The 281,190-nt window shown below is 50.3% G+C and overlaps 2 protein-coding genes and 1 long non-coding RNA gene across 8 annotated transcripts; 2 read left to right on the forward strand and 1 right to left on the reverse strand.

Annotated features, from left to right (window-relative positions):
- The first annotated feature begins 7,678 nt into the window (after window positions 1-7,678).
- Window positions 7,679-236,185, forward strand: PEBP4 (phosphatidylethanolamine binding protein 4). 3 transcript variants are annotated; one of them, XM_020895248.2, is made up of 7 exons: window positions 7,679-7,902; window positions 13,172-13,308; window positions 19,927-20,053; window positions 123,904-124,002; window positions 220,224-220,269; window positions 222,498-222,611; window positions 235,890-236,185. In XM_020895248.2, exons 2-7 carry the CDS (start codon window positions 13,178-13,180, stop codon window positions 236,042-236,044), a joined length of 672 nt encoding a protein of 223 aa, XP_020750907.2. In that variant the 5' UTR covers window positions 7,679-7,902; window positions 13,172-13,177; the 3' UTR covers window positions 236,045-236,185. The 3 variants fall into 3 exon arrangements, with proteins under 3 accessions (XP_020750907.2, XP_020750905.2, XP_020750906.2); XM_020895246.2 differs by lacking the exon at window positions 7,679-7,902 and adding an exon at window positions 8,029-8,269; XM_020895247.2 differs by lacking the exon at window positions 7,679-7,902 and adding an exon at window positions 12,854-13,085.
- Window positions 236,186-236,914: 729 nt separating this feature from the next.
- LOC139032470 (uncharacterized) lies at window positions 236,915-242,870 on the reverse strand. The gene is made up of 3 exons (XR_011485026.1): window positions 242,560-242,870; window positions 239,123-239,815; window positions 236,915-237,677 (listed from the first exon to the last, which is right to left on the reverse strand). It is a non-coding gene; the product is annotated as an uncharacterized lncRNA (long non-coding RNA).
- An 11,332-nt stretch (window positions 242,871-254,202) lies between these two features.
- On the forward strand, window positions 254,203-260,191 carry EGR3 (early growth response 3). Of its 4 annotated transcripts, XM_020895241.2 has the most exons (3): window positions 255,097-255,178; window positions 255,581-255,633; window positions 256,493-260,191. In XM_020895241.2, the coding sequence occupies exons 2-3, from the start codon at window positions 255,594-255,596 to the stop codon at window positions 257,500-257,502; spliced, it is 1,050 nt and encodes a 349-aa protein (XP_020750900.1). In that variant the 5' UTR covers window positions 255,097-255,178; window positions 255,581-255,593; the 3' UTR covers window positions 257,503-260,191. The 4 variants fall into 4 exon arrangements, with proteins under 4 accessions (XP_020750898.1, XP_020750900.1, XP_020750901.2 ...); XM_020895239.2 differs by lacking the exon at window positions 255,581-255,633 and having other exon boundaries at window positions 254,203-255,178; XM_020895242.2 differs by lacking the exons at window positions 255,097-255,178; window positions 255,581-255,633 and adding an exon at window positions 255,263-255,440.
- The last annotated feature ends 20,999 nt before the right edge of the window (window positions 260,192-281,190 follow it).

Raw genomic sequence — 281,190 nt, forward strand, 5'->3', positions numbered from 1 at the left:
TTTTCTCCAGCACCATGGTTCAAAAGCACCAATTCTTTGGCCCTTAGCTTTCTTTATAGTCCAACTCTCGAATCCATACATGACTACTGGAAAAACCATAGCTTTGACTAGATGGAATTTTGAAGGCAAAGGTACTTTTTAATATGTTGTCTAGGTTGATCATAGTTTTTCATCTAAGGAGCAGGCATCTTTTAATTTCATGGCTGAAGTCACTCACTATCTGCAGTGATTTCAGAGCCCCCCCAAAATAAAGTCTGTCACTGTTTCCATTGTTTCCCCATCTATTTGCCATGAAGTGATGGGACCAGATGCCACAATCTTCATTTTCTGAATGTTGAGTTTTAAGCCAAAATGTGTTCCACTGGAGCTGACAAAACGTGGTCCACTGGAGAAGGGAATGGCAAACCACTTCAGTATTCTTGCCTTGAGAACCCCATGAACAGTATGAAAAGGAAAAAAGGACACTGAAAGATGAACTCCCCAGGTCAATAGGTGCCCAATATGCTACTGGAGATCAGTGGAGAAATAACTCCAGAAAGAACGAAGAGACGGAGCCAAAGCAAAATCCCTAAGTGTTTCCTCATAAATATGTAATAATTACAAAGGGAAAAACAGGGAGTCTACAGTAGAGAATCCTGACAGAGACCACCCTAACCCAGTGATCAGGGTCAATATCAGCAGTTACAGGTCGACATCCATCATGTGCCCCCTGATCTGATGCATTGAGAAGGGGATGCTCAGCCTCCTCAATAATATGTGGCCTCAATCTAACCACGAGAAGACACTCTCCAAAATATCTGACCTGTAGGCTTCAAAAAATATCAAAATCATGAAAGACAAGGGAAGACCAAGTGTCTTGTCTTACAAACTGGGTGACTCACAAACAACAGACATTTATTCCTCACAATTCTGGAATCTGGGAAGTCAAAGGTCAAGTTGCTAGCAAATTGGGTGTCTGGTGAGAATCACTTCCTGGTTCATAAGTGCCTTCTCATTGTGTCTTCACAGGACAGAAGGGGTGAGGGAGCTCTCTGGGGCCTCCTTTATAAGGGTACTAATTGCATTTATGAGGGCTTTACCTTTCCCAAAGGCTCCACCTGCAAATACTTCAGAGATTAATTTTAAATATATGAATTTTGGAGTGAGACAATTATTCAACTGCAACTTAGGTGCTAACTAAGGAGATGTGACAACAAAATACATCATGGGACCCTGGAACAGAAAAAGGGGGTCCATGTGAAAACTCATAAAATCCAGATACATTGTGTTGTCTAACAGTATAGTACTAAGGCTAATTCCTAGAGGTTTTTTAAAAAAATAATTAATTTCATTCTGGCTGCATTGCAGCGTGCGGGCTTTCTCTAGTTGCACTGAGCAGGGGCTTAGCTCTAGCTTCAGTGCATGGGTTTCTCATCGCTGTGACTTCTCTGCTACAGGGCACAGGCTCTAGGGAGTACGGGCTTCAGTAGCTGTGACTCACAGGCTCCTGAGCGAAAGCACAGTAGTTGTGGCGCACGGGCTTAATTGCTCCAAGGCATGTGGAATGTTCCCAGACCAGGGATTGAACCTCATCTCCCCTGCATTGGCAGGTAGATTATTCTTAACCACTGGACCACCAAGGAAGTCCTAATTCTTAGTTTTAATAAGTGTATGGCCATGCAAGGTGAAGCTGGATGTGGGGTAGACAGTATATTCTCTGTATTATTTTTGTAACTTTTCTGTAAGTATAAATTCAACTTAGAAACAACCCGCAAAACCACGGGGTGGGTTGAGGGGCTGCTCAAAGGAGAGCACAGGGGGATCCCAGAGGCCTTCCTTGTGTTTGTCTCCGTCTGGCAGGGCACCTGCCTTGATGGTTGATGTTTGACTCCTTCACCAGCCCTAGAGGAGGAAGCTCTGGAGGATGGTCGCCCTCCATATTCTCGGTACCTGGCACAGAGGGCACGCAAAGATGTGTTGAATGAATGAGTTGAATGGGATCCTGGTATCTAAAATGGAAGCAGAATTGGCCTCCACTTCAGAGAAACTGACCAGGTGGGTCAGCCTGGTGTCCTGAGGAATCTGGGCATGGAGCCAGAGTGACATGCAATTGGTTCTGAGTGAATCTCCAGGTTGTGCTGGTCCTCTGGGCTCCTTTGGGTGGTTGGGGGAGCTAGTGCTCATCTGAAAGACCTCAGAGGGGCCACTGGAGCACAACTCCCTAGAGGTCTGTGCTCCAAGTTTCTTCCTGTAGTTTCCCCCTCCTCTCTGCTAGCTTATTGTTTGTTTTTTTTTTCTGATTTGATTTGCGTGTGTGTGCGTGTGTGTGTGTGTGTGTGTGTGTGTGTGTGTGTAGTCGCTCAGTCATGTCTGACCCTTTTTCCCCAATTGGACTATAGACCAATAGGCTCCTCTGTCCATGGGGTTCTCCAGGCAAGAATACTGGAGCATGTTGCCATTCCCTTCTCCAGGGGATCTTCCCAGCCCAGGAATGGAACCGGCATCTCATGTTTCCTGCACTGCAGGTGGATTATTTACCCATTGAACCACTGGGGAAACCTATTTGATTTATAGAAGCTCTTTATGAATTCTGAATATGGAGCCTTTTTGGTCTTTATGCAATATTTTATATCAGGTTCTTTTGATGGAAAAAGGATTTTTTTTTGTTTTAAATATAATCCGGTCTATCAATCTTTTTCATACAGTTTGTGTCTTTTCTGTACTATTTCCTTCCCCATCTTAAGTCATAAAAATGCTCTCCTGTATTTTCTTCTGAAGGTTTAAGACTTTTCCATTTTAAATTTCATTTTTAATCCACCTGAATTTTGTTCTGGGTAAAGTATAGTGTCATAATTTAATTTTATTTTTACATATGGAAATTCAGTTGTCCTGGCAGCATTTATTGGATAGTCTGTTCTTTCTCCATTGACTCCAAATGTCACTTCTGTCACGTAAGGATGTTTGAATAAGCAAATAAGATTACTGGGTGTCTGCCATGGAAGATTGCTTAAAGCACACTCTTGGTTTTCTGAGATTCTGCCCCTTTCATGACTTGGGCTATTTTTAGAACTCCATAAACTGTAGATGATGATGTAGATAACTAAAAACAATACTAAATAATTCTCATCTATAAACATAAAAATAAATTCTGGATGGTGGAAGTTCATTTGATTTCCCTTGCTCATTGCATGTTCATTTCAACATTCCTGACCAATGGATGCATGCATTCTTTGCCTTGCCTTTGAACTGGTTGGAAGGTCTTATCAATTCCTTTATTAATAATGAGTTAGAATAGAAATTTGAACATGTCTTTGTATCTGTGTGAGAGTGATGGGTTTCTTTTTAAACAAAATTATTCTTTATATATCCAAGACATATAGCTTTAAGAAAGCCCAAAGATGGGAATTCCCTGGTGGTCCAGTGGTTAGGACTCCATGCTTTCACAGGCAAGGGCCTGGGTTCAGTTCGTGGTTGGGGAAATAAGATCCCAGAAGCCACTCGGAGACCAAAAGAAATAGTAATAATAAAACCCAAAGAGGAACCATTGGTAGGTAGCAGCTACTCACTTATGCAAGCTCTTCCCCTGTGAGCGGTTACAACAGGACACAATAAGTGCTGAGACCCATTTCTTTAGGATCACAGCCCTAAGTACAGAGGCATGTTTTTTATTTATGACAGTGCTCCGGGTAGGGCTTCCCAGGTGGTGCTAGTGGTAAAGAATTCTCCTGCCAATGCAGGAGACAGAAGAGATGCGGGTTTGATCTCTGGGTCAGGAAGATCCCCTGGAGAAGGAAATGACAACACACTCCAGTATACTTGCCTGGGAAATCCCATGGACAGAGGAGCCCAGACTGGGTTACAGTCCATGGGGTTGCAAAGAATCAGATAGAACTGAAACAACTTAGCACACACACAGTGCCCTGCGTGACTGGGGGAAAAAAACAAACAGAACACATATTCGGATATGTCTCATAAGCATTACAAGGAAACTTCCCAACACTGAAATAATGGTAGGAGCAACACCGAACATCTGGAATGATTCACACATGATTCAACAAGGCAGAAGATAATGAAGTTTCCAGAAGCTTCCATCACCCATGCATTCCTCAATAAATATTTACTGAGCACCTGCAAGTGAAACTGTTGGGTGGCATTTTGGGGGCACTCCGAGGAGCTCTAATCCTTTATGTCTCAGCACAAAGAATTCAGTAAGAGAAAAAATGATAACTAAGAAATGATTTATTAGACTAGGACATTTGTGAGGCTTATAAGTGGTTGGGCTAGAGGATGCCATCCCCTGAGAAGTTACTGGGCTAAAGTTTTATAATCAAAGGAAAAGTGGGGCAGGGGGAAAGACCACTTTCTCCATCATTTTTGAGTAGACATTATGCTTCCATCATTGGCTCCTCCTTCATTAGGCAGAAGAGTTTTCTTGTCCCTACGTGGTCAAGACAAGACTGTCACGGCACTATGGAAATATTATTTCAGGCCTCAGTACAATGAGGGCCTTTGAAATTCACCTTTGCATAAATGATTTCTTTTTATGTGTGCAGAGAGCACGTCCTAGGGATCATTAACTTACTGAGTTGACTGGGCAGAATGTGATCTCAGGCCACCATTGTTTTATTGTTTGGGGGCACGTCTCTTGCTTCTGTTGGATGGTTTTCTTGCTAAGCAGGCCTGCTTGGTTTTTTGGTTAAGCCAACCTGCTTTCTTAAACGATCATTAACTTACAAGGGTCTCCCATATTTTTTCTATTTACAATCCCCCAGTGGGATTATTTAATCACCTACCTTGTTCCTTTACTCTGTTCCTATCACAAGTGCTATGCTCAGTCTTAATGCAATAAATCAAGAAGTAAAAGTTTCTTCAGTGGGTTGAAACTAGTTTCCTAATCCAAAGTGGAACTTACCCCCTCTGCCGCCCACCCATGAGCTCTCCAAAGAGAGATATGATGACATGAGAGGACATGAGAGGTGTGACTTGGATCTGAGCGGGGCAAAGAGCAAGTCGTGCTGCCTCCTGTCCCGGCCACAGGGACAGTGAGGGCTTGTATCTCTCCCGCTGTGGACAAGGACATGTGGTCCCTGCTGGCAGAGCAGAGTTGGTGTCCTTTCTGCCCCCCCCCACACCCCCACCCCGTGCAACCGTCATCTGTGAGGGCTCCCGGGGATGTGACCGACTGACTGTGCTACCAAGAACTTCCTTCCTTGGCCCTTGGGGAAAGCCTGGTGTCATTTGTTTACAATCTAGCACCTGCTTATTGTTGTTCAGTCACTCAGTCATGTCCAGCTCTTTGCGACCCCATGGACTGCAACAGATCAGGCTCCTCTGCCCCCCACTATCTCCTGGAGTTTGCTCGGATTCATGTCCATTGAGTCAGTGATGCCATCCAACCATCTTATCCTCTGTCACCCCCTTCTCCCCTGCCCTCAGTTTTTCCTACCATCATGGTCTTTTCCAATGAGTCAGCTCTTTGCAGATGGCCAGAGGATTGAAGCTTCAGCATCAGTCCTTCCAATGAATATTCAGGGTTGAGTTCCTTTAAGATCGACTGGTTTGAGCTCCTTGAAGTCCCAGGGATTCTCAAGAGTCTTCGCCAACATCACAATTTAAAAGCATCAATTCTTTGGCACCTCTGCTTAGGAGATAATTTGGTCACCAAAGACAGTGTCATCACCAAGTGGTATTTCCCCAGGGAGCCCAAGCCCCTCAAAATGTAGTTTTCCCAGGCTTCTCTGTGGTCCAGTAGTTAAGAATCCACCTTGCAATGCAGGGGTCACGGGTTCAATCCATGTTCTGGAAAGATCCACATGCCATGGAGCAGCTAAGCCTGTGTGCCTTACTTATCGAACCCACAAGCCGCAACTACTGGGACCTGCACAACTGAGATCGTGTGTTCTGCAGCGAGAGAAGCCAGTGCAATGAGAAACCTGCACACTGCAGCTAGGGAGTGCCCCCTACACCCCCACCCTGCTCTGCAACTAGAGAGTGCCTTCTACACACACCCCACCCTGGCCACTCTCTGCAACTAGAGTACCCCCTACACACCCCACCCCGGCCCCGCTCTGCAGCTAGAGAAATGAAGGTTTCTCCCCATGCAACAACGAAGGTCCTTGAAGCTCTCGACTGTTTGTTTCTTCCTGGTCTTGCGTACCCCCTCTCTTCCCTAATTAGGAACTGCTTGAATCTGCCCGTTGGGACTCAGGGAAGGTCACGGAGGCTAAAGGAAGTCTATTTCCTATAATCAAAGAAATGGGGGTGGTGCGGCACAGAAAGGCTTTGTGCCTAAGAGCCCCCAGGGCTCTGCTCAGCATAATTCGCCTGCCCAGTTGAGTTTATGATTAACATCTTTATTCAAAACAGTTGTTTCCTTTTCTCATCCAACATCTGTTCTTCTCAGGCTTGGGGAGTACCAAAGAAAACTGGGGGCAAGCAGTTGCTAATTCGGGAAGGGAGGGGATGCAAGACCAGGGAGAAACAGTCAAGAGCAGCCTTGGGGCAAGGTCCTTGGGGCAATTTCCATCAACAGATACACACAACAGTATCTTTGAGCTGTTTTGCAAATACTGAGGGGCTTCCCAGGTGGCGCTAGTGGTAAAGAACCCACCTGCCAATTCAGGAGACACAAGAGACTTGGGTTGATCACTGGGTTGAGGAGATCGTCTGGAGTAGGAAATGGTAACCCACTCCAGTCTTTTTGCCTGGAAAATCCCCTGGACAGGTTGGTTACAGCATCATACCAAGGAAAATCGTTAAAAAAAAGCAATGAAAATCAAACAAATATGTCAGCTTGAGTGTTGTAGGTCTGCAAGAGTACTTGAGAAAAGCTTAAAGAGGAAAAGGGCCAATGGGCATCGAAGGGAGGTCAGATCTGAGAGTAGGGTGAGGGGAAGACGTTCCCAGAGAAGAGGAGAGTGGAGTCCCTGGAGGGGACTTTGAAAGTGGGACACAGAGCTTGGCCGAGGGAGGTGAAGCAATGAACTGCAGCCCAGTTGTTCTCACATGCTGTCTAGGGGAACCTGACAAACAGAAACACCAAATCCCAGGCCCTAGGTTTGAAAAGAATGGGTTAGGAGCATGCGAAGGGAAAGAACAGAGGCCTAGAGTCAGTAAGGCTGACTTCAAATCCATCTCTCCTGAGCCAGCAAGACCCCTAAGATGTCAAACCATCTTCAAATGCCTAAAACAAAGTACATAATTAATACCTGCCTCTTTACCCTAGCAATGCTTCTATGGCTGAATTCATCACACTGTTGACAATTTTGTGATTGTTGTTTGTTTGGATGTTTATTGTCCTTGTTCAACTGTGAGTTTATCAAGTTCAGGCTCTGCATCTCATACATCTTTGTGCCTTAGGCGTCTGTAGGGTACCTGCCCCCAGTCAGGTGCCTGACTGCTCTTCAAAATCCCATAAGAAGCACTTAAAAATGTACCCTCAAAGATTCTGACTTAATTCATCTGGAGTGTTTAAATGTCTACTGATTCCTTGAATTTCCTGGAAGAAATTTTCCAGAAGGAAACCGAGGCTGTCCACCCAGATGTGGTCATTTAAAGCACAGAGAGAAATCCAGGTCCTGCAAGCCAGGGACTTGCCTGTTACAGGAGCATCCACTGCCCATTTTGGTAGAATGCTGGACACTGACTTGGCAGGCCTGGCAGAACTTGGCCTTGAACCAGTGTGGTTCTTCTGTGGCCCCAGGCCATGCTTTCTGGGGAAGGGGGCACTTACTCCACCCCAAGCAAGGGTCCCAACCCCACCTCTCTCCTACCTGTGTCTATGAGCCTTTTGCTCTAAAGCAGTCAGGTGCTGTTTGTCTCTCTCAGGAACTCTGGTCTCTATGGTTTCCCTCCATCCGTCTGCAGCTCTCTTGTACATCCACAGTTGGTCTTCTGCTGGCTTTACAGAGTAAAGCTTGAAAGGTAAGAGAATCGTTTATGTGATTCCAGCAGCTTTCTGTAGCGTCCTTGGAAGGAGGAATGCCAGAAAACCCACCCAGTCTTCTTTCCTATTCTCACCCACTCCACATATTAGCTCCTCCCTGGAACTCCCTAGAACTTTCTCCAACTGCCTCCCCAACGACCAACCGTTGCCTCCTCTGCTGGCCACTCCAGGAACCTTCCCTACGCTCTCCGTCGCTCAATACTGCCAGACTCTGGTTGGGCCTTAAGGGCCCAGACTCTGGGGCATCCTGGAGGGAACTTTCTCCCCACCTTCTCCAGCCCTGAAACCTGCCAAGATTTCTCATCTCCCCACAGCCTCCTCACCACAGCTCCCACACTGCTCTGGGTAAGTGGCCAGACTCTTCTCCTTGGCATGGAGTTATGAGATGTGAGGCTGGGACTTTCCATAAGGACCAGCCAAAGAGACAGAAGGAGGACTGTGGCCTGGAGGCCTTAAGGAAATTCGTGTTTAGGGTGGTATTGTCAATTTCTTCACTCTAGTATGATTTGAGGCTTGTTATTCATGGCTTTTCTATGCTTGTTTCTGAGCATCAGACATTTCTTTAACTTTCCCAGAAATGGCTCTTGGGTACATATATCACTTCTGGAGTTCTGTGCTGGGAATTGGCAATACTAATGGGATTAGCATTACTGATTTTGTTCAGACAGGCCTTACCGTGGAAGTAAGTAACAGACTCAGGAAGTTTCCTTTCTATGTGGGGTCCTGATTTCCCCATCCAGAGAAAGAAGGATCTCAGGCTGATCCTGAGAACTAGAGCCCAAGGTGAAAGGTTATAGTCTTCTTGGGTTTTTTCTGAGCATGCGTCTTGTCTGGACCTGCATATGGCTTTTTCAGTTCTTCCACTTATACAGCTACTTTTGAATATCTTAATTTCCCCAAGAGTCTCACCCTAGTTTCTGCTTAGGACTTTAGATTGTCTTTTATGGGTGTGAAGTGAAGTGAAAGTTGCTCATTCTTGTCCTACTCTTTGCGACCCCATGGACTATACAGTCCATGGAATTCTCTTGGCCAGAATACTGGAGTGGGTCGCCGTTCCCTTCTCCAGGGGATCTTCCCAACCCAGGGATTGAACCCAGGTTGCAGGTGGATTCTTTTCCAGCTGAGCCACCTGGGAAGTCCTTTATGGTATTTACTCATATTTAATTTGGCCCGCCAGGCTCATCTGTCCTTGGAACTCTCCAGGCAAGAATACTGGAGTGGGTTGCCATTTTCTCCTCCAGGGGATCTTCCTGACCCAGGGATCGAACATATCCCCTATGTCTCCTTCGTTGGCTGGAGGATTCTTTACCACTGATGCACCTGGGAAGTCCCACAAAAGAACACATACAGTATAATTCCACCTATATGAAATGTCCAGAATAAGCACATCTATGAAGAGAGAAAGATTAATAGTTCCCAGGTTCTGAGAGAGGAAGGAATAAGGAGTCACTGCTAATGGATTCTCTATGCTTCTTTGGGGGTGATGAACATATTCTAGAATTATATAATGAGGATAGCTGCACATCCTTCAGTGATTTTTATACTAAAATCCCCACTGAACTGCACATGTTAAAAAAGTGAATTTTATGGTATGTGAACATATTTCAATGTTTTTAAAAAGGAGGAAGGAAAGAAATGACTGAGGGGGAATTTGGTCACTGCAGTACAGAGACTCCAGAAGGCAGAGATGGAAAAGTTGAGGAGGGAGGGGAAACATGAGAGTCTGTGTCTGGTGGAGAAAAGGCAGGGGACCCTTGGGCAGTGATGGGGTGCCAGGCACAGAGGCCTGGAGGAGGGAGAGGAGGGCAAAGCATTCTAGGAGCACTGGTTCAGTAGATCTGGGTACCTAGAGAAACCAGGATACCTCAGGAAGCCAACGGTGTGGCCTGGTTGATGGTGCTGGGAGGTGGTCGTCAGCCCAGGTGCCTGAAGGAAGAGAAGGCAGCTTCAGGGGTGGGCACTGAGGGGGCTGGAGTTCAAAAAGACAAGTCTTGTGAATTCCCCAAGGAAAGGATCAGATTCAAAAACACCAGGAACCTCTGCATTCTGTCAGATCTCTGTACAAAAACAAGCCAGAGAAAGTTAGATAAATAAGCAATGGGGATCCAGGGCCTAAGGCCAGCCCGAGAGGTTACTTTCCCACTGATATTTATAGGGAGTTAAGAGCTATTGAGTGAACATGAGGACCATCAGAAACAAAAGTGGCAAGTTTGTCAGGCATTCAAACAAGAATGTATGTAGCGTCTAGACCCACCAAGGGCTGCCTTGGAAAACTAGACACAGACTAGGCATTGCCTCTGAGACACTGGTAGGCTGGGGGTGGGCAGACTATAAGCTAATTACTAAGTATAAATAGCTACAAAATAATTTTACTAACATATAAAAACAGTAGGGAGAGGAATAAATTGCTCTGATTCTGTATAGCAGCAATCTAATGGAGTCTGGGAATCAGAGGAAGTTTCTTTCAGGAAATGACACTTCCGGATCCCCCAAGGGGGAATGGGAAGGGGCAGCGTAGTACTGGAAGGCCCTGGGGCAGGAAGGAGTTTGAAGGACTGGTAGAGAGTAGAAAGAGGTGGCTAGAGAGGCAGGAAGATCCAGATTTTCAGGGCATTGTGGGATACCTGGAAGATTCCAGGCTTTATTCTAAGAACAAAGGGACTAGAGAGGAACAGGTCAGGGCACAGCGGAGCCAAAAGAGGTGTCAGGAGAGGGAATGGTTAAGGAGCATGGAGTCTAGAATCAGAAATCGAGGATTCAAATCTCAGGTTGGCCACCTACTACCCATGTAACCCGGGTGCAGGTTCTCTAGCTAAATCTCTCTGTGCCTCACTCTCCCCCTCTGTACAATGGGATCATAATAGTACCTACTTCATGAGGATTATGGGGCTTCCCAGATAGCTAGTGGTAAAGAACCCCCCTGCCAATATAGGAGATAAAAGAGATCCAGGTTTGATCCTTGGGTCCAGAAGATCCCCTGAAGGAGAGCATGGCAACCTATTCCATTAGTTCTTGCCTGGAGAATCCCATGGACAGAGGAGCCTGGTGGGCTACAGTCCACGGGGTCTCAAAGAGCCAGACATGACTGAAGCGACTTAGCACAGCACATATGAGGATCACAGTATGGAATAAAATACATATCATCATGAGAACTCAGTGCTAACAGCCTGGTGCTCACTGAATAAGGAGGAGTTGCTGACTCAAGTAGTCTCCCCAGGAGCAATCCTGCCCCGTGGACTCACTCCCACCTCCAGACAGCCATTCATCCTTACTGGGGTTAAAGGCTGCTGACACCCAGGAGAGTTCTGGCTTCTCTAGTCACTGTCACTCTGAAGGTTGGAGCCTCTTGATCTTGGATGATCATTCTGGCACTACCATCCTCTGATTTGGGCTGTCCTGTGAGCTCCATGAGAGCAGGGACCTTGCTCAGACTATGCCCCACAGCCACAGGGCTAGGCACATAGGAGGTGCTCACACCTGCTGGTGACACAGACTGGGAATGAATGGATGAAGAGGTGGATGGGTCTATGGAAGAATATTTACACTATCCGTTAATTATTGAGCGTTCCCTATGTGCCGGACTCCTTACTGAGTGCCTTATATAATTCATTTCATTTTATTCTCACAACCATCTTATGGGGAAGCTACTCAGAGACACTCTCCAGTAGGGGAGGCCTTGGGAAGGATCTGTGGGGAAGCCCGAGCCATGCTTCAGAGAGCCTGATCACTGAGAAATGTGTTTAGTTTATAGCCCCAAAGAAGGGCTTTTTGCTGGAAGTTGGATCCTGGAAGTAGGAGTTCAACCAGAAAGCAAGCTCAGCTAAAAATGATTTCTTCAAAGATCGAGCTGTGTAGACTGCTGAGCCACGGTCTCACCTTCCTTAGACAGGCACAGGGAATAGGAGATCATACTTGTTTTTGAAAAGAAGTACTGCATCCTAGGTGGCGCTAGTGGTAAAGAATCTGCCTCAAATGCAGGAGACATAAGAGGCACAGGTTTGATCCCTAGGTTGGGAAGATCCTCTGAAGGAGGACATGGCAACCCACACCAGTATTCTTGCCGGTAGAATCCCATAGACAGAGGAGCCTGGTGGGCTACAGCCCATGGGGTCACAAAGAGTCAGACACGACTGAAGCGACAGCACACAGACACACACATCCTAGAGAGGCATGGGCCCCCCAGCCATGTGGTTTAGCTTAGAGCGGAGCCCAGGAGTCCTTGGTCCCCCACGGCCCTCCCAAGGTGTGAGAACTGCCTTGGATCTTTCCCCTGCCCCGCTCTGGTTCCAGTCAGAGCCCCGCACACTCCAGCCTGCCAGCCTGTTCCCCAAGGGAATGCAGACTGCCCTGGGGTCCCCGCTGAGCTGTTCAGTGCAGCTCAACCCCAAGCGCCCCCCCCCTCCCTGGACAGCGCTGTGCATGCCACCCCCATCTTGGGCAGCTCTGCAGGCCGTCTTCTCCAGGGACTATTATTTTGGGAGAGTGCTGAGTTCAGCACCACCACAAGGTATAGCTGGACGCGCCCTGGTGTCCTCAGCTGGCCCTTCGGAGCTGTCCTGCGGGCCAGGCAGCCCCACCCACTGGAGCAGCGGCCCTTCCTACACAAGGTCACCACGTTCAGCCATGACCCCCACCCCACAGCCCTGAGGCCATCTAGACAGGCGGCAGAGGAGCTGCTGGCAGGAGAAGCAGAGCTGTGCCGGGGGCACCGCCCAGCCTCACTCCTGCTCCCAGAAAACCCAGCAAAGGCAGGCTCTCAGGAGCACCCCCAGGACCGAAACCCTGGGGCCACCAGCCTCCCAGGCATTTGCCTTAAAGCCAGAGGGGCAGGCTGGCCCTCAGCCAGCTGACTGCACTCGGGGAAACTCAGGGTAGGAGGTGTGTCCAGGACGAGGTGGGCCGTGCGAGAGGCTTAGATGAGCCCTCCCGCTCGCCTTCCCGCTCTGCCGTCTGCTCCGAGCCCCGGGCAGCAGCAGGAACGAGCCACAGCACAGCTCTGCATAGACGGAGGAGGGGCCTAGGACACGACTGTAAACTGAATCCAGCTGGGAGGAGGCCCAGGGCCGCCCAAGGGACTTGTGTCCGGGTGGCGGATTAGCTGCTGGAGCCCAGGCTGTGCCCGTCCTTCTCCCTGCCGAGCAGAGGGCTCTCTCCCCTCCAGGTGGGCCCCCTGGGGCAGAGGCTGTGGGTGGGAAGGGCACCCCCCTGCAGAGGGCCCAGCAGCTCTGAAGACTCCTTCCTTTCCAGGTGCCCATGGGCTGGACCATGAGGCTGGCCACAGCAGCCCTGCTCCTGGGCCTCGCGGCGGTGGTCACTGGAGAGGAGGAGGAGAATGACTTGTGCATATACGAGGCCCTGCCTGACAACGACGCTGTCCTTTGCAAGTAAGGCTGGGTGCAAAGGGAGGGGGTCTCCGGGAGTCAGGGACCACTGGCTCCCACGGCAGAGTCTGTGGACAGGAGACTTGGACTGAGATCGAGGAGAGAACTGTGAGATAGGCCTCTGCCATCAGTCAGAGGGTGGTCCTCTCAACACCAGGGGGGTACCCAGATCTGGCTGCCTCCCCTGGGGCCTCCAAACCTGAGGGGCTGGCCTCACCCTCCCTGCTGGGACCCCAAGAGAGACCATCCCTCCCCTGCAGCCTGGAACGCTCCCTTCCCCCCAACAAAGTGGCACTTTCAAGAAAAGTGGTATTTGACAGAGGCTGTGTAACCAGACCCTCCCTGTGTGAGAGGTGGTTGGTTGTTTTTCTCAAACAAAGCCCCAGAAGTGTCAGGACAGGCCGGAGTGGGGCCACTGGACATTGTCCAGAGAAAAGGCTGGGCGTCAGAGGCTGGCTCTGTCTCTTCCAAGGGCACAAGCTTCTCCCCCTCTGTGTCGGAGTCCAGCTCGCTCCTCACCCACCGTGGGTCAGAACCGGTCTTCATCACCCTGGACTCACGGGCCATCCCGGGGGCTGCCCAGGCCACGTTGCCCCCATCACCCTCTGCCAACCTGGTGGCCGAGGACGCTGGCGTCACACTGAGGCCGTCGGAAGTAAGAGCGGGAGCAAGGGCTCGCCCTTCTTACTCCGTCTCCTTGAGCACATTCGAATTCTTACAAACATTAACGTTACTTTTAGAGAGACAAATATGTTTTTTCCTTAAAATGTTAGGCAGCTGAATTCCGCCACCTCCCCCTCCCCGAAAATGGCGCAGATTTTGTTCCTATCAGTACAGGTGTAACTCTGGTGGAACAGTGCATGGTGAGATTTTGTGTGACGGAGGGCGGGCAGGGCTGCTGCTCCTATGTGCGCAAAGTGCCCTATGGAGCAGGACCTTCCCGGGGGCGGGCAGGCCTTTCCCTTTGGTGGACCGGCCAAGCCCCCCCAAGCTGGGGAGGACAGCGGGGCCAAGGCCATGATCACAGCCCCGTGCAGAGAACCTCTGTGCTTCCCGTGTTCACTGTGGGACACATGGATGCCACGTGTATGGTCACCATGTGCGAGGGGAACCCGCCGGCACCCCGGCTGCCCTGGGCTCGGTCCTGCAGACATCCACAGGCTGGTCTCCCAGTGGCCTGGGGACCACAGCAAATGCAGGAGTCACCCGGTAAGTGCTGGGAGTTCTGCCAGTGATTTAGAATCCTTGACCTACTTCACTGTTACCATGAACCCACCAAGTATGTGTTATCATCCCATTTTGCAGATAGGAATCCCCAGAGATTAAATAACCTGCCCACGGTGCTGATACACCTGACCAGTGGCAGAGCTATGATGCAAACCCCTCCCCCACCGTCCCATGTCTGACTACACTCCTACTCTTTCCCCACTCACCTTAAACTGCTGACCCTCGTCCAGGGCCCAGAGCATCTCAAGGGAAGGGGATCTGTCTTACAGCAGTCCAAGGGGCTGCTATAACACAGGGCCACAGACTGGGTGGCTTATGAAAAGCAAAAAATTATTTCTTACCATCCTAGAGGTGCTTCCCTGGTAGCTCAGATGGTAAAGAATCTGCCTGCAAAGCAGAAGACCCAGGTTTGATCCCTTGGTCAGGAAGATCCCCTGGAGAAGGGAGTGGCAACCCACTCCAGTATTCTTGCCTGGGAAATCCCATGGACAGAGGAGCCTGGCAGGCTACAGTCCATGGCGTCTCAAAGAGTCAAACACAACTGAGCGACTAACACACAGATTCTGGAGGTTGAGAAGTCCAAGGTCAATGTGCCAGCAGATTGTTTGTCTGATGAGATCCCACTTCCTGACTCATAGATGGCTGGATTCTTGATGGGTCCTTGCAGACTGGAAGGGGTGAGAAGGCTCTCTGGTAAGTCTTTTCTGTCCTATCCATGAGAACCTCACCCTCATGACCTAAGCACCTCCCAGTGGCCCCACTTCCAAGTTTCGTTACCTTCAGGGCTAGGATTTCAACATATCAATTTCCAGTTCATTGCAAGTAGTCATTCTCAGGACTTCCTTAGAAGACACTAGCAGATCCCCAGTTTGAGAACTGAATGGACTTCCAGCATTAAGCTTGCATGCTAGGACACGAGTTTTTGACTGCAGATCGTCATTGCAAGAAGGAAGCTTTGACTTTATGACTGTTGAAGGTTCTTTTTTTGTAAAAGATCCAGGGGATCTTCCTGACCCAGGGATTGAACCTCAGTCTCCAGCACTGCAAGCAGATTCCTTACCATCTGAGCCACCAGGGAAGTTCATTAAAAGATCATCACGGAATGAGAACATCAAAGAACATATCAGACTCTGAAGCTGAGATCACGACCTCCTGTTCTGTGCCCCCATCCCCAAGGATCCTGCTCAGTTCAGGCTCCTGACCTTGCTGAGAGACTCCCCTAGAGAAACGCCACCTTTCCCGGGTATTGTTAGAATCTAACAGGGAATTCTTGAAGTTAGCACTCAGTACCTAAAAGTATTAATCTATAAGGGAGGAATTTCTTGTACTGTGACAAGCAATGGAGAAATATTGTTAAGAGAAAAGTTCTTCTAGAATAATACCTTACCCACGCTTGAGGGGCTTCCCTGGTGGCTCAGATGGTAAAGAATCGGTCTTCAAGGTGGGAGACCCAGGTTGAGAAGATCCCCTAGAGAAGGGAAAGGCAACCCACTCCAGTATTCTTGCCTGGAGAATCCCATGGACAGAGGAGCCTGGCTATGTCCACGGGGTCACAAAGAATCAGACACGACTGAGCGACTTTCACTTCACTCTTGAGGAAGACAGACTAGGCCAATAAAACCACTGAGGGTCAGAACTCTAGGTTCAGCCATAGACATGAAAGAATCAAAGTCATCCAACCCCCACCCAGGGGGTGAGTCCGCTCAGGCCCTCTCTCCTTGCTGGCTTGGCCCCAATGGCCCCAGCAGACTCTCAGGGACACGACCTGCTTCTCAAAGCCCTCTCTTCTGTACTGAAAACCTCCCACATCATGGAGGGCAACCTTGTGTCAAGGCTTGTGACTGGTCACAGTCACCCTTGTGACTGCCCTTCCTTAACTTCACCCCCATTCTTCCCAGTTTTGCCCCAGGCGCTTCATCGAACATGTCTAGTCTCTCTGTCCCTGGAGGGTCCTTCCGATGTTTGGAGACAGACGTCATGACCATCCCCCAGGCCCCCGCCTTCACCTGCAGTTTTTTCCTCTGAGCCTCCACCTCTCATCCTTCAATTCTTCCTTGGGGGTCTTGTTCTGGGCCCTTGCCTTCAGGGAGAATTGGTGGGAGATAGACCCACATGTCCACACTGAGAACCACACAGCAGGGAGTGGGGTATCCCCCGAGTCCCCAAGCGCCTCTATGAAGGCACCTTCCCTCCATGGACCTTTTTGTCTCCCTTGCTTTTGAGGCAGCTGGGATTCTGAGCCTTTTTTCATCCCCAGAGAGCTGTTTTTCTCTGATCTGATTCTCGTGATGCTAAGTTACTTCCGTGAACGTCCAGTCAAGGGAAGTGCAGACAAGCCTATGCATTCCTTCTCTGTTGCTTAGAGCAGAGTTCCCCAAACCTCACAGCGGCACACATTTATCGCCTCGGTTTCTCTGGGCATGGCCCAGCTGGGCACCTCTGCCCAGGTTCTCAGGAGGCTGTGGTCCAGCTCTCGGCCCGTGGTGATAGCCTCACCTGAAGAATGAGACTTGGAGGCAACATGCGGGTGTCAGACCCTGGGCTGACAGTGCCCTGTGGGTATGATGGGGACCTGGCTGGATGGACCTAAGTCCTGGTCCCCCGGCATTCTCTGGGGCTTTGCTTGCATGCTCAGTCGTGTCTGACTCTTTGTGATCCCATGGACTGCAGCACGCCAGCCAACCCTGTCCATGGGACTTTCCAGGCATGAATACTGAAGTGGATGCTGTTTACTGCTCCTGGGGATTGTCCTGACCCAAGGATGGAACCTCTGTCTCCTGTGTCTCATGCATGCAGGCCTATTCTTTATCGCTTGAGCCATCTGGGAAGCCCCCTCGGGGGCTTTAGGCCTGATCCCAGAGAGGCAACAGAGAGCAGTGGCTTGAGTGAGATCTTAGTTCCCTGCCCAGGAATTGAACATGGGTAGCCTGGATGAAAACCAAGAATCCTAGCTGCTAGTCCACCAGGGGCTAGAGGCAGGAAGCAAAATTCCCCTGGCCCTTGCCCCCCTCCACTGAAAAATGCATTTCTCAAGGAGGCAAAAACTGTAAAACCAAGTATGAAGTTTATTATTAGAGACACAGCAGAACAACTGGGAGAGCGCACAGATAAACAGTGTGTTTAGTTAAGACAGGAGCAAGGCAGAGACGCACCAGAGAGAAAGGGTGTGGGCGTCTCCCCTAGTGAGGAATGCAGTAAAGAGGCGGTTAAGTCATTTATATAGGGCAGTTCTTCTGGGTCTTTGTTTATCTTTGGCCAATTATTTGATTTCTTTTTCTACATTTGACCTGCCCTAAGACCCTCCCCATGGAGAAGGCAATGGCACCCCACTCCAGTACTCTTGCCTGGAAAATCCCGTGGATGGAGGAGCCTGGTGGGCTGCCGTCTATGGGGTCGCACAGAGTCAGACACGACTGAAGCGACTTAGCAGCAGCAGCAGCAGCAGGACCCTCCCCAATATCCATGCACAACTGTTCTCCGGGATGGATTCCAGCCCAGAGGCCTATGGGGGAGCCTAGCATCACCTGCTATGGGGTGTTTCCGCCTTCTTTTTGACCCTCAGGGAGGCTTCCTGTCCATGTGCAGCATCTCCCTTGTCCCATGGAGGGGACACCTGTGACCTCTCGATCTTTTACTCAAACGGTTTAACACTACTCTGTCCCACCGTAGCTATCATCTTAAAGTATCCACAAGAGACAAAGCCTGGCTATTTGTCCTGTTTCTGTTATTATTTCTATTTCAAAGTACAAACAGGAGGATGATTGTAAATACTTAACCTGGAGCCTACTTACTTCCTGTCTCACGAAATGCAAACAGGAGGCTAGTTGTTGAGTGTCCCACCAGAAGCCCATCAATCTCCTGCCTCAGGCCCACTCACAAATGTCAGTTTGATGATTTTGCTTAACTATAAGATCAAATCAATCAATCCTAAAGGGAATCAACCCTGAATATTCATTGGAAGGACTGATCCTGAAGCTGAAGCTCTAATACTTTGGCCACCTGATGGGAAGAGCTGACTCACTGGAAAAGACCCTGATGCTGGGAAAGACTGAAAGCAAAAGGAGAAGTGGGCGGCAGAGAATGAGATGGTTAGATAGCATCACTGACTCAGTGGATATGAAATTGAGCAAATTCCAGGAGATAGTGAAGGACCGGGAAGCCTGGCTCACTGCAGTCCATGGAGTCACAAAGAGTTGGACACGATTTAGCTGCCGGACAACAAGAACATTTAAACATTTGCAGCAATTCTACTGGGATAGAAAAAGGAGACACTTTTGTTCCCTCTGGTCCTCAGTTTCCTTCCTCCCCACCTTTGCCCCCCACCCCCTCCCAGTTCTGGGCTGTGGGCTGAATCTCCATCTTTCTGCCAGAAGAAGGTCCCCTCTCTCAGCCTTAGATCTTGATAGCTGCTGTGGCAGGGGGTCATGGCAGAAACAAACCAAAAAGTCCTTAAAATGATGCCATGAGGAGAGATGAAAACCCATACACTAAAACTTCTTCAAAAGTTATTAAAACTATACCACCTGAGGGCTTCCCAGATGGTCCAGTGGTTAAGAATCCACTTGCCAATGCCGGGAACACGGGTTCTATCCTTGGGAACATCCCACATACTGCGGAGCAACTAAGCCCATGAGCTGCAAATACTGAGCCTGTGCTCGAGAGCCCAGGAGCTGCAACCACTGAAGCTCACGCGCCTCAGAGCCCATGCTCCACGGCAAGAGCAGTCGCTGCAGTAAGAAACCCAGCACTGCAACCAGGAGGAGCCCCTGTCACTGCAACTAGAGAAAACCCACACGAAGCAATGGAACACAGAGCCCAGCCAAAATAAAGTGAATAAATAATAACACTGATAAAGAAAGCGCAAGGAATGGCATATCGAGAGCCTAGGGCAGGGACAACGGGTCACCCAAAGAAGTGAGTATTCCAACTACTGCTGGGATTTGCAGGCATGGACAGGGTCTTGATTGTTTAAAGGACAGAGAAGTTTGTCCCCATGAAGAAACCTGCGATAACTTGCTAAACCTTTCTTTGTGTAATAAGAACATTCCAGAAAAGCAACATAAAAATATCATTCTTATATACCCAGCCCTACTTTAAAGACACTGACTAGGTTTGCCTACAGATTTTTTTTTTTTTTGAAAAGTAAACAAGTGACAGTAATGAATACTTTCTGACCACTGATAACCTGCCAGGCCCTGTTGTAAAAATCGATCACTACTTTACCCCTCTCACCAACCTGACAAATAGGTATTATTAGTATTCCCATTGTACAGGTAGAGAAACTGAGTCATAAGAAGTCAAGTAACTCAAGCTCCACAGGTCAGACTGAAGCCTTATGCACCCCCAGCTCCCTGAAAACCCCAACACAAGACAACCACCTCCCTCTCTCCACAGGGGCCTTAAGATTTTCTACCCAGAGTTGGGTAACATTGGCTGCATGATCGTTCCTGAATGCAACAATTACAGACAGAAGATCACGACCTGGCCCGAACCAATCGTGAAGTTCCCTCAGGCCCTGGAGGTGAGTGAACTGGCCTGGCTGGAGTGGGAGGGTCCCTCTGAGATCCAGGTGCCCTGAGTCTGCTTCTCTGAGTGACAGGAAACCACGTGCAGAGCCAGCTGAATCAGGTTTGGCGGTACCAGATGACTTGTTGCCATGAGCATGTGCCTCCTTTAGAGTAGCCCACCGCCTTGGAGGAGGTTGGGGTGGGTAGCAGGGGCTACAGGCTGCGAGCTTTGGCATGGTTCAGGGGGTGCTCCACCCGGGGACTGGCCAGGGGATGCAGAGGGCGGCTTAGGAATCATCGGCAGGGACAATGAGAAGGGAGGGATCTATGGGGAGCTCTTTCTCAAGGTGGTTTTCGGAGTAATCTAGATGGGGAGGCCCTGATTTATAAGGAGCAGCGCTTCTCACCTGGGCTAAACAAGTGGAGGTCAGTGCCCTTGACTCTTGGGCATCGCAGTATGAGGCCCATTCAGAAGTTGGCCCCGACTTGCCCAAAATAAAAAAGAGAAACATTCTAGGAACTGGATAGAGCTATTCCTTTTTCTGGAAAATGATCGGTACCATCTTGTTCTGGAAGCTTCTCTTGGTCTGGGGATGTGGTGAGCCTGGGGAAGGGCGATGGGATGGGAAACAGACCTGCAGTCGTCAGGGAGGCTGCTCCAGGGCCTTAGTCACCTTTTCTTTCTTCTTTGACTCCAAGCTGAGCTCCCAGGGTGTCAGGAGGCAGAGGGTAATCCTTGCTTTGTCTGTGGGTTGTAGTAGAAGGTGCCAATGTCAACCTAGGCACGAGGACTGTGATGTGTTCAGGACTCGAATGGGTGGAGACAGAAGGGTCACGGTCAGGATGTGACCACGGGCACACCTCTGCCAGCCTTCTGACCCCCCTGTGCATCGTGGCCGGGAGGGAGCATAGAGGGGTCCCGCCTCCGACGGCCCCGCCTGGGGGCTGCCAGCACAGAGCTGACAAGATGACAGGTTCTCGAGCGGGGGCTGCGAAGACTACTCGGAGACAGAGAGGGGGATTTTTCTTTTCTTTCTTTTCTTTAGCCATGGCTTGTGGCTTGCAGGATCTTAGTTCTCTGATTTGGAGATTGAGCCCAGGGCCCTGGCAATGAGACCGCAGAGTCCTGACCGCAGGACCGCCAGAGAATTCCTGAGAGTTTTTTCTTTCTTTAACTTTCACTATCAGGGAACAAACACATGGTGATCTGCTTCATAATTTATGAGGCTGAGAACATGAAGCTTTGACAGGCTATTGTGTCTGCAGTGTTGACAAACATCCTTTCCTCTGGGAAGCTAAGGAAGCTAGTCCTGAGAGACTTCCTGGGTGTCCCCTTCCTCAGCCCTCCCAAGCCTGCCACACAGGCACACGCGTATGCATGCACACACACATGCTCACGTCAGCCCTCCCCGCCAGAAACCCTCCGCCTGGGTCATAACATAGATCGGTTGTGGGAGAAGGGGAGGAAACATAAGCCTCTGTGACTGTAACTCAGGGCGGGAGCCGGTTCCTCCAAGGAAAGGTACAATGCCTCCTCCATGAGACAGGACTCTCGGCTTCACCCTTAATTCACTTGTCCTTAAGGAGTGAAGAGTTTGGACCAAATACTTTCAGAGCCCGATGACTGTCCCAAGAGGCAGTCTAAGCCAAGAGCGCCAATCCCAGTGATACTGCTCCATTCCATGTGATGTTGCTGTATATGTCCACTAGATGGCAATGTAGACTTTCCTGAGTCCCTGGTGCCCTTGCAGCAGCAAGATTGAAACCAGTTTGGGAAGCCTTTGCATTCGATTTGGTCTAGCTGGTACTGATGGTCCTTGGTCATGAACACAAAATGCAAAGAAAATATCACTGCCGCCAGATCCTGAAATCTCCCATCCTGCCTCAGCCCAGAGTGGGGCAGGGGTGAAAACCTGGAGATTTACGAAGGATGCAGAGCTGTGGATAAGAAATCCAAAGAAAGCAGAGATTTCACAAAGGACAGTCTGGCCAAAGTGGTGGAAAGAAAGAAAGGAAAAGTAGAATTCTACTGCTAGAGAACTAAAGTTTACAGAAATCTGTCCTTTGAGAGGCAGGTTCAGCTAGAGTGTCCAAAACTACCACTCGTTGGGTGGGACCCACTTTATGCTGAGCACTGTTCATGCATTATTCCATTTAATGTGCACATGAAATTAAGTATTTATTTAGTCGAGAGTTGGTGGCAACAGACGAAAGTCCACTCAAACTGGCTTGTAACAAGAAAAAAGAAGGAAGGCATTACTGGTTCACAAACTGAAAACTCCAGGGATAACTTCAGGCGTGGCTGGACCCAGGTGCTCCATCAACATCACCAGGAAGCTATCTGTCCCTTTTCTGTACTTGTTTTTTCTCTGCTGGTTTTGTGTGTAAACAGACTCTTTCCTGTAATGACGAAGATGACTCTATCAGCTTCAGAGTTATGTTTTACTAGTTTATTAACCCACTGGATATAGACTGCCCCCATCCAACCATTCAAAGTCCCCATGTTTGTCCTGCTTGGAGCTCGTGTTCATCCCCCACCCAAACAGTGATGCTGAGCACCCCATTTCCTCTACAAGGGCTGAGAGCAGAAGGCGATGGTACCCCCAAAGGAGCATCAGGGGGCAGGTTTCCAGAAGGGAGATAGGATATTGAGCAGGAGACACGAGAGAAGGTGCAGAGTCCCTTAGAAGTGGGGGCAGGGAAGCCCGAGTCCTTAGCGACAAAGAAGAGGACGAAGGCAATTCCTCTGGGCCCAGGTTCTGATGGAAAAGAGCAAGAGGTTGGTTGCCTTTCAAAGGTGATTAAAGCAGTTCCACCAAAGCAGCTTACAGGGGACACGCCCAGGAAGCCCACCCATGAAGCAAGCCGTGAAGGCCTGGAAGGAGCAGCGCAGTGGACGGGGGACTAGGCTCTGTGCCCAGTAGACGTCTTCCTGCCGGCTCAGGCCCCTTCCCCAGACTTGGACCCCGTACTCCTGCACTCCCCGCCCCTACCAAAATGCTTCCTCCTCTGAGAAGCTTTCCCTGACTGCCTTCCTCTGAGTAATGCTTCCCCGCCACCCCCCCCCCCCACCCTCCCAATCTTTGTTGGGTCTCTTCTTTCTCTGAGCATTTTTCACATCCCCTACCCTCCAAACCCAGCGTTTACTTCCCTCTGTCTTGTACTGTGGTTGCTTATGCATATTTCCTGTAGCATCAACTGATTTATGAGCTCTCGGAGAGCAAGACCATGTGTTGTATTTTTTTGAACTACCCACAGCCCCTACCAGCATCACAGACCCCATGTTGGCTGACTGGGTGGCCGGCTGGCCAGATGAATGAATGAAGGAAGGAATGCATGAATGGCAGGTGGACGGACCCACCTCTTGGAGCATCAGCTCTGAGGTGTGGGAGCCCAGTGGTTTGTGCTTCAAGCTGCCGTGTATCCTGGGGCCTCGGCAGAACCCCAGGCCAGCATTAGTCTCTCCTCTACCAGGATAGGTGGGTGGCTGGGGTTGGGTAGGAGGAAGCAGAGAGAGAAGAGGAAATAGGGTGGGCCCCCTAGAAGGCAGAGTAGTGCAGGAAAATAGGCTGGTGTTAGTGCCAACAGCCACAGAGAGCGGAGAGAGGTGAAGAAACAAGAAACTCCCCTCCCCTGGTGCTCTGACAAACATTCAGAGGCAAACATCTTAAAACGCCTCCCCTTCTCGAGCCAGTGAAGACCGAAAAGCCCCTGAGAAGCTTCTTGACTGTGGCTTATTCTTCACCTTGAATTTAAACAGCTGGAATCCTTTTGAAGGGAAGAAATTGCCTTTAAGTGGGGAGTGTGCATTGCATTAGAGGGAAGGAACACAGACTGCAGCCGTCCTTCCTGCGGGCCCTCGGCTTTCCAGTCTGTTCTCCTCCCCAGCAAGCCAGTGACCTTGAGTGTCCTCCCCCCGGGCTGAGCAGGCGTGTCCCCATGTCACCCGGCGCCTACAGCATCTGTGTGGTTGTCTTTTGGGGACCACCTCCTTGCCTTCATCGGCCAAAGGCAGAGACACAAGTCTCAGCACAAATCTTACAGAGCCCTGGACATCTGGAGACATGCACGTGTGGGAGAGTCAGAGGCCATTCTCGATGAAGGAGGCCTTGGCGCTCCCCAGCCCACTGCCTACCCCTCTTCTTCTTCTAACTTTTTACTATGTACAGTAATACAGCTGATGAACAAGGCTGTGATAGTCTCAGGTGGACAGCAAAGGGACTCAGCGTACACACACATGTATCCACTCTCCCCACAAACTCCCCTCCCATCCGGGCTGCCACATAACATTGAGCAGAGTTCCATGTGCTTTTACAGAAGGTCCTTGTTAGTTATCCATTTTAAATATAGCCATGTGTACATGCAACCATAAGTTCATTCTCTAAGTGTGTGAGTCTTTTTCTGTTTTGTAAGTAAGTTCATTTGTATCATTTCTTTTTCGATTCAGCATATAAGGGACGTCACACCATGTTTCCCCTTCTCGGTCTGACTCACTTCACTCAGTGTGGCCCTCTCTAGGTCCATGCAGGTTGTTGCACATGGCATCATTTCATTCTTTCTAATGGCAAATATTCCATTGCATACATCTCACACCTTCTTTATCCACTTATCTGTCGATGGACATTTAGATTGCTCCCATGTCTGGCTACTGTAAACAGTGCTATGATGAACACCGGGGTGCGTGTATCTTTTCAGATCCTGTTTTTCTCTGGATATATCCCCAGGAGCTCCCCAGAGCAGAAAAATGGGAGCCGCTGCCGTCCTGTAATGACCAGGACACAGGGCTGCCGACTCCCAGGCGCAGACCCTGATGGACTGGCAGATCCTCCCGGCTCGTTTTCGAAAAGATGCTGAGAGGGAATGCGCCCACGTGCAGGGGGCAGCCAAGCCCAGGTGCTCCTGGGCCAGTGGCCGGTGCACAAGTTGTTGAACCACAGGCACCCTGTTAGTGCTGCAAACTCAAAGATAAACGTCACCGGCCCTGAGCTCCCAGCCTAAGGTGGCGAGACAGACAGACACATGGAGGACATGCATGCATGTCCCTGCTCTCAGGGACACGGTGTCAGTGCTTCAGGAGAGGGACCTCAGGCACCTCGAGGGCCAGGGAGGGCAGCCAAGCTGAGCCGGGGCCTGGAGATGCTTCCAGGAGGCGGTACCCCGAGCTGAGATGTGCGGGTGACAGACAGGGAGCCGGGACAGCCGAGTGAGGCTGAGGCTCCGGAGGGGGCAGGACCACACTCTGAGGGGGTCACAGAGCTGCTTCATGGGCGCTGGTGTGGAGTCCAGTCTTTATCTGGAAGCCAGGCTGGGGAAGTGGGAAGGTCACCATTTGATTTTCAGGCTGGTGCAGGTGATCGGATTAGCAATTCAGGAAGGTCCCTTGGGCAGGCCACCCAGGTGCCTGTGGGAGGGTGGGAGAAACACAAGGCTGGAGGCAGGGTGAGCCTGCTGAAGCAGAGGGTGATGGCGTGGACCGGGGCCGGGGTCTGAAGGTATAAAGGCAGTCAAGTCCACTGGGCTTGGTGAAGGCGGAGGAATGGGGATCTCCAGGAAGGAGACAGCCGGGACAGCCGTCGGGTTTCTGCGACAGGCAGGCGGGTCGCTGAGGGTTAAGCTGGGCATGTAATTTATCTCCCAAAACAAGACGTTTTGGAGAGTGAAGGGAAGGTGCTGTTGATAACGACTGGGGGGAAGGGCAATATTGGGCACCATCACCAAACGAGGGACATGGGAGAAGGTTTGGATCCACAGGGACCACTGGCCGTGAGTGGCAGCAGCTTTGCATCACCAAGACCCCTGTGTGCACCCAGTGAGCGGATCAGTCTAACACTGGGAAGAGAAGGCAGGGCTGGAGGCCTAGCTTTGAGTCCTTGGCATCTGGGGGCGCAGGGTGGAGTGTCCCAGGAGGCTGGCATCCTCAGGGGGCTGGGGAAGATATGGAATGGCCAGCAGCAGCCAGCCGGCAGAGGTCAGGTCAGATTGGCGAGGGAGAGGTTGCTGAAGGGCCAGGCTGGAAAAGAACTGTCGGATTTGTCAAATTCCCTGGCGCTGCTCTCCAGCAAGCAGGAGAGGAGTTTCAGGGCAGTGGGCCTGGGGAGAAGGTCAAGTCAGGACACGGTACAGAGTCTACTGGAGGGGGTTCACCCACGTGATGCTTCACACCTGTGATGCTTTAGGGAAGAATTAATTAATGAGGTGCAACTGCAACCCAGTGCCAGGCACATGACAGAAGTGTAATAAATAGTATAGCTTGTCATACAATAAAAGGCTGCTTTGTAGTCTGAAGGGTAAAGGGCACAGAAGAAGGGTTGGGCCCCTGGAGGCTCTGAGAGGAGCCGGTGAGTGGTAACAGAGAAGGGTGCTGATAGGTGGAGACAGGCCTGGGAAGGCAGGTGGGCAGACCACCCAGCACCCAGGTAAGGATGCTTGCGTGGAAGAGAGCCTACTCACGTGTCATTTTATCCTTTGTCCTTGGCTGAAGGCTGCTAAAATCACCCCACTCTGTCCCACCCCAGCCTGCAGCCACCCAACCATCTTTTGGGGGGGTGCCTCTGGCCACAACAGGGCCAGGTGAAAAGAACAACGTTCATGGCCATCTATAACCTTTGCAGTCAGAGTCTGAGGTCACAGAGAAACTTCCTCTGCAGGATTTCACATGATCCTCCTAGCAACGCTGGGAGCTAGGCCAAGTAGGGATTATCCCCACAACTGCAGGATGAGAGACACTTCCCAAGGTCAAGGTCAAGCTCACCCAAGCTGGGGAGTGGAGGAATCGGCCCTGGATAGCAAGTGTCCCGCCTCTCAGTTCACTGCTCTATCACCTTCAGGACGTTGCTTCTCAAATGTACCACGAGTCTCAGAGAAGGGTCCTGCATGTCCACGCAGGACTCGGGGTGTCATGCACGCATCCGTTTCCTAGCTGATCCTGCCCCCCTGCGGGACACTGTCCCAGGAGCCAGTTGTTGTTCAGTCGCTCAGTCATGTCTGACTCTTTGAGACCCCATGGACTGCAGCACGCCAGGCTTCCTTGCCCTTTGCCGTCTCCTGGAATTTGCTCAAACTCATATGCATTGAGCCGGTGATGCCATCCAACCATTTCATCCTCTGTCGTTCCCTTCTCCTCCTGCCTTCAATCTTTCCCAGCTTTGGGGTCTTATACATTCCTGCCCACGAGGTGCATCTTGTAGCTGTCAGTCATTGTTAAGAGGATGACCTCAGGAGCCCTTCCATGGCTGATGTTTTGCTCCTGGGTGCCTTCATTAGGGAGCTTCTTGGCCTTGACCTTCATTTCCAGTCCTCTTTATCCCCCACCACCTTTTCCATCATCCTACTCTCTGCTCCAGGGTTTACAGAAGCCCTGGTCAGATCTTTCTATAAATCCGCCCATCCCCAGTCCACAGGGATGTTCCTGGGAGCACCGGCAGAGAGGGTGTTTGTTCAGTGACTGAGCCTCTGATGTCGGCTGAGAGCTCCCGGTCAAGTGCTAGGGAAACAGGCTCCAGATGTTTTTCAGATCAAATAATGTTCCTTTGAAAACACTGTGTGGGCTGCTTCACTGAGGGGGCAGATGGGGCCTGAAAGCCCAGTTCAGTGGGTTTGCATCCGGGTTTAAAGAATAAAGGTCACTCAGCCAGTGTGTGTTGGGGTCCAGGGTGGGGTGGGGGTGGGGGGTCACCGCACCCTTAGGATCTGTCCTTGGTGGTCTGCTGGGAGTGTGGGCAGAAGTCTCTTGGATTTTAAAATCGCTGCACAGCCTCGATTGGAGCCATTTAGAGGCACAAACACGTGAACTTTGAACGCCCCGCCGTGACTTTGCAGGCTCTTGGTGGAGAGGGGGAGGTGGCTTTACAGAGTTCTGAGAAAGACTGTGAGGAATTTTAAATGAGGCATAATGTCCTTTATTGTTCATTAACACTTGCGGACTGAGGGGTGAGTGGGGAGAGGAGGAGGTGTGGAGGGCATCTGCTAGGAAGGGGCCCCCACTGCAGTCTGAGCCCTGCCCAGGCCACGGGCCTCAGAAGAATGGGAGCTGGCGTGGCTGCTGGGGGTTGGGGCCTGGCAATGTCAAGTGACTTATAGCAAAGAGACAGGTTGAGGGGACAGGGAGCGTGAAGAAATGTGAAGAAATCAGGGATGGTTTGCTCCCCACCTGCAGGTCTGCCCCGACAATCCAAGGCAGAGTCGGGAGAATCCATGGGACATGCTAATTCCCAGGTCTGAGTTCTGCCCCTGACGTTGGGCATGCAGAGACCCTAGATGCCCCCGTAGGGGCAGACAAGGCCCAGAGGCCCAGGAGGGAGCAGGGCCTGCCCGGCTGGTAGGCGTGGCTCTCCAGGCCCCGCAGGTTGGAAGGCGGAGCTGGCCTCTTCGCTCTCCCGAGGCTGCAATTCCAAGAGTCGACACCAGAGGGAGATAGACGACCGTCATCCCGCCCCATCAAGGTGAGCGGGCTGGGTGACCAGGGTCTCAGGCACAAGGAGGCAACGGCCAGCGCCTTGGGATGGTGAAGACTTAACCTGGTAATGGAGAACCAGAGGGTCCCTGATTTGGGTCGAGTGTGCAAGCCTCCACACTCCTTGCTCACCTCTCCTGGGCCAGCTGGCTACAGGTATGCCCTTCTATTCAAATACAAATATGCCTGGAGTGGAATTCCTGACACTTGGCACCACTAACTTGAAATGCCCTAGGGGCCAGGCCGGTAGACTGGTGGGTGAAATAACCGGTTGGAAGGCGAGGAGAAGGGCAAAGGCAGGCCCTTACATCCCAACTGGTAGAAAAAAGTTATTTTAAATTGTGCTGGTTCATCGCCTGCAGACTTGACCTGCAGAGTCAGGGTGGTCTGGCGGGACTGAGAGCTGCCAGCTGTGAGAGCTGATTTTTCCATTCACAGAGCGCTCAGAGCCCCAGGGTCAGTCTGAGAAGCTTGCAGGTCCCTGGCCTTGCACAGACCTCATCTCACACCCTAATCTGTTGCTCGTAACACCATGACCTTGGGCAAGTTGCTTCTCGCTGAGATTCCTTTCCCTCACCTTAAAATGGGTACAAGATCCACTTCTGGTAAGATGAGGGACCAGTTGGTCCATCCCAGTCTTTTCCTGATCCATCAGTAGCGTTTGGTCCACTTGGTCACCTCTTCCTCGTGGATGCATGTTTTTCACCTGGCTTCAGGCACCCACACAGTCCTACCCGTTTCTAAGTTCTTCACTTCTTGATCCTCTGCTGGGTGCTCCTCCTCCCAGCAGCCTCTCCTCGTGGGAGACCCCAGGCCTCAGTGTCCAGTCTTCTTGTCATCTTTATCTGCAGTTTATCACTCGGTGGTCTCACCCAGTGTCATCTCTGTAAATGCCATCTGCATGCCCTCCTCCTCACATGGCCAGAGGGCGTCTGACGGACACTCACAGGCAACATATCCAATGCCGGCGCTCTGTCCCCACCCTCCCCAAACACGCACCGTCTGCCATCATCCCTTCTCGGCACAGAGCTGCTCCAGCCCCAAGTTGTGCCAGCTGGACAGCCTGGCATCCTCAGTAACTGCCCCTTCTCTCCCACCACACATCCATCCCACCAGGAAACGCTTTTGGCTCTGCTTGCAGAATCTGTCCAGTCGCTGACCACTCCTCTCTCCTGCACGGTTACCACCCTGGCCAGGGCCACACCCTTTCTGCCCGAATCGTTCCAACAGCCTCCCCCCTGGTCTCCAGGCTACCACAGCTACCCTGAACAGCCAGCCTGTCCTCAACAGAGCGGCCAGAGCGAGCTTGTACATCTCCTGGTCAGATCAGCTCACTCCTCTGCTCAGAATCTCCCATCTCTCCTCAGGTCACCAGAAAGTAAGAGCCAAAGCGCTCACAATGGCTTATAGGACCCCGTATGACCTGGCCCACTGTCACCCCTCTGAGCTCAATCCTGCTATTTTCACCTTGCTCGCTGGCTCCAGGCCTCCAGCATCTCGTCTGCTTCTGGACCACAGCAGTCAGGCTCCAGGGCCTCCGCACAGTGGTTTCCTCGGCCCGTGTCTCTTCTCCCCCTCACATCCTCACATCCTCACCTGCTTCTGACGCTGCTTAAACGCCATCACCCCCAGGATGCCTTCCCAGCCCCCAGCCTGGCACTCTGAGCCCCTTCTCTACTTCTTCCTGTCATGTTATCACCTTCTAACCTGCACATCATCCTTCAATTACTGTGTTTATGTTTTGTTTGCCTGTCCCCGCCCCGACCCCACAGGTAGAATATAAGCTCCCTAAGGGCCAGAATCTTGGGTTTATTTGCTGATGCGTCCCAAGCGCTAGCAGCGTCTGCCACATTGCTGCTGTTGTTCACTTGCCAAGTCGTGTCCAACTCTTTGCAACCCCATGGACTCCAGCGGGCCAGACCTCCCTGTCTTTCACTATCTCCCGGAGTTTACTCAAGTTTATGTCCGCTGAATCAATGATGCTATCCAGCCATCTTATCATCTGCTTCCTTCTTCTCCTCCTCTGCTACATAGTAGACACAATAAATATTTACTAAATGAAGATTATTGAATGATGGTTGTGAGAGATCACATATATAAAGCCTATCAGTGCCGATACAGGAAGCATTCCAAAAATGTTGTTGTTGGTGGTGGTGGTGACAGTGGTTATAATCATCATGATGATGGTGATGGTGGTTATGATAATCTTCTCCAACACCGAGGTGCCTAGTGAATCCTGCAACACGACCATGGAGGCAATATCTAGAAGATATGGATACAAGGCAGAGGGTTGTAGGGGAGGTTTAGGGGTTAAGAAGAGATAGCAGAAGAGAGCTAGAGATGGAAGGGAAATGTTTTATACCTCATTGGAAAGGAATGGAGCTCCATGACTGGACACAGTGCTATGCAGAGAATAGACACTAGGAAACCTTTGGAAGGGTTTCCTAGGTGGCTCTAGTGGTAAAGAATCCACCTGCAATGTAGAAGGCACAGGAGACGCGGGTTCAATCCCTGGGTCGGGAAGATCCTCTGGAGGAGGGCATGGTAACCCACTGCAGTATTCCTGCCTGGAGAATCCCATGGGCAGAGGAGCCTGGTGGCAGACTACAGTCCATTGGGTCACAAAGACTCAGACATCACTGAAGGGCCTGAGCACACACACAAGCCTATGGAATGGATGAGTAAATCCTTTGCCTTGTCAGCAAGTGCAGAGATCACTTTACAAACTGGGCAAGCAGCCTTGGCAAAAACTTTGGCGGGGGGGAGACTAAGCTGAAATAGGGACAATGGAAGGAAGGCAGTAGTCTCCTGAGACTGGACAGAGATGGGCAGTCTGCCATAGCATCTTCTTGGATGGCATCCCTCTGCTCAGGATCACAGCATCCCACCAGGTATTCACTGACTCCTGGAGCCCTATGGGTGACTGGCTGGAAGAGAAGAGCCATATCTCTGGGAAGCTAAAGTTTCAGGTGCCCTCTCCCCCTTAAAACCCCACACCCCCGCCCCGTACCTCTTCTTCACACAAACCTGGTATTTGGTGAAATGCAAGACCCTGATGCTGGGAGAGATTGAAGGCAGGAGGAGAAGTGGGTGACAGAAGATGAGACGGTTGGATGGCATCACTGACTCAACAGACATGAGTTTGAGCAAACTCCAGGAGATGGTGAAGGACAGGGAAGCCTGGCATGCTGCAGTCCATGGGTTTGCAATGTGTCAGATACGACTGAGCGACTGAACAACAATAATGCCAGTGAGACTGTCTTTGGTTCTTTCTGCAAGTAGAGTGACGGTTAATTTCAGGTTTGGAGTCGAATCCCTGGATTCCTAACGTGCTCAGACTGAAGCTGCTCGCCAGCTCTCAGGCATCTGGCCCTCCCCATCTCAGATGGGAAACAAAGCCACGTGAGGTGTGTACCTTTTCCAGCGTGTAATTGTGGAACAGCTATTTCCTCCTCCCCGCTCATTTCTCCCATTCACTAGCAAAAAACCAGGGCTCCGTGGAAAGGTGCCTGCAAGGCTGAGATCTCCTGAAAGGCAGGAGCGGCAGGTCAATTCCTGCATCTCCCTGGCAACAATCTCTGACCTGGCCCTGCCAACTCCAGCCTCAGACAAGCAAATGCAGAACCCCACCTGTACAAGAAATCCAGGTGGTTTAGAGCAGTCAGTGTGAAATCAAAACCACACAGCCATAAAATGGCTGGGAAAGCAACATACAGATAAATGTTTGTCGGGTGGCAGGTTAGGGAGGGTCTGCCTAGGCAAAAAAATCAAGACAAAGTCAGAAGGGAAAAAAAAGAGGGATGTGAGTTATAATAATATTTGAAACTTCTGCACTTTAAAAAATGCCATAAACAAAATAAAAATCCAATGACAAACTGAGAGAACATATGTGCCACAAATATGGCAAAGGATTATTATCTTTATTGCATAAAAAGCTCTTATAAATCAATAAGGAGAAGATGAATATCGCTTAGAAAAGGGGGGCAAAGGATGTCCATAGATGATTATAGACAGAAGAAAGTTTATTTAAAATGTGAGGGGAAAACTCAATTCTACTTATAATTCAAAGACCCATAATTTTTTAAAACAGTATAGATTTTGTTTAAAACCTACCAAATTTGTACTTTGGATTTTTTTTAAGAAGAGTGTACATTACAGGTAGAAATACAAATTGCTTCAACCTTTCTGGAGGGTGATTTGAAAATGCATATTAAAATTATTCACATGTTCATTGCACTTGAACAATAATTTTAGCTCTATGAATTTATTCTAATCTGATTAATGAGACATGCACACAAATTGATGGAAAAGGATGTTCATTGTTGTGTTATTCAAAATAGCAAAAGAAAAAAGGAAAGCCATCTAAAAGTTCAACAATAGATTGGTTAAATAGAATATGTTCTATCCGTATGAAAGAGTACCATGTAGCTATTAAAAAATCATGTTCTCGGGGAATATTTAAGGCTATGGGAAAGTCTTACAATATGTTTTTAAGTGAAAGAAACCAAATGATAAAACAGTAATTTCACTATAGTCCCAATTTTCAAAAATTATATCTTTTTATGCATGCATGCAAAAAAAAAAAAAGAACTAGACGTATGAAGAATACATCAAAATGTTAACATTGGATCGCTCTGAGTGGTGGGATTAAGGGTGATTTTTATTTTCTCCTTTACACTTGTCTGTAATTTCCATATGTTCTCCAGTAAATGTGTATTACTTTAATAATAAGGGGGAGAAAAGCTATTTGGGGAGAAAAAAGAGTGAATGCTAAGAGGAAAAGGCTTCAGCTACCCAAATGGTCTGAGTGCTGGTTGCTGTGGAAACTGTAACTTTGAATTGCCCAACTTTTTGTGAATTACTTCCCTGCTCTGCAGGGTTAGAGCTAGGGCTGGATTCAGCATTATCAGGGTAGGCGTGGGCATGTGTCCAGGGAAGGGGGAGGTAAAACTGAGGGGCCCTCCCTCAGGAAAAAGCCCACAGGGGAACTCTGTGTTTCCTCCTGGCCCTCTCTCTCCTTCCACATATGGAGGGACCTGGTGTCCCAAGGGGATTGCCGGGTACAACCTGCCCCATGCCCAGACCTACCCAGGAGCCAAGAAGAAGCCCACTGCCTCTCAAAGTGTCCCCAGGTGCCTTGTGGAGTGTTAATATTTCTCATTAATCAGCCTTTCTCCACTCACAGCCCGGCACCTAAGGGATGGGGTCCCAGCAGTGGCATGGGGAGGTAGGGCAAAAACAGCTGATGCATCAGAGCCCCAGGGACCATTTGCTGAAGCAGGGCATCTAAGCCAAGCCCCAGCCCCAGTCAAAGCCTTGACCGTGTGCCCTCTTGCCTGCCTTCTCTTTACTGCCTGGAGGGCAATCCCTGTTCTGAGCGGGAGTCCAGGATGAAGCACTAGCCCCAGGGCCTTTCAGGAAGCTGGGGGGCTGGGTACCCCGAGTGCAAAGACACTTTCAGATGCCTATTCTCGGAACACGAATGTCTCGCTGCCATTTGTGAATCCTGCTCCGAGCTCTAGGGTGTGGAGAGCTGGTTGGTTTATAGATCGAGGCAGCCACAAGTTGGAATTTTAAAAAGCAATGTGTCCTTTGAGCAGGAGCCCGGGCTGGGGGCTCTGCAGGCTGTCGCTTCGTCCCAGGGACCAGATGGAACTTGTTTTTCTGTTCACTTGGGGGGTTAACCCTTCGTGCACTCCCTCCGCTGCAGCCCCACTCAGGAGTCGCTGCCTCCAGGGCAAGGAGTCAGCTATGAGACAGAATCCACGCATGTGAGCCTCAAAGACATTTATTGGGTATGCCTCATCTTTTCAGTCCCTGGCCTTTGCCGGATTACTTTGTTTTATTTAGCATGATGACATGTGACAGGCACTGTTCTAAGTGCTTTAGAAATACTAACCCACCTACTCTTCTCAGTAGTTATTATCCCAGTCTTCACAAGTGAGTAAACTGAGGCACAGATGGATTAAGCAATTCACCCAAGGTCACACAGCTGATGAGTGATGAAGACAGGATCTGAAACCCAGCTGCCTGGTCCCCAAATCTGTGTATTTAACCACAAAATCATGGCTGCCTCTCAGATAGTGGATTTGGCTCTTAACAGTTTGAAGCTCCTGGGGGTGATTCTTCCTGCTTAAGCTGTGAGAGCGTAAGGCACCATCAGTGAGAGATGGGATTCAGGCCCCAGGCATCGGTGCCATCCTGGGTCTGTCTCACATGATGCTCCTTCAGGTTTGTCCTTGATTCTTCTTATTTGCGAGCTCCGTGAAATGTAACGAGAGGTCCAGGCTTCAGTGCCCTGCTCCATGCCACTCACAGCCTGTGTGAACCCAGTGTGGCCTGGGGGCCTGGAGTTTCTGCTGGAAAAACTTCACGTCACATACAGTTTTTCATACAGAAAATGAGATGGTTGGATGGCATCACCTACTCCATGGACATGAGTTTGAGCAAACTCCAGGAGACGGTTGAAGGACAGGGAAGCCTGGCATGCTGCCGTCCATGGGATCGCAAAGAGTCAGACATGACTGAACGACAATAACAGCATACAGTTTTCCTCCAGCGAGGGTCCTGCGGTCTGCCTTTGGGCGGGCTCTCTTGCCTGTCTATGGAGCAGGACCCACGGGGCTCTGTGAAGCTTTATGACAGACTGGAAACCCAGCAGACGGAGCTGATGCTAGGGAAATCCGCACGGCTCTTCTCCCCCCTCTACAGAGGCAGGAGCTGGAACAGAGATGGGCTGTGACAGAGTGGCAGTCAGAGATGGGTGTCCACAGCATCCAGACTGTCTAGGGAGAGGCTACCGCCTGGCGAGGGGCTAAGAATGCCTCAGGTGGGGCTCGTCACCTCCTCATCGGGGTTCCGAGTGCTCTCAGGAACACTGCCCATGCTTCGAGGGTACGGGGGACCTGGGGAACTGGGACTGCTCAACTCAGGAAGTGACGAGCGGCTTGGAATCAATGATAAAAATGGCACCGCAGTTGCGGGGGTCATGGCATGGTTCCCTGGTGGCTCAGTGGTAAAGAGTCCGCCTGCCAATGCAGAAGACAGGGGATCGATCCCTGATCTGGGAAGATCCCACATGCCGAGGAGCAGCTAAGCCCATGTGCCACAACTATTGAGCCTGTGCTCTAGACCCTGGTAGTCTCGACTACCGAGCCCAAGCGCCCTCGAGCCTGTGCTCCACAAAAGAAGTCACTGCAATGAGAACCTCGCACCTGGCTGCAAAGAGTAGCCCCCGCTCGCCACAACTAGAGAAAAGCCTCGCATAGCAACTAAGACCCAGCACAGCCAAAAACAAAGTGTTTTTTTTTTTTTTTAATGGCACTACAGGGACTTCCCTGGTGATCCAGCGATTAAGATTCTGTGCTTCCAATGCAGTGGGTGCTGTTTCGATCCCTGGTCAGGGAGCTAAGATCCCACATGACTTGCCATCAAAAAAAAATTGGCCCTGCAATGGTACCACACTTGAGAGTGAGCTGTTCTTTCTAAGCTCGTCTTCTGGATAATTGAACCTTGCCCGTTTACGAATTTCAACTTCTTGTTTTAGTCCTCATGCATGGCAGTCTTTCTAAAATAGATTCCAAATGACCCTGCCTTCTTAAACAATGTAACAAACATAGTTTAACCTCTGTTAAATGATTCCAGGTCATCATTGTAAACATCTGTCACAGACATGCCCCTGCTACCTACGAGTGTTTCTTCTGTGTGGCAGTGGACGTTACTGAGCCCCTGGCAGGGCTGTCCAGGATCCTAGCAGCCAAGGTCGCGCCCCTGTGGGCAGGTCCAGCCTGGCCCTCCTGAGAGGCAGCTCTGATTATCAGTCCTCCAGGACGTGGAATCAGAACCCTGGAAGCTGCCCCCATGGCCAGGCAGTGTTTTCCTGTGCTTCTGACACCAAATAGGGGGTTTAGGGGCTTCCTAGGTGGAACTAGTGCTAAAGAATCTGCCTGCCAAAGCAGGAGACATAAGAGACTCAGGCTCAACCCCTGGGTCAGGAAGATCCCCTGGAGGAGGACATGGCAATCCACTCCAGTATGCTCACCTGGAGAAACCCAGGGAAAAAGGAGCCCGGTAGGTTACAGTTCATGGGGTCACAAAGAGTCCAACATGACTGAAGCAACTTAGCCTGTGGGGATTTTATCCACTGACAACCAGCCCTCCATCTATCCAACATAGAGTCCTACAATTCAATTCAACACTCACCTAACCACCCAGACTTAATATCAGACTCCACAGGTTAAGGGCTTGGTCCACAAGATTATCTCCCACTTCAGAAGTTCATCACAAGTAGTTACCAAGGGTGCCCACACTTCTCTTTACCTTAGCTAAAGAGTTAGGGTCCCCACTACACAGCCCCACTTCAGGTTCAATAATCTGCTAGGAGAGCTCTCAGAACTCAGGAAAGCAGTTTTCCTCCTGTTGCTAGTTGTTACAAAGGATACAACTCAAGGAACAGCCCAGTGGGCGAGATGCCCAGGGCAAGGAAGTCGGGGGGCAAGGGTTTCCCAGGGGCTTCCATGCCCTCCTCAGGAGCACCACCCTCCTCCCAGCCCCTTGATGTGCTCACCTGCTCAGAAGCTCTCCAAGTCCTGTCGTGTAGGGTTTTCACCAAGGTCTCATCACAGAGGCGTGATTGATGCAATTATTGGCCATTGCTGATTGACTCAATCTCCTCCTTCTCTCCCCTCCTTGGTGATCTGGGGGTGGGGCTGAAAGTTCTCACCCTCTAATCACGCCTTGGTCGTTGTGGGACCAGTCCCGGTCTTGAAGTTATCTAGGGGCCCCGGCCACCAGTCATCTCATAAGCACACAAAAGACACTCATCACTCTGGAGATTCCAAGTGTCTTTTTTTCTTCTTCTTTTTATTTAGCCTAGCTGCTGGCACACCAGATCTTAGTTTCCTGACCAGGGATGGAACCCTAACCCCCTGCAGTGGAATCGCAGAGTCCCAACCTCTGGATGACCAACTGTGCTGTGCTTAGTCACTCAGTCGTGTCTGACTCTTTGCAACCCTGTGAATTATAGACTCACCGCCAGCCCCCTCCAGGCTCCTCTGTGCATGGGGATTCTCCAGACAGGAGTGGGTTGCCATGCCCTCCTCCAGGGGATCTTCCCGACCCAAGGGCTAAACCCAGGTCTCCCACATCACAAGCAGATTCTTCACCATCTAAGCCACCAGGGAAGAAGCCCCTGGATGGCCAGGGAAGTCCCAACTTCAAGGGTCTTAGAAGCTCAGTGCCAGGAACCAAAGACCAAGACCAAATATATGTTTCTTATATGGTACAGTGTGTTTGACAATGTAGAGTGGATAAGTGGTATTGCAGGTGACTTTATATGCAATCAGGCAGGACCACACACGGACACATCCCTCTCCAGGGGTCAAAAGCTGCCAATCAACATGACACACTCCCTCCAACAGAACAGGCAACTCCAGGAGGGCAAAGAACAGAGTGAGCCAGTCACTTCACAATAGAGAGTCCTGAACCCAGGACTATGCTGGCACCTGGTAGGTATCTGATCAATAGTTACTAATTATGTAATTGACAAGCAAATGGCTATTTTGCAGCAGTCACCTGGTTTCATGTTAATATCTCCATCAGCTTCCCTTTTGCTGTCCCAAGTCTTCAGTGAATCTGCATCACTCATTTCACAGTGGTCCTGACGACAAAGGGCTTCCCAGCTGATGTAGGGGCAAAGGATCTGCCTGCCAAGGCAGGAGATGTAAGAGACATCTGTTCAGTCCCTGGGTTGGGAAGATCCCCTGGAGAAGGAAATAGCAAGCTGCTCCAATATTCTTGCCTAAGAAATCCGGTGGACAGAGGAGCCTGGCTGGCTACAGTCCATGGGGTTGCAAAGAGTTGGATGCTGCTGATGGACTGGGCACGGCACAGCACAGAGCTGAGAACAAAGCCCTGGTTCTGTGTCTGTAAAGGTGGAACATGGTGAGAACAGGGCTTCAGAGTCTGTAAAGGTGGAACATGACGAGAACAGGGCTTCAGTGTCCGTAAAGGTGGAACATGACGAGAACAGGGCTTCAGTGTCCGTAAAGGTGGAACATGACCAGAACAGGGCTTCAGTGTCCGTAAAGGTGGAGCATGACCAGAACAGGGCTTCAGTGTCCGTAAAGGTGGAACATGACCAGAACAGGGCTTCAGTGTCCGTAAAGGTGGAACATGACCAGAACAGGGCTTCACTGTCTGTAAAGGTGGAACATGACCAGAACAGGGCTTCAGTGTCCGTAAAGGTGGAACATGACCAGAACAGGGCTTCAGTGTCCGTAAAGGTGGAACATGACCAGAACAGGGCTTCAGTGTCCGTAAAGGTGGAACATGACCAGAACAGGGCTTCAGTGTCCGTAAAGGTGGAACATGACCAGAACAGGGCTTCAGTGTCCGTAAAGGTGGAACATGACCAGAACAGGGCTTCAGTGTCCGTAAAGGTGGAGCATGACCAGAACAGGGCTTCAGTGTCCGTAAAGGTGGAGCATGACCAGAACAGGGCTTCAGTGTCCGTAAAGGTGGAACATGACGAGAACAGGGCTTCAGTGTCCGTAAAGGTGGAACATGACGAGACCAGGGCTTCAGTGTCCGTAAAGGTGGAACATGACCAGAACAGGGCTTCAGTGTCCGTAAAGGTGGAACATGACCAGAACAGGGCTTCAGTGTCTGTAAAGGTGGAACATGACGAGAACAGGGCTGCAGTGTCTGTAAAGGTGGAACATGACCAGAACAGGGCTTCAGTGTCCGTAAAGGTGGAACATGACCAGAACAGGGCTTCAGTGTCCGTAAAGGTGGAACATGACGAGAACAGGGCTGCAGTGTCTGTAAGGGTGGAACATGACCAGAACAAGGCTTCACTGTCTGTAAAGGTGGAACATGACCAGAACAGGGCTGCAGAGAGGAGAGCAGGGATCTTAAGGAACAAGAGTCTGAACGGCTTGTGGCCCCACTGCTCCACCCAACACACAGCTTCTTTCTCTGGAGCCAGTTCTGCCTTAGGAACACAGGCTTTATTTTATTTTATTTTCATAAGGAAGGCTGATTTTTTGTTTTTTTTAGATCACTCACAAGTGATAGCTATAGGGAGCAAAGAAATTTGTAGGGTTATTCGTTTCTACACAAAACCACCCAACACTGCTAAAATTACTTTTAAATTTTATTTTCCTCCCATCATCTGTTATTTCTTGCTCCTGTCAAAGATGATTGGTATCCTTATGCCCTTTCTGATAGGCGGCAGGATGGGAAGGCTGATAACCAAGTAGGTCAGAAGGAGTTCTAAACCAAGAGTAAACAGTCTAAAGTGAAGATGTGAGTCAAGTGTCTTGGGTCTCTGAGCCACCATGACCTGTGGAAGATGCCTCTGTCTGTATTTTTTGGAGGAGAGAGCAGGGAGGGTGGGGGCAGTGGGAATCAGGAAAGCATCCTGGCCTGGCGGGGTAGGGGGGTGGGGTGGGGGAGGGGCAGAGCACAAGCTTAAGATCTACAAAGACAGATGTTCGTTTAGATTCCCCCTTCTGGATCCAACTAGCTCCACTAGTTTTTCCACCTCTGAGCCTCACTTCCCTGCTCTGTGAAAGCAAATGATAATGTCTACTTTGAGATGGTAAAAGGGGAAAACGGTCAAATGGAGTGCAGAGAACTTTCCCACAGTAGGCACTCATCCTTCCTTTTCTTAAAATTTATTTTTAATTGTAGGATAATAGCTTTATAATATTGTATTGGTTTCTGCCATAGATCAACATGAATCAGCCATAGATATACATACCTCCTTTCCCTCTTGACCCTCCCTCCCACCTCCCACCGCATCCCACCCCTCTAGCGTGTGAACATCCTTCTCCTTCTGATGCTGCACCATTTCCTGGACACTTGGGCCCCTGGGAGAGGTGTCTCTCACATTTAAGGAGCCTATTATACTCTTTGTGCTCCTCATCCTTGTCTCATTGTGAGGTCCCTTGGGGCTCTCTCAGCTGGTACCATGATCCTCTGTTTGCAGATGAGAAACCTGAAGCCAAGAGACTAGTTAAGGATCTTGCCCAAGGTCACTTGGCAGGTGGGGGTGGAGCCCCAGGTGAAGCCTGCTCTCCTGACCTTCTCCTGCTTTCTCTGTGCCTCGCCCCTCCTGTTGCCACAGGTTCTCCTCCCCGAGTTTTTGACTTCCTCACATGCAGCCTGGGCTCATAAAACCTCCCTGGCCGTCCCTGCAGTCTCTTGGGATCCAGGATGAGTTAGATGCTATCCCAGACCTCTGGTGCTTCAAGAGACATTATGCCCAGGAGAGCTCTATTGAAAAAAGTAAAAGCAGTAAACACGAGGATTCTGCCGTTTTCATGCAATATTTTAATCGCTTTCTAATAACACTGGGCCGGTGAGATGCCTGACACCCCTCCCCCTTCCCTCATCCCCACCCCTCCTTTTGTCCCTCCCCCACAGTCCCAGAGGAAAAGCAACAAGGAGTCAGAGCAGCTATTCCAAGAGGAGTTTCGCTTCACAGCATCCAGAATCTCAGGGGCTCAGCACCAGGCCCTACACGGCAGGGTACACCCAAAGAGCCTTCCAGAGGAGAAAGCTAACAAGCACCAGTTTGTTTGTTTTCAATCCCTGTAAAAGCGAGACCTCCTCATGCCTTTCTGGGCTCTTCAGAATTATTGATTCTGAGGGCCTAGCTACTTCCTGTGAACCCTTGAGGCCCCTCAGACAGGGACCTGGGTGAGTGAGCCCTGTTCTCTGTCATCCTAGAGTGAGGCTCAACAGGAGGGGGCTGGCACTTGCCCAAAGGGCCTTGAGTAGGGGAAGGGCGAGGGAGGGGGCTGATGGCTGAGGGCCCAGCAGCCCTTGGATTTGCAGGTCTGCTTGCTGAGGGCAGCTTCCAGCTCCGGAGAGCAGGGTGAGATAAGAGTTGACTGGTCAGGCAAGGTCCTAAGTTCTTCATGTGCCGCCGTCATCCTTAAATCTTCCTGGCAGTATTGTGAGGTGGGTGCCATCATCATCACCATCTTCCGGATGAGCAGACGTGTGCAGCAGGTTTGGGCTGCTGTGCTTCAGAGCTGGCCTGAAAACTTGGTGATCTGGCTCCTGAGGCGTGTATTCACCACCACGCTTCACGGATGGTCTGGGACAGCGGGCTGTGATTCCAAGCCACGTTTCCGTGGAAGCATCCCCAGGAGGGACTAGCAAAGGGAGACTTAGGGTTTGGTTTCCGAGCCTCGTCTAGTCTCCATGGTGAGGCCCACCCCTGCCTGCCTTGCTCAGCTCCCCCCCTCTCCCCTGTGGGGAGGAAGGGAGCCTCTACAGGGCTCAGTCTCTCAAATTTGCCCCTTTATTACCCTCAGGACCTCCAGCCTGCCCTGCCCTTCATTCAGGCTCCTGTATTTCAACCACAAAGTTCCTCCTACCAGTAGTGTCTCAGGTACCCTAGACCCTCGAGGACTTTGTAACTTCAGAGGAGAAAGAAAAAAGGCAAAGAAGAACTAACAGACATCCCAGGGCTTACCTCCTGTGGAAGCAGAGCAGGAGAGAAACACCTACTTCCCCCAGACAAGAACATCAATAGTTGTCTTTCAAAACTTACCCTAAACCAGAGGTTAGAGCACTTGGACTGAGGCTCAGCATGTTAGACTGTGCTATTTGATGATGGGCAGATGCTTCCCATTTTCTGAGACAGTGTCAGTCAGCTCAGGCTGCCATGACTAGATACCACAGACTGAGTGACCTGAACAACAGAAATTTATTCCCACAGTTCTAGAGGGTGGAAAGTCCAAGATCAAGGCGCTAGCCAGTTCAGTTTCTGGTGACACCTCTCTTCTTTTTTCTAAAGTATTTATTTATTTAGCTGCATCAGGTCTTAGGTGCAGCATGCAGGATCTTTCATTGTGGCGCTCAGACCCTCTAGTTGTGACCCATGGGCTCTAGAGCGTGTGGGCTCAGTAGTTGCATTGCTCAGGCTAGATTGCTTCACAGCATGTGGGATCTTAGTTCCCTGACCAGGGATGGAACCCACATCCCCTTCATTGCAAGGTGGATTCTTAACCAGTGGACCACCAGGGAAGTCCCGAGGCCTCTCGTCTCTCCTGTAGACAGCTGTTTTTCCTCTGTGTCCTCACATGGAAAAGGAAAGAAGAGAGAAAGTTCTCTGGAGCCTCTTCTTATAAGGGCACAAATCCCATCATGAAGGCCCCACCCTCGCAACCTCATCTAAACCTAATCACCCCAAAGGCCCCACCTCCAAATACCATCACATTGGAAATCAGGGCTTCAACATATGGTTTTGGGGTGGCCACAAACATTCAGTCCAAAGCAAATTGGAAAGACTAAGGGAAGAGCATGTTTAGAGGATGAGTGTGAGAACTCGGGTGATCTGATTGGAACAGATCAGTTTGACATGCTATCAGACATCCAGGGAGACACATTCTTTTAACTTTTTTTACATGCTTTATTTATTTATTTTTGGTTGCACTGCTGTGTGCAGGCTTTCTCCAGGTGCGGTGAGCAGGGGCTTCTCGCTGTGGTGTCTTCTCTTGCTGAGGACCATCGGCTCTAGGCGCACAGGCTTTAATAGTTGCAGTACTTAGGCTCAGTGGTTGTGGACCATGGGCTTAGTTGCTCTGAGACAGGTGAAACCTTTCTGGACCAGGGATCAAATCCATGTCCCCTGTACTGGCTGGCAGATTCTTAACCACTAGACCACCAGGAAAGTCCCAGGGAGAGATGTTAAGTGAGTTTTTATACAGAAGAGTTTGATGCTCAAAGGAGAGGTTCAGGCTGGAGATAGAAATGAATTTGAAACTTACTTCCCCAAACTACAGCTTTCTCAACTATAAAATGGGGTGAATAATTCCCATCTGGTGGGGTTGTTGTAAGGTTTGAATAAGAAAAACAAAATGCTTTGTGATGTTTCTATGCATGCTAAAGCCAGAGAGCTAATTCTCAGAAGTTAAATGCAGAGATAAGCCTGGCTAAAATCATGACATAATTTGTCTTTGGTAACTCAACCCTCCGTATATCCTTTCCCACATCTTTTTTCCCCTTGGACATGGCAACATCCTCCTCTTCTCCACCCCACCCCCCACCTATGTCTGTTCTTCTCAAACACATCACATCACAGTGTGGTGACTGATAGCAGCTTAAAATGTTATCTGCCTCAAGGGATTTTGCATGCTAAGAGGCTGAACTGATCTTAAATTTAAAGAAGAGAGAGAAAGAAAAGGAGGAGGAGGAAGAGAAGAAGGATAGGGAAAGGGTTATATTTTCTCAATTAGCAGAATAATATAGGATTTACTAAATACTAAGGTTTTACCCCATACTTTTGTGTGTCTCTTAAGTCTTTTTCTTTCCTTATCAATGCCTACATTAAGCTTTGGTCTATTTATTTAGCCTATAAAATAATATATGTATTTTAGTATGTTTCATATGTTTGATATTTGATTTAGATATGTATTTGTTCATATCTATCCATGTATAAAGATCCTTATATTGATCTAGTGTGTGTATATAAATATATATATATATATATATATATATATATATACAGAGAGAGAGAGAGAGAGAGAGAGAGAGAGAGAACCATTATATACTACACATCAATATTAGTTGAGAAGTACTGAGTTTTTTCCCCCTGTCTTTTTTATTCTATTTTTCATTTTGGATAATTTCTATTGCTATGTCTTTAAGCTCACTACTGTGTTATTCAGTGTGGCTAAGCTTCTGCTAATTCCACTGAGTATATTTTTCATCTCAGACATTGTTTTTTGTTTTTAGCCCTTCCAAATCAATTTGGAATTTTAAAAAAGTACGCTCCATCTCTCTTGGGATATTTAAGCATCCCTACCTTCTTGAACATATGGAATATAGTTATGATAACTTTTAATGTCTACTATTTTTATTTGTGTCATTTCTGGGTCTGTTTTTATTGATTGATTTTTGTCCTCATTTTCCCTCTTTGCATACCTGATAATTTTCTTTTTTAAGTGCTAGACATTGTGAAGTCTACTTTTTCTTTGCTGAGTGTGAAATATTCTTTTATATTCTTGTAAACACTCCTGAGTGTTGTCCTGGGATGTAGCTGTGTTCACTGAAAATAGACTGATCCTTCTGGAGCTTGCTCTTAAGCTCTGTTTGGTGGACCAGAGCAGCCTCTTTCTAGGGTTACTTTTGCTCTGCTATTGAGTGTTCTACTACTCCATGAATCGTGAGGCTTTTTTAGAAAAAACCTGGTTGGTATTCTTAAACTGTTCTTAGTCCTGTGTGAACCCCAAAGATGTCTCCTTCTGTTCTTTTGGGGGTTCTTTCCCTAGACTCACATAGTTTCCTCACATGCAAGTCCTGATCAGTACGCAACTGAAGACTCAAGGAGGACTCTGTAACTTCTAGAAGTCTCTCTGTACAGCTCTCTCTCTTTCTGCCCAGTGAATTCTGGGCACCTTGACCTCCATGGACTCCCAGCTCTAGCTCCTCAACTCAGAATAACTGTAAGATTCCACCTGGGTTCCCCTTCCCTGCACTGTAGTCTGGAAACTCTGTTCAGGCAGTAAGCTGGGAGTAATCATAAGATTCTCTTCATCTGCTTCCCCCTTCTCTGTGATCACTGTCCTGCACTGCCCAATATTCAAGGTCCAAAAACCACTGTTTTACATATTTTGTTCCATTTTTTAGTTGTCTGGAGCGATAGGGTAAATCTGATCCCTGTTACACCATCTTGTCTGGAAGCAGAAGACTTTTACCTGTCTTCAGACTGAACCATACAGATGACCAACCCAATATGAGGGTCTACTGCTTGCAACCAAGGGCTTCCCCTGTGGCTCAGACATAAAGAATCTGCCTGTAATGCAGGAGACCAAGGTTCGATCCCTGGGTTGAGAAGATCCCCTGGAGAAATGAATGGCTACCCACTCAAATATTCTTGCCTGGAGAATCCCATGGACAGAGGACCCTGGTGGGCTACAGTCCATGGGGTTGTATAGAGTCAGATAGGACTGAGCAACTAATACACATTGCCTGCAACCTCTTCTAGTTCCAAAACACTAACATCCATCAGTCAGAGTTGAGTTGTAGAAAACTGAAACCACACTCCAGCTATTTTAAGCAGAGAGGCCCTTACTACAAGAAATTGGGTGCTTACAACTTTTTTTTCTCCTCTTTCTTCAATTTCAGTCTGAATTTGGCAATAAGGAGTTCATGATCTGAGTCACAGTCAGCTCCCGGTCATATTTTTGCTGACTGTATAGAGCTTCTCCACCTTTGGCTGCAAATAATATAATCAATCTAATTTCGGTGTTGACCATCTGGTGATGTCCGTGTGTAGAGTCTTCTCTTGTGTTGTTGGAAGAGGGTGTTTCCTGTGACCAGTGTGTTCTCTTGGCAAAACTCTATTAGCCTTTGCCCTATTTCATTCCGTACTCCAAGGCCAAATTTGCCTGTTACTCCAGGTGTTTCTTGACGTCCTACTTTTGCATTCCAGTCCCCTATAATGAAAAGGACATCTTTTTTGGGTGTTAGTTCTAGAAGGTCTTGTAGGTCTTCATAGAACTGTTCAACTTCAGCTTCTTCAGTGTTACTGGTCAGGGCATAGACTTGGATTACCGTGATGTTGAATGGTTTGTCTTGGAAATGAACAGAGATCATTCTGTCATTTTTGAGATTGCATCCAAGTACTGCATTTCGGACTCTTTTGTTGACCATGATGGCTACTCCATTTCTTCTAAGGGATTCCTGCCCACAGTAGTAGATATAATGGTCATCTGAGTTAAATTCACCCATTCCAGTCCATCTTAGTTCGCTGATTCCTAGAATGTCAATGTTCACTCTTGTCATCTCCTGTTTGACCACTTCCAATTTGCCTTGATTCATAGACCTAACATTCCAGGTTCCTATGCAAGATTGCTCTTTACAGCATTGAACCTTGCTTCTATCACCAGTCCCATCCACAACTGGGTGGGACTAGATCTGATAGACAGAGTGCCTGATGAACTATGGACAGAGGTTCGTGACATTGTACAGGAGACAGGAATCAAGACCATCCCCAAGAAAAATAAATGCAAAAAAGCAAAATGGCTGTCTGAGGAGGCCTTACAAATAGCTGTGAAAAGAAGGGAAACAAAAAGCAAAGGGAAAAGGAAAGATATTCCCATTTGAATGCAGAGTTCCAAAGAATAGCAAGGAGAGATAAGAAATCCTTCCTCAGTGATCAATGCAAAGAAATAGAGGAAAACAGTAGAATGGGAAAGACTAGACATCTCTTCAAGAAAATTAGAGATACCAAGGGAACATTTTATGCAAAGATGGGCTCAATAAAGGACAGAAATGGTATGGACCTAACAGAAGCAGAAGATATTAAGAAGAGGTGGCAAGAATACACAGAAGAACTGTACAAGAAAGATCTTCACGACCCAGATAATCACGATGGTGTGATCACTCACCTAGAGCCAGACATCCTGGAATGTGAAATCAAGTGGGCCTTAGGAAGCATCACTATGAACAAAGCTAGTGAAGCTGCTGGAATTCCAGTTGAGCTATTTCAAATCCTGAAACATGATGCTGTAAAAGTGCTGCACTCAATATCCTGGCAAATTTGGAAAACTCAGCAGTGGCCACAGGACTGGAAAAGGTCCATTTTCACTCCAATCCCAAAGAAAGGCAATCCCAAAGAATGCTCAAACTACCTCACAATTGCACTCATCTCACACGCTAGTAAAGTAATGCTTAAAATTCTCCAAGCCAGGCTTCAACAATACATGAACCATGAACTTCCAGATATTCAAGCTGGTTTTAGAAAAGGCAGAGGAACCAGAAATCAAATTGCCAACATCTGCTGGATCATTGAAAAAGCAAGAGAGTTTCAGAAAAACATCTATTTCTGCTTTATTGACTATGCCAAAGCCTTTGACTGTGTGGATCACAATAAACTGTGGAAAATTCTGAAAGAGATGGGAATACCAGACCACCTGACCTGCCTCTTGGAAAATCTGTATGCAGGTCAGGAAGCAACAGTTAGAACTGGACATGGAACAACAGACTGGTTCCAAATAGGAAACGGAGTACGTCAAGGCTGTATATTGTCACCTTACTTATTTAACTTATATGCAGAATACGTCATGAGAAACGCTGGACTGGAGGAAGCACAAGCTGGAATCAAGATTGCCAGGACAAATATTAATAACCTCAGATATGCAGATGACACCACCCTTATGGCAGAAAGTGAAGAAGAACTAAAGAGCCTCTTGATGAAAGTGAAAGAGGAGAGTGAAAAAGTTGGCTTAAAGCTCAACATTCAGAAAACTAAGATCATGGCCTCTGGTCCCATCACTTCATGGCAAATAGATGGGGAAACAGTGGCTGACTTTATTTTTCTGGGCTCCAAAATCACTGCAGATGGTGATTGCAACCATGAAATTAAAAGACGCTTACTCTTTGGAAGGATAGTTATGACCAACCTAGAGAGCATATTAAAAAGCAGAGACATTACTTTTCCAAAAAAGGTTCATCTAGTCAAGGCTATGGTTTTTCCAGTGGTCATGTATGGATGTGAGAGTTGGATTATAAAGAAAGCTGAGTGCCAAAGAATTGATGCTTTTGAACTGTGGTGTTGGAGAAGACTCTTGAGAGTCCCTTGGACTGCAAGGAGAGCCAACCAGTCCATCCTAAAGGAGATCAGTCTTGGGTATTCATTGGAAGGACTGATGTGGAAGCTGAAATTCCAGTACTTTGACCACGTGATGCAGAGAGCTGACTCATTTGAAAAGATCCTGATGCTGGGAAAGATTGAGGGCAGGAGGAAAAGGGGATGACAGAGGATGAGATGGCATCATTTCATGAGGTTGGATGGCATCACCGCCTCAATGGACATGGGTTCGGGTGGACTCCGGGAGTTGGTGATGGACAGGAAGGCCTGGAGTGCTGCGGCTCATGGGGTCACAAAGAGTCGGACACAACTGAGAGACTGAACTGAACTGAATTGAACTGAACAACTTCGTTAGATGGTCTGAGGAGTGGGCTCTAGTTTCAGCCTCCAAGAATGATTCCTCCAGGAATAAAACCACTGAGCTGGCCTGCCAGAGGAGTTGCTTTTTCTGCCCCAGTGAGGAAGCTGAGGAATCAGGAAGTTGTCTCTGGAACTGCTGACTTCAGCACACACCACAGCCACTGCGTCCAGGGGTCAGGGAGCTCCCTCCATCTCCAAAGGGCCGGTTAGCTCCTGTGAAGTTAGTGCCTGGGCTTGAGAACAGTGAGTCTGAAGGTCTCTGTCACTGCATCTCTCTCCACCAGTGCATCAACCCAGGAAGTATGAGATGACCTCTGTCTCCCCTCGTTGTGTGAGCATGTCTCATTGGTGGAATAAAATTTGCATCTGGAACCCTAACTGCAAGGGAGTCTGGGAGATGTAGTTTTTAGATTCCAGCCTCTGCAGTTCAAGATGGTCTACTTGCAGGAGTTTGCAGAGAATGTCAAGTGACAATCGCCATGTGGTACAGAAGAGCCTAATTCAGGAATGGGATGAATGTGGGAAGTTGAAATGAAATGCACAGAGTTATGATTTATCAAGACAAAACTGGATTCCTTTTTCACCTTTTGTCCTTTAATAGTCTCTTTGCATGGAGTTTATAATCTGGTACCTCCTCACTGTGGTGATGAGGAAGTCTCTGGGCTCTAGAGTGTGGGACTCTTGCTGACTGTGAGATGTTCCAGAGATGGAGGAGGTCTGTGGGCCCCATGCCTCCACCATGGGGTGGTCCCCAAGTCCTCAAATGGTGATAGCACAAGTGGGGACTGCATCTATAGCCACAACCATCAGCAAAAAGAGTTCAAGTGACACTTTTGTTGAGTTCCTATCTTATCCCCAAGCAGTGACGTTGGGAGTCAGATGAAGGCCTAGAGCAAGGCTCAGGGGCTGAAGAGACAGGAGGAAACTAACATTTCATGAGTACCTACTCTATACCTTAATGTCATCTAATCACAATCCTAGAAGGAGGCTGAAATATTATCTTCTGTTCATTTATCAAGAAACTGAGGCTCAGTGAGGTAAGTATCTTGTCCAGATCAATACATTTGTGAATCATGATAACAATCCATTAAAACATCAGCCTGAAATGGAGGTGGGAGAAAACCATACAAAACCTCAGAAATTTAATCCAGAAAATGTAGACCTGTTTACATGTTAATAAGTATTTTATTCTTGTTAACCTTCCTTGTCACTCTTCCTTAAAATGTAACCTCCAAAATTTTGGAACTTGAGATCGATATTTTGTTGCTGTGGTCACAGCAATAGTAAAGATAATATGAAAACATCTACATTAAAACATAACTTATTAAACTTATTTTCTCGCTGAGAAATAAATGTTCTAGTGGGCAGGGGGAAAAAAAACATAACCTAGGACCGTTGCCCTATACCATATACAAAAGTTAATTCAATATGGATCAAAACCTAAACATAAGAGCCAAAACTACAAAACTCTTAGAAGAAAACAGGGGAAAGCTGGATTTAGGCTATGATTTCTTGGATATGACACCAAGAGCAAAGGCATCAACAACAAAATAGATAAATTTGACTATATAAAAAATTTTAAATTGTCAAAGGATATAATCGACAAAGTAAAAAGGCAACCAAAGAATGAGAAAATATTTGTAAATCATATACTCAATGAGGGATTAATATCCAGAACATATAAAACACTCCTGCAACTCAATAACAAAATGACAAAAATAGTTCAATTTAAAAAATGAAAAAAATGACTTGATGTTTTTTCAAAGATATACAAGTGACCAAACAAGCAAATGAACAGATGCTCAATATCACTTATCATTAGGTAAATACAAATGAAAACCATAATGAGATGCCACCACACACCTATTAGGATGGCTACTATTAAAAAAAAAAAAGAGAGAGGGAGAGAGAAAAGAAAAGAAGATAACAATTATTGGCAAGCATGTAAAGAAATTGAAACCTTCGTGGATTTTTGATGCAAATGTAAAATGGTGCAGCTACTATAGAAAAGAGTATGGAGGTTCCTCAAAAAATTAAAAATAGAATTACCATCAGTTCAGTTCAGTTCAGTTGCTCAGTCGTGTCCGACTCTTTGCGACCCCATGAATGGCAGCATGCCGGGGCTCCCTGTCCATATGATCCAGCAATTCTGCTTTTGGTTAAATAGCCAAGAGACAACATGGATGAACATGGAGGACGTTATGCCAAGGGACATACAGTCTCAGTCGCTCAGTCATATCTGTCTCTTTGCGACCCCATGGACTGTAGCCCACCAGCCTCCTCTGTCCATGGGCATAAGTCAGTCTCAAAAAGACTTATACCATAGGATTCCACATATACCATGGGATACCTCATAGGTATGAGGTACCTAGAGTGGTCAAATTCACAGAGATGGAAAGCAGGATGGTGGTTGACTAGGGGCTGGGTGATGGGAGAACAAAAACTTGTTTCATGGGTGTGGACTTTCGGTTTTGCAAAATGAAAAGAGTTCTGAAGATTGGCTGCACAACAAATCTCACAACACCGTGATAGACTGAAAAAATAGTTAAGATGGCAATTTTTACGTTAGGTGTATTTTACCACAGTTTTTAAAATATATCACCAATACATGGCACTTAGAAATAATTCAGAAAATATGTTACTTGGAAAATGACTTTTAACTATTTTAGCACTAAGTAGGCTGACTACTTAATTTCCATTGATCACAGTACAGTGCTTAGTTGATCAATCATGTCTGACTCTTTGCGACCATTGGACTGTAGCCCACCAGGCTCCTCTGTCCGTGGGGTTTCCCAGGCAGGAATACTGGAGTGGTTGCCATTTCTTTCTCCAGGGGATCTTCCTGACTCAGGGATTGAACCTGTGTCTCCTATGTCTCCTGTATTGCAGGCAGATTCTTCACCTACTGAGCCATGGGGAATCCTAATTACACTCTGATTTACTTGTGACTCTTAGTCCCTCTACTTTCTACTTGCTTGGTTTCTTCAGATATGAGAGGCTGTGATGTATGGTGGATAAAGATGATGGAAAGACCCAATTGTAATCCCCAGCCTTGCCCCTGCTTGGCTGTGTGAGACAGTCCCACCTTTCTGGACTTTATTAAAGCCTGGGTCTGCTTTCTAAATCAGGGACTCCCCACTCCCGTGGGGGCAGCGTACGGGTATCCGTCCACAGCCTATAACAACAGGAGGTGGGCTGCCGGGTGAGTGGAGCTTCACCTGCCACCCCCCATCACTTCCCATCACTTGCATTACTGCCTGAACCATTCCCCCCACCTTGTCCATGTGAAAATGGAAAAAATTGTCTTCCATGAAACCGGTCCCTGGTGCCAAAAAGGTTGGGGTCTGCTGCTCTAAACAACTCTAACATTTGCCTGCATAACCCTGAAGTCTACATAAGGAACATCCCATGGCAGACTAGAAGCAATACCATTCCTCACCATATTGCCATCTCCACACACAGACTCCTTGTTCCCCCAAATAGCTTTGCTCTCTGGGCAGTAAATTATTCTTGCCACAGTTATTTATTATCTCTTGCCACACCAAGAGACCATGTGAGTGTTTCATGCATCTGCCACTTGGGTTTCATTGGAAAGGGGAAGCAGTTGGGGCATCGGGGAGAGCAGGAGAAGCCTGCTGCATCCCTGTGGCCCAGCCTTCTGCCCTGACTTCTTCCTGCTGGATCTGAGATGAGCCACTGAGACTTTTGTTTGCCTCCTAAGTACTCATCCATCCGTTTATTAGGCGAGTGTGTGCTGAATAAATACAAAAGGGAACTGGCCCTTTTAGAACAGCTGATTGTGTCAGGCTCTTTATATATGTTATCCAATTCAATAAGATGGGTAGATTTTGAGGAAGAACTTTATTCCCAGGGCACCAGTGAGGAAGCTGAGGCTCAAGGAGGTCAAGTAATTTCCCTGAGATGAAGTATGCTGTCAGTAAGTGGTGGAATCGCAATTCAAACCCATGCTCTGCTGCATGCATGCTAAGTCGCATCAGTCGTGTCCTACTCTCTGAGACCCTTTGGACTGTAGCCCACCAGGCTCCTCTGTCCATGGGATTCTCCAGGCCAGAATACTGGAATGGGTTGCTATGCTCTTCTCCAAGGGATCTTCCTGACCGAGCGATCAAGCCTCTGTCTCTTATGTCTCCTGCACTGGCAAGCGGGTTCTTTGCCACTAGCACCACCTGGAAAGCCAGAATCAGCATCTGCATCTTAGCAAAATTCCCAGAGCTCTTTGCTGTATCTGGATGTTCTCTGACCCTTCACCCTTCTTCCCCTGGATGTTCCAGAGCACAGTCATTGCTGGGTTCCCTGGCCAGGAGACTACCTCTTCTCCGTGGCCATCTCCTGCCAGGGCGTTCTGTCTCCTTGCCTGTTGAGGGTGGTGCGTAAGGGCTGGCATCTCCCCACACCTCCCCAGAAGCATGAGGTCTTCCAGGTAACATCTGGTAGTGCTCAGCTGCTTGCTCAGAGACCTCAATATTGCTTGGCTCAACCAAAAATAAATTGGAAAAGAAAATTGAACATTGCATCAATTTGGAGCAAGTTTATAAATTCTGCAGCTAAGCAATACCAATAGAAAATGATAGATGGCTGCAGAACAGGGCGTCTCTGCGGTGATGTATCGTCACATTAGCTGAAATACCGTATTACATGATTCTGCTTTATTACCAGTGTTGGTGGCAGACAGAAAAACAGATTACACTTGAGTTCAAATCGATAGGAACTTTATTTACTGGCCTTTTAAAAACATATTTCTGCACTTTATAAAAACATACGGTAGATGCTATTGATAGAGCTTGTCTGCTTGTTAAAAAGCAATTTGCCCAAAACGAGGCTTTTAAGCTGTAATTTACGGCATTACCTTTTACCTTTTTTTTTTTCCCAGGGTTCTGTTCGCCTGGCTGTGCTTTGACGACTTCCTTAGACTTCTCTTGCCTTTAATTTTCTCTCCCACTTATCATCTCCCTAAACTCTGAGCTCCCCAGGGCCTCGGAGCAGGAAGGAGAAAGGAGCAGAGTCCTCTCTCAGTGAAGGTTGGGGTGTGTCCCCGAAGCCCACCTTCCTATCCTCAGCCCTTCTCTGTTGTTCTGGTTTTTGAGGGGGCTCCTGGTGGTTCAGGTGGTCAGGCCTCCTCCTACTGCTGTTTCTCAATGCCATGGACCCTCTTTCTCTCCCTTCTCCCTCTGAGAAATGCACATCTCTTTCCCCAAGCCCTGATTTCAGTCATTCTGTGTGACAGGAATACTACTTCCATGTTATCACTGTGCCAACTCAGACTCAAAGAGCTCAAACCCAGATCTAACTCCTAGTCAAATTATTTTTTAATTAATTTATTTATTTTTAGCTGCCCTGGGTCTTCATGGCTACACGCGGGCTTTCTCGGTTGCAGTGAGCAGGAGCTAGTCTCTTGTTGAGGCGTCTCGTTGCAGTGGTTTCTCTTATCTTGGAACCATGGCCTCTAGGGCACTCAGGATTCTGCCGTTGCGGTTTGTGAGGGCTCAGTAGTTGTGGTTCATGGGCTTAGTTGCCCTAAGGCATGTGGAATCTTCCTGAAGCAGGGATTGAACTCCTGTCCCCGGTACTGGCAGGCGGATTCTTAACCCCTGGACCACCAGGGAAGTTCAAATCAAGTCTTTCTTGAGGTTGGAAGATGTGCGTGGCAGTCAGTGGGTGCTGTGGGATACAGAAGAAGGCTAATGCATGAGTTGGCTTACCCAGGAAACTGCGATCCAGTTGGGGAGACAAAACAAAGCTGCTGGCAGACTTTGGAGTTATTGGGTTTGGTTCCGGCTGTGCTCGGTCATGTCTGGACTGTAGCCGACCAGGCTTCTCTGTCCATGAGATTTCCTAGACAGGAATACTGGAGTAGGTTGCAGGTTGCATTTCCTTCTCCAGAGGATCTTCCTGACTCAAGGATCAAACCTGTGTCTCCTGTGTCTCTTGCATCGGTAGGTGGATTCTTTACCACTGTGCCACCTTGGAAGCCAGACCACTGCCATAAAGTGAATACTGCAGTTAGATGAGCCACTCAAACTTCGTGGCTTCCCAGTGCATATGTTACATTTATGCTATACTGTAGTCTATTGAGCAATAGTATAGCATTATGAGCAATAGCATTATGTCTAAAAAAGCAATGTACAGCCCATAATTTTAAAATGCTTTCATGCTAAAAACGCTAACCATCACTGAGTGAAGTTGTAATCTTTTTGCTAGAGAAGGGTTTGAAATATTTCAAGAATTATCAGTGTGACACAGAGACACAAAGTGAGCAAATGCTTTTGGAATTTGGCACCAAGAGACTTGCTCAGCGCAGGGCGGCCACAAGCTTTCAGTTAGTAAAAAGCCCCATATCTACGAAGCGCAATAAAGCAAAGCACAGTAAAGCCAGGTGTCCTTGTCCTTTCCAATAAGCAACTGGAGGCACTTACCTGTGATTGGATTGAATAACTGCTGGTCGTGGGAGTTTGAGGAAGAACAGGACAGGCAGGCAGAAGTCAGGGAACCTTCCTGGAGGAGTGAGGCAGCCTGGAGGGATGGCAGGGTTGACCCAGTTCAGCCAGGAGAGGGCAGAGACAGAAAGTGCACCCGGCAGGTGGGAGGTGGGAGGATCAAGGTGCAGGAATGAACTTCAGCAAAGTGATGCCTGAGAGAAGTGAGACATCAGCCAAGGGCGTGCGTGAAGGGCGTGGCGGCCCCTGACTCCCAGCAGAGCGCTAAATGAGACAGTGAAACAGAGGCATTGTAGGTTCCTGGGCGCAGGAATAGCTCAGAAATAATGGTGCGGGGAGATTTATGCCACAATGATATGTGAGATCCTGGTTAGAAACACAGGGACTCAGAGAAGGGCCTGCAGCTGTGTCAGTGGTCCTGCTCAAGCCAGTATAGCCCTGCCGAGAAGGGTCCTAGGCAGGCTGGGAGGAGGTGGGCAGACCTGGGTGTGTAGCCATCTCAGGGACAGGTCTCAGCCTCGAAGCCAAGTCCCAAGATGAATGGTTCTTCCATAGCTCATTTTTAAACAATTAATTAATTTTGTTTTTGGCTGTGCTGGATTTTTGTTGCCAGGCAGACTTTCTCTAGTTGCAGTGAGTGGGGGCTACTCTCTGGTTACAGCGCACGGCGGTGGCTTCCTTGTTACGAATCACAGGCTCTGGGGCTCAGTGTTGTGGCTCCTGGGCTCCGGAGGCGTAGTTTCTCCTCGGCATGTGGGATCTTCCCCAAGCAGGGATTGAACCCGTTTCCCCTGAATTGGAAGGCAGACTCTTAACCCCTGGTTCCCCCAGAGCCCATTTTTTAGGAGATGTCAGTGGAAGGTGTATTTCATGGGAAAGAAGATTAAATGTAAAAAAGTGGAAAGCAAACTTCGGCATTAACTCCCTTTTTATTGTTGTCGTTGTCATGGTTATTAAATGTTTTGAGTTAGCAGGTGTTTACGGGTCATCGTAAAAAGTGATTCTCCCACTCTGCCCTCCATCTCTAAAGCAACCACTGTTACCACCCTTAACCATCCAGTGGTTAAGGATCCAGCTTCCAATGCAGGGGATGCAAGTTCCATCCCTGGTCAGAGACCTAAGATCCCACATGCTTCAGAGCAACTAAGCCTGCTTGCCTCAACCAGAGAAATACTGAGAGCCGCAACAAAGACCCAGCACAGCCAATAGATACATATGGAGTTTCCTTTGGGCCCAGAAACTTGGAAGGAATAAAACATAAAGAAATACATGTCACATGGAGTAAAATAGGAAAGAGAAGTCACAGTTAGACTAACAGTTACCCCAACTTCACTCTTCCTGATTTGATCACTTTGAGGGGATCTCTGGCCTCCTCTAGCCCCTCTCATAAGACGCCTGCCACAGTGGACAGCGCTGCTAACCGCACCCTCCACCACCCACCCCTGCCCCTGTCTGAGCAGCCCAGCCCCCGACTCCAGTACACTGCCCAGGGCGGGGGCTGCGGCCCTGGGCCTACCCCTCCTCCAGGATCTCAGCCCAGTGCTCCCCGCACCTGCATGTCAGATCTCTGTTGTTATTCATGTTGCCCCTCGGGTAAGGAGTAGGGGATTTGAACATCTAAGACCAGAGTGGTCAGTGCCACCACCCAGCCATAATACTTTTTTCTGGTAACAAATCATGCACATCATTCCACATGAATGAGTACATTCTTACAACTTCAATCTTTTTAATAACTGCATAGGATGTACTGTAATGTTCTTCCATTGACAAATGTCTATACTGCTTCCAGTTTTCCTTATTAAAAAAAACATTAGGGACTTCTACTTCCCTGTGGCCAAGACTCCACACTCCCAATGCAGGGGGCCTGAGTTCAATTCCTGGTCAGGGAACTAGATCCCACATGCCTCAACTAAGACCCAGCACAGCCAAATAAAAAAATTGTTTTTAAAAGATGAGAAAATCTGGGCTCTGGGAATTTAAGAAAGCCTCAGGGCCCCCCAGCTACCAACCAGGGAGATCAAGGCCATGAAATTGAGTGTTAGTTGCTCACTCGTGTCTGACTGTTTGTGACCCCATGGACTATAGCCTTCTCTGTCCCTGCAGTTTTCCAGGCAAGAATACTGGAGAGGGTTGCCATTTCCTTCTCCAGGCAATCCTGGGATCACACCTGTGCCTCTTGCATTGGCAGGCGAGTTCTTTACTGCTGAGCCTCCAGGAAATAATAAAGCGGATTCTGGGACACAAAAGGCCACTCCCAAACGCAGGCGTTCCCACCCTCTTGCACCCTGGCAGTGCGCGTGGGACACAGGACCGACATCCCCAGAGGACCAGGGGACACTACTGAGGAGTGTTCACGTGGATTCATGCATCCTGACTCATTCAGAAAATCACTGGCAACCTTTGCCAGAGCAGCTTCAACAGTGGCAATGCTACAGAAGCCAGAAAGTAGCGGCAACTGATGCCTATCAGCTGGCCTTCTACGTCCTCCTCAGCTGGGTGTCTTCATGGTTTTTTTTTTTTTAACCCTTAGACTAGAGAGTTCAGCTTCTTTTCTTGAACAAAAAGGAAGGTGTCAACTTCCTGGGGGAAGAGTAGAGACGGGATCACAGTTGTGTCTTGGCTTGGGGCTGGGGAGGTGGATGAATAGGGTCTTGCAGCTGGTGCTCCTGAGCTCAACACTCATCTGGTGGAAGAGACCAGTGCGAGTCTGGTTTCCATGTTTGGTCTCAGAGGAGAAGGGAGGTGGCTGGAGTCAGTTGGACTTCAGTTCGGATTCTGGTTTAGCCCCTTACTATCTATGTAACCCTGAACAGGTCACCCAAACGCACTGAGCCTCAGTTTCCTCATCTCTAAAAGGGGGAACTAAGAGAAATCGCCTCACAGGGTTGCCAGAAAGATTCAGTGAGATGATTTGTAAGAAGCACTCAGCTTTTATAAGCTCTCAATACATAAGGGCTCTCTTGTTGAGAAGCCTCACATAAGGATAGCACACCTTTTCTGGGACGGGGTGGTATCTGCTTAGACTACTCACTGCATGTCTACTGTCAATGCCCACGGCACCACCACGTTCAGAGATGCCATAGTCCATTCTCACTTCCAGGAAGTGAGACCACTCATCTGGGAGCACGCCATGAACTCTGTGTAGATGTGACTTGGTGATTATCTAACAGTAAATGCCACTGTGACTCCAGACAAAGATAGCACTGCAGGGTGGGGCTTTCTGGAAGAAGTGAGACGGGGTAAGACTTCCACAAGCAGAGAGACAAGGACGAGCCAAGACATGGAGGCGAAAATTCCCACTGGAGGGCCGGGCAAAATTAAGGAGAGGATCTTGGGAGATTTGGCCTTCTCAGTTGGCTCAGTGGTAGAGAATCTGTCCACCAATGCAGGAGACTCGTGTTCGATCCCTGGGGTGGGAAGACCCCCTAGAGGAGGAAATGACAACCCACTCCAGTATCCTTGCCTGGGGAATCCCAAGGACAGAGGAGCCTGGTGGGTTACAGTCCATGGAGTCACAAAGAGTCAGACACAACTGAGCATGCCCATGCACGCAGGTGGCTCAGTGGTAAAGAACCCACCTGCCAATGCAAGAGACTTGGGTTCGATCCCTGGGCCAGGAAGGTCCCCTGAAGGAGGAAATGGCAACCGACTCCAGTATTCTTGCCTGGGAAATCCCATAGACAGAGGAGCCGGGGTGGGGGGCTACAGTCCACGGGGTTGCAAAGAGTTGGACCCAACTGAGTGGCTAAACAACAACATTGGGAGATATGGTGACGGTATGGACTGAACTGGTCATGTGAAACCAGGGGATAAGTGAGAAGCAGGCTTGGAGGAGAAAAGAGAAAGGGAAGTGTCCAAGGCAAGGGAACAGATGCTGATCCTTGGAATGAACAACCCACCTTCTCCCTCCACCCCCTGCCGGTATCCTCAACAGTTGTCAACTGAGTGGATCTCGTCAGTTGGCCTTTCCTTGATTAATCCCCCTCCTGGATCCTGAGTCCTATTTTGCATCTGGTTCCACCTAATCGCCAGTGCACCCCCCAATCCCACTGGTATCTGAGAACGCGTGTCCTAACATTATAATAGGCTCCACAGAGAAGGAAATGCTATCATCTGTGTTGGTGACAGCGGGCTCCCAGGCCTGCCAGGTAGCTTTAGCAACGTCCTAGTCTTCCTTGTCTTGTTAATTAGGAGAGCCTGGCTCACAGATTCGGGAGACGCATCACAGCCAGCAGCTCTTCAACCTTCATAACTGCTTCTAACGAGGTGGTAGGACCAGGTGCATTTTGTCCTCCTTCTAAAGAGACCTTGGGGTTTGAGATCTGTGTGTCAGCCCTCTCTGTGGTGTGGGAGCGAGAGAATCATCTGTGATGGGGAAACAGAGGGACATTCGCTGCATACCTGTCCAGTTGCCTCCAACATACTTGCTCACTCTTCAGCCCCTGAGCCGAAATAGGTCTACTACTCCATCCCTTTCCCTTCAAGGATATGTGTCCGGGTGTCGGGGAGCATTTGAAATTCAACATATATACTTGTGAACACCTGAGCGGAAAACTGGTGAAATCAGCTGATGGTGGCGTTTTCCCTGTCTTTTTGTATTCCCCGTAAATAGTATACAGTAATCAAAGTTTAAGCCGCCCAAGATGAAATAATTGCTTAACAATCATATAAGACAAAATGATTCAACAAATGACAATGAGGCCCCGTGATATACAGAACAGATGCATTCAGTGTACCATATTATAATGTGCTAATACAAGATTGACAGCACAATAATAGGAGTGAGCAGCAATTCAGCCTATAATTCCAAACCAAATGTGAGGCTGTCCACAGAACTCAAATCCTACCAGGCTGCAAAATTAGAGGTAACACCGCACAAGGTTCAAGACAACTCATTAGCAGGTTGGCAGAGTGTTTCAGGAGCAAATTTGTCTGTCGAAGGAACTAATTTTGTGCCATCTTCAGCTCAACTTTTTTTTTTTTTAAGTGTGCAGATACAGCCTTCCCTGGAGAGAAATGCAGGGGTGGGAGCTAGAGATCTGGTCGTAGCCCTTGGGGCACAGTGAGGTTGCTGCTGTCAGCTTTTGAGCGGGCAGTATTGGGTGTAATCAGCGAGTATTGAAGGGTGTACTGTGGAACTGATGGCAGTGACGGTAACAAACACTATTGAGATCAGTCTCAATGCAGAAGAGTTACGAGGTGTCCTGTTGCCTCTTGGGGGGCTGTTCCCACATCAGAAAGAGTTTTGGATGAAGGATGTAATTCAGGGGGTGCTGAGGATCCTTCCAGGTCCTGAACTTCTATAGATGTGTCATAATGACTGCTTTGTGCAAATACCTTACCTCTTTTAAGGATGTTTGAAGCAGATGTGGTCAGACACTCAGACACAGAAGTGACTGTCATAAAGTAAGAGGTTTTTATATTCATTGGTTCCCAGAACCAGAGGCAGACCAGACAAGGGGAGCCACATGGGGAAGCACCAGAGTCTGTCATGGAGTGAGGGAGTGAAGAGAACTGTAGGCAAGAGCCTTTATTGTAGTTTCCATGGGTAGGAAATAGGTGAAGCAGGGTAATCAGGATTCACCTGTTGGCTAGTTTGAATAATTTCTCGGGTTCTGGGTCATAAGGACCCTCCCTAGTTGACTGGTGATTAGGCAGGGGATAGTGGCCCAGAGTGTGAGAGCAGATAAAGGACTGGGGAGTAGATAAAGGAGGTGAGGACTCTGGGCTGTCTGGTTAGCATATGAAATGCATGCTTTCCTAATAGGAATTAGCTATCCCTGGGAGGGCTAGCACTCACCACCCCACCCCTGGGGTTGGTGAGATGTCAAGATATCAAAACATCAGAATACAGAATAAGAAGACGTGGTTGATGCACACACTTTTGTAACCATACACCATCAGCTTCCTTCTCTTTCCTGCCAGGCTGAGGCCTCCCCCTTCCCTTGCCCCAGACCCCTGATGAAAACATAGCTGTTGACACCACCATCTGCACATAATGAAAAGCCATGGTAGGTTAGTCAACACCACCCCAATCCAGGATCTGTGGCCTCATGAAGGGAAGACTTCCACCACCCTTTGACCAATGGAGCCCTTGCCAGGCCTCTCACCATCTCTCCTCACTCTGGGGCCATCCGGGTGTAGATGGCACCAGCCACATATGGAAGCAGCCACATCAGCAGGCTGACTTAGAGTGTGACTCAGAAATCCTTTGCTGCTGTTGTTCTGTTGTGTTCGGCTCTTTGTGACCCCATGGGCTGCAGCACACCAGGCTTCCCTGTCCTTCACCATCTCCCGGAGCTGGCTCAAACTCATGTCCATTGAGTCAGTGATGCCATCCAACCGTCTCATCCTCTGTCACCCCTTTTTCTCCTGCCTTCGACCTTTCCCAGCATCAGGGTCTTTTCTAATGAGTCGATTCTCTGCATCAGGTGGCCAAAGTATTGGAGCTTCAGCATCAATTCTTCCAATGAATATTCAGGATTGATTTCCTTTAAGATTGACTGGTTTGATCTCCTTGGAGTCCAAGCGACTCTCAAGAGTCTTCTCAAACTCCACAGTTCAAGACCATCAGTTCTTCAGCACTCAGCCTTCTTTATGGTCCAAGTCTCATATCCATACATGACTACTGGAAAAACCATAGCTTTGACTAGACGGACCTTTGTTGGTAAAGTGATGTCTCTCCTTTTTAATATGCTGTCTAGGTTTGTCATAGCTTTTCTTCCCAGGAGCAAGCAACTTTTAATTTCAGAAATCCTACACCTCCTAATTCCACCAGCAACCACCCATGTGGCCATGGCAAGGCTGCTTCACATTTCTGGGTATCAGTTTCCTTCTCTAAAAAGAAATAGGATTAATCCCAGTTCTAAATGCTTCATTTCTCTAGAAAATTAGAGGAAAGGAAGAGGAAATGCAGCAGAAAAGCTAAGGAGATGGGTGGGGTTCCCTAATTCTCATGTAAAATCAGTGATGGCCACAAAACCAAACTGCCCAGGGACCCTCAGCCCTTCTCCTTCATCCCTTCTGTGGATTTGAGATTCTCCCAGTGACAGTGATGGGCTTCCCTCATAGCTCAGTTGGTAAAGAATCCACCTGCAATGCAGGAGACCCCAGTTCAATGCCTGGGTCAGGAAGGTCTGCTGGAGAAGGGAAAGGCTACCCACTCTAGTATTCTTGGGCTTCCCTTGTGGCTCAGCTGGTAAAGAATCCGCCTGTAATGCAGGAGACCTGGGTTCGATCCCTGGGTGGGGAAGGTCCCCTGGAGAAGGGAAAGGCTACCCACTCTAGCATTGTGGCCTGGAGAATTCCATGGACTATACAGTCCATGGGGTCACAAAGAGTCAGACTTAACTGAGTGACTTTCACTTCACTTCACAGTGACAGTGATGATGGTGATTATGATAATCAGGATAAGAGGAATTCAGCCCCTGCAGGTTAGCCAGACTTTTACATAAACTGCCTTATTTAATTCTTACAACAGCCCTCAGGTGGAGCAGACCCTCTCAGCCTATTTCACAGCTGGGGAAAACTGAGGAGTAGAGAGTCACTGGCTGGGTATCTCACTAGCAGTAAGTGAAGAGCAGGTCTCGGGTCCAAAGCTTCATTCCTCATCACTGCACTCTGCTGCCCCTCTGCCATGGGCAGCGTGATCCAAAAAGAACTCCATGGCTACATCCCAAGCAGCAGTAGGCATGAGTTCCAGGAGGGGGAACCTCTAAGAGGGAGGCTGAACCCCCAAGGAAAGGCATTGCCCCACGAGGAGAACTCTTTGGAACTTAGAGGTTTCAGTTCTTTCTATTCTGTGCCCTTCAGAGGCCTGGCATGGCTCTGGGCATTGAGGGTGCCTAGCTGTGAATGAGACAGGAGCACTCAGCCTGATGGAGGGAAGGAGGAAGACAGGAGAAGTGAACTGATACAAACGTTGTCTGTACAGGGGCCCAGCCTAACAGTCTCCCACCCTTCCTATGTTAAGCTCTGCAAGCTGGAAAACTCCAGACACCAGAGAAGGCACAAGGCCTTCATCAGAGGCCAGATCTCAGTGACCAGGTCAGCTTCCCTCAGAACTCAGGGAGCCAGCAGTTGGGTCCAAACAGGAAAAACATAGCCCAGCTTCTGGCTAGTGGCACCTTTCCCCTCAACCCTCTTCTCAAGCCCAGTTCTGGGTGCAACTAATTCCAATCTGCCGCCAAACTTGAGCAGATGCAGAAATCAGAACAATATTTTTAACAATATTTTCAGCTGCAGGAACAAAAAAAAATGATGTTTAGCACCCTCCTTTTGTGCAAATGCAGCATGCCTGTCTGAGTGAAGTAGAATTTCACCATATTTTACAATGAAGTAAGCATCCCAGAAAATTTATTTTTTTTTCCTTCTGTGGGGGAGGATGAAGAGATTTTGGTAATTAAAACTCCCATCGATCACTGCTTAGATCTCAGAGATAATTGCATGGCTGCTGCAGATGTGTGTTGAATCATGCAGTTTTGTTTTCAAGGGTGTGTGTGCCCCAAGGCCTGGAATCACACCTCCCCCGGCGTGAAGCACCCCTTCACCATGCTCACTGCCCTCCCCAACCAGGGCGGAGTGACACTTGGGGGCAGTCCTGGGCCTGCCCTGAATGAGCCATGTAGGATTGTGTATGTGGCTTAACATCTGTGTACCTCAGGTTTCTCTTTTGTCAACTGAAGAGCTGGAACTCAGTCATCTCAGGGTCCTTTACGCCTCTTTTGATGCTTCCTAGAGTCGACATTCCCCTTGACAGCTGCTGGCTGCATGGTAAGCCAATCAATCAAGAGATATGAGCTGTCAGAGCAAGGAATAGGGACTTTATTTGGAAAGCCAGCAGACTGAGAAGATGGTGGAGCACTGTCCGAAAGAACCATCTTACCCAAGTTAGAACTTAGTACTTCTTCTGTACTGAAAGGAGAGAGGTTGCGGTTCATGCTGCAAGTCTCTGGTGCTGGACTCCTTTATCCTTGTGGCCGTCTGTGTGCATCTGGCCATAATGTCCCTATAAACCTCCAACAAGACAAATCTTATTCTCTGTTCTGCAACTTTTTATCTCTATATGAATGGAAAAGTGTTATACCTTTAAAGGTCAGAGCCTTGAGAATGGGCAATGCTGCGTATTCCAGGCTGTAGGCAGCATTCTTGTAGCAAAAGCAATAGCATACAAAGTTTAAGGTAAAAAAAAAAAAACAAATCCAGTATGGCGTCAGATTTGTTCTTCCTTATTACGATCATCTTTCCACACTGATTTATTTTTCCCCTCCCTCTGGAGCCTCCCTCCCTCCCCTGTCCCATCCCACCCTTCTAGGTCATCACAGAGCACTGAAGTGAATTAGGGTCACTGAATTAGGTTCCTACTAGCTAGCTATTTCACACATGGTAGTGTATATATGTCAATATTACTCCTTCATCTCACCCTCTACTTCCCCGGCTTGTGTCCACAAGTCTGTTTCCTACTTCTGTGTCTCTATTCCTGCCCTGAAAATTGGTCCATCATTACAAATTTTCTTGATTCCATATATATGCCTTAATATACGATATTTGTTTTCCTTTCTGACTTGTTTCACTCGGTATGACAGACTGTAGTTTTATTCACATCACTACAACTGAATCAGTCTTGTTCCTTTTTATGGCCGAGTAATATTCCATTGTATATATGTACCACATCTTCTTTATCCATTCATCTGTTAATGGACCTTTATGTGACTTCCATGTCCTGGCTGTTGTAAATGGTGCTGCCATGAACACTGGGGTACATGTGTCTTTCTGAATTATGGTATATGTCCAGTTCTCAGGGTATATGTCCAGCAGTGGGATTGCTGGATCATATAGTAGTTTTATTTTTAGTTTTTAAAGGAACTTCCATACTGTTCTCCATAGTGGTGATATCAATTTGCATTCCTACCAACAGTGTAAGAGGGCTCCCTTTTCAACACTCCCTTTTCCAGCATTTATTGTTTGTAAAATTTTTTCAGTGATGGCCATTTTGACCAGTGTCCACTCTGAGTTTTAATCTCATCTCTGCTACTGATTCACATGTCCTTGACACATGAATGCCTTGTGTGTGCCAGGCCCAGTGCTAGGTTTGAAAGCACAAAGATGCCTGGGGTCCCCCTGACTCTGTGGGCTCACAGTTTGGTGGGCTGGATGGCCCAGAAGCAAACACATCACAAGAAAATATGCTGTGTGCCTTTCACACGCTCACTGTGTGACCGGCCTGCCCTAGGGCACCCTCAGCTGTAGTAAGACCTGGAGAGATGTTAATGTGTAGTAAAGCGTTTCCCCTGGCACAGGACCCATCCTTTCCTCCTTCCCTAAGAGATCAAGTACACAGAGGAGATACCACGGATGGGCCCAGAGCCACACTCAGGAGCATGAACCATAACCTGTAGCTCTTGCTCTCACCCATGGTTCTCTGTTAGGAAATCAGATCAGCTCCATTCTCAATGTTCCTGGTAGCCTTTGGGATCTGCCCGTGGCAACTTGACTGTGACCACTATAGTGAAAGAGTGAGAAACCCTAGGATGGGAGGGATATTCTTCCCTTGGCATCCAACATGACCTGGGTCTTAAGTTTACTGTTCCATTCCACTCGAGAGGAGCTCTGAGCTCTCTAATGAAACCATGGATGCACCCCTGTTGGGCGTGTCACCCCTGTACACATCCCGGAAGAGGAAGGCAGGAGACCCTTTTCCCGGCTGGCTCTGACTCCAGGAGCACCACTGGGCTCTCCTATCTACTTCGTGATCAGAACTGAGCAACCAGATGACTCAGAGCTTCCCCTGGCAGCAGCGACAGCACTAATTTGGCGTGTCAGGTACACTGACAAGCAGAAAAGTGCAAAAGTTCCACCCAGGGACTGGAGCCTTCTGTGGTACCTCCCAGTTCTGCCACCTCTCAGAGGCCTCTCCCGGAACATCCACACTTTGCATATCGATTTGACCTATATAGGATGCAGGGTCCCTGATGGCTCAGTGGTAAAGTATCTGCCTGCCAATGCAGGAGACACAGGAGATGCAGGCTTGATCCCTGAGTCAGGAAGATCCCCTGGAGAAGGAAATAGAAACCCACTCCAGTATTCTAGCCTGGGAAATTCCATGAACAGAGGAGCCTGCTGAGCTACAGTCCACGGGGTCGAAAAGAATCAGACAACGACTGAGAATAGCACATACAGGATTTAGGTAGAGGCCCCCAAGTCTCCTCTTAGTACTATATTCTCCAGCCTTCCATGCCAGGGACTGACTTAGCCCCTTCCTTCCTCGCCATCCTCATCCCCCCTCTACTTCACCCTCCCTAGGCGTTGCCGTGCAGTCCGCTTCCTGTGCCTATAATGGATTCACTGGTTAACACCCAATAACACTAGAGACCCCAAAGGGTCCCTTCCAGCCACGTCTGACTTGGAGGAGAGTGTGGGAGGAGAAGGGGGCACCGAGGCCCCTTGATTTACTGTCTTCTTTCCTGCCTCCCAGTTGCTACTGAGCTGGTGACAAAGCCTGTGCTCGTGTGCTTTGGACAGATGGATGCATGGACGGATGGATGGATGTCCCCTCCATCCAGTGGGGTGGGCTTTTCTGGGGGCTCAGATGGTAAAGAATCTGCCTGCAAGGTAGGAGACCTGGATTTATTCCCTGAGTCGGGAAGATCCCCTGGAGAAGGAAATGGCAACCCACTCCAGTATTCTTGCCTGGGAAATCTCATGGACAGAGGAGCCTGGTGGGCTACACTCCGTGGTGTCTCGAAGAGTTAGACACGACTGAGTGACTAGCATGCACACACACTATAGTGGGGTGGAGAAGCTGTCCTCTCTGTATTTTCTGCCTCTTTCCAACTCCACGCATCCCCCACTGCTGGTGATTCTGAGACAATGTTTATGCAAGCAGCGTGTGTTCTGCAGGGTTACAGGATGCTGTTGTCAATTTGAGGAAGCCCATGAGTGTGGTTGTCCCTGATGGTTTTGTAACAGGACAGGAAGCAGGATGGGTGGGCTCCCTGGACTTGAACCGCTGGACTAGGAGCCTCCCTACTGCAGCCTACCATGTGTCTGCAGCCTGCTGGGGCCTCAGGCTTCCTGGCTTGGTGTCTGGAGCTTCCACCCCTCTCCTGTATTGTCTTCCAGCTCTAACTAGCTACACACTGGAGCCCAGTACCTGGGTTGTGTTGGGCTACCTACGTAAAGGCAAAAAACCTGACTATCGAAGGCATGACAGTGCTTAGGACAACTAACCCACCCAGCAGGCTGAGATGAGCTCTGCATTGTCCCTTAGGGGGTGATTCTGTGTCAGGAAAAGTAACTCTTTAATGATAAGTTCATTATACACCTATAGTCCCTTTCCTCTCAAGTGCCTGAGCTCACCCATGTGTCCGAGGACAGGAAGGGAGCAAAAAAAAGTTTATGAGCCACCAAAACAATTGAAATGGCTCAGAAACCTTATCCCTGAGGCTGAAGGGCTCAGTTTAAAGATTCCAAACCAGCACAGAGGTATCAAGCCTTGTCAGTTCTCGGCTGTTTTCTGACTAAATAGGAGAACCTGGTTTGGGAAGAAAATTCTGGAACAATGATGTCCATTTGATACAGGTGTAAGAACAGGAAAAAATCCTTGAACCCAAACCACAATTAAAATAGCTCAGGTTGGGCTTCCCTGGTGGCTCAGTGGTAAAGAATCCCGCAGCAAAGGCAAGAGACACGGGTTCAGTCCCTGCTCCAGGAAGATCCCACATGCCCCGGAGCAACTGAGCTTGTGGGCCAGAACTATTGAGCCCGTGCTTTAGAGCCTTGGAGCCAAAACTACTGAAGCCTGCACGCTCTAGAGCATGTGCTGTGCAACAGAAGAAGCCACCGCAGTGAGAGGCTGCAGCACTTCAACCTGGAAATGGCCCTTGCTCGCTCCAACTAGAGAAAAACCTGTGTAGCAGTGAAGACCCAGCACAGTCTAAAATTAATGCATAAATTATTTGAAAAAAATAGCTCATGTATATGAAGAGCTTCTTTGTTCCAAACACTTGCTATGAAATTTACATTTAGATTCTCACAAGGACTACATGAAGGAAATACCCTAACTATTCCCATTTTATAGATGAGAGCTTAAGTAACTGGCCCAGGGTCATACAGTGGATGAAGAGAGGATCATCGAAACTCAGCGTCTTGTTTTTCTACCCTTCACATTACAGAAATGTGCTTACCTGGTTGGGTCAGCAAGGAAACGTATTGCCTTTGCTCTGGGGAAACTGATGTCCCACCTGATAAGTAGCTTTGTTCAAACAGAAGAGGAAACAATTCCTAGTTCATTCGTTAACTTCTAATTTATATACTTCAAGCACTGCTCATTTACATGAGCCAGGCACTATAAACACACACTCATCAGTGAAACAGGTTTGTGGCATGTCCCTGGGTTGTGAGCTGAGGTTGGGATGGGATGGGTCACCACTGCCACCAGAAAATTTCCTCACTGCATGGTGACTCCTTCCCTGAGTTTCTGGCTTTTCAAGCGCGTCTAGGTAATCTCATGCAAATCCTTTCCTGGAACGATATCTAGAGGGACAAATCCTAAGAAGCTGAAGAAGGAGCCAAATGCCACCTCTTCTGAGTAATGCATTCATTTCATCCTTCCACAAACCCTAGCAGAACTTCACCATGGACATGATGTACCCATGATGCAGAGTGTCCTAAGACACCATCTCTACTCTGGAGGAACTTGGCAGAAAGAGTCAGCAGACACATCACCATAGTACACATGACAAACCTAGACAGCATATTAAAAAGCAGAGACATCACTTTGCCAACAAAGAGCCATATAGTCAAAGCTATGGTTTTTCCAGTAGTCATGTATGGATGTGAGAGTTGGACTATAAAGAAAGCTGAGCACCAAAGAATTGATGCTTTTGAACTGTGGTGTTGGAGAAGACTCTTGAGAGTTCCTTGGACTACAAGGAGATCAAACATATCAATCCTAAAGGAAATCAACCCTGAATATTCTTTGGAAGGACTGATGCTGAAGCTGAAGCCCCAGTACTCTGGTTACCTGATGAGAAGAGCCAACTCATTGGAAAAGACCCTGATGCTGGGAAAGATTGAAGGCAGGAGGAGAAGGGCACAACAGAGGACAAAATGGTAGGATGGCATCACTGACTCAATGAACATGAGTTTGAGCAAATTCTGGGAGGTGGTGAAGGACAGGAGAGCCTGGCATTGCTGCAGTCCAGGGGGTCACAAAGAGTCAGACACGACTGAGCCACTGAACAACATAGTACGTATGGGATGCAGAGGAGCTGCATGATGGTAAAGAAGAAAGGTGGTTACAGAGGAGAGAGCATTTGAGCTGACTCTTGAAACCTACGACCAAGGCTAAAAAGGTCAGAAGGAGTGTTCTAGGTGGCAAGTGAAGTGTCAGTCACTCAGTCACATCTGACTCTTTTGTGACCCCATGAACTGTAGCCCACCAGGCTGTTCTGTCCATGGGATTTCCCAGGCAAGAATATTGGAGTGGATTGCCATTTTCTTCTCCAAGAGACCTTCCCGACTCAGGAATTGAACCCTGGCCTCCTGCATCGCAAGCAAATTCTTTACTGTCTGAGCCACCTGGAAATCCTCAAACTCTGGGACTTGGAGTGGAGGGAAGAGTAAATGCAATGACAAGAAGATCTGGAAAACTTGGGAAGTATTTTAAAGCATAGCATGAGACTCGACGCGGGTCTCAGGACAGTGTGAAGGAGAGAGAAGCAAGAAAGATGGGAGAGGGGATGACCTTCAAGCCCCCCACAAACTATCAGCGGGAATACCAAAAACTGTGTTATAAACAAGAAAATACCAAAGTTCATAAGCAATTTTTTAAAAGTCAATAATCTCCTATTTGAGATTATTAGTAAAATACTATCCAATATGGTTTCCTGGCCAGAAAGGAAAAGGGGTGGGGTTAGCCTTTGTGGGAGGAGAATATGCATATTAGCCAGTGCCTTGGCTGAAGGCAGGCAAGAGCTTGAGAATCACTTTGTAGGAGAATCTCCCTCGTGTAAAGGCTGTGCACAGCTGGCTCCGAGGGACAAATCCATTATTTCACTAACAAGGTTGACTCCCAAGGTGGCAAAGGGAAGAGATTTCGAGGCTGTGGGTATATAGCCTGAACTGGGACCAGGGATGCAGCCAGAGACCCCACCTAGACCACCACATGGGGAGAAAGACCGCCAAAACCTCCATTTCTTAAAACCCCAATGAGCAGCTGAAAATTACTTGCCCCTGGGAAAAAAAATCACAAATTCCACATTATCATTTCAATGGCTCCTTACATAAATACCAAAGAATCAGAAAAGCTGGTGCCTCATGTTGCTCCCAGAACCCAAGAAATGGTATCTTTCAGTTATCGGATTTTATTTCTTTGCAGCGTTACATTTTATACATATTTATTCATGCAGAACAGAAGCGCAGCGTTATTGAGGCTGCCATGGGAGCGGAAGGAAAAGCTGTTATACATAAGAATGCACCGCATTTACATCGTAGCACTTTGCGACAATTGATCTATATGCAACTGTTTTTTTTTTAATAATAAAAAAAACTCTGGTTTGCATTTAATTTGCTGATTTCCCCCCCCCCTTTCTTCCTCTTGCATTTTCATATGCCAGAACAGTGTGAAAGGGGGAGGGGTCGAGATCATTGAGATATGGAGGGTTGGGGGCTAACGACAGGCAGCTTTCATGGGGAGGGGTAGGGGATCCAGAGCAAGTTTATAACTATTTCTTTTTTAGCAGATGCAGTTAACTGAACGGCAAAACATTCATCTTCCGATTTAATAACTCCTCCTCCCCACGTGGAGACGGGGGTATTATAGTGAGGGATATTGCTCTTCAGGCTCTTTGAATGTCAGTGATGAATCCCCATCTTCTAATAAAACACATTTTCATAGTAATTGAAATAATAATTTTTTGGCCCCTTCATTTTCCCAGGGACTTCAAAAGGGGCTTTTGACTTCTTTCCCTTTCCCCTGCTCTGACCTTATTTTCTTTTCACTGAAATTCCTCCAGCCCCTGAGAGGCAGAGAGTCTGGGTTTCTGGGATGTGTGTTCTGATGGCCTTTATCCTTCCCCCACAGTCATAACCACAAGATGGGCTGCAATCTAGAGAGTCAGGGGCCTGTGACCTGGAATTCTGGGCTGGGTTTAGCTTTTCACCTCCATTTGCTTAGCAAGCTGAGCATCCCGAGGAAGGGACGAACATGGTAACCAGGCAGCTGTGGGGACCCCAGAGAGGAGCAGAGAAGGGCCTCAATCCCCCCAAATCCTGAAACTTATTCACTCTGCCAACCCTTAAGTCTCCCCTACCACCCCTGAGGTCAAGATCTAGGGCTGCAGCTCCCCATTCTATATCCACCTCTTAGGCTGCACGTGACTTCATCCCTGGGAATTAAAACAAATATCAGTGTGTTAAAAACAGCACTGCTTCCTCAAGAATCAGGTTTGGGAGGGAGAGGTTAATGGGAGCAATGATGATGTCGCACTGAGTGTAATACATTTAATCCACAGGTTACTTTATTTTTTTTTCCATTTATTTTTATTAGTTGGAGGCTAATTACTTTAGCTAATTACTTTACAACAGTGGTTTTTGTCATACATTGAAATGAATTAGCCATGGATTTACATGTATTCCCCATCCCAGTCCCCCCTCCCACCTCCCTCTCCACCCGATCCCTCTGGGTCTTCCCAGTGCACCAGGCCCAAGCACTTGTCTCATGCATCCAACCTGGGCTGGCACAGGTTACTTTAAATGCTTGCATTCCACGAACTTTGGTGCCAGGGGTAGGGGCACCAACAGAAAGTCTCTTTTATATCTCTGCCCTCATCGTCTAGTTGAGCAGGAAGTAGACAAGTCCAAAGTATCTGTAGAACCTCCTCCTAAAATAACCTCCCCATACCCTTACCTAAGGCCATTCTTGAGACTGAGGTTTTTTTTTTTTTTTTTAGTCAATTATGGAGAAGGAAATGGCAACCCACTCCAGTATTCTTGCCTGGAAAATCCTATGGAGAGAGGAGCCTGGTGGGCTACAGTCCTTGGGGTCACAGTCAGACATGACTTAGTGACTAAACAGCATAGCCAGTTAACAATATTATGACAATTTCAGGTGGACAACGAAAGGACTCAGTTGCACAATACATGCATGCATTCTCCGCCAAAGTCCCCTCCCATCCAGGCTGCCACATAACATTAAGCAGAGTTCCCTGTGCTATACAGTAGGTCCTTGTTGGTTATCCATTTTAAATATAGCCAGGAGCTGGGGATGGACAGGGAAGCCTGGCATGCTGCAGTCCATGGGGTTGCAAAGAGCCGGACACAACTGAGGAACTGAACTGAACTGAACATGTCCATCCCAAACTCCTTAACTATCCCTTACACCCAGCCCACATCAGCCACTAAAATGAATGAATTAATACCGCTTGCAGCAACATGGATGGACCTAGATATTGTCATACTGAGTGAAGTGAATGAGACAGAGGAGAAATATCTTAAGGCATCCCTTATATGTAGAATCTAAAAAAAATGATACAAAAGAACTTACTTACAAAACAGGAACGGACTTACAAACTTGGAGATCAAACTTCTGGTTGTCAGGGAGGAAGGTTGAGGGGAAGGGATAGTTAAGGAAGTTGGGATGGGTATGCTGAGACTTTTGAGATGAGTGAGGGTCATTCTAGAAAAAAGCCCCATCTCTGGCAGAGGCCAAGGGATTCTTTGGAAAGATGAGAAGAAGCCATTCAGAGCCTGCAGGTCTAATGTTGAAAAGACCTGTGGCGCACTCAATTCTTTGGTTTTTTAGTAGACTTTGTTTTTTAGAATAGTTTTAGGTTCAAGCAACACTGAGTGGAAAGTACAGAAAGTTCCTGTATATCCCTTGCCTATGCACATGTGCTAACTCCCCTCATCAACATCCTAAACAAGAATGTTGCATTTCGTACAGTCAATGAACATATGTGGAGATATGGTTATCACACAGGGCCCATAGTTTACATTAAGGTTCACCCTTGAGGTTATACATTCTATGTGTTTGGACAAATGTATAATGACATCTATTCATCATTATAGCATCATACAGGAGAATTTCACTGCCCTAAAAATCCTCTTTGCTCCACTCATAAATTTCTCTCTCCCTTTCTGGAAACCACTCATTATTCTAGCTGTCTCCATAGATTTGTCTTTTCCAGAATGTCATTTTGGAATCACACAATCTGTAGCCTTTTAAGATTGGCTTCTTTCACTTAGTCATATGGATTTGTCTTTATCCATGATTAATATGCATGTCTTTTCATGGTTTGATAGCTCATTTCTTTTTAGCACTGAATAATATAGTATTGTCTGGATGTAACACAACTTCTTAATCCTTTTTTCTGCTGGAGGACATCTTGGTTGTTTCTAAGTTTGGACAGTTATAAATATAGCTGCTGCAGATATCTATATATAGATTTTTGTGTGGATATAGTTCTCAACTTCTTTGAGTAAATACTAAGGAGCATATTGTTGGATTGTACAGTAAGAGTATGTTTACTTCTATAAGAAAATGCCAAACTGCCTTTCAAAGCGGTAGTACCATTTTGCATTTCTATCAGCAATAAATGAGAGTTCCTGTTGCTTCATGCCCTCTCCAGCATTTGATGATATCAGTCTTCTAGACTGTGGCCATTTCAATAGGTATATGGTGGTTTCTCATTGTCGTTTTAATTTGCAAACCCAAAATGATATGATGTTGCATATTTTCATGTGCTTATTTGCCATGTGTACACCTTATATGGTGAGGGGTCTTTTCAGGTCTTTTGCCCTGACCTGACTTTAGGTTGTTTGTTTTCTTATGGTTGAGTTTTAAGAGTTTTTGTATATTTTGGATACCAGTCTTCTGTCAACTATGACTTTTGCAAAGATTTTCTCTCAGTCTGTGACTTGTATTCTCATTCTTTTGACCCTGTTCAGCTTTGTTCTCTCTTCCTGTGTGCCCAGCAGACCCATAGCTCCTTTTCTCCGAGCTGCTGGGAAGCCCAACCAACTGTGGAGGGGCAAGGCTTCCTACAGAAATGGGTAAGCCCGTCAGCACCATTCATTTCCAACCAACATATATTTATTCATTCCTTAAACACTTACATTGTGCTAGACACTGTTCTAAGTCCCAGGAATGTATCAGTGAACAAAGGAGAAAAGGCTCTGAGTCTTTCAGAGCTCACTTCCTGGTAGGAAAGACATATACTGAAGAATACACATAGAGATGTATCTGGAAAATGTGCATAAGCACATTATATAGCTTTCCAGAAGTAAGTACAATGTGAAAAAAGATGAGCAGAACTAGGGAGATTGGAGGTGCTGGCACGCGGGAAGTTTGCCATCTAAATAAGGTGCCAGCAGGGGCTCCATTGGAAAGGAACGCTTAAGCAAAGAGGATGCAAGAGAGACCAGGCAGAGAGATGAGGCAGAAGGGCCAGTCAGTACAAAGGTCATGAGGCAGGAGTGCACCTGATGAGAGAGAGTCAAGGATGTGGCTGGAGTGGAGCGGAGGAGCAAGCAGAAGAGGAGCGTCTAATGGACTTGATGGGATGAGAGGAAGGAGAATCACAGACAACACTAAAATTTTTTACCTGGGCCATTGGAAGGACATCATTCACTGAGATGGGGAAGAGCAGGTTTCTGGGGGTGGGAGGCAGATATCAGGGATTCTGTTTCAGACACGATGAGTTTGTCCTTTTAGACATCTTGGTGGAGACGTCAGGTAGACTGTTGGATAGGTGGGCTTTGAGTTCAGGAGAGTTTGTGTGTGAGACTTTGGGCCGAGAGCTATGAGGCTCAGAAAGAAGAATAAAATTCAATTCCTCCACACCTACCTCTGTCCAGGTATCACTGGGCAGTGGGAGTGAGTATGGGAGGGCAACACATAAAATAGGCACAGCCCTGGAAGGCACCTCCTGCCAGCCTCCCTTGAGGCTTGAAGGCAGGCGAACACAATCCAAGCTCCCCCAGATTATACTAAAGACAAATCAGATGAAGGACAGCCCCCAAACCCTGTGACTGCTCGTTTCTAATAAGTCGGCAAGAAAGGGAAACAAGGGTGGTGTTTTACCTTGCCCAAATGCAGTAACCTCAGAATTTTTTTTCTCTTTTTTTGAAGATTACCATAAGGGTTCCTCCTAGTTCATCTGCCTTCCCATTCACCTACAAGGCAGGTAAAAGCAGAGAAGGAAGACTGAGAGGGGGCCCACCGACTTCAGGGGCAGTCACTGTAGCCCTCATTCTCCCTTAGCTCTGCCCTCCACTGCATGTCAAACCAGGCTGGGTCCTGTGATCTGTGGTGTGTGCATGCACGGAGCGAGTTGTTTAAAAGGAGGAGAGCTGTGGCTATGGGTTCAACCCCATAATAGACCACTATTAGGTCAAATCCCTCATATCAGTAACCCAGGTCCCAGGGTTAACCTGCCAACTGTGGTCCTCACCCTGAAATAGTCAATCGCCCAAGCAAGAGCCATGTTTTCACTTTAAAAATCCCCGAGTCTCTCTTGCTCAAGTGGCAGATGGTGAATTTCATGCAATGACGTGAGCAAAGGCCCCTCTATTTCCAGCCTGGAACTCAGAATCTGCAGAGAACCTGCATCTCTGTATCCTGTATTCCTAATGTTGCAGCTCTTGGGGTGGGGGGGGCGAGGGGTTTAGGATGTGTCTGAAAGGACTGGGGCCAGGAGGGGGAAGAGCAATGAACTGGCCTTTGTCCCAGCTTCTCCAGCAGGGAAAGGGGAATCCGGACTCATTGGGCAGCCTGGGCTGGATCCAGAGGACAAGACCTGCCATCCACAACCTGAAAATCTAGTGCTTTAATAAGCCAAGGCTGATATTAGAACTGGTTCACCCAAGCGCAGGGTGAGGGGTAGTTACTGATGGAATGTCTTTGCAGGCTTGGATCTGAGGGAGAGTAAAACTGTTATGAAAGAGGGCCAGATTAATGAAAATGTGCATGGTAACAGCCATGCAGCCTCCAAGATTTCCACCTGGCTCTTTGGCACCTTCTGACCCAAATATGTTGACCTAAGTCTAATGCCCCACACCCAGCCTTTTCACTTCCAAAAACAGAAAAAGATTTATAACACAATAATAACCTTCAGGAATCTCAGCCATTCCTAGACTGCTCTCTTAGGTCCCCAAAGGAAGTAACCCTTTGGGAAAGGTTTTAGGATAATATTGTTGTAGTTTAGTCATTAAGTGATGTCCAACTCTTTGTAATCCCATGGATGGGAGCCTGCCAGGCTCCTTTGTCTGAGGGATTTTCCCAGACCAGAATATTGGAGTGGGTTGTCATTTCCTTCTTCAGGGGATCTTCCTAACCCAGGGATTGAACCCAAGTCTTCTGCATTGGCAGACAGATTCTTTACCACTGAGCCACCTGGGAAACCCTTTAGGATCATATTAGGGGTTTGGAATTCTCTATTTGAGGGATTTGCCAAGAAATTCGACTGAGGCCTCAGCACCCACACTCTGGCCCTCTCTTCACTCCTGTCACGTAGACAAACTTCCTGGCAGTTTCTTCAGCCAGGCTGTCTCTGGCCAGGCCTTTGAACCCTGGGGCACACTGTCCTCTCCCCAGGGGTGCTCTTCCCACACAAGCATCACCACCTTTTGGAAGCTTTGCAAGCAGGCTGTACTTTACTACCATTTATTGCCTTTTTTTCTTATTATAAAATTCATGTTCAGTGCAGAAAATATGGAGCTTATAAAAAAAGTGAAGAAAACAAAAATCACCCATCATTTTGACACATATTCTTCTGGCCTTTTTTTTTTTTCCAAGTGTTTATATGTATTCTAATTGGGAGCATCCTGTACATGTGATCTGCTCCCCCCTCCCCCCTCACTTAAGGGCACATAGTTAAGCAAAAAAAGGGGTGCAGTTTAGTATAGTGGTTATGTGTGGGTGAGTTCTGGAGTCAGAATGTCTGGGTTCAAATCCTGGGTGCACAACTACAGACCTGAGCAAGTTACTGACTTTGTTTCCGTGTTTAGAACAGTGTGGTTTACACTGCGTTTTAATCTATAATTTTGTTTTCTCGCTTTCTCACTCCACTGTGAGATCCTTGAGGTCAGAGAGTGACTCTCCTTTGATCTTTCTGTCCCCAGCATCTTGCTCGCACATAATAAGCATCTCCAAAAGGTTAAATGCATGAAACACCCCAAAGGAGAAGGCTTAGAGCTAGGAGTCAGAAAAAAGTTCCTGAAATAGTGAATCAAAGATCTGTGAGACGGGCGGCGCAGATGCTGGGCCTTATCTCTATCAGCTAAAGCAGGACCATACATTGCTTTCTGAGGCTTCTGTTTCATCATTTGTCAAACGGAGACGCCAGGGTGATTATGAGACAGGCAGGACAACTTCGTGGACCTGCTTCGCTAACGGCAGAACTTTGCTAGTGAAGTTGTGAACCCTTCATTTCCTCTCCAGCTCTTAATGGGGGCTGGCATGGACCGATGTCCTCAGAAACAAGCGGGAGGCCAGGCTGTGCGCACCGCGGCTCAGGGCTTCTCTGCTCCCCGGGTCAGCATGCGGGCCCCGGGCGCATCCTCTGGTCCTGAGTCGGAGGAGTGGGTGTTGGGGCGCCCGCGCCCGCCGGGCCCACCTGGACGCCGCCACCGCCTCTGGGGGCCCCCGTGCCTCAGCACTCCCTCTTTCTCCCAGGACCCATCCTCCCCCGCCCACCAGATCCGGCTATGGGGAATCCTATCCCCACCTTCTCCGGGATCCGGGCGGGTAGGGGAGGGTGGCGGTGGCTAGAACTGAGTCTTCCTTTGCCTCCTACTCTCCGGCAAAATCCGCTTCTTTTCTGAGCAGAATGGGGCGGGGGCGGGGGGCCGCGTGTGCGCCGGGCGGAGGGAATTCCTTCCCCGGAGAGCGAGGCGCAGCCACCCGCCGCAGCGCCTGCCCTTTTTTTAGCTCTTCCCCGGGGCTCCTTCTTGGAGCGGCCGGGGGATGGCGGCGCGCTCCGCCCCGCAGTGGGGGGACCGTCCCCCGCATGCCCGCCCCTCACCCCGCCGGGCGCCCAGGCTGCGCGAGTGGAAATCGGGCCACGGCGCGAGGGTCCCGCCGCCGCCGCCGCCGCCGCCGCGCCCGTGGGTGGGCAGCCGGGAGACTTGCTGGAGGGAGACCCGAGGTGATTCCCATCCGCCCGCAGCTCTTCCAAGGCTGCCCTGAGCATGGAGTGGTTTCGTCATTTTGAAAAAACACCTTCCCCCGCCCCCCAGGCTGTCTCAGAAATGGCATTGAGTCAGACCTGAGTCACAGGAGAACGTGGGCCCCCTCTCCCCTCCCCGGCGATTCTTCCTGGTCCCGCGCGCAGCCCCGCTCTCAGCACACACACAGCCAAACACACACACCATCCCAACCGTGGTGGGGCCCCAGACGCCGCGGCCCCCGACCGCCGCCTCCTCTCGGCGTCTGGGATACCTGTCCCCGCCGCCGCGGCCCAGCCCTCCACCCTGCCCGCCTCTCCACCCCATTCCTTCCTGTTGCTGCAAAGGCAGTTCTTCTAGAGACAGCGACCCCGTCCTCAGACTGTGTAAAGGCCACAGGCTGCCCCCCTGCCTCCGGGTGAGACCGGCCACCTGCCCTTGACCTTCCCGCTGCCGGGGTCAGGCTGAGCAGGGGCGGGGCGGCGGCCACGGTGTCCTTTCCCGCGGAAGATCGCCGCGGGGCTGACCGCCCTGTATGACCTGGTCAGTTTCTTCACCTCTGGCTACCTGTGTTCTCACCCGTTCCGCCCTTCCTGGAGCTTCTGCGGGGAAGGTGCTACACAACTCTATTTTTAGTCCTAACAAGCTGCCTGCCTGTGCAGCTTCCATCTGCAGCTCTCCAAGCCCTTTACAAATGCTAATGAATGGGAACTGCTGCCTCCAGAGTAACTTGGATTCCTCTTCCTCCCTCTTCCCCACCCCCAAGCTTTCCCCGGGGGGAAATTGAGGCCAGAGTTAGGGTCCCGGAGGTATGCTCAACCCTGTGTCAGAACCCGAAGTTTCCTGTAGTCTGCTGTGGTCCTGCCTTGGCCAGTGCATTCTGCCCCCTCTTATTCCACACTCGGAGGATACGATGTTGGATGGCATCACCGACTAATGGACGTGAGTTTGGACAGACTCTGAGAGATACTGGAGGACAGGGAAGACCGGTGTGCCCCAGCCTATGGGGTCACAGAATCAGACAGGACTTGGCGACTGAACAACAACAAAACTTCACATTCAGTGCCAGGTCCTGGATTAGGTTCACAGATCAGACATTTCCCTATCCTCGGTAAGCCGAAGTTCAGGGGGAGAGAAGAGCATAGAAGTTGATCACTATAGCACAAATAGGTAGACTCACAGAGTTGTTTCTGCAGAGCTTTGTAGGAGCACAGAAGTCTCACCCATCCTGATGGGGAGGGAGGGTAGAGGGGGTTAGTGGAGTTAGTGGCTTATTTTATAATCGGAAATGGCAACCCACTCCAGTATTCTTGCCTGGGAAATCCCATGGACAGAGGAGCCTGGTGGGCTACAGTCCATGGTGTCACAAAGTCTCGGACATGACTGAACGACTTTCACTTCAGTTTGTAATCTGGGAAGGCTTCCTGGAGGAGATGACTCCCTGAGCTGAGTCTGTAATTGAGAATTGGAGTTAATCCAGAAAAAAAGAGGGCATTCTGGGAACAAACACAGGGTGGAAAAAGAGACAGACCAGAGCTGCTGATGGTGGAAATGTTCCATGTGCTGAGGTGGGAGGTGAGGCTGGGAAGAATCTTGGTGCAAACAGGAAAAAGACCTGGTCAGGTTGGAGTTTTAAATACATCGTTCTGGAGGAGGGCAAGCTTGATGGGATAAGAGTGGAAGCCAGGAGACCAATTAGAGGTGATAAAGGCCTGGACTAGGTGCTGTGGAAAAGACAGGGTACATGAGACATGTTTGACAGTTACCTAATGAGGAATCCAGGGCGACACAATCTTTTTTTTTTCCTCCCCCTCTGGCCCACTGTTAGACTGGCAGGGCAAATATCGCCCCAGGAATTGGACCAAATATCACCGCCCAGGTGACACCCTTCTCTTTTGAGCAGGATGTCTGGACCCCCTGGAGGGCAGGACCTACCCTCTGTCTCTGCCACGGCAACTAGCAGTGCTGCAGACAAATCTGTGTTTGAATGTTGGTTCAGTGACTGGTGCTTTGATCAGTTAAGGGTAAACAGGAGTGGGAAATACCTCTCTGCAACAGTAGGTATAGGCCCACAGGACCCTAACCACTGTTCATCAGAGTTCAAGCCGCCAGCACACTTCCACAGAAAGCTAGCCCCCCCTCTCCAGCTTTTACCCTGAATCAGAAAATGCTGCCAACTGCGATAAACGCAGCTTCAGAAGCTGTAGGAAGTCTCCTTACCAGTTTCAGGGCCGCGCTTTCCAACCAAAAAATCTTCGAGCCCCTAAAATGCATTTCCTGTTGGAGCAGGCTGTGCAGAAGATGCGTGTGTGTGCTGGCCCTGGGGATACCCAGACGAGGAGGGTGACGTGGGGGACCTGCCTATATCAGCAGGTTTTTACGGTGTGATGGTAGGAGTTCAAGGAGGGACCTGCCCATATCAGCAGGTTTATGCGGTGTGATGGTAGGAGTTCAAGGCGACAGGCCTTTGCTCATTTAATTCTCGTGTTGTCTGTGTCATGCTGGAGAGTCCTACTGCTGCGCATGGGTGCTCAGTCATATCCGACTCTGTGACCCCATAGACTATAGCCCACCAGGTTCTTCTGTCCATGGAATTTTCCAGGCAAGAATACTGGAGTGGGTTGCCATTTCCTTCTCCAAGGAATCTTCTTACTGCTGCCTTTCACTGCAAAAAGCTTCCTCCAGTCACTTCCCAACATTAAATCCCAGTAGGTCTGCTGTGGCAATAAAGGTCGGCATCGTAGTTAAGAGAGTGGACCCTGGTCCAGGCTCAAGTTCCATCTCCTCCACTCCTACTAGCTATGTGCCCATAGAGAAATTAAGTGACTCAACCTTTTGAAACCTCAGTTTTCTCATCTGATAGATCAGGTATAATATTAGAGATACTGTGAAGTTTGAAAGAGTTGACACCTGTTTAAGGGCTTAGAACAGTGTCTGGTACATTGTAAGCCCTCAATAAATATTAATTCCTATTAATATTGCCAGAGTCCTCTCTTCTATCTGAGATTACTGTACTTCCAGCTCCTTTTACCAGCTGATCAACCCATGTTGCTCTTTTGAAGTCTTCCCTCCATCTCTTCTTCTGTTTTAAGTCCTGGATACTTAACCATTGACTCTTTAATTGCTGAATCACTCTTCTGGGGGCAAGAAAATATATTTCATTTAGTAGAAAAGACCCATTGTTTTGTTTGTTAGTTTTTTTATTTTTTCAACTGTGATGCACAGCATGTGGGATCTTAGTTTCCTAACCAGGGAACCCCCACCCCTTGCATTGGAAGCGAGTCCCAACCACTGGATGGCTAGGGAAGTCCTGAAAAGACTCATTTTTTAATTGAAGATGAGATATTGTTGTTGTTTAGTTGCTAAGTCGTCGTGCCCAACTCCTTGTGACCCCCATGGACTATAGCCTGTCAGGCTCCTCTGTCCATGGGACTCTCTAGGCAAGAATACTGGAGTGAGTTGCCATGCCCTCCTCTAGGGGATCTTTCCGACCCAGGAATCGAACCTGTGACTCCTGTGTTGGCAGGTGGATTCTTTACCAATGAGCCACCAGGGAAGCTCCTGAAGATGAGAAACTCTTGTAAAAATTGGGATATAGAATCATAGAATGTTAAAGCTGGAAGACGTCTGGGAGGTACTAATTCAAGCTCACATTTTTCAGAGATGCAGAAAGATGGAGTCATTCGTGTAATCAGTGACTGCTGGAGGGTGGGAACCCTGGCTTCCTGATCCCAGTGCTTCCCCACCATCACTGCTGGCTTTCCCAGGTTCTCTCTCACGCACACCTTCCGGCCGCCCAAATCTTTTTGGCCTTTGCTCTCTCCTCTCTCCTCTCTGCCTCTGGTCAAGCCTTCTCTTGTCTAGTCCACACCACACTAGTGGTCTGTCCCTGTGTCAGTCAGGGTTCAACCACAGAAACAGAACCAGTAGGAAACATATAGCAGGGGTGTTACTGCAAGGAATTGGCTTACAGAATGGTGGAGCCACTTAGGCAAGTCCCACGCATGCTGCAGGCCATCAGGAAGGGCGGGCAGGGAACTCTTGGTCAGGAGCTGAAGCTGGAGTTCACAGGTGGAATTTCTTCTTCTTCCGGGAAAATTTAACTGATTGAATCAGGCCCACTGAGGTTATCCCTGATGCTCTCCTTCACTTAAATCAGTTGATTATGGACATGAATCACAACTACAAAATACCTTCACAGTAATACCAATATTTGATTAACTGGATTCTGTAGCCTTGCCTACCTGTCTTGCCTGCTTGCCTGTGCATGCTGAGTCCTGTCTGACTTTTTGTGACGCTATGAACTGTAGCCTGCCAGGCAAGAATACTGGAGTGGGTTACCATTTCTTGCTCCAGGGGTTCTTCCCAACCCAGGGATCAAACCTGCATCTCCTGCACTGGCAGGTGGGTTCTGTACCACTGAGCCGCCAGGGAAGCCTGTAGCCTTGCCAAGTTGATACAACACCAACCACCACAGTCCCCTAGTGGACTTGCCATTTCTTCTCCCACTTAAAACCTTCCATTCTAGATGAAGCTGTCAACTTATCCTCTGAACCATAACCATCCCTGTACCCTTCCCTCATCCAGTTGCTTCCCACTGCCCCAGCCCCACCCTTCCCTTTAAGGCCATTTTGTTTGGTTCCTGCCACAAAGCTCCCCCATCCACGCCCCTCCTCACCTCAGCAGCCCTTCCATCTCTCCCTCCAGCGCCAGAGGCATCCGTTCTCTGCAGCCCTCACTTGCTGCTTAGCTAAACAAGCAAGAGAGATTAATTCCAGTTGTAGAATTGGTAGGGAGATGGGGAGGGGCCTCACTATCACTGCTTCTCCTTCCTCCCAAACCAGCCAGCATGCTGGTCCAGCCCTAACATTTTGCTCCTAAGATCTTACTACTAAAGTGAGAGGTCCAGTCCAGGCTATGATAAATGGCAACTGAAACAATTTTCTCTCCATTTCTTATTTCTCCTGCCCACTACCTACCCCACACCTTTCTGTCAAGAGAAGTTCTTGGTATTCCTTCATAATCAAGTTGATATCCCTTGGATATAAGGAAATTCAGAATGCAAGACTCTGGACCAGCCAAAACAGAAAATAGGTCCCTGACATAAGAAAGAACCCCCTTTAATGTTCTAAGAGATTCTCCAGTGGATTCTGCTGAACATAATCTATATAAAATCTTTTTTAAAATTGAAGTATAGTTGATTTGAGGGGCTTCCCTGGTGTCTCAGCTGGTAAAGAATCCACCTGCAATACTGGAGACCTGGGTTCAATCCCTGGGTTGGGAAGATCCCCGGGAGAAGGGAATGGCTACCGAGTCCAGTATTCTGGCCTGGAGAATTCCATGGACTGTATAGCCCACGGGGTCGCAAATAGTCCATGATTGACATAGTTCACGCACATAGTTGATTTACAATGTTAGTTTTAGATGTACAGCAAAGTTATTCAATTATACGTACATATATACCTGATTTTTTTTCCCAGATTCTTTTCCCTTATAAGCTATTACAAAATGTCTGTTACAGTTCCCTGTGCTATATTGTTGGTCCTTGTTGGTTATCTGTTTTATATATAGTAGTGTGTATATGTTAATTCCAAACTCCTAATTTATCCCTCCTTCCCCCTTCCCATTTGGTAGCCATAAGCTTGTTTTCTGTGCTGTGGGTCTATTTCTGTTCTGTAAATAAGTTCACTTTATCATTTTTATACAATATTTGTCTTTCTCTGTCTGGCTTCCTTAGTATGATAGGCTTTATGTCCATCCATGTTGCTGCAGATGGCATTATTTCATTCTTTCCTATGACTAAATAAGGTGAAAGTCAAAGTCTCTCAGTTGTGGCCAACTCTTTGCGACCCCATGGACTATACAGTCCATGCAATTCTCCAAGCTACAATACTGGAGTGGGTAGCTGTTCCCTTCTCCAGGGGATCTTCCCAACCCATTGCGGGTAGATTCTTTACCAGCTGAGCCACCAGGGAAACCCAAGAACATTGGAGTGGGTAGCCTATCCCTTATGACTGAATAATATTCCATTATTCCATTGTATATATGTACTGCATCTTCTTTATCCATTCATTTGTTGATGGACATTTAGGTTGCTTCCATGTCTTAGCTATTGTAAATAGCACTGCAATAAACATTGGGGTGCACATGTCTTTTCTAATTATAGTTTTCCCTGGATATATGCCCAAGAGTGGGATTGCTGGATCATATGGTAGTTCTATTTTTGGGTTTTTTAGGGACCTCTATGCTGTTCTCCATAGTGGCTGCACCAATTTGCATTCCCACCAACAGGGTGGGAGAGTGACTTTTCTTCACATCCTCTCCTGCATTTATCATTTGTAGACTTTCTGATGATGGCCATTCTGACTGGTGTGAGGTTTTACCTTGTAATCTGCACCAGATCTGCATTACACTGCAGTGTAGTGTGAAGAATTTGCCTACCTGGGTTTGCAGGCAAATTTCTGGCAAATCTGGTAATTTCCTCGTGGATATGGGCTAAAGTATTTAGCTTCTCTGTGCCTCAGTTTCATCATTTGTAAAATGGGGGTAGTGATAGATATTTGCTTATCCTACATAAAATGTATCTCTTGAGTTTATGGTGGGGATTCAGTTCATCTATGGAAAGCACTGAAAAAGCCTGGCACATAGAAAGAACTCCATACATCTTAGCCACCACTATTATTAGCTACTGGGCTTCCTGGGTAGCTCAGTGGTTAAAAAAAAAAATCTGCCTGTCAAGCAGGAGAAGCAGGTTTGATCCCTGGTCTGGGAAGATTCCGCATGTCACCAGGCAACTAAGCCCATGTGCCACTACTGAAGCCCGTATGCCTAGAGCCTGTGTTCCAGAATAAGAGAAACCACCACAGTGAGAAGCCTGCTCACCACAACTAGAGAAAGCCCACAGCAACGAAGACCCAGCACAGCCATAAATAAATAAATAAACAACAACAGCAAAAGAATGGTTACAATAGCAAATTTCATGTTATGAGTGTTCTAGCACAATTGAGAAAAGAAAGATGGGAAGGGACCTGTAAGAACAGAGTTGCTAGGAAAAGTAGAGGCAGAGAGTGTAGGATGTGCTCAAGGAAGGATGGGGCGGGAGGTGAGGTCAGATGGAGGCCATGTGTGCCTCGAATGCCAACCCAAGGAGTATGGAAGCCAATGTTTTTACTTTGTTTTCATATAGTGCTGAGGTGAGTCTTCCAATATCCTCTTCAACCTCGACTGCCATGTAGATCATCATGGGACTCTCATGGGCCCATGTGCCACACTGTTACCCCAGTTCTACACCAACCCACATTTTTTGCTAAGCAGACCCAGGCTCAGCTCACCTGGGTCCCCATGGCACCTAGGTGCCTCTGGGTGCTTCCTCTGCTGCTTTGGGTTTGGACTGATCCTCCCGGGAGTGTTTAAGCTCCAGCTGCTCCAGTGGAAACTCAGTGAGATCCCAGTCAGATTCAGCTGACTTCTTTCTGATTGAATATTCATAAGCAACCTCAGTGCTGCAGGCACCACACTTGGTCTGTCCCTGGCTCTGCATCAGAAGACACTTGAGTTTCCCACCCCTGACTTCCTCCCATGGCACCGGCTCCACAGGGAGGTGGGGGTTGCTGGGGGAGTGCCATGGCCTTGTAATCAGGTTACCTGGAGAGGCTGCCTAATTTTGTATTGCAGGCTGAGCTCTTCTCTAAGACAAAAGGCTTCCTTGTTGAAAGTAGAAATGAACCCACCTAGAACATTTTGGAGTTCAGTTTGTTGTAATATTTAAGTGCTTGGATGTCATAGGCACACTGGGACAATGCTGACTTCTAGATGGAGCTGTGACCTGGATGGCTCAAGACAGCCCTCTCAGTGTAGCTCTGTGACTTATTTGACATAAGATTTTAAAGCTTCAGTTATCTTCTCGTGTGTGTGTGTGTGTGTGTGTGTGTGTGTGTGTGTGTGTGTCTGAGTGTGCTCAGTCGTATCCAGCTCTTTGTGACCCCGTGGATTGCAGCCTGCCAGGCTTTTCTGTCCGTGGAATTTTCCAGGCGAGAATACTGGAGTGGGTTGCCATCTCCTACTCCAGCGGATCTCAGTTTTTTCATCTCAAAAATGAATACACTAATCCCTTTCCTGCTTTCTGAGGATATCCGGAAGATGAATGGATGATAAACTTTGAAATCTGAATGACAAGGCGAACACATGGTACTATGCATTCTCCAGCAATGCTGGGACTAAAGCTTGGCCAGTGAATATGTGTTGTGTACGCTCCCTATCCCTGTGTTTACTAAATGGAAACAGAAGAAGGAGATTCTTGTTCTGAGGTTGACAGTAAACCTTAACCTGAGAGGTTATTCATTGAAAGGCAGGCTGATTCCCTTCTAGGGGCACAGTGCTAGAAAGAGTTCAGCTCCTTGGACACCCCAGCTATTTTGCTGCCCAACATCTGAGAAAGGAACTTGGTGGGAAGAAATGCAGGAATCTAGATGATTTCCTCACCATTTCCTCACCCACATCGTCCTGCTTTGATAGCTATGTCTGTTGGTTCACCTGAAGCTTCGCCTTCTCCCTGGGAGCCAGAGAGGAACCCTCCTTAGTAATAATAGCAGCAAGAACAAGAACAAAGGATATCATAGGCCACCCTGGTCACCTCAAAGAATTCTACCACATGGGCCCCGATGCTCCACAGAACAGTGTTTATTTTCTTTTCTTTTGATGCAGAGGGATTATCCATTTTTGCATAATCTACTCCATCACTTTTTTTTCACTATGATTTCTATTTTCACATCATTATGGAGAAGCTTTGCCACTCATTGGAACATTCTTTCTCATTAATTTAACTCTGAATCCTTGGAAAATAATACTTCAGGATATTTTATCACCAGAATCCTGGCCTTCAGGGCTGCATTTCCTCTCAGGGTTAAAAGTGGGGGGACATGGAAAGTGTAGATCTGAACACAGACCCCACATCTGATAGCATCTCCAAAGGCTGGGAGGGGAATTTACAGCTGTCCTAGTCTCCTAGTGACAATCTGACAAGTCCAGACTCTGCTTGAACATCCCTAGTTCTCTCACCCGTGGATTTAACCTCTTCCAAATCTTTAGACGAGGTCCCTGGGTTCAGAATAATGTCAGTGTCTTCCTCAAAGCCCACTCTCCCAGGAACTCCCGGTGCCAGCAAACTGGGTGGCCTGTGCCCTGACTGTCCACTAGGGGCAGGGCCAGAAGTCACCCCGCACAATTGCAAGTGGGAAAGAGAATGGAGTGGGGGGCCTCTTCACTGTGAGCGTGGCAATGCTCTGCTATTAGCTGTGGAAACCCCTGACCCCTGAGCGTGCGTGTTACCCACACCTGGGCCGTGGCACCTCTGCCAGAGTTTGAAAATGCCTTTCTTTCCTGTGTGCGTGCAAGCACACACTCAAACAAGCTTGCAGACACACTTTCTAACTTCACTCTTCTGCTGGTTAATCCTAAATGGGAAAAGCCGTCTCTGTAATTTTGAAGACGAGAGTTGGGGCAGGGGAGTGAACAAAACCCTCAGTAGAAAAAGTAAGAAAATGACGGGCATTGAGCATGTGCAGAGTAATTTTTCCTCTGCATGCTTTATTAAAGAATTATATGACATAATTACACGTTATAATGTCTTTACACATATTTATGGTAATTACGTCAATGCACACTTGATGTTCTGTAATTACAGTAAATATACAACAATCCTGACAAATCACTTGATCAAGAATTCAAATTCCCTAAATGAAGACTGGAAGGAAAGACATTAACCCTTTCGCTTCCTGATGGCCCCAGTCCCTGAGTTTTCCTCGGGCTTTTCCTGACAGTGTTGAGCGTTCTTTTTGTCCCTGAATGTCACCAAGAACAATTGCATTTGTTTCTGTCAGGAATGTTCTTGAAATAGGTCCCTACAGCAACACACTTTTTTCTATCATTGTTTTCCCTACAGTGAGCTTGTGTATGCTGTTCATGTAGGAGTGGGTGCCAGGCCCTTTGGGGCCTCAACGGCTAGGAGGTGGTGAATGTGTGTTGGTGAGTCTTTAGTGAAGAGAATTGTCCTAGGAGGTGTGGGGAAATCCAAAGAAAATTGCCAATCGGGCTTCATCTTCTTTTATTTTATTTTTTTGGCCATGCTGCGTGGCGGGGATCTTAGTTCCCCGACTAGGGATCGAACCTGTGTTCCCAGCAGTGGAAATGTGGAGTCCTAACCACTGGACTGCCAGGGAAGTCCCAGGATCCATGGAATCAGGGCCCCATGGATGGAGCACTGAGGATGAATACCGTTCCATTACCAATAGGCTATTGTTAATCTCCAAGCCATTTTGTCACTCAGTAAACTCAAATCCTGAAAGATGATGCTGTCACAGTGCTACACTCAATATGCCAGCAAATTTGGAAAACTCAGCAGTGGCCACAGGACTGGAAAAGTCCGTTTTCATTCCAATCCGAAAGAAAGGCAATCCCAAAGAATGCTCAAGCTACCTCACAATTGCACTCATCTCACACGCTAGTAAAGTAATGCTCAAAATTCTCCAAGTCAGGCTTCAGCAACACGTGAACCATGAACTTCCAGATGTTCAAGCTGGTTTTAGAAAAGGCAGAGGAACAAGAGATCAAGTTGCCAACATCTGCTGGATCATTGAAAAAGCAAGAGAGTTCCAGAAAAACATCTATTTCTGCTTTATTGACTATGCCAAAGCCTTTGATTGTGTGGATCACAATAAACTGTGGAAAATTCTGAAAGAGATGGGACTACCAGACCACCTGACCTGCCTCTTGGGAAACCTATAGGCAGGTCAGGAAGCAATGGTTAGAACTGGACATGGAACAACAGACTGGTTCCAAATAGGAAAAGGAGTATGTCAAGGCTGTATATTGTCACCCTGCTTATTTAACTTATATTCAGAGTACATCATGAAAAACGCTGGGCTGGAAGAAGCACAAGCTGGAATCAGATATGCAGATGACACCACCCTTATGGCAGAAAGTGAAGAGGAACTAAAAAGCTTCTTGATGAAAGTGAAAGAGGAGAGTGAAAAAGTTGGCTTAAAGCTCAACATTCAGAAGACTAAGATCATGGCATCTGGTCCCAACACTTCATGGGGAATAGATGGGGAAACAGTGGAATCAGTGTCAGATTTTACTTCTTTGGAGGGCTCTAAAATCATGCAGATGGTGATTGCAGCCATGAAATTAAAAGACGCTTACTCCTTGGAAGTATAGTAATGACCAATCTAGACAGCATATTAAAAAGCAGAGACATTACTTTGCCAACAAAGGTCCATCTAGTCAAGGCTATGGTTTTTCCAGTGGTCATGTATGGATGTGAGAGTTGGACTGTGAAGAAAGCTGAGTGCTTGAGAATTGATGCTTTTGAACTGTGGTGTTGGAGAAGACTCTTAAGAGTCCCTTGGACTGCAAGGAGAGCCAACCAGTCCATCCTAAAGCAGATCAGTCCTGGGTGTTCATTGGAAGGACTGATGCTGAAGCTGAAACTCCAGTACTTTGGCCACCTGATGCGAAGAGTTGACTCATTGGAAAAGACCCTGATGCTGGGAGGGATTGGGGGCAGGAGGAGAAGGGGACGACAGAGGATGAGATGGCTGGATGGCATCACCTACCCAATGGACATGAGTTTGAGTAGGCTCCGGGAGTTGGTGATGGACAGGGAGGCCTGGCGTGCTGTGATTCATGGGGTCGCAAAGAGTCAGACACGACTGAGCGACTGAATTGAACTGAACTGAACTGAAACTCCTAATGAACCATGTTTTATTCTCTGGCACCTGGAGTCATGCACTGGGATTTTTCCTAGCAAGGCCCTGATATGTATGTGTGTGCCTGTGCTCAGTCGTGTCCGACTCTTTGTGACCCCGTGGGCTATGGCCCATCAGGTTCCTTTATCCATGGGATCTTCCAGGCAAGAATACTGGAGTGGGTTGCCATTTCCTCCTCCAGGAGATCTTCCTGACCCAGGGATCGAACCCACATCTCCTGCATCTCCTGCATTGGCAGGCGGATTCTTTACGACTGATCCACCAGGGAAGCTTTAAATAAATGTCAGGAATTTGTGGTAAATTCTCTCCTGTGCCCAGCATTGGCTCCCTTTGTGTGGAGCAGGAATAACCCTCCCTGTTTGCATCCGCTGATTTTATCCCACCTCTGTGACCCAGAGAAGCTAACTATCCCTGGCACAGGTGGTCTTGAAGGGAAATTTCACTTGCTCCCCACAAGTAAGAAAAAGAAATGTTACACTGGTTCAGACCAGTGTGGGGCTGGCTAAAGTGAGGGCTAACTAATGACTCCTATATGTAGTCAACTTATTGACTAATATAATTCTTAGTCATGAAGCCACCCTAGTCCATACATCCTGAAATCAAAGCAATTACAGATTTCAGTGAAGCTGGAGTCCTTAGTGCAGAAAATGGCTTGTTTTAGCCCGAGATGGGGACTTGAGGTGAGTGACCCCTTACTCCCCCAGGTAATGACAGCACCTTGTGGCCCGCAGGCTTCTCAGGAAGGTAATTGCTGGGGGCTGAGGTGGGCATCTCACCGCACTAATGAGGCCCTATTGGTTTTTTGAGATCTCACTCCACTTTTCACGTTGCGTCTAGACTGCCCGGGAACGCAGCACATCTGAGCCTTTTGCATTTTTCAGAAACGTTACCATCGTCTTTGTCTTCTTCCTTCCTTTGTTTCTCCCTCCCTCCCTCTCTCCATTTTCTCTCTTCTTCCCTCCCTCCCTTCCTTCCTTTCTTTCACTGTTAATCATTTGTGTGTGTGCATGCTAAGTCTCTTCAGTCATGTCTGACTCTTTGCGACCCTATGGACTATATCCCTACCAGGTCCCTCTGTCCATGGGATTCTCCAGGCAAGAACACTGGAGTGGGTTGCCATACCCTCCTCCAGGGGATCTTCCCGACCCAGGGATCTAACCCAGGTCTCTAATGTCTCCTGCATTGGCAGACAGATTCTTCACCACTTGCACCACCTGGGAAGCCCGTTAATCGTTTAGGACCTGGTAAATTTAGACCGATGTCTCATCCATGTATTGAAACATGTGAGCGAGTGAAATGGAAACAGATGCAGCATTTTCTTTCTTCCTTTTTTTTTTCCCTTTTTAGTGAGGACTTTGCATGGCCGGGAACCATAATTCATATTTTCTTCACACTCACAGAAGACTGTGCTGGAACCAAGTTTGTGTTGGGAAACAGACTTTCCTAGGCTCTTTCTGGTTAGGCGTTGTAGTAGTGTGTTTTTAAGTGCTATTCATTTACCAATTCCCAGAAAAGGTGGGCTCAGAGGGAAAGCAGACCGAAGCTTGCCTCTCTGTACAAGGGTCCAGAAAAAATATCAGGAGGCTTGTGCTTTTGCGAAGATATTTGAAGGTGGGGAGGAGGGGACCCCACAAGATGTATTCGTGTAAATCAGAGCCAGGCCATTTCACAAAAGCAATTTCTTGCCTTGGCACAACAGGTTGTATTGGGTTGGCAGGGTGCGGGGGGTGGATGGGAAAGAAGAAAGAAAGAAACTCAGCTCTTATACTTTCTAAGGGTTGATGCTTTTGGAGGTGGAGGGCAAGAGTTTGAAATTAAATATTCTGAAGAGAAAATCAGCAAGAGGCAAAGTCTTCAGCAAAAGATGTCCATTAAGTTCCAGTGATGGGATTGCTGATAAAGTCCCTTTCAGCTTCCGCCTCTTCCCTCCCTCTGCCTCGTCCCCACCAGCAGGTTTGGGAGTTCAGTAACTACCCCCACCCACCTCCAAGGGACCACGCTCTATTCTCTTCAGGTCTGTATAATCCTTGGCTGCTGAGCGACCAGCTGTGGTCCCTAGGGATTGAAGATTAATTTCTGTCCCTGCCCCACGCAGCTGATCCCAGTTGGCCCCTGGCTCAGCTGGGAGCTGGGGTCAGATGCATGAGACCGCCAGGTGCTCGGAGTAAATGATCAGGCCTTGGGCTGAGAAGGCTTCTAACAATACGGAAATGGCATTTTCCACTTAACTCAATTGCGGTGCGCCTGGCTGTCTCTCGGCACCAAGATTCAATTATCAGGACTGAGGCGTGTTCCCCCTCCCCCGCCCATCCTCACCTTGCTTTCTGGGGAGCTGTGTTGTGTCCTCTTTTTCTGGCAGCTGTGGCTGATGGGATTCCAACAAGCAAGAAAGAGAGGGTTTCCTGCTGGTTGTCAGCTTCAGCACTAACTCTGAGGTGCAGGGGTTGGCGCCACAGAAGAGCCCTGGAGTGTTGTAGTTGTGTGGCCTTGGGCGAGTCACTTAACCTTCCTGAGCCTCCGTTCCCTCCTCTGGACAACAGTAAAGTTATACCAGATGAGCTCTGGTTAAAGGGTCTAATTCTAAAATCCCAAGGCATCTATCTTAGTGTATTTCATTGAAGGTCCCAAAGTACTTCCTTGACCAGGAGTGTGTTCAGTCTCAAAAATTAATTTATAAGAATCTAGAATATAAAGCCACAAATAAAGGGCATTGTGGGACCCAGTAACTGATGCAGCTGAAACTCAAGCAGGGTATTCTAGCTTCTAGGCAGGGTGTTCTGCATCCCAGTCCTCAGGCGGCCCAGTGGTCTCCATGGAGTTCTCTGTGTTACAACTTACGGCTTCCTAGGTGCTAGTGGTAAAGAACCCACCTGCCAATGCAGGAGACCTAAGAGACACGGTTTGATCCCTTGGTCAGGCAGATCCCCTGGGGGAGGGCACAACAACCCACTCCAGTATTCTTGCCTGGAGAATCCCATGGACAGAGGAACCTGGCGAGGGTTACAGTCATGGGGTCACAGAGCCAGACACGACTGAAACAACTTAGCACGGCACACAGCACAGAGGCACCGTGCAGGCAAGACCTGGATGGGAAGGAGGAAGTGGAGACTGTCACTCAAGGCCCAGCTCGCTTGGCATCACCCCCTGGAGGCTGCCTCCCCAGGTCCGCAGCCTCTCGCTCTCCAGCTTGCGAAGCTTTCAATGGAAACCGGATCCAAGTGTTGCTGATTCAATGATGTTTGCCCAAATGCTGTTTCCCAAGAGCTGTTGGATGCCCAGGATGCCTTCTGAGTCTGTTTTCTTTTTCCAACAAGCCCGTTTCTTTTCCTGGAAGTGGGACGTGGCATGGAGCCGGTGGAATCCAAACCCCAGGCTATTCCAGCTCCTTTCTAAACTTGGATCCCATTGCAATGAGAGGATCTGGGAACCCGCAGAGTCCCCTTCCTCCTACCCCCTCCCCAAGGGTCCTTTAGGCAGAGGCTGTTAGCATGCACCCAGCAGCCCTCCTGCCTATGAGCCAGGCACCATTCCATACATGTGTTCATCTTCAAGCCACATTGGGAGGAAGGCGTTAGAGCCTCCATTATACAAATCGCAGATGCTACCTTCAGACTTAAGCCCATAGCCCATGCCCTTTCTAACATCACACATACACCACGCACGCTGTGAAGGATGTGCTCCTTTTTAGACCAAGGAGAACTGCTCCTAGGTGGCACAGTTTTGAATCGCTTTGTTAAAAAGGCAACCCCAAGTCCTGGGCCAGATCCGAGCTGCTGTCTCACATCATTGCTTATCTTTCCGGCTGTTTGAACACAACTTTCTTTTTTGGCTTCGCACTTCTCCCAAGCAGCCTGGCTCGATCCAGGGAGGAGACCCTGGCTTTGTTCCTTTCCCCATTCCTGTTCCTGTCCCTTCCCACTGCTGGCCAGTCTCTGTCTCGTTAGCCTTATTCGAAACACTAGCCAAAAGGCTCAAACCCTGATCTTTCCTGGGCTTCCCTGGTAGCTCAGATGGTGAATGGCAACCCACTCCAGTATTCTTGCCTGGAGAATCCCGATGGACAGAAGAGCCTGGCAGGCTATAGTCCAAGGGGTCGCAAAGAGTCGGACCTGACTGAGTGACTAGCACACACCCCTCCCTCCCGCCCTTCACAGATGCCGTCATCTCCTGCTTCACCCATCCACCCTGACCCTAAACCAGGGAGCCTTTGGAGCAAGAAGAGCAGCGACTCCAGCTTTATCACTCAGTGGCCCACGTCCTTCTGACCACTGCTTATCCCTTCTAAGACGCAGACCTCTTTGTCTTCAAAGGGGATAATCATGCCTCCTCTCTCAAGTGTTTCTGGGGAGGTCAGCGAATCAGCATTCGTGGAGGGACTAGTGTATATGTGTGCTTGTGCGCCCAGTCATGTCCGAGTCTTTGCGACCCCATGGACTGGAGTGCGCCAGGCTCCTCTATCCATGGGATTTCCCAGGCGAGAATACTGGGGTGGGTTGCCATTTCCTTCCCCAGGGGAGGGACTTGGAGAACAGCAAAGCACCAGGCCAGATCAAGTCCCTCTGCGCCCATTGCCCCCACCCTCTCTTGCTCATTCCCTATTTCTTTCTATCCAGCCTTTGTCAGAGGGACACCCATGCCACCCCCTCCTCAGAGTGTACCCTCTACCAGTCCCCTGCCCCGGCCAGTTGCATCCCACGACAACAAGAGATGGGCTAATGCCACAGACACATGGATGTCTGGGGTTGGCTTCATGCAGAAGAAATCAGAAACACTGGATTTTGACATCTTTTCTAAAAAAAAAAAAACTTTTTATTTTGCATAAAAAGTAGATGTGAAGATTGAAAAGTCATAGTAACACCCCAGGCAAGTAGCACATTCAAGACCGCATGGCAGGTGACAGGCAAGATGTCAGAGATCGTGGCAGCAGCAGGGGGGATGTGAATAGCATAATGTCGCACGTCAGCATCACCTGCGGAGCCAGTGTGGCTTCATGGCAGGCGTGGAAATAGTGTCTGGGTCAGAGAGGCTGGGAAGGGTCCCAGTGTATGAACCTTAGCCCGGCGACAATCAGAGCTGAACGCGTTTGACCCCCATCTCGCTGCCTTTTCGTTGACCCCAGGTTTGTGGGCTTCTTTCTACCCCGCTCATGTGGTGGGATCCCACCTTCATATTCACACTGTGAAGCACTGTGGGGGCTAGGACCATGTCCTCAAGCCCTTTGGTCTCCACCAGGCCCAAAATATGTCTGTAAGTAGAAGACATGAAGTACCTTTTAACCAGTCAACAGCCATAGTCTTTTATTTTTCTTTAACCCAGTGCCTCAGCTTCTCCACTTGTAAAATGGGAGGATAATTTCAATCCTCTTTTTTTTTTCCATTTATTTTTATTAGTTGGAGGCTAATTACTTTACATCATTGCAGTAGTTTTTGTCATACACTGAAATGAATTAGCCATGGATTTACATGTATTCCCCATCCCGGTCCCCCCTCCCACCTCCCTCTCCACCCGATCCCTCTGGGTCTTCCCAGTGCACCAGGCCCGAGCACTTGTCTCATGCACCCAACCTGGGCTGGTGATCTGTTTCACCCTAGATAGTATACATGTTTCAATGCTGTTCTCTTGAAACATCCCACCCTCGCCTTCTCCCAGAGTCCACAAGTCTGTTCTATACATCTGAGTCTCTTTTTCTGTTTTGCATATAGGGTTATTGTTACCATCTTTCTAAATTCCATATATATGTGTTAGTATACTGTAATGGTCTTTATCTTTCTGGCTTACTTCACTCTGTATAATGGGCTCCAGTTTCATCCATCTCATTAGAACTGATTCAAATGAATTCTTTTTAATGGCTGAGTAATATTCCATGGTGTATATGTACCACAGCTTCCTCATCCATTCGTCTGCTGATGGGCATCTGGGTTGCTTCCATGTCCTGGCTATTATAAACAGTGCTGCGATGAACATTGGGGTGCACGTGTCTCTTTCAGATCTGGTTTCCTTGGTGTGTATGCCCAGAAGTGGGATTGCTGGGTCATATGGCAGTTCTATTTCCAGCTTTTAAAGAAATCTCCACACTGTTTTCCATAGTGGCTGTACTAATTTGCATTCCCACCAACAGTGTAAGAGGGTTCCCTTTTCTCCACAGCCTCTCCAGCATTTATTGCTTGTAGACTTTTGGATAGCAGCCATCCTGACTGGCGTATAATGGTACCTCATTGTAGTTTTGATTTGCATTTCTCTGATAATGAGTGATGTTGAGCATCTTTTCATGTGTTTGTTAGCCATCTGTATGTCTTCCTTGGAGAAATGTCTGTTTAGTTCTTTGGCCCATTTTTTGATTGGGTCATTTATTTTTCTGGAGTTGAGCTGGAGGAGTTGCTTGTGTATTTTTGAGATTAATCCTTTGTCTGTTGCTTCGTTTGCTATTATTTTCTCCCAATCTGAGGGCTGTCTTTTCACCTTGCTTATAGTTTCCTTTGTTGTGCAAAAGCTTTTAAGTTTCATTAGGTCCCATTTGTTTATTTTTGCTTTTGTTTCTAAAATTCTGGGATGTGGGTCATAGAGGATCCTGCTGTGATTTATGTCGGAGAGTGTTTTGCCTATGTTCTCCTCTAGGAGTTTGATAGTTTCTGGTCTTACATTTAGATCTTTAATCCATTTTGAGTTTATTTTTGTGTATGGTGTTAGAAAGTGTTCTAGTTTCATTCTTTTACAGGTGGTTGACCAGTTTTCCCAGCACCACTTGTTAAAGAGGTTGTCTTTTTTCCATTGTATATCCTTGCCTCCTTTGTCGAAGATAAGATGACCATAGGTTCGTGGATTTATCTCTGGGCTTTCTATTCTGTTCCATTGATCTATATTTCTGTCTTTGTGCCAGTACCATACTGTCTTGATGACTGTGGCTTTGTAGTATAATCTGAAGTCAGGCAGATTGATTCCTCCTGTTCCATTCTTCTTTCTCAGGATTACTTTGGCTATTCGAGGTTTTTTGTATTTCCATACAAATTGTGAAATTATTTGTTCTAGTTCTGTGAAAAATACCGTTGGTAGTTTGATAGGGATTGCATTGAATCTATAGATTGCTTTGGGTAGTATAGCCATTTTGACAATATTGATTCTTCCAATCCATGAACACGGTATATTTCTCCATCTGTTTGTGTCCTCTTTGATTTCTTTCATCAGTGTTTCATAGTGTTCTATGTATAGGTCTTTTGTTTCTTTAGGTAGATATACTCCTAAGTATTTTATTCTTTTTGTTGCAATGGTGAATGGTATTGTTTCCTTAATTTCTCTTTCTGTTTTCTCATTGTTAGTGTATAGGAATGCAAGAGATTTCTGTGTGTTAATTTTATATCCTGCAACTTTACTGTATTCATTGTCAATCCTCTTTTTTTTAAGTTTATTTATTTATTGGCTGAACTGTGCAGCATGGGGGATCTTAGTTCTCTGACCAGGGATTGAACCTGTGCCCCCTGCATTGGAAGCATGAAGTTTTAACCACTGGATCACCAGGGAAGTCCCCCCAGCCCTCTTTTAAAGGAAAAATGTAATATCCATGCAGTGCGTTGAAGCCATCTATTAGACCTGCCTTGTGCTCATCTTCATTTTTTCTTTTTTTTAATATTTGCTTTTTAAATTTATTTTTGGCTTCACTGGGTCTCAGTTGCGGCACATGGGATCTCAGTTGTTGCTTGTGGGCTTTTCTCTAGGTGCAGTTCACAGGCTTAATTGCCTCGAGGCATGTGGGATCTTAGTTACCCAACCAGGGATAGAACTCTAGCCCCCTGCATTGGATGGTGGATTCTTAACTACTGGACCACAGGGAAGTCCCTCATCTCCATTTCTGATGATAATATTACCCATCCACTTCTGCCTACAGGCACTGTCGGGAATGAAGACACTTGGTCCTTTCCCGATTTCTGCCTATGGACTGTGTTAGGACGAAGGGCAATAAGCTCTGACTCTCTGTGACACTGGCTAGAGGTTCTACAAAGAGACTAGGGATGATGTGGGACACTTCTGTCTTTAAAGGGACACGATTCCACTCCCTCAGTCGTCCCACCTTTTTACCAAACCTCTGTTTTCTTGGTGACACTCATCTTTTCCTCCCTAAAAACACAGCGGATGAAAGGAAATTTCTCCTTCCCCCCTACCTCCAGTTGCTGCTATCCCAAATCCACTCTCTCCATCTTCTCCTTTTTCCACCTGTCTTTTTTTCTCTGGCTACCAGGCATTCAAGATTGATCTATTTCTCACAGCTTCGAGTGGAATTTGACTCTGTGCATGGAAACAGCCAGGCAGAGCTGACAGCGCTGTCAGACCGTGAGCACAGCTCCTGACATCCGTGCATGGGAGTGAGTGCATGTGTGTGTGTGTGTGTGTGTGTGTGTGTGTGTGTGTGTGTGTGCGCGCACACACACACACACACACACACACACTTCCCCACAGGATTCCCTCTCCATCCCCCTCTGGCTGGTCCCACCTGCTCATCCTTCCCTGGTCCAGCCCACAGCACCACCATGGGGCCCAAACTCCACTCCAGGCTGGCAGACAGCCCTCCCGTGCCTCCCCCTTCCTCGCCAATCCAGTCTGGGGACCAGGAGAGCTTACAGCCCCTAGTCTCTCTCTAGCTGGTGACTGACACAAATGGAATTCATCTTTAATCATCTGTTAACTCGTTGTCTATTATAGCTCTTTAATAGCACCATAGATATTCTTAATGAAGCATGATTTAAGGTATTTACAGCCCATGGACCGACAGACATCACTCACGGTGTGCGGGTAATGAGGCATAAAACGGCTTTTGAATTCCCCCCAAAAGAGAAAGTGACAGAGAGAGAAAGCTTTAGCACTGGGGCAAAGAAAAAAAATGAAAAGCCTTGAGTTGTAAGGTTTGTTTTAAAATGTTTGGGCATTTAGAGTCATTTTAGCTCTTTTGAGGTGTTTGGCTCACAGAGTTCAGCAATTTACCCCCACGGAGAGTGCAGACTCGGGTCTCGATGGTTCGCCACAGCCATCTCTGCCCAGGCCTCTCACCTGGCGCATTGCAGGGGTCTGGGGGTGGCACTCAGGCCCTGAGTTTTCCTCTGTATGTGAAACCAGGCCTTCATCTGATTTCCCGCACTCAACCCAGTGTTCCCTGATGGTTTTCCGAGGTGCTGCCCGGTTGGAAGGAACAGTGGTAGAAGGGGTGGTAGTTGGCCCCACAGAGAAGGGGACAGGCTGTGGTCACCTTCCCACCTAGTGGACAGGCTGCCTGACGCTGGCGCCTCTGCTCTTGCATGAACTTTAAAGTCAGGCCTGGGACTGCAAGTCCCAGGTGGTCCAGCAATGAAGACCGCGCCTTCCACTGCAAGGGGTATAGGTGTGATGCTTGGTGGAGGAACTAAGATCCCTCATGCTGCACAGTGCAGCCCAAAAGTAAAATAAGTTCCTTTTAAAAGAAGTCAGGGGACTTCCCTCATGGTACAGTGGATACGAATCTACCTTCCAATACAGGGCAAGTGGGTTCAGTCCCTGGTCTGAGAAGATTCCACATGCAACTAAGCTTATGCACCACAACTACTGAGAGTAGGCCCTGCTTGCCACAAACAGAGAAAGCCCGTGTGCAGCAATGAACATCCAGCGCAAGCAAAAATAAATAAATAAATATTTTTTAAAAAGTCAGGCCTAAGACAATAGAAATAAAAGAAAAAAACAAATGGGACATAGTCAAACTTATGAGCTTCTGCACAGTAAATTAAAACCATAAATAAAGGAAAAAGACAAACTATAAACTGGGAGGAAGTATTTGTAAATGATGCAACTGACAAGGGCTTACTTTCCGAAATATATAAAGAGCTCATACAATACAATACAGAGTTCAATAACAAAAAAACAAACAACCCACTCAAAATATGGGCAGAAGACCTAAATAGACATTTCTCCAGAGAAGACACACAGATGGCCAAGAGGCACAGGAAAAAGATGCTCAACATCGCTGATTATCGGAGAAATGCAAATCAGAAACACAATGAGGTATTAGCTCACACCTGGAAGAATAGCCATCATTGAAAAAAAGGTCTGAAAATGGTGGAAATGGAAATTGGTGCGGTCACTATGGAGAACAGTATGGAGGTTCCTTATAAAACCAAACATAGTTGGACTTTCCTGGAAGTCTAGTGGTTAAGCCTCCGTGCTTCCACTGCAGGCAAAAAACTAAAATTAGAGTTACTATATGATCTAGCATATCCCACTCCTGGGCATATATCCAGAGAAAACTAGTTCAAAAAGCCACATACACCCCAGTATTCATTGCAGCACTATTTACAATAGACAGGACATGGAAGCAACCTAAATGTCCACCAACAGATGAATGGATAAAGAAGATGTGGTGCATATATAGAATGGAAAAGTGGAATAGTAGTCACAGAAAAGAAAGAAATAATGCCACTTACAGCAACATGGATGACCTAGAGATTTTCATACTGAGTGAAATGTCAGACAGAGAAAGACAAATATCACATGATATCACTTTATATATGGAATTTAAAATATGATACAAATGAAGTTATTTACAAAACAGGAACAGACTCACAGACAAAGAAAACAAGCTTATGGTTACCGAAGGAAAAGGAGGGGAGGGATAGATTAGGAGTTTGGGATCAGCAATCACAAACTACCATAAATAAAATAAACAACAACATCCTACTGTATAGCACAGGGAACTATATTCAATGTCCTGTAATAAACCATAAAGGAAAAGAATATGAAAAAGAACATATATATGAAACTGAACCACTTTGCTGTATACCACAACACTGTAAATCTGTTATATCTGCGTATTAGTTGCTCAGTCGTGTCCAACGACTCTCTGAGACCCCATGGACTGTAGCCCACCAGGCTCCTCTGTCCATTGAATTCTCCAGGCAAGAATACTGGAGTGGGTTGCCATTCTCTCCTCCAAGGGATCTTCCCGACCCGGGGATCGAACCCAGGTCCTGAACTGCAGGCAGATTCTTTACCGTCTGACCCACCCAGGGAAGTCCAACTATACTTCAACTTATAAAAAAGTTGGGCCTGAGAGATGAGGAGGGCCTATCCTATCGCCTCATTCAACCCTTCCTTTCACTGATGAGGGAGCTCAAAGTTATTCAGATTGTTAGTGACCAAACCAGAGTGAAAACTAAGGTGTCCTCTCCCTGGGTAATGGATGCTCCATCCACCACAGAGTCATGCTCTGCTGTTCCTGCAGACAGACCCCACAAAACCAGAAGACGACGAGGATTTAAAGACAATGAGGGATCGAATGGGGTGGGTGACTTTGTTCCCAAGGATTTGCTTTAAAGTTAGAAATCCCCAAAGCAAAAGAGACCCCCTCCTAGCGCTGTGTGCCAGAATCTGACAGCATGGAAACTATAAGATCAGGCTTCCAGCTCGGAGTTTTGTTTCCCTGCAGGGCTTTTGAATGGACTTCTCAATCTTCCCTCTTCCTTCCTCGCTGCCCCAGAGGAATGCGCCCAGCCCAACTTCCCTACAATCAAGGTACTACAAAAAGAAAATCCATGACCTGGGGGACTTCCCTGGTGGTCCAGTGGCTAAGACCCCTCACTGCCGATGCAGTAGGGGCTGGGTTCAATCCCATCCCACATGCCACAACTAAGACCTGGTGCAGCCAAAAGAAGTAAATATACTTTTTAAAAAAAGAAAAGAAAATCCATGACCTGGGGGCGAAGGGGTGGAGATAAACTCCCAGGGGTAGAAGCGTTTCACCTGTCCGTGTTGCCTTCCTGCTTTCCACCATCGCTGTCACCCACACTCACGGTCTGAACTTGGCCTCTGCCCCAGACACCGGCTGAGCTGGCACTCCATGTCCATCCCCTGCGGGCCACGTCTCCTTTCTGTAGCTGACAAGAGCTGGCCGCTCAGGTCATGGGAGATGCTGGCAGGGGACAGGCACCCCCAGGCCCAGCAAATTCCCCTCTTTTGCTCCAGAATCAGTTCCAACCCCTTTATCTGGCTTTGGGGGGTGTTGACTGGGGCTCCCCACTCCTCTAGCCCTCTCTCAGAGAAAGCAAGCCGTGAGAGCCACAGTAGGGGCTTTCAGTTACCCCCAAGTTGGCAGCCAGAGGAGAAGGTGGGCCTGCAGTGGGGGTGAGGACAGGACACAATTTCCTGGGATGGGGTGGCGAGGATGCCCATGTCGGTTTGACTGAGGTTACCAGATTCTCCGCCCACTGAACCAATCTGCCTCCGTGTCTGCTGCAGCTTCCCATGCCTCTGAGTAGCTGGTGACCATGGGAGTGAGCCAGACACCTTGATCTGCATGTGCGTGCGGTGCAGTGGCACTCTGAGGACACAGAAGGGGGTCCCTGGCGCCCACCCGAGGGCAGGGTCCACATCAGAGAAGGGCATTGAGCTCACTGAAAGGGCGTTTGTCCGGCATCTCTACCCATTTCCACGTGGTCCTCCCTGTCCCAGCCTGTGATCTGAGCAGGGAGCCTGTGCACCCCGAACCTCGCTGACTCCACCTTTACTCATGTGTGGATTCATGCCCTCATTCCATGCCTGGCCAGCCATGGTGCCAAGTTCTGAGGGTAACTGAGCAGCTTGCCCAGAGGAGCTCAGAAGACAAAGCCCTACACAAATGAGGTCTCATGATGGCTTGGAAGTGGTGGGGGCAGTGACTTCCCAGGTGGCACCAGTGGTAAAGAATTTGCATGTCAATGCAGAAGACACAAGAGATGCAGGTTTGATCCCTGGGTCGGGAAGATCCCCTGGAGGAGGGCATGGCAACCCACCCCAGTATTCTTGCCTGGAGAATCCCATGGACAGGGGAACCTGGCAAGCTACAGTCTATGGAGTTGCAAAGAGTCAGGGGACAGTGAGAGATGCTTCATGGGACAGGAGAGCAGAGTGAGTCTGGGTGGAATAACCATGATGTTTAGGATGGATTCTCACCCTTAAGGATGGCAAAGCATTTTCACCAATAGGCCACAGAGCTGGATCCAAATGAGACCAGGCTTCCAATATGCATAGACTCATGGGATGGCAGGATGGGAGGATGTCCCCCAGTTTCCCCTAAGACATCTCCCCATGTGATGGCGAACTTACACTTTTCCCCTATCCTATCCCTGCTCCCAAGCAGCTCATTCCATGTCCACCCAGCACTTACTCTAGATATTCCTCCTTCAGCCACATTGAAATCTGTTCCTCTGTCCACTAACGAGCCTGCTGCTACCCATCAAGTAAAAGAAGGCTCACATGTGGGGATTCATGAGGACCAGACAGGGAGTGGAAGGCTGGTGGGCCCCCCGGGTCCTGGAAACAGAGCTCCGTCTGTGCCCCCATCCTCACCCGGGTCATTCTGGCCCCCCAGGAATCTCATCCGCATATGACTCTAATTAGCCATGACCCTGACCTCTTCCTCCGTCTGCTCATGCCCCTTGGTTCAGAGTACCTCTCGGGAAGAACAGGAGCAGCCCAGCCCAGCTTTTCTTGAGCCAGAGCACACACTGGCCAGTTTATGGATTGCCTGCCCCAAGTCAGGCCTGCCCCAACCCACCATGGTCCAATCGACTAAGGACCAAGGCTTGAAACCAGAGAGGAATCAGAGTCAGGATTCAGACACACTGGCCTCCTGCTGAAGATGAGGGCAGCAGACCCACCAGAGGGTGAGGAGCACGCTTTCAAAACCTTTTGGTTAGAAAGGACTTCTTTCCTTCTGAACACTTGGAGCCAGGCTTTGTTGTACAGTCGCTCAGTTAGGAACCTTTTTTTTTCTTTGCATGTGGAATCTCTAATTTTAGTGCACAGGCTTAGTAAGCCTGTAGCATGTAGGATCTTAGTTCCCCAACCAGGGATTGAACCTGCGTCCCCTGAATTACAAGGGGGATTCTTTACCACTGGACCAGGGAAGTCCCTTGAAGTTTTCTATTCAGGCGAAGCTCTATGATTTGGGACTTCCTTGTGGCATGGCCTCATAACAGAGTAACTTATCTCAGATGATAAACACCAGTTGATAGCTGCATCAGTGTCTGTGGAGAATTTCTGGGGGCTCATCTTGGTTTTTCTTCTGTGATTATTTCTGGAGCAATGTGAGTGACTGAAGTTAATAATTTCTGTAGTTTTGTTTTTTTTTCTTCTTTCCCCACCGTGCCAGTAAGGACTCTGCCAAGAACCTGCCCCTTTGTGCTTTCTAAGGAGGATTTGAGATAAATGGCTCTGAAGATGGAGAAGCCAAGGCTCCCAGGAGTGAAGTGATTGTTAGAAATGTCACTTTAGCCTGGTGATGGGAGAGATGAGAGGCGTGGAGAGGCACAGCCTGGCCCAGGGTTCCTAGGAATATCTGACTGTATTTTTCTCCTCTAGTATCGTCCTCACCCTTGAATCAGAATCTAGGCTCTTCTAGCTTCTCAGAGAACTCAGGAGTGCCCTTGTCATAAGTGAAAGTCATTACTTAAGAATGTTTCTGAGAAATACAAATAAATGTCTGGGAGGAAAGGAGAAGGCTGCTGTTCGACCCCCAAACACCTCCTTAAGATCAGGCCCACGAAGGCTTCTTTTTTTCCACTTCTGTAGATGATTCTGCTAAGGGGTTGGCTGAACAGCAGGTCTTTGAGCAACGTGAAACATGCCCCAGGTTCCCCTGGGCCCGATCGCTCTTGTTTTAGTCCCTGCCATTAAGAAATGCTTTTAGCAAAGCATGTGTGTGACACTTAGATGGAGCAACTAGTTGCCTAGGAAACTGTCCATTTTACATGTGTTCCACTTCCTGGTGTCGTTTGGATCCAGCTGCCTCGATCGGCCTTCTTCCTTGACCTGCCTTTGACACACCCGCCCCTCCACATTGTTAGGCCAGCTGAGTCACTCCTAACAGGGACCAACTACATAATTTCTGGGACCCAGAGCAAAACGGAAACACAGGACCCCTAGTCGAAAATCATGGAGAGTTTCAAGACGGTGACAAAATAGCATTAAACCAGGCACTGCCTTTTTCAGGGCCCCATGGGTCACAGGCCCCGGATGCTAAACGAGGGGCCCTGGGTAGGCTTCCTCTGGCTCTGTAGAATTATTGGGGTCCTGGTCTGGTGACTGAGGCATGCCCATTCCACTTTATCATAGTAGTTTTCCAAAGCATCACGCACACAATCCCCAGATTTTTAAGGCTCCCCCTATTGACACCCGAAAATCAGGGCTCATATAATTGTAGAAACCAGGAATGACTTAAAAATATATATGCTTATGTATTTGGCTGCACCAGACCTTAGTCGCAGCACACAGGATCTTCGGGGCATGTGGGATCTAGTTCCCTGACCAGGGTTCAAACCCCAGCCCCCTGCAGTGGGAGCGCGGGACCACCAGGGAAGTTTTAGGAATGCCTTTTTGTAAACCACACTCAGTCTACTCAGAATAGAGGCAGAACATTTCTGACCTCCTTCAACCCAAAAAGAGCATCAGAAGGGGCACCCTGGGTGGAAACAAACCACCCTTCAGGCATGTCACCTCTGGACTCTGCCCCCAGAGAGTTTGAACACTCCCAGTTCTCCTCTCTGCCACTGGGACTTAAAGATCTTGTCCTTAAGTCACAGTCCACCCAAGAAGCCACAGCCCACAGGTTTCTCCACACCTTTTCAAGAGCGATGTGTTTTCAACCTTTCTCTCCTCTTGGATAATGAGGTAGATGAGTTCAACACTCTGTGTAAGTTAGCAATTCCTTTTCTTGGTCAAGAGCTCTTGACAAAGAATTGCTTTCTTTTTCAAGTGTCGAGAATTTCGCCTAGTTCCGCCTTCTAGGATTTGGTGACCAAGACTGTGTTTGGACATTTGTAGCCTTAGTCATTTGAAACGCTTTGCTCGTTTCTTCTTCTGCCCTCCCCTGGCCTCTCCGTCTCTCATGCCTTGCATTGGACCATTATGGTGGCCCCTTCCCGCAGCACTCAAAACTGAGGACAGCCCCCACATGGGTGTATGATGGCTCTGCCCCAAAGCACAGCGCTAATTTATGCACATTTCCAAGACCCCCTGGAGTAGGAAATGGCAACCCACCCCAGTTTTCTTGCCTGGAAAATTCCCATGGACAGAGGAGCCTGGTGGGCTACAGTCCATGGTGTGACAGAGCCGGACACGATTGTGCAGGCATGCCTCACACCTTCTAGTTAAGCCTGACCTTTGTTGTGGTTCTGGGTCACAGCAGGTCTCTAGGGACCAGTCTGTAGCAAGTATGATATCCTTTTCTGAGCTGTCCTTCCAGAAGTACCCAGGAATTTTTCTGCCCAGGCCCCGGCCTGGCCTGGACCTTCCCAGGAACTCATGTGCCCATATTTCTGCCCTCACACAGCCTCCCATAGTCAGCCTGGATTTGTCCCCATCCGGTGGCATTTCCAGCTGCCCAAGGATTTCCTGATCATCTGATGGCCTGGGGGTTTTATTGCACACTTCCTCTCCCATACAAGTCATGTAAAGGTATAGAATACAAGGCCTAAAATTGAGCCCCCAAAGAATTTAATTGAGACGTGAATGTGATCGGAGAAAGAGATCCTTTCATGGCTTTGTTTGTGGCTGTCTCTAAGCTGCTCCCTATCAATGACAAAATATTTGGCACCAAAGGTTTTTGATTTTGAAAGCAACCTTGTCAAAAGCTTTTGAAAGACTAAATACAATTTTCCTTCCCACTAATTTTTGTGCCCCCTCAAAGAACTGTAACAGACTAAAGAGGCATGATTGCACTTTATAGAAATCCCATTTCTTTCCCTCTAAGGGCAGCAGAACAGAAAGCTTTAGAGCCCTGGCCTTGGAATCATACGGGGTTTGGTTTTTGCCTTTCTCACTTACTAATAATATGTCCTTGGGCAAGTTAAACCATTTCCCCAAGCCTCAGTTTTCTCATCTTTAAACAAGAATAATAGTACTGACTCCATATGTTGGCTGTGGAGTTAAAGCAAGGGATTTGGAATGGTAGGGCTTCAGTTAAGGATAGCTATAATTTGTTTGATAATCTTTTATTACCAGTTATATCAGTTTGTACATCCAGGGTTTACTTTTTCTGGAAAGGCATTTAGTTGGTAGTGAATTTCTTCACTGTTTGCACCATTAGTCATATATTTTGTTCATACATTGTGCATGCACATTACTGCACACCTCATGTATGTAGAGGACAGTAGGAGTCAACTGCCAGTCCAGCCTGGGGGGGTTCGTAAGATGATGGTGAGAAACAGCCCACCAGAAACTAACACAGTGTAACCCAGTGGTGCTGGTGGGAAAGGACCCGCCCGCAGTGCAGGGGGTGCGGGAGATGCTGGTTCCATCCCTGGGTCTAGAAGATCCCTGGAGGAGGGCATGGAAACCCATCCCAGGATTCTTGCCTGAAGAATACCATGGACAGAGGAGCCTGGTGGGCTACAGTCCATGGGGTCGCAAAGCGTTGGACATGACTTAGGCGACTTACTTTGCACACTTACCAGTCCCTCAAGGAACTGATTCACCTTCTTTCCAAACAAGTCTGTGGCAGAAATAGCTCAAAACACTTCCCTTCCCAGTTTCTTAAGACTCTCTTATATTAAAAGAACTAGCTACTTTGAGGACATCCCCTTCTCCAGCATATAAGGTCACATTTCATCCACATCTTAGGACTTTCCTGGTGGCTCAGATGGTAAAGAATCTTCCTGCCAAAGCAGGAGACTCAGGTTCGATCTCTGGGTTGGGAAGATCCCCTGGAGAAGGAAATGGCAACCCACTGCAGTACTCCTTGCCTGGAAAATCCCATGGACAGAGGAGTCTGGTGGGTTGTAGATCACTGGGTTGCAAAGAGGTGCACACGACTGAGTATGCTTGCATGTATTTTGAAAAATCTTAAATAAAGGCCCAACAATCTCTTTGATTCACGGGGTCTAGTTTTAAAGTAGGTCTAGAATACGCTGATCCTTTCTGAGGGTGATGTGAAGTGGGAAAGAAAGTTCAAATCTATTCAATACCTGAAAAAATATTTTACACTAGCATCATCGTCAGAAGATGCTCCCTCTGAATCTCCACTTAAAGCCTTTCCACAATTTAAAAGAAATCATTTTATGAATTTGAAGTATAGAATCCAGAAAGAAAAAATTCTTTTCCCCACTTCATGTCTTACTTGCAGCTGACCAGTCACATTCCCTGGGTTTCTTTTCAATGAAAATACTTCTTAGAATTGTAAGAAGACTTAGAAATCACATGGCTGTATTCCCTTCATTCACTGTCTTCTTTCACTGCCCAGTTCACTCTTTCAAAAGCTCAGCAGTGCCTTCTTGGCCATTCCAATGTGGGCTTAGACCAGGGGGTCAGAGCACCATTTTCATAGAAAGTGATGTGACACTCCATGCTGGGCCCCCACATGGACGAGCTGGGTAGCGAGAAGACAGACACGGAAACAAAGACCCATCCATCCGTTGTCCTCATAGACATGCCTCGTTTGTACCCCATGAAAAGATGAAAACCCCACACACAACCTTACAAATCAGAGTGCTTCGAATCCACAAGTAGTGCATTTGCGCTTTTAATATTGGGTTGGCCCAAAGGTTTGTTTGGGTTTTCCATAACAACCTACAGAAAACTCTGAATGAACTTTAAAAAAAAAAAAACTGAGATTTTTCTTATTTTATACTGGGGTGGAATGTAAAAAGAAATGATACAAATAAACTTATTTACAAAACAGAAAGACACCCACAGACTTAGAGAATGAATTTATGGTTGCCAGGGGGAAGGATGAGGGGAAAAGGATAGTTAGGGAGTTTGGGAAGGTCATATACACAGTACTATATTCAAAATGGATAACCAACAAGGACCTATTGTAGAACAAATGGAACTCTGTTCAATGTTACGTGGCAGCCTGGATGGGAGGTGAGTTTGGGGGAAAATGGATACATGTGTGTTCAGCCCCTCTGCTGTTCACCAGAATGAACTTTTTGGCCAACCCAATAGTTATTATATTTCATATATTACATCTTAATTGTCCTTTGTAGTTTAACCCTCTATCAGAAGAATTGTTGACATTTTGTATAATCCACTCATTCTGATAGCCCTTAAAGGAAGGTCATTAAGATCATCCCTTCCATTTTGTACATGGAGTAACTGAGGCCCAGAGAGAACCAGCCATTTGGCTCAAAACCTCCACCTCCCCATCCACCCTTCTCCACTCCAGCCCTTTTCCTCCAGGCCTTGATACCTTCCAGCGGCGCGCACAGGACACGCCGCACAGTCAGAATGCCCCAGCTATAGGTTCCTAGGGGCCCCACCCCTCCTCATCACCCCGTCGTTGGGTCGCCTGACCAAGGGGCCACCACCTCAGTGGGAGCCAAATCTCTGATAAAACCACAGCTCCTCCCAAAGCCTGAGCCACCAGCCCAGCCGCTCACCCCCATCTGGGCTCGGTCACCCAGAGCAAGTGCGAAAACGCCACCTTTGCAGGCCGGAATCCGCAAGAAATTGGAAACCTGCTGTCCGTTCCATTCCCACTTCTCTTTTCATGTTTGCTGTTATTTTTTAACACTTTTTTTTTTCTCATAAAAGCACTATCCTCTTCCCCAGAGCTTGCCTGTAGCGAAGGCATGGTCTGTACAACTGCAATTATTTCAGAGAACAGATGGAGTGAGGAGCAGAAAGTCTGTTAATAGTAATAGAAATGCTACATGTTAACCTGGACAGCACACGATGACAGTCCCATGACTACCCATTCTGTTCCCACCAGCTGGGCCACCAAAGTAGGAATGAGATATTCACAAACACAGCCATCAGCCACGTAGCCACCTAAAGTTAGAACTCGAATTCCTTCACACCAGGGGCTTTGGCGACAGCAGCGGCTCTGGCCGAGAGCAGGGGAGGGCAAGCCCCCACTCCGCGCCAGGCAGAGCACGATTGGCCCCGGTTAGCTTCAACTGCCCAGGCTTCCTGGGTCAGCCGAGGTCCAGGCCCAGCTTTCAGGCAAACACTGAACTCTCTGGTCTCACGTAGGAGCCAATCTAACCAGCCCTTTGCTTCATGGAAACATTGAGTCCAGCTGAGCTGATCTTGACTTCCTAGGGGGCAGTGTGTGAGTGGGAGGCCTGACTCCCCCAGGCAGAGCCCAGAAAGACAAAGGCAAGGCTCTATGGCAAGCAATACAGCATCAGGGCCAGCAGTACAAAGGGCTTGTCCATCTCTGGGACAAGAAACCTCTTCTCCCTTCTAGAACATGGAAAATAAACCAATGTCTTATCCTGACAGGAGATGGGTCAATTTGCTTCAACCAATATTTCTTAAGCACCTCCTATATGTGCAAAAACATATGCCAGGCGCTTCAGGAACAACAAAGAAATCATAGTCCCCACCTTCAAGAAAATCACACTCTGAGGGACTTCCCTGGTGATCCGGTGGTAAGAATCTGCCTTAAGAATCTGCCAAAGGGATGTGCCTTCGATCCCTGGTCAGGGAACAAAGACCCCAAATGTCTCTGGGCAATTAAGCCCACATGCTGCAACTAAGACCTGATGCAGCTAAAAATAAAACTAAATAATTATTTTTAAAACAAGAAAAAGAAAATCTTACTCTAATAAGAAAGACTAAGAGATTTCTGCCTGAGTATAACTATATACATAACAGATGTTGACAAGCACCTCACTAAGGTACAAACAAAATATGTTCTTGGGGTTCAAATAGGAAGGACATCATCTCTGGTTCAAGAGGTTCAGAAGTCTTCACAGAGGAGTTAGGTAGTATTTGAGGTATGTCTTGAAGAAAGGAAAGGATTTTCCAATGAGCAGAGAGACTGGTGGCAAAGAATTTGCCTGTCAAGCAGGAGACACTGTTCAATCCCTGGGTCAGGAAGATGCCCTGGAGAAGCAAATGGCAACCCCGCTCCAGTATTCTTGCCTGGAGAATTCCAAGGACAGAGGAGCCTGGTGGGCTACAGTCCATGGGATTGCAAAAGAATTCGACACGACTGAGCAACTTAACAACAACAGAGAGAACAGTACAGATAAAGGTACAAAAGTAGGGAAGGGGATCACATTGGAGACGGGGAATATGCCCGGTTTGTGTACCCATGTCGCCATGGTGAGATCAGCGGGGCAGGATGACTGACAGCAAGCCATCAAACGTCTGATGCCAGGGTGTGGAGTTTGTGTTGAAGTCATAAGTCTGTGGCAAGCTGTTCTTTAGACAGATGTGTGCTGGCCAGAGCCAGCTCTGTGCTCCTCCTTCCAGTCTCATGTTGGCAGCTTGGATGGGCCATGGTGTGAATATTTACCATGGAAATGGGCAAGAGCCGCAAGCCAGGGCTTGTTTTTGTTTGGCTGTTTGTTTGTTTTCCAAAGAACTGGTCTACCAACTCAGCACTGGCTTACTCTAGTACAAGCCAGCAGCACATGAGTAGGAAGGGAGACAGAGAGGGAAGAGGGCCAGTTAAGAGGCAAGAGCTCATTTCAGGGACTTCCCTTATGGCCAAGTGACTCCGTACTTCAAGTGCAGGGGGCATGGGGTCAGGCATCTAGGATCCCACATGGCTGGGGTGGCCAAAAAAATCAATCAGTCAATCAAATCCTTGCCTCATTGAGCCTTTGCAAAAAAAAAAAAAAAGCTAGCTCAGACATTACCCGAGGGTGTCAGAGAGAAGGAGGAAAAGTGAGCCTGGGTTCTGTAGAGAACCAAGGTTAGAAATCAGAAAGAGTGGGGCACGGTCGGAGAGGGAAGCGGCAAAAGATGATTCATCTTTTTCATCTGGTTGCTGACAAAATGTCAGGGCCATTCATAGAGAAACAGGCAAGTCAGAGGAGGCACTGGTGAGCAGGATGGAGGTGAATGTAGCTTTGGAGGTGAATGTGGTCGTCCGGGAACCAATTTGATTGAATAAACGAGCCACCGGCTCTATATTGCTTATGAGCCCTCCTTCTCCTTTCCCCCCTTTCAGTTCCCTTCTCTCCCTCCCACCCTCCCTCCCAGGCAGCTCAGATAATATCTCAATTCATCACTCAACAGGCAGGGATCTCTCTTCCTGCTTGTGAAGCTTTGAGATGTAAATAAGTCCCTCAGTTTACAAAGACAGAAAAGTAGCAGTGGACCACAGTGGGGGCTTTGGTCAATGGGTAGAGCGCAGTGAACCTGGCAGGATTTGAACTCACCACTCGGCACAGCGCCAGCATCCCACGAGCCTCCCCTCCCCCAGCCATCTTGAGCGGGCAGATGCTGTGGAGGGTCTGCCATCCCCAGAGGACTGGGCAGCACAGTGGCAGAAGGCAGTTGATTCAGAGATGCCGGAACACGTTGCCAACAAGCACATCTTTGTAGTATGTATGTTTTAAATTACACAAGCGTCCAGAGACCTAGGTGCAGAGGAATCTGCAACATGCAAACAAATACCGTATTGTTATGAATAAAAGTCAACATCAAATCTGTCCCTCTTCCTCCAGACCTGTGCCTGCCCTTCTGCACAGGGAAAAGAGGGTAGAATTGGGAGGCAAGGGAGATGGTTTTAAATCCCAGAGAAACCATTCCGTGGCTCACAATGACTGGCATTTATTGGTCGCTTAATTTGTGCCAGGTGCTATTCTGAGCCATTTAACTCACTTAATGTGCATAGCAATCCAAGAGAAAATCACTGTGATTATTGTGATCTCTCTTTTAGAGATAATAAATCTGAAGCCCAGAGAGTTTAGGCAACCTGCCCAAGGCCACACAGCCATGAGTAGAATTCACATGGCTAAAACATATTTCCTCAGACAGATGCGCTTAATCCTTCTGAACTTCATTTTCCCATCTGTAGACTCAGAATAATAATCTCTATTTAGCAGATGTTCCCTCCAGTGGCTCCTGGTTCCTAGTCATGTGACTCTGGCCACAGCAAATTACGGCCATGCATGCATGCTAAGCCACTTCAGTCGTGTCTGATTCTTGGCGACCCCATGGACTGTAGCCCACCAGGCTCCTCTGTCCATGGGATTCTCTAAGAAAGAATACTGGAATGAGTTGCCAGGCCCTCCTCCAGGGGATCTTCCCTACTCAGGGATCGAACCTGTGTCTCTTACATCTCTAGCATTGGCAGGCAGGTTCTTTACTCCTAGTGCCCCCTGGCAAGCCCATGGTCTTAACTGAAAGAAAGAAAGTGAAGTCAGTCAGTCATGTCCAACTCTTTGTGACTCCATGGACTGTAGCCCACCAGGCTCCTTCATCCATGGGATTTTCCAGGCAAGAGTACTGGAGTGGGTTGCCATTTCCTTCTCCAGGGGATCTTCCCGACCCAGGGATCAAACCCGGGTCTCCCGCATTGCAGGCAGACTCTTTACCACCTGAGCTACTTGGACCCATATCACCCGCCACCTCCCATCTCCACATCGGGCTGCTGTGATCCACCCTTTCTTTTCCCTCGTTGACCACTGCCTTCTCTGTGAAGACTGACCTCCTCGCCGCCACCCACTGGGCCTTGACACGCTTGGGTCCCTGTTCTCTGTTCTCAGAGCCCTTTGTGTAAGTGTGCATCTCAGCCTGTCATGGTGTACTGTACTTGTTTACATGTCTGTCTCTCGTGGTGTTTTGTGAACCATCCAAGGGCATCTCTGGAGACTCAGTGTGGGTGCAGCCCCAGGTAGCTGAGGAAACAGGGCCCTTCAGCCTGAACAAAATGTCACTGTGAGACTGTGATCCTTGCCTTCAGATGTCTGAAGGGCGGCCATGTACAAGAAGGACAGGACTCAAAAAAAAATAAACAACAAAAAGAAGGACAGGACTCGTTTTATGCCAGAAAGAAGAATAGCTGTGAGTTTTAAGGGCAGTTTTTGGCTCCATGAGGCATAGCCCTTTCTAACAATCTGAGATGTGCTTGAATGAGTTGCATCCCCTCCTACCCGGGGAGTGAGGACACCCACTGCTGGGAGCACCATGAAGTTGTTAGATGTTTGCTGGCTAGATTTGCTTAAGGAAACTTGGCCCATTTCCTGCTGCATTCCAGGGTTCTGTAATCGGTCCCACTCCCAGGCAAACTTAGTCCCTTTGGGAACACAAAAAGAGGGAGAGTTAGAAGGAACAGTTGTCTCTGCATGCACTAGTGTCCCTTCCAGAGCTAGATATGTGGAGAGCTCAGCCTGTCTGTCTCCAGACAGCTGGACACAGGCCTTGAGGAGCAGTCTTGGGGCTGTAAAGGTAACTGCCACTCCAGGGACCACTGAGAACAAACTCTGAGAGCGTTTGTTCACAGTAACAAAACTTGACCCATGGACATTGCTTCATGGTCTTAAAAATACTTTCATACCTTTAACTCATTTTATTTTATTTTTAGGATAACCCTGTGGTGTGGGACACATATCATTGCCATTTTGCAGATCCGTAAACTGCACCTTGGTGTGCATAAATGACTTATCACCAAACACACAGCATGCACAAGCAACAACTGGGGCTACAACCTTTGTCCTCTATCATTTACTTGAGTAATCTTTCCACAACATCAGGATGCCTCTCTGAAATTCAGCCTCTGACACTCACTTACCAAAACCAGCACCAACAAGTGATGTGCATGTCAGATAGGAATGTGTTTAGGTACAAGGAAGAAAAATGCATACCATATGAACTTACAGGGTTTATTTGTTTTGTGCAACAAGAAGTCTAAGGATTGGTGATCGTGGGCTGATTCAGCAACTCATGGACCCAAAGTTCTTTCTGTCTCTCGGCTTTGTCATCTTGAGCCTATAGGTTGAAGTAACCGCATGCTTGTCCCCTCTTGGCCACAGAATAGCTGCTACACATCCAACATCACATCTACATTCCAGGCAGGAAGAAGGAAAGGGGAAAAGGCAACAAGGGTCTTCTCTTAGTAAGTCTTTGCCTTTTTTTCAGGAAGAGATCCCTTTCCAGGGGCTTTCCTCTACCTCTTCCTGGCCAGCACAGGCTCCTTTGGTGCAGGAGAAGCTAAGGGATCCAGCATCACAGCTTTCCTGCCTCTGTAGCAGAGGGGGCAAGGAAGAAGGACCGCTGATCCCCAGTGACCGCACAGCACCTCCTCCCACATGTGTGCCTTCAAAGCATGGCATGGACCCCAGCTCCCAGGAGCATGTGCCCCTGTCCACACAGTCCGGGAAGGGTCTTTGTCAGCACCTCTGGACAGAAATGTTGTTCTTCTGGATGCCAGCCTGAAATGTGAGTTGGTCCTCAGGGATGAAAGGCTTTAGGCTCAAGGGGCAACTCCCGGCCTGCATCCCGGTGAGCCCATCAGCCCTGGTGAGGAACAGCTGTTACACTCAACCTCCCCCAGGAAGAAGGCTCTTAACTAGATTTCCCATACAGAACTGTGTGGAGGAGGTTCAAACACAACCAACCCACCATAGGCTAAATTTGTACTCCAACCAACCTCATAATGAATAGTAGGAGACTCGTGTTTGTGACTTCAGCTTCTCGATTCGGCGCTCCAGCCCCTCAGTCTCCAGGGCCCCAGGCACCAGGGACCTCGGCCAGGATCAGGGAAGCCCGCCCTCTGTGTAGAGAGGGCACGTGGTCTTCCTTGAGAGAACTAAGGAGCAGGAGGAAAATCTGGGTTTCCTTCAGTCAGTGGCTGGTTTGGTCAAGGACTTGGGGGATCCAGATTTCAGGGCTGTGGTTCTCACCCCTAGCTCTACATGAGTGTCACCTGGGAAACTTCTACATCGATGCTAATGCCGGGGCCTCTCTCCCTCAGGCAAAGGGTCCACCTTGGCAGTTTGGGAAATCTCCCTAGGGGAGTCTGATATTCAGGCAGGGGTAAGGAGTACTGCTTTGGAGAGGACAGCTCTCCATTCAACTTGACTGTGAACCCTTAACCTTATCAGGTCAGCTCAGTCCTTCATTCTAGGACAGGTGAGGGCTGTAGGCCACAAGCCACAGATATAATGAATGAAAGTCGCTCAGTTGTGTCCGACTCTTTCCAACCCCATGGAATAGTCCGTGGAATTCTCCAGGCCAGAAGACTGGAATGGGTAACAGTTCCCTTCTCCAGGGGATCTTTCCAACCCAGGGATAGAACCCAGGTCTCCTGCATGGCAGGCAGATTCTTTACCTTCAGAGCCACCAGGAAAGCCCGAAGCCACAGACATAATCATATCAGAAAATGAGAAAAACGCAATGCTAGCTACGCCCCAGTTTCCTATAGTGTTCCGAAGGGCTTGGTGGATGTCTGAGTCACAAGGAGTCAAGGCCCCACTCTGAAATGCACCTGGGGTTTGTCGGTTTGTTTGCTGAAGATTGATTTATTTACTTGGTTGTGCCAGGTCTTAGCTGCGGTATGCAGACTCTTTAGCTGCAGCTTTTGGGATTTTTTTAAATATATATATTTATTTATTCATTTGGCTGCCCCAGATCTTAGCTGCAGCACGTGAGACCTTTGATCTTCATTGAGACATTCGAGATTTATTTATTTTGGTTACAGCATGCAGGATCTTTGTTGTGGTGTGTGGGATGCAGTTCCCCAAGCAGGGATTGAATCCGTGGCCCCCAGTGCTGGGAGTGCAGAGTCTTAGCCACTGGACCACCAGGGAAGTCCCCCGGGATTTGTTTTCATTGGCTAAGATAAGATATGCAGATGGAAACAGTGGGCATGAAGGAAGCAGGTTATACTCACAGACCCCTACAGACGGGAGTCACGGCACCCCACACAGGGCCGCACGGGGAAGCCTAAGGCCCAGCAGGAGGCAGAGGGGCCAGGGAGAGAGCATGGCTGAGAATCCTCATGGTGATTTTTGTGGCAAAAAAAAATTGACGAGGGAGGTTAAGCAGGGTAGACATGCTCGGGATTGGCTGGTTTGGATAATTCTGGTCGGCCCTGAAGCAGAGGAGCTGCCCCTGGCTGTCTGGAAGCTGACCCCCAGCTGAGTAGGCCTGAAGCATACTGGCTCAGCCCAGTAAAAGGGAGGATGCAGGCTCTGAATTAGTAGATTTGCACTTGAAGAGTCTACTCTCGGGTCTGTGTGTGCTGTCTCTGGGAACTGACAGCCTCTCCAGGGACAGCAAGTCCCCAGAGGTCAAACCATCAGGAAATAAAAGATGTGATTAATATCAGCTCCACCTTCGTGGCACTTCTAGGGCTCAGGACTGTCTACTGAAATCCTATCATATTCTGTCCAAAGAATGCGTTCCTATCCTCTTCTCTGGGAAGGGCAGGCACACAGAGAGTCCTCAAATGGCAAGGTGGAGAAGGGGTCCTCAGAGACCCCAGAGCACCCCTGCACATCAGGAGGGCCCCTCTGCATGGGCATCTCTGGCTTCCAGAAGGTATGGCACGCTGGCCTGCCTCGGGGAATGAGCACTCTTGTGCCATGCTGTGTCCCATCCCTCACATGAGTCAGCCTAATCAGGCCTCATTGGATGGTGCGGTGCCCACTAGGATCCACCCTCACCCCACCACCTGTCTCTAAGTCACCCCTACACCCCCATTAACAAGCCTCCTTGGCATATAGGACCTTGCCCATCTGCACTGTCAACCCGCTCCGGCCCCCTCCACTGCCCCACTAGTTCTCTGTCCCCAGGCCTTGGGGACCCCGTGCTCAGACACAGAACGACTTGCTGATGCCTTTCATGCCTCCATGGCTTTGTACATGCTGCTTCCTTTGCCTGGTGTGGCCTGGGCAGACTTCCACTCATCAGGCGCCAGCGCAGAGGCGCCATTCTCTGTGAGGCTTTATTCAGTCACCCCCTGGCAGAGCTGATAACCTCCTCAAGTTTGCTTCTGCAGGCCCAGCAGTGTGCCTGCTGAGAGCCCCAAGGGTGCTCAGATTCTCTGCATGTATATCTAGCTCCCCACTAGGCTACTCTCCTCAAAGGTAGTGGCCACATCTGTCTCATCTCTGACCCTCAGCAGCCCGTTTCATGGTGCTTCATGCATAAGGGCTTAGTCAGTGCTTGTGGAATGAATGAATGAATGAATGGGTGAACAGCTGAACCCCTTGGGCCAAGTGCAATCATTATTTCAATTACTCATTTGAAGATATTTATTGAATGTCTTCTATGTGCAGGACACTATAGTCTATGCAGGTATAGAGGTAAGCAGGAACAGACACAATCCACACACTCAAGAAGGTCTTAGTCTTATGGGGAAGTGAAGTGTCATGTCTGACTGTTTGCAACCCCATGGACTGTAGCCCGCCAGGCACCCCTGTCCATGGGGTTCTCCAGGAAAGAATACTGGAGTGGGTGCCATTCCCTTCTCCAAGTCTTGTGGGGACACAGATGGCAACAGGGAGCAAGGACAACTCCTGGGGTTTAAGGGGCATGAGAGAACACAAACACTGGAGGGTGCTGAGGGGAAAGGCAGGCCAAGGCAAGAAAGCAGAGCAATTTACGGAGAGACACAATGACGTAGCCTGTTATTCAGCAGCATTTCCAGAGGGCACAGTGGAAGGGTTTGGAGGTGGAGGGAGAACAGAGGAACTCTTTTCCTTGACTCCGAGGAAAAGAGAAAAGAGCATCTGGGACGTGATGGTGTGGTGAGGATCAAGGACTGGGAAGGAGACAGTGGGGAGGGCGTGGTCTTTGAAAAGATCTGGATGGCAGGCAGGGAGATTACGGCTCAACAGTTTCCCTGAAGGAGGCCAGTGGGGCGGTGGCCTGAGAGCCTGGGGGAGTGGTATCCACGAGTGCTGTCTGCTCACCTGAGTTCATGGCTATCCCTGTGGTTGATATTTCCCTACTGGAATAATCAGAGTCATGGTGAGCTACAGGAAGAAGACAGCCCCAGGTACAGACAATATTGAGGGCAGAAGCCAGTGGTTCAAGGATGAGGCAAATCCAGCTCTGGCCACCTTCTTTCTTTCCTTTCCATTCTCCCCACCACTCACATTTTCCATAACTCTTGATTGAGATACAACTATTAAAATTCCTTCTAGAACAATAAGAAGATAAATTTTAAAGGGGCAAAAGATTTATACAGTCATTTCACCAAAGAAGACATACAGATAGTCAATTAAGACATGAAAAGATGCTCGACGTCACTAGTCAGGTAAAGAATCTGACTTTGATTCAGGAGACCCATGTTTGATCCCTGGGTCAGGAAGGTCCCCTGGAGAAGGTCATGGTTACCCACTTCAGTATTCTTGGCTGGAGGATTCCATGGACAGGGGAACCTGGCAGGCTATAGTCTATGGAGTTTCAAAGTTGGACATGACTGCACAACTAACACACTGTCATTAGGGAACAAAAAACACAATGCCATGCTACTTTACACTTGCTAGAATGGCTACAATCAGACAGACAGGTGATAACAAGTGTTGGTGAGGATGTGGAGAAATTAAAACCTTTGTACACTCCTGGTAGAATTGCAAAATGGTGAGACCACTTCGGAAAACAGTTTGGCAGGTTTTATTTTAATATTAAACATAAATTTACCATATGTCCTAGCGATTCAATTGTAGGTATTTTCCCAAGAGAGCTGAAAACAAATACCACACAAAGACCTGCAGCAAATGTTCATATCAGCTTGATTCATAATAGTCCCAAAGTAGAAACAACCCAAATGTCCGCAAAGTGGTTAAAAGAAATACATACCAATACACACTCAATGGAATACTGTTTGGCAATTAAAAGGGATAACCTGTTGATATATGCTACATGCAAAAATGTTATACTGAGTGAAAAAAGCCAGGCACAAAAGATCACATATTCTGATTCCACTTATCCAAAATGTCCAAGAAAGGCAAAAAGAAGATTATAGGGACAGGAAATGGATTGGAGGTTGGCTGAAGATAGAGGCAGAAACAGGTAGTGATTGCAAATGGCACCGAGATTGTTTGGGGGGGCAGGGGGTGATGTAAATGTTCTAAATTTAGTGATGATTGCACCACTCTATTAATTTACTAAAAATTGTTGAAATGTATACTTTAAAGGAGTGAAGTTTGTGTTAGGAAAATTATGCTTCAATATAGCCGTGTAAAAACCTCACTTGAACAAGCACAGATCTAATGCTGCTTCTATGTTGTCGTCATCACACCAAAGCATGTGATCTGTTGACAAGGCTCCTGGTGTCTCTTTTCAGAGTCCAGGATGCTGGTCTGCCCTGCACCTAACTGACCTCCATATATGCAGTGAGGAATCCCTGAGCTCTCCCTGCTGTAAAGACAAAGCCATACCTTTCTACCTCTCAGCCAGATAGAGGGAGATGAGAATTAACATCTCTAAGATAATACTATGTGATTACTATACATTTCATTTGATTTTATCTTTTCAGTTTATTTTTAGCAGGTAATACATTCACATGGCTCAAAAATCGAAATGAAAGAATAGGCACATAAGAGAGATTTCCATCCTACCTCTGTTCCATCCACCCATATCCCACCACCACCCACATCTTTTTTTTTTTTATCTTTCCAGAGTTTGTTTATGCAAATACAAACCAATGTGAAGAAATAGTTTATTTTTTCTTTCTTATATAAAAGTAAGGTGCTAGATTAAACTGTTCTGCACCTTGCTTTTTTCACTCATTTATCTTGGAGAGTCTTTCAGATCAAATCTGAGAGATCTTCATTGTTTTTCCCAGCTATAAAGTATTCCATTGTGAGTGTGTATCAGTGTTTATTAACCAATCCCCAACTGAGGGATGCCTGCATCATTTCCAACTTTTTCTATTATAAACATGGCTGCAATGAATACCTTCTACAAAAGTCACTTCATAAATGTGCAAGCTATCTTTTGGGGAAAATACTACAGAAATGGGGTTGCTGAGTCAAAGGATAAATTGGCCCCATTTTTGCATTCCCATGGCAATGTAGGAAGCTTTCCCACAGCCTTTCCAGCAGGGCGTATTGTCCAGATCTGGGATTTGCACAATGCTTGATAGGGGTGTTGATTCCATCCTGCTTTCCTCAAGTGGGATTACTTTCTATTTTATTTTATTTTGGCTGAATTACACAGCTTGTGGGATCTTAGTTCCCTGACAAGGGATCAAACTGGAGCCCCTGGCAGGAAAAGTGCCAAGTCTTAACCCCTGGACCTCCAGGGAATTCCCTTTCTGTTTTAATTTAAAATTTTATCTTTTTTTTTTTTTTTTTGTGTGTGTGTGTGTGTGGTAAGAACATGAGATCTACCCTCTGAACAAATTTTGAAGTGTACAATACAGTGTCATCAGCCACAGGCACAGACTTGTACAACGGATCTCTAGCACTTATTCATCTCACGTAATTCACACTTTGCACCTATTGAACAGCAGCGCCCCATTTCCCCTTCCCCTCTGCCCCTGGCCACCACCTTTCTGCTTTCTGCTTCTATGAGCTTGACTGTTTTAGATACCTTGTGTAGACTGAAGGCTTCCCAGGTGGTGCTAATGGTAAAGAAGCCACGTGCCAACGCAGGAGAGGTAAAGAGACATGGGTTTGATCCCTGGGTCAGGAGGATCCCCTGGAGGAAGGCATGGCAACCACTCCAGTATTCTTGCCTGGAGAGTCCCCATGGACAGAGGAGCCTGGCGGGCGTCAGTCCATGGGATCACAAAGAGTCAGACATGACGGAAACGACTCAGCACACACACACACAACCTTTCTACATATCTATGGAATACTCAATTTCTCACCTCCCCAAATGACTACTTCACAGCTTCTCTGTTCCCAAACTTTCTATAATCCCTCTTCACTGGTGACCTTGCTTCTGATTCCCTGAGAAAATAAAAGTAATCAGAATCCACTGCCCTCATTCCTCACCACATCTCTCGTGCCCTAACATCTGAACCTGTATCATCCACCAATCAAAGTCTAGGTCCTCCACTTTTGCTCTGGATCCTGTCCCCTCCCACCTTCCCAGAGTCTTGGCTCTTGCAATAAACCCCTTTCTTCTCTCTGACATCTATGCCTCCCTTGCCACTGGATCACTTCCATCAGCCTGCAGACACGCCTCACTGTCATTCTCCTCTTTAAAAATTTAAAAAGAAATAAATCTCTTGACTCTTCCTTCCCATCTAGCAACAGCTGCTCTGCATCTCAGCTGTCCTTCACACTATAGTTTCTCTTTTTATCATCTTTAATAACTATCTTCAGTTCCTCACCTCCCATCTCTTCACCACCTGTTCCAATCAAACATCGTCCTTTCTACTCCACTGACACTGGTCTTGCCAAGATAACAGAGATCTCCATGTTGTCAAATCACATTGCCACATCTGTGTCCTTGTCTTGCTCTGCCTTTCAGCAGCATTCGACAGAGCTGATCAACGCCTCCTCCTCGACACATTTTCTGTGTCAGCTTTCATGATACCTTCATTTCAGTGGTTCCTTGTCTCCCTGGCTGGAGTCTCCTTTGCTAGAGACTCCTCTCCTCTCGGTGTTAGTATGTTCTAGAGTTCATTCATGAGACCTCTTTTCTTCCCCAAGTCTAATGTCTCCACGAATCATCTCATTATTCTATGATGAATTTAAGGGCCATCGTCAGGCCTTGGGATTCAATGACTTCAAAATTCACATATCCATCCTGATCTCTCCTCCAAACTCCCAACTCTGACTTAGATACTTGTTTGACTTCAAGAAGCATTTCAAACGTAACATGTCCAAAACAGAGCCCTCAGGATCCCCCTCAAACAGCCTCCTCTGCAAGTCTTCTCCATGGCCTTAAACAGCTCCATTCATCCGGTTGCCCAAGCCAAAACCCCGAGTCCTCCTCCGTTTCTCTTTCCCTACCCGCTCCTCCCTGCCCTACTGTCCAGTCCACCAGCAAGACCCACTGATGCTCCCTAAAAATACTTCCGCAGTCCACCTACCGGCTGTTGTCTCCATTGCTACCATTCTAGTCCATAAGCCATCATCCTGCCATTTACCAGTGCAGTAGCCTCCTGTCTGGCTTCCTGCCTACCATTCACCCCCCGTCCAGCCACCAGGACTACTTTTAACAGCGTAAACAAGAGCGTATTACTGTCTTGGCTAAAAAATACCCTCCAGTGGTTCTGCATTGCACTTGGAATAAAACCCCCGCCTCACCCAACTCTGCAAAGCCTTCTGTGGCCAGAACCCCATCCACCTCTCTGACCCCGTCTACTCTTCTGGCTTGCCTCTAGCCACGTGGCACTTTTTCTGTTGCTCAAACCCTCACTCATTCCCACCTGAAGGCCTTTGAGCGGTTGTTTCTCCTTCTTAGAAAGCTTACCCTCCATGCTCATGCCCAGTTGCTCAGTCATGCCCAACGCTCTGCAGGGTCAAGCAATGCATACATGCACAGGGGCCCCCGGTGAGAAGAGGGGCAGTTATGTCATTGTTGTTGTTTAGTTGCTAATTCATGTCTGACCCTTTCCTGACCCCATGGACCATAGCCCACCAGGTTCCTCTGTCTATGGGATTTCTAGACTACAATACTGGAGTGAGTTGCCATTTCCTTCTCCAGAGGATCTTCCCAACCCAGGGACCAAACCTGTGTCTGCTATTTTGGCAGGCGGATTCTTTATCACTGAGCCACCAGGGAAGCTCTTACTCCCTCCAACCCCTCTCTATTTTATTTTATGCATAGCACTAATCCCACATTGGCATTTCCTTGGTTTTGTTGTGCAGTTTGTGTGTTTGTGTGTGTGTGTGTGTGTGTGTGTGTCTTACCTAGAGTAAAATCTTCTGAAAGTATGGGTCACACTGTCTTGTTCTCTGCTCGACTCCCAGTACCTAGAACAGCTTCTGGCCTTTAACAGGTGTTCAGAAAATATTTGTTGAAGGGATGAATGAATCTGAGCGTTCCTTGCGATCGGTGCAGCTCCTGACATGGATGTACTAAGCTCTCTTGTATTCGCTGAATTAACGGACAGGTTGCTCCAACTCTGTGTGAGCTTCTTGAGAATAGAAGCCCTATTTCCTTTGTTTCCTCTCCAGCTCCTGGCATGATGCTAGGGACTTCCAGGTGCCGGGTAAATATGCTTGCTTGATTGATTCTTCTTCACAAAGGGAAAGTCAAACTATTAAGCTGCTTACCTAATAGACCAATTCTCTGAGAATCAGCATGTGACACAAGAGGAAAGTCATAAGAACAGGGCTGAATTGAGTAGGAAGCTCCAGGGATGGGTCAGCCTCTGTCGACTGGAATTGTAAAAGGAGTGTCTGCACCTTATAGATTTCCTATCTGAATTCTAGCCATGACGCTACACTTGTTTCTGGTGAATGTGTTACAGGATGCAGCCTACATCCTGGTGATGGTGGACCCTGATGCACCCAGCAGGTCTTCTCCCAAAGCTCGATTCTGGAGACATTGGCTGGTGTCAGATATCAAGGTAAGCATGCCAGAAGGCACTTTCAGACTCAGCGGGCACTGGGGCCAGAAGATGGTCATTCTCAGCTCTCACTCGGGTTCTCAGCTCTCATTTGGGAGGGTCAGGGACCCTGATAAGCCAGGACTTCTGTGTCAGGTCGCCCCCAGCACCCAGCTGTCACAGCCTTGTGCACGTTTTCCAATAATTTCAGAAAATATCCCAGGATCAGTGATTCATAGGTAAGCAGGTTCTCAGGATAAGTAGGGGTGGAGCCCCAATTTGTACTGTTTTCCTGATTTCTGTATTGTAAAGACTCCCACTGTCGCCAGTTTCACGTTACAGTGATTTCATAACTGAATCGCAAATTTTCTGAAACTGAGGCAATGGCTCCAGCACACCACTGCCAGGGGCCTGGGTGGAGGCGGGGGCACCAGGTGATTCTATGCGGTCCTCATGGCAGGGGACTCCTGCAGGATCTGCTCCTGATGGGCCAACGGGCATGGAGGAGGCCTGGTGATCCATCTCTTTTTCTTTGTACAGAAACAAATGACCTTCCCTTATTTTTCCTTTTGTCATCAGCCATAATTAGAAAGGTGATCGGCTCCGCCTTTCCAGAGTTGGTCTGAGGAACACAAATCCGGTGGCTTGTTAAAGGGGCATTAGATGAAAAAACCAAAACCAAAAAGGCTCTATTGCTAGGCAAGTTTTGGAGACTCTGGGTTAAACTGCATTAATCCCATTCCTCACTGAAGGGCTTTTTGGAGCTTTTAATATCCTAGTATGCGTTATATAACATGCATCTATTTTCCCATCTCACTTGACTGTTGAATCTTTTGTTCACAAGCACGTGGCAGTGCACTAGGGGAAAATCCACGCTACATCAGACATCCGTGTATTTCTGCTGGAAAGCCTGCCGATGGCATTTGCATCACGTGTGCAAGGCATCAGCCCCAAAAGATGGTGGGAACCCAGATCTAGAAAGACTGAGTCTGGATCCAGGCTGGTTCCCAACTCAGTGATCTCTATCACGTCGTGGAGACCCTCACGGCATTTCATCTTTATCCATAAGATGGGAACCATGTTAACGCTTCTGTATAGTTGTAGTGATCCTACAATGAGAGCGTGTACTAAGAACAGTCTCTAAAACACAGCACATACCACAAATATAGGGACTTCGTAGTTTTCCTTCTAGAGCTGTGGGGCAGAGGAAGGGGTATCTGTCTGAACTAGCTATTGACTCTCCTGGTCAAGGCAGGGCTTTCACAACCACTGGAGTGGGGAGGTGGTGGGAGGGTTACCCTGGCAACCAACCTCTGCCCAGTGACCACAGATCCTTCGCAGGATGCTCAGGGGGACAGCCAGTTCACAGGGGCAGCCCCGATGACAATCTAGGTAGTGGCTCCCTCCAGGGAGACTTGCAACAGCGGCTTCCAGAACAGAACCCAAGCAGGGCTGAAGGGCAGGAGCAGTGCTCCCACACCCTCCCTTGGCCAAGCCCTGCTCTCCAAGAGCCTTGGAAACACCATAAACCTGTGAAAGGGAAGAGCTAGGGGAGATTGCTGCCATCAGGGGAGGGAGGGGAGCTGAGAGCATGAAAGGGAAAGATACTGGATCCTGCCACAAGCTAGAGCGGAGGCTCTGTGAGCACTCAGGACTCCCCAGCAGCCACGAGGGGGTGAAACTCTCAAGAAAAGACCATCACTCTGGTCATCATATTTACAGTCTGCCCCCCGCCCTCCAACACACACACACAGGGCTGCCTGTAAGAAAGTTCTGTGGGCAACTCTGAGGCCCGATTTCAGAAGCTGGAATGTAATGGAATGTGATAATGCATGCATGTTCAGTTGTATCTAACTCTTTGCGACCCCATGGACTATAGTCCTCCAGTCTCCTCTCTCCATGGGATTCTCCAGGCAAGAATACTGGAGTGGGTTGCCATGTCCTCTTCCAGGGTATCTTCCCAACCCAGGGATCAAACCCATGTCTCCTGCATCTCCTGCATCTCCTGCATTGGTTAGTTACCCACTGAGTCACATTTCAGAGTACAGGGCTCCTTGGGGTCATGAGGTTGCCTCTTTTCCAAGCCTGAAGTCTCTTCCTGCCCACACCCCTCCCTCAGTACAGGACAGGACAGTGGTGCAAATGAGGTTTCAGCCCTCATAGCCCAGCTTAGAAGCAGAACAGGCGGCAGGTGGCAGCTGGCCGGCGGGACCGCTAAGCCATAGAGCTTACCAGGGCCACCTGCCCGGGTACAGCCCTCAGCCCTCTCTCTTGGGCTGGAGGAAGCTTGGGTTTCCGCTGCACTGTCACCCACTTGCCAGATGCAAGGGTCCATCAGGAAGCAGCAGCTCTCCCCAGTAATGTCCACTCAGCCTGACCGCCGGCCCCCGTGTTCCGCCAGTTGCACAGCTGGTATGAAAACCAGCCTGGGGTAGGTCTCGGACCGTGACTCTCTGCCAAAGGAGAAGAGGGCGCTGATCAGAAGCACCTCCTGTGTGTCGGTGTGCGGCTACGGCTGAGTCGGTCCCCAACATTAAAGCATATTTGGAGCAGCTAGCAAGCTTGTTACAATGCAGATTCCTGGGTGCCCCTTGGGTCAAGGTGGAGGGAACAGGGCATCCACATTCCACAGGCATCCAGGAGGGGTTTAGCAGCTGGAAGGAAGACTGCAGAGCTCAGTGGCAGAATGCCTGGGTCCTTGTTAATATCATCCATTTGTACAGCAATTTGCAAGTGAAAAGCACTTTTAGAACTTCCTGTTTGTTCAATTCCTGGGTCAGGAAGATCCCCTGGAGAAGGAAATGCCAACCCCCTCTGGTATTCTTGCCTGGAAAATCCCATGAGCAGAGGAGCCTCTTGGACTACAGTCCATGGTGTCAAAAGAGTCAGATATGACTGAGCGACTAACACTTTCACTACTTTTTTTTTCACTGATCCTCTCAATCACTTTGTGAACCAGATATTATCCCCATTTTACAGATGGGGAAACAAAGGCTGCAGAGAGGAAATGATTCCAGTCTCTCAGCTATGAGTGGTAGAGGTGGGTCTTCAATCCTGGTGCCTCAACTCCAAACCACCTTCCCACGTGGTCAGGGTTCACACCACACCTCTTCCATCAACTCCACTGTGGCCAAAGGCGTGTCACCATGCCCTGCCTGTATAACAGGAAACATAATCTCTGTGGGTCCCTTCTCAACCTGGGGCTCTGCTTCTGGTTACGTTTTACAAGTGGATGCTTCCAGGGACCCTCCTGAGGGAATAAATAAATTGGTAAATAAAACATAACTGATGAGGATCTTGAACCCCATAAAAGTAAACCCTGCATGTTATCATAGCCCTCCGCAGCATGTGGAGTCAGCAATAAGGCATGCCAAAAAGTCACTGCAGATACAGAAAGGCAGCAGCTCTGTGATTCACAAGGACCACACAGGCAAACGTGGTGGCACCTAGGCTGGCCTCATTAATAGGGCATGAGTGTGTGCCAGGTCGCTTCAGTCGTGTCTGACTCTTTGTGACCCTAGGAACTGTAGCTCGCCAGGCTCCTGTGTCCATGGAATTCTCCCAGCAAGAACACTGGAGCGGGTTGCCATGACCTCCTCCAGCGGATCTTCCTGACCCAGGGGTCGAACCTGAGTCTCTTATGTCTCCTGCATCAGCAGGCGAGTTCTTTACCACTAGCGCCACCTGTGGGACTCAGACCTAATTAGGTGGTGGGCTGCACCACGGCCATGGGAGCCCCTCAGTAGAGACAATTTTTTGGACTGTCTGTCCAGGTTGAAATAGGGTATAAACCACTTCTTAGGAATACGTGAAATATCAGCAGCCCCTCCAGTGAGAGACTGGTGGGATCTGGGACAGAGTAGGATAAAGCTTCAGTCCTTAAAGAAAAACTAGGAGCTAGAGAGAAGTCTATCAAAAAGGACTAGGCATTCAGGGTACTCTTTGTTCACGAACATTCAACACATATGGATTGGCCATGATTTGCTATGGCCTAGTGTTTCAGGGTGAGAAATCTGTAGCCAGACTTGTGGTTTGAATTTGAATCCACCAGTGTTAGCTTTGTGATTTTTGTGTGGGGCCTGCGGTGCAGGGAGGCACATGATCTTCAGCCTGTGTCTTTACTTGCTCTCTTATAAAGTGGGGGTTCTGAATGTTCCTACCTCACACTGCTGTTTGTTGCTGTTGTTTAGCCACTAAGTTGTGTCTGACTCTTTTGCGGCCCCATGGACTGTAGCCTGCCAGGCTCCTCTGTCCATAGGATTTCCTAGACAAGAATACTGGAGTGGGTTGCCATTTCCTTCTCCAGGGGATCTTCCCGACCCAGGGATAGGACCCACCTCTCCCACTTTGACAGGCAGATTCTTTACCCCTGAGCCACCAGGGAAGCCCCCACATTGTAAACAAAAGGTTTACTTACTTAAGGGTGCTTAGAACAGGACCCAGAACCCTATAATATTTTGTGAGAGGTTATCATGATTGCTCCAAGTCAGGCCCTATACTAGCCCTGGGGTTGCAAATGCAAACAAAATAGGGGGACCCCATGTCATCTGAGGGCTGCGTGGGGTCACGAGGGCCGCCAGAAGTCGGCTGGGTTCAGAACGCCCTGTACCTGTGGGTTCCCATTTGCTCAGGGACAAGACTAGACTTTAGTCCCCAAACCTGGCCAGACCTGGGCAGGCAGGGACTGATACATAAAGTGTGCTGTCTTTCTGAGTCCCCTCTTTGAGAAACCTCTCATTGAGCGAAAAATATTTCCAACAGACCATTGATACATAACATCCTTTCTCCTCCACATTGCTACATTCCTAGCTTTTCCTTTAAGATGCTTTTAGTTCTAACTCAATCTAATTAATAATCTTTGTGCTCAAGCCTAATTAAGGTATCAATTAATTTGCATCATTCATTTCAGAAAGAAATTCTTATTGGTGGTTCATCTTCTATTTGTCTCCAAAATTAGTGCTCAGGGCTTTTCAGGCAGATACTTTCATTAGGTTTATTTTTATTGTTAATGGGAATATTGAACACACGGAGATGGTATGTTAATACTTTCCACAAAGACTATCATGACTGGTGACACAGAACACAAGAACAATTAAGGAGGCAAGGGTACCTTTCTTCTTCCAAAACAGAAAATCTTCCTAGAAACTGTCAGTGATTCTAAAATTTGTCCTGAAAATCTTTTTTGTTTTAAGAAAGAAAAGGAAATGGCAAGTTCATGTTTCCCTTTCATTCAGTGCCCTCAACCTTTGGCAGCTGTAAGTGCAAGCAATTCTGGGCTGAATTGAAAGGACTTTAAGGGTTCATTATTCTGTCTACTTTTCTATAGATTTGGGTTTTTCCATAATGAGAGGCACTTTTTTTTTTTTAAGGACCTCTTGGTTTGGTGAATAAGATAAAGGGGAAACCCAACAAGCAGAGCTGGGATCACAGCCCCGTGCTTTCCAGTTAGGCGCTTAGCACATGTCAGGACTCCTCTGTTGGCATTATTGGTCCGGCTCCTGAGAAGTCTCAGGCAAGTTATTTGACCTCTCTGATACTGTGGCTTCTTGTCTGTAAAGCTGAAACAAATCCTTCCTGTTCAGGATAGAGACAGGAAAAGGGAAATTACATATGCAAAGAGGTGAAGCCTCCCTAGAGAAAGGCACTATATAAAGTGGCAGATTCATCTTCGTTCCTAATCAATTGAGCAGTAGATTCTGTAAAAATTTAAATATATATAAAATTATATAATCTAATTTTCTATACGCTCAGAAACCAGCAATGGTAATAAAGAGAAGAAGAATAAATGATCTCTATCAGGACCTCAAGTTCAGGTGAAGAGGTCAAACCAAGGAATAGGACTCATTCATTAGTTTCTTCATTTAGACCTATATCTTTAGTTCTGTTGCTACTGTTTGTGCACTTGTCCGTGTATGTTTGCCCTGCCCCATGAGGGTCCGTTTTAAGTAATAAACACCTGCAAAGCATGGCCTATGCTCCCTAAGAGCACGTCAGTTTGGACCTAGGAGCCCTAAAGAGCATTTGGTGATGCGGACAATGCAGAGACCCTGGTTATAAACCAGACGTGTACATGGCCACTATGGGGGAGGCAAGAAAGAGCCTGCACTTTGGGGTCAGATGAACTGGGGGAGGCTCCAGGCACTGCTACTTCCAGTTGGGAATCTCTGAGCCTCAGTTTCTCCATCCGTAAAATGGGCATGACAATAATATCTATTTCCCAGTATTTGATGAGTTTAAGTTTCATGACATAGAACAGAAGAGTAGGACCTCCATCAATGTGACTCTCTCCCCCACCACTCCCAACTTTGAGATCTGACCACAGCGGCTACTTAAGATGTAGCAACCTCCCTTAGGCTGTTGGGCTCCTGTTTTGCAAAGTAAGAATTCTAGGCAATGCCCCAACACACAAACCATGTGGTAAAAGCAGCTCATCCTTTCACCTCTCAGTCTAGATGGGTCCAGGCCCAGCCTGGTGGAGGAACCTTACCTGATCCAGGCTTTGGCGGGGGAAGTAATTGAGGGGAAGGATGTCTGTCCCGTCATTCGTGCGCACTAGGTTGCTTCAGTCGTGTCCAACTTTGCAACCCCATGGACTGTAGCCCTCCAGGCTCCTCTATCCGTGGAACCCTCTAGGCAAGAATGCTAGAATGGGTTGCCATGCCCTCCTCCAGCAGATCTTCCTGACCCAGGGATCGAACCGGTGTCTCTTATGTCTCCTGCATCAGCAGATGGGTTCTTTACCACTAGTGCCACCTGGGAAGTCCATCTGGTCATTCAGCCTCTGGGAATTGCCCTGTGACCCCCCCTGGACCAGACCAGGGGCTCCTGGAGCCATCACAGACCACAGCCTGCATACGGCCTTGGCTGCAAGCATCAGCCAGGGCTATGCTGTGCTTCCCACACTTCATCCCCAATACTTCCTACTTTCTATTTATTATTTTTTATTTTGTGTGCCTTGCAGCATGCAAGATCTTAGTTCCCCCACCAGGGATCATACCTGTGCCCCCTGCATTGCAAGCATAGTCTTAGCCACTGGGCCACTAGGGAAGTTCCTCCACTTTTATTTTTAACATGTCCCAGCACCCCTCACTGTTTCCTTATCGCTCACCACCCCCATTTGGCTGTCATTGTCCCACCACAGGGACGCCTTGCTTCCCATTCAAAATAGTTTAAATAAACTGTTGCTACAAAGTGGAATATTATCTTCTGATGAATGTTTTTAAAGCCCTTAAGGTTTTCATGGTAATTTGCGGTGTAAAATTATTTGGAGATAAGAGCCAAATTAACTCTCGGATGCTGAGGTCGCTGTGTCCTGTTATCCATGTGAGCACTGTTTAAATATAATCAGCCCTTAGACTAATGCAGCATAATTGTTCATTTGAAATAGCTTTTTTTACTCCATTCAATGAGTCATTAAAATATTCAAGGGATAATGCAGTGAATTGGAAATGAATTTATCATATTATCCCATACATACTGTAGTGCTCCAGGTAACTAAGGAGAAAGGGGGAGAGGGAGGGAGAGAGAACGTGAATACGATGTGCACAGGCAGGCAGGGGGCCAGGATGCGCGGGATATGGGAAACAACACTCTTGGGGTGGCTTATGGAAAGTGTGTCTAGAGAGGCTGACCAGGAGGGGTGGGGAAAGGGAAACGCTGTCCTTTGAAGAGCTCACTCTCTCTCTCTTTCTCTCTGCACTCTGAGAATCTGTGCTCCACCACAGCTCCGCTGTTAACTTATTTTTATCAAATATGTTTATATCAGGAAGTCGTTATGGAAACCAATTCTGCCATCCAGGAGAATTCCTGGATCAGGCAGAAAACTCTTTCTTTCTCTCTCTTTCTCTCTCTCTCTCCCCTTTTCTCTCTGTCACACACACACACACACACACACACACACACACACACCACTCGCGCATGCACACACACTTATAAACACCCCAAAGGGAACAGCAGTCTTGCTCACCCAATTCTGAACTCTGCTCTGACACAGTCAGAGGGGGGCACCCTGGCTCCCCTTCGTGGGCAGAGCGGTAAAGTGGCTGAGACTGAGACCAGCTGTCCATCCTCACCCCTTGCCCTGACCTTGGGAACCTGGGCTGTGGCATTAATTCCTCAGGGTCCCCCAGGCCCCAGCACCCTCACCCCAAGCACATGCACTAAGGAGAGACGAGGGCAATGTATTTGATGGGGCGGTTCTTCCTCCATCAAGGGAAGGTCCCATGGGTGTGCATGGCTTGTACTGCACCTGGAATACCATCCTCTGTTCTGGTCACCGCATTTCAAGAAAGACAGTGAGAAGCACATAAGCAAAGCAACCAGAAAGGCAAGGCTCTGTAGAAACCAGGAAAGCAGGGCTGGCTGGTCTGCCAGAACCCCCAAGGGCAGCCATGAGGACTGACTTTAAGGAGTCTTTAAAGATTTCTTTTAAACTTGGAGGAAATCTATTTGGAAAACAACAGGGAGGTCCTGCTCTTCTCTTCTGGGGAGAATTAGAACCAGTGGGTAAAATTTACGTGGAAGTCAGTTTGGGTGCCATGTAAGAAAACACTTCCTAAGAATTTGAACTGCTTAAGAACTGAGCACATACTCCACAGAGGAGGTAGTACTTAGCATGGAAGGTACTTATTCACCAGTGATTCAGAAATGTTCCCCCAAGTACAGGAGGTAGAACAGATGATCGGTTAGATATACCCTTTGACATCTGTAGTGTTTCTACCTCCCATATTTCCCCTCCTTGCTAAAGATACTCTTCTTAGAGCTTATACCCTTATATTAACAACAACAATAATAATTAAAGAAGGAAGAATAAATGGAAAGAGAAAAAAGAAAGGGAAGAGGAAGAATGAAAGGAAACAAAACATTCATACACCAGCGTGTTGTGCTGGGCACTGTGCTTCATGAATGTCTCATTTCATCCTCACAAAAGCCCCAGATGAAGGTAATATAGACCAGAAAATTAAGATCTAGAAGGGTTAAGCAGTTGTCCAAGATCTTTTAGCTGGTGAGCAACTGATTGGGATTTGAACCCAGAGCCTGTGCGTATAATCATGATGCCACATTAGGTCTCCAGAGTTTAGGTAGATTCTACCCCTTGCTACCCATGCCCAACAAAGGTCCATATAGTCAAAGATATGGTTTTTCCAGTAATCATGTATGCATGTGAGCGTTGGACCATAAAGAAAACTGAGTGCCGAAGAATTGATGCTTTAGAATTGTGGTGCTGGAGAAGACTCTTGAGAGTCCTTTGGACAGCAAGGAAATCAAACCAGTCAACCCTAAAGGAAATCAACCGTAAATATTCCTTGGAAGGACTGATGCTGAAGCTGAAGCTCCTATACTTTGGCCACCTGATGCGAAGAACCAACTCATTGGATAAGACTGATTCTGGGAAAGATTGAGGGCAGGAAGAGAAGGGTGTGACAGAGGATCAGATGGTTAGATAGCATCACTGACTCAATGGATATGGATTTTGAACAAACTCCAGGAGATAATGAAGGACAGGGGAGCCTGGTGTGCTGCAGTTCATGGGGTTGCAAAGAGTCAGACACAACTTAGAAACTGACTGAAGTGACCCAAGCCTGGATTCAGTGACGGCTTTTGTCAGGACCAGGTGTGGCCGCTGAGAGGAAGTGGTGCTGGTGTGAAGGGTGCAATTTGAGCTTCCTGGCCCCCTGCCCTTTACCTCCATTCTTGGCCACGCTCACCTCAACCATAGTGCAGCCGTGACCTGGGCCTTAGAGCAGGGGCCTGGGAGGCAGCTTCTCCAACTCACTGTGAGCAAATGATTCCCCATCCTATTTCCTCAACTGTAAAAGAGGACATTAGCAAAAAAAAAAAAAAGGAATTTCAATAGCTACATAGTTGTGTTTAGTTACTAAGTCATGTCCAACTCTTTTACAACACCCTAGACTCTGGCCCACCAGGCTCCTCTGTCCATGGGATTTCCCAGGCAAGAATACTGGGTGGGCAGCCATTTCCTTCTCCAGGGGATCTTCCCGACCCAGGGATCAAACCCACATCTGTATTGCAGGTGGATTCTTTACCGTTGAGCCACCTGGGAAGCCTGAGACATACAGGCATGTATGGGAAAAAGTCATTAAAAAAAAAAAGATGAATACACTGGCATCAAACCAGAATGTTGTTGTGAGGACACAATGAGATAAAATGTGTAAAGTATCCAGCACCCAGCACTTAGATGCTACCTATTTGCTATTTCACTACTCCTTCCATCTATTATCTCCCTAACTCCTCTACCAGAAGCTTAGAAAGTTGAGCCTTTGATGGTAAGGAGCTTACATCACTCCCAAGAGGCAGGTCAGAGCCTGGCAGGAAAATGAGCTGCTCTCATGGTTACCACTTAAAAGACTCTAAGGAAAAAGCCACCACAGACATAGGACTTAATCAGGAGGTGTTGGGACCAACTCTTTAACCTGCACTGTGCTCAGCACTGCAGCTGTTTAAAAAATAATAATAATGTAAGACCTACAGACATAGATAGATAATTTGATGAATAAATGTTGGGTGAATTTAAAATGTGTTTTTCCTGTTCCCCAGTTGGAAAGACAGGGCTAATGTATAGGAAACGGAGAGGAGAACTCATGGAATATCAGTATCAACTCTAACTGGGCCCTTTAGACTCAGGGGGCTTTGCGAGTTCAGATTGCTCTCCCCTCTGCAGTGAGATAACGCATCCTCCTTCAAGGCTAAGCTCAAATGTCAGCTCCACTGAAAGGCTCTCTCTGAGGCCTCCAGACTGAGTTAGTCAGTCCTGCCCTGAGCTCCTACTACACTCAGTCAAACCTCTGTTAGTGTCTTTATCACATGGGTTTGTTATTATTTATGAGTCTCTTTTCTCTGTTAGACCACGAGTTCCTGGAGGGTAGAATTGTGTCTTATATCCTGAGCATTTAGCACAGTGCCGGGAACATAGAAGACCTTCAATCAGTGTTGAATGGATCAGTGAATGAAGGCATGAAGGAAAGAATGGATAAAAGGATGAAAGTGGATGGATGGATAGTGGCTGGGCAGGTAGAGGAATGGATGTATGAGGTGATACTACATTGTGATGGCTTCACAATGGAGACAAGAGCTGTGCTGGGGCTTGAATTATGAGCAGGCCTAAAAAAGTCAAAGGATATGGGATTGTATTTCAAGAAGAGAAGAGAATAACTGAAAGTTCAGACATGTGAATGGCATAGAAAGAAGAAGTCCAAACACAGAATTAAAAGCCAAGATGGCCGAGTTAATTAAGGCCCCCTTTATCACCTCTCCCTGGGTGGTTATTGCAAAAGCCATCTAACTGAGCCACTTCCTATAACCTCATCCCTTACAAAAGTATCTATCTTTCCTTCATGGGTTGATGTTTTCTAAAATTGAGATATGATCATATTACTTCCCTAGTTGAAGCCTTCAGTGACTCCCCAGTATCTCAGGACAGATTCCTATCTGGTCAGGATACTATATTGTTTATTTTAAAATTTTTATTGAAATATAGTTGATTTACAATTGTGTTAATTTCTGCTATACAGCAAAATGACTTGGTTTTTACACATACACACACACACACATACATATATACACAAGCATTCGTTTTCTTCTTCTTTTTAAATTTATTTTATTTTTTGGCCTCATAACATGTGGGATCTTAGTTCCCTAACCAGGGATCAAGCCCATGTCCCCAGCAGTAGAAGCCCAAAGTCTTAACCACTGGACTGCCAAGGAAGTCTTCTATTCATGTTCTTTTACATTATGGTTTAGCACAGGATATTGAGGACCGTTCTCCATGCTATACATAGGACCTTGTTGTTTATCCATCCTGTATACAATCATTTGCTTCCTGGTCAGCGTATTATTTAAGGCCTTGGGCTCTGGCCCTACCTGCCCCACCAGCCCCGCATGGTGTTCCTGCCAAGTTGCATGCAGTGTCTCAAACCTTCTGTGTGTCTCAGGCCACTGTGGACGGTTACTAGCTCTGGTCCCTCTTCCTAAGGAAGCTGTTCTGCAATCTGAAAACACTTAGTTGCTTTATAGAAGTTAAGATCTCTAGATAAATGACACCTTCAAGGTCCAGAAAAAGCTGAGACTTAGGATCACAGAGTCACTTCCAGAAATAGGAAAGGAAAATGTGGATTCCTGAATTTAAGTTGGTGAGTGTAATATCCATCCGCATCAAGATTCCATAACAATTAAAAAGCAGATGGTCTGAGACAGCAGAGGAAGCATTGAACACTGCGAGTCTGCATAAGCTCACTGAAAACAAGTCGCTCCTGACCACTCAGATGTCTTTGCTGATGAATGCACTGGTCCAGGGGACCAGGAGAAGGAGCTAAGTAAGCACAGCATAGCTTAACTGACCAAGGCTTCAGACCAAGTCAGCCATGGTAAACTGTGGGCAAGGAGGACAAATATGGCTTCCCTTATGACTGTTGTGTTCAGTGGGTTTGTGGCTTGTAGCAAACCATTCCTGAAGTGGCTAGTAGATTGTGCTTCCCTGGTAGCTCAGATGGTAGTCTGCCTGCAATGCGTGAGACCCAGGTTTGACCCTTGGGTTGATTCCAGGGAAGATCCCCTGAAGAAGGGAATGGCTAACCACTCCAGTATTCTTGCTTAGGGAAATGTGGCTTCAATTTATGACTATTGTGTTCAATGGGTTCAGGATTTAGTTAGCAAACCATTCCTAAAGAATGTTGACTAATAGTTTAGCATCAACCTCTAGGGCAGTCCCTAGTGACATGCCACGGGATTCTGCCAAAGGGCCTACCTTGTTCAATATCTATATAGATAACATGCTCACTGAATGAAGGGCACCCAATAAGTTTCAAGGAATTGGTAACACTCAGAATGACACAAAACAGTTAATTTTGGCAAATTTGGAAGGATGGGCCTGCAATGAAAAAATTAAACTTAATAGAGATTAATCTCAAATTCTATATTTAGGTTCCAAATCAATTGCACAAACACCGAATGGGGAAGACTTGGCATAGCAGGAGTTCATGAAGGGAAAAGATCAGAGCACTTTTCATTAATTTTTAAGCTAATTTTAAGCTAATAATAGAATGTCAAACCATAATGCAGGAGTTAAGAAAGTTAATATAATCTTAGATCCATCAATAGAAGTAGAGGTTTTTAGATGAAGATTATAAATCCCCTTTTTCTGCATCAGTCAGACCACCTCTGCTCATTCATTCATTCTGCATGTGTTCAGCACATCTTAGGCCATAGGTTTCATTCAAGCACCGCACATCAAATTTTGTAAAGTCAGATCCTTCCAGTGAGGCGTGCCCAGTCTGGTGAGGAGAGCAGAGAAGTCAATCAATGATTACAGTACATAGTTAGGGGTTAGGATGAAGTTAAGTCCCAAGAACCATGGAAGAAGAGATGGTGGGCAAGGGGGAGGTCTCCACAGAGGTGACCCTTGGACAGACCCTTAGACAGAGTAGAATCCACCAGGTGAGCACGGGAGGAAAGGGCCTCCAGGCAGAGGGAACAGCAAGAAGGCCAGTGCAACTGGAGCACAGTGATCAAGGGGGCGTGCAGGGGAGACGAGCTCAGTGAGGGCCACCAGGAGGCTAGGGAGCTTGGGGGCTCGGAGCCCTGACCACTCACCCATTAGAATCACCAGGCAGCAGTACCCAGACCAGCTCGGTCAGAACCTCTGGGAGTGGAGCCCAGGCATCAGCTTATTCAAGATTCCCAGGTGATGCAGATGATGTGCATATAGGTAGCAGCAGAGGGAAAGAGGGAGTGGTCGTTCGACGAGTACACGGTTTTAGTTATGAAAGTTGACTCATTTCTCGGGGTGTGCTGTACAACACCAGTACTGTATTGTACCTTTAAAATTTTGTTAGGAAGGTAGATCCGATGGTAAGTGCTCTTATCACCATAAGAAGGAAAAAGAAAGAGAGAGAGAGGACGAGGGAAAGGAAGGAAAGGAAGAAGGAAGGGAGGAAGGAAGGAAGGAGGACTTCCCTGGTGGTCCAGTGATTAAGACTCAGTGATTGCAATGCAGGGGGCGCTGCTAAGACTCAGTGATTGCAATGCAGGGGGCGCTGGTTCGATTCCTGGTCAGGGAACTAAGAGCCCACGTGCCATGCAGCACAGCGGGGAGAGGAGAGCACACACACACACAAAGGAAGGAAGGAAGGAAGGGAAGATGCATGTGGGACTGACAACCACGGTTGTAGGGCCTTGTGTCCAGGCCCGGGCAGGGAGTTTGGTCCATGGGCTGTTGGCGGACTCTAAATAGGAGGATGAAAACAGTTTTGTGTTTTTAATGACCACTGCCTGCTGCTAGGTGGTTACAAGAGGCCCTTTGCTCCTCTGGGAGGGACAAGAATGACACGTACCAAGGTGAAGGCTGTGGACCCAGAGAGGACAGCGTTGGGTCTTTATTGATCCTTAGAGTCAACAGGACCTGCTGGTGGATTCAAAGTGGCAGGTGAGAGCTCTTAGATCTGGAGCCTGAGTGAAGGGCAGAGCCTTCACTTAGACGGGGAACACTGGAGGGTGGCGTATGTGGGTGGAAAACTGGAGGTGTATCCTGGGACTTCCCTGGGTGGCTCAGATGGTAAAGAATCTGCCTGCCAATGCAGGAGACCCGGGTTTGATCCCTGGGTCAGGAAGATCCCCTGGCGTAGGAAATGGCAACTTGCTCTAGTATTCTTGCCTGGAGAATCTCATGGACAGAGGAGCGTGGCGGGCTACAGTCCATGGAGGATACAGTTGTCTCCTAGACATGTTAATTCTGAGATGTTCTTTAGGTCTCTGAGTGCAGATTTCAAGTAGGAGACTGAAATGAGTCTGGAAGTCAGGAGAGATGCCCAGAGAGGAGGCCTGGCTTTGGAGGGGATACTTCAGTTGGCAGAGGGTGGAGATTGACAGCCCTGGGGCTGAGAGCAGGGAGGCGATGCTGAAGAAGAAGCCATCTGCCGGGGACTGGGCAAGATCTTGGGTGTGACGGTCTCTTGGATGCTTCCTCCAGCTCTCAGCTACTGGGCTTTTATACATGAGTCTGACACCAGCCGGCCTGGAGCAAAGCATCACGGGAGGAGAGGAGACAGGCAGCGAGGCCGGGGTGGGGGAGTGCGGTAGGGGGCTGTGAGGAGTCTGTTCTGCAAAGCAGGAGACTGGGCAACACTTTGGAGACAGTTTGGGAGCAGGACTCAGAAGACTGGCATGCTAGGTCCCTGGCTGGCTGGGAGATATTGCTGCAGGGTCTGTCCGTCTTGTGGGTCTCAATTCTCTCATCTGCAGGATGAGACAGTTAGATGGGCGATAAGGACCAGCACAGAGAGGCTATGATTCCACACTTGATCCTCTAATCAGCCGTCCTCAACCTTCCTTTGTGTCAAAATGTTATTCACATGCTGCACACAGTCTCCTGGGCCTTCTTGCACGTAAAACAAGCTCCAAGTTCCTCGCAATTCCCAGGGCACTTGCCCTCTCAATCCACAAATTGTGGGAGAGAGTAACATCATTAGAAGGGGGATGTGGAAGCTGATCCCATCTATTTTAAAAGGTAAATCACTCATGGGAGCTTTCTCATTAGCCATGCCTGCTTGGAACCTACTTCCCTGTGATTTACGACCCGAGGTTGGGATCCATGTCAGGCGGGTGTTGCAAACCTCAGCTGCATACCTTAGGGGCCTTCATGGGCTGGTGAGCAGGGCAGGGCCCGAGCAGCTCTGGTTGGGGCAAGTCAGCCAGTGGCCTGCTCCTGCTCCAGGAGGAGGATGGCGGTGGCAGGAGGCTAGCTGGTGGGGGGGTGGGGGGCGGCACTTGCAGGAATCCAGGCCCCAGGGTGAGCCACAGGCCCTGAGCGGGGTCAGCGGGCGGGGAGGGGAGCCTGGTGAGTGTCCCACAGCTCTTCTGCCAGCCTTGGGCCGGAAGGACACAGTGGAGTCGGTGTGGTGAGGTCAGAGGCTGAGGGGGCAGGAGAAAGCAAACCCCTCCCTGCCGTGGCTCTGTCACTTCCCAGAGAGATGAAGGGGAGGAAACACAGTCCAGACTCCTGGCGAAGAATCTGGGCTCTGCTTGGGTGTGGGGGCGGGGCAGCCAGGAGGGACTTAAATAGGGTGCAAGACAGCACCCAGCCCAGCGCTCCCTGGGTCGCTGGCCTGTCAAGCAGCTAAGCATTAGCTTTCTCCTTTCAAAGAGAGTGGAAGTCACTGTTTTCTTGTCTCGGTTTGATGAACAGATTCTGGGTGGCAGGAGTCACCATAGAAACAGGTGCTATCTTAAGCAAATGAGCCTTATTAACCTTAAGAGTGGTGGAGTTTTCACAAGATTGCACAGATAGGGTAGGAGGGAGAGCGCGGTTTGGTGGGGGGAGGGCCGCTGCGGCTGGGGAGCCAGGCTGCAGTGCTCTGGGTGTGGATGCGGGCATGCACCAGTGGGCCTGTGTGCACGAGTGTGCATGCAGTGTGGGTGCAGGCCTACATATGCTTTTGCAAAACTGCCTCCCAGGGAGTGAGCTCAGGTTCTAGCTTTGCCCTAAGACATGAACACGTTCGCCCACAGAAACCTCTCAGCCTCCTAGGGAACTGGCCTTAGGGGAGCAGAGGTCAGAGGCCTGCCTCAACCCTGACTCTCTCTCTCAGAGCTGTTTCCTGTCCCTGCATATCAGGGGTAGGTGTCTCCCGAGAGCCCTCTGATGCAGGAGGCAGTGTGGTGCCGCCGTGGGAGCCAGAAATACAGGCACGGGGTAGGTGGGCCTGGGTCCATAAGGCTGCTCTGGAATTCTGAGCCAATGAGACTACCCTCCATGAACCCCAATCTGTAAAAAGCAAAAAAAAAAAAAAAAAAAAGACCCACACAGGTTCCCTGGTGGCTCTGTGGTAAAGAATCCGCCTGCCAAAGCAGGAAATATTGATTTGACCCCTGGTCTGGGAAGATCCCCCTTGCCGCAGTGCAACTGGGCCCACATGCCACAATTACTGAGCCTGTGCTCTAGAACCCAGGAGCCACAACTACTGAAACCCTTGGGCCCTAGAGACCTTGCTCCGCAACAGGAGAAGCTACCGCAACGAGAGGCCCAAGCACCACAGCTAGAGAATACCCCGGCTTGCCGCAGTGAAGACCCAGCACAGCCGAAAGTAAATAAATTTTTTTTAAAAAAGGCAAAAACACCACACGCCTCACAGGGCTGACGAGAGGACCTGGGTTGATACAGAGCGTCTCCTCCATCCCTCCCCCTCTCTGTGTGGACCCCCTTTCTGGGGTGAGGAAAGGGATGTCTCCCCCAGGCACAGCTGTGACCTGGCAAAGGTTTTCCAAAGCCAAGCATCCTCTTTCCCAGCATCCTCTCATCATATAAGTTTCTACTCCTACCTGCTGTGGTTTTAGGACAAAGAGCCTGCCCTCAGGGAGGTTACCATCTTTTGATGGGGAGGGGAAGGATTTTAAAACTAAGAAACACCACCAGGAAGTAGTGGATTGGGTAGAGGAAGAGCTATTTACTACTATTGCTATTGTTCACTCTTTGGGACACCTTGGACTGTAGCCCGATAAGCTCCTCTTTCCGTCGAATTTTCCAGCAAGAATACTGGAGTGGGTTTGCCATGTCCTCCTCCAGGGGATTTCCCCAACCCAGGGATTGAACTCATGTGTCCTGAATTGGCAGGCAGATTCTTTACCACTGCGCTACCTGGGAAAGCCCAGAGAGAAGAGCCACAACAGCTCAAAGGGAGCGGGCAGGGAGGGGGCAGCCCACAAGGATGGGTGCAGGTTTGAAGGCCTAGCAGGACCCAGCAGCAAAGAGGAAATGTCCAAGGAAACGGTGTATATTCAGCCCTGGAGGCAGACTCAGCCAAATCCTGGACTGCTCCTCCTGCGTGACAGGTAACTAGGAAATCGGCACTCTCACTCTGGATCCAGAGCTGTGCAAATCGGCTCTAAGAGGCTTGCCTGCTGCCCTCTGCAGCCCCGCCTTGGGCAGGACACTCAGCCCAACCCCGTCTGGTGCCCGCTCCAGGGAGTAAGCCTGAACCACCACCCCACAGGCTCTGAGGACCAGTCAGTCCCTTGAGGCCCTGCCGCATGTAACCTGCAGGCGCAGGATGGAGCCAGCCTGCCCAAGGACTATGCCCTCCTAAGGACACTTTTCCTCTGCCCAGAGGAGTAAGGGGTCCTGATACAGGTCTGAAGCTGCGGTGGCAGCCCGGAGGATGGACTGTTGCCTGCTTTATAGATTTCTTGATCTCCAGCGCTGGAAGGGACCTCAGATTTATGTGGTCCTGCTTCTCCATTTGGGGCTTCCTGGGTGGCTCAGTGGTAAAGAGTCCACCTGCAATGCAGGAGATGCAGGAGACTTGGGTTCAATCCTTGAGTCGGGAAGATCCCCTGGAGTAGGAAATTGAAACCCACTCCAGTATTCTCGCCTGGAGAATCCCACGAACAGAGGAGCCTGGTGGGCTACAGTCCATGGAGTCACACAGAGCCGACACAACTGAATCAACTTAGCAGGCACACATTCTTCCGTTTTACAGATGAAGAAGCTGAGGCCCAAAGTCATCTAAGCTCTATGTTGCAGAGTATAGACCAGAACTGAAGAGTCCCAGCTTTTAGTCCCACTGCCCTTTCCTGTCACTGTCGCTAGCTTGCTGAAATGAGAGAATATCAGCAATGGACGTCAAGGAGAGACTGGCAGGTGCCTAAGTGGTTGTGTTGGGTGACTCACCAAGTCCAGGAAAGGAGAAAGAGAAGCTTTATACTGCACTCCCAGCTCTCATAGCCTCTCTGTCTCAAAATCAAAGTTTGGCATTTTGTGAGCATCACCCGGCCCCAGCCAAAGACCACAATTTTAATAGTTCCAAAAGCATTCTCTCAGTCCGCCCATCCCTTCCTCCCAAATTTTCTTCCCCATTAGGTTTATTGCTCAGTCTTTGCAACCCCATGGACTGCAGTATGCTAGGCTTCCCTGTCCTTCATGATCTCCTAGAGTTTGCTCAAACCCATGTCCATTGAATCAGTGATGCCATTCCACCATCTCATCCTCTGTCACCCCTTTTTCCTCCTGCCCTCAATCTTTCCCAGCATCAGAGTCTTTTCCAATGAGTCAGCTCTTCGCGTCAGGTGGAGAAGTACCTGAAATTCCTTAATAGCCAGGAAAGCATCATATCACAATCAAAGGTGAGGCTGAAAGGACTGCTCATACTGGGACTGACTTAAGGCTCAAACCCCAAGTAGCAGTAAAAAAAAAAAAAATACTGAAATTTGACTGGGCCATTTGGAGGAAGTCACTAGGCAGTGAAGGAAAACGGGGTCGGGGGGATTATGCAGGAGGGAGAGTCAGAGGAGGGGAGGGAGATCTGAACCTGCTTGGGGATCCCCCACCAAAGACCATGCTGTTTCCTCTGCACCAGCTGCCCAAACATGAGGCTGTCCCCTCTCCTAGTGCTCTGGTTGTTTCCAAGATTCAATGTATAGAGTAACGATGAGGAAAGATCAATGCCATTAAAGGAAGCTTTATTAGTCACAGTTCCCAAGAGAAGGGGGCATGCCTGGCCATGCAGGGCCGCATGGGGAAGCCCCAGTGTCAGTCAGGAAGCAGGAGTGAAAGACAAGGATGGCCCAGGGCCTGTACTGTGGTTTCTGCAGGAAGGAATGGGTAGGGAGTGTAGGCAAGTTTGAGCAGTCTTAGCTTTGGAGAGTTTGAACGATCTTGGCAGGCTCTAGGCTATGGGGATGGTCTCCAGTTGCCTGGTACCTGGCCCTAGGGTGATTAGGACAAGAGAATATTGACTTGGTGTTGAAATTGAGATATAGGATGTGGTCGGGGGTATGGCCTTGAGGTTGGTTGGTTTTATTTATTTTCAGGCTAGTTGTTTGCTGTCCCTGGGAATCATGGAGCTAGTTGTAAAGAATCTACCTGTCAATACAGGAGACATAAGAGACGTGGGTTCAATCCCTGGGTCCAGAAGATTCCCCTGGAGGAGGGCATAGCAACCCACTCCAGTATTCTTGCCTGGAGAATCCCATGGACAGAGGAGCTTGGAGAAGCTACAGTCCATGGGGTTGCACAGAGTTGGACACAACTGAAGCGACCTAGCACTCACAGAAACTGGCTAGCCCTGGAAGGGCAGTCTCTCCAGCATCAGCAGGCCCTCAGATGTCAAAACATCAGAAAATACCGAAAATGAAAGACATGATCAATACAACCCTCTTCTCTCCAAAAGCTGCTCTTTTTTAAAAGTTCTGCTCAAAATCCACCTTGCTCACCATGCTTCCCCTCGACTCCAAGACCCCTCCCCGTCCCTGGCCTCCCACGTGGCACTTGGTCTGGCCGCACCACTGAGCGCTGGATCCCATGCTGTCTTGCCTGCTAGTGGTCCCAGGGCATGTGCCCTAGTTTCCCAGCCTCTTGGGAAGACTCTGCTTGCCCTCTTCCTGCCCTGGTACACATCTGGCCCTCAGCCCAGAGCACAGCGATTCTTCTCAGCATCAGTCCTTCCCAGCTACCCTCCCGGCTGAGGTACACACACTCACCACCTCACGTTTAATGCTTTCATCCCCTGGCCAGATAATTCTCAACCTTAGAGAAGAAGTGTTCGTCGTCAGTTACAAAGGCACTGGTTATCAATTTTATACCATCCTAGTGACTTTGCTTTTTAAATGAATGGACAACAATGTACAGTTTTTACTCTGTGGCCACTGGTTTAAAACATGCTGACTCTGGTTTTTCATTCAGTTTTGTGGGAGAAGGGGACTTGTACATAAGGTCAGTCTGGCCTCCTCAGAATCATGTTAAATGTGGCTAACAGTGTAGGCACAGAACTGCAGTTAGTTGTGCATTTGTGACTTTTATCACTCTGTCTGTTTGTTTTTGCATTCACTCATGCTGCACTGGACCATCCCACCCGCAGACAGCAGCAAAGCTCTCTCCCTCTGGTCCTCTGACCACAGAGACCCCTCAGCCGTCTGCCAACCACCTCCTCCAGCAAACACACACCCTCCGTTGACTGCCACTCTCTCACCACTGGTGACATCCTCCCACCTTGAAACCTCTTTCTTCCCATCCTCCCCATGAGAAGGATCCTCTCCTTTCTCCTCTACCAAACCAAAGCCTCCCTGATTTCCAAACCCTGCTCAAAGTCCAGCATGCCACCTCTGAATCACACTGAACTCCTGTCAACTAGTTCACTCACTTTGAGTAGAATCATTCATCTCCCTGGGCCTCGGTGCCCTCCCAGGTAAAACGAAGAGGTGGCCAGCATGATCCCCTAGGTACCTTCAAGCTCTGAACCATCTGGGGTACTGACATTCTTCATAGAGCCATTCCTTGATACATGGCAAGCATTTCTTCTTGGGATACATGTAGGCAAATAGGGCTCTTATGCCTATCATGTCCTTTCCACGGAGCAAAATCCAGAGAAAGCTTTCTCAGCTGCTTATTAATAACCAAACTGTCCATTGTTACAATAGCTAGAGAATTCTGTTCAACTCAGCCATGATTTACTGGGCTTGCCTTCTGAGTTCAGCTCTCTGCTGGGCATCCTGGAAGCTCTAAAAGAGTAGGATTAAATTCCTGCCCTCAAGGAACTCAAAACTCAATGGGGAGATTAATTACACATATGCACACCTACACATGTGTTTGAGAATTGCCAAGGTTTATAGGTTAAAGAGCCAACTTGAGTCACTGCTTTAAATCCATACTTTAGGTTTGCTAATACTTGACTCTGAATATCTGACAATAGGCTGAGGTTCACATACATGTTCATATAAATATTGAGTGTCCACCAATGGTGTGGGCACTGCAGTGACCACCTCAGGCTCAGAGATCACACCTTTGGGATTTGGCCAATATGTTTCCGATTTTAAATATCCCCACCTTCTTGCCCTCTTAACCATAAAGATGTCAGGAATTCGCACATTTCAGCACATAAACTGTACTTCCCTAGTGTGTGTGTGTGTGTGTGTGTGTGTGTGTGTGTGTATACATACATATATATATGTATGTTAGTTCACTTCTGTTCATTTGCTTAGTTGTGTCCAACTCTTTGCGAGCCCATGGACTGCAGCACGCCAGGCTTCCCTGTCCATCACCAACTCTCCCGGAGCTTATTCAAACTCATGTCAATCAAGTCAGTGATGCCATCCAACCATCTCATCCTCTGATGTCCCCTTCTCCTCCCGCCTTCAATCTTTCCCAGCATCAGGGTCTTTTCCAATGAGTCAGTTCTTCCCATCAGGTGGCCAAAGTATTGGAGTTTCAGCTTCAGCATCAGTCCTTCCAATGAATATTCAGGACTGATTTCCTTTAGGATGGACTGGTTGGATCTCCTTGCAGTCCAAGGGACTCTCTAGAGTCTTCTCCAACACCACAGTTCAAAAGCATCAACTTTTTGGCGATCAGCTTTCTTTATAGTCCAACTCTCATATCCACACTTGACTACTGGAAAAACCATAGCTTTGACTAGATGGACCTTTGTTGGTAAAGTAATGTTTCTGCTTTTTAATATGCTGTCTACGTTGGTCGTAACTTTTCTTCCAAAGAACAAGCGTCTTTTAATTTCATGGCTGCAGTCACCACCTGCAGTGATTTTGGAGCCCCAAAAAATTAAGTCTGTCACTGTTTCCACTGTTTCCCCATCTATTTGCCATGAAGTGATGGGACCAGATGTCATGATCTTAGTTTTCTGAGTGTTGAGTTTTAAGCCAGCTTTTTCACTCTCCTCTTTCACCTTCATCAAGAGGCTCTTTAGTTTTTCTTCAATTTCTGCCATAAGGGTGGTGTCATCTGCATATCTGAGGTTATCAATATTTCTCCCGGCAATCTTGATTCCAGCTTGTGCTTCATCCAGTCCAGCATTTCTCATGATGTACTCTGCATATAGGTTAAATAAGCAGGGTGACAATATACAGCCTTGACTTACTCCTTTCCCTATTTGGAACCAGTCTGTTGTCCCATGTCCAGTTCTAACAATTTTTTCTTGACCTGCATACAGATTTCTCAGGTGGCAGGTCAGGTGGTCTGGTATTTCCATCTCTTGAGGAATTTTCCACAGTTTGTTGTGATCCACACAGTCAAAGGCTTTGACGTAATCAATAAAGCAAAAGTATATTTTTTTCTGGAACGCTCTTGATTTTTCTATGATCCAATGGATGTTGGAAATTTGACCTCTGGTTCCTCTGCCTTTTCTAAATCCAGCTTGAACCTCTGGAAGTTCACAGTTCACATATTGTTGAAGCCTGGCTTGGAGAATTTAGAGCATTACTTTACTAGCTTGTGAGATGAGTGCAATCGTACAGTAGTTTGAGCATTCTTTGGCATTGCCTTTCTTTGGAATTGGAATTAAAACTGACCTTTCCCAGTCCTGTGGCCACTGCTGAGTTTTTCAAAATTGCTGGCATATTGAGTGCAGCACTTCAACAGCATCATCTTTTGGGGTTTGAAATAGCTCAATTGGAATCCCATCACCTCCACTAGCTTTACTCATAGTGATGCTTCCTCAGGCCCACTTGACTTAGCATTCCAGGATATCTGGCTCTAGGTGAGTGATCACACCATCGTGGTTATCTGTGTGGTTATATGTGTTATCATAATGAACAGTATGAACAGTGTGTATATATATGGTTTTATATCTGTGTCTGTGTGCATCACTTCAGTCATGTCCAGTTCTGCAATCTTATGGGCTGCAGCCCTCCAGCCACCTCTGACCATGGGGTTCTCCAGGCAAGAGTACTGGACTGGGTTGCTGTGCCCGCCTCCAGGGGGTCTTCCTCACCCAGGGATTGAACCCACATCTCTTGTGTCTCCTGCATTGGCAGGTGGGTTGTTTACCACTAGTGCCACTTGGGAAGCCCATATCGATATCTATCTATCTATATCTGTGTTAGTATTTCTCTGTTCTCAAGATAGGAAAAGACTTTTTAACACATATTTGCAAAAACAAAAGTGAAATAGGTGATCAATTTTGCCCCATAAAACCTTGAAGTCTCCATAGATCAAACTTCCTCAGAATTAAAATGCAATCAACACATTAGAAAAATTGTGATACAGACAACGAAAGATTACTATCTTTAACTTATGAGTCACTTAAAAATCAGTAAGATAATACTGCAATTGTATGTTACTCATGAGGTGTTGGAAGGAATAAAAGAAATAAAGCTGTGTAGCAAGTACCCAGGGCGATGCCTGACACACCCTTAATAAATGACACACACTCAATAAATGTGAGCTGTTATTAGTTTATTTTGTAATAAACAGAAAAACTGGCAAAAGTACAGAAATAAGAAGGTCTTTAAAAAGAAACACAAATAGACATATGACAAATGAAGATCTGCACTGGTAGTCAGAAATGCAACTGAGAACAAGAAAGTGTTGACCCCTCTCCCTCCCCCATACCAACTAAAGCCTTTATTCGGGAATATTTGGAATTCATTTCTTTTTAAAAATTAATAGTGATAATAATAACACCAGTGTCCTCTTACATAGTACTGATGAGAGTGTAAATTGTTTTAAAAAAATCTCTATTTGCTAATGTGTATCAAACATCACATGCCTTTAAAATGTGCATAGACTATGACCCAACAATGTCCTTCTAGAAATTTATACTAAGAAAATTACATCACACGTGAGCAGAAATTTATTCACATAACAGTATTGCTTATAAGAATGAAAAGTTAGAAGCAACTTATTTGTCTAAGAAGCTATGATTCACACATATTAATAAATTGTAGTCTGTGGAATATTATGCAACCATTAGAATGACTGGAGATCAATGGGTAAAGATATCAATAAAATACTTGTGTCAGTTCTCACATGACATGAAGAAGAAAACTAAAAATAATTATATAGTGCTCAATACAAAGTTCCCCAAGAAATTGGAAAGAATGCACACCAAAATATTCATAGAAGTTAGTTAGGTCTGGGTAGTAGAGTTATGAGTGACTCTTAGATTCTTTTTTGAGTTTAGTTCTTTTTCTAAATTTTCTATAGTATGTATTTTTTATAATCAGATGTTACATGCTGTTTTGTTATTTTTTTTAATTACTTTGGCTGCACAAAAAGGATCTTTGTTGCAACTCATGGACTTTCTCTAGTTGTGACTCGCAGGTTTAGTTGCCCTTATGACCAACCTAGACAGCATATTAAAAAGCAGAGACATTACTTTGTCAACAAAGGTCCGTCTAGTCAAGGCTATGGTTTTTCCAGTAGTCATGTATGGATGTGAGAGTTGGACTATAAAGAAAGCTGAGCGCTGAAGAATTGATGCTTTTAAACTGTGGTGTTGGAGAAGACTCTTGAGAGTCCCTTGGACTGCAAGGAGATCCAATCAGTCCATCCTAAAGGAGATCAGTCCAGGGTGTTCATTGGAAGGACTGATGTTGAAGCTGAAACTCCAATACTTTGGCCACCTGATGCAAAGAGCTGACTCATTTGAAAAGACCCTGATGCTGGGAAAGATTGAGGGCAGGAGGAGAAGGGGACGACAGAGGATGAGATGGTTGGATGGCATCACCGACTCAATGGACATGGGTTTGGGTAGACTCCGGGAGTTGGTGATGGACAGGGAGGCCTGGCGTGCTGTGATTCATGGGGTCACAAAGAGTCGGACACAACTGAGCAACTGAACTGAACTGAACTGAACCCAACCAGGAATCAGATCTACATCCTGTGCTTTGGAAGGTAGATTCTTAACCAGTGGACCACCAGGGAAGCCCCTAAATGCTATATTTTTTTAAAAAATTAAATCATAAGGCAAGAGAATTTGATGATCCCAGCTGTGAGGGACATAAAGAGAGTTAAAGTACAGTCTCTGTTTCAAAGAGTCTGTGGCTTCTTTGGAGAGCATTTAAGCATCACCTCTGATGCAGAGCCTGAGAACCTCCTCGCTCCCCTGCCATCCCCCCACTGCCTGCCCCCAGGGTACCCAGTGCACACGTCCATCATATACCTGGCCCTTGTAAAGACAGATTTGCCCTCTGTCCTCTTACTAGGTTTTGAGTTCCTCATTGGCAAATCCCGCATCCTTCATCTGTGTGTCCCCAGAGCACAGGGCCAGACACTGAGTAGAATCACCCCAAGTGTTCTTTGAAAGAGCAAAATAAGCTTAGAACAAAAATGATAGCTATCAGCATAAGGCAAGACATATTAAGTGCCCGTGAGTTGCATAACAGTAGGGTAAGTTCATAAGAAAGAGACTTTGGTTATGATTGGGGTGAGCATAGAAGACTTCATGGAGGAGGAAGATGTTGAAAAACACCCAGAAGCATGGATAATTAGATATGCAGGTCCCATCCATGGGTCCTACCCACCCTGCCCCTGGCTCGTTCACCTCTACCTTAAAACCACCCAAAAGGACTCTACTAGGGCTTCCCAGGTGGCGCTAGTGGTAAAGAACTCGTCTGCCAATGCAAGAGATGTTAAGAGAGGAGGGTTCCATCCCTGTGTTGGGAAGATCCCCTGGAGAAGGGAATGGCGACCCACTCCAGTATTCTTGCCTGGAGAATCTCATGGACAGAGAAGCCTGGTGGGCTATAGTCCATGTGATCACAAAGAGTCAGACACAACTGAAGCAACTTAGCATGCACTCAGGGCATGGCTTTGCAACCCTGAGAGGTTGCCTCCACAGGGCATCCCAGTGCCACCCTTCCTTGCCACTGTTCTACTCAGACTGTCTCTCTGGTATTAAAAGGACACTGACCTATTGGCATATTCCACCAGCTCACTTGATTACTGTCATACGGATTTCAGCACATTTGTTGGAAACCAGTGGATTTGAATGCTAGCCCCCCTCCCCGCCCGAGGCAGGGACTTTATCTGACTTGTTTATCACTTAACCCCCAGGGCCTAGGATAGTGTTTAGTGAGTAGGAAGTGCTAATTAAATGTTTGTTGATTAAATTGAATATGATAGCTTAAATACTGGCATACAGGACTCTGTGTATTACACATATATGTGATAAATACACACACACACACACATATATATATATATATATATTTCCATAGCTGCCTTGTGAATATGCATTATGTGTTTGTACATCAGATAAGTAGAGAACCCTAAAACAAATGTGCACACATGAGCACACACACACATGCGCACACACATGCACACAAAATTTGGGAAAATAGCAAAAGGAGAAGCCCACAGCTTTCTCAGGAGTCAATCGCCTCCTTTGAGAAGAGGCTTCCAATAAAATAGAATTTGGATGGTGTCACAGATAAATTTGCCTTTCTAAAACCTCCCAAATTAAAATTTGAGAGAGGCTTGAGCATGATAACAGGATGGCAATGACTCGATATGAATTCGCTTTATTTGCATGGCTCAGAAAGCCTCTCCATACACTTCGGGTTGAAGAGAGAAAGCGGCAGGCACAAAGTGCCAAGGCTCTCCTGCCCCCAGCCTCCTTCTCCGCTCTGCTGCCCAAGTTCTCAGGGAGCCCATGGGAATGCAGTCCCTTCCTCGCCCCGCCCCACAGCCCTCCTCCAGAAGCCCCTGGAATTCAGCCTTCTCTGTGGGGAGGTGGGGAGGGGTGGATTGGGGAGGCTGGTTGTCTGCCTGAAGGCAGTATTCTAGGTTAATGGTGCCTGTGAAATTACCCAGCTTAGCTGACTATTCTTCTGGGCCTCTGGCCAATCAAAGGGCGCTGCCTGCACCCTCCTCCACCAGCTCCCACCCCCCACCCCACCCTCAGTAAAAAAAAAAGTCACTGCCGTCATATTGTTCCAGCATCTTAAGCCCTGGGGGATCAATGCGTGTCCCAGTCACTCACAGATCCCAGCGCCTCCTGCTAAAGACTGTATTTAAGGGTAATATAAACAGTTTGATCTTTAAAGTACCCTGGATGCATAATATCTATACATAGTTCTTGAATTTTTATTCTAAAAACAATTAGCCAAAAAGCCCTTTTTATATGATATTTGCAACTACACTGACAGTAACAGCAATTAAACCCCGTCTGTTGGCTGAGAAGAGAGCCAACTCTCCGGTTCTCCAGAAGCCTGTAAAATGTGCAAATTCGGAGCTAGAAAACTCAGCCTTCAAAGGTAGCCACGGGACCCTTCAAGGTCAGGCTCTAGCCCGGCTTTATTTCCCCTTCAACCCCTGCTTGAGCCTGTCATTCCAACCAGCCACAGCCACACTCTACTCCCAGCTTAGTCTTTGCTGAAATGTTTTCCTTCCCCTTCCCTCTGATCCTTCAGGGCATTTTTCAGATGCCCCCTGACTTATGAAGACACCCTGGTCCACCTCCTCTGATTCCCATGCCTGCCTCTTTCAAGAAACTTCCACACGCTTGCAGAGCAGTCTTTTCCACGCATGCCCACTTCCCTCTGAGCTGCAATCTCCTTTGAGGGCAAAAGTAGATCAGGCTTTGTCCTGGCATGTATGATGAATAAATGAATGAGTGAGGGAGTGAATGAATGAATGAGTCATCAAACAGTCCATACAGTTGAAGGCTACATTGAAGACTGACAGAAGGAGGCTTCCAAATACGTGGAATGAACACTGTGCTTACAAGGCTGAGAGTCAGGGATGGGGGTGTGGGGCAGGCAAACTTTAGACTTCATTCATGGTTTGCTGTTCAGTTGCTCTGTCGTGTCCAACTCTCTGCGACCCCATGGACTGCAGCATGCCAGGCTTCCCTGTCCTTCACTATCTCCTAGAAGTTGCTCAAACTCATGTCCATTGAGTCAGTGATACCAGTCAAGTGCCTCTCACTGAGAGCTATGTTAAATTTACTCTGCGTGCTTTCCTGATGGGAAAATGTTTCCAAGTTCTTCACGTTTACCCATTTTTTGCTTTCGTTCGACAGATTTTAAGTGGTTGCGCTGCTTCCCTCTGTTGTAGGCACTCTGGATGCAACAGTACATGAAACTAAGATCCCTCTCCTCATGGAACTTATTTTCTAGAGGAGGGGGACCAACGAGCAACAATGAGCTTCATATATAAGTAAATAACTTGGTGCATTAGAAAGCATTGGGCTTCCCTCACGACTCTGATGGTAAAGAATCTGCCTCCAATGCAGGAGACCCCAGTTCAATCCCTGGGTCCGGAAGATTCCCCCGGAGGAGGGAATGGCTACCCACTCCAGTATTCTTGCCTGGAGAATCCCCATGGACAGAGGAGTCTGGAGGACTACAGTCCATGGGGTCGCAAAGAATGGGACGTGACTGAGCAACTAACACTTTCACTTTTCATAAGTACTGGGGGAGAAACGTAGAACAGGATTGCAGGGTGAAGGGTGATGCACAGTTTGCAGGATTAGATCTGTGCTCAGGAAGAGGCTCATAGAGAAGGTGAGATTTGAATGAAGACTTGGGGGAGGTGAGGGAGCATGGCATGCAGAAATCTGGAAGGAGAATGCTCCAGGGAGAGGGACCAGGAGACACAAAGAGCCCAGGGCAGGTGCACACGTGTTGTGTCCAGGGGAGAGCTGAGAGGCCGATGTGACTGCAGGAGGGCAAATGAGGAAGCCTGGGAGAGGAGTTCTGGGAGGTGAGGGACAGACAGGCAGGGCCTGGTACGGGCTCAGGTTTGCTCCATGTGTATTGTATACTGGGTGGCAGTGAGCAGGGCAGAGAAGCAGAGGAGAGTGTTTTATTTGGGTTCGAGCAGAGTCTCACTGGCTGGTCCGGGCGAGGGGTAATATCAAGGAGACTCGTCAGGAGTCTATTGCAATAGCCTGGACAAATCATGACCACGATGGCCAGAGGGTCATAGGGCCAGAGAAGAAGCCAGACCTGCCCCTCTCACCTGCATTAGAAAGAGGGTGCAGTGTTACTGCATTAACATGAACAGGGTGCGTGCAACCATTTCCCCCCAAGTTCAGCTGGGTGACAATGGAATGTTACCGTAGATCAGACCGCCCTGCACCCCTTGTGCAATCGAGCTGGCCAAGCCCCCAGGCTTGCAGGGCATGGAGAAGTCCATTACACCTACCCCCGGAGTATGTAGGAATGCAGTCACCTCCTAAACCTCATTGTGGAGGGCAGTCTCTGAGGACCACATGCAGACATGAACTGGAGGTTTTTAAGGCCTGGCCCCCCAACCCCATCCCCGATTAGTGACTGTCCTAGATTTCCCACTCAGCTTGAATTCCTTCATCTGAAAAGTGAGGAGGTTGGGCCCCCTGATCTCTGGGGTGAATCCCACTTCTAAAATTCTCCCATTTCAGAATATCTCCACTTCCTTGCTTCTGTGACAGCCTACTTTCTATCTACTGACTTCCAAATTCACATTAGCACACTTGGTGTACAACTCTGTCTTTCTGTTTAGTTTTTTTAGTTACATTATTCCAGATAATACTCTACTCGCTTGCCAAGAGAAGGAAAAAATGACATTAATTAAAGATTTGGTCTGTGTCCTAATCAAAAATTTTAAAAATGAATGTATCATACTGTACATTCTGTAATGTAGCCTGCTTTTTTACTTAGCAATATATCATTAACATTTTCCCATGTCAACACATATTCTTCTACACCATGATTTTTAGTGCAGAAGTAGTTTACCATATGGATGTACTATAATTTACTCAGCCGATTCCTTACTATTGGACATTAGGTTGTATCTTTTTTTCATGTATATATATATATATATATATATGTTATCACAAACACTACAATGAACAAAGTTGTGAATACCCACTTAGTTTATTTACCTCGATTGTGAGTTGGTTAGAGTGAATTCTCAGGTCAGAGGTTTCACCCATTCAAAGGGTTTTTGGTAGGTATTATTGAAACACCACCCAGAATTTAGAATTTGTATCAATTTGGAATCCATTGCATATGAACGAGCATCAGGACAATCCAATTTGAGAGCTGAAAGGAGACCTAGTACTGCCCTGGTCCAGGCCCTTCCTCTTCCAGGTGAGGAAACCGAGGCCCTGGTGACTGTGGCAACAGGTGTGCGCTCCAGGCATCTCTTCAAGTCTGTGTGAGACTTTGGACCCAGCTGGGAAGCTTTGGTTGCTATGTGTGCCCCCACCCAGCCCTGCCAACCTCAGTCCTCACCTCTGGAAGTTCCCAGAGACCCTCAGCTCCAGCCGCAGCCACTCCACCTCTCCCCCGCCTTTCCCAGCCACGCTGCTTCTGAGAGTGGGCTCCATGTGCAGTTTGTCCTTCTTCACCTGCACCTCGTGATGATCTGATGGAGGCTTGTCGGTTCTCATCCCAGTGGCATGTCTGTGACTGTTAGATGACATCTGTTTTTCGTTTTTGTTTTAAACAATTTTATTTACTTATTAAATGTATTCGGCTGTGCCGGGTCTTAGTTACAACGTGCAATATCTTTAGTTGTAGCATATGGGATCTAGTTCCTTGACCAAGGATTGAACCCGGGCCCTCTGCCTTGGGGGCTCAGAGGCTTAGCCACTGGACCACCAGGGAAGTTGAACATCTCCCGTTTTGAAATGCGCCTCTTCCATGATTTTCCTCCCTAGTTCTCCTAGCATCCCTTTCCCATTAGGCCCAGGAGGAGCCCATCCATTCCCAACCGCTCCAGCATACCCCATTGCCTCTTCCTGAGTCCAGACCTGGCTGCCTCTCTGGAGGTTCTGCAAGCTCACTCTCAATGCATTCAAAATGAATCTGAGTATCTTCCCCCCAACTAGTGGTGAAGAATCTGTGTGCCAATGCAGGAGGCATAGGAGATGCAGATTTGATCCCTGGGTTGGGAAGATCCTCTGGAGGAGGACAGGGCAACCCCTCCAGCATTCTTGCCTGAAGAATCCCATGGACAGAGGAGCCTGGCAGGCTACAGGCCATGGGGTCACACAGAGTCAGACAGGACTGAGTGACTTAGCACCCACATATGTACGTATCCTCCCCCTCCACTCAGCCCTCCTGCCCTGCCCTCTTGTCTACAGCATCACAGCCACCCCAGGCAGAAGCTAAGACTCAGCCTGGAGCCTCCCTTCTCCCCAGCCACTCTCAAGCTCCCATCCAGCCACTGCCTCACATCTCCTGGGCCTCAGGAGTGAGGCACCGGCTTTCTCACTGGCTATCTGCATCTGGTCTCTGTCTCCCCAAAGTGTTCTCCAGAGAATCTTCCTAAGAGTAGCTGCTCCCAGCCAACCACTCCCCTTCTAAGCCCCTTGATGGTTTTTGTTTGTTTTTAGCATTTTAAAAAACTCTTTATTTATTTTTGATTGTGCCGGGCCTTCGCTGCTGCACGCAGGCTGCCTCTAGGTGCTGTGTGCGGGCTTTCCATCGTGGCAGCGTCTCTTGTGGGGCGTGGGCTCCAGGCGCACAGGCTTCAGTGCTTGCGGCATGTGGGTCAGTAGTTGCGGTGCCCAGGCTTTAGTTGCCCCGAGGCATGTGGGATCTTCCCAGACCAGGGATCAAACCTGTGTCCCCTGCACTGGCGGCAGATTCTTATCCACTGCGCCCCCAGGGAGGCCCTTAACCCCTTGACTGTTATGTACATACATCTTGGCAAGGCCAGTAGGGCCCTCCCTGACCTGCCCCTCCTCTTCTTCAGCCTCATTTCTCAGCAGTCCCCCCACAATGACCCCCCACTCCCACCCCAGCAGTATCAGCCTTCCCGTTCTCCTCCCAGGCAGATCATTCGGGTCTTCCCTTCCCAGCCCACAGCTCAGCCCCATCATTTGCCACGTTCTCTCTTAAGGCTGAGCTTCAAGGCGCCGCCTTAGTCCTAAGTCCATCTTCTCTAGGAAACCACCACGGCTCACCTGTGCCCCCATCAGAGAACTTAGCTCAGGAGTGCAAATACCAGTAGCAGTAGTTTATTTCTCTGACTCTCCAACTAGACTCAAGTCCTTGGGAAGAGATGCCATGTTGAATCCTTCTATCCACTGTGAGTTTGTTGATTGACTACCAGGGGCAGAAGACAGCAGATATTATCAGTTACTGGTTCATGCCTCTTTGCCATCACCGGCCAACTGGGAATCTGAATGAAGCATAATATCTGACTGAAAGGAGAGGTTATGAGTGGTATTGAAACAAGTGACCTAACAAAATGCTGGTATCCCCACTTCATCCACTCCTACCAGTTCCCAGACCTGTAGAATGTCTATCTGTCAAGATCAGTTTGAGATTTTAAGCCTCTGTGTCATTCTTGCCCTTCTGACTGTGTCTGAAGTGCAAACACTGCACGCTAACTTAGCTGACATATCTAAAAACAGATGCCAACTCTTTACATCCACTCGCTGGACTCCATTCTTCTAGAATCCTGCCCTTTCTCCCACCTGTGCAAATTCTGCACCCCTGCCAGAGGGGCATCTGGAAAGGGTTCCTGGATAGACTCACCCTTGAATTAGGCAGCAATCCCCAACCTTTTTGGCACCAAGGACCGGTTTCACGGAAGAGAGTGTTTCCACGGACCTGGGAGGGGGAATGGTTTCAGGATGACTCAAGCGACCCCATGGATAGGCTCCTCTGTCCATGGGATTTTCCAGACAAGGGTACTGGAGTGGGTTGCCATTTCCTTCTCCAGGGGATCTTCCCAACCCAGGGATTGAACCTGGGTCTCCCACACTGCAGGCAGACGCTTTACCGTCTGAGCCACCAGGGAAGCCGTGATTCAAGCACATTACATTTATTATGTACTTTATTTCTAATCTAATGCCACTGCTGATCTGACAAGAGGTACCAGCCTGTGAGCCAGGGGCTGGGGACCCCTGAATTAGAGGAATGAGCCTTCTTCCCTTCACATGACCCCCAGGACACTGGCCTCCCGCTCTCCCCATCGGCTCTCTTTTCCAGGCTGCCTGCCGTGGAGCTATGTAAGGAGAATACATTCCAGTGAGCAACCTTTGATTAGTCGGGTGAAGACCTAAGTGTTAGAGCGACAGGAGAGAAAGAGATTGCTCTCCCTCTGCACCCTCAAACTACCATAGCCACTTTAAAAAAGCCACAAATAGATGGGTTTTCAAGTTCAGGATTATATCTAGCCTTTTTCCATGAAAAGTGAAAGTGTTAGCTGCTCAGTCACGTCCAACTCTTTGGGACCCCATGTACTGTAGCCCGCCAGGCTCCTCTCTCCATGGAATTCTCTAGGCAAGAAAGCTGGAGTGAGTTACCATTCCTTTCTCCAGGAGATCTTCAGCCCACCAGGGTTCAAACCCGAGTCTCCCATATTGCTGGCAGATTCTTTACCATCTGAGCCACCAGGGAAACCCACATAGGTGGGCTACTTCTTAACTTGCTACTTCTAAGCATCCTACTTCTAAACATGCCCCGAGTATTATAATGTGCTCAAGTACTCTTTCCTTGGTAGCTCTAATCCAGAACCCTCCAGAAGGGATGGTTTAGCTGTTCTGCTGTTCTCTTCTTGGGAGACAAAGATGGATGAAGTGGGTGGGAGGGAGAAAGGGAAGGAGAGCCAGGATTTATTCCCTTTCTATTCTATGCTGGGCACTTTCTACACACCCATTATCTCAGTCCATCCTTACCCAGCACAGGGAGATGAGCGCAAGTGCTAATGGACACATGAGGAGACCAGGGTTTGGAGGAGTTAATTCTCTTGTTCAGGGTCGCATAGCTGGTAAACAGCAGCTGAAATTTTAAGTTCAGCTCCAGGTCAACTTAAAGCTGCAGCAAGCCAAGAAAACTCCACTCTATGTTTGCCCAACCTGTCACTGCCTTCTCTACACGTTCACCAATGATTTACTGATGTCAGACAGAATGTGTAGATGTTATCTCTTAGGGTCCTCACAGGACCCTGTGTGCTAGCTATTGTTCCCATTTTATTTTATTTTTTTAAATATTCATTCATTTATTTGGCTACACTGAGTCTTAGCTGTGGCATGTGGAATTAGTTCCCTAACCAGGAATCGAACCTGGGCCCCCAGCATCGGGGTTGAGGAGCCTTAGCCCCTGGATTGCCAGGGACGTCCCTGTTCCCATTTTAACCTTTTTTTTCCCCCTGGCTATTCTGGGTCCTTGTTGCTGTGTTCTGGCTTTCTCTAGTTGCAACGAGTGGTGGCTGCTCTTTTGTGGAGCACGGGCTCTAGGCGTGAGGGCTCGGCTCAGTAGGTGTGGCTCTCGGGCTTAATTGCCCCACAACATGTGGGATCGTCCCAGACCAGGGATAGAACCTGTGTCCCCTGTATTGAGAGTGCGGAGTCTTAGCCACTGAACCACCGGGGAAGTCCTTTTTCCCATTTTAAATGAGGAAGTGGGCTCAGAGAGGACACATGGCTTCCCCTGGTTGCCTCGCCTGTACCACTGTCCAGCCCCGCCTTCTTAACCAGCCTTTCCTCTCAATCCCCTGCCCAGATACATAGCGTCATGTCCATGGTGGGGCATCACGCAGCAGACTTGTCCCAAACAAGACTGCACCTCAACGCTCAACTGCATCCTTGCCTTTTTGGTCTTACCCCCTCCCAGAGATGTGGCCTTCTTTAAATGTCTCATTGGAGGATGCTTGGGATCTTCATGGGTTCCAGCGTGGCACAGTGGTAAAGAATCCATCCGCCTCCCAATGCAGGAGACTCGGGTTCAATCCTGGGTCAGGGAAATCCCCTGGAGAAGGAAATGGCAACCCACTCCAGTATTCTTGCCTGTGGATTCCCATTGACAGAGGAGGCAATGGACTACAGTCCATGGGGTTGCAAAGAGTTGGACACAACTGAAGTGAATAAAACAACAATATTGAGATCTTGGTATGGCCCTTGTTCCTGGGTGCTGGGCAGGAGGCACAAAGGAAAGGCCTGGGCCATGTTGCCAAAGGTGCCCAGCGGGACAGGGAATATAGTGTGAGGACGCGGCAGCTCCCAACTCCATCAGCTGAGGCCTGGCGACCTTGGCAGTGGCACCTGCAGGTCAATGGCTTTATTCTCAAAAAAATGGAAGAGTAGTCAAGACATCACTGACTCGGGCCCTTGTTCCTACCTCCCCATAGTTTGAAGGAAATGCATAGAGACTTTCCCTGATTAAAGCTGACTCCCTGGGGAGGCTGGGTCCCCATGGCTCTATGCTAAACTGTTATTTTTCATCCCAGAGCAGAGCCAAACGGGGTGACAAAGCGTTCTGAGCACATTGGGGCCCTGAGGAATCAGGCCAAGCCGTGGCTCAAGCCCGTAGGGCCTGTTCATGGCCGCAGGCAGATGCCCTACAGCCGACGTTGGCCCCCTGGACTGGGCTGGGGCTCCCCCCACAGGGGATGGAGCCTCAGATGGGGTTCGGAACATCTCTGACAGCTCCTCCCCTCCCGCTCCCTGGCTTCCTCTGGTGTCAGTGCTATTGACAGAGGATTATGTAACCTCCAAGGAAGGGAGGCCTGGAGTTCTCCCCAAAGCAGGCGAGTGAATCTGTTCTCGCTGCCGTCATTTTCTCAGCAGGAACCTGCTCCATGCAGACTGGATTTAGGGGTTTTTCCTGGATGCTTCTGTTTCATTTAACATGCAAGGGCTAATAACTTGTCACAATTCAATAAGGCGGTGGTTACAAACACCCGGGCGGCTGCTTATTTAAATGCAGGTTTGTTAATTAGCTTCTCTTAACAAGGCGTGCGCTAAATCAGGCACCCGGCTGGCAGCACCCAAGCCTGGCATGTCTCCTGGGATGCAAGGTTGGCTATGGGGGTCACGTACTGTGGCTGCAATAAGGCCAGAACTCAAGATAGGAGGTCCGTCCCGCCACTCCCCTGCCTCAGTTTCCTTGAAATAAGACACTGATGAGAGATCTTTAAAAGCAAGTACAGGGTAGCTACGGTCTGCCTCTTCCGCCTGCCCTGGTCCTTTCTTCGGCCTCAGAGTCCTGAGTGCATCCTTCCCTGCAGGTGGATTCTTGACTTTACTCCTGTTGTCTTCCTTCCTAGCCACCACCTCTCTGCCGAACCTTCTGTCTCCTGTTTCCCAGCCCTCTCTGGCGCCCGCCTCCCCTGATACAGCCCTCGGTTCTCAGTTTTGGTGGCGGGGTCCCAGTGATGGGGGCAGAAGACACAGAACAAAGCTAGGGCGCCTGCTGCATGCCAGATGGGCATGTCCTGTGACCATCTCTGTCATTCTCACCCCAGCCCAGAGACCAGGTGTCCTCAGCCTCCTGGGTCCCAGAGAGGCTACCTTCCAAGCTCACTCAGCAGGGAGCCGCTCTGGGCCTGTCCTTTCAGACGTGGCTCTGAGACCCACCCCTCTCCACTCCCGGTGCACACGAAGGGCTCAAACTGCAGGTAGTGAAGTGAGAGGTCCTCATGCCTGCATCTCAGTGACCTCTCCTCTGAGATCCCATGCAGCACCCTGACCCTGGTGGAATCTTGGAGTCTGATTTCACCCAGAGCCTTCTGGCCTCTCCTGGGCAACAGAACACCAGCCACAAGAAAGCTGAGAGAGTCCACAGGAGCAGCAAGGCCACCACTCTTGGAGGACCCAGCCCTTTGCACACCCCTCCAGAGCTGCTCGGGGGCACCTTGGCCGGTGAGGAAGCTGAGGTGAGGCCGTGGTCAGAAGGAGAGGGCGTAGACACCCCAGGAGAACTTCTCTACACTCCCGCCCTCCTGATTGGATGGCCACACCCATCTCTCCTTCCAGGGAAAAAGGATTCAAAGCACAAAGAGAATTGCTTGGCATCATTCACTTATTCTCAAGAAAGGACTGAAAAAAGATCTAAATATAGAACCAACGCCAAAGTGTGGTTAGAACGGGGAAACAGAGCATTGAGAAGTCCCAGGCTGCCCAGCCCTTCCCCGGAGAAGCGGGAAGTCCAGCCCACATCCCCGGAACCAAACCTGAGCAAGCCTGGCTCAGTGGAGAGCCCAGGTGTGCCTGGTTTATGAAACGCCCAGCCACTGCGGCTGGCGGAGGTTGGACCTGGGGCCTGAGCAGAAAGGTGGGGGAGCCAGGGGGGCTTCCCATGGTCCTGGCAGAGGTGAGCACCAGGATCCTGGAAGCCAATCTCTAGGTCATAGGCACTCAGCACTGACCCCAGGTGTGCTGTGGCAGGGGACTGTCACTCTCAGACACCCTAAAACAAGCAGCTTCCACTGCTGGGTGCACCTCTAATAACAGAAGTGATCCTTAATCCTTGGAGGATCATAGGCCCCAATCTTACGAAAGCTCTGGGCCTCTCTCTCTAGAAAAATGTGCAGGCAAGGATGCACAAATGTATTGTTGTTGTTCAGTCGCTCCGTCATGGCAGATTCTTTGCCGCCCCATGGACAGCAGTACACGCCAGACTTCCCTGCCTTTCACTATCTCCCCGAGTTTACTCAAACTCATGTCCATTGAGTCTGTGATGCCATCCAACCATCTCATCCTCTGTCACCCCCTTCTCCACAAATGTATACAGTTTGCCAATCTCTGGACACTTACAGAGCCCCATGAAGCCGGTTCATGAATCCTAGGTTAAGATCTGCTGCTTAAAGAAGTTCTAAGAGACTTTGCTCCTAATTAAGACTCCTGTGTGTCAGGATAAGCTTCTCTGTATGTGATCCAAAGAAGCCCCGTCTGACAACTGCAGTGCTCTAAAACTCTCTGATGGATGGTGTGGGTATTTTCACGCCTTGAAGGCAGAGGTCTGGACCTGCCAGTTTGCACAATGCTTAGGACATAGTGCGTTCTCTGCAGATTTGTGAGTGAGTGAGCGAAAGTTTCCTACCTGCTGTGTGATTTGGTACCGTGTGGTTTTCATAACTCAAACGATCGTCCTGCAGAGGTGGTACTGAACCTTTGTATCATCAGGACTGACATCAGGGTCTCTGAAAGAGGATGTGAGAGGACATGCCAGGCACATCTGCCTGGTGTTTCCAGCTCCCACCTCCAGAGACCCCCAGCTCACCCCCATCACGCTGGGGCATCTCTGTCCCATGAAGGCTGACCGGTGCCGTATGGAGGGAGTCAGAGGGGACAGAAGGACATGACGCCCCTGCACAAGACATGGAGAGTAGGCAGGGCACCCTGGCCCGCAGGCCCTGGCCTCAGTACGTGGTGGTACCCGCAGGGATCCTGGGCCTCGGTTAAGATGGGCTGCCTCCCCCACCACCATCCAAGGAGAACAGCAAGGAGAGCAAGCCACGTCTAAAGTCAACATGGCGCTTCCAGAAACGAGCCAGGAACTCTAAGCTGAGCCAACCTCCAGGCCTGAAAATGTGAGGGTCTCGAGCGGGGGCTGACAGCAGGCAGGCCGCTCAGTCTCCCAGGTTTCTCCGGCGGCTGGGCCGCATGACATCGCCCACTGAGGCGGGGAGGGCTGTGTGGGAGGCCTGGGTACAGGGGGAGGGAACTCCTACCCCCGCCCAGGCCTTGGATCATTTGAAAGGCAAATGTGCTGGGTTGCCTAGGGAACGGAAGAAAAGGGACTTCCCTACCACCGGTGACTAGTAAGGATGGAGAAGGGAGCTGTGATGCTGAGAAAATTGTTTCCAATAAAAAAGTAAAAAGCGGTGACTAAGCAGCCCTGGTTATGTAAAGCGATCCCTGAGGAAGTGTGGGAAAAGCCTGGAACCCACCCCCGGGGCCCTCCTCCCCTCCCCAGCCTGGTTCCTGCTGCCGTGGGGAGTTTCCACCAGCCTCTGCCCCCTCCCCTCCTCCCCGGAACTCTCTGCCCCTCCTTAGGACCCAGGAGGAGCCAGCCCCTAGCCTGAAGCTGGGCTCTCACTGCCAAGGCAACCAAGCCTGATGGCTGGGACACAAAGAAGGGGATGCCTCCCTTGATCCCTTTGGGACCCCTTGGGGCAATTCTGGCACCTCTGCTTGGAACAGAGCATCCCAGGTCAGCCCAACAGATGGCAAAGGGTCATTTTGCCAACCCAGAATCAGGGGCGATTCTATTCTGAAGACCAGAGTTCCACATTCAAGCCTCAACACATCTGGTTGCTCGCTGGGAACCTGGGCAAGTTACCGAACCTCTTTGAGCTGGTTTCCTAGGTTGCACATGGGAGCTGACATCTGCCCCCAAAGCTATTGGAGTAATGATAGGACAACCCTTGTGCAATTCCAGACATGAGGCAGACGCGTGGCGGGCACTCGACACATGTTAACTTCCCATCCCCCTAGACTGGAGCCCTAGAGACCCTCCTGTCCTTTTCTGGAAGGGAAGGCCTGCATCGGGTCACTAGATTTACTGGGGATCCAAGGAGTCCAGCTGGCCCTTCAGTGCCTCTGTCCACTTTCTTCCAGCTGATGAAGGGCCACTGACCCAGACACCTTCTCTGCCTGGTGGGTATGTGACAGGTGAACCTGCGCCTTCAAGCCTCACATCTCCCAACCTGGATATTCTTCCAATTCCCAGGACCCTCCTTCTGGCTGCCTGGGGGACATTCTCTCCAGAGCAGCCCAGGAAGTTAGCAGAACCTCAAATCATTGATGTTGAGAAGGAACTGGCTGTCCACTCTAGTGTTCTTGCCTCAAGAAACCCATGGACAGAGGAGCCTGGTGGGCCACTTCATGGGGTTGCAAAGACTCGGACAAGACTAGGTGACTTTCACTTTCACCTTCAAATCATTGATGAGATGTTGACACCCCTAAAGTCCCCATCTGTGGTTGAGACAGAAAAGCAAATACCTCTGGCTCCCCCATTCTCTCTACCGTGCGTCCTTGGGGGTAAAGCAGACCTTTGCTCTGGACAAATGGATTTCAAGGCATAAACTACTGTGGGTCTCAAAAAGCTAGGGTAGGGTCTGGGGAACAAGGGCCTCTGTCACCAGTGAAAGTGACCAGGCCTGAGTGAGGAAGGAAGTGGTAATCCATCACCTCCCTCAGGGCACACGGGAAGTAACCCCACTTTTAACTACACGCAGCAGACTGCGGTGTTGCACTGACTCTCAGGAGGGTCACGGGTCCAGTCGAAATCCCCTAGCCTGTAGTCCAAGCCCTGTGTCCTCTCAAGCATCCTCCTTGGAAGATAACAACAGCTCATCCCCTTCTGTAGGCTTATATTTCATAAGCCCAAACTGTGAAGAAAAATGTCATATATGGATCGAGACCTGAAACCTTGCATTTCCCCAGAAGTCTGAAGGGTTGAGAGGGCCCTTCATTCCTTTTAAAACACCGTCCCCAGCGCTTCTTTTGGATTGACCCTTGAAAGTGTCCCCTGGGTCATGGAGACAGAGCACCAGGCCTCTGGAGTCACTGGACTGACCCTACAGTGGAAGCCCAGAGGAAAGAGCTGAGACCCCTCAGCAGAGGTTGTGGCCACCTCGGACCCCTTTCCTCCCCACAGCTGTTCACTGCGGGTCCTGTTCTGCTCTGCCCCACACTGTACTTATGCCCTAGAGTTGGGCTCAAATGCACCTTCTCCAAGGCCCGGCAAGGCCAATGTAGGATTTCTTCTGGAATCCTCAGTACCTCTTCTGCTTGCTGTCAAATTTCAGCTGAACGTCTCCTTTTAGAGCCCAGGCCTTCCTCACTTTTCTCAGTTCTAAGTGCTTGGCCTGCCATAAATAATTGAAAAGTATTCCAATAGTCATGTATGGATGTGAGAGTTGGACTATAAAGAAGGCTGAGTGCTAAAGAATTGATGCTTTTGAACTGTGGTGTTGGAGAAGACTCTTGAGAGTTCCTTGGACTGCAAGAAGATCCAACCAGTCCATCCTAAAGGAAATCAGTCCTGAATATTCATTAGAAGGACTGATGCTGAAGCTGAAACTCCAATTCTTTGGCCACCTGATTCAAAATGCCAACTCATTGGAAAAGACCCTGATGCTGTGAAAGATTTAAGGCGGGAGGAGAAGCAGATGACAGAGGATGAGACGGTTGGATGGCATCACTGACTCAATGGACAGGAGTTTGAGCAAGCTCCGGGAGTTGATGATGGACAGGGAAGCCTGACATGCTGCAGTCCGTGGGGTTGCCAAGAGTTAGACACGACTGAGTGATTGAACTGAACTGAATTTGCTGGGCCAATGAACATTCCCAGTTGGGACTCTGCCTGGCCTCCCAAACAACTCCTTCTCCCAGTGGAAAAGTAGTGGATGCCAGCGTGTAACCCCAGCCCTCACCCCTTGGTTTTTCAGTCCCCCTCATATAATGGGGCAGTGGTTTCCCAGATGACTCAGTGGTAAAAGAATCCACCTGACAATGCAGGAAACTCAGGTTCAATCCCTGGACTGGGAAGATCCCCTGGAGGAGGAAATGGTAACCCACTCCAGTATTCTTGCCTGGGAAATCCCAAAGACAGAGGAGCCTGGTGGGCTACAGTTCATGGGGTCACAAAAGGGTGGAACGCAACCTAGCAACTAAACAACAACAACGTATGATGGATCAGGGGAAGGCCTGTGGCCTTACGTGAGCTGACGAGACCTGCAGGGTTCTTTGTGCAGTCCTGAGACACCCATAAAAACATACAAGTCTTGCAGTCAGAGATACACATGCACCAAGTCTGACCTCCCTCTTATCCAGCTGACCTCTAGCAAATAAGCCCTTTCCTTCTCTGCTCCTCAGGTTCCCCATCTGTATACTGAGGCCAACACCAGTGACCTCAGGGTTATGGGGAGAAGGGGTACCTGAGACATCTGAAGGCCTCAGAAAATATTAGGGCAAATACAGGGCACCTCGGAGCCCACCGTCGTGTAGAGTTCTCCTGCAGGGAGCCTGGGTCCCCGTGGTTCTCCTTGCCCTGGATCACACGCACAGGCAGCCAGGCAGCTAGCTCGGCGAGGAAACCCCGGCCCCCGCCTCCCCCGCCTCCCCTGCCCACCTTCCCACCTCCTCCTCCCCAGAGGCTCAGAATTGGTGTTGTGAAGATTAGTCACCGAGACAGCGAGAAGCTGCCTCCCCCACAGCCCGGGCCCCCTACACAGGCAGACTGCTGACTGTTTAATTGGAGTTCCTCACACCTCCGAGGACAGCCTCCCAGCAGCTGACAGGGACGCAGAGCCGGACGCAGGCCCCGACCCTGGAGGAGGGCCAGGGAGAGGCTGAGGGCTTCACTGCCCCCTCCCACAAAGGCCCCCTCCCGGTGACCTCATCAGGACTGGGAGAGAAGGCTAGGAACCTGTGCCGCTGCCCTGCGCCCCAACAGGACTGCGCTTCCAGAACCTTCTCCTAAGAGGCTAGCTGGGAAGGTCTCCACCCAGCCCTATTTATCTCAGCAGAAAGAGCGGCCCAGCCCAGCTCCATCAGCAGGATCACAGGAGAGGAATGGGACGATGGGAAAGGGAGGGAGAAGATCCCGTGTGCAGGGCCCTGGGTGAGGGCTGCCGGGGCCCAGCTGTGCCCCCGAGAAGCCTGAGAGAGGATGCGGGCTCGCTGACTTGTCTGCCCGGGTGGTTGGAGGTGCTGATCCAGGGGAGTGAGATCCTTTGTCACCTTATTGGTGCTGAGCAGGGTGAGGGGGACACTCTCTGGAGATCTCGCTCAGAGCAAGCATGAGGCGCAGGTTCAGATGGGCAGCAACCCGGACGGGTGCAGGGGGCAGCCAGGGAGAGGACAGGAAGAGTGGGGTTAGGGCTCTGACCTAGGGGTACAGCTGGCAGAGGGGGCCGCCTGAGGGGGACTCTGTTTCCCCAAGGGGGAACTGTCCTGCCCTGAGTTAGGAGAGCCTGGTGCAGTGGGGAAGGGGGGGAGGGTTGGGGACAGGCGGGCACAGGGCTGGAATGAAGGATCCAGGCTGTGATTTCTCGTGGGGAAGCCAGAAAGCTCCAAGAAATCTTCTCCCACACGCCCTCAGCCTCCCCATCTAATTGGATTTTCTCGGCCTCCCACAAGGTTATCCTTAGCACCAGGAAGATGCCTCATGATTGGATTCTCCCCCCAGTCTCCTCCCCACCAAAGGAAGTCTGGGGCCCAGAACAGCTCTGCCATTCACAACATTTCCCCGCAGTCACCGCCCCCAGCTGTGAGGGTGACAGGAGTGCCTGCAGGGAGGTGAGAAGGGCAGGGCCAGAGCCGGCTGGGAGCTGGGGGTGAGCCGCCACCCGGAGGCCCTGCCCGTCTCCTTCAGGGTCCGCCTCTCCCCAGAGCGTCCTGGGGCCACATGCCCTACTCTCCTCTCTGCCCTCTAACTCCCCAGGCCAAGCCCCCCTTCCCTGGCTCCAGTAGCTCTCAGAGCCTAGAAGGATCCTACCCATGGCCTCACCCTCCCGAGTTTAATCCCTGTCTTCCAGTTCACTCCTCCCCAGAATCCACAAAGCCAGGACCACAGCTTCCTGATGGATCTCCTGCAGCAACAGAGGGCTTGGCCCCTGCTAGAGAGTTACCCTGAGCGCAGGGCCACGCCCTGAACCCTCTCTCAGACCCCGCACAGGACTGGGCCCAGAGGAACATTTAAGGGGTTGGTCAGGTGCATTATTCTGGACTCAAGGCCTAGACTTCGGCCCAAAGGGTCTGCTTAGCCCTGTGCATCTCAGAGATGTGGATTTGAAAGCCCATCTCGGGCTGGGGACCAGCTCCTCCTAGGTCCTGTGGAGGAGCAGGGAATTCTGGGGAGAAAGGGAGGGGGCAGGAGCTGGTGGAAACCCCCCAGACAAAGAGAAGCTTCTTCCTACTGACAGGCATCTTGTCTAGGCTAGTCCCAAGAGGGCAGGGTTGGTGCTGGGTGGGGTGCCGGTGACACCTGATGTCACGTATCAAGGGTTCAACACAGAGAAGGTAGGACATCGCTGCCCCTCTGCCTTGCGGTCCTCTCAATGCGACTGATGTCCACGAGGACCGCCAACCTCAGTCAAACCTCTGGCCATGCTTGTCTTTCCCCCAGTATAGCCTGGTGCCGTGTCCCCACCAACCCCAGCGGGCCCTGCATGGAGCTGACCCAAATGTTTTCTGGAAGCATCGTCCACAGTCCCAGGTCTAGAGAAAAGGGTCAGGAGGGGGTGCCAGCCATGCCCAAGCCACACGTCACTCCCCTGGCCCCGCTCTGCCACCATGAGATGCTCACCCATCTAAACCCCTCAGAGCTTCCAAGCTTCTGGTCTAGCAGCATAAGTTCTGATTTATCCCCTGGACTCAAACGTGCCCTTTGGGCAAAGCCTGCCCCACATTTTGGTCTTCATTCTCCTTGCCTTACAGCTAATTTAAGCAAATATTGTTTAAAAAAAGAAAACACCAAGATGCTTGCCTATGGCCTGATTTTACCATTTTAATGTTCTCATTGCAGACACATTTCTTCCTCCTCATGTTCTCCCCTCCTCTTCTCCTCCTCTGCTCCCTTCACCTCTCTGCCTCCCCTTCCCCTCTAGCCCTTTCCTCCAGCCGCTCTGTCTTCCTTGCATTCTCAGTGGCAGCTTCGGGGTGGGAGGGGCAGGGGCATGTGAAGTAGAGGAGAGGCCGGGGGCTGCCGCAACCGGAGCACAGCCCCCCGTCCTCCTGTGCAAACCCACGTGGTCCTTGTGATCCACCGAGTGGCCCTTCTTTTGGTGTTCTGAGGAGTCATCTGGCTGGGGTTCCCTAGCCACCACCTTAAGGGCCTGGATCAGAAAATATGCCCTGCCAAATACCTTATGTGTCTCTTGTTCCTAAGCTCATTGCCAAGGATAGTGTTTGAACCAGTTGGGAAATAGGTGGTGGGATCCGAGCTATGGAGGAATCAGCATTTGCAAATGGGGAAAGAAACAGCATCAAGAAAAGATAAGAGAAAAACGCAGAAAGGACTGGACTGATGATGGAAGTGGTGGTGACGGAAGGTGCCGGGAGGGTGGAGTGGCGGCCGGGATGAAAGGCCAGGGGTTTGCAGGCTAAGGGCAAGGTGGCTGGCTCAGATGGTAAAAGAAACCTGCTCACAATGCAGGAGACCCAGGTTCGATCCCTGGGTCGGGAAGATCCTCTGGAGAAGGTAATGGCAACCCACTCCAGTATTCTTGCCTGGAAAATCCCATGGACAGAGGAGCCTGGTGGGCTGCAGTCCATGGGGTCGCAAAGAGTCGGACATGACTGAGTGACTAACACTAGCCAACTAAGATGAGTGCATCCAGCCCAGCTGCTGTTGAAAGGGTCTCATGTGGGGCCAGGAAAAGCCCCCCAAAGCCACACTGTGCTGCTTTTGAAAGACGATATCTTTGTACCTTAGAGAACTTTCATGTTTTCCACCATCCATGAGAAACAGGAGAGATGAAAGGATGACAAAAGGTCTGCAATGGCTTCTACAGGCCCAGGTACCCCCTTACACGAAACCCCTCGGTAGGGCGGATCCTCGCACCCAACACCTGAGCTCCGATTTCAGTGTTTCAGCATCCAGAGAAACCACTGCCCACGCGGCCCTCCAAGTGCTGCTCTGGCATAGGGGTGAAGGAGGGTGGTCCCCAGGCCCTGCTGAGGGAGGCGATGGCATCTGCCCTAAGCAACCCTGGCCACTAACCCACCTGCCTCCCTGGCTGGAGACACCCCTGGGGGTGCCTATGAAGCCCCGTTGTTTTGGGGGTGCGCCCAGATGACCCCGGTCATCCCCTATGGGGACAGATGGGTGGGAAAATCTCCCCGCCAGCACCTCCAGAAAGGGAAACCCCGCAGGAGCCTAGGAGTCAGGCAATCCTTCCTGCCCACTCAGAGATTCCGGAAGCCCTTCAAGTCGGGAGAACCCGCCTCCCCAACCTCTCTCTCTCTCTTCTCGCTTCCTCTGTCTGTCTCCTTCCCGCGACTCCTGTGAGTGCACAGGAGGGCTGAGGGAAGCCCCGTGAGCCTGTGATGAACGGAGCTAATTTCTAGTTTGCTGGTATGCCGCAGAGAGGCTGCTGCCTCCGTTCCCCTCCTTCCCAGCAAACCCTCTCCCACACACAGACAAATAGGCTGCATATTTAATTGGAATTCCTCACACCTACAGGGTAAAGCCTTGTCAGTAGAAATAGAGCCCACAGCCAGCTGGCTTCCCCCATTCCACCCACCTTGTCTCTTAAAAAGAAATCCCCCCCCCCCATACGTGAACACCCACCCACGGGCCCTTACACGTCCCTCCCGGCATGGTTGTAAAGGAAGGATTCGTTGGCAGTGACGCTCCTTTTCTGGGCGGCTGCAGCTGGGCCCACCCGGCTGAGACCACCCAGAGGCTCCTCCCTGGCAGATGGGCCCCGGCTGCCTTGTCATCACCCACCTCAGGAACTGCTTGGCCGAAACTCTTGGAGCTCTGGGGTCCCTGGATGGTGCTGAGAGGCACTGGCTGCTTGGGTATCAGAGATCTGGTGATGTAGAGAAGGAAGGGGAGCCAGGAAATCCTAGAACATCACCTAGAAGCGTGTGCATGTATGCTGAGTCACCGCCAACTCTTTGCGACCCCATGGACGGTAGCATACTAGCATCCTCTGTTCATGGGATTCTCCAGGCAAGAATACTGGAGTGGGTTGCCATGTCCTCCTCCAGGGGATCTTCCCAACCCAGGGATCAAACCCGCGTCTCTTACGTCTCTTGCATTGGCAGGCGGATTCCTTACCACTAGCGACATCTGGGAAGCTCCATCATCTAGAAGAGACCCAGCCAAACCTGGCTCTCCACTCCCAGGACACTGCCTTGCCTCTTTCTCTGTGGCGTCTGTCCCCAGACAGGGTGGGGGGGTTGGCACACAGAGTCTGGCAGAACTGAGGAAGATGGGGTCCAGGGGAGGAGAAGGGGAGAGATGAGAGGGCCCAGCAGTGCCGGGGATGGAGAAGGGATGAACGACCCCAAGGCGTCCTTCCAGGGGAGAGTCAACTTTGTCTATTTACCAAAGGTAAAGGCAGAGACCTCCTGGGGAGGCCACACTCCTCTGGATGGCCTCAGAGATGCCCCAACTGTGCTCTGCCCAGGAGCCGCATCCTGGTGGGGACAGATGGGTCAGAGGTGACCACCAGCACCCCCAGAACAGGAACACCCCTCTCCCCACTGAACATCCCGGGTCAGCAGCCTCAGCTGGGTTCGCAGGACCTCCTCTCCACTGTTGGGGATTTCCCCCTTGGCACCTATTCCCCATGGGGTCTCCTTCCTCCCCTGGCACCCAGCCCCACCAAACCTGTGTGTCAGTGAGCAGACAGCTGCCTATGGGGCTCAGAGGAGCACTGTGACATCCTCTTTCTCCCCCACAAAATATCATCTCAGTTTGCCTGAAAGTTCACCATTAGTGACTCATTTCTTTGGGTTAAACATAGCCCTCCCTTTTGAAATGCAGCTGCTCGAGGAAAGGGTAACTCATTGAGTTCTCAACATTCTAGCGTGAATGAGGATAGAGATGCTATCTCCAAATCTGCCAGGAAGGGCAGAAGAGGAAGTGGAGAAGGAGTCGGAGAGGAGGAGGGGAAGCTGTTGAAGCAGAAGGAGGGACCAAAGAAAGGACTGGCAAGCAGCAGCCCTGTTCTGCCTTGAGTGCCAATGCCGGTCCACAGTGAACCAGAAAAGCCCCCTTGTTTAGGTGATTTCCCAGGTGGCTCAGTGGTGAAGGATCCACCTGCCAATGCAGGAGATGTGAGTTTGATTCCTGGGTCGGGAAAGTACCCCAGGGAAGGAAATGGCAACCGGCTCAAGTGTTCTTGTCTGGAAAATTCCATGGAAAGAAGGAGCCTGGTGGGCTACAGTGCATGGGATCACAAAGAGTCGGTCACGACTGACCACCTGAGCCTGGTTTATGTAGGTGGAGCCTCTGTGATTGACAAAGGACTCTCACCCATCCCCATTCCATCCTCACAGCTTCTGTGAAGCAGAAACAGGGAGGTCGTTGGGCCCATTTTCCAGGGGGAGAGGCTGAGCCTTTTGGACTTTAAGGACTTGCCATCCAGCCAGTGAGCAGAGGAGCTGAGGTCTCTTCCTCCTTTGCACAGAAGCTGCCCTCACTGAGCTCACCGTCTCCCTGACTCACCGACAGTCTCTGATCAGAACAGAAAAGGGGCCGGGGGAGGAATAAGAGGGAAAATGGTGCCAGGAAGGGGTCAGGGGATGGAGGGGGCAAATGCAAGACCCTCCACAGTGAGGGCAGAGAGCATACTCCAGATCCTAAAGCCTCTGCCCCAACCTGGAAAGGAGATATTGATGGAGGGCACAGCCCCTCCCCCCCACCACTGGTGACAAGTCTGGTGCCAACATCCAGGGCACCCCACACATCCTTCAGTTGGCAGCTTCACTCCCCAGGCCTCCACGCAGGAGCCAGGAAGGCCCGAGAAGGGCTTTGCTGACCTTAGGGGTGAGGAGGAGGCCAGTTGTGAACAGAGGGGTGTAGGCTGGACACAGGAAGGGTCCCCAAGGAGACAGGGAGGCAGGAAGAGACCCCAGGAGCCCTGCCAAGACCCCCCACCCCCCACCCAGGGGCTTCCACCCTCAGCTTCTCCTCCTCCCTTCCTGTCCCTTCTTCTGTTTCCTCCTTTCTCTCTCTCACAGTCCTGTCTTCAAGACAAGTCACAGTTGAGTCCTCCAACTTTCCACCCTGCAGGAAGTGGTTGGTCCACCATATTGAAACTGTCCCCCGCGTCTCCTTCTTAATGAGCCAGGTTAAATATGCTGTAATCAGAGTAATAATACACCTGGGCTGGTTCTCCAGAGAACTGCCTTTTGTACGGCAATAGGACATTAATAGCAATTATTCTGCTTTGTAATTGGAGCTTTAAATACTAATTCAAACAGCCAGAGGAAAACCAATTAGTGCTAATTTATCTCTATGTGTTTTCCAGAGCTGGTGTCTGTCACACTGTGAAGAAATAGGTTGGTAATTAGTACAGTTGGGTGGTAGATAGAAGTAATTATCAGATTCTTTCATTTTTCTTTGGGAAAAAAAAGTGGGTGGGGGTGGGGAGGGCCAGGGTAGGTTCTGTAAAGTCTTTGTTCCCTTGGAATTTAAAGGGAGGGCCTGAGCTGATTCTGAGATGCCAGCCCTGAGCATCTCAGCTGTACAGGTGTTCCAAGGCCAGTGGGCTCTAGCAGAGATTGCCTTGAAGGCCTTGACCAGCAGCCCCCAGCTAATAGCCTCGTAGAAGTACCACTGGCAAAATTACAAGAAGCAGAGCATTTCCAGGGAAGGGTGATAAGACCCAAGTCCAAGCTGACCAAAGAAGTAACAGGACCGGGGGCCTGGGTCCCAGACCAGCTTTGTGACCAGGAGGAGGCACTAAACCTCTCTGAACATTGGTCTCCCCGTTTGTAAAATGGACACAATAATGCCTGTCTCACAGGGTCATTTTAAGGACTGAATCAAATAATATAATGGTTGTAATGAGCCTAAAACTCAGTCACAATAGGTATGAGTTACTGAATGCAAACCATTCGCCCAGGATTCTTCTAATGATTTTGTATATATTATCTCCAACCCTCCAGAGCCATGTGTTAACTCACTCTGTTAGTTTAGTTCCCTGTTTCCTCTCCTATCCATACCTTTCACCAAATATGCAAGAAGAAAAGTTCCTAGTCTCAATAAGCCTTGGTTTCCTCATCCGTGTAATGGGGGGTGATAATGGTACTTCTCTTATAGTGCAATTATGACAATTGAAGGAGATAAAGATTCTAAAAGCTCTTAGCCGGTGTCTATCATCAATATCAATATGATTTTTTAAATATTTAAAAAATATTTTTAATATTTGCTTAGTTACTTGGCTGTTCCAGATCTTAGTTATGGCACACAGATCTTCCATCTTCGCTGTGGCTTGTAGGATTTTTTACTTGTGGCAAGCAAACACTTAGTTGCAGAAATCAGGATCTTTAGTTGCAGATGGATCTTTAGTTGCAGTATCTTTAGTTCCCTGGCCAGGGATGGAACCCAGGCCCCCTGCACTGGGAGCATGGAGTCTTAGCCACTGAAACTCCAGGGAAGTGCCAATTATCAATATTATTAAATTATCACTTCATTGCTGGTAGTTTTGTCATCACCTACACAAATCCTCTACTGAAAGATACAGCACTATCAGTACATTTCATTAACTAATCCTCAAGGACTCATCAAATGTCTGATATATACTCACTACTGTGGCAAGCCTGCTCACACCATTTCAAAACATAAAGTTAACACACCATGAACAAGATGGGAAGACAATGGTATTTCACAGAGCTTCACTGTTTATACAGTGCTGTCACATGTATCACTACGTGCATCACTCCAATACCTTTTCACAAGTAGGTGGAGATTTACTTAATCCCCATTTTATAGGTAGGAAAATGGGGCTCAGAAAATTTGTGACTTGCTCAAGAAAGTGGTAGAGTCAGAACCCACACCCAGGCTTTTAGCAGCGCACTCTACCTAGTCACTGACTAAATGCTTATTGCATGAATAAGTCTGCTTTCTACTAAACCCTATCACCTAAGCTGCCAACTTAGGGATATCTCGTTCCCTTGGGTGAGACAAGGCCGATCAAGGAGAGGTGAGACGAGGTGCAGAAATCTTCAGGGGCGAGATGGGCCATGGCAGGGCTGGACAGCTTTGCTCAGCCTCAACGAGGCTTCTGAACTTGATGAATTAGTGTTGTTGTTGTTCAGTCGCTAAGTCTTTGAGACCCCATGGACTGCAGCACGCCAGGTCTCCCTGTCCCTCACTATCTCCCAGAGGTCGCCCAGGTTCACGTCTGTTGAATCATTGATGCTATCCAACCATAGTATTGAACTTATAGGTAACATTAAAAATTAGGGAGACTGCGTTTAGTGACCTGGGTGAAGATCTGTCAAACTAGGCCATCTCCTCTTCTCGCAGACAGCATCCCACCCACACAGACCTGCCTGGACCCTACAGGCACATGAGGTGTGACCGGGCTGGGCCTCTGTGCACGGCCATGTGAGGCAGGGAGAGGGAGCAGGGTGCAGAGCGTGTGGCTTTGGCAAAGACCCCAGGAGGGGCCAAACACGCCGTGTTCGAGGAGCAGGGGCCAGACTGGCCTAGCAGCTCAAGAGGGTAAGTGTGGGGAAGGGAGGGGCCGTGGCTGATAAGATAGAATTGGCCATCACACAGCAGAGGGCCCTGGAGAAGGAAATAGCAACCCACTTCAGTATTCTTGCCTGGAAAAATCCTTGCCTCCACGGACAGAGGAGCCTGGCAGGCTACAGTCCATGAGGGTCTTAGAAGAGTCGGACGTGACTTGGTGACTAAACAATGGAAGAGGACTAAACAATGGCAGAGGACAAGTGTGACCAGGACTGCCAGCTGATTATTCACAACTCCTGCAGAAGGGACAAGTGGGCAGCCCGCACCCTGCCCATCAACCACTCACTCAGCCCAGGAGCTGCCTCCTCCTTGAAGAAGGAGAGCCTTCTTTCTTCTTTTTTTTTTTTTTAAAATATATTTATTTATTTATTTTGGCTGCACTGGGTCTTAGTTTTGGCACTCAAGATCTTTAGTTGCAGTAAGTGAACTCTTGTTTGCGGCATGTGGGACCTAGTTCCCTGACCAGTGATCGAACCTGGACCCCCTGCGTTGGGAGTGTAGAGTCTTAGCCACTGGACCAGCAGAGAAGCCCCAGTCACGCACAGGCACCCACCATCTGCTTGTCAAGTTGTGGGCTTCCACTCAGAGGGACACTGGTTTCCTGTGGGCCAGTGGCTGACCAAGGTTAGACGTGTTTCAGAGGCAGTGCTTGAGAAGGTGGTAGAGGTGGCAGGGTAGACAGAAGCGGGGTCAGAGAGGCTGAGGAAAGGCAAGCATAGATGATGTGATCATGGCAAGAATAGGGAGATGTGAAAACAATAAAAGGGTGTGGGTATATGGGCACAAGCCAGAGACGACCTGGACATATACGACAATAATATATACTATGACTGGAGGCTGACGGATGGTTTTAATCATATTCTTTTAGGTTATTGGTGCTTTCTAAATTTCCTACATTGAGCATAGTTCTCTGTTATACTAAGAAACTTATTTTTTTTTTAAAGGAAGGGACATATGCTGGAGACATTCGGAAGAAAGAACTGACAGAATTTGATAAGTGATAAGATAAGGCTGATAAAGGAGAAAGATGAATCAAAAATAACTCAGAGGTTTTGAGACTGGGTGATTGGGAGAAAGTCAGGGAGATGGAAGTTAGGTGGAGGGTTACACAGTGGGGACAGTACCCGTTCAAGTGAGGCAGTGGAGGGTTTTCATTCTCGCGGCAGAAAAGGAAGGGATGCCCCTGAGAAGGGCCGTGCTCACAGGCTGCAGGCTGCCCCAGGGTCAAGAGAACTAGGGACAGCCTTACCAGTGCTCCATCCAGAGCTGCAGGCAGATCTGCCTTTTTAGGCAGAGAATTAAATAGAGAGGCACCCAGGGACTTTCCTGGCAGTTCAGTGGTTAAGACTCCGAGCTTCCACTGCAGAGGGCGGGGGTTCAATCCCTAGTCAGGGAGCTAAGATCCCACATGCCACGTGGTGTGGTCAAAAAGAAAAAAAAACACTCAGACAAGACCAGAAATAGACCTGCCCACAACCAGCAGGCCTTCTCAGCCATGGCACTGGGCTGCTTGCGTCGCAGGGGGCCAGGACGAACTCAATGCACAACAGGAAGCGGGCCGCGGAGTGGAGGGTGTTAGGCCCGAGGTGCTGCCCCCGGAGGCTGCAGAGGATGGAGCAGGCCCGCAGGGAAGCCCCAAGAGTCCTGGTGTCGTTGGTGACGGCTGGCCATGGAGGGTGGAAAGCGGGGGAGCTCATCTCTAGATTCCAGAGCCATTCCTCACATGGAGAAGGGTCCTTCTGAATCTTAGCTCCCAGCCAACTGCCCCACCCCGACTTGTCCACAGACACATTGTTAATGCCTAGAAACCCGTTCTGCGGCTCCTTCCTGACTGGTCTGCAGGGGCTTGGGACCTGCCAGAGCCTCAGAGACCAGCTGTCCCAGGCCCCACAGACACCAGGACGGGAAAAGACTGTTCCCTGTTGTCTCGAGAACCATCTGCGTCGTATCTACTGGCAACTCTGCCAGGGCTGGGTCTCCTGGGGCCCTGAGGGAGACTCGCACCCTGACTAGCATCCCCCAGCCGGCCCACAGCGAAGCCGCCGCCTCTTCCGTCGGGGTCACTCCCTCTCCCCCTCCCCAGTCGGCCCTGCCCTCTGTACCCCGCGTGCCAGCCCTCCGGCTCCAGGGCCAGAGCCGCCTCACTGAACCACCATTGCCTTAAAAGACTCCAAGCTAACTGAGCCCGAGGCCCCACCCGAGGCTGCGTCACTGTTTCCTTGGCAACTGAAAGGGGTGGGTGAAGAGTAACACAGAAAGCAAAGAAAATGAGCCCCACGCCGGTGGCCGGGAGAGGCCCCTCAGGACCCGGTGGCAGCCAGCGTCTGCTGGACTCTCTCTCGCCAAGGCTGCTCCGGGGGCAGGGGGAGCCGACAGCCCCCCAGATCCGAGGCCAGGAGCACTTCACACCACACCATGGCCACAGGCGTGCTCTCCCTCCACTGGGAGCTGTCTTTCTAGGAGAAATGAGATTATCTGGTGAGGGTCCCACCTCTGCACACACTGGGTGCTAATGAGGCTGAGATGTCAGCCCCCAAAAATTGTCTTGTCAGCCGGGAGGAGCACAGAGCCGCCAGAGAGACCTAGCGGCCAGTCGCTGCCTGCCTGCGGCACTCCCAGGACTCCGACAGTGAAGGTCCTTCTGAAAGGTGCTATAGGAAAACCCTGACAGGTGTATGCCTACAATTCCAAAGTGCTTTTCAAAAAAAAAAAAAAAATGTCTGAGTTATAAATATATCCATCAGCTATCCAGATCTTCAATGTAAAACTTCATGGTTTTTACTCATTGTCTTAGTTCTGGCCGCTAGGACAGAATACCATAGACTGGGGGGTTTATCAACAATAGACACTCATTCTTCACTGTCCTGGAGGCCAGACGTCTGAGATTGGAGTGCAGCATGGGAGGTCCTGGTGAGGGCCCTCTTCTGGGCTGCAGACAGCTGACTTCTCCAATATGCTTACTTGAAGCATAAGGAGGAGGAGAAGCCAGGTCTCTCTGACTCTCAAAAGGGCACTAACCTCATCATGGAGGCCCCACTCCCCTGACCTCATCTAATCCTGATTACCTCCCAAAGGCCCCACCTCCTAATAAGTCAGGTGGTAGGTTTTCAACATATGCATTTTAGTGGAACATACACACGCAGTGTATAGACAGAGTATTAAAAAACAAAGACATTACTTTCTTGACAAAGGTCAGTATAGTCAAAACTATGATTTTTGCAGCAGAGTTAGACCATAAAGAAGTCTGAGCTGAAGAATTGATGCTTTCAAATTGTGGTGCTGGAGAAGACTCTTGAGAGTCCTTGGACAGAAAGGAGATCAAATTAGTCAATCCTAATTGAAATCAACCCTGAATATTCACTGAAAGGACTGATGCTCAAGTGGAAGCTCCAATACTTTGGCCACGTGATACGAAAAGCCGACTCATTGAGAAAGACCCTGATGATGGGAAAGACTGAAGGCAGGAGGAGAAGGGGATGACAGAGGATGAGCTGGTCGGATAGCATCACCAACTCAATGGACATGAGTTTGAGGAAACTCCAGGAGATGGTGAGGGACAAGGAGGCCTGGCGTGCTGCAGTCCTTGGGGTCGCTGAGTCAGACACGACTTAGTGATGGAACAACAACGCATTCAGTCCATAACACCATGTAACCACCGAGATGAAGACATGGAGATTTCCCACGCCCCCAAATCCTCCCTCTCCCAGTCAATATCTCCATCCCAAAGGCGACAGTATTCTGACAGCTGTCACAGTCCAGTAGGCTTGTTGTTGCCTTCAAGTAAATGGAACCATGTAGGGTGGGTGCCCCTATGTGCCAGCCTGACTGCTGACATGGTTTTCTGTCCTGGAAGTCAACCATGTCAGGGCAGAAGTCAGGGACTCCTTCTTTCTCTTGCTATGCAACGTACCTAGTGATTCTGAACATCTCCAGGGCTTTTATTTTTTTTAATCTCTATTTATTTATTTATGGCCATCCTGGGTCTTTGTTGTTGTACGAGCTTTTCTCTAGTTGCAATGAGTGTGGGCTACTCTCTAGCTGAGGTGTGTGGACTTCTCTTGTTGTGGAGCACAGGCTCTAAAGCGCACAGGTTTTAGTAGTTGCAGCCCTTGGGTTCAGTAGTTGTGGCTCCCAGGTTCTAGAGCACAGGCTCAATAACTGTGGTACCTGGGCTGTGTTACTCTGCTTCACGTGGGATCTTCTCAGACCAGGAACTGAAGCTGTGTCTCCTGCAATGGCAGTCAGATTCTCTACCAGTCAGTCACCAGGGAAGCCCTCAAGGGCTTTCACATTTGCATTCTTCTCCAGGTCCCTAACTTGCCACTGTTATTTCCACCAGGCCACGTGTGACTGGGGACACCCATGCCCAAGCACACCCGGGTGGTGCCCAATCCTGGGTGCACCCTTCTCTATCCCACTTGAGAAGTCACATAGGAATGAGGGTGTGTATGACCATATCCTGGGGACAACCTTGTATTCCCCAGAAGTGGCAGGGCATGGAGGGGGCGGTATTCGAAAACTGCGGCACTTCATTATTAGTAACATATTTGTTTGCGATGCATCACACAACTGCCAGTGCCACACCAGCATGTCACAGCTTTCAGGCTGAGAACTGCTAGTCTAAGTGGTGTGATTTCAGAAGTAAAGGCAGGCCATTTCCTGCCCTCAAAATATCTCTTTCCCCTACCCCATTGCTTCTCCTGAAGTTTCTGCCCAGTCACTATATTGTGCTTTATCAAACAGCGAAGTGTCCTCTTCTAAAATGCAAGGACTCCTGTGGGGAGAGAACCATTAAACCCACAGTACCTTAGAGTACTTAGAGTTTGGGAGCCCTGGAAAGGCATGCGTGCTGGGGGCTGGCTGCATACATGGTGCTCTGGGACCTTCCCCCGGGCCTCTTCTCCCCATCCCCACAAAGGGTTCAGCAGGAGGGTATTCTTAGCCCCATTTCACAGATGAGGTAACAGGGGCTCGGGGAGATGAAATAACTAGCCTAAGACTACATGACTCTTAGGTTGCAGAAGCAGTCATTCCAGCCCAGTGCAGTCCCCTCTATAGCCCAGCTGAGTAGGTGGAAAGTACCTGGCATTTGTGAGCAAGGAGAGAGAAGAACCTAGAAAGGAGAAGGACCTGATGCTGTGCTGAGGAGAGAAGTGACACCCAGGCTGTAAATCAAAGCGTCAGAGGGAAAAAGAGAGTATTGGACTCCACACCAGCAGCACGTGCACCCTCCAGGCAGTCCGGCCCCCATCGGCCCCAGTACCTCCTCCAGTCTGGGTGACCACCAAGGGATGTGTCGCCGGCACCAGTTCACAGCCCTCCAGAGGTGAGCAGGGCCTTCCTGATTCCGAAAGGCCAGGAAGGCCTTTTATTGTTAATGACTGAACAATGACAACACCACAATCAGTCCAGCAATAACACCATGTAACCAGGACCAAGATCAAGACGTGGAATATTTCCTACATCCCAAAAGCCTCCCTCTTCCAGTCAACATCCCCACCCTAAAGGTAGCAGTATTCTGACTCAGGGTGCAAAAGAACACCCATTTAGAAACGTCAGGAAGCATTAACTCCCTGCCAAGTACCCCATATGCACTGTTGCAGTCTGCACAGCAAACCCCGTGGTGTGGGTATACCGAGGCCCCATCTGTAGATGAGAAAGCCAGTGCTCAGAGGTCAGTGCATGGCCACGATGCTGTAAACTCCATGCAGGCAGAGATCATGTCTCTACAGGGTGTCACCTCCTGCCAGCACTCACCACTCTGCCTGGAGTATCCAGAGTGTTTTTCTCCTCGGCACGGCTTCAACCCCTATTACCTGTGGGTCCTTCAGCAGCGTATGGCTGGGTCTTCAGGCCCTAAAGAGCTCATCCTATCACCGGATGAGGTGTACTGCAGCAGGACTGGTCAGAGACCCAGGGGAAGGAGGAAGAAGCTCTGACACTAGGAAAGGAGGCCTGGGCTTCAAGAGGAAGAGGGTATACTAAGGGAAACCCCATGGACAGAGGAGCCTGGTGGGCCACAGTCCATGGTGTCACAAGAGCTGGACACGACTGAGCGACTAAAGGGCTTCCCAGGCGGTGCCAGTGGTAAAGAACCCGTCTGCCAATGCACGAGACATAGAGACTCGCGTTCGATCCCTGGATCAGGAAGATCCCCTGGAGGAGAACATGGCAACCCATTCCAGTATCCTTGCCTGGGGAATCCCATGGACAGAGGAGCCTAGAGGGCTACAGGCTATGGGGTTGCAAAGAGTCAGACACGACTGAAGCAACTCAGCATGCACACACGAGCAACTAAATGACCATCATCAAGTTAGGCCCAGAGCTGGCTGCCTGTATCTGCTGGTACAAGGCAAGAACACATCCTCAAAAATAGCAGCCATAATTCCACCAGTGCATGTTCACTCCCTCGGGTCTCAAGCACCATGTTAGCCTGTGAGAGAATAACGGGTGAAACGTAGCAGTGTCCTGAGGGTCCAGAATAGGAGGGGTGCAGGGCACACGATGGCCACGGGCTGCGGAGGAAGCCCTCCCGGCTGCGGGGCTGGCCCCTGCAAGGCCCTGAGAGCAGCACCAGGCACGGAGCAATGGTTAGACACGCATACGCTCACAAGGACACAGGCTGGGAGCTAGCCTAGGATCGTGAAGTAGACAGAGAGTCTCGTGGGAAAGAGGGTAGCAAGCGAGTGACAAGGTCCCCTGTATCTGCCACTGTGCTAACTTCAGCAGCATCAGCGATGGAGGGATAGACGTGTGGGGTGGGCAGGGGGACGGACTGGTGACCCTGGGCGTTCTGGAGGAATCACGTAGCATTGCTGGCACCCTCCCATAGTGGGTAATACCTCAGCCAAGAATACCCTGGGTTTGAGGAGGGATGCCAGGAGGAGGTGGGAGTCAGCCCCGGGGACAAGGCATGTCCCTCCTCAACTTACCCAGGGTGGGGAGCTGTGGGTGTGCAGTTGTGGGGTGCACACGCACATACACACAGATGCCCACACATACACACACATGCATTAGATTTAAGAATGAAGAGCTTTATCAATGTTACGTGGCAGCCTGGAATGGAGAGGGGTTTGGGGGAGAATGGATACACGTACATGTTTGGTTGAGGCCCTTCACTGTTCACTTGAGACCATCACAACATATACAACAGTACATATAAAAAGTGTTTTTTTAAAAATTGAAGAACTTTAAAAGAAATAAATAACAACCCAGGGAGTTCACTTAGTGAACTTAGTGGTTAGGATCCACTTTCACCATGGAGGCTTGGGTTTGATTCTTGGTTGGGGAACTATCCTGCATTTCACAAGACTTGACATGGCAAAATTTGGAAAAAAAACAACAACCCATACCTGGGGGCCATCCACCCAGCGAAAACCCAGTCTCGTGTGTTTGGATGATGGACACAAGGTGTGCCTTGGACTGAAGCTCAGATTTCCTGCCATTTTTCCTTCATCCCTAGTATATTTTTTTTTATGATTTTGCATGAGGAAAATGGGCTGGAAAAAGTTAAGCGAGCAACATACAGAGAAACTGAAGAGGATATGCCCTGGGCAAGAGAGGCTCTGAGGAAAAATTGTAGATTCTTCCGGGTTGTCAACTCTGGGAGGTCAGGGTACAAGCTTCTTCCGTGTCTCTGACTTCTGCTGTCCCTAGGTGCCTGGCTTGCAGGGGTCATGCGGGGATGGCTTAGCAATGAATGAATGAAAAACGGTTGAAAACAGTCACACAAGGAGCAAAGTGAATCTTATTCTGTGGGTCAACAGGCAAAGCTACAACTGTGGCAGTTATGCCAGGGAGCTTGATGAACTTCCTAACAATAAAATAGCTAAGCTTGATGAGTCTAACGAGGTGGGCACTGCTTGACATGTGCAGTAAATCCCCTACGTATGAACCTTCAAGTTGCAAACTTGCAAAGATGCAGACAGGCGGTCCGTCAACAGCAGGCGTGAGTGAACCTGCAGCTCGCCCTCCGTCTCCTGTTGCTGGCGACCCTTCACCTCCCACCACCTCCCACCTCCTCTCCCTCCTCCAGTCGGTAACTCCCCTTGCCTGTTCACTCGATGCCAGCCCCTGTATGCCAGCTGTGGTACCGGACTACTGTACTTTCCAAAGTGCTGAACTCTAAGATTAAAAATGTTTCCTTTATTTTTGCTTTTATTTTTTACTGTTTGTTTTCTATGTATAATTTGTGTGAAAAGTATGATAAACCTATGGCAGCATGGCACTCTACAGCCAGTTGTGTTAGCTGGGTACCTGGACTAACTTTGTTGGACTCACGAACAAATTGGACTTACAAACTTGCTCTTGGAACAGAACTCATTCATGTGTAGGGGACTTACTGTATCATCTGTCATCCTCATGAAACCTATAGGGCAGGCACTCGTATTTTTCCCATTTTACAGAGGAGGAGGAGACAGAAGCAAAGAAATGTTAAGTCCACTATCCAAGATCATAGCCCTGGGACTCGGCAGTGCTGGATTTGAACCCAGACACTCTTGCTCCAGCATGCACTGTTCTTAAACACTTAGTTCTAACCGTGAGAAATGCACAGAGATGGTCTGACACTACAGGAATGGTCACCAACACTCCATCCCTGGAGGAGGAGCCAGAACCAGGAATGAACAAGTCAAGGTTGGGGACATCATGAAGGCAATTCAAATAGCAACAGAGAGTTGGACTAGGTGACTTTCCAGACTTCTTCCAGATCTCAGAGGAGAAAATTCTGTGTCTCAGGCCACTTGGACCATTATAACAACTGCTGTAGACTGGGTGGCTCAAAAGACATTTATTTCTCTAAGTTCTAGAGGCCGGGAAATTCAAGACCAAGATGCCAGCAAAGTGTCTTCCCTGGTGGTCCAGTGGTTAAGACTCCTACGTAAGGGGCCTGGGTTCGATCTCTGGTCCAGGAACTACGATCCCACAGGCCACATGGTGCAGCAAAAAAAAAGTGCTGCAGATCCAGGGCTGGACAGTTGCCCTGTTGTATCACATGATCAAGGGAGCAGAGAGAGGAAGCAAGCTCGATTCTGTCACTCTGTGTCAATATAAGGGCATTAGTCCTGTCAAGAGCGCTCCATCTTCATGGCCAAAGGCCCCACCCTGACATACCGCCACATTGATGCCATCAGGGTTTCAACATGTGACTCTGAGGAGAGCACACACGTTAGTCCATAGAACTCTGTCATTTGACTCCTTTGCCCTTGGTCATTTTTCTGAGGGAAGGGCTCCTTGGATTACTCTATTTGAAGTAAAAAGCGTGCTAGCTTGGAAGTCAGGACCCCAGGTTCCGGCTTGAAGTGCAGGCAGCTCTGTGCTTTTGAGTGAATTATGAGGTTCCCTCTGCGGAGGTTCCTCGGCTGTAAAACAAAGGTGGCGGGTCTCTAACCCCTCCAACTCCGAGACCCCACATCCTCTGATTTGGTGTAGGGGAGGAAAAAGAAGACCACAGAAGGGAAAGGGGACCCTGCTTCGGTCCTTCCACAAAATTAATTCTCCCTTTGTGGGTCCCCTTCATCATTAGGGGCATAACTAGAGGCCTGACCAAGAGGAAACCAGTCTGGTCAGTATCAGGCTGTCAATCCCTGTGGAACTTAATACTTTTCTCCCTTCCGGACTGAGAACCTGACAATCCAGGGCGTCTCAAATTTGATCTTGCTTTTTCACAACCATGGGCAAGGGTTGATGTGAGAAATGTCCAGAAAAACTGATGGAGCAGGATGCTGGCTACATCTGCACATGGGCATTTTGAAGGGTCACCCTGCATTTTGGCTGGACTGCTCCCTATCTCATGGTTTTCCACCTCTCTGTTGCTTTCAGAGATGTGTATTTACATACATATAAATATCTCTTTCCCTGAGGGACAATAAAGCTCAGCCAAGTGGGAATTCATTGTGATCCAGTAGCATTTGTTATGAAGAAATTTCACCAGGTCGGGGAGCAGAGACTGTCCATTCAGGACATCACCTGCTTACTAAAATATTGCACAGCTACCAAAAACTCATGCAATTTCCTTTCCTATTTCCCCCCCTTTAAATTAACAAATGGTATGCTGTTTCCCCCATTTTTGCCAATCTATATTGCAAATTTTTTTTTTTTTGAGACAGTAAGCAAACGCAGTAAGGGTTAAACAATTTGTAAAAGGGTCGGGGGGTAAAGCGGAGTTGAGGTTTGGAAAGGGGGTTGGGGGGACTGAAATCTGCCAGCAGCAGCAATAAATGCAGAGTTATGCCTCAGGCATAATATATAAAAAAAAATATATAATGCATCCAGCTTAAAACTAATGATTGCCATATAATTAGATGAGAAGCATTGTGCTATAAATGTGTATTCTTTAGCGTGCTGTGATTTTACTGTAAAAAAAGAGAGAGAGAGAGAGAGCAAGAAAGGAGACAGAGAAACACAGAACCCAGCAGCACACTATAAAAAGAACCTTCTGTTGACTTCTCTGCTGTTTAGTATTCCTTGGCTGTTCTCCCTTGGGAGTGTGTAATTAGTGCTTTATGAAGAGTACATTTAAAGCGGTTTAATATTCACCTCATTCAATCTGAAACAATGTGATCCATGCTTAGACAAATCAGTGCTCCTTGCTGACATAAGCTGTCAGAACATTACCTCTGAAAAGACCTTTCAAGAGGTTTGGATGTTAATTAGTTGTCTATCATCTATAAACAGAGCAGTGAGCAGAAGGGGCTCCGACAGGCCAGAGGGATACGTCGGGAAATGCATTTTGTATGAACGCGGCTTGCAGGGGGGTCTTCTTGCTCTTCCCGCCTCTCTCCCTCCCCCCCGCCCCCGTGTCAGCAGCCATGTATGCTTTGGACATCTTCCGGGCAAGAAAAGAGCTTTCCGGTGGCTTCCAGGGGCACCGCCAGCCCCTAGAGGGGACTGGGGGTGTAAAGGCATTCCCCACACACCACCCCTGCCCCTGACTCCTGCTGGCAACCCAGGCCAGGGCCAGCTGCAGGCGGGGCAGGAAGCGTGACCTCACTGGCCCACCTGGCTTGCTGGGAGGCTTTGGGGCCTGGCTGGTTCCGGCCTCCTGTGGGTGGGGAGAATGCTGAAAGCCAAGAAGAGACGGAGGATCCGATGTCCTCATGCCCATCTCCTCACTCACCTGAACACTGCTCTTCTAGGCGGCAAGTCTGCTATAAACAGTTGCACGCCGCAATAGAGGACTCCCCCTCATGGGAATTCACGCAACTTCCTTCGACACCCTAGCTTCTCAAGGGGCCGGCAAGGTTCAAAACCTGCAGGGCATGGAGTCCAGACCAGGCCTCCAGCATGAACTTTCGCCCAAGCGCGTCCTGCAAGGACCAGGGTAAAGTCCGCCTTCACGAGCAGTCCAGGGATTTGAACTAGCTGTCCTTTATTCTAGACGTAGAATGCCCTCATGTGAAGCACTTCCTGGCATACTGAAGGTGCTTGCTAAGTAGTGTCAGGACATCATTCCGTTCCTGCCCTGCTCATGATTCCAAGATGGCATGACAGCTGGCCTCAGGAACCTCCTTCCACTCGAGGGTCAAGCACCCCCACCCACTCAGTGGGGGGAAACCCCCACTGGTCTTCCTTTTCCCCTTCCCAGCACCCCACCTTCCTTCAGTGGCACCAGGCCCCACAGCCTCTGCATTCAACATTCATTGCGTCAGCAGCCACTAAACCCCTAGTATGCACATGGCACTGTGATTCATTCTAGGGGAGCAAAGATGAGTAAGTCGTGGTCTCAGCTCATGGGGCATTTACAGACCCACAAACTTATTATTACAGTTTGGGGTAATTACAAATAGTGTTAGAGAGGCTATATAACTCAGTGGTTAGGAGGGAGGACACTGAGATCATACTGCCTGCATTCAGATCCCAGCCTCACTCCCTTAACACCTTGGGCAGGTTTATTTAGCTGCTCTGAGCCTCATTTTCCTTATCTGTAAAATGGGAATGAGACTATTTCATAGGTTTTTTAATGTTAGATGACATAATTCAGTAAAGTGCCTAGTATAAGGATGTAATAAGTGCTCAGTTAAGGTTTGTCCTCCCCACCCACCCACCCCGCTCCTGCAAGAGAGTGCTATCAAAATTCCTGAAGGTGGAAGAAGGAGATACTAACTATGCCTGGGTAGTCCTGGAAGGCTTCCTGGAGGAGGTAACATTCGAGCTATGTTTTCAAGGAATAGAGGTAGAAGTCTGCCAGGTAAAGAAGCGACAGAAGGGCTTTCTAGACACAGGGTCAGTGGATTATGGGTTAAAGGGGGCACAGGGATGAGCAGGGTGTTTGAAATGTGACAACACAGTCCCTGTGTTCCGTGTCTCACCGCTGAGTTCCAGACTGGGAGGCCGATCCCAGCCGACCCTTCAGAATCAGCGAGCCGATGGCACGAGTGCACAGCAGAGAGTGTGCCAGGCTCCACGGCTGCGTCATGATGGGGTTCTTTTAATATTCATTTTTATTTATTAAGTATTTATTTGGCAGAGCCAGGTCTTCGTTGCGGCACACAGGCTCTGTGATCTTCGCTGCGACATGTGAGATCTTTTGTTGCAGCCTGCAAACTCTTAGTTCACCATGTGATATCTAGCTCCCTGATCACGGATCAAACCCAGGCCCCCTGCATGGGAAGCATGGAGTCTTAGCCACTGGACCACCAGGGAAGTCCCCTGGTCACTTTTATTGTTAATGGAAAAAGCTTGCTTTGACCCCCCCACTTTTTTCAGAACTTCTCCCTTCTCTAGCTTTTAACTTGACCAGAAGCCAGGACTCAAGACAATCTGGGAGTCCCTGGGGCCCTCAGCAAAGCCTCCTTCTGTGTGTGGGGGCCTCTTTTAGCCCCCCAGACTCCCAGGCCACCCTCCCTCGAAAACAAAGCTGGTGGTAGCACCAAGGTGTCCCACCCCCACAACCAGCCGCTCAACATGACCCCAGGTCTTCCTTTCGTCATGAAACCTTGGGCCTCTTCCTATGGAGCAACACCTTGGCCACCTTATAAACTATCCCAGATTCTGGGAGGGTGCTATCTGCCCCGCCACACCCAGGATAAGGCAAGGTGTAGAACCCTCACAACAGTTCTCCCAAGAAAGTACACATTATTACAGCCACAGGGCAGACAATTCAGTAACTCTGAGGGAGGTTACAACATGGCCCGAAGGCCTGCAGGCAGGCAAGCAACAAAACTGGGGATCTTAACCTTGTTGAGTTGGAAAGATTCCCTGGAGAAGAGAATGGCAACCCACTCCAGTATTCTTGCCTAGAGAATACATGGACAGAGGAGCCTGGCACTCCATAGGGTCGCACAAGAGTCAGACTCGGCTAACACTTGCAAGCCTTTTCTATCTCCGAACTCCCCCACCCCGACATGTACACTAGGCCAGGGCAGCAAACTACAGCCCATGGGCCACACTGGCTTGTTTTCGTAGGACCTGTGAACTATGAATGGTTCCTACTTATTTTTTAAAATTTTTGGTTGCATTGGCCTTTGTTGTTGCATGAGGGCTTTCTCTGGTTGGGATGCATGGGCTGCTCGTGACAGTGCCTTCCCCTGTTGCGGAGCACAGGCTCCAGAGTGCCTGGGCTTCAGTAATTGTGACCCGAGGGTTCAGCAGTTGCGGCGCGTGCAGAGTTGCCCTGAAGCATATGGAATCGTCTCCGGCCGGGGACCAGACCCATGTCCCCTGCATTGGCAGGCGGATTCTCAACCACTGGGCCACCAGGGAAGTCCTTCTGTTTCTTACATTTTTGAAGAAAATAAAGATGGAGTAGGAAATGGCAACCCACTCCAGGATTCTTGCCTGGAAAATTCATGGACAGAGAACCCAGAAGGCTACAAGCCCACAGGGTCACAAAGAGTCAGACACGACTAAGCGACTGAGCACACATGCAAGGAAAGAAAGAAATAAAGAACTTGTGACCAAAATCACATGTGGCCCGTGAAGCCTAAAATATTTGTTGCTACATAGGCCTCTGCAAAAAATTTTCCAACTCTGCACTGGAGCCCATGAGCCCACCCAGGGAACATTTGATTTGGTACCAGATATTGGGTACCAGAGATTCAAGTTGAAAAGCCACAGTAGAGAAGGCAGATATTTGATCAGTACAATTTTGCTCTGTGTGCCATCACCTCAAAGCCATTTTTAAAACAGATTTATTTATTTTTATCTATCTGTCTTCACTGGGTCTAAATTGCAGTGCTCGGGATGTTCGGTCTTCACTGCAGCACCAATTTAGTTCAGTCTAGTAGCACAGTCCTGTCGGACTCTTTGCGATCCTATGGATTGCAGCAGGTCAGGCTTCCCTGTCCATCACCAACTCCTGGAGCTTTCCCAAACTCATGTCCATTGAGTCAGTGATGCCATCCAACCATCTCATCCTCTGTTGTCCCCTTCTCCTCCTGCCTTCAATCATTGCAGCATGTGGGATCTCTAGCTGGGGAATGTGGGATCTAGTTCCCTGACCAGGGATTGAAGCCAGGCTCCTGTGTGGAAAGTGTGGAGCCATAGCCACTGGACCACCAGAAAACTCCCCAAGGCCATTTTTTAAAGCTCATTTTATTTATTTATTCATTCATTCATTCTTGGCCGTGCTGGGTCTTCATTGCTGCGTGAGCTTTTCCCTGGTTGCCGTGAACAGTGGTTACTCTCTAGTTGCGGTGCTCAGGCTTCTCATTGCAGTGGCCTCTTTTGTTGTGGAGCACAGGCAGGCTCTCGGGCACGTGGGCCTCAGTAGTTAGAGTCCACGGGCTCAGAAGTTGCAGCTCCCAGGCCCTAGAGCACCAGCTCGGTAGTTGCGGTGCACAGGATTAACTCCTCCGCTGCAGTTTATCCTCTTGGACCAGGGATTGGACCCATGTCTCCTGCATTGGCAGGCAGATTCTTTACCACTGAGCCACCAGGGAAGCCCCCAAAGCCGTGTTTTAGAAGATTTTAATAGAGATGAGACAGGGCTGAACGGAACACCCGTCATTTCTCTCTCTGCACAGCCTTTATAGTTGATGATGAAATTCTTCACACACAATGTCTGTTTTCTGTAGTTAGTATCCCCACTTTTTGAGTGAAAAAATGCAAAAACTGGGAGGGGAAAAGGCTGATTTAGGGGTACCTAGTGAATATCCTCCCCAGGCCCCACGGCCTCAAGGTCAGTGTTCTTTCCATCACAGCAGGGCTGCTTCTGAGCCCTGGGCATCAAGAGGAGGCAGAGGCAGTGCCAAGGCTGACCAGAAGGGAAGCGAGAGTGATGAGCATTGGTCCCAGCGCCTCTCATTCGGTGTACAGAGTGCCTTTATATGCATCTCAGAGTTCCCTTTGTAACACAAGCCCAGCTATCCTGGAGCTGTTTCAACCACTGAGTCAGCCCTCAAGAAGAGTACCCCAATTTGCTGTGTCTTGAGGGTGATCCTAGCCCACCACTCATCAGGCTCAATAAACTGCCCTCGAGGGCGGAGATGATTTCCTGTCCCACCTCTCCCAGCAGCCAGCTGTGTGACCTAGGACCAGCCACCGTCCCTCTCTGGGCCTTCCTTTCCTTCCTGGGAAATGGAGTCAGTGGTCCCCACCCCCTACTCAGCCCCCATGGGACTCTGGGAGAGTGCCTGAGATCACGTCTGTGTGGGGCTTGGCGGAAGGAAGCAGCAGGAGCACAAGGTAGTATTATTTTTGGCTCTCACCGGGCAGCTGCGGTGAAGCTGCAGAGACGTACAGACCTTTCAAAGGCCTTGGAAACCTGTCCCAGGAATGCCGTGGGAAGGCTGTGTGTCAGCACCAGCCTAGGCTTCCAAGTCACTGGGCAGTGAGTTCAGAGTCCAGCTCAAACACTCACCAGCTTTGGTAAACCACCCAATTGCTTTCGGCCTCAGTTTCCCCACCTGTAAAATGGGAATAATCCCAACCACAGAGGACTGTGTGGTTAAGGATTAAATCAACTAATCCCCGACACCCATGGCCAGGATTGCTGTGGACCTTGTCAGGACACCTCTCTATGTTTCTCCCTGAACATCTCTAAATAAGTATACATGTCCTCCCCGTGATGCCCCTAAGGACGGCCTTCTGCAGCAGGTATAGGCTGGACTTACCAAGAGCCTCCTCTTGAAAACAGAACAGTGAGAACTAAGGCAGTGAGCACAGGCCTCCCCTAGCATCAGCCAGGCAGCCTGTGAACCTCGGGGCCTGGGGCCCAAAGCCAGATGTCCTCCAAGGCCTTTCCCCCTGGAGCCGTGGTGGAGAGGGGCCCCGAGTTCTGGACCCAGTAGTCCTGACCTTAGCAGCCAAAACTCTTGGCCTGGCCAGCCACCTGAGGAAAGCAGGCCACAGCGCCCTTCCCTCATCACCCTCACTAGGTGCAAAATGAAGGGCCTCGCTGAGCTCAGGCATAAAAGAACTGGCTTAGGGGCAGACGTGGGCTTCCCAGGTGATGCTAGTGGTAAAGAACCTGCTTGCCAATGCAGGAGACATAAGAGAGGTGGGTTTGATCCCTGGGTTGGGAAGATACCTTGGTGGAGGGCATGGCAACCCACTCCGGTATTTTTGCCTGGAAATTCACATGGACAGAGGAGCCTGGCAGGCTGCAGTCCATAGAGTCGCAAAGAGTCAGACAAGACCAAAGTGACTTAGCGTGCATGCACGCACGGGGCAGACGAAAGTGAAATGTCTTCTTGGGCTTCTTTTGGTAGGGCAGGAAGGGACACAGAGGTGGGGGATTGGACGCAGACAGAAGAGGTCTCAGGTGGGGAGGAGCAGTGATGAAGTCGTGGTTGAGGTTGGTCCAGCAAGGGAGCTAAGAGATCCTTCCAGCAGAGGGTGTGAGAAGCAGCCCCAAGCTGACTGAGGCCTCCTGCAGCTCACACCAGTTCGGCCGAGAGAAGGTCTGGATTAGTCACCAGTTTTGACAAGGAGTTAAATCGGTTACGTAACAGCCTCCCTTGCTCTCCACTGGCTCTCCAGAGCTGGGCTCTCTCTCGGGGTGGAGGGGCTGGGGCAGGAAGGGGGTGACGTTCTGGGAGCGGTGGCGCTGAGGTTCCCCCCGGCTCTCCCCCTGCCTGCTTCAGCCCTCCAGCGCCAGAAGGAGGCGCCAGCTGTTCACCTCCTGTCTGAATCTTGGCCACCCTGCCTCCCCCACAACCCACGCTAGCCTTGCAACCCCACTGCTCTCAGCACTAAGCTTCAGCAGGAAGGATGCCCCCGCCGAGGAGTTCAATTGTCTCTCAGCTCATGGCGGCTCAGAAGCACCTGGAGCGCCCCTGGGCCCACTTCCCTTGCTTAGTCTGTTAGAAGACATCTTCATAGTAATTATTATCAATCAACATTTAGTGACACCTTTGGCTGTGCCCTGTTCAAGGCATTGTAGGGGCGACGATTGTTAATAAGATGCAGACAGCGCAGTAGCAGAAGTAGCTTGGAATTATAACGCCTTTCCTCCAGAGAGAGAGGAGAGAGCAGTTTCAGATAAAGAACTCGAAGCCATGGGCCCCATTTCCTGCTGAAGGTCAAAATAATTTTTTCACGTATTTTTTTATTGACTGATTTGGCTGCACTGGGTCTTCCTTACAGCCCTTGGAGCTTCTCTAGTCTCGGAGAACAGGATCTAGAGCGCAAAGGGCTCCGGAGGTGTGGTGCAGGGGTGCTTAGTTGCCCTGTACCACATGGGATCTTAGTTCCCCGACCAGGAGCCGAGACCGCGTCCCCTGCGTTGGAAAGTGGATTCTTGGCCACTGGAGCACCAGGGAAGTCCCTGAGGGCCTGAGTTAATCCCTGCATACAGGCGGGAGAGACCAACCTTGGCCTGAGAATGCCTGGGACACTGCAGGCTTCCAGCGGCCGGAGTTTCTGGCTGATTAACTCACCCACTGCTTGCTCACGGCCGAATGAAGAATGTTCAACCCTATTAATAATAGACAATGAGGACGAGGACAATGATGACAGAAATAATGTTAGAGAAGAGTACCTGTGTCCCATTTCGGCCCCAAGCCCATGGGACTGTAATCCTTCCTTCCTCACCACGGCACTTCCCTCACACACACAGGATAATAGAAAACAGGAGTGGAAGTTTGGGAAACGTTTAAGAATCCTTCATTCACCCAGGCCTCTGACTCCAAGCAGGGCTTGACTAACTCATCCAGGAAGAATCACCACTGCAGCTAGTGGCTGAGTGGGCGGGGCCTTCTCAGACCCTCCCTCCCCTTCCCAGGCGTGAGAGTGAACGTCTTAGTCGCTAGTGTGGTGCTGTGCTGAGTCACTCAGTCGTGTCCGACTCTTTGTGACCCCGTGGACTGTAGCCCACCAGGCTCCTCTGTGCCTGGGATTCTCCAGGCAAGAATACTGGAGTGAGTTGCCATTCCCTTCTCCATGGCATGTTCCTGACCCAGGAATTAAACCCAGATCTCCCACATTGCAGGCAGATTCTCTACTATCTGAGCCAGCAGGGACGCATAAGTGAAGGGAAAGTACCCAGCTCAGACACTAAGGGACTGGAACACCAAGGACCACATTCCCTGCTCATCACCCTACCAGATTTGTGACAATTAGGAACTGGCAGAGACCTCAGAGATAGCCTAGTCTCGCCTTCCCATTGTACAGATGAGAACACAGAGGCCCAGAGAGGAGAGATGACTTACCTGGGGCCACACAGCAGAGCCGGGACTCAAACTCCTATCTCCTTTTTAGAAAATATTTAGTTTTGTTTATTTATTTTGTTTGGCTTCGCCAGTCTTAGTTGCGGCCTGCAGGATCTCCAGTCTTCATTTCAGCATGCAGGATCTAGTTCCCTGAACTGGGGTGGAACCCAGGCCCCTGCACTGGGGGTGAGGAGTCTCAGCCACTGGACCACCAGGGAAGTCCTCCATCTGCTTTCATTATGCTGTGAAAACCAGACAGAAAGCCAGTGGAGGAAGCTACTCAGGGAAGCTGTTATGTTAGGTGCCCCTCCTTGCGGAGATCCACATGATCCGTAATTCCTGCCTCTCTGGCTCCATAGCAGGCAAGTAACATCTTCGCGCAGAGGAGCAGCTGTGGTCATGCAAGTGGTCATGATGCCGCGTCAGTGTGTTTCCAGAACAATGAGCCTTTCCCCTGCGCTCAGCTACCTAGAAAAGTCTAAAGGGGTAAACTACCCTCCGGCCCCCAGGCAAACTCCTGAGGAGAATCTGATCCAACTTTTAGCTCCCAGAGATCTCTCCGAGTGTCTACTTGGTATAAGCTGTCCCAGCAATGTTTACAGCCAATTAGAGACAATTAAAGGATTAAGTGAGAAACCTTGGGTTGATGTAGGCCACATAATCACTCACTCATTCAACAAGCTTCTAAGAGTGTCTATTCTGAGAGGATTCAGCAAGGAGGAAGATTGGGTCTCTGAGCTTAGTATACCCTCAACCTAGTAGATGAGACAGAAAAAGGAGGGGCTTTAATTGCCACAGTGCAAGACATTTAGGGGCTTCCTCGGTGGCTCAATGGTGAAGAATCCAGCTGCCAACGCAGGAGACCTGGGTTTGATCCCTGGGTGGGGAAGCTCCCCTGGAGAAGGAACTGGCAACCCACTCCAGTGTTCTTGCCTGGGAAATCCCATGGACAGAGGAGCCTGGTGGGCTACAGCCCATGGGGTCACAAAGAGTCAGACCTGACTTAGCGACTAAACAACAACAAAGACATTTGGGGAGCGCAGGGGAGGCGAGGAGTCAGGCAGCTTTGCAGAGGAGCCATCAGACGCTGGGAACTCAGGAGCCACCTCAAAGCCCATCCTGGCCAGCGCATCTGATCCATCTGCTCTCACGTTTCTCTTTGCCCTTCGTCCCGCCCTGACCCAGAGCTCATTCTTTTTTTCATGGGAATGTAGACTCTCACTAACCCCTAGCTCCAGCCTCTGCCTTCAGATTTTCCTTTTCCATCATTTTCCCCATTTGGGACCCCAAGCAAGCCCACACCCTACTGATGGACGGGTAGACTCGGTGTGGAGGTTGCGGGGAGGGGCTCCACCAGACTTACCCCGACAGATGTGCTCTGTCCCCCGCACAGCTGTCCGGCCAGCCCATCTGCACTCACTTCCTGCCTCCCGGCTCCAGCCCCTCACACCTCCCACGCAGGGGTGGGGAAGTCTGGTCCAAAAGCCAGTATCGAGCCCTCCCCCCCACCCACCAGCACACCAAAGCCAGTAGGCCAGGAGCCTGGCTCCCACCCTCCACCCTCCTCCACAAGGAGCAGTGGCCTGGGAAGGACTTTGGCAAGGTGGCCCCTCTGGGGGGCTCTGCCTCAGGGTTCAACCTCAGGCACTGGGCAGCTGCGGCAGCCTCTCAGCTCCTCCAGTGCCCCCAACACCGACTGTCCTCAGGAAACTCACTTTGGTGTCACTGATCTGATGTCATCATTTGGTCAAAACTGAGGCATCTGCTTCGCTCTAGCTAGGTGTCTCCAAGGGAAGGAGAAACTATTTTCAAAACAAGTTTGATGTGAAAAGATGTCCCAGCTAAAAGTCTGCCCCGATGCCCTTGCAGCACTGACTCATTGTTGAAGTCCATGCAACGACCCCAGTTTCTATGCCGGAGGTGGGAGGAAATGGGAAATCTCTCCAGGAAGTGACTTCTCTGGAAACCTGTGTGTTCCCGGGATGCTATCAATTGCCCCCTGATCATTGAGCAGGGCACGTATGTTCTCTGGGATAAAGGGATGGTTCAGGCAGCTCTGTGGCTCCCGTGAGCTGAAAATCATTTAAGGACATGAACTGCAGCCCTATAGGCCCAGCCCTAACCCCGTCCATGGTAGGCATTCACTAAGAGTGTGCTGAACCAGGCTACCAGGCTATTCCCGGGCCACCTGCTTCTTGCGTCACACAGGCAAGTGGGGAATCTGATTAACCCTCACGGTTTGCTCTTAGGAAACTCAAATTGGGCAATCAGGGAAAGGAGATGTGTCACCATATGTCTCCATGATGGAGAATGGGGACAGGAGAGTACTGAAGTAATGAGAAATTTGACTATAAAATTAACAGGTATCTTCTACTCAACCCAGAGTCTTTTCTTTAATACTGTGTCCCAGTGAATTAGGAGTGAGGGAGAAAGATGATAAATTTTTCCCTTTTCCTAGAAACAAAAAATGTCTCACAAGTGTGTGCAAACCCCAGGATCCTGTATCTCTTGAACGGGATTGGCTGTGTAGGAACGGGCTTCTCCAGGCAGAAATGAGCCCCTAGAACAAGGGCTGGTGCCAAGAACAAAAGCTAAGGGTTAACCCAACCTTTCTAGTTGCAAGAAGGGGTTGCCTTCTTGACCACCATTTTTGAATGAAGGGAAATTCCAATTTGCCCCACTGTTCCCACCACAATCACAGACACACCCAGCCTTTGTATATGACTTTAAGTGAGGGGCAGTGCTAGCCTTCCTGCCCAATTGGAAACCCATTAATGTGGACCTCCATTCAGGTTTTTCAAATTGCTCACTCTCACAGCCTCAGATGTGAGCAGACAACTGTGGAGTTCAGTTACTTTATTTTCAAAGTGTTTTGCTAAGTATTTAAGAAAGAACCTCTCTTTTGCAAAGACATCCATGTCACCATTTTTCCACTTTACAAATCTGGCTGCCGTAACCATGGCGGAGTCCCTGAAAATTCAGGTCCCAGCCTGAAAACTCTGATCATCTGATAAGTTTGAGCCTCTTGTAACAGAAAGAGAAGGTGGATGAGAGATGGCTGATGACAAGAGGGATGAATGACATCTGGGCAGAAAGGCAGGCTAATAAGCCCACAGTAGGCAAGAAGCCCCGTTCCCACCCAGGGCCTTTGAGGCAGGCTGCTTGGCAAAAGGAGACACTCCTTTGTTTTAGGAATGGTTAATTTATGCCCCTGTGGTTTCAAACAAGAGCAACCCAAATTTTTCTTTAAATACAGACACACACACACACACACACACACTCCCCTTCCCTCTCCTCCTCCTCTCCTCCTCTTCCAAGGCGAGGCTCCTCTCCCCTAGCCCAATGATTTGGGGCCTCTTTCCTTAAGAGAAAGGGACAATCCATATTCACCAGTTCACCCAGATTATTCCACTAGTTCATGGCAGTAGTGAAGCCCTAGGACCACACAGAGGTTCCTGAGTATCAGACCCAAGTTCTCCAAGGCAACGGGATGATGGAAGGAAGGGAAAGAGTTTCATTCCGACCACCTGCAAGGGTCAAAAACAGTCTTGTGGGCCCTCAGAGACCCCCAGGTTTTACGCCATAACAGCCTCTTGTAGGCCTCTGAATCGAGGACCCTAGTGTTTGCTCTCCTAATCTAGGGACCTCGGTTTAGGGTGGCCACCCTCACCCACCCCGACCCCGTCTAGAAGCGGGAGGCTCGACCTCGGAGCCCCTGCAGCGTGGATTCCCTGGACCAGATTTCACAGCCCAGCACTGAGTTTTACTACAAGTTTCAGACAAAGAAGGTGTGTCAGAGCCGAGAGCATGCTTCTGCCCGCTGCGTGGGCGTCAGGTTCAATACCTTCTTGTCAACACTTGAATGTGTTGAACATCACTCACAAGGGCATTCTTTAAGAAACCTATTAACTTAATTACCCAGGCGGTTTTTTTTTTTTTTCCCTCTCTCCCCCTATCCATGCATCTCACATAAAACTTTGGCTTTCTTCCTCTCTGAGATACTTTTGATGTTCCTCCTCTCCCCTTGGCACAATACCATCTTGTTTATTTCTCTAGCAGTTAGTCAGGCTGGCTGCACTGGTGAGCCTGACTCCTTGGCTCAGGTCTTGGGGCTGTAGGGAGCCGAGAGAGAGCAAAGTGACTAGCGATAGGGGAGAGGGTTGTCTGGCATCGTCTTCTCACTGCCTGATAGGAGTGGGAATTGAGAGGAAGTGGGCACTGAAGGTAAAAGCCAGCATCTACAGCATGTGCCTGCCAATGCAGGAGATGCAGATTTGATCCCTGAGTGGGGACGATCCCTTGGAGGAGGAAACGGCAACCCACTCCAGTATTCTTACCTGGAAAATCTCATGGACAGAGGAGCCTGGCAGCCTACAGTCCACGGGGTCTAAAGAGTCAGACGAAACTTAGCGACTCAACAACAACACAGGGTGTGACCCCTCCTTCCTCTAGAAGGGGAGAGAGGATGCACCCAGAGATGCAGGTCAATCAACAGGCAATTAGTAAACACCAGCCATGTGCCCAGAACCATCCACTTAGATCGTGGAAGAAGAGAAAACTCTGCCCAGATCAGTTTCTCCAAATCCCAACCCCATGCACATCCCAGTCCCTGGGAAATGAAAGAGTTAATTTGGTAAAAGTCATCTCACACTAGAAATCAGGAAAACTAGGTTCCAGAGACACGCTGCCTTTAAGCGGTCCCCTGGATCCCGGGGCCCTGAACTGGTTCCTCTGGGAAAGGTAGAGAGTAGACCTCACTAAGTGGTCTCTGGACTCTCTTCAGATCTCATCAGCCGCGGCTCATCTGAGCTCCCACGGGCTGTTGGCAGCTGCTCACCCACTTGGGGAACCCGCTCAAAGGAAGGGAACGAGAGGTGATGCCCAGACAGGGAGGCAAATGGAGACCATCTCAGGGCGTTGATCCATGTGCTGAGTTTGGTGGCCAGGCCCTGGACAGTGGCTCACCTCTCAGGGAGGGAGATGAGGAGAGGCAGGGGCTGGGGAGGGAACGGCTTTCCACTCCAGCAGGGTCGGTGGAGGTCATGAGCCCAGGAAGGCAACTGTGCTCCTAGGGCTGACATCACTTAGAGGGGACCTCTTGCCCACCGATCTAAAGCCAGAAAAGCTACACAGAGGCCCAAGACACACGTCGGGAAGGTGCCAGCCAGCCAGACCTCAGGCTCCCATTCACTGTATTGTGGGAAATCCGGGCTGCCAGCTATGATAAAGGCGGGACACACCCCACAGCTTTCTTGCCAAACCCATGAAGAACCGAAAAGCAATTTTCAGACCTTCAACCATCCACGTTCTCTCCTCCTTCCAGGGAAGCAAGAGCCCTGGAGCAAATTCAGAGGCTCCAGTAGAGCTCTGTGCGATGCCCGCTTCTGCACCCGCACCTCAGCCTGTCCTTTCCCCAGTCCCAAGAGCGGGCCTCTAGAGTCTCCGGGGGCCAGTGTGGGTCTGCAGAGCCAAGAGGCATGGGTGTGGCGAGTCCTCTGTGTGGGATTATAGAGTTATGAGGGACCTAATGGGTCATCTGATCCAACTCTCAGCCTCTGGACAGGTCTGCTACCCAGTCGCTCACTTGCTGTGAGTGGTCCTGGGAGCCCGGTGATGGCAAGTGGTCAGCGCCCCTCGGCTTCCAGGCAGGGAGGGCTCATCTCCCGGGAAGCACTCGCTTGTGGGGAAACCGGAGACTACCTGATGTTATTCCCACCCACCTCCCTGACTCAGGGCTGATTAAAGCCTGGTGACCTCTGATTGACACCCCCCCTTCTTCACTCACCCCTAGCAACCCCTCCATGTGTGTGCAGTGGCGGGGGGGTGGGGGGGGAGTTGCTGGTGGAGGCCGATGTTTTGACCCTCAGCACCCTTTCCAGTTTCACTCTGATGCAACTCTGCCAGGCAGGTTCTGTGACCCAAGCACCCTGAGGCTCAGGTACCTTCCCGGGCAGAAGAGAAGGACCTCCTTCTGTCCACATTCTGGCCTCGTCCCATCACTTCCTGGCTAGGGCTTCTCTCCCCACCCCCAGAGGGCTCCTCTCCGTGGTCCCTCCCACCTCAGCCATAGGTTTGGAGCCTCCATCATACCCAAAGAGCCTAGGAACACCCTCTTTCAGGGGATCCCACCTTCTCTAAAGATGTGGGGGGATCTGCTGTGGCTGAGGCTTGGCAGGAGGACGAAGCAGCAAAGGCTAATTTATCTCCCTTCCATACCTCCCTATGTGGTGTATGCACACGTGTGTGTGTGTGTGTGTGTGTGTGTGTGTGTGTGTGTGTCCAAGTTGTTGGAGTTGACTAAGAGTCTAAGCATTGTCTAAGCCAGGGCACAGGTCCAGGTGAAGCCCCTCCCCCAGCCCACCCCCAGGCTGGGACAGACATCCCCTCCAGCGCCAGGGCCCCCAGCTCTGTGGGAGAGAGCACTTGCAGCCAGGCACTCCTGCTCACACACTCACACATTCCCTGAGAAAGCCCCTGGGGCCTCCATGGGAAGGCTTTCCAGGAGACTTCTATGGCAAGAGAGGAAGTCCCGGGCATCACTGAAACAGCTCAGGCCAAGGAGTGGGCAGAAGCCTAGCAGCAGAGTCAGGCCGCAACCTTCCCCATCTAAGAAGCCTTGAACTCCTTTCCTAGTCTCAAGCTGTTCAGTTAGGCAGGATCCCCGTGCTCTCACCGCTGCCCCTCAAACCACCCCCCATGTGCACACATCTATGTGTATGCATGCACACACACACACATGCATACGTGAGTCACACACGCACAAACACCTGACTTGCTGCTCACACTGACTCACCCAGATCCAACCGTCGCAGGCTCCAGCCCAAAGGAGTACTGAGCTTAGAGCTGCAAGTCTACAAGCAGGAGGCTCGGCCCTGGAGCCCCTGCAGCGCTTAGAGCTGGGCGGAAACCTTGAGGCTTGGGCACCTTCCTCAAAAAATCATCTTCATTATTTAACAGAAGAGGGCACTGATCGGCTCCCAGATCCAAGGCCCAAGGCCACCCAGCTCCGCGTCCAGAACTCCACGGCCTCTCACAGGGAGCCTATCAGGAAGCTGAGCTCAGAAGAGAGGCTGGTTCCCCGCAAAGGCTTACGGAGGAGGCAGGGCCCAAATGAGGCAGGGGGCATCCAGGGAGTCCAGGGCTAGGTATCATTTAGGGTCTGATGTCCGCTCGGTAGCTATTAGCCACATGTGCTGATTTTAATTAAAGTTAGTTAAAATTTAACAAAGCATTTAAAAATTCAGTTCCTCAGCAGCACTAGCCATATTTGAAGTGTTCAAGCCACATGTGGCTAGAAGTTACTATATAGGACACCATGGATCTGGAGCATTTTCATCATCACAGAATGTTGTATTGGATGAAGAGCGCCACTCAGGAGAAGGTGAACTGGGGGAGCCAAAGTAAAGAAACCAGTTTCCTGATAGAAGGCTGAGGTCCATGTGGGAAGGAGAGGAGGAAGAGAGAGCAGAAGAGAGGGGTGACGAGGAAGAGACTGGAGAGAAAAGAGAGGATGGAAGAGGAAAGGCTGAAATAAAAGAGAAGGGAAGGAGGCAAGGGAAACCCTGTGGCCTAGAGCCGACCAGCTCTCCTAGTCTAGGAGACGGACCCTCTCCCCCATCCTCCTCCATAAAGGCCAGAGAACAGAACCACAGGCCCCGCAGCCAGGGGTCCCAGACAGGCCCTCTGGTGGTTTTCCAGACTGAAAGAGTTCAACCTGTCCCCACACGGATCAGCCCTCACGGCCAGGCCTCTCTCCGTCCCCCAGTGTGGCTTTCACACCAGGACTCTTGGACGTGCAGAGATGGCCCTGCCCCTTTCCACTGTCAGGGGGCGGGGGCGGAGCACATCTAACAGGGATGGCCCTGAGGCCGTTTCACAGATGACTGCAGCAAAAGTGTTTCTTGGGAAAAAAGAAGGAAGCAAGCAAACTGAAATATTAATGCTTCTGCCACAAGCTGGGTGCGTTGTTCAAGGCAAGGGACAACACCTTGACTCAATTCCTTAGACAGATAAATCCATCCTGTCATGTTCTCCTGCACCCCTCTGATGTTTGAAAAACTGCATTGAGCTGGATAAAGAACGTCACACCTGCGATCAGCAGTATCTGGGTTTAATCCCACTCCTGCCACCTAATGACCTGGACAGATGGCGGCCCTCCCCCAGCCTCTCTTTCCTGCCTTGTGGGGTGATCAGAGTGATCAGGTGCACTGATGAATGTGGAATGCCTGGACCAGGCCTGCGCTGAGTGTGCGCTAGTGCCTCTCCTTCAGCCCCAGCCTCTGCCGGAGGAGCCGGAGACAGAGCAGCAGGGGCGCAAGATGCTCTGGAAGAGCTCGGGGCCAGAGGAGACGCGGAAGAGCAAACAGCAGTGGGTCCAGCCCGGGCTTGGAGCTGGGGGAGGAGGGTGGTCCAAACCACAGAGGGGAAGCACTTGGTAGAGAGCACCCGAGGAAGGCTTCAGAGCGGAAAAGCAGTGGGAACCAGTCTAGAAAGATAAGGAGAATCAGAGGAGGACATTCGAGACAGAAAACACAGGGCTAAGCCCACAGAGACCCTCAACTCGCTTCTTAGTCAAGCTGAGGGCCTGAGGAGAGCTCAGCCTCACATGGGTAAATCCTCCAGTCACAGGGTCTGGGCCCTCCCTGAGTCACGCCCTCCAGGTTCCACCTCGAAATCAGGTTGCCAATGCCTCTGCGGAACCTAAGGCTCGTGAAGTGTTGACTCATCATAGCCCAACCCCTCCGTGCTCCCACTGTGGCACTCAGTATCCCCTAATTCCGGAGGGCACTGGGGAAAGTGACCTGCCACTGTCCCAAATGTGTCCTGCCCCCAGGCCGGAAGGAGTGACCCAGAGGAGATTTAGGAAGATCTGGACTGGTCCTTCGGCCCAATTTGAGCTCATCCAGGGTGGCCCAAGAAATTCCGGCAAAGGGGAAAGGAATCATCCCTTCCCTTTAGCATTGATTTCCTGAACACAGGCCCCTTTGTTACAAGGTGCAGGCAGAGTAACCTTGGACTCTGAGTCAGGAGGCTTAGATCATGGGCCAGGACACCTGGATTCCATGCTGTAACCTCGGGCAAGTCACTTCACCTGTTGGGAACTTGTGTTCCCCACCTGCAGATAGGGGTGATAAGCCTTGTCCTTCTGCCTCCTTGGGAAGGAGAGTTAAATGATACTATGACGTGAAAGTGCCTGAGAGGCCTCTGGAGAGGAGAGTGGCCAACACATGTATTGGATGGTGGCTGTTACTTCCTGCTAACCACGACACCACCTCCAAGTGACTCACCTCACCTGTTGGCTCTCTGAGACTCTCTAAAGGTGCTTTTCCTACTGCGGTGCCCACCCCCCTGAGAGGCCAAGGGGGAAGCCAGGGCTTTTTCTGTCCTGCAGTTGTCAGGGGGCAACTCCTCCGAGGGGAGGGCACTGAAATGGGAGGTCAGTGAGGGGCCCAGGAGTCTGCCTTCTTGGGATCCTCTGCCCTCCTCTGACCCCAATTATCTGCAGATGGCCTGGAGGCAGGGCTGGGCCAGTGCCCAGATGGGAACACTGAGGCTTTGGGCTGACTCATTAGAGTTTCTTGCCACTGGCAGACCTTGTCATGATGGCCTGTGGCTCTCATCCAGACGCTGACCAAAAGACCACAGTTAGGCAGTTCCGGAACTCTGGGAAAAGCAAATCAGCCTGTCCTTCCATCCTCTGGGGCGTGCATGGGGATTTTGATTCTGCTCATCCCACCTGCTTCAGATGTTACCAGCCACCACAGCCCCATGGCCACCCCAGGGGCTTGCCCAGGGCTGGTGGATTCGATTGTTGATTATTAATTGTTTTGCCACTTCATCCCAAGTGACTTCATGTTCACCTGACCAATTCCTATAATCAACCTAGCTTGGGGGGGGTGGGGGGGGGACTCAGACAACAGCTAGAGTCTCTCCAGGAGCTAATCCTGGGAACACAGGGACAAGTATCTCTTTAAAAATATTCCCTGCATGGCAGGTCACACTGGCCTGCAGCCACAACACCCAGGGCTGTGATCTCAGCAAGCTCCAGGAAGCCAAACAGGGTCAGGCCTCCCAAGCAAAACATAGGTGTTGCTGGTGATTCAGCAGGCGAGCCCCGCCCTCCCAAGTCTTGCTCTTTTCAGGTGAAGGAGTTGATGCTGGGATGATTCGGTGAGCTCCGATAGGTGGGGGGCAGGGAGGGGGCGGAGGAAGGGGGTGTGGTGCAACCCGCAGCTGGTTGCTCGGTGCTCCTTCTCCGCAGCCACATGTTACAAGTGTCGACAGGGTTCTGAAGAATCAGGGTATATACACTTCCTCCCTCCGCATCCCCTGCCCACTTCCTGAGGCCAGTCACTGGCAGGCATCTCCCCAGACTCCTTGGGCTGTTTCAACCAGATAAGGGATGGAGGAGGAAAACAGAGTCACGCAGGCGCAGGCACAGGAACCCAGGGACCACCCCACCCGCCGCCACTGAGCCAAACAGCTGAGGTCTGTGGCAGCCACAAGGCTCCAGACCTCAGCCCCCGGGACGGTCCCTTCTAGTTTGGGAACAAGTGAGGATAAAAGGGATCCATTAAATGAGGGCAGTCATTAGTCTGTTTTACGAGCACACAGATATTCATTACACCCCAACCCCATCATTAGAGGCTGCAGCGAGAGTGAGCTTGGGGCCCCTTTTTTATTGCTATAGATACTGAGGGGGTTTCTCCCCCAAAGGGATCATTGCCTCTGCTTCCCAGGAGGGGTTCCTGCCCAGGACAAGACCAGTAGCCTCCACTCATGGCCAGATACTCACTTCCTTTCCTGTTCCTTCATCCCTAGTCCTCAATCCCCCAGCCACCAGGCAGCCCAAGGGGAGGATCAAGCAGTTTAAGGAGGAGGTGATAAGGACCTGGGGCTTCTGATAAGGAGGCTCTGGAAGAGCCCAGGCCTCACAGCTGGAGTCCAGAAGTATGGACCTCCCCCTCCGGGTGGAGAGGAATTTGTACTTCCTCCAGGAAGCCCTCCATGCCCCACTCTAGGCCCTCTGCAAATCCTCTTAGCACTCATGTCATTACCTCCTTTCTCTCGTGTCCCTGTCAGACTGTAAGCCACCTTCCCGTGGACACAGCACTTGCACCTAGTAGGAGTTCAGTCCGTGTGGGCTTCCCCGGCCTTAGCCTAGAACCAGGGCAGGGGAACTGCGGTAGAAAGAGGGGCTTTCCCCTAGCCCCAGTCCTTCTCTCTGCCCTCTCCCCTGGTGCAAATGATCCAGTGGCCTGACCGCTTTCTCCAGGCCACAGTCAGTGAGCAACTGAAAAGCCAGCTACACGTCTAGCCGTGCCCCCAGTTACCTTCTAAATGTAATCCCTTCACAGCAATCCCACTGGGCCACTCTCTGCCCCCTTCCCAAGGGGTCACCAGGGACAGCCTCCAGCGGGGCCAAGCCCTCTCCTCCAGGGCCAGCCCCACACGGGACAGGATAGCTGGCTCAGGAGGACAGAGGAGGCGCGGGAGCGCGCCCTCTCCCCCACGAGGGCTGGAAGCGCCAGTGGTAATAGACTGGAGCCCACCCTGCTGGTGCAGGCCATCGAGGCTATGGAGCGTGGCCAGACCCCACAGAGAGGAGCGGGGCTAGAGCTGGCAGATTAATCAGCTGTCATTTGCTTTCATTAAAGGCCCCTTGCTTGTGTAGTGCAGCCTCGGATGCCAGGGCAATTAACTGCTCACAGCAAAAAGTTCCAGGGAGAAGTTTATCTCGGCTTCTTGTGGCATAACCTAGGGATTAGCCTGGTGTCCCGGAACCCCAGACTCCTAGGGTGGAGGGCCTCTGAGGTCTAGACTCATGGGTGGGGGCCAGAAGCAGGCCCTGGGAGAGCCCGGGAGCTTTGGGAGTCAGAGGTTGGGGAGGGCTCCTCGACCTGCTTTGGGCTTCTTCCCAGCTGTCACCCCATCCTCCTTCCTCGCCTCTCCTCATGGCCATGGGCACTGTCACCTGGGACCGCTGGGCCCTCCTCAAGGTTGTGCAAAGGCCATTTCAACACACTCTGAGAGCAGTGATGATCCTGATTGGGCCCACAGCCAAGCGCCACAACTGCCCCAAGCCTGGCTCTCCACCTGCTGGGGAGGAGGATGGGTGCCCAGTCCATAGGCGGCCAGGGTCCCCCACACAGGCCTCCCACCCAATCAGCGTCTGCGATTGAGTGACCCTTAACAGGTGACGCCACTAAAGGGGCAGCATGTGACCCAGTGCATTTGGCCTTGCTGGAGGGAGTCTCAGCTCTCCCTTCCTCTCCCTGGGGTCATGCTCGTTCCCAAACAATCCAGAGACCAGTGGAACCAACCAGGAGCTCAGGGTGGAGCTCGTTAAGCTCAGTCTCGGGTGTCTTTTCATCATGATTGCCAAGCTCCCCAGACTGGCATTTGCCTGCCAGGCACTGTAAAAGGTGACACAACAGCAGGAGAGTGAGCTCTGGGCTGGGCTGGCAGCCTCTCGTCCCCGGTGGGCTGTGTTCACCGTCCCCTTGGCCTTGACACAGGAGGCAGGGACAGAAAGACGAGGGTAGCCCCAACAGCTGGCCAGTGATAGCAAGTTTGCTCGGGTGTCTGCGAAGGAGAGCTGAGGGGGGCACTTGGCTGTAGGCCTGCTTCTAGGACCAGGGAACCAGCGCAGACCCCCACCGGCCTCCTGAGCCATCTTACACACCCACCTCTGGTCCTCAGACTGCAAGAAAGAACAATGCTTGCTCTCTCTCTTTTTCCAAAATTTTTTGAATTGTTGATTTCTTTTTTAATTTATCTATGTATTTTATTTATTTTTGGCTGCACTGGGTCTTCGTTGCTGTGTGCAGGCATTCTCTAGTTGTGGTGAATGAGGGCTACTCTCTAGTTGCACTGTGCAGGCGTCTCATTGCCGCGCCTTCTCTTATTGCCAATCAAGGCTTCTAGAGCACGTGGAGCCAGTAGTTATGGCGCATGAGCTTGGTTGCCACACGGAATGTGGAATATTCCCAGACATGGATCAAACCTATGTCCCTTGCACTGTCAGGCGGATTCTTAAGCACCAGACCACCAGGGAAGTCCATGAGCAGTGCTCTCTTGCCTCCTCCCTCCCCAGAGATTCCTAAACACCTGGAGAGGGACTTCCCTGGCAGTCCAGCAGTTAGGACTCTGCGATTTCACCGCCAAGGGTCCAGGTTCTATCCCTAGTGGGGGAACTAAGATCCAACAAGCCTCAAGGCCAAAAACATAGTAATGAATAAATAAGCACCTCGGGAATAAACATTCCCCCCTCCTCAAATAGGGTTGGGAGTGGGGAGCAGGATGGGAAGAAGGAAGCACCAGTGGGTGTGTATCCAACACCCTGGGGAGCACCTAGCAAACAGTGCACCCTGATGTGTCTCCTCAGGGTCCCCTCCAGCAGGAGGGGCTGTCTTGCCCGAGGCCAGAAACTCAAAGGTTCCGAATAGTGAGTGACACCAAGACTCAGCAACTGGGTTTGCTTTTCATGGCTCCAAGCAGGGGTGCAGGGAAGAAGGGGGTGCTTACCAGGCCTCGTGTCTCCCAGTGCTGGCCGGGCCCCAGCCCCTCTCTACCTCCTGCGACCACTCGGGAGCCCAACCAGTCCAAATAGTCTGCCTTGAGAGCTGGGGTCACCTCAGCACCTGAAGGTCAGGCAGGTCCTGCCCTGGGAAGTATGATCCCCTCCCCTGGGGGGTGCTCCTGAGCCTGGAAGAGACCGGAAAGGGGACACTGTCAGGAACAAGGGCTCACGTCACCCCTGCTGCCACCACAGCTCTGATTGGGACCCCGCGCTCCCAGTCCAGAGACGCCAGGCCCTGGCAGCAGGCCTCCGGGGCAAGCGCTTCTCAGACGAGTGTGCACGCAAATCGCCGCAAGTTCTTGTTAAAAGAAAGATCCTGATTCCCACCATGTCTGGGGTGGGGCCCAAAATCCCACGTTTCTCACAAGTTCCCACGCGATGCTGCTGCCTCACTGAGCAGCAAGGGGCCAGGGGCCAGGGGCTAAGTTCACCGTCAGTCCCTCTGAAAAGAGCAAGATGTGACTTGAATGAGACAGACTGTTTCTGCTTATTGTCACCCTCTCTAAGGAGTCTGGGGTTTCTCGGAGCCTCCATACCTTGCCGGCATCTTTTCTCTCTCAAAAGTCTAGATCCCCGAGCTTCCTTCCAGAAAGTCCCTCTCTCCTTCCTTCCTTCCCTCTCTCTCTTTTCTTTTCTCCTTCCTTCCTCCTTTCCTTTTCACAAGGCAGCCCTGGGCCTGGGCCCTTTGGTGGAGAAGGAGAGAGAGACCCCAGAGCATAGACAAAGCCTTATCTTTCTCCTGAAGCCAAGTGTGGGACTGGAAATAGGGCGAAGCAGGTGGACACAGCTGAGCTCAGAAGCCTGTCTGAGGACCCACCAGCCTCTGGGGCCTGGGTTCTAGGACAACCGCATCCCAGAGCTGGTCTATGGCCAGGACAGAAGAGCCCAGAGACAGCTGGCTGTTTCCTGGTTGGTGGTAGAGAGCAGAACAGTTGGGGGAGGGGAGGGGGGGAGACATAGGCAAAAAGAGAGGAGATGGAAGGGGCTGGAGGTCCAGGATCCAGGTGCTATGAGAAGCCTCCCTGGCCGTCGGTGATCCCTACCCAGTGAACCTGGGGGAGCCACCACGCAGCTCTCACAACCACCCAGGGAGTGTTCAGGACACCGGTGCTCCCCCTGACCACTCACAAGCCCTGGAGCACTCCTGCCCAGGCCAGGGGGCAGTTAGGGGGTTGCTGGACCCGCTCTGCACAACTGGGGTTGGGGAGAAAAGGTCTGGGCAGGTTGCCTCCTCCTCCTTACTGGTCTCCCCAGTCCCTCTCCTGGGGTTGCAGCCACCCAGCCAGAAAGACTAGATGCTGGAGATTAGACATGCGCTTGATAAGGGCCAGCCTGAGGAGGTAGCCTACAGCTTCCTCCCCTTGGGCTGGCTGCAGTTTCTCAAGCCCTGTTTGTTTCAGGATTAACTACAGTATTTCCTAATTGTTCTACTGCTACAGGCGGCAGGCCAGCCGGCCACATCCCACCACAGCAGGCAGGAGGGCAGGGGCAGAGGCGGGACATCCCCCACTCTTAGTTGACCCCCTCCCCTGCCCCAGCTCCTCTTCCTTCCTGTGTCCCCACCCCTCTGGCCCTCAGACTCTGGAGAGTAACAGAAAACAGCTCAGTTCTTACTCACAGGCCTCAGTCCTAATCAGTCATCTCTCAGTCCTGGTCTCCTGCCAAAGGCCTGGAGATTCCCACACCCCGCTTCTCCGAGTCCCACGGTCCATACTGTTGCCTCACCGCCACCGGCCCCCTCCCCAAACGCCCCCCACCCTGATGTTCCCTTCATGTTCCACCCCTGACATACCCACAGTGAGAGGCTGCCTGGGAGAGGGAGTGTGTGGAAGCCTTGTCTGTGTGTGTATGAGTGCCTTGCAAATGTGCATGTGTGTGTGTGTGTGAATGTGTGTTAAGTGTATATGTGTGAGTGTGTACATGTATAAGCATGTGTGAGTGTGTGTGCATTATGTGTATATATGTGTTGGATCAGTGTGCAAGGTAGAGGGCTCTATGTGTATGGCCGTGTATATGTGAGCGTGAGTGAGTGTATCTGAGGGTGTTGTGTGTGAGCATGTGTGAATGTGTGGAAGCGGGGGGATGTATGTGAGTATGCATTGAATTGAATAAGCATGTCATTTGTGTATGCCAGCATGTGTGTGACTGAACACATGTATATGTGAGCACGTGAGGGCATGTGTGATTGAATGTGCACAAGTGTGTGTGTGAGTTGAATGCTGTGTGAGCATGTATACGTATGCACACAAGTGCACATGTTATGTGTGTGAGTATGTGTGCATCAGTGGGGGCTGTGGATGTGTGTGGCTGAGTAAACATAACTCACAGATCCCCCTCCTCGGGCTCTCACCCCTCCTCCCACCCCCCACCCCCCCGCCCTCTAGCCGCCCTCCCTCCTGCTCCCAGCCAGGGCCAGCCCCCCTCCCATCGTCTCCTGTCTCACCCTTGCCGCTCCCCATCCTTCCCACCAGTTTTGGAAAAGTCTTGCCACTGTTTTGTTTCCCTTGCTCCCATCACCAAGCACTTTCTGGCCAGATTCCCACCTGGCCCCTGAGCCAGCAGCTCCCTACTTCCTCCCCTATCCTGGATCCTCTGTCTGACCCCTGTGACTGGACCCCCATCCCAGCCCCTGCCTTCCCGGGGTGTGGGAGACAACTGGGCCTTCTGTCCAACCTCCGGGGGCCGGCAACTCTGTGTGAGTGGGTGTGTGTCTCCACGGGAAGGGGAAGAGAGAGGAACAGGGGAAGGGACTCCAGGCTCAGATGGTGTCATTAGTAGACACTAATGCTCCTCATCAAGGCATATTAATAAACATCATGCGCCACGCGCTCTGCACAGCCGGGCGAGTGCCGGCCCAGCGGGACAGGCCCCACATTCACAGCTGAGTAATCTCCAAGCCCACGGTGCACCATTAGCCTCATGAGGCTGACCCTGCCAGGAGGCTTCCTAAGCCGATCACAGCAAAAGAGAGCCAGTGGGATGGGTTCTGAGCAAGCGGCAGCTGGGGACAGTGTCCCCTCCCCGCTCAGCCCGGGCAGCAGCAATGCAGCCCTCTCCTTCCCCGCTGAACCCCGGGGAAAGGGGGCCCGTCATGACCCTTACACTCAGATGGCACCACGGGATCTCATGCTACCCCGTTTCCTAATTTCATCTTCACGAGCCTGTGAGGAAACCAGGGCAGGTATCATTATCGTCACCACTTTACAGGTACGGAGACTAAGACGCTGGGAAGTTAAGTGTCTTGCTCAAAGTCATGCGGCTAATAGGTAATGAGGTTGGACCAGAGCCCAGGTTGCCCTTTGGAATGGCTGTGTTAACAGCTCAGTCACTGATCCATGTTTTAACCCCACGGCACCAAATCCCTGGTTCTTGCAGCGCCAGACACCAGACCACGAAGCTCGGCTCTCTCCACAGGATTGAGGACTTCCATTCTCCCAGTGGTGGGTGGTGGTCTCCTTAGCAGCAAATGGGCTACAAGGCAGGGACCGGAGTGAGCCAACTTGTGCCAAGATGCTGGCAAAATGCCTGCCTCATTGTAGGTGCCCCACAGGAGGTGGTTCCATGTCTTTCTGTACTGACTGTGACGTCTATATTAAATTACTGGACCTGGAGGAGGTTGGAGCAGGCGGAAGGCTGAATGGCCCGTTCTTTGTATTTGTTTTTGAACATGGCAGTCTTGTGTTGTTGCAAGGTGCAAAATTGGTTATTCACTGTGAGTGTACCACCATGGTGTTTAAAATTACAGAAGGTGTTCTCCATGTGTGTGTACGTGTGTGTGTGTGTGTGTGTGTTGAAGAACACGAGAATTAGTGTTTTAATAAGATTACTATCCAAGATATAATAGTTAAAATGAAAGGAGTTGGGGAGCTAAAAATATAAGATCTGAGAGATCAGGGAAATGTTCTTCTGAAAAATACCCAATTCCCTACATAAGTTTAAATAAATGAAGTGTTCCAGCAACCTGTTTTTGGTACCAAAAGCTTCTGCGTTTGTTCCATGTGTCTGGAAATGACAGTCTTTAGCCTAAGCTGACACTAATGCATAATAATTATATTTAGCTATCAACTCATGATATTTGCTCTCAATCTATCTTAATATTTCTTGACTGTTTCTAAGTGGGAAAAGTTTTAATGAGACCCTACATTGAGTTCTTTACTCCTTTTTTCCTTCCCACTTTCCTCCTAACCCTAACTTGATGCTACATCCAGAGAATGGTTGACCTGTAGCAGGCCAGGGTCAAAGAGGGGGGCAGTCCACCATCTCCTGAGGTCCAAACCAGTCTCTGAGCTTCAGAGACTCAGAGCAACTAGGGAAAGTTTCCCCAAGCAGGTGGGCATCCAGCCAATGCCGACCCCAGAAGGGATAAAAGGCTCAAAGCTGACGCTTGTGTAACAAGAAGCTTTGGGACCCAAATGCAAAGAAGAGAGCCCTGATATTCTCAGGGCCATTGTCTCTATGCAGAGTGGTCCTGGGGATTCTTTCTTTCTCTAGTTTTTTTTTTTCCTGAGTTTTAAATTTTTTCTGTAATGAACATACTATACTTTCATGACCTAAAACTGAAAAAGTAACAGTCAGCAACAGGGATGGGCTGGAGTGCGAGGGTCCGATATCCAGCTGCTCTGAATGAGTCCGTGGTCACAGGGTTCAGCTCCATCCAGATCTGACCTGCCATGCGGGCCATATCCTAAAGCCTAGTCCCACCCAGATACTTTCTTGACCAGAGAGGCAGCTGACCAGCCCATTTCAATGAGGCTCCTGGGACACAGTTGCTGAGCATGTGGAAAACAGAAGTCTTGCCTGGGTTCAGTGGACCCAAAGTTTGGGTTGCTGATGGCTTCGATTCTCAGATATCAGAAGCATTGCCAGCCATTGAAGCTTAACCCCAGCCTACATTTCAAGCCTTAACCTGAGCTTCTTCCAGACCCACCTGTTCTTTTCATGCCTTGTTTACATATTTATGCATTGCTTAAGCAACTTCCTCAACTTAAAATGCCTTTTCCTTCCCCTATCCAGCCCAATAGAAAATTGGAGAACTCCTACACACCCTTCAAAGCCCAGATGGAGTGCAGCCTCCTTTCAATAGTTTTCCCTGATCGCTAACCCCAAGCAGTTGCAATTTACTTCTTCTATCCTCCTCCAGGATTTCCTGTAGACTGCAATTATTTAGATGTACAATACAGTTATTTCTTTGACAGTATGTCTGCCCCACTAGATCATGTATTCCTCAATACCATAAAATGTGTCTTAATTCCTATTTCACAGGCCTTCTCATTCATTGAATCTACCCATCTCCCCAGCCAGCATCCCTTGGGGCCAACTCTATGCTCAATACTGTCACATACACACAGGTGCAAGACAGTGTGGCTTCTTTGGGAATGATGTGCACCTCCTCGTGACCTGGAACAAAAGGCTTGGACAACCTGTACTTGTTAGACCCAAGCAACCTTGACCCTGGCCTTGGGAAGTCTTGCCTTTTAACCCAGAGACGTGCAGAGAGGTGAAGTCCCTCCCATCCGGGTAACTGCTTACTCCAAGAAGCACACCAGCCACACCCCACCTCGCCCCAACCCATTTTGGCATCTGGAGACGCAGGGAAGTAACTGACTCCAGATTTGAAGCCAAACTAGAAATCAAAACCCAAGGGTCCTGTTGCCAGTTGGTGTGACATACCAGAATTTGCTGGCCATCCGTGGGCATTTTCTAATGATGAAATTCACCATGCAACCGCCCTATCCTGGAAGATGCCAGAAGGAAGTCTATCAGGTCCTTGATGCTGACACTTCTTGAGGGAAATTGGCGCAAAGAAAAATTGGCCATCCTACACCCTCGAGTCTGTAAGCACTCAGATCCCTGGAGGACTCAGGTCTGTGCTTCCTTCTTACCACTTCCCACGGATTCCACTCCACCCGCCTCAATGGGCAGCCCGCCTTTTCCCAGCCCCAGGGCAAAAAAGCAGGCCACAGGATTAATGGATCGCAGACTTCCCCTTGGAGTAGGCACAGTCTCCCTGGCTGGGTCCTCTCTAGGCGGGTGTTAGGAGGCCTGGCAGCCGCAGCCCTGGGGGATCTCGGATACCAGGAGCTGGCAGTGCCTTGCACTCACTCACCCCTCGTGGACTGCAGAATCTGTAGATTGCTGGGTAGCACTTTCCAATCTCGTGCCTTTTCTTAGATCCTTTGCCACTTGGCAACTTGCAGGCATCTGTGCAGACAGCAAGGAGCGTCTCGCTCAGCACCAGTGTCAGAGCCTGGAGCTCCACAAGTCCTCGGATTTGCTCACTTCTCCCTCTGCCCTCCCTCCTCTGCGTGACACCCTTCTATACCTCACCTTTCAAGCTCAGGACTCTCTCGATGGGCACCCCACCCTCCGACCCAGAGATCACAAAGTAAAACTTCCCACTCTGACAGAGGTTTGAAGCCAGGCGGGAGAAGTGCATCCTCCCGCCCTGATGGGAAGAGGTGGGTGAAAAGATTAAATCATCTTCTCAGGAACCTCTGCTCAAGGGTTCAGCAAGCCCAAGTACCTGGGGCCTCCATGGATGCCCAGTTGGGTGGGCGGTTGCCTGGAGGTCATTGAAGGGAAGTGAGGAAATGGGACCAGCTTCCCTCCTGAGAGCAGCACTGAACCAGGCCCCTGCCCCACCCTACAGACCTCACTCCCCAAATCTGGCCATCACGCCTCACAGAGCCCTTGCCTGAGGGGTTCCCCCGGCTGGGGAAGGGGCATCTCTGGACACTCCATTTTCAGGGAATGTAGCTCTCTGGCTGTACCCAAGGGGATAAGAAATAAAGGACTGAGGTGACTTTCATCTAGATGGCTCACCTATTTGTGGCTTTTCAAGGGTTTAGTATTTCAGGGTCCCATCCTTGCATTGGGAAAATCCCCTGTAGGAGGAAATGGCAACCCACTTCAGTATTCTTACCTGGGAAATCCCATGGACAGAGGAGCCTGGCAGGCTACAGTCCACGGGAATGCAAGAGTCAGACACGACCAAAGTGACTTAGCACATACACAGTATGTCGGGGACCAATTCTGTCAGGGAACTCTGGGGCCTGGCCTGGGAAGGCAGAAGGATCCAGGTCCAGACAGTAACAGTGTGGTCTCATCAGAAGAGGCTAGGACCGAGGGGCTTCCCTGGTAGTCCAGTGGTTAAGACTCTGCCTTTCAATGCAAGGGACAAAGGTTCGATTCCTGGTCAGGGAACTAAGATCCCACAGGCCAGCAGGCAACTAAGCCTGCACGCCACAGCTACTGAGATGGCATTCCACAACCAGAGAGAGGCCCACGTACCACAGCTAAGACTCGACACTGCCAAAAATAAGTAAATAAGATTGTTTTTAAAAGTCAGCCACCTCTGAAGACAAAGCCTTCATTCATCTCCAAGTGTCTATTGGACCCCTAAAGCTGTCTTAGTTTGGGGTCCCCCAGAAGCAGAGCCTGAGACAAGTATTTTGGCACAAGTAGTTTATTTTGTTGAGGACACGAGAGAGCACTAATGAGGCAGCGGGTAAGACAGGAGAAGGAAGGTTCATGAGACGCAAGTTCCACTGTAGATTCCTGGAGCACTTATACACCAATTCCCATCAGACATTGGTTAAGAGCTGTTGCCAGGGAACTTTAACACCCCAGCACATCTGCCCTGATGCTTGGGGGCTGGGGGTGAAGCAAGCTCTGCAGGCTGGTGCTGGCCCTGGGACCAGGAGAAACAGGTTGAAGGTGGAGCCAGTGAGCCAGGGCATGGGCCAGGGCTCCGAGAACACCTAACACCCCTCCTATGTGCCAAGCATCTTGAGAGCTACAAAGATGGAAAGGATACAGCCCTTGCCCTTGAGAAGCTGAAGCTTCTCTGGGTTTCTCTCCAGTCAAATGTGGAGACCAATCTCTGCCCTTCCCATGAAAGAGCTGCTGTCAGATCCATTGATTGGGCAGTATCCTGGAGAATAAGTACTAAAAGCTCATTACACATGTGAGATGGGATGGGGGGCAGCTGTCAGCTTCCAGCACTGTGTTTCTTTGTTTTTTTTTTAATAATTTTATTTATTTATTTAGGCTGTGCTGCACCTCCGTTGCCGCTCAGGCTTTTCTCTGGTTGTGGCGAGCAGGGGCTACTGCGGTGCTCAGGCTTCTCACCGCAGAGGCTTCTCTTGTTGCAGAGCACGGGCTCTAGGGCACGGGCTCAGTAACTGTGGCTCCCCGGCCCCAGAGCACAGGCTCAGCGGTTGTGGTGCACAGGCTGAGTTGCTCCATGGCATCTGGGATCTTCCCGAATCAGGGACCGAACCCGTGTCTCCTGAATTCGCAAGGTGGATTCTTTACCTCTGAGCCACCAGGAAAGCCCAGCACAGTGTTCTTTACTTGCCCTGAGACAAGCTCCGGTCAGAACAACCTGGCTGAGACAGCCTACATCACCCCGGTCCGTGAAATGAGGCTGCTGCAACTCCCTGTCGAGCCCCAGCTCTTCTTAAACATCTCACATGTCAGTTTCAAACATCTCACATGTCAGTTTCAAACTAGCTCAACAACACAGGATGGGTTCTGAGGTGGGAGAGAGCTGGAAGGAAAGTCTCTTGTTCTATAAACCAGGAAATTCCTCCATAGGGTCCGCAGAGTTGAGCTTCTTCTCTCTGATTAGGATAGTATGTGTCAGTTTGTATGCCAGCCAGCTCTGTACACACCCTTCATGCACACACATGCACGTTTACACACACATGGATGCCCATATGCACACATCAAGCACCAGAGTCTAAGAAAGAGAGGAGACTGTCTTGCATCCCGAGCATTTAAGGGTCCAACTTAGCAATTTCCCACCTCCTCCTCCCCTCCCCCCGCCAAGAGGATGCTGAGTGATGGGTTCCGCATTTCCAGAGGATGCTGATAAGGAAAGGAGTTGCTGTCCTAAGGCCACCGGGTCCCTGTGACTTAGAAGGGCCCAGGACACCCTCCCAAGCGCCTCTGGTGCTCCCATCCTGAAATCCCAGAAACCCATCCCGGACTTCTCAGTGTTTTTGAGAATTAGCAATCCAACTGTTTTCATGCTGTGTGTAATTTCTGTCATGATTTCCTTTTCAAGAATCGCATTCAGACAAGTTCCTTTTGAAAATGTCCACCTGTCTTAGCTGTAGTTAGGGAAAGGAAGCTCTGTCTGTGCCAGTCTTAAAGAGGAGCAGCACACTCGGGGGCCGAGAGTGGGGCGATGGGGAGCGGAAGGGAGCCCCTCCCCTCCCGAGGCTCTCCTGCCAAGGCTCCGCTCTGCTCAGACTCGGCAGGTGTGGGGTCTGGTCCTCAAGGGCTGAGCTTGTTGCCACTCTCAGGGTACTTCCCTCAGCCCCGCCTCCTCTGAATAATAGATTTCCCTCTTCTCTTCAAAATTCCCCCGAGTCTCCTCCATCTCCAGAGCTTTCCAGCTGTCTAAGGTGACTTTCCAGCTTTCTAAGGTGACACTGCAGGCCACGACGATGCTTTAGGAGAGTTCATGTTTTCACACGGGACGGGGGTGGTGCTGAGGGGGCATAATCACTGCCACAGGAGCCCCAGTCATCCAGGTAACGGTGTTCAGTCACTCAGTCAAGTCCGACTCTTTGCGACCCCACGGACTGCAGCACTCCAGGCCTCTCTGTCCTCCACTAGCCGGGTAACATCTGTACACATTAATAATGGTCTTCCTGGGACTTCCCTGGTGGTCCAGCGGTTAAGACTCCACTCTTCCAATGCAGTTCAATCCCTGGTCAGGGAACAAGGATCCTGCATGCCACAGGGTACAGCCCAAAAAATAAATACATGATGGTGAGTGGCTCAGATGGTGAAGAATCTGCCTGCATTGCAGGAGAACCGGGTTCAGTCTCTAGGTTGGGAAGATCCCCTGGAGAAGGAAATGGCTACCAACTCCAGCATCCTTACCTGGAGAATCCCATAGTCAGAGGAGTCTGGCAGGCTGAAGTCCACAGGGTCGCAAAGAGTTAGACACGACTGAGCAACTAAGCCTTTCACTGTTCCCAAAAACCTCCTAGAGAAGGAATGGGATTGTCCCAGTGTCTTAGAAGAAGGATTGTGGGTCCAAGGTCAACAGGTCTGAGGGTCCCTCCTCCTAGAACATTCGGGCATTCGTTCACTCACCACTCGTGTGGTGCTGGCCATGTCTGAGCTCTTTTGGGGACTCAACTTGCTCACCCTTGGATCTGGTTTGCTAAGACCCCCACCAGGTGTTAGTTCTGTGGTAGAAACTTTAAGCCCCCGAGGACAGAGAAGTGAGGGAAGGGGATGGCCAAAGGGGAGCTTAGCCAATTCCCAACCCAACTTGAGTAAATAGCAGCCGAGCTGACCACACTCAGGGACCCTCCTGCTGCCTGGTCCTCTCTCTGAACTTTCCACGGTGCTTTTCCTGCCAACAAGGATCAGCATCTGTCCCAGGACAGGGTCCAGGGAGACCCTCTAGGCTCTCAGGCCATCAGTGCCGTCTGCTCATGGCCCCTGGCAGCTGCCTCGGCCGATCTCGGGGGCAGTGGGCAGGGGAAGGCAGGCAGGAAGGGCCGCCAGTGTTACTAAGGGTTTGCATGTGTCCTTGCCAAGCCGGCCCCGGCCGATGAGAAAAAGACTCCCCAGAGTGAAAGGGAGGGGACGGAGAGCCTCCCCACCCTCCTGGAGGCTGCGATCAGACTTTCCACACTGCTCTGACCCCACAGGCCCAGGGCCCACCGCGCCCTCGCCCCCTCCCAGTGCTTACACCAGGAGAGAGGCCTGTTTATCACTCTGGGTGGGACCCAAGCCTGTGGGGAATTGAAAAGAAACAGCCGGCCTAGGTTGCTATTGTTTTGTTTAAACAAACCACTGGCCCGGCTGACTTGGGAAGGAATGAGGGGGAGGCTGGGAGCAAGGGGGAGGCCAGGTTGGGCTGGGCTTCCCTGGCCTCAGCACCCACCCCTCAGTCCTACTAGAGAGGCCAGGGAGCTATTTGGAGAGAGCGACTGGAAGGCCTCAGGTCCTCCCCACCTCTCCTGGGAGAGAGACGGGTATCCAGGGGAGGGGCCTCCGCTTCCCCCACACATCCAGCCATCCCAGAACCTCAGCTGCTGGCCACAACAGGGTCTCAAGCCAGCCCTGGATAAGGCCTGTGCTGATACTGGGGGAGAGGGGGTAAGCAGAACTCGGGTCCATCTGAGGGGCTGAATTAGAAGGCTACCTGGACGCTACTGAGCAGACAAGATGGGGTGAGGGGGAGGGCAAGGACGTCAGAAGACATCAGGAAACAGCGGGAGCGGGGCTCAAAGTGGGGCTCCATCCTTCTGCAGTCTCCTGCCCCTTCTTCCTACCATAGGTGACCTAGCTGGACATGGAGTAGCAGCGGGCGGGGAGGGAGGGGGATGTTCTGGATCAAACTTGGGTAAACGGCAGCCTAGAGGGGAGAAAGGGAGGGACATGGAAGGTCTGGAATGGGGGAATGGGGCTTGAGTTTCGTCAAAAGGAAACCACACTGGGGTTTGGGTCACTCAGACTCTGAGAAGCTCTGCAGATGCAGAGACCTGAAAAGAACATTGCTGCTCCCCGCCCCGCCCCCCCCGCCCCCCCCCACCTCCTCTCACGGGTAAGGAACAGGGCCGGGTGGAGAGGCGGCCGGGGCACAGTTAGGTGTTGGCAGAACCAGTGAAGAGCCGCACTAATCACCATCATTAAGGCTATAAAACCCCACACCTAGGGGCCGCAGGACTCCCTGGCATGGCCCGGGGCCCAGAGCTGGGCACAGACCCAGGGGCCCAGCTCCGGCGCCTTTCATCTGAGCACCTCCCGGCCCTGCACAAACAGTAATTAGCGCCCGCCCGGGATCACCTCATTATCTCACAGACACTGAGGGGAGGGAGGGGGAGGGAAAGGGGGAGGGACGGGGACACTGAGGCTGCCCCAGCCACCCAGCATGGTGGACTGAGTCCCCTCGAGCCTCAGAATCAGGCGGCCCAGCCTCCTCCGGCCCTCCCTTGCCCTGCTGGCTGCTCAAGCAGCCGTTGGCCGAGTATTCTGAAGGTCCCAAAGAGAGCCCGAGAGGATGGGCAAGCAGTGAGCATGGTCAGCCCAGGCACTCGATCTGACCAGACCCACAGGCCGAGAGGTGCATCCTGGGCTCAGCCTGGGGGCACGGAGGGTGAGGGGGGATGTCTTTTCCGGAAGGGTCCTCTCAAGTTCTCCATAGATCAGGGGGTCCGTGCCTCGCCAGCAGGTCATCCCCAACAATGTCTGGATCTGTCTCTCCCAGACCCCATGAGGCACCATTCTAAACCCCACAGCCTGTCCCTGCAGCATCCCCCAGGACAGCCAGACCGCTTCCTTCTTTCCCATCCGGCTCTCTCAGAGAGAAAGTGAGAACTCAGCAGAGCCCACTGGGACTGAGTGGATAGTGTGGCCTTCCACTGCCCTGGGAGTAACCCTTGCCCATGCCTGTCTCTTATTTTCAGGGCACCGACATGAAGATAGGGAAGATTCAGGGCCAGGAGTTATCGTGTGAGTGACACCCTCCAGGGCCCCTCCCCCCAGCCAGGGCACTGACAAGCATCATAGCAATACAGCGTCACGGTGTGGGAAGCACTGATCCCCAAGTTCACTTGGACGTTCTGATTTAATCTTCACAACTGTCCTTTAAGGTCACTGCCATCATGGAGCCCACATTAACTTACAGGGCTCTGCTGAGACAGAACCCGGAATCAGAACTGCCCCCCAGATGGGCTTGGTCCCCTCCCTGCTCTCTCCCAGCCCTTCTATGTAGCTGCATGGACCGTCCTTTTCTCCAATCCCCTCTTCTTCCCACCCCCATCCTCACCACCAGCTCCCCGCCTCCTTTCCCTCTGGGATCCATCCAAGCAAGGGCAGGCCCACCACTCAGCTTGAAGCAACTGCTCCAGGGGTGAGCTGGCCTCTGGCAAAGGGTTGAGCAAGGAAAAAACCAACTGAGTTTCATGGTTTGGTGAAGCAACACAGACTCGGGCACCAGACAGGCCTGGACTCAAAGCCCAGCTCCACCACTGACTGTCAGCCTGACTTCATCACTCAGAGCCCCAGTTTCCTCATCTAGATAATGGCCTTAATACCCGCCTTCCCGAGTCGTGATGAGGATTCCGGGGATGTGACAACCCACTCCAGTTCTCCTGCCTGGAGATTCCCATAGACAGAGGAACCTGGCGGGCTACACTCTACGGGGTCTCAGAGTTGGATACAACTGAGCGACTAACACTCGTGACTAAGTAACATGGGAAAGCACCTAGCTGGAGCCTGGCCCCAAGATGCAGCTCAACAAATGTGTCCCATTCCCCTCCTCCTCATGCCTCTCAGCTCTACTTTTGGAGGGAGAGTTTCTTCAGGAACACCCTAGTGAGAAGCGCTTCCATCTCCATCTCCCCCAGGACAAATTCCCAACTGAACGGAACCACTGAGATCCATCACTGGTCAGTAATATTTGTTTAAGAAAAAAAAATGTCAATTTACCCGCATGCACACACTGGCAGAGGCCCTCCAAAATAGCCTGGGCACACATGCCCACCAGTTCCTGCAAAACCTGCACCCACCCCAGTGTAGACCCTGGTTCACACAACTCACATGACTTCTGCCAGACCCTGGGTTCACACACACACACACACACACACACACACACACACACACACACACACATCTGCTCTGCAATGTAAAAACCCAGGGAGGAATGAATAGTCAGGAATTCCCCTGGCTGCGAGCGCACCAGAGGCCGGAAGTGCACCATGAGGAACGCCCCCACCACTCCGAGAAGCAAGTGATTCTTGTCTAATTGATGATCAGGAGAGGGAGGTGGCCATCATGTACCAATGCTCCATGCCACCAGCAGCATCCTTGCAAACACTCCATCCCCACCCACCCCTTGGAAGATGCTTGGTTCCTTGGAAAGAAAGATGAAGGGAGCAGAGGGGCGGGAAAAGAGGCACCACACTCTTGGAAGGAGGCCCAGCTGGAACAGTCTGCAGAAGTCCGACCCGCAAAACCCCTGGAGCCCTGCATAAACTTAGGGGAAGGATGAGAGATGTCCCCACTCCACATCTCCCCCTCAACAAAGAGTGCCTCCCGCACAAAGAGCAAAAGGAGGGGAGATGGGCACTCTCCTCCGGAAGAGCCTGAGTCAGCTCCCGGTGCCCCAAGCACCCAGATCCTACAGCTTCCATGATCAAACCTTTGAACCGAGTCCCACCCACCCCCGTAACCACTTCCAGATCCTCCGGATCCAGCCAAGAAATTGGCTTCTTTGGGGATTGAGTTCATAAGGAAATGCTGAGAAAATAAATAAAAATCCCCTGCCAAACACACTCGCAGAGGAAGATGGGGTTTCTCTTGAGGCAGGAAATCCATCAGGATAGACCAAAGCAGAAAGGGGACAACACCAACACCCACTGGTCCGGAAAGGCCCAAGAGTCCAGCCAGCACCCAAGACCTTCAACCTGCCCACACCTCCCCCTCCCCCCACCCCCCCAAATAATGCGCTTCTTAAATGAAGCGACTGAAGACCAGTCGCTTTATCTTCTGCCCAAGATAAAGCCTGATGGTCTGCAGTATGTGGACCCCCCCCCACCACAACAGCTGGGACCCCAGGAGGGTCAGCGAGGACCATGAATAGGACCAAGACTGACCCTTTGCCCCCTTCCCAGAGCATCCAAGAGCCCCTGTGTCCTGGGGCACATGGAGCCCACCCTCTCTCCTTTTTCTTCCCATAGCCTACCAGCCTCCCTCCCCACCAGCACACAGCGGCTTACATCGCTACCAGTTCTTTGTCTATCTTCAGGAAGGGAGGACCATCTCTCTCTCTCCCAAAGAAAACAAAACTCGAGGTAAGACCTTCCCATTCTTCAAAACTGGGGTGAATCCTGGGGTGGAAGTGAATGGTTCGAGTATTTGTGGGCAAGTTGGGGCCTTAACTCTACCCATGAGCCTCAGAGTGTTAGTCGCTCAGTCATGTCTGACTCTTTGCAACTCCATGAACTACAGCCTGCCAGTCTCCTCTGTCCATGGGATTCTCCAGGCAAGAATACTGGAGTGGGTTGCCATTCCCTTCTCCAGGGGGTCTTCCTGGCCCAGGGATCGAACCCAGGTCTCCTGACTTGCAGGCAGATTCTTTACCATCTGAGCCACCAGGGAAGTCCATGAACCTTGGAGACCAGAGTCAAGGGGTGTGGTGTCTCTTGAGAATAAACCGGGATGAGTGTCCTAAAAGAGATGTTGACATCAGACATGGTCTCCCCCAGAATCCATTTCCATCATCTCTGATGGAGGCTTTAGTTTGATAGGTGGGTCTATAAGGCAGGATCCCAAAGGGGGTAACTAGAGTCAAAGAAAGAAGCATCTCCCCCAGTAGCTTCAAATGGCATGTGCGGGCAGCTACCCCACAGCACTTCTGCATATAATTATGCCCGGTAATTGAGTCTGATCTGGGCAAGAGGGCCCTGGAATGCCATCCTGCCGGTCTGTCTTCATCGGTCCTTAATTGCTCTGTGCTGTCTCAGTGGTGGGGCAGAGACATCCCTGGCCATGCCCCCTCTTTGGGTTCTCCGAGCAGCCCTCCCAGCACTCTCCAGAGGACCTGGAGCCCGCAGCTCCCCAGGGGTTAGCCCAGCCTGCCTGGCCTTGGTCCTCCTACCACCAGGGCTGAGGCCCTGAAGGGGCTGCTGAGATGTGACATCACAGGCGACTCACCTGACCCTGTGAGGGCCACGCCCCCTTTCTGAACCTAAGATTCCTCTTCAGGAATGTGGGAAATAATGTGATCCCTGCGCGCTGTATGGCTCACACCCCGTTTTAGGGAAGGGAAGAGAACGTGGAATGCACGAATGCCAACTTCGGAGGACAAAGGGCACCGCCCCCAGGCTGACAGAAGTGAGTGGGTGGGTGGGTGTCGTCAGCCATTTCCTCTCACCCAGTGATCCAACCCACTGGGAAGCCAGAGAAGGTATTGTCACAAGCCTCCTGCCTCGGGCCTCAGAGGAGAGCAGGGGAGTGTGGAGCCCTTCAGATGTGCCGAGCAGGGTCCGCCAATCACGGGCGGCTCCAGGCCGCCCTGGAAGTGGAGCTGGTACAACCTTTCCACCGGTGAACCTTCCCCGGGCGCCCCCAGCGCCTCACCAATCTGTAAATCTGTTCAAACAGCTTTGCCAGAGACACGGTTTCAAGTTTGGATACAAAGAGAGAAGGGAAAGAAAAATAAAGAAAAATGTTTCTTGCCCGGGCCAAGATGAGTTTCTCCAGTTCCTAGGTCCCTGTCTCATCACGAAGCCCCTTCCCCCCGTCCTGGTACTGCGATTTTCCAAGGGGGCTGGAAACCAGTGCCTCAGCCTACGGTATTTATGCGACATGGGAGTCGAATAAAGTAACACAGTGCCTTCGAGGTCCACGTTAAGTATCAGGGTCTCGGGGCCGGTGCCTGGACAGGACAATGTTCAGACAGTCCCCTGAAGGGGCCTCCAGCAGATCAAGTGCTCTTCCAGGGTGAGAGAGGGATGGAGGCGGGAGGAGCATTAGGCGGTGCCCAGAGGAGCTGCGAAAGGGGCGAAGGAGCAGGAGAGGTGCGCGCACCAGAGACCTTTGCCACCCCTTACACAGCGTGTCGTCCAGAGCCATCGGTACCTTTCCTATGACAGCAGCAGCAGGCAATGAAACTGAAAGCCCATTGGGCCTGAAGCTCATTATTTGTCCCCTTTGGATCTTTGCCAAAGCCACGGTTTTTGTGCACTCCCACCGACACCCCCCTTCCATCTCCGTGAAAACTTTGGAACCGGACTTGCCGCCGGCCAGAGTCTCTTTGGCTTCCATATGCTGTTTTGTTTGCTGCCAGCAATGGAGATGGTAAAATTATTCTGGCAGATGAAAGTTCCCAGGTTCCAGTCCCACCATGTGATGTCTTCCACGTGCCCTGAGCTAAGGGCTTTGGAGGGAACACGATCCAGGGTACAGGGAAAGTTCCCTGCCCTCAAGGGGCTTACAATCTCCTTTGGAAACACTCAAATAACAATGCAGAGCAGCGTATAATTAAGCACTTAATTGTGTGTTTCTGGCTTGAAGGACAACCAGGGCTCCAGTGGACTTAGGAACAGTCCTGGCCCTTTCCAGGTTCCCTTTCCCTCCAGGATGATACACCTTCTTCAGCTGGGAAGAGTGAAAAGTATTTCACTGCAGGGTGAGGAAACACTGATTTCTAGTTTCTACCTAGTGATTTGACTTCTTAGCAAGTCAGCTAATGTCTCTGGGCCTCGATTTCCTCATCTAGAAAACAAAGGGTTGGATCTTCAAATCCACAATGTCCTGAGGCTGCTTGGAGGAGGCCAAGTGTAGGCCGGCCCTGGAGAAGGAAGAGATTTGAATCCTTGAATGAAGGGGAAAAGGGTGCTCTGGACTGGGGAAACCACAGAGGCAAAGCTTATTTTTTAAAGTGAGAAGGGCTTCCCTGGTGGTGCAGTGGTTGGGAATCCGCTTGCCAGTGCGGACACGGGTTTGATCCCTGGTCCGGGAATATCCCACATACCATGGAACAACTAACCCGGGAGCCACAGCTACTGAAACCCGTGTGCCCTAGAGCAACAAGATGCTGGATCTTGTCCTCTGCAACAAGAGAAGCCGCCACAATGAGAAGCCTGCGCTCCCCACAACTCCCCACAGCTAGAGAAAAGCCTGAGCTGCAATGAAGACCCAGCACAGCCAAAAATAAATAAATAAATGTTTTTTAAAAATATAAAAAGTGAGGAGGCCCCCTGTGATGGTGATGAAAGGAGAAAGTGGGAGGCCATGGAGGGTCTCCAAAGCCCAGCACAGGCATGACTTTGGTGGGGGCCATAGAGAACTGCTGGAGATTGCCCATGGGAAGAGTAACAGAAGTCACTCTTTAGAGAAGACTGCGCCGGAGCGGTGGGCAGCACAGACTAGAATGAGAGGACAGGAGGCCACTGGGGGCCTAGAGGTGTGTAGCGTGGAGAAGCCTAGGGCTGACTGCAAAAGCAGAAGCCGCCTGTGTGCATTTCCCAAGGCCAGGCAGTCTCTGAAACATTTGTACAGTGCCGGGGGGTCTCTGGGCACCCCAAGCTGGACCAGCCCTCAGGAGTCCAGGACAAGGGGCCTTGCCCATGAGCACAGGCCCTGGGGCTTACTTTGATCTAGTTTTCTTTCCATGGAGGGAGGTGAGGAGTCCCAGGGTATGTGTGCCATGGTCAACCCTGGTTAAGTGACCCCTGGATGAACAGACAGGAACAGCATCCAGAGGCTGGAGGGGAGAGGTCCGTATGCAAGAACCCATGTAGAAGGGCATCCACAGGGGATGGCTAGCTTGACTCAGTCCTTTGGGGTTGCCTCTCATGCTGGGACTTAGCTGTGAATGACAAGATTCAATGAGAAGAAAGCATGAGATTATTCTCTTTGAATTTATATGACTATTTTGGGGGTCAGGATTGGTGGAGGAGGTGGCATTGTTCAGGGTCAGGGGCCCCAACCCTCTCCAGGATTCCTCTTTGTCTTGTGACCCCAGGATGACATACGAGGGTTCAGCAGATGGGAAATCTCAACATCCAAATGCCTGCTGTCCAACTTGGACAAGCCACCTCACCTCCCTGGGCCTCAGTATCTCCATTATCAAGACAAGGGATTGGTCTAGCTGGTCTACCCCTGAATGACCCTCAACAGATTTGCTGCTGGCTCACGGAACTCTCCCACCTGCCAGTTTCACCAGACAAATCTGGGCACGACTCGCCCCGCCAGTCCCATGGGCTTTTATCAGATCCAGGGCCACCGGGGCCGCTGCTGGAAGAGGATCCAGGCCCAACTCACTTCTAGTGTGTGAAGTCCTGCCTTTCCACAGCTTCCTCCTCCACGTGCCACTGTCCACATCATGATTCAGCAGTGCCGTCTGAGTCCACGCAGGTGACGCCCAGTGTCCAGAGTGTTCGAGGCCCCATTCTGGGTGCTGTGGGTACAGGAGTACACCTCTGCTGCTGTAGATGTGTGGAGTCGCCCGGCAAACCTCTGCAGACACTAGGAGCTCACAGAGAGGGCAACGGTCACATCGCTTGATCATGTTTTGTTGCTGTTCTTATTGTTCTTGTTGTTCATTCGCTGAGTCACGTCCGACACTTTCACGACCCCCATAGACACAGCCCACCAGGCTCCTCCATCCCCGGGGTTCTCCAGGCAAGACTACTGGAGTGGGTTGCCATTTGACCACACCCTAAATGGAAGAGAACGCTGAGGTTGATAGAGCCTGAACTGGTGCCCTCTGACAAGGGCTGACCCCAGTTTCACCGACATTTGTCCCAAAGGCCACACTTCACCTTCTCAAATTTGGAACTGGCGTTATCTTGGGTCTATAAGACACAGGACTTGCCCCCTTGGCCTCCCAGTTTAACTCCCCTCCCCCAGGTCTAATCTCTATCCCCCACCCCCATCTTCCTCACCCAAAGCCTAGAATCCGGTCTCTGGGCTCATCTGGGTTTCATGATGGTTTCTCTGCACAGGGTCCTCACGGCAGCCTGGGATTTGGCCCTGGACTTCCAGGTACTAGAGGAACCAACTGAATGCTTTGAGGGGCCTTGTCTGCAGACAGCCCACATTCAATACCTTGTTTCACACCCTTTTGGACCACATGCTGCCAGAGCACCCATTAACCCCTGCTTCTTCACTCATGTCCACCTGCCCATCAGCTCATCTAGCAATGGATTTGCCTCTGCCTGCCAATCTGGGCAGAACATCTTCCCCCTTCCCCCACTGCAGGACCGCCTTTAAGCCTTCAGGACACCAGTCCACGGCGCCTCTCAAATTCCCCCAAGGGCCTGCCTTCCCTCAGTCAGTGAGAAGGCCACCCCTGTCAGTGCCACCCCTGCCATCTCCTGCTCCTATTGCATGCTCACATGCTCACAAAACCCCTAGTTGTTTGTCCTCAGTCACCTGCTTTTCTCTCTTCTGTATTTTTTATATTTTCCTCTTGCCGGCTCCCACTTCCACCACTCCTGGAGCCCCTTGGACTGCAAAGATCAAACAAGTCAATAATAAAGGAAATCAACCTGAATATTAATTGGAAGGACTGTTGCTGAAGCTCCAATACTTGGGCCACCTGATGCAAAGAGTTGATTCATTGGGAAAAAAAAAAAACAAACCTGATGCCAGGAAAGATCAAAGGCAAAAGGAGAAGGTGGCAATCGAGGATGAGATGATTGGATGGCATCACCAAGTCAATGGGCATGAATTTGAGCAAATTCTAGAAGACAGTGGAGAACAGGGAAGCCTGGTGTGCTGCAGCCCATGGGGTCACAAAGAGTCAGACACGACTGAGCAACTGAACAATAACTTCCACTACAAGACTCTCTAGTCTCTTCCTTGAAGAAAGAGCTCATGTCTGTCTTACGTTCCCTTTTTGCCGCCTGTCCCTGGGTGCAGCCTCTGTGGACTTGGAATCAATGAGTGTGTTTGCACAGGAGACACACCCACGGATAACCATTCACACACACACACACACACACACACACACACACACACACAGAGGGATCTGCACATTCTCACACCCCCGCGTTCACAAACACACCTCACGTTCAACTTCCTTTAACACCTGCTAAGACAGCCGCTTCTGTGAGCGCTGTGCCCACAAATGACCATCTCGGTGTCCACACCCACCCTGTCCCAGCCGCTCTGTCAGCCTGTCCTGCCCCTCCACCACCACCCAACCGTGTGGGGTGGGCAACACAGTTACCACCATGCCCCCGACCAACCCCAGGGCAGAGGAGGAAATCAGGGCCCAGAATGGTGAGTGGATCACTTGACTAAGAGTCTGCAGTTCATAGCAAGATCATTTTCTTCTGCTTTCTGGGCCAAGAGTCTTAGGAACAGTTCACCCACATTCCGTCTCCCCCAACCCAAACCACCAGACTTCTGGGCCCTGGTGTGGGGTCTGAGAGGGAGCAAAGCCATCCATTGCCCTGGGTGTCCTTGGTGATGCCCCCACACACCCCTCCTCTGGAGGAAGGCTGTGACCCGGCACCACGTGGAGACTTCAGCTCTAGGAGCTGTGGTCTGTGCCGGGTCACCCCTCAGGCACCTTGCCCAGGGGTGCCACAAGCCGGCCTCACACGCCTCGGGGTGAGCCGGGGAATCCCCTCCGCCACAGCTGGCTCCTCGAGCCTCTCTCCAAGGCCACGTACGGGCCCAGAACCGTGCCATGGCACCAGGGGGACTGACAGGCCATGCCAGGCTGGGTCTGCCTGACCACGGGAGCCCGGGGCACCTGCAGGTAGACCTCCCCCTGCAGAACAGGGTGGGAGGAGCAGAGGACGGTCCCTGGGCTCCAGACCAGACAGCCAGAATCTTGCTCCCCAGCAGCACAGGCGGCTGAATGGAGCCACCTCTGGGCAAGCCACCCACCCACAGGGGTCAGAGAGGAGGGACGGGCAGAGACTTGCCACACCGTGGCGTTGAAGTCTTGCCTGTGGCATCTGAAGGCCCGTGGAGCTCTGTGGGTGAGTGAGGTAAGGGCGCTGTGGGGAAATGTTTGAAAGCCCAGGGCCAAGGGCACAAAGGCAGCATCCGCAGTGGGCAGCATCCATGGTGAGGGCCCAAGGCTGGCAGGGGATCCACCAGGCCCGGCGGCAGCGAGGGGAGACCCAGTGCAAGCCAAGCAGCAGCGAAGGGCATGCTGCCTGGGGAGCAGCCCAAACGCAGAGACAGACACAGACACACACAATCCACCGCAAAACAGCCCTCCCCGCCCCCCGTGACCTCCCATGGCGGTTCACCTGGCCAGGCCCCAGGAGCCCGGGGGCCCAGCGCCTGAGTCACTGTGTGGGCTTGTGTCAGGCAGCCCTCTTCTGCCTCCAAAGGGCCCTACCCACCTGGCAGAGCGGGTAGGACTGGGGGCCTGGCAGCGGCCCAGGTGAGGCCATGCTGGGCAGCTCAGACAGGCGCCCTGGCTCGGAACCGCCTGCCACCGCCACAGGCCCCAGGCACCCTCTTCCAGCACACACCCCAGTCAAGCCCAGCGTCAGCCGTCCCAAGCTGTACTGAACAGATCATCCGGAAACCGCAGATAATCCCCAACTTTCACCCAGAACTCCAGTCAGCCATCTGTCACCATAGTGCCCCTGTAATTGATACCTGGGGGCTCAGTGGACAGTTTGGAGTCTCCCCTCTTCTCAGTCCCTTACCCACACCTACCCCCCACCCCCAAATGCACGATGGAGGGAGGACCCCGGTGATCCACTTACTGGGTAATTAGGAATTGCACTTCCGCTCGCCAGCTCTCAGGGGTTCTCCTCTCCACCTTGGAAAAGTCCCCTGACAGCCCCACCCTCTCACTCCCGCCAAAGTCACAGCGGTCCCCTCTGCCCTGAGCCTCTCAAGTCAGCAGGATCAGCTACTCAGCAAATATTCTCCAGGAGTAATTGGATGTGATGGAACGAGGGCTTTTCAGCTCCCAAGTGGAGGTCTCTGGATGTCATTTAACGGCACAAAAAAATAAAAGGCTCAGGCCTCCCGCCCACCACCGCCAGGACATCATTAATCTCATCAGAAAGGCATCAGCGCTCCCCTCACGGCAGCCAGCCCCACGCAGAGCCAGACAAATTACAGACCTGAGCTGGGCACTCAGTGGGACGCTTATTAGGCTGGTGTTCAATTTTTGTCTTTCTTTCAGGGCCACTGTCCCCTGACAGGAAAGCACTTGTGTCCCTGAGGAGAGGGAGGGCAGCCGGAGGCTGGGGAATAGGGTGGCTGCCTCAGTTAGACGCAGCTTACCAGCCTGGGGTGACGGGGCATCTCTGAGCCAGGCACCACGAGGCCACGAGTCCCAGCAGAAGCTGAGGGGGGCCCAAGCCAAGGTTTATAGCCCTGTCCCTTTCCCCAGCCAACCTGAATGGGGCCCTCCCTCCCAGAGAGAGGGGGACACCTGAGGGTCCACTGAGGCCCCAATGCAAGGCAGGTGGGAGCAAGGACACACAGGAGCGCCGATCCTGCTGTAGGGAAGTCTGAAGAGCGAGTCTGGTGGAGAGACTCCAGGCCCACTAGGGGGATGGGCACGCGTCTCCTGGGGCTGCACCCTGTGCAGTGGAGAGGCCATCCCACAAAGGCCTAGCTTGTTACTAGTCCAGTGGGTTTTTTTGGTTTGTTTTTGTTTCATTTTATAAAGCAGTTTCTTTTCTTTCTTTTAAATTTTGGCTGTGCTGAGTCTTCCTGCTGCGTGTGGGCTTTCTCTACTTGTGGCACCTGGGCTCAGAAGTTGTGGCATGGGCTTAGTTGCCCCTCCGCACACGGGATCCTCGTTCCCCGACCAGGGATGGCACCTGAGTCCCCCTGCGTTGGAAGGTGGATTCCTAACTGCTGGGCCAACAGAAAAGGCCCTAATGCAGGGTTGATCATCCTATATTATAAAGTTGTCAAGGGCAGGAGGGCGGCCTGGATCAAGTAAACTTCCACCACTCCTGGCAGCCCCCAAAAGCAGCTGTCAGTGTTGGGGGGGCCTGGATCCCAAGGTCTGAGATTCCCTTCAGCTCAGAGCTTCTGAATTCCAGCCCAGGTGCTGTTTGCCCTGTTCTCCCAAACCCTGGTGGGTGGGTGTTTCTGGACTAGTGTAGCATCACTTTCTCAGTCTCTTGCATGAGTGCTCACTCAGTCGTGTCCAGCTCTTTGTGACCCCATGTATCGCAGCCCACCGGGCTCCTCTGTCCATGGGATTTCCCAGGCAAGAAAACTGGAGTGGGTTGCCATTTTCTTCTCCAGGGGTTCTTCCCAACCCAGGGATCAAACCCAGGTCTTCTGCACTGTCAGGCAGATGCTTTACTACTGAACCACCTGCCTCTTAAACCCTGACAGGCTAGATGGTGGCAGGGGTGGGGGAGGGTCCATTCCATGTGATGAACCACTCCCAAGCAGTGGTAAGCCAGCCCCACAGATCTGGAAAGCTGGGAGTGAAGAGATGGACTGTCAAAACTCCCTTCAGGGCCATTCCTGAACATTCCAGTCTTGCCATCCCAAAGACTCAAATTCATAGAATGAGTCTCTGAAGCTTGGAGCTTGTCTCCCATTTGTTGAAGACAAGGGTCACTCACCCCCTCCCAGTGTTTGGTAGAGAGGCTCAGAGCACCCTCTCCCCATGCCTTTAGATGAAATGACCTAACTCTCCCCGCTCCCCACCTCCCAGCCCAGGTCTGGAACATCTCTAAGGTCTGTTACTGTTGAGTTGGTAAGTCGATAAAGTTGTGTCCGACTCTTCCTGAACCCATGGACTATAGCCCGTCAGGCTCCTCTGTCCATGGAATTCTCCAGACAGGAATACTGGAGTGGATTGCTGTTCCCTTCTTCAAGGGATCTTCCCAACCCAGGGATCAAACCTGGGTCTCCTGCGTCGGCAGGCAGATTCTTTACCACTGAGCCAGCAGGGAAGCCCACCACTTAACATATCTCTTAGCATCACCCAATGAGTGAGCAAACGGCCTCTGTGTGTGGTTTTGCCGGATGAGAACAGCAGCCCCCTGGGGTTGTGCAGGGAGCACCCTGCACATCCTCGGCCACAGCCCCGTCCTTAGGAGACCAGGAACCCCTGTGTTCCAGCCGCTGGCTCGAGAGCTGCCCTCCTCCTGTCTTCCTGCAGCCGGAGGCCTCATGCCACAGAGACCTGAGAAGTGCAGTGGCCAGTCCTGTCGGCTCCCCAGGCACAGCTGGTCCAGGGTGGGTCCGGGCACAAGGGGCATGGCCTGAGCAAGCTGGCTGCCCGCCCCTCCCTGCAGGGCAGCCCTCCAGAGCGACTACCACGCAGGATGGGGCTTTCCTCCGGCGCTGCGACCACAGAAGCCACAGCCTCCCAGCTCCCCACACAGCCCAGAGGGCCTGACTCACCCCTCTTCCTTCTAGAACTTGCACAGGGTCAGTTCCTCTCACCTTCTGTGGCAGGAAACGGAGGTGTAAGGAGTCATGGCCAAGCCAGGGGAGGAGGCTGCCAGGGGTAGCAGCCGGGCACTGGGTGCCTCTGCCGAGGGATGCGGCTGGTTTGAGAAGCTGCCCAAGAAACCCGAAACCCCAGGGATGTCGGCAATGGGACCCGGAAGGCGCACCCCCGCCCCAAGCTCCATCGAGAGAGCAGACTGCTGGGAGAGCTGAGCAAGGCCTCCCTGGGTGCAGGGGGATTTCTTTCTGCCAACTTGCCCTGATCTTGTGACGAGTTTCAATTCCTTCCCTGCCACAGGTTTCCTTCCTGCAGTGCTCTGTGGGGAAGGTCCCCTTGCCTCTGTGCCAGCCACACACCAGTTCACCCATGACCCTTTCCCTGGTGCTGGCGCACACATGCACACATGTGCAAGCTTGCATGCACACGTACATGCGCACACACACCCCTTCCCAGGGTCGTGATACTACGCGACCACGATACTACATGATTTTCCAGCCAGCTCAGCTCCCTGGGGGCAGAGGCCACAGACAGGCGAGCACCTGCTCTCTCCTCACTCCCTCCCTCCCATCCTAGTGGAAAGCAGCCCCCCACCATCCCCCAACCCCCATCAGTAGGGTCTTCATCTCAGGCCACTGCCCCCCACCCCAAGAGAAGCCCTGAAACACCTGTTTTCTAGCCCTCAAAGGCCCAATTTGAATGCGCATAGAGCCAGATAAGACTTGAGGGAACCCGTGGTGTCCCTTTTCCTGAAGTGTGTGTGTTAGTTACTCAGTCATGTCCAACTCTTTGCAAACCTGTGGACTGTAGGCCACCAGGCTCCTCTGTCCATGGGATTCTCCAGGCAAGAATACTGGAGTGGGTTGCCATTCCCTTCTCCAAGGGATCTTCCTGAACCAGGGATTAAATCCAGGTCTCCTGCATTGGCACGCGGATTCTTCACCATCTAAGCCACCAGGGAAGCCCTCCTTTCCCCCATCCATTCCCCTAAAAGCCTTTTCACCAGTCTGGTCCTATGACCCCATTATTCCATCTGTGCTTTGAGAATAAAAACAGTCTTCTCCCCTTGTGGGGCTTACCTAGTAGCTCAGTCGGTAAAGACTCCACCCACAATGTAGGAGACCCTGGTTTGATTCCTGCATCAGGCAGAACCACTGGAGAAGTGATAGGCTACCCACTCCAGTTTTCTTGGGCTTCCCTTGTGGCTCAGCTGGCAAAGAATCCTCCTGCAATGCAGGAGACCTGGGTTCAATCCCTGGGTTGGGAACATCCTATGGAGAAGGGAAAGGCTACCCCCTCCAGTATTCTGGCCTGGAGAATTCCAGTGTTCTGTGTTGCAGAGAGTCAGATAAGCTGAGCAACTTTCACTTTCACTTTTCTTCCCTTGAGAGGATTAAGTGAGTATGTGTGGAGTTCCTGGAACCGAGCCCAGCACACAGAAACACTGTGTTGGTGTCTTGTGATTTTTTATTATTTTTTACTTGGCTTCCCCAGGTCTTAGTTTCAACATGTGGGATCTTAGTTTCCCGACCAGGGATGGAACCCAGGCCCCCGGCATTGAGAGCGCCAAGTCTTAGCTACGGGACCATCACAGAAGTCCCCATATTATTGGTATTATTTCCAAATCATTGTTTTATTTGGATTAAAAATTGTCCTCTCCTTGAGAACATCTTTGAAATGCCAACAGCTGGTGGAGGGCAGGCGGCAGAGAGAGGGGACTTGCTTTCTTCATTGCTGAAAATGGAGGTGGATGCAGTCGAAGGGCCACAGGTGGGTGAAGGGGCGGCTCAGGGAGGATTGCTAGGCTGCCAGCCCCTCACCTCATCTTCCTGGTGTGTTAAAGGTCTCCATCGGTTCAGGCTGTATCAGCCACTGTCTAGACCCTGCTCCAGGCAGGGTCTACCCGCAATAATTCCTCTAGCCGGGAAAGGCTGCTAGATTGGGGGCGGTTGGGGGGGAGAAGGTGGGGTGGGGATAAATAAATATTAGGTAGGCCAGAAAAGTTCGTTCAGGTTTTCTGTATGAGCGTATGAAAAAAACAGAACGAACTTTTCGGGCAACCCAATAAATACATTAAATAGGTAAGTAAATGTGTGCTCAGTCACGTCCAACTCTCTGCGACTATATGGACTATAGCCCACCAGGCTCCTCTGTCCTTATAGGGTGCTCAATTCAGTTTGAGTTTCAGATAAACAAGGAATAATTTGTTAGTATAAGTCTGGGCCATGCAATATGTGGGACGCACTTGCACTAACAGAGGATTCGTTGTTCCTCTGAAATTCAAATAGAACTGGGCAACCTGTGTTTTATCTGGCAATCATCCACCAAGGGTGCCTGAGGCCCAGGGTTTGGGAAACAAGAGCGTGGGAATATGCCGCTGACCACTTCCCTAAGCCCCTCCCCTGTGCCCGGGGCCTGCCCTCCTTGCCCTGCTGCTAGGCCTGTTCACACTTGCTCTAAAAGATGCACCTCCTTCCCCCCACGGCCCTGTGTTCTCTCCCCCTGGGGAAGGCCCCCTCTGACCTGGGCACCCACTGGACTTCCCCAGGGTCCAGGCTGGAACGTCTCGTCCACTCTCCACTCCCCCTGAGGATCTAGGTCCTCAGAGCAAGGAGAAGTAGCCTGGCCACGTGCCCCGCCTTTTATCTGTGTCACCACCGGGGAAGGAGCCCTGTCGCACGAGGTCTCTTGGGACTGGGGAGGAGGTGGCCGGGCTGGCTTCTGGAGAAGAGATTGGAAGAAATGGCATAGACACTTCTGCCAATCCTAGCCTTTGCAATGGGGGTGACCAGGTATGAAGAAAAGCGGCCTTCAGACCACAGTCACAAGGTCAGGGGAACTTGCAGGAAAAGATGGGCGGGATGCAGAAGTGGGCAGCCCACCTGACCAGGTATTTCCTCTCTGCACACGAATGAGAAGGCAGAGTTGTGCCAAATAAAGGCCTGGAGAAAGAGATTAAAGGCCGTCCTTGACTCAGTCCAGACTCTTGGTCCCCACTGTCCTCTGAGAAGTATCCTTTCCAGATGCTACTAACTTCCAGGGCTTCCCCTGCAGCCAGGATCCAGCAGACACCTACTGCCCTCAGACCAAGGGCCAGGGTCACCACCTGTCATCTCTATTCCCCAGAGCCGGCCTCCCTCTCGGGCTCCTGCTAGTTCTCAAGTCCACAGTTCTGTCTCGTCACCTCCCTGTGGTCTGTTTGTCCTTCCAGGCTCTTGGAAAATGGACAAATTTCTGAGCCACTTCCACCTGAGCGAACCTGAAGCCAGCACCCAGTTCATGACCCAATATTACCTGGATGCACTAAGTCGCCAGAACCCGGGAGTAGTAAGCAATGAGACCACGGACAAACCTGAACCGAAATAACTGCCTGCCAGACCTCAAGCTCCACACTGTCGGTGTGTCCACAATGCGCGCCACCCATGGTCTGCGTATGGACTCCCCCTCTCTGGGTATGGAACCCCCTTTTCTCTTCCACATTAAAAAAAAAAATCATCTAGGGCTTAATGGTTGGATGTTTTGTTTCCAAACCTGTCCTCCTTCCAAAACCAAGAGGTGGAAATCCATCGATGTCCAGCACTGGGGCTGGGGGCACTCCTGTAAAATACAGGTGGTTGGTGGGGAGTGGGGTGGGATGGAGCGACAGGCAGGAGGTGGGAGTCTCTAGCCCTGAGGCGTCATTGAGGCACCATGTGACCTTGAGCAAGCCACTTGCCCTCCGTAAAATTTCGCTTCCTCAGTTATGAAACCGAAGGAGGAATAAGGGGCAAGGGCTGGTTGGTTTATCCCCACGGCCCCTCCCAGTTCTGAGCATTCATTTAACAGACACTGTCGGCACATTGTATGTGCCTGACCTCAGGCCAAAGTGCTGGGGATTCACATGTGACAAATGCAGGCCCAACATGAGGCTTGTTTCATGGAGCTTCCAGTTCAGGACGGGAGGGCAAACTTCATCAGATGACCACAGGCAAATTCCAGCAAATGTGGCAAGCGCTATGAGCGGGTAGAGGGGACCTGATTTGTGATGGGGAGTGGGGGGTGGTCAAGGCTTGGGAATGCCTCTGTTTCCTGAGGAAGTCATGTTTCAATTCATGGCTGAGAAGTGGGATAAGGGTTAACTCTGAGCAGAGACAGGGACAGAGAGGAGACATGACACCTGTCAGCTCCCATGGCTGATAGGGCAATGAAAAGCCAAAACCATGGCCCCCTGGACAGATGGACAAAGACCAGAACAGGTCAGGCCTTGCAGTCATGTTCACATTTTGGATTGTACCCTGGAAGTGATGGGCAATCGCGAAATGACAGATAGATTGGAGGGGAGAAAGCACATGATCTGATGTCTGCTTTTAGAAAGCTGTGAAGAAACTCGTTGGTCTGCACAGGAAGGATTTTCAGCCCCTGGATATCCTCTGAAAGTCTCTTGGCTTTCCCACCCCCAAAATCCCCTGGAGGCACCTCTGTGCCAAGGTCTCATTCACAGGCTAAACCCTGGTTCAACTCCCCCAACCCAACCTCCAACCCCCCACCCTCTCAACAAGACCCTCTGTTCAGTTTCCCTCCCAAGAGTTAATTACCCCCCCTCCTTGGCTAGAATACAGCAAGATGGGTGACTCATGCATGCAAAGTGCCTGCGATCCCCAGATGAAAGGGGTAGGCTGCAGCCGGGCCCAGGGTTATTACCTCCCTAAAGCCATGCCCTGCATTAGCTGGAAGGCAAGGGGCCCCGGCCAGCCCCTGGGCCCAGCACACTCTTGGCTAGTGGGAAGATTTCAGTGATTGCTGCTGTTGCTTGGTCTCTCAGTCATGTCCGGCTCTTTGTGGCCCCAGAGACTGCAGCACACCAGGCTTCCCTGTCCTTCAGTATGCAAACTCCCTCCTAGAGTTTGCTCAGACTCATGTCCATTGAGTTAGTGATGCCATCCAACCATCTCATCCTCTGTTGCCCCCTTCTCCTCCTTCTCTCAAGCTTTCCCAGCATCAGGGTCTTTTCCATGGGGATCTGAAAAACACCAGAAGGTGGGAGACTGTGTGATGGGAAGGGATTGGATGATGTTCCCCCCAACCCCTCCCTGCCCCCACATCTGTAGATTCAACTCCCCACCCAGGTGATCGACAGCAAGCTCCTATTCTATAGAACAGCCTTTTGACTGTTTGACACCATCCCAGGTAGTAGGAACTCCCCACTCCATTCTAAGCCACCAGGCAGGCATGTCAGCAGAGCTACATGAAGCAGCCAAAGGAAATATCCATTTGCAGTGTCACTGAAGGCAGCCCTTGAAGGGACTCTCTGGATGTACACGAACCTCCCTCTCTCTGGGCCCTTCTCCCCACAGCCCCCACCCTGAGGTCCAGAATGTAATTGGCAGCTCTGGTCGGTGTCCAGGGCCGGCATAAATAGCAGGTCAGCTTCCTAGAGCAGCCCCAAATTGAGACACATCCTCCCCTCTTCTGCTTTTAATTCCTTGTGGCTAGCATGTTTATTTTGGGTGAGGAAAAAAATCGGATGTTTATCCTTCGAGGAAATTATCGGCTTGCTTTCCTTCCTTCACCCCCCCCCCCCGCCCCACCTCTTTTCTCTTCCTCTGGTGTTCTGGGCTTTTAGTTCAGCTGCTGCAGAGACCCCCACCTTCCTGGCCCCAAAACTTGAAAAAAGAACAAAACTAGCCCAGGCACTAGGCTGAAGCCAGCCTTGCCAGACGTCCCTGAAAGCCACAGAGAAAGAGCTCCCAGGGGTCGGCAGGGAAAGTCTGGAGGCCAGGAGACCTTGGGGAAGCCCATCTGACTCAGCTCTCCACCTGCAGAAGGCTTTGGGCCTCTTGCCCCTTTTCTTTTCACTGCCGCCTCCAGGAAGAAACAAAATGAGTATGGAGATTGCTTCGAAACTGCCAGCAAAGCATTTTTTAAAAATGTAAGGGAGTACCGCATGCGTGTTCAATTGTATCCGACTCTTTGTGACCCTATGGACTATAGCCCACCAGGCTCCTCTGTCCATGGGATTTCCCAGGCAAGAATACTGGTGTGTGCCATTTCCTCCTCCAGGGGATCTTCCCGATTCAGGGATTGAACCTGTGGCTCCTGTACCTCCTGCATTCACAGGAGGATTCTTTTACCAATGAGCTACCTGGGAAGCCCCAAGGGGAGTATTGGTGACCCCTTTACAGCAGGAGAACTGATGTTATCACCATCATCATCAGATATCATTTGTTGAGTGCTGTCTGCATGCCAGGCACCATGCCAGATGCCTGACGTGCAACATCTCCTTTAATGCATTCATTCCTGCCTGGCTTCCCAGCCTACCAGGCCTTCATACATAGGTGTTGGCAATTGTCATCTTACAGATGAGGAAACTGACATTCCGGTAAGTTAAGGGACCTCCTCCCTGTTCTGTAACTAGTAATGGTAGAATCTGCTGTTAACTCAGGCCTTCCCACTCTCAGTACTCACAGGTAACGTCCATGCATGCTAAGTCACTTCAGTCGTGTCCGACTCTTTATGACCCTATGGACCGTCGCTCGCCAGGCTGCTCTGTCCGTGGGGATTCTCCAGGCAGGAATACTGAAGTGGGTTGCCATGCCCTCCTCGAGGGGATCGTTTCCACCCAGGGAGCGAATCCGTGTCTCTTATGTCTAATCTGCACGGAGGCGGGTTCTTTACCATCAGCACCACCCGGAAAGCCCACTCTCAGAGTGCTCTCCTTTTACCCTCCAGGCTACATAACATAAAGGCCAGATCTTCTATCTATCCCGAAGCTGGGTAGGCCAAGAAGGAAGGGTAGAAGTCCTAAAAGAACCTAAAGGAAGCCTTCCCTTCCCCTAGCCTCAAGTTATTCTAGACTAAGTATGATTTGTGGGGAGGGTCAGCTCCCTGACACTGACAGCAATGGCCTGGCCCAGCTCAAGGCCGTTTCCACCCCCCTCAACCTGCACAAGGCAAATACCCCAACAGTTCACTGCCCTCAGTCCTCTGCATCACCCCTCTGCTTCCTGGAATTTTGTTTGTGTAAGAATTGCTAAAAGAGAGATGGAAAAGGACATAGAGGAAGAATTCCTAATGAGAAGATGATAATGATAATGTTGATGGTGAAGATGGCGGTGATAGGGGTTGATGGTGATGCATTCAGATGTTAGTGCCAAGTACCTGTGGGATAAGAAGAAAGCCAGCTAGATGCATGAGGTGGTGTCATTTAAAAAGCACAAGTTTTCTTAGCACATCTAAGTTCGCAGAGTCTCTACCACTTGATAGCTCTTTGATCTCAGGGAACTTACTCAACTGTTCCAGACCTGTGTTTCAACTGCAAAAGGAAAACAGTATAGTGAGAAAAAATGGAACTCCACGTGCCTTCCTTAAAGACCTGTTGCAATGGTTAGATGATTCGGCACGGAAGGCGCCCGGCACAGCACCTGATGCGCAGGCTGCTCAGTAAACGCGTGCTCCCCTCTCCTTCTCTGCCTGCATCTCACCTGCTCTGCTCCCCAGCTCACTGGAGCAGGCATTCAGGCTAAGGGTAATGGGAGGGCTCACCCTCTCCAGATGAGTCTTGCCCAAGAGACCCATCAGAGTGTCGGCAGCCCCAGGGAGAGGGCCAACTGCCAAGGGAATCTTAAGCCCAGCCCAGCATCCCCCTCCCAAGCTTAGCAAAACACTGGGAGGCTTGGATCAGGAAAGACAACCCAGTTCCTTAGCAACTAACAAGCATTTCCCTGTAAAGACAAAGACCCTTCACTCAGAATGCTCCCTCCCCCCACCTCTCCAGGTATCTGATCTGTTTGCAGGAGTGGGGCTAGAAGCCCATCCACCCCCACCCCAGGTCTAGAGGCCTTTAGCCCCACCCTCCCAGCTGTCCTAATATTACCTGCAATTATCCCACTGCATCTTTCATCCTGGCACTAATTAACTTTCCCATTTTCCCCAGGAGCTGCTGGGAGACACATGACATGCGCATACACACACACACACACACACACACACACACTTGCATGCACACACATACACAAATACCTATAGTTCCCCTGCAGAGACCCTCACTCCATCTTAGAGATCTGGAAGCTAAGGTTCAAGAAAGGAGAAAATTCCCTGAGGTTCTCATCTGCCCCCTGGGTACTTGGAAGGAGAAACAGAAGCTGAAGCGTCTGGCTCAGGAAGAGGGGAGGACAGAGTCCCCGACAATCCCGGGGGATGAAGGACCAGGAAGGAGAAAAATCCTTGGAGAGGAGAGATGGAAGCTATGCCAAGACTGAGGACTTAGCTCTGAGTACCACCTTAGTGCCACCAAATGCAAGCCATCCCACTTAACACAGAGAGGGCATTTCAAAGAATAAAAAGGAACTATTTCAGTCAAATAGGGGGGGAAGACAGAGTCAAAAAGAGATGGGAATAGGAAAGAAAGGCATCGCCATCTGGTCTGATGAACCAGACCAGGTTCATCTGAAAGAATCACTGATCAGAACTCAAGACCTGATTTTACCACCAGGGCTACCCTTCACTGCTGTGTGTCCCTGGGCATGTCAGCTGCCCTCTCTGGGCCTCAGCTTCCTCATCCATAAAATAGTTTGGTATGAGTGTTCTCTGAGACCCCCCTCCAGCTGAATGTTCCTCAACTCTGTGGTTATTTGGGTGCATGGTAGAGAAAGCCACTACCACTATCCCTTTGGCAGGGTGGAGCAGGGGTGTCAGAGGAAGCCACTAAAACAGGAGCGAATGAGTATTCTTAGGATTAAGAATGAAAAAGAGCCCAATGCATTTGGCAGCAGGAGCCAGAAGACCCTATCAGGAGGTCAAGGAGAAGTCTGCAAATGTGGGGAGCTGCAGACCCTAGGATTTCAGGAGAACCCGCTCCCAGGCTCAGTGGCCAGCAGTAGAGCTTCCCCTCCCCAGATCCTGGCCTGGGGAAACCCTTCAGGCCCTAGAGGAGTGAAGAGGGAAAGACACAGGGGTCCTGGGTCTGCACCCGGGCACAGAAGGTAGAAATATGACTCGGGGGAACTGCCTGGTGGTCCAGTGGTTAGGACTCGGCACTCTCACTGCCAGGGCCCAGGTTCACTCCTGCATCGGGGACTGAACAAGATTCCACGAGCTGCGTGGCATGGCCAAATAAAAAAAAAAGAAAGAAATATGACTTGGGATCCTCCTGACCTGCCCTGAATGAGGGCAGGACACAGAAGTTGCCCCCTTTATTCCTTGGGAGCTGGAGTCCACCCCACTGCTATCTCGCAACCCGGCAGGAAGCTGAGAGCTCAAAGGAAAGAGGCTGAGCCTGTCAGAAAGGCGGGCACAGCAGGGCCCTGGGTCCAACTTTCACTTCCAGTCTCATGAAAAAAGCAGACAGTGAGCTGAGGGGGCTTCCTTTAGGGCCTGGGCATAAGGACAAGCCCGGGCAGTGCCCAAAAGGAGTCCAAACACCCTCCGCCCACACCCCCACTCATTCACACAAACTCAGACCTCCCGCACTCACTCCCATACTCACACCGACACACTCATTCATTCACACACAGAAACAGCTGGACGTGGATACTCAAGTCACCATAAGGCAATAGATTGTCTCCACTCGCTGTGACTGTGAAGCCAGAGCCCCGACACTCCTTCCCCAGTATGGATGGAGGCTTGGCCAAGTGCTAAGAATTGAAGGGATTACTAAAGAAGCCTGGAAGTTCTCTGTCCATCCCCCACCTCCTCAGAGCGGAAGCCGCATTTGCTCATGAGGATGCTGGTCACCCCTATCCAGAGTTCGTCTGTCTTCCTCCCCGCAACACCCTGAGAACCAGGCCCTACCGTCCACACGTCTATGAACGTGTGTGCACACACTCACACACACCTCTACTCTACGCATCCTGCACACACACTGTAAATACACCAGCCCACACAAAATCACATGGTGTACGCACCCGCTAGACACTCCAGGGTTTTGCCTCTGCCAAGCTCTTTCTAGACATCCATGCTAGCTGCATGCGCGTGCACTGTTCGGCTCAGGAAGCGGCGAGCATAGGATTTGCATATACACGCCGTCTCCATGTGTACATGCCCGCTTCATTCACAACCCACCACCCACTGGCCCACCAGTGGCAGGGACACACCATCCTTTGAACTAAGCTGAGATCAGACCAAGGCCTGACCCCAGCTCTCACTTTTCAGACTCCTGATACAGCGAGCGGATCTGTGGCAGCAGCTGTGGAGGTTGTGTGTGTGTGTGTGTGCGCGCACGCAGTTTCGGGAGGGGGGGGTGTGGGGAGAGGGGTGAAAAGAAGGTTCTGGCTGAAGAAGGGAACCAGGCCTTCCCCCTAAGGCCACAAGGAAGGCACTCAGACACACGCCCTCCTCCCAGCAGCCCTACCCCCTCCCTGCGCCCTCGCCTGCTGCCAGGCCAGGGAAAGGAGAAGCTAAAAGTGGCCAGTCTAAATTGGTCTTCAGTGGAGAAAGGGAAACGCGTCAGTTCCCTGGGGAAGTGGCCGAGCCCAGGGTGGCCACAGGCCCCTGGGCTTCTACTCCGATGGAAAAAAAAAACTTGCTCAAATAGATCTGACGCTTTGTTTTCGAACCCAAAATACCCTGTGGCGGCTGCCGGAAGTGTGACCGCGGGAGGGAAGTGGGGCAAGAGGGGAGGTTAGTTTGAGTTTCCATTGCAGCAACTCTTTCTTTCATTTGGGGTCTAGATGAAGCTCTCCTGCCCATCCACGAGAGGGTTGGTGCGAGAGGCAGTGCGGGCTCTGAGATTCAGGCCTGGGATACTCACAGCCACAATCACCCTTGGCCCACTGCCATCCTTTCCCCAGAGGCCGCTAAAGAAGACCGCATCAGAATTTTCTCTCAGGCCACCTGGTGGCAGGCGGGAAAGCTGACCAGGGAAGAAGGGCTGTGATGGGGGCAAGGGGCCCAATCACAGGTGACTCTGCCTTCAGAGACGTGACTTTCCTTAGTGAACTTGGATGTAATCTCTTTTAAAAACAAAGATCTTATTTACACAGAAATTTTCAAAGAGCATCTAATGAATCAGCTGGACTAACAGCACAGACCTCAAATATTCTGAGTCAGTACTTTAGTCTGTGGCACTAATACTAGCTCTGAATGGAAGTGTTGGGGAAGAACGATTGACTATCTATAACAGGATCCCAATGCGCACATCCCATCACTCTGCTATCCTCACTTCCTGCTATCCTCACTCTGCTATCCTCACTTCTTTTTCCTCACATCACTTACCACCACCTGGTATGCATTTTCTTATAGCCCATTCTCACCCTGAATCCTCATTAGGCCTCGAGTCTTCACACAAGCTCTTTTCATCACAGCTCGGTCTCCAATGCCAGACACACAGTAGGTGCACAAGAGATAACTGTTAAATGTTGAAGATAATCAGGTGGAGGGGCAGTCAGCAAACAGTTCTCTTGCCTCATGAGAACCTGTTAATTCACAAATGCTGAGGCCTGTGGGACTTGCCTGGTGATCCAGTGGTTAGCACTCCGAACTTCCACTGTAGGGGGTGCAGGTTCAATCCCTCCTCAGGGAACTAAGATCTCACATGCCACGTGCTGAGGTCAAAAAAAGAAGAAAATACTGAGGCCTGCTGTTACACCAGACTGTAGCACTACGTGGGGATGGGGTTGGTTGAGAGGGGACTGTATCATGGGAACATGTAAAGTCAGAAGTGGCTCCTGCCTTTCTGGAACTTGGGGCAGGAGGGTGAGAGGCAGACATCCATCAGAGAATGGCACAGACTCATGTGAAAAGGTGGGTAAGACCAGGGCAACCCAGGAGTGCTGTCTGGTGCAGTGAGCACTTAGCACTGGACTTGTAACCTCTGGACATAGTAACCAACACATGGACCGAGGGTATCAAAGGAACGACTTTTCTGGGTGAGCGGTGACTGAACTGAAGGAAGAATGTCCTCCAAGACACCGTGGTCCAGAGAAAACGTCACTCTAGATGCGGGATGGCATTGGGGCCCCCGCAAGTGGTTCCGACTGATGGCAGGGTTCGGCGGGTCGGCGCTGCACACCTCCTGGGCTGCAGTTAGAGGCCGCCGCGCGCCCTCGGTCCCTGGGTGATGTTTACCGGCTTTTAATGACGGCAGGGTAATAATCACCCTAATGAAAAACTCCCTCCGGGCGCGGGCCAGCCAGACTGCGATGAGGAAACCGGGAGGCATTTCGGAGCCGCCGGTGACTCAGGCTGAGTGTGCCGCGCGCGGCCCGAGGGACTCTCGGGTCGCCTCTCCTGCTCCGCGCGCCCCTCCAGCGCCGCCCCCGGAGCCCGGGAGCTGAGGCCCCCGGCGGGCTTTACTCCGCCAAGCCACCGGCAAAGGCAGTCGCCCACTGCCACCCTCGGCCAGGCCCTCTGCTGGGACTTCCTTCTCTGCCCCCGCGCGGGTCTCCAGCGCCCCCTCCTCATCATTTTTGACCTCGACTCCCCCGGCTGCCTGGCTTTGGAAGGGGGTAGCACTCTGCGGTGCTCAGGACACCCCTGCCGACTCCGCCGGGCTCTGCCGACCTTGGCATCGACTCTCCTAACGGCACTGTCTCTGTCAGTGCCTCAGTTTCCCCGACTGAGCAGCAACAACAGCTCAAGTTTCTCCACACCACCCCCCACCCTGCCCCCGGGTGGCGGGAGTATTAATTACAGTTCGTTCCTGGCTTTGAAGATGAAAAATGCCAAGGATCATTACCACTCAATTAACGGGGCTATTACCACTTGAGTTTATGTCTGATGAATCCTACCCCGCCCCCAACCTGGGATCCACGTTGCCTTGGGACTCCTCAAGCACCTCCTTTCTCCTGGAGTCCACACCTGGGCTTAGCCCTTTTCCTGTTCCTGCTAGTAGCACCCCACACGGGACATGGTAGAGGGTCTGGCACCTTCATTCTCCCACAGATGTTACAGATACAGATGGAGCACCCACATTATGGAGAACCTCCATAAGCCAGGCTCTAGCTGGGGGTACAGGAGTGCAGGTCCAGACTCCAGCCTTGGCCTTCCTGGAGCCTGTGTTCTAGTAGATGCTCCAGTGTCTGCTGGCATCTCCAGATCCTGCCTCGGGGCAGTCTTCCTTCCCTTCCTCTAGGATTCCTCACTCATCCACAGACTGACAGAGAAGTTCTGAAAGAACAGTGCTAATGGGCTCTAGCAAGTTTCAGAAATTTAAAAAAAAAAAAAAAAACTTGAAAATAAGGGGTGAATCACAACTTCTTACACAGAATGGGCTTCCCTGGGTCTCAGATGGTAAAGAATTTGCCTGTAATGCAGGAGACCTGGGTTTGATCCCTGGGTCAGGAAGATCCCCTAGAAAAAGGGAATGGTTATCCACTCCAGTATTCTTGCCTGGAAAATTCCAAGGAGAAAGGAGCCCGGTGGGCTACACAGTCCATGGGGTCGCAGAGTCAGACACGACTGAGTGACTAACACTTTCACTTTACACAGAATACCCCTGCCTTTCCCTCTCCTCCTCACTTAGAGGTCTTAGCCAACCCAGTCCTCAAGGTCTCGATCAACACCCCCATCAGGCTTTCCCCTGTCTCTGAGCTCGTCCCCCTGCAAGTCCTTCCCTGCCTGAACTCCTTGCCGGCACTTCCTCTGAGAACCGATCGTGCCTTGTGTGTGCTCGCTCTGCCTCAGTCTCATCCCTCACTTCCCTTTGAACTGCCTGCTCCCTGACACATGGCAAATCCCAGTGTCAAGTCTGAGTCCCTCTGCAGGAGGTGATCCCCGAAGGTCTGTCTCACCGAAACGAGAGAATTTAGTCCCAGACACGGGCGCCTCTCCCTTCACTCCAGTGAGAAATAAACTTTGGTAGACAAGGGGTCCCCCACCCTGTATAGTGTGTGGGGAGAGTGAGTGCTAGGAGTGGTAGAAATGTAAGAACAAGGTAGGAAGCACACTGTGGATCCTGAGTCCCTCAAATCGGCCTGCTTCAGAATCACCCATGTGGACACTTGAGTTGGGTCAACAACTTCCTATGGAGCAACTGCTGGGAACAGCCAGGGGAGTGTTAGGAAGGCAGAGGAATCAGACTCAGTCCCTGCCCCCAGGGAACTCAGATACCATCTCTAGTCATCCAATAACTTTCTTAGCGATCTGGGGCCAGATAACTCTAAAAGGACAAAATAATTCTGCAGAGAGAAAGAGATATCTATCATGCCCCTTCTCCTTTGCCCATCTGCCCTGTACCCCAGCAGAAAAAGCTCATGCCATCAGTTAGGCTGATGGGCAGACTTCCTGTGGGTACCAGATGGCTAGTACTGTCAGCCCTCAGAGTGATGGGATGGGCCAGGGGCAGTATCAGTTCTTTACACCAGTAGTTTTAAAGAATTTCATTTTCTAGGAGAGCTACAGCATAACAAAAGTCAGGAAGCCCTGCCTGGGTCTTCTGGTGAAAGAAGATGCTAACATAACTGAGGACCTCAAATTCTGGGCCCAAAAGAGTCATCAACTGCTTTTTACCACATCCCAGGGTAATCTCTTTTGTTTTGACAATATAAAACAACAAAGAAGAAGCCAAAAGTCGGTCCCCAACTCATCGCCTGGGTGGATGAGGCCAAGGGCCTACTTGTTTAAGGCTGAGGAGGGTCCTGAGACTGGGAGCTGAACTACAACAGCAAGATCGAGAGACCACAGCTCTCCAATTCCCCAGCAATTTTCTTTCCAGGGCAGAGAGGAAAGGAACCTGCCAGCCTTCTAGATGCTTGACCTGTCGCACGCTTGAAGCCTGCGGCCAGCAGAAGGCCAGCAGTGCCGCAGCAGTGGTAGGGGCCGGCTCCCATCTCTGCTCTCACCTCTCTCTCCCTCCTTATCTGTCTCACTCCCTGTTCGCTCCCTCTGCTGCCTCCCCCACCCCACCCCCACACTCGTGCCTTTTCTGGTTCACTTCAGATGACAGAGTTCCTCTTTCCTAAAAGCCTCATCCCCCGAGAGTCTTCACTGCAGAGACATCATCCTTCCCAGCTGAGCAGGGGGCTGCCCCACTGTGGCCCCCAGGGGCAATGGCAGCCCCCCTCCACCCAAGCACATGACTCCACTTACCCTCCATGCACCCCTGAGCTCTGACAGCCAAGTTCCCATTACAAGCCCTTACGCCCTGACCCATCCCCCTTCCTCCCTGAGGGTCCTGGAAGCCCAAACTTGGCTGGGAACACGCGTCTCTTCCTAGCACTTTGTGCAATAGAATCCAAAACTCAGGGATCAACATTGCTGGGAGGAACTTATTATTTTTAATGCCACAGAATGTATCCTTTATTTTTTAATTTAAACTTTTTGTTTTCTGTTGGGGTATAGCCAATTAACAATATTGTGATAGTCTCAGGTGAGCAGTGAAGGGTCTCAGCCGTACACATACATGGATCCATTCTCCCTCAAATTCCTCTCCCAGCCGTTTCCATAACAGAATCAAAAAAAAAAAAAAAAAATAGAATCCAGAACTCCTGAATCAACGCTACTAGGAGGAACTTAGAGGTAGGTTAGCCAGTCCAATCCCCGCCAAAAGCCCAGAAGTCAGAGGGCAGCCCAAGGTCACACAAATAATTGATGGTGGAAGCCAGAAGTCCTGATTCCCAGGCCAGGGCCTGTTCTTTCCATGTCCCCATACAGTACACTTTTTCCAAGTCTTGCCTTCTATCTAAGACCCGCCTTCTCTCCCTTCCCTAGCCCAGCCCTGCCCAAAATCTCAACCTCTGGACCCCCATAGCAATTACAGCCTGGGACTTATGTCTGAGGAGGGATCTCCAGGAAGGCTTTGTATCCCACCTCACCCCCAGCAGATGTTACTTTGTAACAACACTGTCTCCCTTCAGTCACCAGCTTCTCCCCACCATTGCTTGAAGAGTAAGCAAAAACACCCTTATTCAACCCGATTATAATGAGTTTGTTCAAATGTTGGCACAGCAGATGTTTCAAAAGGAAGTGTGCAATTGGCTTGGTGAGGAGCCTGTGACCTCTGCGACAGCCTAGGGCAGTGGGACCTGAGCTCCAAGGCGACAGATGTTCTTCTGCCGACTGGGAACCCTGGCAGAAACCTCCCTGACCTGCCTGTGGGCTGGAGCCCCTCCTCTTCCCTGGGGGGGGAGGGGGAGGGCCTCCTCCCCCATCTGCCAGCTGGGTCCTGAGGATGCTGGGAGGCAGATCCTGGTAGGCCTTCTTCTATTCGTTGCCTTCTCCATAGGTTTTACACCTCTCCTTCCTCTTACCTGGGCTGCCCCAGCAGCTCAGTGGTAAAGAATCTACCCACAATGCAGGAGCTGCAGGAGACACAGGTTGGATCCCTGGGTCAGGAAGATCCCCTGAAGGAGGGTGTGGTAACCCACTCCAGTATTCCTGCTGGGAAAAATCCCTGGGCAGAGGAGCTTGTGCCCTACTGTCCATAGGGTCGCAAAGAGTAGGACATGACTGAGCATGCTCTCACTTCCTCTTACCACACCTGCCGCTTCCTTTCTTTCTCCTAACAGCCAGAAAGGCTGGAATTAAGAGCAGTATCTTTGGAGTCACAAGACCCTGCGTTCAAATCTCAGCTTGGCCATTTCCTAGCCAAGTACCCTCCAACTAACTTCCAACGCCCTAGATCTTTCATGAAATAAAAAAAGAAAAAAAAAAAACTATTGAGGGGCAGCCTTAAAGCTTCCTCACAGAATTTTTGTGAAGAATGAAGCTGGTGTATCTCCATGGGCCACCATCTTTTGTGGGTACAGAAGGTCAGAGCCAGACGCCTCCAGCAATCCCCACACAACACTCTTAACCAGGACCACCACCCCCCAAATCGTCATTACTGTCAAGTTCCTTCCATGGGCTTCTAGACCAAACCCATCTCACCTCAGAGCTGGCTGTGTGTGTTAGTCACTCAGTCGTGGCCGACTCTTTGTGACCCTATGGGCTGCAGACCACCAGGCTTCTCTATCCACGGGATTTTCCAGACAAGAAGACTGGAGTGGGTTGCCATTCCCTCCTCCAGAACTCCCTGACCCAGGGATAGAACCCAGGTCTCCTGCATGACCTCTAAAATGCCAAGGAGGGTTGTCCAGGTTGATTCCACAGATGAACAATCCATCTCTTGTGGGGTACCCCAAAACTGAAGGCAATCGAAAGTCATTGAGGGAGTTATAATTCAGGAGCAATCTCACCAGGATAGGCTCTCTACATGGGTGCCTGGTGTGACTTGAGGAATGCCAGATGTTCTCTGCACCCCAAGCTTCCAAATCCTTGTCACTGGGTCTGACATCCCAGAGTCAGACCTCAGCCCATCAGCATATCTGAGTTCCTACCATTTTCCAGGCACCATGCTTAACAATGGGCTAACTTCCTTTGGGTTACACACTACCCTCTTCTAAGCATTTTCTGATAAAAAGGCAAATCTTGTCTGAGATGGTAAGGCATTAACTCACCAGCACCCCAGTTTGAAATAATTGGGGGCTTCTTTATTTTTTTAACTTTTTATTTTATATTGGAATAGAGCCGATTGATTAATTTGTGATATTAACAGTTTCAGGTAGACAGCAAAGGGAATCAGTCATACACATACATGTATCCATTCTCCCCCAAATAAGGGCTACTTTCTTATAAGACAGCAGAGAAGTACTGGATATCTTTAGCAAAAAGGAGCTCAAGTTCAAAGGGCAGAGGTGCTAAGGAGCAAGACAGAGTTCCACCCTGGCCTTTTTCTGTGATGGATTTATAGGGCCAAGTCCCCTCCTTCCTCCACTCTTTCACCAAGACAAACACACTCATTGCCCCCACAAGCAGCAGCAGTCCCAGAGGTAAGCATCGGGGAATGGGCGGCCTTGGCCCTTCTGCAGAGCCGAGGGCCTGCCTTTCACCATCTTCGGGGTGAAGACGCCCTGAACCAGTGCCTGCTCGCTCCCCAACAAGTCCAGGGCTCCCAGTTCAGGTAATAAGGCTGTTGGCAATCTCAGCGGAACCTGCCAATAAAACTGAGACGATCACCCTCAGCCCCTGTTCAGGGGGCAGAGAGGCGAGAAAGAGGGAGGGAAGGGAAATTGTTTTTCTATGCTGAATTCAAGACGGAGCAAGCAGAAGGGAGAATGCTGTTAGTCTCTAAGAGGCCGCTCCATACCTCCCACCCCAACTCCAATAGGCAAGGTTGCCCCCACCCACCATAGATCCCTGGCCTCTGTTTGCCACCTTCATCCAGATTGACAGGGGACACTTGTGTGGGCCGTAATCAGACCAGCAGCCAGGCAGTAAGGACCTATACTTGTGGAGGCAGGCTTTCCCCAACATGGATCCGTCCAGGACCCCCCACCCCACCCTGAAGCCACAGCCATCCTCCATAACATGTCTAGAAGGATGCTCCAGAGTGTTAAAGAGTAACTGAATGAATGCTTGGCATCCTACTTTATATCATCACCAGCTACCAAGGGCTCCATCCTTGTCTGGGTTCTCACATAGTGGGGACCTTTCCTTAACCATCACTGTGATGATGTAAAGCTCACAAATAAAACCTTCCTGTGTATGATCACACTGATACGTGTGACGAAGGGTATGGAACTTCCTACCTGGCCCTTTTTACTCCCTATGTCAACTACACTCACCTCTGAGATACACAAGGGAGACAGGCTTTTCTGTCATATGGTAGGGTGGGGGAAAATGGAGTTTACCAATAATAATTGCCATTTATTGAGTGCTGCGAGGGATCCAGCACAAGTATTCTAGGACGCTATCTAATTTAGTTCTTCCTAGGGGATTGTTGTTGTTGTTGTTCAGTTGCTAAGTCCTGACTCTTTTGCGACCCCATGGACTGTAGCCCACCAGGCTCCTCCATCCATGGAATTTCCCGGGCAGGAATACTGGAGTGGGTTGCCATTTCCTTCTCAAAGGGATCTTCCCAAGCCAGGGAACAGAACCCGCATCTCCTCCATGGACAGGTGGACTCTTTACCATGAGCCACTAGGGGACCCCCTCTTAAGGGGTAGGTACTATTATTATCCCAATTTACAGACAAGAAAACTGAGACCCAGAAAGAGATTCAGAAATTTGCCCAAGATCACACTAAAGTTTTAATGAATACTTATTTAATTGAATTGAAGGCTCCCATTCTAGGTCAGGGACAAGTAGGAAGAAGGGGACAGGCATTTTGCCCCCCCCTAAAAAAAGACTCCTACCCATTCTCACCAACAAGCAAGCAGGTCTGGAGCAGGCCTGCAAACTCTACTTGTTCTCCTTGAATGCAACAGGTCCAGTGGGCCTAAAAGTGTCTGCGGCCCACCTATGAAATGGCTACACGCCTCTATGATCTTTGGGGCCCCGGAAGCTTTCAAGAATCCCAGATTCTCCCACTGGCCTCTGCCTTTCCTAATGTGGGTGCCCGGGGTTTCCAGCTCCTCAATCTCCTTCCTCTCCCGAGTCTCAACGATGGTGGGGGTGCATCACAGTAGGGTCCTCCCGAGTTGAGCTGGGCGGCCGGGAGCGCTCGCACTTCCTCCCCGCCACCCCCGCGGGCTGAGCTGTGCCTCGCGCGGGGAAACATGGGCACTGCAGGCACCGCTGGTGTCTGCGGCTCGCCTGAAGGCCGCGAACCTCGCGGCGTCTCTTGGCCCCGACAGGAATCCACAGAACCCCTCTCCACCTCCGGGTGCACGCGCAGCAGAAAGCGCCGCGGAGAGGCCACGGCCGGAACTGGAACGGCCGATGCTCGCCGGGGGTCGCTGCTCCCCGCCTCTCCCGGTCTCTCTCCAGCTGCCAGGCTCCGCGGCCAGAGGCCGGAGCCGCTGGCTAATTTTTCACGCCCCCCAGACCGCCTCCCTAGGTGACGCTACAGCCTGTGTGGTTCCTTTAAAGGCTGCGGGTTCCGTTCTTCTTTCCTTTTCCACTGGATGCCAAAATATGCAAATCTGGGGACCGGAATCAGCAGCCAAATCGAGAAGGAGAAGGGGCGCGGCCGGCGCGTCACCGGATCCGCTCCTTGTATGGCTCTTCCCGGCTTGGCCCGCCGCCCCGCGACCCTCCCGGCAGCCGCCAAGGCCCCTCCCGCGCCCAGCCCGGCTCACACTGCCGCCCACGCCCCCGGGCCGGCCAATCGCCCCCCCCCCCCCCGCCCCGCTCCCGCCCCACCGCCTTGGGAGGGAGCCGGGGGCGGGAGGCGCTGCATGCCCTGATTCCGGCCGGAGCCGGGGACCGCTGCAGAGCGCTCTCTCCCCGCGCCGCGCGGGCGGAGGAGAACCTGGGGGCGAAGAACCTCCCCAGTATAGGTGCGGGGAGCCTGGCGGGAGCAGCAGCAAGGGCGGGGGAGAGGGGGCCCGCGGGCGGCGGGAATCCCTCCTTTCCTAAGCACCAGAGGAGATCCGGGGGAGGCCGGGCCCTCCCACCCCTAGCTCTCCATCGAGTGAAGTGGAGGGGAGGAGAGCGAGGTTGTCATCCACCCCCACGACGAGCAGCAGCTTGGGAGTTCCTCCCACACGTCCCCGGCCCGCGTGGCCCTCCTACGGAGTGAGGCCCGGGGATCCTCTCCTCCTCCTTGTCAACACTCCCACTCCTCCTGAGAAACGCACGTTCCCCCAACCCCAGCTCCAGGGCCAGGGACCGCGGGATCCACCGCGCCCACACGGCCACCGAGGAGGGAATCCTCCTACGCCGAGCCGGTGTGATCTGGGGTCGTTCCCCCACGCTCCTCTCCTCTCCTCCCCCTCTCCCGCGGCCCGGCCGCGCGCGCTCCGGGAACAGGCCTCGGGGAACGTAACAGCCGCCCCCGGGATCTCTGCCTCCCCTGGGAGTTGACAGCGCTCGGGGTCGGCTAACAGGCGGCCCTTGACTGCAAGGCACCCGGCACTCAGCCACGGGGACAGCCCCGTGGAAGGCGAGGGGGAGGGCAGAGACCAGGGGAGGTCGCCGCGGTGGCTCCGAGACTGTGGGTTCGGCAGACTCCTGCGGCAACTCGGTGGCGCGCCCTTCGCAGGAAGCACTACACAGCGACTGCGTCTGGGCCTGCTGGGCCCTCCTGCCATCCCGTGGTCAAAGGGGTGCTTTGGAAGCATTAGGGGATTCTTGGAGGGTTTGGTGCACATGTTTCCTGTCCCCTCGACTTCACTCTTTCACCACCAAAAGTGCACACCCTCGACCTCCCGAGGTGCGGGGTTCTCGCCTCCAACGCAGCCGCTCTGCAACTACCAATCTCCCCAACACTACACTCAGCCTGGTGTCAACTCAGGGTCAGGGGCCCAGGGAGCAGCAGGAATGTGGGCGGCAAACCCGAGGGAGGGCGGCACAAAAGTTCCCGAGGTGCTGGACTGGAGACCCCTCATCCGCTGGAATCCTCCTCAGAGGGACTTTGTCCCAGTCCCTGGCGAGAGGAGTCCAGGACCGGAGAGGAGCCGCGCGGGGGCAGGGTCGGAGCGCACACCTTCCGGGTTCCCCAGAAGTTCCCAGGCTGCAAAGGGACCCCCACCGTGTGTTTTCAATCCTTTTTCTTCCTGTTGGGGGGGGAGTGTCGGAGGCCACTTGCAAACCACCCCACCTCACTGTCCCCCGCCCCGCCCTGCGAGCCTATAAGCGCGCTCTCTCCGAGTGCCGACACCAAATAAACACACAGGAGGCTATTGCTCTTTCGACCCCGCGCTGCGCGCTTTACGCTTCACTTTCAGTTACATCCCTCTTTCCTCTCGCCTCTCGAATTTTCTTTCCTTCTTCTATTTCTCTCTCTTTTTTTTAAGATCCGCGAGCGGTGCGGGCGCCGCACGTTGGCTGCGGCCCGCTTCCTGCTTTCTAATGTTCCATTGTGAGGAGCTTCCATTGTGACGTCGCGCCCCTTCGGCTGGGCTTTGTCTGTCCATATATGGGCAGCTACGTCACGGAGCTTTCCCGGGGCTCAGATAAATAGGCTGGTGGAGTTCCCTGGCTGGGAGCTTTTGGGCAGCAGTGAGCTTGCTAGGAAGCGGCGGGGCTGGTGCTGGCGGTAGCAGCGGCAGCGGCAGCGGCAGAGGCGGCTGGCAGAGGCAGTGGCGGCGGTGGCGGTGGCGGATCGGGGGGCGGGGGGGCCGCGGGCGCGCGTCTGTCGGTGATATCAATACTGAGGCCGCGTGCGACCCCCTTGGACCAAGATCTCTCCACCCCACCCCAACCCAGCCCCCACCCACCTCGCGCACACGCCCCCCCACCACCACCACCACCACGACCCAGCCTCTTACCACGGCGCCAGCTGAGGCATCCAAGAGGATTACCCACCCTTTGCCCTCTCCCCCACCCACCCCTCAAAAAAGAGATCCCCTCCCCAAGCCCACCCCTTCCCCTCTTCCCTCCCCCCTCCCCCCGAACTTTCCCTCTCGCATGCTTTTCCCCTGCACCACCGATCGCCTCTCTGATGCCGCTTGCCTGGAAGCTGCGTTAGGAGCGAGCGGCGGCGGCGGCGGCGGCAGCTCGGGAGTGCTATGACCGGCAAACTCGCCGAGAAGCTGCCGGTGACCATGAGCAGTTTGCTAAATCAACTGCCTGACAATCTGTACCCCGAGGAGATCCCCAGCGCGCTCAACCTCTTTTCTGGCAGCAGCGACTCGGTAGCCCATTACAATCAGATGGCTACAGGTAAGGGCGGCTGGGAGGCGGCGAGGCAGCGAGGAAGGAAAGGGAGAGAGGAAGAGGAGGAGGGAACGAGCTAGCTACGGATGGATAGATGGATGGATGGATAGAGAGATGGGGGGGTGGCCGCGCGCTGGGAATTTTCCGGGGGGCGAGTTGCTTTTCCCACCCACTCCTCCCGCCCTCCCCGATCGGGAAGGCTCGGTTGGCGACGCCACGGTAGAGGCTTCGTTTCTTCCGGGTGGGGGCAGCCGCCGACCGAAGGGAGGTAGGTGCGAGCGGCTCTGGGGTTCTCCACTTAGGGGGCGCGATCGCCGGGCTGCGCGCAAGGCGTAGTGCCGTCGCCCCCTTTCCCGGGAGGAGCCCAACGTCCCTTTTCACCCGCGCTCTCCCCCCTTACTCCCTCAGCCTCCCACCCGGGATGGAGCCATGTGCGGCGTGGAGTCCCCGCGGTGGGAGAGGTACTGCGACGCTGCCTTTCCAGGGCGTTCAGCAAAGCCGTGGGGGTGTGGGGACGGCGGGGAGGGGAGAAGGTGGGGATCCACCCGCCCGGGGGCTGCCACGGGGGGCGATCCACGGACCGAGGAGCTTGGGAACAGCGGCCACTCCCGCCGTGGAGACACCGGTCGGTTTTCCGCCGCCCTCCACTCTCGCTAAGCTGAGGCTGGGCTTTCCCCCTCCAGCAGGAGCCGAAAGCTCCTTTAGGCCCGGAGGAGGCTGGGGCTGGGGTAGGCGGCGGGAGAGCTCCCTTTGCGGGCAGCACCCCTCTACGCGCCGAGGACAAAGCGACGGAGCGCTCCGGGTCAGCTACCCCGGCGCGGTGCGCACAGGGTGCTTCGTCGGGGCAGGAAGGGCGCGGGGTCCGGCGCGGACAGGGCTAGGGGAAGAGGGCCGAGTTGTGTGCGCTGGAGAGCGAGAGCCCGGCGCGCTCCGGGTCTGAAACTACCTGTAGCTGCAGCTACCTGCCCGCCCCACCTCGGGAATAACAACAATGCTTCTCGCTCTCGCGCCTGTGTGTGTGTGTGTGTGTGTGTGTGTGTGTGTGTGTGTGTGTTACGGGAGTGTGTGTGTACGGCGTGTGCGGTGTGTGTGCAGCAGCCACTCCACACCCCGATCCGTAGTATTTTGCTGTATCCAGGTTGCGCCCGGGAGCGCGGCACCGCCCGCTTTGCGCTGGGCGCAGCTTTCTTTCCTCTTATCCCATCCGCTGCGCACTCCACGCGGCCGCACCCTCCACACCTGGGCAAGGACCTGGGCGCCCCGGCCCGGGAGCCGACTCGGCTTCACTCACCCCTCCCCTCTCTCCCCCGCTCTCCGCAGAGAATGTGATGGACATCGGTCTGACCAACGAGAAGCCCAACCCGGAACTCTCATATTCGGGCTCCTTCCAGCCAGCCCCCGGCAACAAGACCGTGACCTACTTGGGAAAGTTCGCCTTCGACTCCCCTTCCAACTGGTGCCAGGACAACATCATTAGCCTCATGAGCGCCGGCATTTTGGGGGTGCCCCCGGCCTCTGGGGCACTCAGCACGCAGACCTCCACGGCCAGCATGGTGCAGCCGCCGCAGGGGGACGTGGAGGCCATGTATCCGGCGCTGCCCCCCTATTCTAACTGCAGTGATCTCTACTCGGAGCCTGTGTCTTTCCACGACCCCCAGGGCAACCCCGGGCTCGCCTATTCCCCCCAGGATTACCAGTCGGCCAAACCAGCCTTGGACAGCAACCTCTTCCCCATGATTCCCGACTACAATCTATACCACCACCCCAACGACATGGGCTCCATGCCGGAGCACAAGCCCTTCCAGGGCATGGACCCCATCCGGGTCAACCCGCCCCCTATTACCCCGCTGGAGACCATCAAGGCATTCAAAGACAAGCAGATCCACCCGGGCTTTGGCAGCCTGCCCCAGCCGCCGCTCACGCTCAAGCCCATACGGCCTCGCAAGTACCCCAATCGACCTAGCAAGACCCCTCTCCACGAGCGGCCACACGCGTGCCCGGCGGAGGGCTGCGACCGCCGCTTCAGCCGCTCGGACGAGCTGACCCGGCATCTGCGCATCCACACGGGCCACAAGCCCTTCCAGTGCAGGATCTGCATGCGGAGCTTCAGCCGCAGCGACCACCTTACCACTCACATCCGCACTCATACGGGCGAGAAGCCCTTTGCCTGCGAGTTCTGCGGGCGCAAGTTTGCGCGCAGCGACGAGCGCAAGCGCCACGCCAAGATCCACCTCAAGCAAAAGGAGAAGAAGGCGGAGAAGGGGGGTGCGCCTTCTGCGTCCTCGGCGGCCCCGGTATCCCTGGCCCCTGTGGTCACCACCTGCGCCTGAGGCTCGGGCCCCCAGATCCCACTTTTCCCCTTCAGTGTCTCCCGGCTGCTCGCCTGAATGCGCAGCCGAAAAGCTAGCTACGGAGGCGCAGGGGCCGCGCCCTGGCCTCTCCATGGACGTAAGGCCCCTTGTTTCCCTTCGCTGTCCCCCGTCTCCACCCTTTCACATCGGCCGACGGTCGGGGGCCAGGGCAAGAGGCGCCTTCCCCTCGATGCCCACCCCTTAGCCAAGGCGTGGGGGCGGAAAGGTGGCGTCTAGCCCGCTTTGTTCAGTTCGGATCGTCTTGATCCAGGGGCCGCCGGGCCGGGCCAAGGACCTGCCGGGGACTGAAGGCGGGGTCCGCCCAAGCCTCGCCGGACCCAAGCACCTCACGGTTCCCCCCACGTGTCCCTCGATTCCCCCTCGAAGACCCGAGAGGGGGAGGGGGTAAGGAGCGCACCAAAGCGCAGAGCTTGCTGCCCGCCGCACGCACGCGCGCCTGCGTGCGGGGATGCGCGCGAGTGTGCGTGCTCGCGTGTGTGTATGTGTTATGTGTGCGTGTGTGTGTTTCTGTGTGTGTGTGCGCGCGCGCGCGCGTGTGAGACTCTTGAGCTGAACTGGGCTGTGTCCACCCTAAACTCTTCCCCACTTCGGGTCCCCGGGCCGCTGGGGAAACGTCCCGGGCTGGGGGCCTGCGCGTGGCGGGACGAGACGGTCTTCCATCTGCTCAGAAATAATGTTTCTTACAGAAATGCCTCGGATGCCGCCGCCGCGGTGCTGCTACCGCCGCTTAGGGTTTGGCCCCTCAGAATCCCTCTTTTTCCGAGCGCTTCCCTCTCAAGGCCTCAGGGCAGTTTGAGCTGCGGGGAGAAGGAGCAGCCATCCTTGAACCTGCCTTTTTAGAAATGTGTTTTCCTCGGCCCCAGTTTTTAAAATCTCTGTCTGAGTTTTCCCTCTGCCTTCCCCCGCCTTTCCCCTCTAAGCTTTTTCCCATCTCTTTCCAAATCTTTTTTCCAAAAAGGCAGGCCTCAACCAGCCACCCCATTTCGCCATCTTTTTGTTTTCTCTCACTCACGTACCCATTTCTCTTCCTACCATTGATTGGAATGCAGCCTTTTTTTTTTTCACCTTTGGCATCATCCATACAACAGGTAGAATTCAAATTTAGGTAAATGGCATGTGTGTAGGTATGTATGTGTATAAATATGTGTGTGTTCACACCCACACACACATATATATATATATATATACACATATATGTATAACCTGCACACAGTATGTATTTCTAGCAAAATTAAATCTCTAAGGTACTTGGCAATCCAGTGCAGTGCACGGGAATAAAGAGAATTTATAGGCATATACAGCTTTAAACGATTTATTTTTTATGAAAAAATGTAACCAATGAGACTGTATCTGCCTATGTGTGTATGTGTATGTGAGTATGTATATATGCATCCATAGAAACACATAGACACACATCTGTGTCCAAATTTCCCTCAAGTTATGGGGATGTCTGCATTAATCCATGCTGATGAATGAGGCACATCTCTTCCATACCCCAGTCTCACCTTCTCCCTGCCCTACCTCACCTCTTCTCAGGCACCCCCTCCTCCCCAGCCTCCTCCGCACAGGGGGAACTCTTTGGATGTGGAGTAGAAGGGAAGCTGGCCTGAGACACAGCTTCCAGTGCAGTCTTGCCTGAATGTACTGTTCCCTGTTAGCGTTATTTCTCCTGGGGTCAGTAAGCTGCCCAGAGAGAAGGAAGACAGGTCTGGAGTTTACAGAATGTCTGTTTTTAAAGTCACTTTATGCGTTTCCCACTTTTTTTTTTTTTTAAGAAAAAAGCACCGGGTTTTTTTGGTGGTGGATAAATAATACTAAAAGGAATCTAGTGAAAGGGGGGAAAAATCATAGAGCAAGAGGATTCTGGATTTCCAGGTACTTGGATTTTTTGTAGAAGGAGAGAGAAGTGGATGAAGTTTGCCAGGAGGGCCCATATTTTTTCAGCTGAAGGGTAAAATCTTTCTTTGCAGAGACAGTATTTTGCAGAATACTTTTTATAATGTGATGATTATTTAAAAAAAACAAAAATTTTGGTCACTTCAAAGCTGGAAGGAGGAATCAGATACCCTTTAATATTTTTTCCTTGCTCCTTCTGATCTATGCATGTCACTGCATGATAATTCTGAGTTTTCCTTTGTTTTAATAAAACTGTTCTCAGACATTTAAGCTAAACTAAGAGAAAAATGACTTTGTTGCCAAAAGGTTGTGCTATCCAGATTTTTTATATGTCTGCATGTTTTAAGAGAAAAAAAAGAGAAAATGCACTCTAAAATATGTGAACTGAGAGAAAAAAAAATCAGGTTTTAAACAGGAAAACCTATGGGGGATGATATTTTTTGAAAGACTTTTGTATAAAGTTGAGTACTTAGAAAAAGACAAACCAGATGTAATATATTTTGTGGATGTTTTTATTTCTTGGATTTATAGTACCTTATACTAAGGTTAAAAAAATATGCTTGATATTGTGAAAAGGTGAAATTCTTCACCAACATTTCATTTGCTCCTTTGTCACATTGTTATGCCAATATAATATAGTTAATGGAAACAGCATTTTTAAAAACCGAAAGATTGAAATGGTGTCATGTTGTACCATTTGCACTGTGAGCAAATGCTAATTCAGTAAATATATTGTGTTTGCTGACAATCAGCCGGCCTATAAATCTCCTTATTTTATTTCTTGTTTTCATGGCATAAAGTTTTGGTTTGGCCTGTTTTTCTTTTCTTTTCTTTTTTTGTCTTGTTTTGTTTTTGGCTGGTAGTTGGTTTGATAGGTGGTGCTTCTGCCTGGTTTTTGTGGTTCTCTCTCTGAGACCCTTTACTGTGGAAAGGGGGAGTCTGGCGTGACTAGAAGGTGGTCAGAATTTTGTGTGGGGTTCTGGTGCTTCCAGGTCCATGTTGAGTGTTTACTGTGGTTCTCAGAGAATTCCACTGTGGTTCTAAGGTTTCTCCTCCACCCTTCTGAGAGCCTCAAACTGCCAGAGAGATTAGACGAACAGATTAGATAAGCTCATGGGAGTCTGGGCTGGACTCTTTTTCTCTGGTTTCCAATGGGTATCTGAGGGTAGAAGGGAGGGGAGCTCCTGGTTTAGGATCTACTTCTCTGGTGCTAACAGTGAGCACCAGAGCAGGACCCAGGGTTGGGGGGTGAGTGTCTGCAGCCACACTCAGGCATGCTCTAGTTGGAGCTTTTAAAGCTACTGAAAAGCAGATAGAGATTTAAGAGGGGTTCTTCAGGGTTGGCAAGATCACTAGAGAGAGGGAGAGCTCTTCTTGTGGTCAGATAATTGGGAAAAATCAGGTTTAAAAGCTCTACAACTCAGTCCTACTTGGACAGGGTTCTCCCGGTCCCACTATTCATAGCGACCTGGAAAAGGTCTATCTACCCAAGGATCCAATGCTTAGAAGAGAAAGAACCCTGGAATTTGGAGAAATACAGAGAATGTTTTCTATAACAGTAATCCCTCCCATCTTACAATTTCTATCTCCCATAGGAGTAATGCTTTCCTTACCCTCTGAGCTTGCTTCTCTGGAACCTTGCTTTACCTTAACTGACTTTGCCAGCCCCAGAGCTTTCACCACTTCTCTTGCAGAGACACGTAAGCTCCACTTCAGCCCTGTGTTCACATCTCCATCCTGCTCCATCCTGCATCCCCTCGTTTATAGAATCCTTTATCCTTGGGAGGCTTGTTACAGAACAGTCTGGACAGATCAGTCTCTCCCTCTCCTGCCTGCCCCCTGAAACACTCGCTTGGGTTTCTTAGCCATGCGTTTTGTATCTTACCTGCCTCAGCAACATGTAGGAGCTTGATGTACAATACAGAGCTGTGTCAGTGTACCATGACACTGTGACTTGGGAACAGCGCCTCACCACCTGAGGTGCCAACTGGGCCAGCCGTCCAGTGACAGAATGTTATTGTGATGTCCCTGCTCGGACACCGTTCTATCATGCCCCCTGCCCTCCATGCAGGCCCATCAGAGTGAAAAATATGGGTGGTATTTCTGGTTGAGAGCAGACCTGGGTGGAGGCTGAGAGCAGACCTGGGTGGAGGAGGTGGGCTGTGGCTTAGAAAAGAATGTTTTTGATGTGAGAGATCAATAAAGAGAATGCAGTATGCAATCTCTCATGTTCTCACCCACACAGTTCTAGGTCACTGGCTGCCATCTTGAATTCCCTTCGCTGGCCTCATGAAACTTGGAAACTTCCAAGCTGCAACTTTGTGTAGCTGTAAGGCGGTATCCTTCTTTTTTAACACAAGGAATCCAAGATGGCTGACAAGTCCTAGTGATGGAGAATATAGTCCGTCTCCTTGCTAAACTGGATGAATCCTTTCAGATGTCCATGTGTTTTTCAAGTAAACATTATCAGTGGAAGAGAGGTCACCGTGTTTCTTCACAGTTAGCACACAGCCCTACTTGCGCCTTCTCCAGTCAGACCCGGCGTTCAGAGGGACAGTTTCGTCAACAGTGTACTACGCGGCTTGATTAATAAACTGGCTTCCCATTGGTGCGTGTTACTCAACCCAACCTGGTTCAACCACTGGGTTACTTGGCAATATGGCAGCCTGCCTGGCTGGCACCAGCCCTCTGTGGTGTAATCTCTGATTCACACTTTGTTGCTAGATAAGGCTGCCCCAGATAGCATCATATCACCAACCCAACCTGCCTGAGTTTTGTAAATGTGGGGAGAGGAGATTCAACCCTGAAACTTAAGGGTGAAGTGAGGGTAGGGGAGAGGAAAGTTCTGGATGGGGCTATCACGAGAAGCAATCCATGGAGGCTTTGCCAAGAAGAGGCCCGGGAGTGTGGAAACCCCTAAGTTGTTTGGGGGTGAATGAAAGGATGCCCCCCAACACACATACATACCCCTTGGAGTGGTATACTGAAAGTAATGACTCTACAAAATTGTACTTAGTGAACTGGGATTGGGTACAAATGAGGCGATACTTTGTGAGAACCGGGGGCAGGGAATAGCTTATATTTTTATTTGGTGGTGGTGGTGAGTGAGTGGCCCAGTGTGTGTGTGTCTGTATTATTCACAAGTGTATAAAAAGGAATAGGAAGGTGGATTCTGGTGAGTGTAGGCAATAACGTGTGGCCACTCATTCCTGATCCCCTTTTGCTAGACCAGAATTTGCTTGCTGTAGGAGAGGGGTTGTGAGCTGCCTTTTCCTGGCCTTCATTGGCTCCCCTTGTGTCCTGGAACAATAAACCTGGGGAAAGTAGGAGGCCTCTGTGTATTCCAAAGACTAGAAATCATACTGGCAAAAATCTTAACAACTAGGGGAAAATGACTTTCTAAAAGGTGCCATGGGGTTTTAAAAATAGGTCGTAATCCTAAATCTATCACTAGTGGCTCCTTTTAGCACACCCACTCTTTGTGTGGGGAGGAGTGCACTCCCCAGAAGAAGGGGATAGTTCTGAGTGACCCTTGGAGCTCTTTGGTCCCAGCAGTACCTGGGTCAGCGCTGAGGGCACACCGTCACTCCCCCTCTGTCATCTATGAGGCATGGAACATGTGTGGCCTCATCAGCTTCTCCCAGCATCCTAGCTCTTGAAATTTCACTGCTCCTTTTGCTAGAAAGTCCCCATCCATGCCAGCCATCTCTAGTATTTTCCACGGTGACCATTTTCACTATCCCCTGCAACAGCAGAGGTGGGGACAGGGTTGGGGGCCGTGCCGTGGGGCGCTCCCCAGTTTGCACTAGAGTCTCTAACGGTTCATGCCCAGGCAGGAAGGGAGCAGGCTCTGAACCTCCTGCATGGGATCCTCAATCACCATCCTTCATCTGGGCTCTGGAATTAGGGTTTTCCCTGCCACCACCACCCCTGCAGGCCACCAGGGACACACTGCTCCTCAGCCCCCTAATGGGCATGAAAAAACTGTGTCTTCCTCTCTGACAAACATACAGGTGGTGAGAAGCAAGGTTTCTGAGCAATCTTACTAAGGAGGTAATGTAAACAGATCATGGCCACAAAGTGGCAAACAAGAATTAGAGAATACAGTGTTCTAGATGGTGCTGGCTACTCAGCAGAATATGGGGTGGCTTACTGAGATCCTGCTGTGCTCTCAAGGTCTCTGGACAAAGGATAAACACAATCTCTGGGCTTTTGGAATGTCATTACTTGATCTCAGGCACCCCACCCTGCTCTAATGGTCTCCTCCTTCATCCATTCCTAGGGGTCTTCAAGACTCTGTAGCCCTCTAATGCCATCATTACTCCAGTTATGTTCTCTTGTTTGTGTGGAGCATGATCACCAGCCCTCCAAGTGGTCTCCCATGAGGCCTACCCAGGACCTGCCGTCATCTACACCTTGGACTGTTCACAGTGGTATCACACCCAGCCAGAAGCCGGTGCTCTTTTCTGATCCAGCCAACAACAGACTTGAGTCCCCTCTGGGGTCACCCACTGGGTTTCTAGTGAGAGGCTCAAGAATGCTTTCATTTCTCAGCTCCCTGCAGGAGAAGAAATGTCTGACACTGCCGAGGCTGGGGACAGCCCAGTCCTCCATGAGGGAAGTTACCCTTACCTGCAGACCCGCGTTCTGGTCCACCTCAGGGAGGTGACCACTTACCCAGAAGTCATTAGGTCCCTGTCTCCACGGAAGGGAGAGAGATTAGTGACAAGAACAGAACTGGGCCTCCAGGAACGTTGACTTCTTCTCAACAACAGGCTGCAAGAGCTCTGGCACTTTTACTCCTGAGCACCTTGCCCATCCAGGTGGTCTAGGCACCTAAAAGTCTTCCATTCTTCCTTGTTCCCTTTTCCCTACTGCTTTGGAAGGTCAGGCCCTCTGAGCAGGAAAGAAAATTTTCCTGCTCCTGTATGACCCTCGGGAGCTAAGGAAAGCTTACTTGGGGGCACTTGTTACTCAGGTCTCCGTCCTGAAAATTGAGAGGCAGTTTGATAACCAAGCAGCTACTCCAGCTGTGCCCTTGGGGCCCTTAACTTGTTTTGGAGTCATCATCCATCCTTGATCTGAACCCAGCTCTGCCACTTTCTTGCATTGTGACTGTCAACATGTTTCTTAGTCTCTCTGGACATCATTTTCCTCCTGTCTGATCATTACTGTTGTGGGGTTCAAGTGAGGTGATGTGTATGATGCCTGACTCAGTGTGGGTGCAACATAAATGCTCCTTATCTTGCTTGCTCCTTGCCCTGCCCTCTTTCCCCATCCTCCAAATCCAGATGCGAGAAAGAGGCATCTGGCTCCACCAGGGATCAGTACATGGATCCAAACACAGCCAGAGGAACGTGCAGTCCTCGGAGCCACTCCCGACCCCAGCCATCCACTGGACATCTGTATTCTGAAAATGGGTCCTCTCCACCCCACCCCCCAATCCACCCAGAGGACACGAGTCCTGGCCCCTCTTGGCTGCAGTTGCTGCTTATTGTTGCCATTTCCTGCCCTGGTTCCTGACCCCTTCCCTGGTCCTTTTGTCTCTCTCACTTAGATGGGTGGATGTAACACCTTCCTGATCCAGTATCATCTGCAAAGTTAATTAATGTGTCATCAGGTTGTTGCCTGCTTCCTGATCCTTATCAGGGATTTAAATAAAACGCAGCAGCCCCAGCTCTTCCCCGACTATCCCTCACCCTGGATCTGAGACTTGTTCCTAGTCATCAGTCCTTGACCTCAGCCTTCTAGCCAGTTCCAGCTTCCAGCCCCAGGGCTGTTGGTGCTGCCCCTGCCCCACCCTAGTTTGGGAACAGACGTGACATCCAGGGCTTTAATGACAGTGAGGTTCTTGAGAGAATCAGGGTTGCTAGGGCCTTTATCTCACCCCACCCCCTTGGGCGGGTTCCCCTAGGTTTGTAGAGTCATAAGAGACTTTGGAGAAAGAAATGGCAACCTGCTCCACGATTCTCACCTGGGAAATCCCATGGACAGAGGAACATGGCGGGCTACTGTCCATGGGGTTGGACATGACTTATCAACTAAACAACAAAAAAACAAAGGGACTTTGAGAGGCTATTTAGTCTAACACACTTCTTTTGAAGTGTGGAGGTCATGATTTGTCCAAGGTCATATATATCCAGTAAAGGCAGAGTCAGGATTTCAGATCCAGACTCTCAGCAGATGGTCCCATAAAAGGGTGCTAATTGCTTCATTTATTTAATAAATACTTGTGGAAGGATATAGCTGTGAACGAAAGAAAAAGTCCCTCTATTCTCAAAGATTCTCTTCTCCAGGGAAGAAGCAGGTAAAAAACAAACAAACAAACAAGTTTTTGACACAAACGTGTTGTGTCAGATTGTGATATGTGTCACAGAGAAGAGTAAGAAGAAGGACAAATGTTGGGGAGCTGATTACAATACTATTTAGGGTGCAGGACTTCCCTGGTGGTCCAGTAGTAAAGAATCTGCCTTTCAATGCAGGAGATCCCTGGTTGGGGAACTAAGACCCCACGTGCCACATGGGGCTTACTGAGCCCTTGCTCCACAACTAGAGAGACTGCATGCTGCGATGAAAGATTCCTCAAGCTGCAACTAAGACTTGACATAGCCAAAAATAAATAAATATATTTTTTAAAATATACTATAGGGTGGTCCAGGACAACCAAACAGGGAAGGGGCCTTTGTGCACAGATGCAGGAAATGATGGAGCTGGCCACACAGGGACCTCTGGGCCTTAGCTCTCTGGGCAGATGGGATGGCAAATGTAAAGGTCCTGATGATGGTATTCTTGGAGTATTAAAGGAATCACATGGAGCCAGAGTGACTGGAAAGAAGCCAGGGAAGGAGTCAGCCATAGGAAGAAGTCAGAGAGTTAGTGTGGGGACCAGATCACAGAGAAAGCAAACCCGTTCTGAAGACTGATGGTCAGAGAGAGCCCCGTCCCCACCAAGCCTCTGGGGAGAACACTGGTCTGTGCCTGGGGCCCCCTCTCTCTCCCCATGCTACCTCTCCTTTCACCCTTCAACCCCCTTCGTCTGCTTGGCCTCCTCACCCCCTTACTGCCGTCTTCCTTACCCTTCTTCCACATCCTCTCAGAGGCCACCGATGATTCCTAGACTCCAGATTGTCCAAGGAGAGACAGAGCTGCCTCCTTTGAGAACCACAGCCTGAAAACCCTTTCTCCTCCTGTTGCCCTTTGCCTGGATGCCAAGTCCCTAATAAGATGGATGACTCTTCCTGCTGTCCAGCCTCAGAATGGGAATTTCCCTTGGCCTCATCTCTGAGGAACTGATGCAAAGGCAGCCGCCTCCTTCATCTGTGGCTGGATTGGCCATGTTTCCTGCCTTGGCAAAGAGCTGGTGGATGGCCGCTTTTCTCCAAGAGGGTCATATTCTTATCCCGTCTCAGCCCTCATCTTGTAAGATGGAACATTCCTGAAATCACTTAATGTGCAGTCTTCCTGGCTACAAGCTCCATTTCCCTGGATTTTTGCAAATCTTGGAGCATCATTTCTATACACTCATCTGAGCAGTTTCATTCTGGAGAAGAAAAAATGTCTTCCCTTGCCTTTTTTTGGGTCTTCCACTTCATGTCTTTCCAAAAGCTCCCATCAATCTCCGTCTTTCTGTGGCAACTTGGCATCATCCAGAGCTTCTTTGCATCTAATTAATTTATCCATTAATTTAGTGAAACCGTATCAAAGCAGATCCAGTGCTGCCCATCGGAGGGGAGGGGCAGCAGCAGTGCAAAGACAAACAAGCACAGGACAAAGTTTCTGTCCTCGAGGATCTTCATTCTCTCAAGGGAAAGGCAGCCAGGTAAACAGACCATTTCCGTAAATTGGGCCTCTTTTCACATGTGCCTTCCAGGTGGCATTCGTGGTAAAGAACCTGCCTGCTAATGCAGAAGACATAAAAGACACGGGTTCAATCCCCTGGAGGAGGGCATGGCAACCCACTCCAGCATTCTTGCCTAGAAAATCCCATGGACAGAGGAGCCTGGTGGGCTAGTCTACAGGCTCGCAGTCAGACATGACTGAAGCGTCTTGGCACACATGTCATGTGATGGTAATGCCTGATAGGAAGGCATCTAAATCATAGTCCCATGGGAGGTGGGAGAGGTGGGGGTGGGGTGAGGGAAGCTTTCTGGGGGAACTTAGAGCATCCTCTCCAGACCCCACAATAATAATGAAGCCCCAAAGTCACCAGGAACTTAACTACCTGTCAAGTGTGCTAAATTCTCTTGTGAATTATCCCACTGGGCTCTAGGTGGAGTGGATCTACCTGGGATGTTCACCTGGTGGCCTATAGGCCTGCTCACTCTCTTGTCCTTTTCCCGAAGAAGAAAGAGAACATCCCGGTGGCCCACAGGCCCCAGAAAACAACACAGCAGCTTGGCATATCTGGAGCGGGCCCAGCTGGCTTGGTGGAGGTTGTCCAACCCAGATGACACTTCCCTGTGTTACATTCTGGTTGCTTTTTCCTACAGGGCAGACTTTTCTGGGGCTTGGGGAGGGGTTAGGATGGGGACTCCATCTTCAGATTCTTCTTGGTCCATGCAGAGCATCCTTTCTGCCCTCCTCCTCAGCTGTTTCTCAGCCCAGGGCCTGAGATGGTCAGCTGGGAGTCAAGGCCACCCCATGCCCTCTTTCTGCTGACGCTCAGAGTCTGCTTCTACAATTCCAGGGGCTTCCCTGGTGGCTTAGATGGTAAAGAATGTGCCTGCAATGTGGGAGACTCAGGTTCAATCCCTGGGTTGGTAAGATCCCCTGGAAGAAGGCATGGCAACCCACTCCAGTATTCTTGACTGGAGAATCCCATGGATAGAGGAGCCTGGCAGGCTACAGCTCATGGGGTAGCAAAAGATTTGGACACTACTGAGCGACTAACACACTTCCACAATTCCAAGCATGGACAGACCTCTGCCTTCCCCCCATCAGTCCACCCACCTGCTTCTCCTTTGCTGCTGTTGGAAGAGCTCAGATCTCTCAGCCAAAAGACCAAAGGCACTCCAATAAAGAAAAAAAAAAATGCCAAAAAATTTTGAAAGAAAAATTATTAACAACTTGAACTTTCAGATACTTTAGAGTATTATAAGCACTGAGAATTTACTATTCTTATAGAAAAAGACATATGTCAAGAGAACAAATAGAAAAACAAAATTTAAAGATTGGTAAGAATTTTTAAAAAGGACCAAAGGCATAGCTTCAGCCCCAGCACTGCCTTTCTGTGTTAGACCATATGTCAACCTCACAACTTGGCTGAGTCTCTGTTTTCCCATCTGTACAATGGGGTTAATGCCCCTACTCTCCACCAGGCTGTTGAGCGGATCTGCGGCATTATAAAATTGTGAAAAGGAGCTCTTCTGTCCCAAAAGCTTGAAGAAGACTGCTGGGGGATGCTCTTCTTCTTCTACAGGTGAATATTCTGGGCAGATGTTCCCAAGAGATCTAGGAGCTAGGTCTGAATTCTTCCTACTAGATCATGTGAAAAAAACCATACAGGGTCCAGTTGACAAGCTCAGGTATGGTCCCTGCTTCACAGTTAGAAACTGTACCTTCTGGGTTGTGGGGTGCTGAAATCTACATCCATTGAGAATCTGTATCATCAAACCATTGTTCACCTCTGGGTCCCACTGCATCAGAAGTGAGAAGATCTGGTTACTGGTATTGACTCTGAGATTAGGACAAAACTGTATGATGTTTGCAAAGTCACAGTCCCCCTCTGGGTCTTACAGTCTGATCAGGAAAGTGAGTGGTGCTGGTAGTGGATCCACACATCACCTCCAGCTGTGATGTTCTGGGAACAGCAGGCTGGGTCTTATGGGTCCACACAAGACCCAGCCCTCTATCTCAGCAGGGGGAGCTGAGCCAGGGCCGGGCCACGGCAGGTTGAGGGAGAGGCCGCTGCTCTTGTCCTACTGGGCCCTAGCTTAATGATCCTGCTTCCTTCTGCTCAAAAGCTCCAGCCTCTCTCCAGCCCTGCTCTGGCTCCCTGGGGCCTCTGTTCCCTGACTATAGTTCCTTCTGGCCTGAATCTGTGATGGGGGAATGTTCTGAGGCTGTGATTGTTTGGGGAATGTGTTCCTTAACCCTTTTCCCCCTGTGGGCTTGCTAAGTCGTTTCAGTCATGTCCGACTTTGTGTGACCCTATGGGCTGTCACCCACCAGGCTTCTCTGTCCATGGGATTCTCCAGGCAAGAATACTGGAATGGGTTGCCATGCCCTCCACCAGGGGATTTTCCCCACAAGGGATCGAGTCCGTGTCTCCTGCGTCTCCTGCATTGGCAGGCGGGTTCTTTACCACTAGTGCCACCTAGGAAACCCTTTGTCCCCCTTATTTGCCTGCAAAGTGCATAGAAACTGGTATGGGGTGAGATCCCCTGGTTTGGGGTCCCAGTCAGTCTAAACGCTCTCAGAGAGGCCTGAGATGCGTGAATGGTTCAGCCTCCCACCTGTGGACTAGGAGGCCCCAGAAGGTGGCCGGTTCCGGAGGGAGCCACTGCCCTGATGAGGGAGCAGGAGGGCTCAAGAGCTCTGCCTGTGGGTCTCCATCCTGAAGACTCGCACTGCTGGGAGTCCTCCATGGCTGGGTTTTGTTTTTTTTTTTTCCATTTATTTTTATTAGTTGGAGGCTAATTACTTTACATCATTGCAGTGGTTTTTGTCATACATTGAAATGAATTAGCCATGGATTTACATGTATTCCCCATCCCGGTCCCCCCTCCCACCTCCCTCTCCCCCCGATCCCTCTGGGTCTTCCCAGTGCACCAGGCCCGAGCACTTGTCTCATGCATCCAACCTGGGCTGGTGATCTGTTTCACCCTAGATAATATACATGTTTCGATGCTGTTCTCTTGAAACATCCCACCCTCGCCTTCTCCCACAGAGTCCACAAGTCTGTTCTATACATCTGAGTCTCTTTTTCTGTTTTGCATATAGGGTTATCGTTACCATCTTTCTAAATTGCATATATATGTGTTAGTATACTGTAATGGTCTTTATCTTTCTGGCTTACTTCACTCTGTATAATGGGCTCCAGTTTCATCCATCTCATTAGAACTGATTCAAATGAATTCTTTTTAATGGCTGAGTAATATTCCATGGTGTATATGTACCACAGCTTCCTCATCCATTTTTCTGCTGATGGGCATCTAGGTTGCTTCCATGTCCTGGCTATTATAAACAGTGCTGCGATGAACATTGGGGTGCACGTGTCTCTCAGATCTGGTTTCCTCGGTGTGTATCATGGCTGTGTTTTTAGCCCCAAAGCCACCACCTGAGCCTCTGCCACCGGGACCTTGTCCCAGGAAAGGCCTCCCAGGAGCTTCTGGAACCTCATTCCTTCTTCTGAACCCCAAAATCCAAGTGTTCTCCTCCCCACCCTCCTCAGCAGACTGCCAGCAGCCCCTCCCGGCCGGGCTGGGCTGGCACACCCTCTCTCCCTTATCTCCAACATCACCTATTTATTCCAACCCCTCACCCCACTGGAGCGTCTGCTGGTTTTCCCAACCACCCCTGGGTCAAGCCTGTGTCGGATGGGTTGAGTCATTACCTCCATCTCCTCCCCAACCCTCCCAGGTTCCAGGGCTTGGTCTGGTTTAGCAGGCTGGGAGGGAAGACACATCCTTTCCATGAAAGTAGAAGAGGCCTCCCAGGACAAGGATTTCCCTGAGATTCAGCCTAACTTTGTCTTCCCTGGCACGGTACCTGGTGGGCCTTCCTAGGTCAGCCCCATGAACTGCCCTCATCACCCACTGAACCGCCTAGTATCTTGTCTGAGTATTCTTCCTGCCCATCTCCCCTGGCAGTACCTCCTCCAAGTATTCAGGGCAACTTGGACACAGCAACTAACAACTCTCTGGGCCTCAGATGACACATCTCTGAAATGAGGATAATGATACCTTGCCTGCCTCAGGCAGGACACTGGCCAGCCCATTTCCCGAGGTCCTCTTTGGTTCTCTTAAGTCTGCTCCTTCTCAGCTCTTTCTTACCCCTACACTGAGAACAACACCTCTTCTGCATCCATTTGGGTGTCTTAGCTCACTTTGCCCCTTGCTCTGGGGACTAGCTCTCTCCCAACCACAATCCCTACCCTCCAGTCCCCGATGATTTTCTTATAGGAATCTCCAAACCCCATAAAATCTCTGAGAACAGGCCTCCAGACCTGCCAGCCTCCCCGCAGAGGCTCAGGTCACCACCTCCCTCTGCACTGCCCCAACCTCATCTAGGGAAACCCAGAGGTTACAAAGCAAGGCCTAGTTTCCCTCTGGGAACAAGAAGAGGGTTCTGCTTTCTGTTCACACGGCATCTGGCGGGGCCCTCAGCAGTCCCTTCTGTGTGCATCCGTGGGGGCACGGCTCTCATCTTTGTACGCTTGCTCTGCACACTAGTTCACAGTTGCCCCACTCCATTGTCCCGCAAGCAGTCTCTCCTGCCCTCCCTCCCTCTTCTCGATTTCTCTCTCTGCTGTGTGCTCCAAGAACACGCCCTCCCAACCCACCAATCCTACACACGCCACTGCACTCTACAAGCTTCAGCTCCAGAATTTCCCAGTTCTCTGCTTGCTCCTCCACCGCATCCCCTCCAACTCCACCCTCAAAAGGGTGGGCCCCTGTCTGCCCCCAAGACAGAGACACCTCAGCTTCTCTCGCCCTGCCTTCATCCGAGGGGGTCCTTGCAGGCCCCTCAACTTCCTTTCCCCCTGAGAAAAAGCAACTCGAGGTCCCCACCAGCCTGAGGAAGCCCCTCCCCAGCATCTGGTGAAAGGACAAGAAGGAAGAACTCTAGGTTCTTTTCCCCAAGACTCCTAGATTTTGTACCAAAATGCAGGGTGTGCTCCTGTTTGCATTTTTTTTTTTGTTTCCTTTCTGAAAATAACCATGAAACTATCATTTCCTCCCACTGCCTTTTCCCTATCTTATTTGGATTAGCAGCAGAGTTCCTGAGAGCAGTGGTTTGGAGCCACTGACAACCTCCTTCTCTGACCTGGGTCTGGTGCACTCACAGGTGGCTTTCGGGCAGGTGCTGGGTCCCACAGGTTGGAGTGAAGGAGCCCCGAGGCTGGGCATGGTGGGTCCAGGAGACCACCACACCTCACCTCCCCCCGTCAAAAAAACTATCAGGGACTTCAGGAAACCAGTTTTCTGCCCAACCTTGAGGCCTTGACCCCAAAGTGGCAAATATCTGGAAGAATTCTGTCCTCTGCTGTAGCTCTTGGGTGTGGGGGAGGGGCCAACAACTCAACCCCCACTTCTTCACCCCCACAACCCCGGCGGACCAGATTGGAGGCTGCTGTGGTTTCGGACTCTCAAAGTAGTAGCGGCGCAGAGGGATCAACACAAAGGCATCTATATTTACACAAGAAGGAAAATGGGGTCCATGCTGGGGAATATATTTCTCTTTTTCTATTTCATTTTCATGCAATATACCTCCTCCAGTTCAATCATTCTGGGCACTCATACAGTTGCACCATCCAAGCCTCTAAAGATGCCATGTCCAGGGTTGTGGGAGGCAGATCAGAGAGGCCCCGGAGGAACCCTGCCACTCACTGCATCAGAGCGCCCTCGGGGTCCAGCCCCTGACTTTCCCATGGCTTGCTTAAGAAACTGGGTTTGCCCCCACTGCCCTATCCCTCAGCCCTTGCTGTGAAGAGATGCTGGCCCCAAAGGTCTGAAGTCTTCTGTGACACCTCAGAGAAGTCCAGAGGCTGTGGCTTTGGTAGAAGGAGGGCAGTTAGACACAGAGGGGTTGAAGAGCCTCGTCTTGGAGGGTGCCCCAACCCAAAGGTTCCAGTCCAGCTCCCAGACTCCAGCCCCCCACACCCACATCCACCTGCCTTTACTTCTGGTTGAAGACCACCCTGGGGGAGGGTCCGTGGGGCCCAGGAAGTTGCAGTTCCATGTGAGGCAAGGGGTGGCCGCAGGAGGATCTAAGACCTGTATTGCACACAGACCTTGTCCTAGCTCTGCAGGGTTTGGGGGGGGTGTGCCCCCAATCCCCTCCTCATACTCACTTAGTCTCCCTGCCCTCCCCACATGCCTTCTTTGGGGACGCTTTCCTGATCAGTCCAGAGGCGCCACTGGCCAGGACTCGGGGGCATCACTAGTTCTTCCTCTACAGCTATGCGCCGCCCTTGACATCCCTGCTCATGCTGGGTACCACCTTCTCAGTGTGACCAGATTTATCCTGGAGTAATGATGTCTGCCCTATCTAATCCCTCTGGGTCGCCCTGCGGCAATGGGGACTCATTCCTTCCTTTGAGAGCCCTTGCCTGCCCGAAAGGCAGAAGCCTTGATGTGGTGGACTCCTCCTCCACTCCCCAAGTCCTTCCGAACACATCCGCCCCGTGCACCCTCTCGGTCCTGCCCCTTCACCCCCAGTGGGACCCTCCTCCCCCCACTCCCTATGCCAGGCTGCGCTGCTGGGCTATTTGGGGCTCTGACCAGCCCTGTGGTGTAATCAGTGCCCCAGGATAATTGCCACCTGCTCTGCCGGTGTCTGGGGGCTGTCTCGGCCACAGCAGCAGGGGGTGGACACTGGGCAGCCAGGCCTGGAGCGAGGTCAGACTGGGGCAGTCCTCCCCACCCCACTCCCCAGATCTGCTCCTCACCACCCACAGGACCTGCAAGGATTTCCCAGGAAAGCCATGCTTTCCTGGGGGCTGTGCCCTCCTGGGATGCCCTGTGGCTTCAGCTGGGAACAGGTAGCCATCCCAGCCAGGGGGCAAAAGTGCAGAGGCCACTCCATCACCCACAATCAACTCCAAGAATATCCCCCCCCACATACTGCCCCCAGTGAGCACCCCTCCCCAGGCTGTAAGCTGACCCCTGGACAATGCGTGGCTGGAGAACATGCTTTGCAGCTAGGACTTCCGTGTGACCTTCAGCAAGACTTTCCTGTGATCAAGCCCTTCAAGCCTCACTGTCCTTCACGGCGGAGCCTAAGGAGACATGTGAGACTGAGTCCTCCATAAATGCCGGCTCCCTGCCCTCCTGCTACTTTTCCACAAACAGGACTTAAAACGACCTGTTGTTCTCGTTTGACCGACACTTTGACCTTGGGGAATAGGTTCAGCCTCGGTTTCCTCATTGATGAAAAGAAGATAATCAGAGGAGCTGCCTTATCACGTTACTGTGAAAGAGACGCTGTCTAATGCATGCCAAATGCTTAACCCAGTATCAATAAATGCCAGTGGTAGTTATTATTATGGCGAACTTCAGAGGGCAGAGAATGGGGCTGGGCAGCACTTAGAGGCCAGTGGTAAGACACTGAGAAGAGCAAAGCCTGAAGAGACAGGCCAGGGCTGATGGGACAAACCACACAGTGACCCCAGCACCCAAGCATCCCCAACTGCAGCGATGGCTCTGGGGGCCGAGAGTGAGAAAACCTGGCCTTCTTCCTCTTTCAGTCCCATTTGCTCTAAGGTGCCACATACATACATAGCATATATGTCATATGTATATATGTATATATATGCTTCTTGAGATCGGTGAACACAGGACACCTGTGGATTTTTTTTGCTGAATTTTTTATTGGAGCATAGCTGATTTACCATGTTGAGCTGATCTCTGCCACACAGCAAAGTGACTCAGATATACACATACATGAGCTTCCCTTGTAGCTCAGTTGGTAGAGTCTGCCTGCAGTGCAGGAGACCCGGGTTTGATCCCTGGGTTGGGAAGATCCCCTGGAGAAGGAAATGGCAACCCACTCCAGTATCCTTGCCTGGAAAATCTCATGGACAGAGGAGCCTGGTGGGCTGCGGTCCATAGGGGCACAAGGAGTTGGGCACGACTGAGCGACTAACACTTATACACATATATATATTCTTTTTTTTAAAATACTCTTTTCCATTATGGTTTATCACAAGATATTGAATATAGCCACCTGTGCTATATAGTAGGACCTGGTTGTTTATTCATAAATGTTTTGTTTTAAAAGAGAATCAGCAAAATCAAGATGAAGTGCCTAGATCTTGGGAGATGGAGAAGTAAATCTGTTGCTTTTTTTTTTTTTTTTACTGTTAGAGTCCAGTGCTAATTCGTCCTGATTCTTGGAATTCTTCACACAGACATCCGTGAGCGGCCTACTAGGGTCACTCAGAGAACTGACTTCTTCCCCAGGTGGCGCAACACCGTGGGGGGAACAGGCTGCAGTGCTGGGCCCAGAGAACAGGATTTGCAGGGCCAGCCTGTCCCTGACGCAGCAGAGCGCTATCCCTCGCTACTTCCTGTCTCCAACCAGGCACAGAGCTCCCATCTCTGGCACCCTGGCAAACAGGCCAGACTGGGAGAATGCCTTAGCTTTCCTGCTCCACCAGTACCACAGCGGGTGCCAAGAAGGCCACTTGGGTAGAAGGGTGAGGCCAAAGTACTAGATACCTCCCCCTTGGGGATGGAGAGGAAGGGAGCATGCTGAAGAGTGGGGCTTGGAAAGTGGGTACCATCACCACCTGCAAGAACTTTGCAAGCCCAGTCCGAGCCCTGAGGACCCCAGACCATGGCAGTCCTTAGCCCCACCACAGCCTGGGTACCAGCCCCACATCACAGCCATCACAACTCCACCATGCTGTCCCTCATCCTTGACAGCCAATGCTCCATCCTGGGAGCTACATCTTCAGGGACTTCCTCTGACTTGATCTTGGTGGACCTATTCGGAGGAACAGGTCACCCAACGCCAACATGGACTGAGGGGAACCATGGGCTCAGTGCCCCTCCCACCAGTTCTCTTTCCAGTGGGCTCCTGCTACCGTGGGGTAAGCCACTGGGGGCTGCCCAGGCGTGACCTAGCACCCCTTGGACTGATGCCTGGGGCGTGTGGTCCCAGGGGACTGTTTTCCCTCCTGGTGCTCTCTCTCTCTGTAACTCGCATCTCCTCCCTGGCTTCTGTGAGCTAATCAGGGAGCAGGAGGGGGAGGAGGGGGATGCTGCTTGCCTTCCCCGTTATCTGCAGCAATCCACGGTGACTAATGCTCCCAGTTGGTAAAAAGGCAGTGTAATCAAAACACTTTTTTTTTTAGTCCTTAAAGTTAGTCATTCTCCCAGAGTGGAGGAGAAAAAAAAAAAAAAAAGCCCACAGCAGGCACCATGAAAGCAAGCCGAGAGACTCATGCTGCAGATGGAACTAAAGCATTGGCCGTAGCAGCTCCAGTGTGGGCCTGAGGCTCAGTCTCTCCTCCTCTGGACCCTTGGCGAGACTTCCTCCACGCCCTCGTTTGTTCTTGCTTTCCTCCATATCTGGGCTGTCTGATTCCTAAAGGTCTCCCATGCCAACTTGGGATCTGCCCTTTCCCCTCACCCTTCCAGGTGCTGCCACCTGCTGGTCACCCCAAAATGGAGGAAGCACATAAAAGCTCCCAGGCTGAGGCTGAGGCTGAATGTCAACTTTTTGTTAGGTGCCTGGTCATGTGCTGCCCCTCCTTTCACCCCAATGCGGCCACAGGTCAGGTTGCCCACGTTGGAATCTCCATTTCACTACTTACTGACTGTACTTCATGTGGATAATAATAACAGTGCCTACCTTGTAGGGTTGTTGTGAAGATTAAACGGGTAAGGGGAGGGGGGTGCTTCCCTGGTGGCTCAATGGTTAAGAATCTGCCTGCCAATGCAGGAGACACAGGTTTGATCCCTGATCTGGGAAGATCCCATGTGTCTTGGAGCAACTAAGCCCATGCACCACAACTACCAAGTCTGTGTTCTAGAACCCAGGAACCGTAACTGCTGAAGCCCGAGTTCCCTAGGGCCCAGGCTTCATAATGAAGAGTAGCCCCCACTCTCCAGAACTAGAGAAAAACCCAAGCAACAACAAAGACCCAGCACAGTCAAAAATAAATTAAATAAATATTTTTTTTTAAAAAGATTAAATGGGAACTGCTTAGAATAGTACCTGGCATATCATGATTGCTCAGTTAACTCATAAAAATAATAACAACAACATAATAAAGTGGAATGTATACCATCATATTCCCCTTACTCATCTATGGCAGACATTGCTAGTCAACCAATAGGAGGAATGTCCCCACCAATAGGAAGATTCCCCAGAATCCTCAGCACAGCACTCCAGCACTCCCTAGACTTCTGTGTGGGGAAGCTGGGGGAGGGTGTATATGACAAACTCAAAGATGAGGGTTAACAGGGAGCAGCTGCTTGCCAATTACTTCGTGAAAAACTCCAAAGAGAAGTCAGGTGGCAAAGCTAGTTCTGCTGCTGCTTCGTTTGTGCTCATGCTCATTCGCAACTAACACTTTGTGACTCCATGGACTGTAGCCCACCAGGCTCCTCTGTCCGTGGGATTTTCCAGGCAAGAATACTGGAATGGGTTGCCATTTCCTCCTCCAGGGGAATCTTCCAGACCCAGAGATCGAACCTGCGTCCCCTGCATTTGCAAGTGGATTCTTTACCACTGAGCCACCCAGGAAACCCCTTAAGCTGCTTTCCTTCTGATAAATAGCTTTGTCCCTGCCACCTGAACACTCATTTAACTTCTGGCTCAGGCTTCTGGGGAGAATGCAGTAGTCACCCAGCTTGAAACCAGGAGCATCTATTGATACCTCTATCCAAAACTCCTCCACTCTCTGCTTCCACTTAGAAACTGAATTTGCTCATATTCTAGTCCATCCCCCACCATGAAGGGCCAGGGTCAACCTGTATCATGCTGGTTGTATGCATGTGTGCTAAGTCACTTTTGCTGTGTCCAACTCTGTGGGACCTTATGGACTGCAGCCTGCCAGACTCCTCTGTCCATGGGATTCTCCAGGCAAGAATACTGGGGTGGGCTGGTTATAGAAGAGCAAGACAAGCTCCCAGCCCTGGGTCTGGAGCCCCTACAGCTGAGTTTCCCCCAACAGTGGGAGGTGTTTGTCCTTCCTTGTGTTCAGTTCCCCATGGATCAATGCCACATGGCATGCCATGCTCATGGAGGGAAGCTCGTGGGTTCATGGGATAGCAGGATGCCTGCCAGAGCCCAGCATCCACCCTCAGCCCAGCACGCCTCAAGCTGAGCCAATGAGCCACAGTAGGGAGATGGAGCTCTGCTCAGAGCAGACACTCTCCTTACAGACTCCTGGGAGGCCAGTACTTTTCCCAGTAAAGGTTATGCAGGCTACATGAAAGTTTTGGGGTCAAAGGTAAGCAGTACCGCCCCAGGGGGGCCTCAGGCTGAATCCTTTCATTCCAGAAGGTACGTGTTTGGCTTCATCTCCAGACATTGATGATTCCTCAAACCTGCTCACTTCTCTGGGCTTGCCTCTCCCTGCTCAAGCCCCATCTCGTATGCCTCTCCTATTCTTCTGTTTCCTGGGGGCCTCTGGAGTCAACGGTTGACTTGGAACCTCAAAATACTAGTGACTTTGGTGATGAGATCCATCCACTCATCTTCTCAAAGAGGGAATCAAGGCCCAGAAAAGAGCTGTGACTTGCCTGAGGTCATCTTGGGGTCAAAGAACCAGAGCCCAGGACTCCTCCAGATTCTTAATCTGGAATTCATCATTCTTGCCCTGCAGGATGTGGTTTCCATCCCACAGCCCTGAAACAGACTTCCCCTGGGATATGGTGGTTGGCTAGGCTAATACTTGGAAGTTCTTTAGCACTGTGGGGCAATAACCAGGGGAGACAGAGTTTGGGGAAATGAGGAAGCAGGTGGGGGAGCCATGCACAGGTGCTGAAATTCCAGGAGGCTCGTGAGCACATCGCCCTCCATCCATCCGGGGCGAAGCAGCAAGGACCGTCCCTCCATTTGTCCACTCTGCCCTCACTGCCCTGTGGTGACTTCCCTTCCTCCTCTCTGCTCTTCAGGGCTGCCCTACTGCTCACTTTGGCCTGTGTCCTGAGGAGTAACATGGTGATGGAGCCAATCTGTGTGATGTGCTTGGGGGCCCACCCTCCACTGGAAAACCTCTGTTGAGTCATATACCCTCAAGAATGGAAACAGAAAATAAAACTGAAAGACTACTCCCTGTGGATGACCTTATGAGCTCCCCTGTTCCCCCTGGTCAAGCCCTCCTCCCTACCCTGGGAGGTCAGAATAAATCAAACATTTCTGGGGGGGTGTGGGTGGGAGAGAGGCTCAAGAGGGAGAAGATACATGTATACTTATAGCTGATTCACAATGATGTATGGCAGAAACCAATACAACTTAGGAGACATAAGAGACCCAGGTTTGACCCCTGAATTGTGAATATCTCTGGAGAAGGGAATGGCAACCCACTCCAGTTCTCGCCTGGAGAATCCTGTGGACAGAGGAACCTGACAGGCTACAGTCCATCATGTCACAGAGAGTCAGACACGACTGAAGTGACTTAGCACTTAGCACGATTCATGTTGATGAACAGCAGAAAACAACACAATGCCGTAAAGCAATTATCCTCCAGTTTAAACAAAATTAAATCTTTAAAAAATCATACATTTCCTTGCTCTAGTTCAGGGGTACCCAACCCCTATTAGGGGGGCCACTAATGGACCACTTAGCAGAAGGTGAGCAGCAGGGAGCAAGCAAAGCTTCATGTGCGCCTCCCCATCACTCTCAGTACCACTGGACCATCTGCCCCACCCCACCCCCAGCCAGCATCATGGAAAAACTGTCTTCCACAAAACCAGGCCCTGGTGCCAAAAAGATTGGGGACTGCTGTTCTAGTTCACAGGCTTAACTACTCTCGAAGTAGCCCCAGTAACGATGAAGCCTCTGTGAAGGAGGAGAATACCTAGAGGGAAGGCCCTTGGGGCCCCAGCAGTAACCTATAGCTTCACTGCCTGCTGTTCTCTCTTCTAAGGCAGAGAGGTTCTAGGGGGTAAGGAGATCAACTTGGCCCAGGTCCCCAGGTAGCTTAGCAGGAACTAAGGCCCTGAAATCTGACTTCAGAAGACCCAAGGCAAATGAGTTGCTTGCCTGAAACTCAGTCCTCTTCTCAGTCAGGGTAGGTTCCCCCTGCCCGCACCTTCACCAAGCCTCCCTTCGGTTTCACCCAGGCAGCCTGATTTGCCATCAGGATGTGGCTTACACACTGGCTTCTCCCAGAAGCCTTCACAAAAACCCCATGTGCAGTTTAGGGGGGCTCCTTACAGGCTGCCACAGTGCCTTGTTCTTTCCCATTATACACTATTATTTAGTTGCCTGACTACCTCTCCCTACAGGGGCTTCCCTGGTGGTTCAGATGGTAAAGAATCTGCCTGCGAAGTGGGAGACCCAGGTTTTATCCCTGGGTCAGGAAGATTCCCCTGGAGAAGGGAATGGCTATCCACTCCAGTATCCTTGCTTGGAGAATTCCATGGAGAGAGGAGCCTGGCGAACACTTGTAACTGCGTATCTGCCAGGTGAGTAGCTCTGGGAGAGCGTAAACACAGGATCTATACTGTTTTCCCATGGCTGTATTCTTGAAGTTAGTGCAGTGCCTGGCACAGTGAATATTTGTTAGATGAATGAGTACAAAGAAGGGGACCATTCACATCATTTGGGTTCTGTAGTGGTGAGCACAGGTGGAAGACTGGGAACAACGCTTACTCTCCGTCTTCTTCTGTTGAATAAATCCACAGGACATTCCAACCTGAAAAGCACCTATTCTGTTTCTATTCACAGCCTTGTGCCATCTTGGAGGAGCAGAAAGATCCATTTATTTCTTTGTTCGTAACAGGTAACTACGTACCCAGTAGAAAATTTATAAGATACAAAAGACCATACAGTGAATATCAGTTTCCATCCATCACACCCCCTCCTTCATCGTCCTCCTCTCGCCCTCCCCCACCCCGACCCCCAATT

The sequence above is a fragment of the Odocoileus virginianus genome, chromosome 31 (assembly GCF_023699985.2).
Source record: "Odocoileus virginianus isolate 20LAN1187 ecotype Illinois chromosome 31, Ovbor_1.2, whole genome shotgun sequence".
In the NCBI taxonomy this organism is placed as follows: Eukaryota; Metazoa; Chordata; class Mammalia; order Artiodactyla; family Cervidae; genus Odocoileus; species Odocoileus virginianus.

What these genes read in the sequence shown, in the direction of transcription:
- PEBP4 (XM_020895248.2), top strand. Translation starts at nt 13,178, where the DNA reads ATGGGCTGGACCATGAGGCTGGCCACAGCAGCCCTGCTCCTGGGCCTC. An exon ending in AGTTCCCTCAGGCCCTGGAG is followed by an intron (nt 20,054 to 123,903) that starts GTGAGTGAACTG and finishes AATGTGTTACAG; the next exon opens with GATGCAGCCTACATCCTGGT. An exon ending in TCAGGGCCAGGAGTTATCGT is followed by an intron (nt 220,270 to 222,497) that starts GTGAGTGACACC and finishes TTCTTCCCATAG; the next exon opens with CCTACCAGCCTCCCTCCCCA.
- EGR3 (XM_020895242.2), top strand. Translation starts at nt 255,275, where the DNA reads ATGGATAGAGAGATGGGGGGGTGGCCGCGCGCTGGGAATTTTCCGGGG. An exon ending in CAGCCGCCGACCGAAGGGAG is followed by an intron (nt 255,441 to 256,492) that starts GTAGGTGCGAGC and finishes CGCTCTCCGCAG; the next exon opens with AGAATGTGATGGACATCGGT.